This window comes from Protomyctophum parallelum (assembly GCF_964188405.1).
Source record: "Protomyctophum parallelum genome assembly, chromosome: 14".
Lineage (NCBI taxonomy): Eukaryota > Metazoa > Chordata > Actinopteri > Myctophiformes > Myctophidae > Protomyctophum > Protomyctophum parallelum.
The window spans coordinates 13,412,339-13,661,078 of NC_139709.1; the positions used below are offsets into that span (position 1 = coordinate 13,412,339).

At 42.4% G+C, this 248,740-nt stretch overlaps 4 protein-coding genes and 2 long non-coding RNA genes across 11 annotated transcripts; 3 read left to right on the forward strand and 3 right to left on the reverse strand.

Annotated features, from left to right (window-relative positions):
- Positions 1–2,046: 2,046 nt before the first annotated feature.
- Positions 2,047–14,117, forward strand: plvapa (plasmalemma vesicle associated protein a). 4 transcript variants are annotated; one of them, XM_083781783.1, is made up of 8 exons: positions 2,047–2,255; positions 2,646–3,048; positions 4,868–4,934; positions 6,538–6,950; positions 7,722–8,009; positions 11,653–12,433; positions 13,316–13,373; positions 13,690–14,117. In XM_083781783.1, the coding sequence occupies exons 2-8, from the start codon at positions 2,653–2,655 to the stop codon at positions 13,742–13,744; spliced, it is 2,058 nt and encodes a 685-aa protein (XP_083637909.1). In that variant the 5' UTR covers positions 2,047–2,255; positions 2,646–2,652; the 3' UTR covers positions 13,745–14,117. The 4 variants fall into 4 exon arrangements, with proteins under 4 accessions (XP_083637909.1, XP_083637910.1, XP_083637911.1 ...); XM_083781784.1 differs by having other exon boundaries at positions 2,047–3,048; positions 13,319–13,373; XM_083781785.1 differs by having other exon boundaries at positions 2,047–3,048; positions 11,653–11,962.
- Positions 14,118–37,711: 23,594 nt separating this feature from the next.
- LOC310870904 lies at positions 37,712–160,346 on the reverse strand. Its single transcript, XR_014570280.1, has 3 exons — positions 160,182–160,346; positions 159,810–159,919; positions 37,712–37,723 (listed from the first exon to the last, which is right to left on the reverse strand). It is a non-coding gene; the product is annotated as an uncharacterized lncRNA (long non-coding RNA).
- Positions 42,892–91,313, forward strand: ano8a (anoctamin 8a). Of its 2 annotated transcripts, none has more exons than XM_083782267.1 (18): positions 42,892–42,969; positions 46,868–46,978; positions 50,138–50,270; positions 52,772–52,910; positions 53,405–53,501; positions 55,301–55,417; positions 56,647–56,774; positions 57,508–57,669; positions 73,493–73,645; positions 77,952–78,078; positions 80,341–80,396; positions 80,501–80,575; positions 81,593–82,108; positions 83,142–83,321; positions 85,844–86,035; positions 86,535–86,666; positions 87,548–87,658; positions 89,675–91,313. In XM_083782267.1, the coding sequence occupies exons 1-18, from the start codon at positions 42,951–42,953 to the stop codon at positions 90,362–90,364; spliced, it is 3,138 nt and encodes a 1,045-aa protein (XP_083638393.1). In that variant the 5' UTR covers positions 42,892–42,950; the 3' UTR covers positions 90,365–91,313. The 2 variants fall into 2 exon arrangements, with proteins under 2 accessions (XP_083638393.1, XP_083638394.1); XM_083782268.1 differs by having other exon boundaries at positions 83,145–83,321.
- LOC310870271 (DET1- and DDB1-associated protein 1-like) lies at positions 91,713–99,313 on the reverse strand. Its single transcript, XM_083781430.1, has 5 exons — positions 98,971–99,313; positions 97,798–97,878; positions 97,563–97,614; positions 96,503–96,564; positions 91,713–96,233 (listed from the first exon to the last, which is right to left on the reverse strand). Exons 1-5 carry the CDS (start codon positions 98,977–98,979, stop codon positions 96,129–96,131), a joined length of 309 nt encoding a protein of 102 aa, XP_083637556.1. The 5' UTR covers positions 98,980–99,313; the 3' UTR covers positions 91,713–96,128.
- On the reverse strand, positions 100,073–101,313 carry LOC310870560. Its single transcript, XR_014570246.1, has 2 exons — positions 101,171–101,313; positions 100,073–100,531 (listed from the first exon to the last, which is right to left on the reverse strand). It is a non-coding gene; the product is annotated as an uncharacterized lncRNA (long non-coding RNA).
- Positions 160,347–198,442: 38,096 nt separating the features above from the next.
- Positions 198,443–245,699, forward strand: wls (Wnt ligand secretion mediator). 2 transcript variants are annotated; one of them, XM_083782270.1, is made up of 12 exons: positions 198,443–198,765; positions 207,447–207,719; positions 221,892–222,016; positions 223,427–223,588; positions 224,289–224,425; positions 230,877–231,045; positions 232,792–232,889; positions 234,876–234,939; positions 236,415–236,558; positions 240,277–240,360; positions 243,079–243,232; positions 245,281–245,699. In XM_083782270.1, the coding sequence occupies exons 1-12, from the start codon at positions 198,660–198,662 to the stop codon at positions 245,388–245,390; spliced, it is 1,626 nt and encodes a 541-aa protein (XP_083638396.1). In that variant the 5' UTR covers positions 198,443–198,659; the 3' UTR covers positions 245,391–245,699. The 2 variants fall into 2 exon arrangements, with proteins under 2 accessions (XP_083638396.1, XP_083638395.1); XM_083782269.1 differs by having other exon boundaries at positions 198,444–198,765; positions 243,079–243,247.
- Positions 245,700–248,740: the final 3,041 nt, after the last annotated feature.

Here is a 248,740-nt window from a genome sequence, read left to right on the forward strand (position 1 = left end):
CACACACACACACACACACACACACACACACACACACACACACAGTACACACAGGTAGTTACTGTCAGAGCAAACCGTATCCAGGTCAAAAATATCATGATGATATTGATTTGATTTATTGATTTGCCAATGCATTAATTAAACCAGCAAGCCAGTTTTGTCTAGATCGATCCAGAGCTCTATTCCTATCCCACCAGCCCTTAATTATTCCATTGTCTTACCACTGCAGCATTCATTAAACTCATTATTATGCCTTTTTGTAATATTGCAGGGAGTATACTGTACTTCTCATAATATTCTGTTAACAGACTGAACTAAGTGGGTTCAGTCTGGGCCAACTCAAAAAGGCGGTGTGTCATCCAGCTTGGCAAGCATTTCACAAACATGATTTTCACAAAATCTAAAGTTAATCCATTTAGGTCTGACATCAAAAATTTAAAAGTGTCTATATCACTGGTGCTCAATACTGTCAAGGAACCCAAAGAATATATGTAATTGGCCGCCGACCCCCATCTGAAAATTAGTATTTCCGCAGGGACCTCCCCAGAAGCAAAGATTTGAGTTAAATACATTCGCTCTGAAAGAATGTATATATTCAAACATTTTCATGATTCTTCAAAAAATAGCAGACCTACAAGTCAGTGCCGCGCTATGGGCTTGTAGATCTGCTATTTTTCAGTAGCTAAAGTATAACATGATGCTTTAAAACAAGAGTTCCCGCCCAGAATGGGTTAATAACAACAGCCGGGTGTTTGGATTCCGACATAAATAACCCACTTGGAGCTTCAATGAAAGCAAACCATTGCCACTGTTTATATCTCATATTTGTCTCTGATATCCTGCGTTTGTTGGACTTCTTTTTTTTTTTATTATTCTGAGATCTAGCTGCTCCTGGATACCTTGATGAAATACTGCTTCCTCTCAAGACGAGGGCTGGCACGCCAACAATGCCTGGCAGGAAAAAAAGGTCCTGACTCTTGCTCTCTCACAGACACATTTCTGTACGTGCGTGCATGTGTGCACACATGTGCCTGTGTGTGTGTGTGTGTGTGTGTGTGTGTGTGTGTGTGTGTGTGTGTGTGTGTGCGTGTGTGCGTGCGTGCGTGCGTGCGTGCGTGCGTGCGTGCATGCGTGCGTGCGTGCGTGCGTGCGTGCGTGCGTGCGTGCGTGCGAATGCATGTGGCTTTACGTCTATCTCTGCCTCCAGGGAGCCACTGTCAGCTACTACCTACGTCATGGTGTTGGATTGAGACACAGCATCAAACAGGCCGCTGGAGGAGGAGAAGGAAGAGCGTGTGCTATTGCCTTCCTGGCCTGCTGTGCACCGGATAATCCTGTTCATGATCCCATAAAGATTCCATCATTAGGGGCAAAAATTGGTGCATCTTTTCCAACCTGCACACATCTTGGAATGGGGATGGCATACATACACAAAAGAGAGTCAGCAGCAGCACTGTGATTTGTCACAACATGGTTGGTGTGGGATTCCTACATTTTTGATGGAATTGCCGATAATTGTGATCATTTGTGATAATTGCTTTACATTATGTTTAATGTAAAGTAATTTTTTCATCAGTCATTGCCATCATGTAAAGGAGGGGGTCTTTTGAAGGGGTCTTAGTGCATGTTTGCTTGTGTGTGTGTGCGTGTGTGTGTGTGTGTGTGTGTGTGTGTGTGTGTGTGTGTGTGTGTGTGTGCGTGCGTGCGTGCATGTGTGTTCGAATAAACACATTTTTCATTGTGCCATGTTTGTGCTTGTGTGCCCACACCTCTGTACCGTATTTATAGGCCTACTGTATGTGTGTGCTGTTATGTTAACCCCTCTGTATAGTGTGTGCTGTTATTTTGACCCCTCTCTGTGTTGTACGCTGTATGTATGTGTGTGCTGTTATGGTAACCCCCTGCCGCGGTGCGGATTTGTGAGGGCAGGCAGAGACGGAGGAATGAAAGAGGGGAGGGAGGGAGGGGGGCCGAAAGCCAGGATGGAGTCCTGCCGATGCATGGGAAGTGTGTGGCCCAGCAGTTTATAAACTCCGCCGGCGTGTTTACACCTCGCTCACAAATTACCTGTTCTCACGATAGCGCAGAGCCACACAGAGGGGAAACGTCTGACTTCACTTCAACAGCATTGAGGTTTTGTCTGTGGAAGCTGCACTGCACCGAGCCAGGAGAGGAGAGAGGGGGGATAAAGTTCAGCAACTATCTGCAATCCTCAGCAACTCGGTTTATCTGGAAAAAGACACTGCAGACCTCAGGTGGTTTTATCTGAAGTAATTCAACACTGCGTTATCAGTTCATCTGGCATTTGATTTGGGGAGAAGAGACCTCCCTTGAGCTTGGAGACACCAGTCTTTGCTCTCTCAGTGGGTTTTTTTTTAACTGGACTTGGCATTTCAGAATCCAGCAAACTCCAGGACATGGAGTATTCAGAATAGTCGGAGCCCTCGCCTGCACGGTTTCCAACTGGAACTTCTGTGTTCTCTACATCTGAAAAAAAAGCAAGGTTGAATCGCGTTCATTTGCAGGGGATTGATTGATTTCACTGTGTGAGCCATTGTGCTCTTCTCTGGAACTTTTGTGTGTGGCGCTGTACTGACAAGACTCGATTCCTGTGGCTCTCTCTCTCTCTCTCTCTCTCGTCATAGTAAATCCATGTACAACAACAGCTACGCGCAGGCCGCCAAGCTGAGGCTGGAGGCCCAGAGGAAGATGCAGTACCGCTCGAAGGGCAAGGGCTGCGGCTACTACCTGCGCGTCATCTTCTTCTTCTCGTCGCTCATCCAGTCCCTCATCATCGTCAGCCTGGTGCTCTTCCTGGTGTACGGGAAGCAGCAGGACGCGGCGTCCAACGCTCGCATCCTGGACCTGGAGGAGAGCTTTGGCACGCTCTCCCTGAAGAACCAGGCCCTCGAGCTGCGGAACAAGAACCTCACCAAGAACCTCAACCTCACCCTGACCGCCAAGTACCGCGACGACTGGGAAATGGAGAGACTGCGCTTCATGGCCAACCGGTCCATCTACTACATCAACGATTGCAACTACAAGCTGGTGAGCATGGGCCTTTTTGATATGCTTAAATGAGCAAATTATTAACGCATTATTTATTTCATGAGTTATGATGCTTTCTATGTCCAGTTTCGGTTGTGTGCACCCCAAAACCTTTCACCTTTATAAAGGAGAGTTCCATGCTAGAAGGCCTTTTTTTTTTACCTTTCTTTGTAGTTGTTACGTCCCCACCAAAGAGGTCCAGGTGTTATTTTGTGCAAAAGCGCATTATTGGCTATTTCCCCTACAATAAGCCCTCAATGAATTGAATTGAATTGAATTGCATTGAATTGAATGGGGCATTGGGGTATATCCTCTCTTCATAATGTAAATAGTATCCCAAGCGGCACACTTTACTACTTATTTCGATGGAAATAAGTGAATTAGCACAAAAACCCAACCGCCATTGAGGGCTTATATTAGGGGAAATAGCCAATAATGCACTTTTGCACAAAATAACACCTGGACCTATTTGGTGGGGACGTAGGTGAATAAAGGTAAGAAAGCCTTCTAGCATGGAATTCTCCTTTAAAGGACCACTTCACCACTTTTCAACCTATCTTCATATAATAGGTCCTCACTAATAATCATGATAAAATGCCATGATTTTTTTCAACTATTTAAACAATATTTATTTATAAAAATGTTTAGATTTTCATTATCGTGAGAACGATGGCTTCCATTTTCACATTGCAACTTTTCAGGACTAGAAAGCCTGCAGTTTTTATTAGCTTGTATTCCCCATCGATGATGTCACTGGAAGACAGTTTCTGAACTGCCCACAGCCCTCCTATGAGACACAGACCGAGTAGAAAAGAATTGCGCAATTTTTTCAAGATTATTAGTGAGGATCTATTATATGGATATAGGTTGAAAAGTGGTGAAGTGGTCCTTTAACTATAGAAATCAAGCCATGCATCAACATTGCTTACTGCTGGTAGTCATAGTCCTATGTTAACTTTATTTGCCTATGGATTTTTCATGCCAGGATTGTTGATTCAGTACTGGCGTCTCAGTACTGTATGTGCAATGTGTTCTATAATCAGATTCCTCGGCTTGAATTCATATCGTTGAGTCCTTATAAATACTGTTGAAATATCTAATCACACATTTTGTAGAACCAAAGGAAAGGGTTATGTTTATGCTATGTATATATATATCTATATTAATACTAAGGAGTAAAGAGTCTGTGGCTGATCGGATATCAAGATACAAATCCTAGAATAGTAGTTTATTGACAGGACAACAAAAAAGATCTGCTTATAAAACCTGCTTATAAATAATCATGAAAATGTATTGTAGCCTTACAGAAATGTGTACAGAAAAGTTTGATCAATTATTAATAATAATAGTAATAATCAACACAACGTGTGTGTGTGTGTGTGCGTGCGTGCGTGTGTGTGTGTGTGCGTGCGTGCGTGCGTGCGTGCGTGCGTGCGTGCGTGCGTGCGTGCGTTCGTGCGTGCGTGGTGTATTATGAATCATATAACATATACATAACTACATGCTAAGATAATTCTTGAGAAGTCAAAGGGTAAAACCTACAATTTGGAATGAGTCTCAGCCATAGATTGGCTTCCTGCCTGTGGAACAATTGATATGCAAATAGACTTCAGTTTAAGGCACTTTGGTGAGACACTGCATATGGAGATCAGGGAGAAATGGCTTGCAGAAGTTATATGAACAATTATGACTAACCATGTAGTTATGAATACGCTATATGATTCATAATACACCACACATGCGCGCGCGTGTGTGTATATACGATGGCAAAACAAGTGTGGTGTTAATGATTAAAAATCCTTTTCACTCATTTAAACAGAATCAGTGTATGAACCCGGCGAGGCCCTCCGCACCACATTATGTGTGCCCACGGATCAATCTAAATGGTAAGTGTGACATTCATTTAGACTGTAAACCCACACCACAGATTGAAGCAATCTCAATACCACTGTTGTTTTTGGCAGCAAATTTTGATTTTAGTTTTAGCCATATAGTCTATTGAATAGTCTTAATTTAATTGGAATGTCTTAGTTTTAGTCTAGTTTTAGTCGACTAAATGTCATAAGATTTTAGTCGACTAAACATACAGTTGATTTAGTCGACTAAAATGTATTTTGGTGTTGTCGTAATGACTGATTTTACACTTGCTGGAAATAGCAGATCTACAAGCTCACAACGCGTCGCGCTGCGACACGTTGTGAGCTTGTAGATCTGCAAGTGTAAAATGACTCATACTGGATTTCTTGTCCACTAGTCCCCTTCCTAGCATTTTAGTCTAGTTTTTAGCTGTTGACGAAATTGTCAATACATTATTAGTCTTAGTTTTAGTCATCATAGCTTAGTTTTCATTTAGTTTAATTTAGTTTCCAGTGAAAAAATGTAGTCGACGAACATTTTTCGTCTTGGTTTTAGTCGACGAAATCAACACTGCTCAATACGTACCTTTACAAATCAACCTATTCCTGTATGGGCTCATGGTGGGGATGTACAGTAGATGTGTGATTCATACAGTGTACTTTAAACCAGTGGTTCCCAAACTTTTTCATGTCAAGGACCCCCTAATTGACACAAATTATCCCAGCGGACGCCCATTTGAAAAGATATGCCAAAGACTCCCATAAGAGAAGTTTTAGCAGTGATTCTCAACCTGTTTAATTAACACCCATTTTTGACATGCATATTAGTCTACAGACCCCCATTTAATGGCATTTATATCTCTGGGACCTTCATTTATATTGTAAATCAATGTTAATTGAAGTGTGTACAAATGGAACCAAGCTGACCCATAAGGGTCCATTTGGTTCCAAACTATCAATTAGCTGGGGACCCCCTAAACTCCCTCAAGGACCCCTAAACCAGTTGACCCACAGGGTTCCTTGATGAGTTATGCTCTACGGGATGAGTTATTTGCTGCCAAATTTGCTGCCAAAAACAACACTGGTTCACGACACGCTCAGTTAGGATTTGACAGGGTCCCTGCAGTGACAAAGATGAAACATTGCATCGCCAAAATAATGCACATCAAAATGGGGGGCCCCTTGAAATGAAAACGATTGAGAATTATACTTTAACCCATTTTGGTGTTAGCATCGTGTCGTGCTTTAGCTATTGAAAAATAGCAGATCTACAAGCTCATAGCGCGCCACCGAGTGGCGCGCTACGAGCTTGTAGGTCTGCTATTTTTGAAAAATCGAAGAAACGACTGACATTTTTTAGAATCTGATCTCGGGTCAGAATGGGTCAATCAGACCAGTGTGTGTGTGTCCAGTGGAAACCTTGTATGAATCTGATCTCAGGTCAGAATGGGTCAATCAGACCAGTGTGTGTGTGTGTCCAGTGGAAACCTCGTATGAATCTGATCTCAGGTCAGAATGGGTCAATCAGACCAGTGTGTGTGTGTCCAGTGGAAACCTCGTATGAATCTGATCTCAGGTCAGAATGGGTTAAAAAACAAGACAAGTTGTGTTTATTCCGTTCTCCCGACCCCAGGCGACTGCGGCACGCAGGTGGAGCAACTGAGGGCGATGCTGGAGCTGCTGCAGACCAACTTCACGCAGATCGCCCACTCCATGCGTCTGGAGAGGGACCAGGTGGCCAAGGACCGGGACACCGTCAACCTGGAGGCCATCCAGCTGCGGCGGGACAAGTCCATGAGGGAGAGGGAGCTGGCCGACTACCGGCACAAGTGCAAGGAGGACTTCACGCGCTCCCTGAGCGGCATCTCCAACGTCTCGCGCACCTTCCTGAACAAGATCGACGCGCTCTTCCCGCAGCACATCCCCTTCCAGCTGAGCTGCGTCAAGCAGCGGGACAACCTGGAGCAGATACGCAACAACTGCACCAGCCTGTCGCGCGACGTGGAGGACAAGTTCCAGCGGTACCTGGACGCCGTGGGGACCCAGGTCAGGTGCAGCATGTGTGTTTTCGTCGAAAAATGTTTTGTCGACTATATATACCTTTTTTCCACTGACGAAAACTAAAATGGAAACTACATGGAAAACTAAGCTATTACTAAAAACTATAAGATGAGAACTAGACTAGAATGTTATAGGAAGGGACTATAGTGGACAAGAGATCCAGTATAAGTCATTTAATACTTGGTTGCATGCTGAAAATAGCAGATCTACAAGCTCAACGCGTCGCAGCGTAGATCTGCTATTTTCATTACGACGGGCATCAAGGCCCGCCTAAACACATTTCTGTTTGACTAAAGTCAACTGTAGTTTTAGTCGACTAAATTCTCATGACATTTAGTCGACTAAAAACGACACTAACACTAAAACACATTCCAGGTTGACTGAAATGTGACTAGAACTAAATGAAAACTTTTCAAAAGACCTAAACCCATTCTGAACGGGAACCCATTTTGGTGTCAGCATCATGTCATGCTTTAGCTATTGAAAAATAGCAGACCTACAAGCTCATAGCGCGCCACCGAGTGGCGCGCTACGAGCTTGTAGGTCTGCTATTTTTGAAAAAAATCGAAGAACGACTGATTTTTTTTTAGAATCTGATCTCAGGTCAGAATGGGTTATAATCAGACCAGTGTGTGTCCAGTGGAAACCTCGTGTGAATCTGATCTCAGGTCAGAATGGGTTAATGACTATAAAAAACTATAAAAGTCTAACTTTGCTGCCCCCCAAAAAAACAACGACACTTTGCCCCACCCGCAGGTGTCGCAGATCCAGGCCGAGAACAGCCGCCTGAAGGTGGAGAACGCGCAGCAGAAGGAGGACTACGACTGGTGCAGCAAGAACCGCTCCAACCTCATCTACCTGCACCGGCAGGGCGTGGAGAAGGTCAAGCTGACGTACGACGACGAGAAGGAGAAGCTGCTGAAGGAGAAGGAGAGGCTGAGGGGAGAGAAGGACGTGATGGAGAAGAGCATCAACTACAAGGACGGGCAGGTCAAACACCTGGAGGAACAGGTCAAGCTGCTCAACGCGTCCTGCAACTATAGGGTGAGAGCGGACTTGATTTCTTTAATATCTCTGCTGTCGTCGGGAAGGAAAACCGCATGACTCCAAAGTGTTCATTTTATTTTTCCTGGAAATGAAAGAATTTGAGAAAATCTTGTATTTTTTATAGCAAAGCAATACAGCCTCATCAAAGTTGGTGTTGTAACGTTATCTATTGTCAATTACTTCCATGAGAGGGGGAGAGGTGGAGGAGTTAGTTGCTTTAGCAGACCGTTTGAGGGTCCAATGGAGTCCAAAGAACATTTTACTACTTTCCATTGGTTCAATATTTTCGAAACAACACACAGACGTAAAGGGTGTTCAATAGCACTGATTTATGCAAAAAAACAATCAGCAACGGATTTGTTCTTTAAAATAAATTATGCTTAAATTACTTAACAAGAGTAAAACAGCTGCATTTCAATCTAATCAGAAACGTGGAAAATGGCACCGAAACAGTTTAAATAAGGCTGAGAAATAATGCCAATGAAAGGCATTAAAGACATAACCACTGTGCAGTTAACTCACAGAAACACACGCACGCAATATACGCATTCATTCACTGCATCGTGTCAGTTGTCATGTGTGGCATTAATGTGACACATGCTTGACACTTCCTTGTTTCAAATGAAATCCCCCCCCCCCCCCCCCTGTAGTCAACAACTCCTGCTGCATCAAAATGACAGATTTGCTTGCATAATACCCACAGGAACACCCTGGGCATATGCAAAAGACATTAGTCATATAGGGCATTGGACATGTTCAAGGTTTTTTAGGATATAGGTGTAGGGAAAACATCTGCCAGTAACAATGGCTGCAGAACAAGAGGGCAAAAAGGTGTGGATTAGGTAAACATCCTTTTCAGCTATGCAGGTCGGGCAGCACTGTTGTTTTTGGCAGCAAATTTTCTATTTTAGTTTTAGTCATATAGTCTTTGGAATGAAACTTCATTTAGTTTTAGTCACGTTTTAGTCGCCCCGGAATGTTTTAGTGTTTAGTCTAGTATTAGTCGACTAAATATCATAAGAATTTTAGTTGACTAAATCTATGGTTGATTTAGTCGACTATTTCGGCGGGCCTTGATGCCGTCGTAATGGCTCATTTTACACTTGTTGAAAATAGCGATTGTAGATCTGCTATTTTCAGCATGCAAACCAAGTGTAAAATGACTTATACTGGATCTCTTGTCCACTAGTCCCTTAATTCCTAACATTTTAGTCTAGTTTTTATTTGTTGACAAAATCGACAGTATATATTTTGTCATATAGTTTTAGTCATCATGGCTTAGTTTTTATTTAGTTTTTATGTAGTTTTTTTCAGTGAAAAAAGGTAGTCAACGAACATTTTTTGTCATAGTTTTAGTCGACGAAAACAACACTGCAGTCGGGCAGAAACCTTGTATGTCCCATTGCTGTTCCGGAAACTGGGAGGGAAAAAATTGCCTTTGTTCAAATGGATCCAATTAAATGCAGTTATTATTTTTGTCACAAGCTTGTGTTACTACTTTTCATTGCAGTGTTGTTTTCGTCGACTAAAACTAAGACGAAGAATGTTCGTCGACTACCTTTTTACACTGACGAAAACTAAATGGAAACTAAATATTTAAATTGTAAATATACTGACAATTTCGTCAACAAATAGAAACTAAAATGTTAGGAAGGGACTGGTGGACAAGAGATCCAGTAAGTCATTTTACACTTGGTTGCATGCTGAAAATAGCAGATCTACAAGCTCAACAACGCATCGCAGTGCAACTCGTTGTGGGCTTGTAGATTATTACGACGGCATCAAGGCCTGCCAAAATACATTTTAGTCGACTAAATCAACTGTAGATTTAGTCGACTAAAATCTTATGATATTTCGTCGACTAAAACATTCCAGGTGACTAAAACGTGACTAAAACTAAATAAAGTTTAATTCCAAAGACTATGACTAGACTAAAATAGAAATGTGCTGCCAAAAACAACACTGTTTCATTGGTTAAATATTGATAAAACCCGCAGATCTACAAGCTCCCGAGTCCCGATGCGTTGCACCATGACGCGTTGTTATAGCTTTTAAAACGGGCTAGTTTGACTACTTTTGCATAACACTGTCATATATGATGACATGATGAAGTATAAAATGACCAATAGCATTAATTTAGGAAAATAAATATGGAGATACAAGGTTTCCGCCTGTCTGTTATGTTAGGATGAATACAACTCAGAGAACCCAGTTGCCAGTTGTCCTTGATGTGTTTTTAATGAGGAGGGTTATTATTATCTGCATTCCCATTGTAATTCCTTAACAATGCTTCTTTTAACCACAATACCAGACAATAGATGCTGTTTACAATGCTTACACCAGTGAGATGCCTGGGGATCTCGCCCTGTGCACTGGCCATATATGGAGCATATCTTGTGCAGTGTACAGGGTGCAATGAGGTCAGATCAAGATATGGAACGTCAGAACAGGTCAGATCCATATATGGAGATTTAAGGGTGGCAGCGGGGGAAGTGTATTGAATATACAGGGCTTGATGAGGGCCCGGGTAGGGCCAGGCCTTAATTTTCGGGCCTGTTGAGAACTCTAGTTGTTTAGATGTATCAGTCAAAAGGGAGACATCGAAAAGGAAGGATGGATGGATGGGGAAGGATCAACATAATGGAATGTCAAAACAGGTTCTGACATTATATCCATATACTGATATTGACGACATAAGGGATCTCCATATATGGGATTAATTGTGACAGCAGGTCACATTTACTATGACATCAGGGATCTCCATCTCCGATGATGTCATGCGATGTCACGAGACCTGGGCACCATATATGGGGCTTTTGAGTGACACACTGACTGACTGACGGGAAGTGCATGATTCCATATAGTTAACTGTGACCTTTGCTGCAACCACAGTGGTTATCGTGAGACTGTCACAAATATGATCATATATTGGCATTCCCATATATGGGCTCAATATTGGTCACAGTCAGGGATCTCCATATACTGTATGGGCATAACAGGGATTGTATTATTGTCAGCTGGGAATGCCCATGAATGAAAAAAAATCACGTGATGTCATCATGTCACAATGATGTCATGATGACCTGACTTCATGGAACTAAGTAACTAACAAATGTTAATACCACTTTCTTTAAAAAAAAAAGAAAAGATTTGTCAAGAATGTGAAGAATGCATGTAATTCTCCAAAAACAAAAGTTTCCTATAATGAAATGCCCCCAAAAGATGCCAGCGATGAAATATACCATTGGTCCGATATCTCAAACCCTAACCCTAACCTCCCTCGGGGCAGCGCACCTAAACCTAACCATAACCCTCTCCCAACCCTTAACGCACCCCTCACCAACCTTAATATGGTTGTTTTAACGCACCCCTCACCAACCTTAATATGGTTGTTTTAACGCACCCCTCACCAACCTTAATATGGTTGTTTTAACGCACCCCTCACCAACCTTAATATGGTTGTTTTAACGCACCCCTCACCAACCTTAATATGGTTGTTTTAACGCACCCCTCACCAACCTTAATCCAGTCGGACCAATGCTATGTCTAACCAAAGTATATATGCTTCCCGCCAGGGATATCATATATATTAATAGTTATACCAGTTTTGATAATATATATCTCCTGTGTCTCATTTCAGACAACCGGGTCGACCGGATCAAGTTCCACAGGATCAAGTTCTAACTCTGGGGGGTCATCATGGGGGAGCAAGTTTGGCACTGGTGGGGGATCCTCCAGCACGTCTACCGGAAACACAGGCAGGACAGGGTCGTCCAGCTCAAGCTTCGGGTCGGCCTTTGGCTCCGCGAGTAAAACGGGGTCCAGCTCGAGTGGATTCGGCCTGAACAAAGGGTCCTCTAGCTTCGGGTCGTCTAGCTTCGGATCCAACAAAGCGACCTCGGGGTCTACCGGATCCAGCTCAAACTCGGGCTCAACCGGGCTAGGGTCGAGTAAGTCCACTTCGAGCTTGAGCAGCTTCGGTAGCAAGTCTAGTTCTAGTCTCGGCTCGAGTAGTTCGTCGAGCCTGGGCTCGACGGGAACAGCGAAGAAGACAGGCTTTGGTAGTAGTAGTTTGAGTACAGGCTTTGGTAGTAGTAGTAGTAGTAGTAGCAGCAGCAGCGCTAGCGGGAGCAGCAGGAGTAGCAGTTTGACCAATGCTGGTCAAGCCGAGACAGGAAAGCCAGCTTCCACTGGTTTGGGCTCAGCTGGTACTAAAACAGATCCCAAGGCGGGTTGGTCCTGGTGGTCAAAAAAAGAATCAGAGAGCGCCGGCGGGAACACAGGGCCGGCGGCATCCACGGCACTAGGTAACAGGGGTTCGACTTCCGGGTTTGGGACCAGTGGACTGAGTAGCAGGGGACCAGGAGGTGGTACGGGATTGTTGGGGTCCAGTTCTGGAGGAACGACGCCAGGGCAAGGAGGTGAGTATCTAATTAGAAGCTGTAGAGTTGTCTCGGAATAACATTTACTTTGACTTTGAGGTGGTCATTCACCATAATTCCCACGACCACATTTTACCTGTGAGTATTACGTGAGAGAAGAATAGCCATTATGTGAATATGTTCAATGACCTGGTAATGGTTGGTATGTCCTACATCCTACCAATTGTCCGACATAATGTGGCCGGTTAAGATTCAACCGGACCTCCGACATACAGTACGTGGCCGGTTAAGACCAGGGGGGCAATCAGACAGATATTTTGTGAAGCCACTAAGGAAATCTGGACTTCCTGAAAGTTCATATAATGGCCTGTTGTGGCGCTGTCATTGGGCCCAAAAAAACCCATAGCTCCATAGAGGCCCATGTATTTGGGCCCAACTTCACCTAGACTGTATTACCTTAATAAACATGGTCATGAATACTTTCTTCTTCCAGTCACTAGTTTAAAGTCTCATTTCTCATGTCATAATATTCCTTTTGGAAAATTATGGTTCCATTTATTAAGAAAATGACCATAAAGTCGCGTATGTTCTGAGGGGCGTGGCTACCGTTACAGTCTATGATCGGGAGCCACCCCCCGTTCAGTCAAAATAAAAACCAACGAAGAGTAAGGGGGGGAAGTCCCGCCTCGTTGTCTGGGCCAGCCAATGGCCAGCTGGGCCCAAACGGAGCCAGCCAATGGCCAGCTGGGCCCAAACGGATCTAGAAATATGGCGACTTACAGTGCAAGGAATTACAGGCTTAATTTTACGTCCATGTTAGACCCGGGGAACGCTTTGTCCATATTTTTTATAGTCTATGGTTAAGACTCAATAGTGATGACATAATCAACAAAGTAATGTCTTCTCTTGTTTCATCAACAGCAGCAGTCCGACAACACCTTCAGGATCTGGAGCGGGCTGCCAACCCGACTCTGGCAATGTGAGTATACTCACATAATGCTATTAGCTATTATTTTATATTATATTATATTATATTATATTATTATATTATTATACTCACATAATGCTATTAGCTATTATGTATTAATGTATTATTATTAATGTGAGTATACTCACATCATGCTATTAGCTATTATTTATTGTTGCAGTGAAGAGTGAAAAAGGAGATAAAGAGATAGTCTTCATTCCGACCATTTTCCACACATTTGCTGGGCTCGTGTTGTTGTTGCTTTTCTCTGTCTCTGACTTTCCCTCTCTTTTGTTTTGTCTCCCTTCCTTCCCTTTCTCTACCTCAGGGAAAAGGAGAAACAAGAGAAAGAGAGAGACCCGTTCAAATCATTTTTTGGTTAGAGAAAAGGAAAACAGTGTAAACAATGAGAGAAGTGATATGTCCTTCACCTTCAGTCTAATACATCCTTCAGTCTCTATCTCCACATCTATCGCAGTCTCTATCTATCTAATCCATTCACAGTCTCTCTCTGTAGTCTTACCCACAAAGCTAATCTCCTCATATTGTGTGAATAAAAGTATGATACACTTTTATCAACATTCTTTTTTAGATTATGTTTGTAACATCTTCATTCTACAGGATTTGAATAACGTTTTGCACTTTTTTGTTTTTGATGATAATGTGAAGTGAATGTGCTTGGATGTGACAAAAGTGTATATAAATTTGCGCAATAAACATTGTAAATACTTTAAATAAAAGCACAGTGATATTATACTTCATCGTGTAAGGTTCTCTTTGTTCTGTCTTGTTTATACATCCTGTAGTTAGTACAGTATATACACTTGTTTGAGAAATGATTGTCTGTCTCCAATTTGCGTCACCTATTGTGTTGGTAATTGACATTCTGTTCCATGCTTTCATGTTCCACGACTTACCGGCACCTCGATTAAATCCCTGACATGTTTATGCTTACCTGCCAACCTGTCAGCAGGCCAGTAGAGGCGGATGGGAGGGGACCGGACCAGTGCAAAACCACACTGTAAGACTGGGTATAGACCGATTCCGTACCGGTTTCATGGTCGCAGCCTACGTATTTCCTGTAGGCGGACTCGACATAGCTGCGGGAGTAAAACCCTCACCAGGCGCACCTCTTCCACTACAGTGAACGGCAGAGTGACTGATGTTAGTTTGCCTCAAACTTTACTCCTTTACCTGCTTTTTTACTAACACTAACATTACAAAGATGCCCAGAACATCGAGATGAACCTGTGTAGTTTATGGCTGCTCCAACAGTAGTGGCAACATAAAAAAAAAAAAAAAACGGAATGTCTAATATCCACCGCTGTGGCGGAGACCAGAGCCATTGAGTAATGGTTGAGACAAAGCAGTGAAAGATACATAACGCAAGTCTTACCCAATACCAAATCTTTCTGTTTATTAACACAAGGCTGCTGTACTTTATACCTCATACTTTAAATGCTTAGTATGAGGTATAAAATACAGCATCCTTGTGTTCATAAAACAGAAAGATTGGGTATTGGGAAATTACGTATCTTTCAGGACCCTTCACTGCTTTGTCTCAACCATTACTCAATGGCTCTGGTCTCCGCCACCGAGGTGGATATTAGACATTCCGTTTTTTTTTTTTTTTTTATGTTGCCACTACTGTTGGAGCAGCCATAAACTACACAGGTTCATCTCGATGTTCTGGGCATTTTTGTAATGTTAGTGTTAGTAAAAAAGCAGGTAAAGGAGTAAAGTTTGAGGCAAACTAACATCAGTCACTCTGCCGTTCACTGTAGTGGAAGAGGTGCGCCTGGTGAGGGTTTTACTCCCGCAGCTATGTCGAGTCCGCCTACAGGAAATACGTAGGCTGCAACCATGAAACCGGTACGGAATCGGTCTATATCCGGAGAACTCGCCAGTTTACCAACTTCATCTAAATTGCATTGAATTGAGCGAGAGAGAGAGAGGATAGTTGTTAGAGTGTCAGAGTTAACACTAGATGAAGTAGGAATGATGAAGTTTAAACACCAAAGTACCGAAACAATGTAATTCATTAGTAATCAATTCCTGAAATGGTAGGCCTTACTTATCATTGGTATTCACATACTGTGGCAACCCAGGGGAGAATAGGTACAGATTCACAATAAAATAAGAGGCTCAGAGTCAGCTTCAACATAAACTTAAATTGTCTTTTATTTAAAGTGTCCGGGAAAGGGGAAAATGGGGCAAAACATCAACAAAGGGTTCCTCTTGTCAGGGGCTTAGGCTTCTAGTCACTTGCAGTCCTGTGGGTAGAGCAGAGAGAGAGCCAGTGACTATTTTAGTTGGGGGAGAGTGCTGTAGGCTCTCCAGTTCAGTTGGCTTGAGAGATCTCCCTCATCCCAGCCTCCTCATGAACAGAGAGATTCCTCCTTTCTCACTCCTCCATTAGTTCACACTGACTCACCAGACAGCTTGGGCGTCGGCTCTTTAACAGCTTCTGGTGATTGCCTTACTGGCTGCAGGTGCGTCCATGTCCAGACTCCCATTGGCTGCAATACCTGCACAGGGTGATATACTCCATAATCACCTCCCCCAGCCTCATTCTGTGGGGAATAGGCCTGGCTGTTTCCCCTGGTTTGCCACAATACTCATCTAGTATCATCATCTAGCTGACCATTTAATTGCAGAAATTAATTTGATCACTTTGGAAATGAACCATAACATCTGTGAGTTTGACATACTACACTGACGAAGACAGCATGTTAGCATAACGATGAAGACATTGATGAAGAAGTCTAGCCGCAGCGACTTGGTACATTCCTCTTAATCGCATGAAACCTGCCATCCCTGACCCTATATTCTTCTGGGGTGAACATTCGGCAAAAAATAGCAGATCTACAAAGCGTTGTGTGATGTGTATGAGCTTACTGAGGGAGGAAAGGATGTATATCCAGGTCTCCGGTGGTGTGTCTCCAGGGTTTTTTGCCCATAAGCAGCACTGAAATAGCCCTAGGCAACCAAATGATGCCCATTGTTGCTTTCTATCTATTGTTCTACCGTAGCTTGTATGGTCTATGTATGGTATAAACAACTGGAAATAGCTGTCCAGCAATGATGGTCTTATTATGGACCATGATGTACACATGGACATATCTTGATACAAATTACTAGTGAGATGTTTACAAAGTATTCCAAACCGTTAGGTAAAATGAGAATATCACCAAAGCACTCACTTAATAGCATATAGCTCCCAGAATGTTATATTTAAAGTCTGAATTAAAACTCTAACCGTCATTAGAACCAGTACAAACATTGCGTTGAGCTCAAACGCGGAGCAATTAAGTCAAACAAAATCACCTTGAGAAGTAAACAAACATCCTGTTTGGGGGGGGGGGGGGGGGGGGGGGGGGACTGTTAATCTATGAACAAAAAATGTATTGTCTGGGTGCCAATAAATAAATAAATACTTAAAAAAAAGTGAGACCCTCTGTCACGGATATCCTTTGTTTAACACCAAAGTGTATTTCCAGCGAGAGCACTTTGTACGACGAGCTTTACTTTGAGAGAAAACGGAGGGGGGGTCGAGACTAAAGGTCACTGCAGGACGGATGGTTGGTTCTGACAGCACCACAACAAGTCCAGCACACTGACCGCGACAAGTGGTGTGGAAAAGTACTCAATTGTTTTACTTATGTAAAAGTACCAATACTGCAATTTAGAACTACCTTGTTACCGGTAAAAGTACGGAATTGAAGATGTACTCGATTAAAAGTACAAAAGTGTCGGCATCAAAATATACTTAAAGTACTAAAAGTAAAATTCATATTGCAGAATGTCCCATTTCACAAGTTCAAAATGTGTAGAAAATCTATTGAAAAGAGCCGATCTACAAGCTCTCAATGCGTCGCGTTGCGAACTTGCGACGCATTGTGAGCTTGTAGATCGGCTCTTTTCAAATGGCCGAAATGTATATAGGGTTGAAGTGGTTAATGTATGTTTTCTAATCCAAATTAAAATCTCCAAAGTGGCTTTCAAATAGTGGAGTAAAAGTAAAAATTTTGGCTCTCAGATGTAATGGAGTAGAAGTAAAAGTATTGGTAATTGGAAATACTCAAGCAAAGTACAAATTCCTCAAAAGTGTACTTAAGTAAAAGTACTTAGTTACTTTCCACCACTGACTGCGACACAGAACAAGCAGTCCTGACTGTAAGTGGAAAGTATCTGATGATATCGTATAGTGTAAACACCCAGAGGGCCTTTTATTTCCTTCCACTGTACGTCATTACTTCATTGGCTTTGTGAAGTATAGCCAATGAGACGATGGCACAGAGGATAACCTGCACGACAACATAGTTGACACTTTGGTCGTTAACGTTAACTGCATGGGCGGGAAAAAAGGAAAAGAAAAACGGGTACTGGTGATATAACCGTCGTGCATAGTTCGGTAATTAACCATGTAAAGAAAGAATGTGGTTATAAAGTATCAATTTCAATTCAATTCACCTTAATCAGCAGATTCAGCAGGCAATACAAATCATAAAAGAATGTAAAACAAATACATAACTTACATAACTTAACCCACAGGCAGAACATACAGGCATTTTAGCCAGTGTACCCTTAATCTTGACGTGTAACGTGAACAGCTCACTGAGGGGCTTGGAAGCGCTACGAAGATACTGTTTGTCGACACATCCTGCCTTTTCATAAACTTAAACATTCGATTTCTTAGAAGTGCTTTAAAAGTCCTCACTCCAGCAGTGACAAACATCTGGCTAGCACTGCCCCCTCTGGGTTGTTTAAGGAGTATTCTCATGGCATCATAATGCAACTTGCAACCTGTGCATTATTTTCTTTACAATAAGACAAAGTCTGTCATCATGCATGCGCTATAGCCTACTGTCGTTTACTGTGTCTGAATGACTAATTATTTACCTTATTCCTTTCCTCCCACTGGTCCAAAAGTGGCCTCTTTCACTTAACATTGTCATTCTCATCATTGATATAAAGGATTAGTTATATTATATCTTTGACAATAACTTTGTGGGGGAAAAAAGCATGTGAAAGTAAAATAGTTATCACAAATTCTATTAAAAGTCACATTTCTATTACAGTATGTACATATACATACATGTACAAGAGGACTAACAATAATTTGGTGTCTACCAAGTTACAGTATCAGTGCCTTATATCTCTCTTGTCCTGGATTTACATTTACCTCAACACATATCTATAGGTAGGCCTAGGTACCCAGCCTAATCAGACCAGGCAGGTCAAGGTCAAGTTATAATGCATAGGCAGTATGGAGGCAACATGGCTTTCACACATCGTTATACAAGTCTTGGACATCTCTACGGCTCTTACTTGTCACGTAAGTGTTTGGGAACACCACTAATCCCCACAGAGGAATGGCAGGGGCCACCGCGTCTGCCGGCGGTCACTGTCACACACCCCCCAGGCTGCCGCGTATACCGTACCCCACTCGGCCGAGTCAGGAAAAGGAACAGGCGGCTCATGATTATACGACCTCCTTCCTCGCCTGGGTTCACGGAACTCTGACCTCTTTTGTCTCTGGCTGCTAATGCTCCCTCTTGACTCGTGGGTGCTAATTACGTTTCCTATTTGCCTGCATCATGCCCCCCCCCCATCAGTCCCACGGCCCGGTCCTGCAGGCTGGTAAAGACATCACAGGGTAAAGCGTTCAAACGTCTATCTATATGGAGTAACACACGCTGGAAGCAGCTGGGAGGAAACACTGAGCCTATAGGTACTCCTATGTGTGCTTGCAGCGCTGACTTTCACCTTGGCCCTACTTCTCTAATAGTAGTAACGGTATAGAAGGGAAATGATGGGTATAAGGATATGAGATTATAGCCTTAGAATAGTCTGTGTGTTTGACATTGTGGCTTTTATGTAACATTTGCTTCGCGGCCCATTTGTGTCAACAACTTTACAATTATAGTCATCTCTGTGAGTTTGCCAAGTTTAAAGTCGATTGATCAAACAGGCCTTGAGATATGTAGGCGACAGAGACATACAGACACAAAGGCAGACAGAGTTTCCGAGCATCCTACTATAAATGTGCCACGTCTCTGCGTACGTGCATGCGTACGTGTGTGCGTGCGTGCGTACGTGTGTGTACGGTTGTAATGCACGTAACTCGAGAACCGTTTGACCCACCGACTTCACATTCGACACACGCGTTCCACACCCCCACAGGGAGTGCAGTGTCAGGTATCGAGTCGGTCGGACACACGATTCTCCAGAACCACCACAAAAGGCTCTGGTCAAGCTCTGCCAGTGGGCCTAATGAGGCCAACTCCTTTCACCTGGGCCAGGCTCTGCCAGTGGGCCTAATGAGGCCGACTCCTTTCACCTGGGCCAGGCTCTGCCAGTGGGCCTAATGAGGCCAACTCCTTTCACCTGGGCCAGGCTCTGCCAGTGGGCCTAATGAGGCCAACTCCTTTCACACTTTTCAGTTTGCAGTCTTCACACACAGGCACACAGGCACATACACAGATCTCCATGTGGGACACCGGCTGACAGTTAAAACGGGTGCTATGACAACCTAACGTACTCATTAGGTTCCCAAGTTGCATCGTTCCAAAGTAGGCCGGTGGCCGACTGCGACGGGCACGTACAGTACGGGTCTAGTTTATAGAATGACACCAGTTGGGAACATACAGAGCCCCAGAGTGGAGAGAAAAAATGAAATGAAATGCTAACTTGAGCTCTCAAGTTACTAACTTGCACACTCGTGTTAGTTAACTTTAAGTTGTTAACATGTCTATTGTTTATTTGGAAACTATACTACCTTAGTAGCAGCTATACTCTTCCTCATGGGGTCCACAAAACGCTCAAGTTACTAACTTGAGCGCACAAGTTAGTTAACTTGAGCGCTCAAGTTACTACTCTCTCTCAATGGCCTAACACACATGCCCCTCAGGTACAGTATGCAATACCCAGTGTACCTGTTGGTACCTAATGTACATCAGAGTTCCCATTGTGTGCCCATTGTTAGAGTACCGCAAGGTTGCCAGTTCGAACCCGGGCTCCCCCAGAGTTAGCGTCGAAGTGTCCTTGAGCAAGACACTGAAGCCCTTAATTGCTCCTAAGTGCTGGCTGGTGCCTTGCATGGTTTCCACTGCCATCGGTGTATGAATGTGTGTGTGAATGGGTGAATGTAATGCACAATCTATGCAAAGCGCCTTGGATAAAGGCGCTATATAAAGGCACCATTTACCATTTGAATACCAAAAATCAAAGTGATAGGAATCCAGTCTTAGTCTATTGTAGAAGCCATCCGCACTGATTTGTATGTCTATTTATTGTTATTATTATCACACTTGTTGTAGTTATTATTTGGCATTATTGGGCATTGGTTTGATGGGTTGTGTCACCAAGGGCACGCCTCCCCAGGCCTAATTGATTGATTGAGAGAGCATATGTAGGCCTGGGTGATTGGGGAGCGTCATGCACCTGGTGGACAAACCAGTTTTACCAGATAGACAGACAGACAACACAGAAGAGACAAATGCTTGTAATGTACCATCACTGCACTTTAAAGGAAAGTAAATACAAACTACAATGACATTGAACCTGTGGACAATCTACTTCTTATATCTGCGTACATCCATAATCCCTAGGTGCATCAGTGGGTTTGTTGGCTATAAGGTTGAAATGTTTGGAACCAACAAAGAGCCACAACATCTATGATATCAGTATTATGATACTCATATACTGATGCCATCAGAGATCTCCATATACTACTTATCTGGGCATTTGCGGATGTATAGATTTATAGAGTTTTTTGGAGAACCAGTGATCCGAGCGACTTCATATCATGTCATCTGTGAGTCGATTGGTCAGATTTTTCTTGAGATTATGCAGTACTTTGATTGAAATATTTATTGAAATATTTATTAACAGTTTGCAGAATTACAGTACATTTCAAGCACAAACTCAATACAAAGACTGTTAACTGTGAGTGGACGACCCAATTAAGCATTACACTTGTTTACAACAGGGTCCACATTGTTCAATTCATCAAAACATTTAGAGACATACAAATAGACACTTCTATGTAGTTAAAGAACAGAACAGGAATTCATCATATAGGAAGCAAAAAGGGAAAAGATACATATACAGTGAGGGGAAATGGGGAGGGGGTTACTACAGATATGCACACACGCACAGATTGCACACATTTATAGTTTGGCTAGGCCAATGCCCTGTTGGAATGAACGATTTTTGAAGATTACGTCATATGGCAGCCAAGTCTATGGACTTTAACGTTTGTATAGGGTACTATAAATGTGGCCAATATAATTAATAAATCTGAGATTCTGGCGGCAGCGTCGCTGCTGCTCTCTGTTCAGGCCGGCGGTGGCCCGCGGCGGCATCCTCTGTTCAATTCTGGTATACTGGCCATATATGGAGGGTGTCTTGAGTGTACAGGGTTTGATGAGGCCATATATGGAGCGTGTCTTAAGTGTACAGGGTTTGATGAGGCCATATATGGAGGGTGTCTTGAGTGTACAGGGTTTGATGAGGCCATATATGGAGCGTGTCTTAAGTGTACAGGGTTTGATGTGGCCATATATGGAGGGTGTCTTGAGTGTACAGGGTTTGATGAGGCCATATATGGAGCGTGTCTTGAGTGTACAGGGTTTGATGAGGCCATATATGGAGCGTGTCTTAAGTGTACAGGGTTTGATGTGGCCATATATGGAGGGTGTCTTGAGTGTACAGGGTTTGATGAGGCCATATATGGAGCGTGTCTTGAGTGTACAGGGTTTTATGAGGCCATATATGGAGCGTGTCTTGAGTGTATACAGGGTTTGATGAGGCCATATATGGAGCGTGTCTTGAGTGTACAGGGTTTGATGAGGCCATATATGGAGCGTGTCTTGAGTGTACAGGGTTTGATGAGGCCATATATGGAGGGTGTCTTGAGTGTACAGGGTCTGATGAGGTCAGATCAACATTGCGGAATGAATTCTGTTTTGGAGCGCGCCGCGAGGCGTGACTGAGTGACGGGAGATGCAGGTTTTCATAGTAAACATGCGACCGCATCGTACTGTATAGTGGCATTGAATCTGCAATGAATGAAAGTGATATATGTGGGAGCCCCTCACTTCACACAAGTGTGATTTTTTTTTAGAAATAAGATGATTCCGAGGACGAAATCTGAGGATCCACACATTTACATAATGCTGTTGCACGTCAGTCTGCCAAAGCGAACCGACACGAGCCTGAAGCGAGAGAGAAAGGTGTTTTTCCTTTTGGTTTTTTTATTAGTGTGTTTTATTTCATCAGCCAAGCTGCTGTATAGGCAGAGGACAGGCTCATCCATCCACGCCATTGATTATCCATCACAAACCGGCTTTACTGGCGCTATACCAGATGCCAGGATGCAGGACGGATTACTGATCATGCAGTCAGCTAAGACAGTGGAAAGGGATTTTAAGCCACTGCAGTGATTTAGGTTTGATCCCTCAGGGTTTCTTGGAGGAGGTCGACAGTTGCATGGTGATATACACTTGCCTCGGTGCTAAAGAAATGTGCAGACAGCGGTTACATTATTAAGACTGTACAGGAGGCGACAGGTGGCGACAGAAAGGGGAGCAGCCACGGTCAGCTATATAGGATATCCAGACGCTTGTCCTGAGACAACCCCATGTGCCCCAAGGAGATGTATATAGCCTTCATACTCAAGTAAAGAGTATTTCCTATGGAGGCTTAGAAAATGGGCCAGGAGGTTGTCAAAGGTTGTTTTATTGATCAATTCTTGATGAAAAAAAAGCTTCAAATATATGATTTATGCCCCAAAATCTATAAATCTCACACTATTAAGGCGACCGGCAGGTTCCACGCGCTGCACAAGGTGCCCTTTTTTCACTGGAGCACGTGCACTGGACATAATATACACTAATCAATAAGCCTGAACTATGCAGGACAAAAGAAATACAAAACAGTATCCCACCCAGAGCAGCAACAACGACTATGTAAGCAAACGGTATACAAACAATATACACCCTGTACAATAATAGGCTGTAATCACAGCGTCATTACAGAATCCCACACGAAGCTGCAGGCAATTATACAATCAGACAGGCCATATGACATCACAGGAAACACAGATTTTGCCACCGCCTGTAAGTACGTAAGTACATTTTATTTATAGAGCACTTTTCAAAACAAAGTTACTAAGTGCTGTACAGTAAAAACAACAATATAAACAATCAAGTTAAAACAAGGCACAAAGGAGCAAACACAACAAATAATAAGAGCAGAAACATAATTGACAACAATGATGGTCAAAATAAAAGTTTACAAGATAAAATGTAACCTAAATAAGTGAGTTTTTAACAAGACCTTGAAACCTTCAACAGACTCTGCATTTTTAATTGAAAAGGGTAGGGCGTTCCACAGTGTGGGAGCAACCACCACTGCAAAGGCCCGGTCCCCCTTGGTTTTCAGTTTTGTCACAGGAATATTCAGGAGGCCTTTGTCAGAGGACCTGAGGGGTCTTACATTTGGTTTTGCCACCAGTAAGTCTGTGATATAAACTGGGGCTAGGCCTTAATTAATTGCGGTTGTGTTTTCCCCATATAACCAGGAGGACACTATCGATTCGGTGCACCTGCAGAAGTTACACAGTGTCCTGGAATCCTTTGCTCTTCAGTCTGTGGAAGGCAAAGAGATGATTTTGAATCTCCCTATTGTCGCACTTCCAAATATCAATCTTTCATCAAATTTAGAGGCCCTCATCTATGGAATTCCCTAGATGCTTCACTTAAATCCTAATTATCCCTGCCAATATTCAAGAAACATTCAAGAAATATCATATTTTTTCCTCTGTAGATTACATGTATTTACTTTGATGTGTTATATTTTCTTTTGTGTGTTTGTATTGTATTGTTTATTTCCCCTTTTTGTGCAGTCTGTGTTTTTATTTTTTTATTGCACAGCTGCCTCCCTTTGCCAACTTGTAGACTTTTGTATTGTTCTTAATGAACTTTTAATCTGTTTAATCAATGACCTCTTCCATACAGGAAAGGATTTCAAATAAGCCAGCTGGCTTCTTCCTTTCCTTGCATTGCATTTTTGCCTCCATGAACTAATTAGTATTTTACAGCCGTTTCAAATGTGTCTGTCACGGTTCGAGTCAAGACAGTGTAGGAGGACCCAAGTGCAAGATGAGAGGCATGAGGCAGCTCAGTTCAAATGAAGATATTTATTATATCAAGTCCCGATGAGTAGGCAGTCAAAACACAGAACACGGAGTACAAAGGGAAACACTAAACTGGGAAAACTAGGGGTTCTGAAATACAGGGCAAACGAGGAGTCAAGGAACAAGGTACTACAACGAATACTCACAGTGACAAATAATAAACAACCAACGGAGAACTGAAAACACAAGGGCATATAAATAGACATGGACTAACTAGACACAGGTGAAATACAACAGACAAATCAACACAGGGATTGGCTGGGAGAGTAACAGGACACAGGTGGGGAACACTACACTAATCACAGGTTAGACAAGGCAGGTAAACATGGGCAACACAGGAAACCTGGAGACACTAGATACTACAAAAGAAAAGGTAAAAGTACACAAAAGTAAAACCCAAAACAAGAAACATAGGGAAACACATCAGGGTGACAGAACAGGTCACGGATCATGACAGTGTCTTTGCATGTTTGCAAAGGAACATTTGAAACAGCTGTACAATACTAGTAATTCGTTCAAATGAGTTCCTTCACAGCTTGGGCGTAGCAGTAGTTCAAGAAAGGGCCTGTGTCTGTCTGTGAGACACATATAGGTGCACCGGTTCGAGCTTTAGGTTTCATTTAAATGGCCACATTCAATGCATTACCTTATTAATTAATGCATTTGCATTATTGATAGCAGGACATTCTACTTTGAGAGCATTTAAGTTCAATATGACATATTTCCTTCTACAAGCTCACAACTTTTTGTATCTTAATGCGTTGTGAGCTTGTAGATATAGGCTATTTTCAATTATTTGGGCCCGGGGAGACATTGGGTCACAAGCTAAAAGGTTGTGTTACGGGGCTTAGTTCATGACAGAAGAAAATAATTGATGTTCATCAACTGACACCAAAAGGGCAGCTATAATGCAAAAATATAAGTAAATTATTTTATCTTCAGTCAAAATACTGTTATAACCCTGCTGGGTGATCCACAATATTTAGTATTTTGAAAAAACTTTTCTGAATAGTTCAAATAGCCGTTTTTCAAAGTAGTAAAAATAAAAAAGGGATAAGGTGGCACTGAGGAAAATAGGGCCCATCCTCCCATCGTCTCTGTCGGGTGGAAACCTAAAAAAAAAAGTCCAAAACCTCTGCAGTAGTTAAAAATATATAACGGTATAAAAAAACGACTACATTGGAAGATCAGCCCAGGAAAGTTATAGTGGATAAGGAAAGAGAACAAGGTTGAAATGTGCAGAGGAGAGATGAGGGGCACAGTGAGGAGAAGCATGCTGAAGGTGGAGCTGCCAGACAAGAGGTGAAGACGAAGATGGAAGAGGTTTACAGATGCGATGAGAATCATGAGAGGGCTTAGGCCAGAGGTCGGCAACCCAAGATGTTGAAAGAGCCATTTTCGGCCAAATATTTTTTCAAAATCTATCTGGAGCCGCAAAAGAAATGTACACATTATAATGCGGCTTGCCAAGCTTTATTATATCCCGGGATGCAACAAAACTATACTATTGAAGATGCGATCCACTTTAAAAAAAAACCCAGCTGGGTGGTCAGCTGCAAATTTAGCATGCTTTCCCTGGAAATGTCTTTCAACGTTACTTATTTTGTTGTTTGATAGCTTCTCACTGCAGATTAAACATACAGGCAGTCAATCTGCATTGGCTGTGAAGGCAAAAGCCTCTGTCCACGAACTGTTAAATCCTCTGTTTTCGTCTGCTATCTTTATTTATTTTTTCTCCCTGTAGAAGCAATAGTAGCCATAGTAGTAGAGCCACTAGGAGGTGCTCTAGAGCCGCCTGTTGCAGACCCCTGGCTTATAGGCAATCACCATAGTGGCAGCAATTTCACAACTTGTGCAGCTGTTGCAATTTGACAAATTGTGCAGTAATGTGGAAAGAGAAATGGCACTTCTCTTTTGGAGGAGTCGAGGCTGTTGCAGCTGTGTGCGAGCAGCGAGAGAGAGAGAGAGAGAGAGAGAGAGAGAGAGAGAGAGAGAGAGAGAGAGACAGAGAGAGATTGACATGCAAATATTGTCGGCACCAACAAGGCAACGACAAATAACACAGAACGGATCAATGAGTACAGTGTCAATGTCATGTGTGTGTGCGTGTGCGTGTGTGTGTGAAGTTCGACTTGTCAACCTGGTACCCATCAGCACACGACCCACACTGCATCCTACAGTACTCCAGTAGGCCTACCACATGACAAAGAAACAGTCACACACATCTTAAATGGTTGCAGCCACTATAAAGAACTGTACATTGCCAGACATGACCGTCTGGTGGACCTGGTCTCAGACAAGATCAGAGTACAGGACAGGACAACAAGAATGTATAAACATAGCACTGTAAAAATAGACTGATTTGATAACAATGACACGCATGTCAATTCACTACAAGATATTCCAAATACCCCAGATATTGTGTTCATCAATGAAATTAGAAAAACTGTCACTATATTTGAAATAGGCTGCCTATTTGATTTGTATATGGACACTTGTTTTACATCCAAACTTATTAAATATCAGCTTCTGGTGGAACGTATTATGGCCTTGGGATATAACTGTCAACTTATTGTCCTTGTATTTGGAAGTCTGGGCCATGTCCATACACTTGTGCTCAGGGGTCTGCAATTGGGTGGATTGCAAAAGACAAATGCAAAAAAGGCGTTGTTTCATTTATCCCTAGGTGGCTTAAAAAACCCAAAACAAACATCCTGTCTAGTAGTGTCAAGTAATAGTATGTCATCAATGTGCTATATATATTATTTTTTTCCCCTCTGTGTGTTAAGCATGTGCAGCAGTTATATCTGGTTGGACCATATAATGTAACCTAATTCTGATCAGTATTTGGGTCTATTGTATTACGCCTCTTGTGCAGATCCAAATAAAATAATTAAAATGTGTGTGTGTGCGTGTGTCATTATTGAACCATGTTGTAAATACAGATAAACAGGGGAAAAAATATCTCTGTTTGTCAACTCAGTAAAACCAAGACTGGACTGCACCAACGTGGCATAATTCACAATGAAAACAAATCAAGAACGTGCTTTCATACAAATTTATACTTCGTGCACACGCGCACGCATGCAACACACAGCACACACACAGCTGGTTCCAATTTGCCATTCAGAGGTCATGGTGGAGAAGAAGAAGTCATGTGGACAAATTAAGAGCTTGATATTCCAATAAATGGTGGCTATAGCAGAAACATAAAAGGATCTCTTGAGTTGAACAGAAGCACATTTGCTGACCTAGCCTGGAAAACAGACGAATATGCTAGTGCGAAAAATAAACAAATACAAACAATTAGCCCATGCCCTTTCCACCAAAAGTCTTGTCCTGGCTCCTCCTGTCTACATGTCGAAGTGTCCTTGGGCAAGACGCTGAACCCCAAATTGCTCCCGATGTGCTGGTTGGTACCTTACCAACCAGCACAATGTAATCCACAATATATGTAAAGTGGCTTGGATAAAGGCGCTATATAAATGCACCATTTACCATTTACAATATTTTGTCCAACATGTTGAATATGTTGGCGAGTTTGATGGCGACGGTTGCAAGAATAATTATTCCACAAACAAGAGCATAGATGTTGATTATCTTGGCTTTGTTTGATGCCTTCTCAGCCTCAGCTGGGTCACCGTTGTCGATTGCTGTTTGTGCCTTGGAACAAATGAAATCAAAACAAAACATCCATTGAGTCTGATGTCTTCAGATTATGTGCTCATTAACGTTCAATTTGCAAGAAATATTATTGTCATTATGATTACTAAGAAATAAGAAGTAGCCTATAGGAATACTGGACAACTCACCCCGGTGCGTGCCCGTTTTTCCTCCTGGAATTTTCCCCAGTGAGGGGGATAACTGCTACAACTGCTAATTGCTGTTTGTATTCTTTTTGGAAAAACATAAAAAGATACTCCTATGGAAAGACTTTATCATTTTACTTATATTGACCCTATAAACAATTTAGTATAGGCCTAATGTAAGGTTTTGCCCATTCAAATGGCACCTCGCCGTCAGATAAACCCCACATAGCCTACAACAACTTAGTAGCCTTTTCATAAATTATATTTGTACTTGTTTATAGTTGGAGATATTCAAAGTCCAGCTGTCTGCCGTCCATTCTCTCCCACCCCTCACTGGGGAAGATTCCGGGAGGAAAACAGGAAAGGGGTGAGTTGTCTTGTTACCGCCGAATCTTGGTCTATATGTTATTCATCAATAGTTATAGCATAATAACCTCACCTTTCGGGAGAAGACTATTGCTGCAATTCCAAGTGGCAGACAAGTTAGACAACAGCACAGAGTGTTGCAGATGGACCATCCCAGATAAGTTTTAGGCTCAAGGGTCTGTTGGCTTTCTTCTGCCATTGTGGACATAATGTAGCCTACTGTCTCAGTAGGGTTGGGGTCCCACATACTGGGTGGGTGGGGTGCAGGCCATGTCATGTTGGACAATTGACCCCAGTACTTGAGTCCAAGTATAGATCCAAGTATAGCATCCTCCTGTTCAAATATTACTCAACTAAGGCCTTGGTCTGTCAAATTTGTACATGAGTATTTCCACATCCCTCCCGGCCTTACTGTGTTCACCCTACCCAATATCTTTATCTCAGTTTACACAAAAACAGGTTGTCTTAGCCTCATAAAAAATGTGGTTCCAGTTTCGGCGACATTTTAAATTCAGGTCCGCTTCCACTCTAGGTCCTATTACTAATAACCACAGATTCCCCTTCTGTTTTAGACACTTCATTTTTACTGTGGAAACTAAAAGGAATCACTAGTTTCCAAGATCTCTACCATGATAACATATTTTCTAGCTTCACATTTTTGTCAAATAAATACAACCTTCCATGCAACTTCACACCTGTTTCGCGATTTCGGCCCCCATGACGATTATAAAAACATTTCGTCTCTGATGGGAAGAACTACTAAAACGTAACCCATATCAGAACTCATCTCTAAGATTTACATTACATCCCTCAACAGTAATACAAATACAATTAAGAATAGAGCCGCCTGGGAGAGGGACATTAATACAACCTTCTCGGATAATTGGTGGGGAGAAGCAATAGAAATGGTTAATTCTTCCACTTTGTGTGCACGATTGAGTCTTATACAGTTTAAAGTCCCCCACAGGATCCATTACTCCAAAGCCTGACTAGCAGAGATATAGCCTAATGTGAACAATAGATGTGACCGATGTAAACACGCCCCTGCAGATCTAAGTCACATGTCACAAACTATACATTTCAACTCTGTCAGATGTCCTGGCACTGGATCTCCAACCATGCCCTCACATAGCCATCTTCGGGGTCCCCAGTGACACACTAATCCTTCAATCCACCCATGCAGATGTAACCGCATTCACCTCCCTTTTGGCACTTTCTGCTCATGTGGAAATCGGAAATCCCCTTCCCCATCAGGCCATCACCTATATCCACCTGGCTGGTAGACATGATGTTTTTTTTTTAAAGCTTGAAAAAGTAAAATTCACAATTAGAGGCTCAATCGAGAAATTCCAAGCTAGATGGCAGCCCTTCATATCACACTTCAACAACTTGGAAACACTCGAACATGCTTTTTTTTGTTTATTTTTATTCATTTATTTTTCTCTTTTTTGTTCATCTTACTTATTTTACTTGTTTATTTTTGTTGTATTTAAATTGATTTTAATTCTTATGTTTTGCCGCCCCTAGGACCCATGGGAGGGTGGGAGGGTGAACGGGGGGGTAGGCTGGGCAAGCGTGACCACTCTTGGTCATTCTGCCCAACCTAAGGGGAAGGGTTGCAAAAAGAAAAGAAAAGAAAAAAACCGGGGAATGTCACCAATAACAATAACGATGTAAAACTAACGATGTACCTCTCCCCGAATAAAGAAATATATTAAAAAAAAAAATTGTGCATGAGTCAAAGTACTGGAGTGTTTAATTTAATTTTTTTATGTTTAGGTATTCAAAAGCACATGCTTTTAAAAAATATATACCTTTGAATACTCAATAGCCAGGAGGAACAACGTCAAAGGGAAGTTCCATGAGATATGGGACTACTTTTATTTAAATTATATATCAAAGGATTGTTGCAGTAACAATTTGTATCTATACATTACATATGACATAATCACGAGTGTCAACAACAGAGTGTGGAGGGGTGTTGTCCAGGGGTTTTCTTTTTTTTTTTACTGCTAGTTGTGTTTAGTTTTTTGTTTGTTTTTTCTTGTCTTTTTCTTTTGTGTAAGTCATGTGAATTTTGTATGCTTTATTGAAAAATCATTAAAAAACTTTGATGACAAAAAAATAAAAAATATATATGTTAAAGGCCACTTTAATAATAATAATAATAATAATACTTAAGTACAGTACTCAAGTAAACGTACTTTTTTACTGTCCACCACTGCATTCTATGGAGAGTAAACATGGACCCATAAGGATCTGTCAATTCTTACGCTCAAGTTAAATGACCACTATGGACTTTGCTGTGAAACAGGATGGCAATTAGGCCCAGGAATAACAAGCAGCTGGTTGAGTAGATGCAGAGGGGGGGTGGGGGGGGGGGGGTCCTGGAAGCAAAACATCTGATTAGAGGGGATTGTGTCACCCTTTGAGTACGGTAGTCTCGCGTAGCCAGACAACTATTCCACAGTCTCCGAATGCTATATAGAGTCTGGACCTATAGCCCTAAACAGCAGCGCTTCCAAAACTAAAGTCTGTCCAGCCCAAGGGGCCAGCTAGGCACTCCAATGTTGAAGCGCTGGGCCCTAGTGGTAAGAGGAAGGACTGCAGGCATTGACATTGAGTGCTCGGTTGCACTTCCGCATTTGACCTCCAAAATGTGGAGGTTTGACAACTACAACGCTAATTAACAAAATTGGGGGGAAAACATATTTTAATCATATACATCCCGTCGATTCCTCCTGAAGTTGGAGATGACCCTGGTTTAAATTTTTGTTATGTTGACTTTGTGCGCGTGTGTGCGTGTGTGTGCATGTGTGTGAGTGTGTGTGGGTGTGTGTGCATGCGTGCATGGATATGTGTGTGTGTGCATATAATAAGGCCTCACTCACACTGTTGCAACATGCATACAACATTTGTCTTGTGTCTTGTCCGTGTCTAATGGCCGCCCCAATGCATTTCCAATGGAAGTCACATGGTTTGACAAAACATTTTTGTTGGATGCGGGGGAGGGGGGCTGGGGGTCACAAACTCACAACACAGCCATCAAACAAAAATGTAACAAATTGGTAACTAAATACTTGATATTCCTACAAAATGGTGTTGAGCCGAACTTGAACAGAAGCAGTTATCCCTTGGTGGCTTTGATGGCGATGAAGGTGACGATAATAATAATTCCACAAGCAAGAGCAACAACGTTGATTGTCTTGGCCTTGTTTGATGCCTTCTTAGCAGCAGCTGTATCACCGTTGTTAATTGCCGTTTGTGCCTTTGGAAAAAACAAAACAAATCATGCAATTAATCAATTAATTTGCAATTAATTTGATTCAGTTATTAAACCCGACAACTAAGAGTTATGGGGGTCTTTGAAATAATACAAAATACCAATCTGAATCTGCTGAAGCAAAATATAATAAGGCCAAATCTGACACCAATTGCGTGGTGCACGTTCTCTGGGGTGGCGTGCGCGCAGTGCGATCGTTGTAGCAACGCGATGATGATGATGATGTGTGGCTTGTGCGCTCACAGACCAGACGCACTGATCCTGATCCACGCAGACAGCCACAGTCCTGACCCAAAACACTGAGGTAAACATGACTGTTGTTGCCACCGAAAAATAGCTTCCAATAATTGAGTTGTACTTGAAATGTACTGTAATTCTGCAAACTGTTAATCAATCAATCAATCAATCAATCAATCAATCAGTGTGTACATGATCGCCTCGGCCAACAAAATACTCCTACAGTGAAACCTGATTTATTCTTCGTCATTCGACGTATTGCATGCTGAAAATAGCGATATACAAGCGTAAAACGCGTCACGGACGCGACACGTTGTGACCTTGTAGATCAGCTATTTTCAGCACTGAGACTTTCAGAAACTTTTGCCTTCACAATAAAAGCATCAGATTTCACAAGTTCATTTTCACATGGCATAGGGACAGAGAGAGAAGCAAAGTGGAAAAGGATTACTGATTCAGTGGCATTTCACATTGCAAAGGGGTGCAGCAAGAGTGGGCACCTGTGACAAAAAACTACTTTCTGGCCTTCACAGCGCATACATCCAAACATAAAAGTCCTATCTGATTGTATTAAACAAGGTTAAACGACGTTAAACTCACTTTGCCACTCGATTTGCCATTGACTTTATGACTATAGCAATACAGTCTGTGTTTCTATGGCAATAAGTTTGACAATATAGCTCGCAGCAACGTATTGGGGGAAAAAATAACTAAGAAGACTATGAACTGAACTGGTTCATTTTTTAAATTGTGAACTGTTAACAGTTAAGTTCACTTTCTACAGTTAACTGAACTAGTCCCTGTAGAAAGTGAACTTTCCCACTGCATATAATCAGTCATGGCTTGTCAACATGAATAGATCTTTCCAAAGGATCGACACTACATAAGTGTGACAATAATAATGTGTGATGTTATGTGGGATTGGCAATTAGTTTTCAGACTTGTTTTTTACATGGAAAATGAATGTAATCACCAAGACTTCCGTTTGTGTGTTAAATATATGTGGGGGAAAGTTAATCATATTATCTTCAGAAAAGATACTATCATTTAAACCCATTTTGGGTGGGAACGCCTTTTGGTGCATTGTATTCTTAAGCTATTGAAAAATAGAAGATCTACAAGCTCATAGTGCGGCACCGAGTGCAGCTCTACGAGCTTGTAGGTCTGCTATTTCTTTTTAATCGTGAAAATGTGGCACAAATCTTTGAATGTATATTCTTTCAGAGCGAACGTTTTTAACTCAAATCTTGGTGTTTTCAGATGGGGGTCAGTGGCCGATTACATATAATTTTTGGGGTCCTTGACATGAAATATTGAGCACCACTGATACAGAAACATAAGTATTTCAGAAAGACATTTTTTTAATTTCGACGTCAGGCCTAAATGGGTTAAATTAGAAGGTTTATTCCAATGCCACAGATGAATAAGAAGTAGAAGAATCTAGTTCTATAGCCTATATTATGTTAGAAATTACATACTAGAATAATAACCTACCATGGTGGAGCAGACCATCGCTGCGATTCCAAGTGGCAGACAGCAGCACAGAGTGTTGAAGATGGACCATCCCAGATACGTTTCCATCTTAGGGGTCTGTTGGCTTTCTTCTGCCATTGTGGACGTAATTTATGGATGTACAGTAGGCTGCACTTTCTTTGGAATGTCTGGATGCAATAGTTTGGTGGGTGTCGGGGTCCCACATTTTATTGGGTGGGTGTGGTTTAAGTTCAAACAGGAGGGCTCTGCATGTATACATTCATTCTGTACATTCTGTACATTCATTGTTGGACAAAATACTCAACCCCAGAGATAAGAGTCCCAGACTTCCTCCTGAGGGATCCCGCAGCGTTCCAATGTTGTTCTAAGGGCGCCAGTGTGGCGATGTAATCGAGGAGACCCTGGGGCAGACCAAGAACCAGATGGAAGTCTGGTACTACATGGTCTGCCCCAGGGTCTCCTTCCAGTGAGACGTGCATCGAGGACCTCCCATGCACTACATGTCCATTTAACATTTGTAACCTTTCATATTGAATTGAACCCACAAAAATACTCCTTGAAGTTGTATTGGGCTAAGAATGGCCAATAACCACATGCCCAAATGTGATGAGGTCATTTCCACTGAGAAACGGACCTTCGTTGGATCATGTATCAGATATGACCCAACTAATATAGTGGTCCTATAAGTGTTCAAAAGTACAAATTACAAAGCACATTTTCTTTTTGTCTCCATCAGGCTGAAGGCGTGGCCGAGATGATGTGTTAGTTTTAAGAGTCGTTCTGAACCAAAGCCTTTAGCTGGATCCTTGAGACTTCCTGTCAGAATGACGTCAGGTGCATGGTGCGGAATGGGGGAAATTACTTCTGCCTTGTTATGTCATAAAACAACCTCCACCCGCACCCTCAGATCGGCAAACAAACTCCTACTCCAGGTTCCTGACACCAAACTGCGCACCATGGGGGCAGCACCATGCCTATGGAACAGCCTCCCCATGGACCTGAGAGTGCCGCAGACTGTGGAATGTTTTAAAACAGGCCTGAAAACCTTCCCGTTTCGGAAGGCCTTTTTGTGTTGAACTGTCGCTTTGCACTGTTTTTTTTTGTTAACCCTGTTTTTAACCTTCTATGATAGATTATGTTTTAACCATGTAGCACTCTGGGATTCCTTGTGAATGAAAAGTGCAATATAAATGTCAGTCCGTCACGTCACCATATGCTCGTCAGTCTATCACGCCTCACCTCAGTAATACGCTCCATATATGGCCGTCTCCATATATGAAGATCACGTCACTGACCTCATCAAACCCTGGATAGCCATACATGGAGAAGACTGGATCAGCACCTTGATCTGCATAATTATGCTGCACATATGGGGATATTAGAGACTGGTCCTGCAGTCTCCCAATGACACTTTAACACAGACTGGGTGAGTTGAGGATTGAACCAGCGACCTTACGATTCCCTGATTCCAATATCTATTCAGCTATGGCTGCCCTTAACAGGATCAGCATGAACAAGTCAAGGTCCAGACAACAGCAACCCCTGGGTGCTCAAGGTATGCACTGGGCTAGGCAGTTGGCAGCAGAATGTAGGTTGAGTAAGGTGCCCCAACTCTGACCTCCAACATTGTCTTGGTTTCAAGCAAGGACACCTAATTTGCTCAGTGGCCTTCTGGTTAGAGTGTCCGCCCTGAAACAGGAAGGTCGGGGTTCGATCCCCGGCCGGTCATACCAAAGACTGTAAAAATGGGACCCAATGCCTACTAATCAAAAAATGATTCCCGAGCGCAGCACGGCTGCAGCTCACCGCTCCTTGGCTGCGGCTCACCGATCCAAGAGATGGGCCAAATGCGGAGAACAAATTTCACTGCGGTGACAAAGCGTACGACTTTGACTTTGACTTGACTTAATTGCTCTAAGTGACTACAAGCCGCAGTTGTTCTGACATCATAAGGCCCAGAAGATCTTTGAGATTCTGGTCCTGCAGTGACTCCCTGGACCCCTGCAGTTTTGCATACTAGGAAAACCTTGGTGTGCGAGCTGATGCCATTATCAACCTGCTCCACAGAACCTATACACACCTGAGGTTGCGATACACTGTGAGAGTCATGTTCCAGTCAGAGCAGCTGGCCATGAAGCTTGCATCACGTCAGTGATGCAAGTGGATCTAGGCTTGGCTGCAGTATGTACTACAGTATGTACTACAGTATGTGTCACCAACTCTGGTGCCTCGAAAGGGACAATGTTATTGTCACCCTTCCTGTTCACCCTCGCAATGTCATGGATGACAATGCGGAGGATTACAGAGCCCTGATATTCTCTACTGACTGCTTCTATGAAGATGGAATTTGCACATAATAAAACCATCAGCACGCACGCACGCACACGCACGCACGCACACGCATGCACACACGCACGCACGCACGCACGCACGCACGCACGCACGCACGCACGCACGCACGCACGCACACACACACACACACACACACACACACACACACACACACACACACACACACACACACACACACACACACACACACACACACACACACACAAGGGGAGGAGTTGGTTGTGGTCGATACGTAGACACAAGCAGCAACACAACAAACTGAATATACGCTGGTGAGGAAGTTCCAAAGCTTGAGTTAAACATGACAGTCTGTTCTATGATGTACTAATGGGGATGAGGAGCAATATTGATCCTCCCAGGGTTAGCACATCATGGTTTGGTCAGTCCTTTGTGCAAGTATAGCCATCAGGCTCCACAAACCAAGTCCAAACCCATATGTTCTATTATGTTCTTTGGGATTACTGCTTGTAATCTATAGCACACTTGACACACAGACAACTACAGAACCAGCAAACCATGCCCTCATTAGTGTTGACCAATCTGGTGTTGAGAGAGAGCATAGCATGCAAAGAGAATGGTTTTTGAATGGGATTAAGTAGACAAAACAATTTAAACAGGAAAGGGCACACACCAGTGTTGGTGAGGTGCTGGCCTAAGGCAGTAAATAAGTAAAAATGAGAAAAAGGCAGCACTCGTAGCCACGATGCTGTATATTTATTATTATCCAACGTTTCGACCTTTCGGCCTTCTTCAGGGAATGAGTATTGAGTAGCATATAAAGTAGCATATTGCCTTTTAATATGGATTCCATACCCCCCAAAACACTTGGCAATGGATATATTTATTTTAGGCAAGTGTTGGACAATTTTCACCGATAAGGAATTTGACTTGAAAACCTTTTGATTTGGTACTACATATATCAAAGTTAAGTGTTATTTCTCCATGGAAATTAACTTAGATAATTTCCACATAAGTGAAATTATCAACAAACATTTCATTGATACATGCCACTTGCCACCCGACTGCACACACAAAGTTTGAGCAGGACAGACAATGTCTTGAAAAGCCAGACAGCATTAAACTATAGGCGCATTTTATCGCTCCGCGTTTGCAAGGCCCTTGATGTTGCCCTGGCAGTGGGCACCCTCCAGAATGATTCTTAATTTCTTAATTTGTGGAGTGCACAACTTTATCCTTTGATTTAAAATACATTTTCACAACAACACGTTAATGAATGGGAGACTCGGTAGTAGGACAAAAGACATTGCTGAGTTTTGATCGTTTTAGTGAATTTAGATTATCTACATTATTGGGTTATATTCACATTCTGATGGTGGTACTGTACAGCCACCTGGACTTTACCGTCCCCAAGAAACGATGACCATCATCACTTTGTTGATGTAGGGTTATAGGGTAGACACCTGGTTCATTCATACCTCAGCTAATTTTATGAAGATAAGAGTGCACAACACTCATGTTATAGGCTTGCCTTGCCCTATTAGGACTGTCCTTTTTCAGAGATTGAGGTATTAGTAAATTTTGCTCTAAAATAAAAGTTCACAACAATCAATTGTAACATGGTTGTCTTTTGTTATAACTCAGGGAAGGGTACCAGTATCTCAAAATCTGACGGCCTCTGCTGCTAGACTTAAATCTGATTTTAATAAAACTGTACTAGATATCTAATTTACGCCTAAACTAAATGTATGTTTAAAGGACTACATTTCAGTATATATTTTTTTAATATAATTTTTATCCCACGATTTTGTAACCCATTTTTCACCCCTGTGTCAATCATCTAATGTGAATGTGATCCTGGACTCTACACACCCTCCACCAACGTAGTCCCCATATATGGGGGACAAGGGGAGAGCAACGGACTTGAACTCATGCCTGAGTGTCCAAGTTGCTCCTTTACACCTGACAGGGGGGAGTTTCCCTGGTTGGACGTAGCGCGTGGAAGGAACACGTTATTCCAACCAGTTCCTTTCCCCTCCATCAGGCGCCCCGGCTACATTTCAGTATTTCTTTAGGTAAATTACATTCTGACTCTTTGGTGATGTAGGGTAGACTCCTGGTTCATACCTCAGATAATTTGATGAAGATAAGAGTGAGCATTCTGAAGTTATTGGCTTTTTTGTCACCTTTGCTCTATTTGGACTGACCTTTTTCAGAGATTGAGGTAGGTCTTCTAAAGAATAGCCGAAAAAACAACTTTTGCCCCGAAATTCGCAACAATCCATTTCATTAAAGGACCACTTCACCACTTTTCAACCTATCTTCATATACTAGGTCCTCACTAAAAATCATGAAAAAATGGCGCGATTTTCGTCTACTTGGTCTGTGTCTCATAGGAGGGCTGTGGGCAGTTCAGAAACTGTCTTCCAGTGACATCATCGATGGGGAATACAAGCTAATAGAAACTGCAGGCTTTCTAGTCCTGAAAAGTTGCAATGCGAAAATGGAAGCCATCGTTCTCACGATAATGAAAATCTAGTTTCTTTCTTGTTTAAAAAAAATGCCTAATGATGATCATTGGTCACTGGAAGACGCTTTCTAAACTGCCCACAGCCCTCCTATGAGACACAGACGGAGTAGAAAAAGAAATCGTGCCATTTTATCATGATTATTAGTGAGGACCTATTATATGAAGATAGGTTGAAAAGTGGTGAAGTGGTCCTTTAATGGTAGACCCTAAAGAATTAAGGCCTTTTTTGAGGACTTGCTAAGCAGGAGGTGCATGCTGAACGTTGAGAAGGGGGTGCACACGCGTAAGCACACGCCACAAAATGCGCGTGCACACACCTCGTGCGCGCACATTTTCATGCCTTTTCACGTGGAAAAGTGGCTTTTGTCCCTCTCTCCACACGCAAGTTATATGAACAAACCAGGGGTCATCATCATGCCAGCTTGTGATGGACATTTTGATATTTTTGTCACGGACATACAAAATAAATGGTCAAAGATGTTACCAGAAACCCAAATAGCTAGCCCTAAATGTATACGAATGGACTCATGTGCCATAGTGAATATGCCTGTGTGCTACACATTTTAAAGGGGGGCTAATTCAAGAACAGAAGGGCCCAACAGCCTCATTGTGGGCACGACATCTATTTAGCCCTTGCCTTTTCATCTTAGACCACTAATTCAAATGTGTAGGCTATAATTATGAAAATATCTAACAATAATAAAAACATTATTTATGATTAACATACTGATGATTGCACCTGACTTGATAAGGCAAAGTGGTTGAAATTCTTCCATGTATGGTACACAAATACATATGGCTGAGATTTCAGTTCTTTATTTCTTGTTCCCAGTTCTCTGTTTGCTGGAAAGTTCTAGTCTAATGATTTGTGCATGGTTTGTCCGCAAACGACTTTCCAAGTTCTCTTTCTTCACCATCACTGTTCACTTCTTGCTGATGAGACAAATAATAAGCCAAATGCATATGGCTAAGATTTCAGTTCTTTATTTCTTGTTTTATTTTATTTTCTATCTGGGATTAAGATTTGTGTTGCTAGGTCAGATTTGGTGTCACAGGAACGTATCATGGATTTACTGGGTAATACTGCTATCTAGTGGTCATACTGTGGCACTGCCATTGAGGATTGGGAACCTGACATCAAAAAGTCACACCGCACTGACTTCTGGGATATGTAGTAGCGTTGGAGGTAGCACTACAGTTGTACAGTTTGTGAGGCAGATAGGGGGAAATGAGTTGAAAAGGAAATGAGTTTAACTCATGGCAAATTATTGGACTTGTTTGAATAAGGGGCATGACCATGACCAAAAAATCCTATAAGAGATGATGAGAATAGACTTTAGCAACAGTATCATCCACCCCCTGCAGAAGAACGATAGATAGACTTGGCCTATCCTACGTGCCATGAATGCACGATGAAGCACATGGTTGCTGTGCTCAGCCCGTGGTTTAATGTCCCTCTGCACTCACACACACCCATATACTCTGTTGTTCTTTTTGCTCTGGTCTATATACTGTGTACTGTATTGATACGTTTTTTGTTTGTGGTCGTTGGAAGTTTGCATATTGTCAGTACTGAAAGCCGATAGGCTACAGTACTCTTCTCTTCTACTCTATTTACTGTTACTGTAGCCTACTCTACAGGCACTGAATTGATACTGTTACTGTTCCTTTTTTAGTGATACAGTTGATATTTTCTTCCTTTCCTACTCTGTGTTTCTTACCTGCTGTAGGCTACTACCTTCGGCGACTAAAGTTCCCCTGATGCGGAACTGAAAAAGGTATGTCTGTCTCTCTTTTTGTGTCCAAATATTACCTCAGTAATGTAAATTATGCAAATGATTTCAAGGTCAGAGTTGAAGATAGTAATCTCAAGCAAAGAAGAGGTTACCTATTTGGGCTGTATATTCTTGACAACAAACTGACAGGTGAAAAGATTGCAGATTGCAAGATTTTTGGCCAGAATGTCCTTCTTTTGTCAACAGAAGTGCTCTCAAAACTCTTGCTGGACAAGAGTTCAGTTCAATAACACTTTGTTAATGCTTGAACGGTCCTCTTGACTAGTGTGGAATGGGCCATAGTAGAAACAGAGTTAAGCAATTAGAATGATTGGGTTTGCAAGATAGTCCAAAGAGGTTCTGCCCTCATATAGGCCAGTCAATCTAAGCTAAAAGGGGGTGTGACCCAAAATAAATTGCAATAGTAATCACTCAAGGTTTTTTTTATGATCGGGTCATCCAAATAACATATTAAAAATGGATTATCTAACTATACGTGTAAATGCACCAAGTCTCTGTACGTCTGTATTCCACGTAACTCGAGAACCGTCCGCCCCACCGACTTCAAATTCGACACACACGTTCCACACCCCCACAGGGCATGCAGTGCCCGGTGTCGAGTCGGTCGGACCCACGGTTGTCCAGAACCGCCCCAAAAAGGCCTCTGCCCGGGCTCTGGACCGGGCCCCCTGCCCTGTCCAGAGCTGGCCTGTTCTGACATCATTCTGACCGTGTGCATAGACTCCATATTTGGGCATGCCGGAACAAAGAACTCCATATACTGTATGGACATAAAAGGGACATAATATCTGGGTGGGGCATTCATTTCCAACTTGCATCGTTCCAAGGAGGGCACCGCTGTAGAGGCTCCAAAGGGCACGTTTTATGAAGTTCCTTGAAAAATTCAACATTTAATTATGCTTTAAGTAGCATGTGTCATGTCAAACTAGTAGGGTTGTTCATGATTCTGAATCCATTCCAAGCATTCGTTTTGCACAAATAACACTCCTTGGGCTAAAACAAACTTGCCCAGACGGCTATGATTTGGGCAAGTGGGTTCAGATTGAATGTTATACTGTATGTTGGCTACAGATTCAGATTGAATGTTTATGTACTGTATGTTGGCTACACAAGTGTTGAAGTGTAATTAGGTTAGATTACCTGATCGTTTAGGTGTAGGTAGGGGGTAGCCCAAACATTTAGAATCTCGTAGAGGGTTTTTTTCGATTCTGACGAATCTCTCTACGAGAGTCTAAAACACTACCCCCCCCTTTACCGTCGAAAGTTGAACGTTTGTGCCTCAAAATCACTCTTACCTTGTACAAATGCAAAATCTAAGCTGCTTTTAATGTTGCCCCACTTGTTTGTGAGGTGTACGGATTCAGATTAAACACGGAACATGCTTATTTTTCAATAAAAAAGCTATTTTAATCCACTCTGTTTCTGAATCCTCCATTGTAAATGCGGTAAACGGCGCAACAGAATATTGCCCGCGCCCCTAGCGGCCAGGGTTCTCTTGCGCATTTACAATGGAGAGAAAAGCAAGATGGCCGCCAGATTCCGAGACAGAGTGGATTAAAATAGCTTTTTTATTGAAAAATAAGCATGTTCCGTGTTTAATCTGAATCCGTACACCTCACAAACAAGTGGGGCAACATTAAAAGCAGCTTAGATTTTGCATTTGTACAAGGTAAGAGTGATTTTGAGGCACAAACGTTCAACTTTCGACGGTAAAGGGGGGGGTAGTGTTTTAGACTCTCGTAGAGAGATTCGTCAGAATCGAAAAAAAACCCTCTACGAGATTCTAAATGTTTGGGCTAGGTAGGGGGAGCTAGAGAGAGACGATGCACCTTTATCGATCCTTCTCTACCTCTTTTATCGAAGCTCTGTACTGTCAACCGTTTTTGTTACTGCATGGTGTGGTTGCATATGATATCTTTTTACTTGGCTAGTAATGCATCCATTGCTGGCTGCTTATTCACTTATCTATTGTCATAATTAGTAGTGCACACGCCCACCCAATAAACGGAGCGTGGGTGTTGATGATTGATGATTGTCGGTTGATCAGCCTGATCCCCCCTCCCTGTGGGACCGGTGTCCCCTCCAACGGTTGTGTCGTCACCAGTTACGAGTCAACTGGTCTGGAACGCGTAATGTGCACTAGTCATCATCATATACATGGCCATCTTCCTCCTCCTCCTCCTCCGTGACAGTCACAGCCATCATCAGCATCATCATCATCATCATCATCAAGGGCTTTCCCCGGCCGCGCTTCAACACAGAGCGATCATGCAATAAAAAATACATTCCTCAGCCAGGGCGCATTATTTCTTTTCCAGTTCCACGCCGCCACCACCACCACCACCACCACCACCACCACCACTATTTTCTCCCCATAGATCTCTGCAGCAGCAGGCAGCATGCTGGCTGCAGCTGATGCTCATGTAAACAGTGGAAGCATTCCCACCGACGTCGTCGACGGGGCAGCAGCAGCATTAGCAGCCGCAGCAGGAGGGGAGAGGATGGACAGAAGCGTGCCAACCGAGCAGGACGGGACCAAAAAGCAGCAGCACAGCTCCTCAATGCCATCCGGCGTGCTCGGTGAGTGATCACGACGAACCTAAACTAAATAAACCCGTGCATTTGCCTTGCTACTATTATTGCATGCACCGCAGATCACCGTTGGGTACTAGATGATAATTATAATAATAATGTATAGGCTATTAGTGTTGATTTGTGAAATTAAAGGGGGGAGAGAGCGGGTGTGACGGTGTCTGTGTTTTTACGATGGTGCAGGGCAAGGATATATCCTCCTGAGACTATTAATTTCGATCCTATTACGAATATCGAACCCGTACATACTACTGGGCAATTTGCGGTCGGTGGTTTGAATTAATTGTCCCTTTGCTGCATAGGCTACGCATTCCGATTGAGTGAGAGAGAGAGAGGCCCACTATTAAAGTGTCAGGTCGTTGTGGTCCACAGGTGCATATAAATCCTGGCTGCAGGTTTACTTGTTTTCACCAAAAATGCAGGTATAGCCTATAGGCTAGCACGTTTTAAGCTACTGTAGTTGCATTGGGTTTGAATTGCATTTGCTAGTGAACAAAAACAAAATGAACAGAATGTTTGGTTTGGCTGCAATTGTATACTTTGTTACTGAACAAATTCTGTTTTACTATCCTTTCATCTTCAGCTATACGTAAGGCATGGTAAAAGAGCACAGTGGGAATATTCTATCCTAATTCATAGCAAAGGCTATACTTTGTCAGTTTGTCACAACACGGGAACATAGGCATGACCCCCCTAATCCTATAGCTCAGAGATGAGTCATGGATATATTGTGTTGATGTCTTGTTAGCTCGCCTCACAGTGTCATCATGCCACCACTACAGATCAATTGACTACACTTACTTCTGCTTTTGTTCATTCTACAACACCCACACAGAGGTGGGAGCTTCATTTCAGAAGTTGACAACTCATGACAAACCTTTATTAGAATTTGAATTAGAAATGGCTGTCAAGTCATTTTAGGTCTCAGGTCAAACTTCACTTGAATTGCTACTGAATATGTCTGTGCCACAGAATAGGAAGGAAGGGTAGCATGTGAAGGTGAGACAAGGAGTGGTGGGGTCAAACTTATATCGTCTGTATTATGAACCGTGATTTGGTTAAACTTCAAAGGGTAATTGGGCCTTTCTCATCTTCTTGATGAGTGGATGAGAGGATGAGATGGGAGCCAGTTACCGAGGCTTGCGCTCAAAGCAACAGCACCAAGGTGTTGCTTTCAGATACTCTACTTACTGTACATAACTGTACATTACTGTACGAGGTGAAACAGGCGCCACACTCCATTAACCCATTTAGACCTGGGAACGACTCTACAAATGTCTTCTAAATCCTGACAGTTTCCTGAAAAACCCATGTTTCTATGTCGTTCTCAAACATTTTCATGTCAAGGACTCCCAAATTTATATGTAATTGGCCGCCGACCCCCATCTGAAGATATGTTGTTCCAGAAACAAAGATTTGAGTTCGCTCTGAAAGTACATCCAAAGATTTGCGCCACATTTTGACGGTTTTTCAAAAAATAGCAGACCTATAAGCTCGTATAGAGCAGCACTCGGTGCCGCGCTATGAGCTTGTAGATCTGCTATTTTTCAATAGCTAAAGTATAACATTACGCTTAAAACACCAAAAGGGGTTCCCACCCCCAAAATGTGTTAAATATAATGTTTTTACTAGGTGCATAATAATGAGAATTATGTAGCAAGTTGTTTCGCCTCATTGTTTAAAACGAATGAGCAATTCCTCAGCAATGGTTATATTCGCCTCTCATCTTGTTCTGTATTGCTAATTTTGAGAGCAGTGTTCCACAGTCACCACCACTGCTGTACATTATGTACAGTAGCTCCACATAGCAGCTGGCCTGTAGAATTGCCATGGAGTATCCTATTTTTAAAATGTTGGTATTGTTTTGAATTCCTCTGTACTGCTGAAATGCAGATCCAGGCCTTTTCTCTGGAACAAAGTGTTTGAAGCAAATGACTTGGCAAAGGCTCGACATAATGAATGTCAGTCAGTGAAGGTATTCACTCTAAAGCATCAGTTCTAGAGGTCCAACACTTGTAGGATAGGTCGTAGGACGGAGATGGAATCACGTATTACGGTGGATTAAATTGCACCACTATAGCGAGGCCAGACTTATTACTGTGGTCAGAAGTTCTGTACAGGAAAAAACACACAGAATGAAAGACACACCCATATCCTCCCATAGAAGCGAACGCACGCACGCATGCACGCGCGCACACACACACACACACACACACACACACACACACACACACACACACACACACACACACACACACACACACACACACACACACACACACACACACACACACACACACACACACACACACACGCTCTATGTTGGATCCCTTCGTGTTTTTGTGAGGTCCTACCAATAGCTTGCACAAAAACGCATTTCAACCACTGATTTACACGGGTAAACCTGTGATCTGACAATAAAACCGATTCCGACACACACACACACACACACACACACACACACACACACACACACGCACGCCAAAGTAAATATTGTCTTTAAAGCATGTCCTAGCTAATCAATACATCTCCTACCATACCGCATGCAGAACATAATAAAGGAACCTGGCCCCATAGTTAATTCATAGTTCATTGTACCTGCTGCCGGTATAGCATGCAGATTTATAATGCTATTAGAGGGTACAACAACAGGGACATAAAGTGGCGCTGGCGTCGAGGTGATCGACGACATGGCTTTGTGCAGGAATGACCCAATGGGGCAGCTTAGTTAATGCTGCAGACTGTGAACGTGCTGGAGTGATGCTTCAATGCTTGGCCAAGAAGGTGTTCCGACATTACATGGTGACAAAGAGATTAATTGCAAAAGTGCTCTGTGACGTGTGTGTGCGTGTGTGTGCGTGCGTGCGTGCGCGTATAGTTATTATTACAGTTCTTTCACCGTTTTTCCCCCTACTCTGCCTGTGTCTCATAGGAGGGCTGTGGGCAGTTCAGAAACCCGTCTACCAGTGACATCAAAGTTTGTCATATTTTTTTTAAACAAAATATATTTAGATTTGTATTATCGTGAGAACGATGGCTTCCATTTTCGCATTGCAACTTTTCAGGAATAGAAAGCCTTGCCTATTAGCTCGGTTTCCCCATCGACGATGTCACTGATGGATGGGTTCCTGAACTGCCCACACAGCCCTCCCATGAGACACAGACTGAGTAGAAAGAAAAATGAAGATATTTTATCATGATCATTAGTGACCACCAATTATATGACGATAGGTTGAAAAGTGGCGAAGTGGTGCTTCAACCAAGTTGGTAGCAGTTTTGAAGAGCCCTGAAAGTAATTACAATGTGTAAATGGATGCAGCTCTACGTCAGGCACTAAGTCCCACTGACAGCAGTGACGATGAAATGATTTGACGGAGGCCGACATTCGCTCATGTAGGACAAAGAGTGGCTGGATGAGACATGTTGATACAGTTAACCGTCATGGACGGTGAACAATAATGTTATGTGTTGAGAAGTAGAAGTCTTTTTTTTTTTTTTAGCTGAGAGAGGTGATACATTGATAAAACAACATCCAGTTGGTGGCCAAATGGCTGGTGTCGATGAGTAACAGTCAAGAGTGGCGGTCATGGGCAGATTGGTTCAAGGTCTGCTTCACTAACGCTGTCAGCCGTGTCCCTGATCACTCTGATGAGAAAATATTACCATCTGGTCCATTCTATTATCTCGTGTGCACGCGGCAGCGCCATTCATTCAATCCTGTGACACACCTTTCGCACAGGCCACTTTCTCGACTTCTCTCGCTGAATTCTTTCTCTCTCAATGAACACTCACTCTATCTCTGGACTTCGCTTTCTGACAGTCTCCCCTGGGCCCCCCCCCCCCCCCCTAATGTTTGCCTTTTTCTCCGAAACGTCTCTCCCCTCAGATAAATTGTTCGGGAAACGCCTCCTGCAAGCCAGACGGTACATCATGTCCCGTAGGTCCTGGCTGAAGATGGTGCCCACTGAGAACTGTGATATCCTGATGACATTCCCAGGTAAGCTGAGGTCAACCTTTCCTTTCCATTCTTCCTTTTGACCAATGAACCATTACAGAGAGGACAACTTTGGCCATTTGCCAACCACTCAGACACATCCTGGGGGACGATTATAGTCCTAGATCTCATCCATTTGCAGTATTTGCTTGTCTGGAGACTTGTCCCCTACTGTTTTCATTTTGACATTCAGGCTTGTAGATGGTTAGATAACACTTTTATACGAGCACACATCTAAATGTATGTATTGTTTTAGCCCTCTTATACTGAAGCTGAGGCAAACATGACATACGTTTTTTTTACGTTTGTGTATATTTTGCGTGGCAAATTGGTTCCATTATGACTCCTTTCAAAATCATCTGTTAACCCATTTTGGGCAGGAACCCTTTTGGTGTTTGAAGCATTATGTTACACTTTAGCTATTGAAAAATAGCAGATCTACAAGCTCATAGCGAGCTTGTAGGTCTGCTACTTTTGAAAAATCGTGAAAATGTGGCACAAATCTTTGCATATATATTCTTTCAGAGTGAACGTTTTAACTCAAATCTTTGCTTCTGAGAGGAACATATTTTCAGATGGGGGTCGGTGGCCTTTTACATATCATTTTTGGGGTCCTCGACATGAAATATTGGGCATCACTGATACAGAAACACAGGTATTTCAGGAAACTGTCAGGATTTGGAAGACATTCTTTTTATTTTGACGTCGGGCCTAAATAGGTTAATAATATAGCCTCATAATAACAGGAGCTGTCACTGACTGTGCCGATCATTTCAAATTGTAGAAGACATGTTTTGCTTGTATATTAGCCCAGTGCTCTAACTGAACTGACCTTTCTGTGTCACTGCCTGGCAATTGTTTTCTGGCTCCTCTTGTCAAGAGGTTGAATCTATCATCTCTGTAAAATAGCTAGCAAGAGACTTTAAAGGTAGGGCAAGTGATTTTTCGTTGGTTAAAATAAGTGTAAGCTCTATATTGTGATAGTACTCATTGCTATATAGTGTTTGTTCAGTAACACAAGTCTCCATGTCTCTCCAGCTTCTTATTGACCCATTTAGGCCTGGGAAAAAAAAGTATTCTAAATCCTGACAGTTTTCTGAAATACCTATGTTTACATACCTATGTCAAGGACCCCAAAAACGATCTGTAATTGGCCTCCGAGACCCCCATCTGAAAATATGTTGTTCCAGGGACCCTCCAGAAGCAAAGATTTGAGTTAAAAACATTCGTTCTGAAAAAAAATATTCAGAATTTGAGGCACATTTTCACGATTTTTCAAAAATAGCAGACCTACAAGCTCGTAGCGCGCCACTCTGTAGCGCGCTATGAGCTTGTAGATCTGCTATTTTTCAATAGCTAAAGCATAACATAATGCTAACACCAAAAGGGGTTCCCGCCCAAAATGGATTAAACAGAAATTGCAGTTTCAGGTCGTGGTACCGATTATTATCCAACCAGGATAAAGAACTCAGTCAGGATACAGATTAAACAAGTGGAATTGTAAGTGATGACACAAAGAAATGAGCAGACAGAATTGGAACTGGCACAATATAAAAATGAAGCTGATTAAATGGCAACTTTCTCCTGATTGGCTGAAATATTGTCACCTACCAGAACATGTATTTTCTGTTTATTAAAGAGCTGGACAGATACGGAGAGCCCCCTGTTACTGAACACTTTATATAGCAACGAATACTATATCAGAATAGTTATTTAACCTATTAACAAAAAACCAAAGAATATCACTTACCCTGCCTTTTAATGTAAAGAAAAAGCATCACAGTCTTTTCAATTCAGTATTTAAGTCCGACATCATTTTGTAGTGCTACGTTACGTCCGGGTCCAAGTGGCACCAGCTCCCGTCCGCATCTCATTGTAAATAGAATATCTAAACGTGTGAAACTTTTTATAATGACGTTATTTTTCAGAAAGGAAGCCATTGAGTGTTAAAATGTATCCATGACAACAAAAATATATGATGAGACAATAAAGACTATTATTATCGTTATTATTGAAGGTGGCAACAGTCCATTTGCTCTGTAAAATATTTAGAATGTGTGCAGGCTTGAGTATGTTGAATCTAGTTTGCATTAATGAGGATTTAGTTGACACAATAAAATAAAATGGCGATAGTATTCCACGTGGGGCATGTGGGTCACAGCCAGATTTAGGAGAGCAGCGCAGCTTTGTTGTTGCGAGCAAAGCGGTAAAATGAGACTTTCGTGGTTGTTTTCGTCTCAGATTTAGTCACAGTATAACTCTATGGGGACACAAAAGTGACACAAAAGTAGGACCTGGAAGTATCTCAGGAGGGGGCGCTCACGTCACGGCTAAAATACTGAATTGAAAGTTCATTATTCAAGACTAAGCTCAAGTTACAGTATATGCAAATGTTTTCAGAATCAGCTGTATTGTCACATCACAGGTTTTCAGAAGTAAAGAAGTGGGTGAAATTCATTTTAGTTTCCATCGTATATTGATATATATAGGGAAGAAGAAGAAGTGGGTCAAGGGTTTATTATACTCCCGGGGCACGGTGGCACGGCTTGTAGTGCTGTCGCCTCACAGCTAGAAGGTCCTGGGTTCAGTTCCCGCTCGGGACGCTGTGGGTGCTGGCGGCGTGTTTCCTCCTCTGCGTCATCAGTGCCCATACCCGAGGCGGGGTTGGCGAAAGGGCCTTTCTGCCTGATGGAGGGGAAAGGAACTGGTTGGAATAACGTGTTCCTTCCATGTTCCAACCAGGGAAACTCCCCCCTGTCAGGTGTAAAGGAGCAACTTGGACACTCGGGCATGAAGGAAGAAAGTATATTATACTCCCGACAGTGTAGATAAAAATAAATAAAGGGTAATTTAAATTATACTAAAAAAGAGGAAATAATGACAACGTAGCGGAGCTCAGACAAAAGCTGCTTTCACCCTCCATTGGTGCGCTCCCAGAACATTTTGTTTCTGGAACAACACATTTTCAGATGGGGGTCAGCGGCCAAATACAGATAATTCCTGGGGGTCCTTGACATGAAATTGTTTGAGAACCACCGACATAGAAACATGTGTTTTTCATTAAGCTGTTTTAGAAGGCATTTGTAGATGGTCGAAATGGGTACTTTTTTGGTACTTTTTGATATGCTATTAAAACCAGATCCTCTCTCTCTCTTGTTCCAGACAGTATAGACGACCACACGTTGTTGTGGCTGCTCAATCAGATCCGCGTTGGAATCCCACAGGTGAACATTCAGATACGACAACACAAACACACCCAGGGACACGCCTTCTTCATTACTACTACCTTTGAGAAGTAAGACATTGACAATGATTTGTGTGTGTGAGTCGCTTATGTTGCCCTTGCCTATGCTGTATGCTTATTGCTTATGTCAGGGGTGGCCAACTGGCGGCACGGGGGGCCACATGCGGCCCCCACCATCACTTAATGCGGCCCACAGGTTAAAGAATACAAGAAAGAGCTGTTTAAAGCCCAGAAAGAATATAGAAACTCGTTCAAAAAAAGAGCTGCTGAGTATAAAGTCTAAAAACCCAAAGCTTTTCTGGAAGATGCTTAGTGGCCCCGGCAGAAATATGGAGCAATGCCCAATCCCACCAGAAGAGCTCTATGAACACTTCAAGAGTCTTTCTGACTGGGATGTGCAAATGAGCCAGAGGTTGATTTTGAAACACTCAACCATGACGACAGGGGGCAGCGGTGGCCGAACGGTTTGCGGAGCGGTCTTGATATCGGAAGGTCGCTAGTTCGTATCCCCGGACCGGCACGTTAAAATTACCACCGCTGAAGTGCCCTTGGACAAGGCATTGAACCCCTACCATGAAATGTTCTATGAGCAGGGCCTGGCTGTAAACAAGTTCTTGAGCTTAGTCCAGTTACCCTAAATGCTAGATTCACAGATCAGGAAATCAACGAGGTTATCTCAAAATTAAAATCGGGCAAGGCAGCAGGTATTGAACAAATCTTAAATGAGTATATCAAATGTACAGCAAGCATTTTTATGCCACTATATACAGCCCTGTTTAACAAGATCCTTGACTCTGGTATCTTCCCTGAAGATTGGACATTTGGCATGATCATACCAATTTTCAAGAAAGGCAATACTGCCGACTGTGATAATTATATCACTGGTATGACTGGTATTAAAATGTTAAACTAACATATAACTAACTATAACTAAATGTAATTGAAATTAAATAAAAATGTTACTTTTCAGGATTCCAGTTAAAAAAGAAATCCGGATTTGAATAGCAAAAATAGCTGATCTACAAGCTCAAAACGCGTCGCAGCTTGTATATCGGCTATTTATAACAGAAATATGCAATGTGGCCCTCTCGAGTGAGTGTGGAGATATAGTGGCCCAGGCCCTCTACATCCTCAAAGTTGCCAACCCCTGGCTGTGTACCCGGCATGGATTTGGGTGTAATAGTGAAGTGACTTGCTGGGTCTATTTAGTTCTTTGCATACACACGTGTGGCGTTTCTGCATTTTCAAAAGATAGATGTGAGAAGAGAGTGGGATTTTTTTTCCTCATTCTGAATTATTTAGGGTGGCTGTGATTTTTGGCTGTGCCTCCATACTCACCATTAAATGGACTCAAAAGGAATATATTATTCACAAATAAAATCTTCCACAACAAAATAACACACTTCATGCTTTGTAGCCGGGGAGCCAGCCATCCGGAATTTGAGAGCACCTGTGATGTCATGACATTTTATTTGTATTTATTTCTATTAATTTGGTCATTAAGGTCCACAGAATGAGAGGTCTGTTCTGCCGGAAATATCGCAAAAAGAAGTTATGGCTAGTATTTTTTTATTTTTGTATACCCCACCATAGACAACCAATATAAGGCAAAATGTCATCATACTTTAAGTAGCATGTCAAACTAGGGGGTCATGATTCTGAATCCATTCCAAGCATTCGTTTTGCATGAAAAACACTCCTTGGCCTAAATTCGGCCATATCCACTTGCCCAAATGTGCTGACCTCATCATATTTGTTATGACGGCTATCACCGTTTTTAGGCGAGTGTTTTTCTTGCAAAGCTAATTCTTGGAATGGATTCAGAATCATGAAAACCCCCTAGTTTGACATGTCACATGCTACTTAAAGTATGATGACATTTTGCTTTTGCCTTTTATATTGGTTGTCTATGGTGTGCTATACAAAAAAGTCCATAACCTTTTTATTTTCGCGATGTTTCCGGCATAGCAGACCTCTCATTCTGTGGACCTTAATGACCAAGTGAATAGAAAAAATCACGCACGTGTGAACTGAGTGGTGCAATTCCCCCCCCCCCCCCCCCCCCCCCCCCCCTCTCTCTCTCTCTCTCTCTCTCTCTCACTCTCTCTCATTAGAGTCACTACCCCTCTCACTGTTTCTGGCGCCCCCTACTGCTATTATTAAGTCACATACTCATGCTCACACAGACACACAAACAGGTGCGAGGACATTGCACTCATGCTCACACAGACACGTGCGAGGACATTGCAAGCTGGTTGTAGGAGTGGTTGCACCACTCAAAAAAACACAGATAAAATGTATGTCATGACATCACAGGCTATTATAAACATTTCTGTGCGGCATGTACAGTATGCTGGAATTTGAGTTGTGTGTGTGTGTGTGTGTGTGTGTGTGTGTGTGTGTGTGTGTGCGTGTGGGTCATGTATGTACTGTAAGTACACACTTAGAGGATCAAACTGCTGGCATGCTAACCTCTCAGCGGTTTTTAATTCTTCCTCTAAACCCGCATTTTTAATCACTTAATTTCCCCCTTTCTCTGTCCTCCTGCTTAGCTTACTGCGGGGAGCCGAACAGATGGGCATGCACAAGGCAGTCAAACCACAGTATGGCGGCGGAACGCGGCGCTTCTCCTGCGAGGAGGACAACATCTATGAGAACATAGAGAGCGAGCTCTGCTTTTTCACCTCACAGGTTAGAGGGGGAGGTTAGCGAGGTTTCGAGAGGCTGTGTGGTAGGTTCTGTGAATCTTTTGGTGTCCCACGATTCGATTTTCCGATTCTTGGGGTCACGTTTCGATTCAACTCTTATTCTCAATCCAGATTCAAAACAATTGTCTAATTCAAAATGATTCTCGATTCAATACTACAATACAATACAGCTGTGCTGATCTGAAGTGACTATAGTACTGACTACAGTAACTTGAAAATGACTGAAGGCATGATGTTTACATTTCATATCACAAACACCATGTAGTGAAAACTGTTACTGTAAGCAGAAAAAAAAAAGATTTTTGGAAATTATGAATCGATTTTGAATCGTTCATAACGGGAATCGCATTTTTTTTTGGACACCCCTACTGTGTGGGCCCTGCAGGCCAGAACCAGACAGGCTTCAGTGTCAAAATACATTATCCTACATCCGTTTCTTTCCCCTCCCCCTCCTCATCCACTCTGAACTGTTTTCAGGAGCGGCAGAGCATCATTCATTACTGGCTGGTCAACCTGCGAGCCAAACATGGCGACGTGCTCCACAACATTCACTTCCTGGAGGGACAACCAATCAGTAGGCTGCTGCTTATTCATGTTTGAGCTTTTTTCCCCTTGCTCTTAGCCACTTAAAGGACCACTTCATCACTTTTCAACCTGAAAATCCCACAGCCCTCCTATGAGACACAGTGAGGACCTATTATATGAAGATGGGTTCAAAAGTGGTGAAGTGGTCCTTTAAACCACCATATCTCTCTCTGCTGGAATACACCACCAAAATCCAACATGTTCATTGTTCAGGAAATGAAAAAAAAAAAACGTAACAATTTCAGAAAATGAAGAAAACAAAGCAATGCTGCCTCATCAAAGTTAGTATTCTGACTTTGTACATTGTCAGTTACTTGCATGTGTCATTCGAGGGGGAGGAGTTGGGTGCTTTCACAGACGGGTTGAGGCTGCGATGGAGTTGAGAGCTTCTTTCCGACATGGTTTTTGATACTTTTCATTAGTTCAATATCTTCAAAACAACACACTGAGGGACGTAAAGGGTGTTTGATAGCGTTGATTTATGAAGCAAAAATAAAAAAATCTAAAATGGGGTTAATTTAAGTGGTATTCTCCCGACAGTGACGATATATTCTTTGTTGTCCGGGGCCGCCTAGTGGTCTATACTTGGGTTTCTTTATAGTCTACAGACTCTAAAGTTGCCAATCTACAAGCTTTCAAAGCTGGTCGCGGCCCACCCGTCTAAAGCCTATATCAGCTTTCACATCGCACCGCGTGGTCAGACGGGTGGGCCGCAAAACGCCTTAAGATCTTCAAATGGGCCCTGATCGAGAAAAGGTTAGGAAGTGGAACCGTTGAATCTCAAACAAAGAATGTTGTTGTTATCCATTGACATCTGCATTATAGGCATGCCATGCCTCCATTGAGGCACTCAATGCTGTATGTGTCACTGCACATTGTATAATCTATAGTGTATACGTATCATCATTATGACATAGCCTTAGTTATAGATAATCTATATTGTCTATACATAATGTTGACCTAAAGGGCCACTTTGCTGATTTTAAAATTAATCTTACAGGGAGGGAAGGGAACTCAACTCATATAGGCAACAAAACACAGTGAGCAGTCAGATATTCAACCTGTCCTCACAAAATGAACAATATGATTTTGGTTGAAAATATATGAAGTCAGCCAGTCATTTATGAATACCAACGTAGTTCTGTTCAGCCTGGTTGCAGCCTACAGCCCATGACAATAAAACCACCAGTGCAGAAACGTCAGTGCTGACACACCTGCAGCATATAACCTACTAAGTGCTGACACACCTGCAGCATATGCCCTACTAAAATATTCAACAGGCACTAAAGAACATGACAGTGAATGACAGTGCAGTGTTGACGGTGAATGTATTCCACCCAGTGGTGGAAAGTAACTAAGAACATTTACTTAAGGGTTAGGGTTAGGGTTAGGGTTTTGAGGTATTTGTACTTTACTTGAGTATTTACAATTTCCAATACTTTTACTTCTTACTCCACTACATCTCAGAGGCAAACATTGCACTTTTACTCCACTACATTTATTTGAAAACTTTAGTTACTACCGGTAGTTACTTTGATTATTATCACAAAACATGCATTAAACAGTTCAGCCCTATACATTTCGGCCATTTGAAAATAGAACATTGAAATGGAACATTTGGCATAGTGAGTACTTTCTACCTTTGGTACTTTATAAGTACATTTTGATGCAAATACTTTTGTAATTTTACTCTTATTTAAGTCAACTTAGAATTCCGGACTTTTTACGGAGTATTTCTAAATTGTAGTATTGCTATTTTTTACACTGTCTGTGTATTCCACCCTATAGTCCCAGAGCTGGTGGCTAGAGGAGTGATCCATCAGATGTTTCCCCTTCATGAGCAGAGGATCCTCAGCCAGCTGATGACATCATGGGTCCAGGCAGTCTGTGAAAGGCAGCCTCTGGGTGAGCACTGACTGGGCCAAAGGAAGCTGACTCCCGGGGTCTCTTCCGGCTTTTTAAGACAGCTGGTGGATTGGAAATTAAGCTTTTCTGGCCGACGCGGCAATCTGCTGCGTGTGGTCGGAGCTTCTTTTCCATCCAACAGCTGTCTAAAAAAAACGGGAAATGACGCAAAAGACAGCTTCCTCTGTCCGCGCATGGAATCTAAAGTGTGCCTAAGGCTCACTGAGCACCAGCTAATCACACAATGTCCTGCAATATAGGACAGAGGAGTAAAACAATGGACAATATTCTGAAAGAATTATATTCAAAGATGTGTGCCGCATTTTCACGATTTTTCAAAAATAGCAGACCTACAAGCTCGTAGCACGCCACTCGGTGGCGCGCTATGAGCTTGTAGATCTGCCATTTTCAATAGCTAAAGTATAACATCATGCTTAGTTAAAACACCAAAAGGGGTTCCCGTACAGAATGGGTTAAAGCTGCTATAAGCAATAATATGTCAACATTTTAATGACCTTTCTTTCTTTTTTTTGGTATTCAGACAGCCAGCAATGGGTAGAACACTCCCACAAATATTTTTAGGAAGGCAAATCGACCAATGACAAAGCTTCTAGGAAAATCTTTGAATGCAGATTGCGGCCCCTAGATGTGTCACATGACTAATTTTTTTTGTTGGGAGCGTTCTACCCATTGCTGGCTGTCTGAATACCTATTGTTAAACATCGACATTACTTAATTTACAAGAAACCTACGCAATTAGAGAATGTAGAAGAATTGTTAGTTTGATTGTTTGCCTGTTATCTCCTAATTCTTATGATGAATTCCTGTTCTGTTCTTTGGCTATATAGAAGTGTCTATTTGTACGTCTCTAAATGTTTTGGACCCTCTTGTAAACAAGTGTAATGCTTAATTGGGTCGTCCACTCACAGTTAACAGTCTTTGTATTGAGTTTGTGCTTGAAATGTACTGTAATTCTGCAAACTGTTAATAAATATTTCAATCAATCAATCAATGGTACCACATCAATACAGCATGGAATTGTGATCTTATCCAACGATAAATATTTAAAGTTTTGTGTATGAGAGGCTAAGTGTCATCACATGCGTGGCTTAAATGCAGAATAAATAGTGGACCTTGACATGAAAAGGGTTGAAAACCACTGGTTTGGATTAACAAATTCGTATAAAAAAAGAGGATTTGGTTTCCTGATTGTTTGTCTGCGTTTTTAGATGATATCTGTGACTACTTTGGAGTGAAAATTGCCATGTACTTTGCCTGGTTGGGTTTCTACACCAACTCTATGCTGTACCCTGCTGTTGTTGGCTTTCTGCTGTGGATACTAGCAGAGGATGACCAGGTACACACACGGAGCCTAAGGGCCGATTCATACTCCTATTTTAGAGCCGAAAGAAAGACGGTTCGGCGCTGTAGAGCCTACAATGTGACGTCATTTGAGGTTCGGGGGGGGGGCCGGTAACGTCCTAAAGTCGGCTCTTCGGTGCTACTGAAAATTTCTGACGAGCCGAAGTCATTTCGGCACTACAGCGCCGAAACAGCGGAAAAATAGGAGTATGAATCGGCCCTAATAGTTCAGCAATGTTTCTAATAAGGGTGATTGAATTTAGCTGACGATGGAGGATTGTATAGTATTAATGGATTTGTTTCTCTCTCAGTGTGATTACCTACAGTGCTGCTGGGTATCGGCGAGTGTCCGAATTTAGTTTTTCAATAAAAATGATATGTCCTATGATGCAGTACAAATGTTTGTTTATTAACAAAATGTAAAGTAATTCCAGTACGTGTCATTTTAAGGTTTAAGCATTTTGACGACTGAAGGGATAATCTCCGTTAACGCTAATTGCTTTGGCCATGATAATCCTAACAAAACATAATGTAACTAGTCATTTAAATCAATACCGAAAAGCAAATAGGACGGATGGATTCTGAGGATTTACGAACATAATTTAAATAGCCAAGTGAAGTGGAAACTACCGTGGGTGGCATAAAAATAATCATTTCAAGTATTTGTTCCTTCATCATCGTGAGTGTGTGTGTGAGTGAGTCTTCTCTCTCTCTCTGCCCACACGCAGACCAGTCAGGATATCTGTTGCGTGGTGTTCGCCCTCTTCAACGTGGTGTGGGCGACACTCTTCCTGGAGCGTTGGAAGAGACGCGAGGCGGAGCTGGCGTACAAATGGGGCACGCTGGACACCCCGGCCGAGTCCCTGGAGGAGCAGCGGCCGCAGTTCAGGGTCAGTGTTGCCAACTCTTGTGCGAGAAATTAGCCAACCCACCTCCAAAAACAAGCCCAAAACGAGCCAACTCCTAGCGAGAGAAATAAGCCAAATCAATTCCCTCGAAAAACAAGCCAATAATGTTGCCGTATAATACTAATAGATAAATATTTTATGCATTTATTATTATAAATGCTATCTATGTCTATAATTATGAATGTTTTGGTCATGTATTATACCAGGGGTTTTCAACTGGTTTTGACCCAGGGACCACCATTCTGACTAGGAGCAGCCTGGGGACCACCACTATTGTGTCGGGTGGGTTCATCGTAGATCTATGATGGACCCACCCGACACAATAGTGGTGGGGTATTCATGCACCATGGGTTAAGATTGTTTTTGTTTTCTTCTTACTTGTTACTCACTAATCACACTATCACATGCTACATTCATGAGCTGGACAAAAAAAACTATGTTTCAAAGTATTTTATTATCAAAAGTGTTTTTTACTTGTACTAAGCATGACTCAAAATAAGTCTCAAAATAATAATCCATTTCAGTTACACACACACACACACACACACACACACACACACACACACACACACACACACACACACACACACACACACACACAGAAACAGAATATATATTTTTTTATCTTATTCTATTTTATAATCTTCTCTTTATTTTAACCAACCTACAACCTGCACTACTTTTTACTATAGGCCTTATACAGTACCTTTCTAACAGACAGAGGGAACTGTTCATTGTGTACCATCACTTTAAAAGCGTAATGTATACATCATCGTACGACGGTGTCACGCACCAAAAATAGCCAATCTACAAGCTCACATCACACCTGGTTGCATCGCGTTGTGAGCTTGTAGCTCTGCCTTTTCGGCAACGATAGACTGAGAAGTTGCACATTGAATACATCACATATTACGTGAGACTATTCAATCGATCCGCGGCAGATATTATAACTCTATGGCAGGGAGATTTGACTTTCCCAAACGTATTATTATGAATTGGATGAATAACTTATGGCAATGTCTTACCGTGCTTGCCTTGGACAGTAAGCACGGTAAGCACAACATGCGTTGGGTGGAAGAGCAGGATGGTTGTTCCGCTGCAGCAGCTGACGGCTTCGTCAGCTGCTGCAGAAACGAATTCTGTGCGTGATATGTTTACATCGTGAGTTGTTGTTGTTTTTTGTTTATTTGACGCGTTTAGCAGAAATGTTAGATTCAACTTAAGTTATTATTATTATTCACAAACAAGTAAAAAGAGTGCAAATAAGTTATTTATATGTATTAGAAAGGTAAAAAGGCAAAAATACAACTTTTCTGAATGCCTGGCTGCGGACCACCAGCAGTACCTCCGCGGACCACCAGGGGGCCGCGGACCACCGGTTGAAAACCCCTGTATTATACTATTCCACACATAGTTGAGACACCAGACCCATTCTGTCACTCAGAGTGATTCACACTGCCTCAAACCTATGGGTATATACATCAAAGAAATGTTGGCTTGTTTGATATTCAAAACAAGCCACAGAACTTTTTAAAACAAGCCCAAAAACCGCAACCCGCCACCTGGGAAAAAGAAACGCAACTCTGGAAAAAAACAAGACAACTTTGGCGGGAAACAAGCCATAACAAATATATATATTACAAATGGATAAAATAAAAGACTGAGGATTGTGTATGTTACTATGTAATAGGGGAATTTCATGGTGAATGCCAAATATTCAGAGTCAGAAGAATCTGAATAGTTTTTTTTTATTTCCCGGCATGCCTTGCAGTTTGAGAGTGCCGCAGACTGGAATGTTTTAAAACAGGCCTGAAAACGTTCCTGTTTCGGAAAGGCTGTTTTTAACCTATGATTGATTATATGTTTTTAACCATGTAGCACTCTGGGATTCCCTGTGAATGAAAAGTGCAATACATATAAGCTTTATTAACAAATATATTTTTAATATTAATATATTTTATTTCCTGACCTACCAATGCGAGCACAAATGCTTCCATCACGTCACGCATGATCAACAAAGTTTGAGTGCATGCTGTGCACAGTATTAGTTAAGAACGTCTTCACTAATAGTGTCTGTGACACACTGAATCACACGTGTTTGTTCACCGCAGCCAGGCAACAAAGACTTCTCCCTAAAGTTTCCATAAAGTTCACTTGAAAGTTACGTTTGAGAAACTTATAGGCCTATAATTATGAAACATGAAGGACCTGGCGCGGCTACTCTGCTTCTCTCTCTTTATTGTCGGGAATGTCGTCTCGTCTGCCGTTACTGTTATGCATTGCAGTTCAGCTGTATGTAGCTCTGCCCCGGCCATTTGTAAGCCCACCACAGCCGCTTTTGCAACACAGTGTCAGCTTAAAAGATCGACACCAGCAAAAAGCAGGCTCCACATGATCAACTCACAACGCGTTTTGCATCGTTTCAACTGCCCGTGTGAACGCACCAGCAGGAACGTACTGAAAGCCTGGTGACGCGAGGGTAGGAATGCACGAGGCAAGCTGTGTTTTTTTTTATACAGTACGTGCCAGGCGAGTAGGTGATCTCCTCATGTAAACAAAGCCACACATTAGCATTTCTATGGCCGAGGGTCGTTAGACTGGTGGGGATGGGAACAACAACAATGATGATGCAAATTGCAACAACGGACCGCATGGCAGCCCACTGAGCCCTGCAGTATCTATTGCTGTCTGGGGATGGTCGGAGTTACTTGTTAACGAAAATAAAAGCCTGGGTACAGAGGCTACTTCTGTTCAAATCAAACGGCACCCGCGGCACACAGGTTGGGAATCACTGCTGTAAGTAACAAAATACAGTAAAAGATATGCAGTATTGCAGTTAAGTTGAAATAACTAGAAAAATGATAAAGGGAGATCGTTGTCGGCAGGGTTCGAACCTGCGCGGGAAGATCCCAATAGATTTCTAGTCTATCGCCTTAACCACTCGGCCACGACAACACATGTGATGCCTGGTGGTGCACGGGTGTCATGCTCCGAAAATAGATCTAAGACAGGAAATTTTGATCTAGTTTTAGTCATAGTCTTTTGAATAAAATTCCATTTAGTCATCTGAAATGTCTAGTTTTAGCTGACTAAATATCATAATATTTTAGTTGAATATATATCTACAGTTGATTTAGTCTAAGTAAAATGTATCTTGGCAGGGCAGAGACGAGGTGTTGCCGAAAATAGCACATTTGAGCTCTTAGATCTATTTTCGGAGCACAACACCTGTGCACCACCAGGCATAACATGTGTTGTCGTGGCCGAGTGGTTAAGGCGATAGACTAGAAATCTATTGGGATCTTCCCGCGCAGGTTCGAATCCTGCCGACAACGAACTCCTTTTATAAAAGGCAGCTGTCCCCAGTTCGACCCTTGGCTCGCCCGGTCGATGTGTCTCTGAGCCAAAACACTGAAACCCTAACAGAGAAAAAGTTCCTAAGTGATTATAGTGAGTAAAACGTTATTTGAGTTAAAGTAATCAAAGTGAACTAAGCTTTCTTTTAAAGCATGTTAATATTTTTAAATGTATATTCCATTGATTTTGTAATTTTATGTAAAAATGTTGTACCTTCTAAAGGAACATTCTGCTTAAATACATTGTCTAATCTACAACATACTTTGCAGGACTTTTATAGTTACTTTACTAAAGCACAGACCCGAACCCTTTATAATGTCTTGATTAATGACATGATTATTGTTACAAAGAACTATGACTATAAGTATAAAGTGTTATAAACATATTATAATGCATTATAAGTATGCCTAGGATACAAAATAGACATTGGATACATAACAAGTGCTACCCAATTGTGTGGCTGAAAGAAAAAGTTAACACTGCAATAATGAATAATAATAATATTTGTGCCGACTTTTTGTTGTCAAATTTAACTATCCTATTAGGAGCTGATTGTGCTATTAATACAGCACCCAGGGATCTGTTAGGGTTTCAGTGTTTTGGCTCAGAGACACATCGACCGGGCGAGCCAAGGGTCGAACTGGGGACAGCTGCCTTTTATAAAAGGAGCTCGTTGTCGGCAGGATTCGAACCTGCGCGGGAAGATCCCAATAGATTTCTAGTCTATCGCCTTAACCACTCGGCCACGACAACACATGTCATGCGTGGTGGTGCACGGGTGTCGTGCTCCGAAAATAGATCTAAGAGAACTAACCACTGATTATACTGGCCTTCATTGCTGCCTTGAGCTTTTCTGTCACTGTGATGTCATAATGTTTTGCAATGACTAATAGCTGATCCTTCGAACAAATATTGAGTAACCCCACTGACGGAGACCTAATAAACTTATCTGTAGCTGAAGTTAAAAAAAAAAATTATGCAATTTACAACAAAAAACCCTAACAAAACCAAGTGTTGGGGCTGTGCATTACAAAGTGCAGTACAGTAACCTTAATCAAAATGGAACAAACCCCCCCTAACATACCTATTATTCCTAACTAACTTACCTATCTTTACCTACCGTCGGCACCCGGGCATGAGGATTTCTCCCCTCCAGCCACCTAGTGTGACCCCCAAGATCCGTCGCTAACCAAAACTCCACTAAGAGTAAATCAAAGAAAGGAACAAACAACTGACACCCTAACGGTGCCGGTCGCTAAGGGATTTGTTCCAACTAAAAACACCTGTAATTAACACTTGCAAACACATCCCAACACTTACCTTTGTTGTAACTCTGTATGCTGGAAACTGGGGCCAAATGCTTTCTCTGTCCGGCTCCTAACCAAAAACAAACAAGCAAACTCAAGTGTGAAACTCCCAACCAAGACAAACGGGGGAAAGAAATATTATACTTTTTATTTATTTATCTTTAATTAAACAATCTAATCAATTAATTAATTATGTACGGACGAGCCCCCATTTAAAACTAGATCAAAATTTCCTTTCAAAATTAACACTGCAATAATTAATAATAATAATATTTGTGTCCACTTTTTGTTGTCAAATTTAACTATACTATTAGGAGCTGATTGTGCTATTAATACAGCACCCAGGGATCTGTTAGGGTTTCAGTGTTTTGGCTCAGAGACACATCGACCGGGTGAGCCAAGGGTCGAACTGGGGACAGCTGCCTTTTATAAAAGGAGCTCGTTGTCGGCAGGATTCGAACCTGCGCGGGAAGATCCCAATAGATTTCTAGTCTATCGCCTTAACCACTCGGCCACGACAACACATGTTATGCCTGGTGGTGCACGGGTGTCGTGTTCCCGAAAATAGATCTAAGAGCTCAAAGCTCAAATGTGCTATTTTCGGCAGGCGGATAATTATAAATTAGGCATTACAATACCTCGTCTCTGCCCTGCCAAGATACATTTTAGTTAGACTAAATCAACTGTAGATATATTCAACTAAAATATTATGATATTTAGTCAGCTAAAACTAGACATTTCAGATGACTAAATGAAATTGTATTCAAAAGACTATGACTAAAACTAGATCAAAATTTCCTGTCAAAATTAACACTGCAATAATGAATAATAATAATATTTGTGTCAAATTTAACTATACTATTAGGAGCAGATCTGTTAGGGTTTCAGTGTTTTGGCTCAGAGACACATCGACCGGGTGACCCAAGGGTCGAACTGGGGACAGCTGCCCGTATAAAAGGAGTTCGTTGTCGGCAGGATTCGAACCTGCGCGGGAAGATCCCAATAGATTTCTAGTCTATCGCCTTAACCACTCGGCCACGACAACTGGATATACAGCAGGCACCCATATTTACAAGTCACTTTGTGCCCCAGATATCGTATCTAGTACTACTATCAGTGTTTATGAATCGGTGGCAGACTGGAGTGATATGTTTGCACAGCAGTGAGTAATGTGATCTGTAGTCTTGGAGTCCCCCGCAGGCGAAATTCCAGCAGGAAGGCAGAGGTCTCCATTCATACCGCAATGTGTTGTCACCCCACCCCCGCTACACACCACGTGGCTCTTGAAAGAATAGAGTGGAAGGAACAAGGAAGTAGGGGGGGGAAGGGTGGACGGGGGTGTGTTGAAATGGGGTATTTACCAGCACATGCTGTATGCCCGGCTAGCTCAGTCGGTAGAGCATGAGACTCTTAATCTCAGGGTCGTGGGTTCGAGCCCCACGTTGGGCGCATACCTTTTTCTTTCAGCCACACAATTGGGTAGCACTTGTTATGTATCCCATGTCTATTTTGCATCCTAAGCATACTTATAATGCATTATAATATGTTTATAACTGTTTATACTTATAGTCATGGTGCTTTGTAACAATAATCATATAAGACATTATAAAGGGTTCGGGGTTCTATAATGAAGGTTTGTGCTTTAGTAAAGTAACTATAAAAGTCCTGCAAAGTATGTTGTAGATTAGAAAATGTATTTAAGCAGAATGTTCCTTTTTTACATAAAATTACAAAATCAATGGAATATACATTTAAGTATTAACATGCTTAAAAGAAAAATAAAGCTTTTTTGATTTTTAAGTGTGGAATTTTAAGAGTGGTCGACCCAATTAAGCATTACACTTGTTTACAAGAGGGTCCACCATGTTCAATTCATCAAAACATATAGAGACGTACAAATAGACACTTCCATATAGTCAAAATGGTTAATTCAACGGAACTTTGACATGTACACAGTACACCAACCACGAAGGGACTCGAACCCTCAATCTTCTGATTCGAAGTCAGACGCCTTATCCATTAGGCCACGTGGTCCTCGGTACTTAACTCACTTTGATTTCTTTAACTCAATTAACTTTTTACTCACTATAATCTTTAGGGTACTTTTAACTCACTTTGTTGTCTTTACGACCATTTCTGGGTTACACCTTCCACTGCCCTCAGAGTGTTTGGGTGTCATGGCAGAAACCATGTTTAGGTTTCATGGCAGAAACCTGTATGTAGCATTCTGGGATCTTATGGCTGTTTAAACCCCAGCCAATAGCAAAAAAAAGCAGAGGGGGCAGGGCTTCAGCAATTACAGCCCATCCCATAAGACCACCTACCACGTTTGAATCCTTTAGCATGCTGGGAACTGGAGTTATGGCTGTTTAAACCCCAGCCAATAGGAACACAGAGGGGGTGTGGCTTCAGCAATCACAGTCCGTCCCTATAGAGTGTATGCACGTGACATCATCACCAAACCCGGAAGTTATGCAGGAACGCCTACTGAGTGGCAATAAACTACTTTCTGGCCTTGACAGCCCCTATACATCCAAACAGAAAAGTCCTTGCCACTCGATTTGCCACTCGATGTGCCATTCACTTTAACCCATTCTGAACGGGAACCCATTTTGGTGTTGGCATCAAACCTGTAGCATGCTGTGAATTGGAATTATCCATCCAGCCCGGTTCCAGCCCCCGGAACATCCAGACCTCCAGGAACGGCCCAGGGCTCGTACTGTAGTGTACTCTGTGCCACTTTACTCTGTGATGTACTCTACTGGCCACTTTAGGTGTTGCAGCTGTCCGTGCTCGCTCGGACAGAAGGACGGACACAGAGAAGACATACATAGGGACACACGTAGCTGCGTTGGAGCGGAGGCACCGCTCAAAAAGTGTCCACTAAGGTCGTTTATGGTCGTCTATCGAATGTGCTATGAAATGTAGTCCAGGCTGCTTTTCAAGCACCTGACAGTGGCTTTGTGGTTAGAGTGTCCGCCCTGAAACTGGGAGGTCGAGGTCATACTAAAGACTGTAAAAATCAAATCAGCCGTATCATTACCTTCCATAGAGCACCGAAGTCTGACATCACTTTCAGTAGAGGGCGCCAGTCCCCAGGTTCATGTATTTGTTTAGTTGCATTGAAATCCCCATTGAGGCGATTTTAGATCGCCTCATATAACAACTGTGTTTGAAAAATAAACATGTCACCCCGGCCGCTTCAACTCATATGGATATGAAGAATCAACTGACTGAGAGAAAACGCTAATGATACTGCTGCTGAATTAGTTAGATTTTCGCTAGAAGCAGACTGTATCATATATGAGTGACTGTCTGTTGCAAACGATACAGAGACACCTCCCTAACAATAACGCCGAAACAGCTTGTTTATTTTTGGACCACAACGCTTATAGTAGACGATATTAAGATCACCCCATGTTATTCTCCATAGAGAAATTACTTCTGCAAACCAGGGGAATCGTCGGGATGAGCGAGTTACGTCAGGACTTCGGTGCTCTATTACATCCCATACCATTATTACAGTTCCTTGTCCAAGAGTTCTGAATTCGATTTGCCTTTTACCCGTGCCCTTCAATTTCCTTGCATTCTGTAGCACCTTTTCAACTTACAAATCATGGATGATGATGTTTTGCATGTTATTTTGTGTGTGTGTGTGTGTGTGTGTGTGTGTGTGTGTGTGTGTGTGTGTGTGTGTGTGTGTGTGTGTGTGTGTGTGTGTGTGTGTGTGTGTGTGTGTGTGTGTGTGTGTGTGTGTGTGTGTGTGTAATCTATGTGAAGTGTCCGTCTCTGATAGCTTGCTATAGTGGGCAGGTGGTTAGAAAGTGTGGTTCTGTTTCCACCACATTTTGTGTGCTGTGGGGAGCATAGTTTTGTCTTCCCTTGGGAGTGGGGTCTGTCTGTGGCGGCCTTTTTCTATTACAGTCTAGGGCTAGGCTAAGGCTTTCCTAAGTTTTGGGTCACACACACGCACACACACACACAGTTTTGGGAAAACAAAATACAGTAAAAGATATGCAGTTAAGTTGAAATAGCTAGAAAAACTATAAAGTTGTCGTTGTCGGCAGGATTCGAACCTGCGCGGGAAGATCCCAATAGATTTCTAGTCTATCGCCTTAACCACTCGGCCACGACAACACATGTCATGCCTGGTGGTGCACCGGTGTCGTTCTCCGAAAATAGATCTAAGAGCTCAATGCGTCTAGTTATGAATTAGGCATTACAACACCTCACATCTGCCCCGCCAAGATAGATTTGTGAACTGTCGCTATAAAAGAACGTCAGCCAATGGAATGGAACCAGCCTAAGTATACTACTGGGCTGGAGACAACCCACCGCAGGGGACAGAAAGGGTGAGGATGAACCAAGACTAGAGCAGCAAGTCATTACGTTTTTTAACAGCAAAGACATCTCTTTGGACAGCGGAAACATGGCTGCTTGTCACACCCACCAGGCCAAACCAACCCCAAAGACAAAGACAAAACAACAAGCCAAACATCATCCGTGATTTGTGAGTAGAAAACATAAAATCGAGGTGCTACAGAATGCAAGGAAATTGAAGGGCACTTCACTAAATGAGCATCTCACAAAGATAAATGGTGAAATTGCAAGACAAGCTATAGAATCTTTAAAAAGGAAAATCGAATTCAGAACACTTGGACAAGGAACTGTAAGGTAATGTGGCTGATTTGTTATTTTACGGACGATTTTTGAGTGGTGCAACCACTCCTACAACCAGCAATGTCCGTGTCCGCATTATGTGCCTATGTGGCATTGGTCATGAGCACGAGTATATGACTTATTAGTACCAGTAGGGGGCGCCAGAAACAGAGAGGGATAGTGCATGCTCTGTTGCCTGCTAATGAGAGAGAGAGAGAGAAAGAGGGGGGTGATTTTTACAGTCTTTAGTAACTCACAACCCCCGGCCTCCCAGTTTCAGGGCGGACACTCTCTAACCACAAGGCGACTGTCAGGTGCTGGAAAAGCAGCCTGGACTACATTTCATAGCACATTCGATAGACGACCGTAAAAGACCTTAGTGGACACTTTTTAAGCGGCGCCTCCGCTCCAACGCAGCTACGTGTGTCCCTATGTATGTCTTCTCTGTGTCCGTCCAGTACAGCACACCTCTACTTCGGTAGACAAGATGTGAATGGGCTGTCTGTATCAGCTATACAGCTGTCCTTATAAAAGTAGCTCGTTGTCGGCAGGATTCGAACCTGCGCGGGAAGATCCCAATAGATTTCTAGTCTATCGCCTTAACCACTCGGCCACGACAACACATGTTATGCCTGGTGGTGCTGGAGTTGCTGTGATAGGAGAAGGATATCAAATGGAACACAACCACCCTAAAGACTAATTATTGTGTATATTCCTGCACTATACCTTTTTCTCATGCCAATAAAGCCCATTGAATTGAATTGAATTGCATGGGTGTCGTACTCCGAAAATAGATCTAATAGCTCAAAGCTCAAATGTGCTATTTTCGGCAAGCGGATAATATTATAAATTAGGCATTACAACACCTCGTCTCTGCCCCGCCAAGATACATTTTAGTTAGACTAAATCAACTGTAGATATATATTCAACTAAAATATTGCGATATTTAGTCAGCTAAAACTAGACATTTCGGATGACTAAATGAAATTGTATTCAAAAGACTATGACTAAAACTAGATCAAAATTTCCGGTCAAAATTAACACTGCAATAATGAATAATAATAATATTTGTGTACACCTTTTGTTGTCTATACTATTATTATAACTATACTATTAGTAGCAGACTGTGCTATTAATACAGCACCCAGGAATCTGTTAGGGTTTCAGTGTTTTGGCTCAGAGACACATCGACCGGGTGAGCCAAGGGTCGAACTGGGGACAGCTGCCTTTTATAAAAGGAGCTCGTTGTCGGCAGGATTCGAACCTGCGCGGGAAGATCCCAATAGATTTCTAGTCTATCGCCTTAACCACTCGGCCACGACAACACATGTCATGTGTGGTGGTGCACGGGTGTCGTGCTCCGAAAATAGATCTAAGAGCTCAATGCGTCTAATTATAAATTAGGCATTACAACACCTCGCGTCTGCCCCGCCAAGATACATTTTAGTTAGACTAAATCAAAATATTATGACTTTTAGTCAGCTAAAACTAGACATTTCAGATGACTAAATGAAATTGTATTTAAAAGACTATGGGTGCCATTTTGAAGATCCGTTTTACAATGGGGTAATACATAAATTGCCCTCGCTCTGCGCACAATCGTATTATGAAAGGCATATCGGCCCGTGTTGAACGCACACACATATGGCATACGGCGTTCCTGAATATTTTAGCATTGTGGGAGTGTCCATATGTTAATTATTTTCGCTTTGCGCAATTTGCTATTAAGCCCCTTGACCTAAGAACACTCAGCGCATAACGATTAGACGTGGGTCTGACCACCTCATAAACGCAAAAAGTACTGTTTGATTTTACACTTGAGCGGCTCTGGGAGGCTGCTGGAGTGTTGCCATGTCTGTTTATTATAAGCAGCTTCTTTTTCTGTAAAGTTGCTTGTACATATTGGTAGTTGACTAGTTGTACTAGTTGTGGTTGCTTTTCTTGTTTCTAAAGTGGTTATTTGGGCTTTTCTCCTAATGTTGTTTAAACCAGTGATCCTCACACAGCACATTCCCATGTCAAGGATCCCCAGATGAATGCATTTGCCCAACTAAGGACGGCTAATCCAAAAATGTAATTATTTTTTTCCAAGATTACTTTTGAAAATAGCAGATCTATACCAGCTCACAATGCATCACATTCATTCATTAAAACTATGAACTCTGACTGCAGGGGGATATATATAATGATCATTATAACAATGTGCAAGAACATATGAAAAAAGAAGGAATAACTTTGTATTTGTGGACAATCAAAATATGTTTTCTTATTTTAATGTGGTGTCATTAAAATTAATCTGGATATGGCAGACTCACTATCTAGAAAATAAAAACATGGCACTTCATTTAAAACAGGTTACAGACCCCTGTTATATGCGCTTATTTTTATAGACTCCATAATCCTTGGGAAGTTTGCTTTCATATGCTGTGTCACACCCGATTCAAGTCTTCTTCAATAAAATGCTACGAGCGAAGACCATATACCATCGGGGCCACAGGCACAGCATTAAGCAGCAGCATTCAACACATTCCTTCATCATGACTTGAATGAAATAAAATATAATAAACGTTATTTTACTGGTGTTTTTCAATAGAAACAAATTATTTTGAGGCATAAAGGTGACAGCATGCAGTGCAATAGGAATAATTAACCCAAATGTGACAAAGTCATGTCATGTCTTCTATGGTGCCAGCCTGAAGAAATGTAATACCACAATCCCCAAAGTGCGCATTCCGTATGTGACATCAGCTGACTGGTAAAGAGAATAGTACGGACATGTTGATTGGGTACGTCTCAAACACACCCATGACTAATTCAAGGCCGTTTTGCGCAATCCACGGGGTGTCGAAAGCGCTTCTTAACATGCCCAAAATTGCAATATGACATACAACACGCCCCCAGCTCATAAAACTGTAATATTATATGTCATATTATATGAATTGCTTAATGGAGCCCTATGACTAAAACTAGATCGGACAGACAGACAGACCCTGCTCCCAAGGGAAGACAAACTGTGCTCCCACAGCACACAACATGTGGTGGAAACCACACTTTCTAACCACCTGCCCACTAGTGCAAGCTATCAGAGACGGACACTTCACATATAGATTACACACACACACACACACAACCACTCGGCCACGACAACTGTGCTCGTTTCATCATTCTTGCCTATTTAATTTGCTGCGTTTGCCTTCACACTGCGCTGTGTCAAACCTCACCAAGGAAACGCAGCAGGGAACGGTATCACTGTTCAATATTCATAAACTACACAGCGTGCGTGCGTGCGTGCATGCACGCATGTTCTTTTGGGAACCCCACAGCGCAGACGAGCGCTCAAAATTACAATCTGTACTCCCAGGATCCCATTGATGTTCCGATCACCTACAATTATTATGCATACGCCACGTTAGCTATACAGTTTATAGATCACGCTGAGCGAAACATGTGTTTAATTTTGAAGTATTCATTTATATTTAAACCAGATGAAGAAAGTCTCCACTCGGATCCCCACACACAGTGACAGCCCTCCATGTTTACACACAGACAGAATATTCTGTACACTGCAGTGTGTTTTTATGTGTTTCCTTAAGCAATTGATTAATGTGCTCGTCTTGACCATATTTCGATGAGGGCTTCGGCCTCCTCATTTGACCACGTCTATCCACTGTAACGGCCCTAGCGGGACATCATTTGACCACGTCTGTCCACGGTAACGGCCCTTCGGCCTCCTCATTTGACCACGTCTATCCACGGTAACGGGCCTTCGGCCTCCTCATTTGACCACGTCTATCCACGGTAACGGGCCTTCGGCCTCCTCATTTGACCACGTCTGTCCACGGTAACGGCCCTTCGGCCTCCTCATTTGACCACGTCTATCCATGGTAACGGGCCTAACGGGACATCTTCTGCTTCCTTTCCTTTTCATTGATTCGGATTGCGTTCACACCTGCAGTGCATCGAAGTCAGGTGCGCTTGGAAGCAAAGCGAAACCCACCGTCTTTTGGCAAAGTAGAATGCGGTTGTTTAATCCGCATCAGAGTTCGAAGCGCCAAACGAAGCGCACTTTCCGACAACACGCAGCAGGATTCGTTTTAATCGAAGTATAACTTTCTGGTGTGAATGCGACCTTTGACTTATGTCATGTTCCGTGGTATTACGGCCTTGTATACTGATCTGAGTCCTTTAAAACTTTTTAAAGCTTTTATACTTAGTATTGTTATTTAAATTTACTATTTTACTTATGTGTATTGTGTAGCATCACCCAACGTAAGTTTTTCACAATGCTGTACCTGTACATCTGTGTGACAATAAACGCGAACACCTTGAACCTTGATAAAAAGAGATTTTCATTATCCAAACAATCACACTGTAATTTGCAGAATAGCTTACCGCTCACAGCTGTTGCTTTGTAGTGTTATTGGCATGGGCTTACGTGTGTGTGTGTGTGTTTATACTTTTACTTAAGTAAAACATTTGAGTGCTTTTTCCAACACTGACCGTATGTTGATGTAAACAAAGTCTTCAGTTCTGTCCGTCACTCCCTCCGCCTGTCATCCGTTGTATTAGCACTGGATTAGGAAACGCCGCTGCTTGCGATCATGAGTGGGATCATCGTGGATTTAATATTAATCGAGGCACGCGAGTGAGTGCATGAGTGACTGAGTGAGTTTGTGCGTGCGTGTGGCCGTTGAGCGTTCAAATTCAGCTCATTCAAGCCATCAAACACATAGCGCCACTGGCACTGTGCATGATATTAACATCCCGCCCGCAATATAATTACCCCCATATGTACTTACGTGTGTGTGTGTGAGAAATGTGCCTGAATAATGGGGGCTTTATATCAACTGTACAATATGTGAAGACATTGAGGGCAGGATAATAAACCTAGAGCCTAGGAAGAGTACTTAACTATTCGTGTGTCCTATGTATTAGTATGCTTATGTAATGGATTATAGACCAGAGATGCATAAACAAGCTTAACCAGAGCGTTATGCCTATTCTAGGGTATTCACTTCTAGTCATTTTTACTAGTTGACTAGTTTACTAGTCGACTTGTTTAACTACCTATTATATTATTATTATTATTATTATTATTATTTTATTTTGTATTGGAAATAAATATTTGTACATTTAAAAACTGTGTACATTGGTGATGGTGACTATAACTATAATCTACCTGATCTTGAGGCCTACAAAATAGAAACCAACATTTTGATCAACTGTTTACTGATGTTCGTTTGATACCTTAATCAACATGTAGACCGTTATTAAATGTTAACTAAATGTCATTAGTAACTAAATGTTAATTAATGCTTATTTCTGTATTTATTCATGATAATCAATGCATTCTTCTTGTGAAGGTTGAGTTTATTTTGTTATGCTTGATCTGTAGACTGTACCAACTGCCGTTCTCTCCTGACCTCAACCAACAATAACCACAGGAAATGTAATTGTGACTGAAAGATGCACAAAACGGTGACCTATTTTACCAAACGACGAACACGGAACAACATATCAGTTAGAAATTGGTGTTGAGCCTGATAAATGCTGGATTTCGACTCGGAGTCGAAGCACATTTTTCACAAAGGCTTCCAACGTAAATGCCAATTTATGTGACCGTTTCTGATTTTCAAATTTTCCGTTTTGTCATGTCATATGAAAGCAGGGAATCATAGCGTCAAATTGACCATATTGGTTGTTCAGTTTGACCCAACGGTTTTGGAGAGATATAGCTTATAGAAAACAGCAGATAACAGCGAGTTGAGAGAACAGACTTTGAAAGGTTCACTTCTGTGGACTCTTAAGATTACACCTAGCTACATGTTTAAGCATTTATTTCATATTTACATGTTAATTTCAGCTCTGACATTTATTTCAGACATGTGAAGAGTCTGCCTGCGCTATTAACTCATTTTGGACAGTTAGTCTTGCCTCCATGACTGTCTCTGTATGCAAAAGAGTCACATATGACAGTGGTTCCCAAAGTGGGGTCCGGGGACCCCCAGGGGTCCTTGAGGGAGTTCCAGGGGGGTCCCCAGCTAAATGATAGTTTAGAACCAAATGGACCCTTATGGGTCTGTAACTCTGAGAGTGTACAAATGGAACCAAACGGACCCTAACAGGTCGATTTTGTTCCCTCTCCCATTTGTACACTCTCAGAATTAAATCAACATAGATTTTACAATATAAATCGGGGGTCTCAGAGATAGAAATGCCATTACATGGGGGTCCGTCCGTAGACTAATGCATGTCAAACTGGGGGGTCCTTGAAATTAGGTCGAGAATCACTGCTAGAGCCGTAGAAATATTCTCTTATGGGGGGGTCCCCTGGCATATCTTTTCAAATGGGGGGTCCGCGGGGCTAATTAGTGTCAATTTGGGGGTCCTTGACATGAAATAGTTTGGGTAACCAGTAACCACTGACATGATATATATGACATAAAAAGTACAAATATCCACACCTTCTGTTCTGTCCCAAGGGGGTGAAGCGGTGCAGTCCCATAACGGGCTGTGAGGAGTTCTACTACCCTCCCTGGAAGAGGACCGTGTTCCGGTGGCTGGTCAGCCTGCCCATATGCCTGCTCTGTCTCTGCTTTGTCTTCATGGCCATGCTGCTCTGTCTGGAACTGCAGGTTAGTGAAAGAAAGAAAGAAATACAGCCAACCAAGCAGTGTTTGAGTTTAGTTTTAGTCATAGTCTTTTGAATCATTTAGTTTTAGTCACATTTTAGTCACCTGAAATGGTGTTAGTCCAGTTTTAGTCGACTATGGGCTCCATTTTCATCACTGCTAAACCCCTTATCCCTAAACTTCTTTTCCTTTTTTACTATTTTGAAAAACATTTTTGAATAGTTCAACTAGCCAATCTACATTGATCTTGTCCACTAGTCCCTTCCTAACATTTTAGTCTAGTTTTTATTTGTGATTTGACGAAATTGTCAATATATTTAGTCATATTTTTAGTCATCATAGTTTAGTTTTCATTTAGTTTCCATTTAGTTTTAGTCAGTGAAAAAAGGCAGTCGACGAACATTTTTCGTCTTAGTTTTAGTCGACGAAACGAAATCAACACTGCAACCAAGAAACTAGTGGTGTCAAAAAATATCGATATGAATCGATAATCGATTTTAACATTAACGATGCGACTACATCGATGCACGTGTGTCTGGATCGGTCAAAATAGCGTCTGCATCGGACGTTGGTTCGATCCTAAAGCTGCGAATCGATATAATTCAACTAACTGCTCGACTCCCATCGAGACGACCAATTTGGAGGAACCCCCCATCAGCTGACTTCACCATCACATCAGCTTGGAAAAGGGAATGGGAGTCCAATGAGGTCCCAAACAAACACCTGGTGTCAGACCCCAACCAACAGGTCCCTGGCACCACCCTCCCAAGGAGACAGTGGTCTACGCTCAATAGATTCAGGACTGGACATGGCCCTTGCTTGGCCAGCCTCCACAAATGGGGCAGTAGCCCAAGCCCACTGTGTGCGTGTGGTGAGGAGCAAACTATGAAGCACATCATAGAAGTTTGTCCTCTCCAAAGACTGGAAGGAGGATTAATTACCCTCCACACAGCAGACCAGGAGGCAACTGTTTGGCTTAAAGACTTTGCATTCGCTAAATAAATAAAACTAACTGCGGGAAAAACACAGTTGTACAAGCCCAAAGTGCTGTGCATTGCGACGGGTAGATAACTTGTAGATCTGCTACTTCCAGCACAGGACGCGTGCATGCTTATGATGACGCTCTATATGCATCAGCAGCCAGCGACAACAGACGAGCACTAGCAGCATAAACCACTCGTCGTCAGACGGAATAAACACTCAGATACGAGTCACGACACAACTTTATTGCACATCTGTGCTTTGCCTTTCATCCACGCTTCTATAGCCTTTTAAATCTCATTTCCCATCCACGGGCACAAGCAAAGTGATATCAGCAGCGCCAGCTTCCACCCGATCTGGATGGTGGTGTTGTTTCTGACAAGGGTAGCAACTAGTTAGCATGGGACCTAACATTAGTTTAACTCTGGTCCATATCGTTAGAAGGAGTTAGAAGGAGTCCTCCTTAATAACTCTATGGTCCATCCGTTCCCCAACCCTCACACTCGATGCTGCGTTTACACGGGCAGACACAAAGACGAATGGGAATATCATTTGGAGCAGGCCGAGCAGCTACTGTACACGTCTGTTTGCATCGACAGTATGACTGTATCGTTGCGTCTGCCCATGTTTAATGGTCAGGGTTTCACTGTCCACAGCAGGCAGACCTGTCAAAACAATGCACTTCCCAAAACTCAGAGATATGCCACCACCTATAAGTTCAAACCCACCTCTAGAATGTCTTTCCCCAGCTATCTCATTCCACTTTCATTTATTTTATTCCATAGTCTATTAGTCTCTCTTATAAAGTTGTTTTTATTAGTTTTCTAATGTTCCCCTTGAAAAGCGTCTTTAAGTACTCAGAGAAGCATTATATAAATAATAATATTATCACTATTATTATTACTACTTTTTTAATTGCCTATGCTTATGTAGTCACTATTCATTCATTGATTCACTCGTATCCAAATCCATTTGCAAAAAAAAGCTCACTGATCAGGTCAAATAGGCCTATTGATATGCGATTAAAATGTGATTAATTGAGATTAATTAATCACAAATCCTTAATTAGATGGTTTTTTTAAAGAAGTCCCAACCCTATTCTTTATAGATCTAGCTTCAAATTAAAAATCTAAAAAAGGTTAAATGTGTCAGATCGCACCGTATCGTATCGAATCGCATCGAATCGCCCCAAATTCCACAAAATCAAAATCGCATCGAATTCCACCGGATCGAATCAAATTCGAATCGTTCTGTGTATAAATGTATCGTCTCTGAATCGCATCGTAGCCCATGCATATCGATACGTATCGAATCGTCTTGTAAAGGAGAGATGCACACCCCTACAAGAAACCCATTTACAGTTTTGAAGTTCCTGATAGTTATTATTATACCACTAGTGTGGATTTTGTTATTGTATTCATAAGAAGCATTCTTCCCTTTTTAAATATGTGTTTACGGTATAGCAGGGCTATTTTTGAACTCTTCCGTGGGCCCCGGTCCAACTTTGATTGGCGGGCCGGATTTGGCGGGCCTCCAGTTTGAATACTAACCCTGCTGTAGATTCTGGTGTCCATTGAGGCGTAGTGGTTTTGTCACTCACTGCCAGAATCACTTGCCTTGCTGGCCCAGATCCCACCAGAGCATTTCCTATATGTCCCTATATATATATTAGTGGTTCTCAAATTATTTCATGTCAAGGACCCCAGAAAATGTATGAAATTGGCTGCCGACCCCCATCTGAAAATATGTTGTTCCAGGGACTCTCCAGAAGCAAGGTTTTGAGTTAAAAACGTTCACCCTGAAAGAATATATATTCAAAGATATGCACCACATTTTCAGGATAAAAAAAAAATAGCAGACCTACAAGCTCGTAGCGCGTCACTCAGTGCCGCGCTATGAGCTTGTAGATCTGCTATTTCTCAATAGCTAAATGCTTAAAACACCAAAAGGGTTCCCGCCCAGAATGGGTTAAAAACAAATGAATCCATCCGACTCAGTTATCAGGGTGTTATTAGTGTGATGCTTCGTGAGATGTCACATTCATGCTCAAAGCACTACTGTCAATAATTCATATCCACCATATCCAGTCCGCGGCCATCTTACCATATAAGTTAATGGCAAGGTGCTACCTAGGTGCAACTTCCAATGGCAGCCCATTCATCCACATATAAAAGTCCTATCTGATTGTATTACACAACGTCAAACTCACCAACATTGCAGCTGTACGAAAAGCTTGAATTATTCTCTTTCTATCCTCAAAGTGTTTGTTTCATAAAAAATCCACTGTAGACATTATGACGTTATGAGTTACTTTCTGTCCTTGCAGGTGATTCTTTTTCTAATTATTTTTTCACACTGGGCGCGTTTTTCGGAAAACCGACGGGAAATCTCTGCAAAGAATCCGAAAAACGCAGCCAGTGTGCAGGGACCTTTAGTGTTGCAGTTTGGAAGTGCTCGTTAGATATCACTCAACTGACCTGTTTTGAATTTGCACATACTGCAGGAGGCAGCAGGACATTGCTTTACTGAAAACGAGTGCTTCCTAACTCTGATGGCAAGATGGCCACGGTCTGCAAATGGTCAATTGGCTTTCATACAGAATATTAGGTGAATAACCTTAAACCCATTAAAACCTGTGTCAGTGTTTAAGATTTTAGCGTCGGCTATTCAAAAATAGCAGGCATACAACTCACAGCACGTCAATTTGTGCTGCACTGCGAGCTTGTAGATCTGCTTTTTTCTTCTTTTTTGACTGGTGCAACCACTCCAAGGAACAGCAATGTCTGTGTTCACCTATGTGTCCGCCTATGTATGTGTCCGCCTATGTATGTATGAGCACCAGAATATCGAACATCTTTAACGATTAAGATGGGGGTCTGCAGCCAAATACATCACATTTTGAGTGTCCTTGACATGAAAAGGTTTGAGAACCACACGTTTGAGAAACATACTTTTAGGATTAAGAAGACATTTAATCGGCCTCAGGAGGTAGAGCAGGTCGTCCAATGATCCCTGGGTCGGCGGTTCGAATCCCGGCTCCTCCTGTCCACATGTCGAAGTGTCCTTGGGCAAGACACTGAACCCTACAATGCCTCCAATGAGTCGGTCGGTGTGAGCTCGCCACCATTGGTGTGTGAATGTGGGAAGTGAACTGAGGACGCTGGCGTCGACTGTTTCGCCGCTTCACCTCCCAATGTATGAATGAATGAACCATTGTAATGTAATGTGCTTTGAGCACTTGAAAAAGCTATGAAAATGCAATTCATTATGATGTCTTAAATGGGATAATAACAATTACTGTGTCTCATACCCTTGATGCGTCTGACAGGAGGTGGTGATGGACATCAAGGAACTTCCTGGAATCACAAGATTCATTCCTAAGATCATTCTGGCCATTACTGTGACCATATGTGATGAGGTGTACAAGAAGATCGCCTACTGGCTCAATGACATGGGTAAGAGCCTGGAGACACACTTGAACAGTCAACTCAACACCAACAACTATCAAGCAGTCAGTCAGTGCTCATGTGTTGCTTCTTTTAGCAAACAAAACAAATAGTGTTGTCTCCTGCCTTTATTTTCTTTTTTCTAATGATTTGATCGGCCCAAAATATTGTGTTCATTGTCATGATTTGTCACGATCCGAGTTGCCTTTGTCCGCGGCGTAACCGTCTTTAAATAAATACTTTTTGAAAAGCCTATGGAGAAAATGAATGGAGAATCATTTCCTGGGCCACTCGTCGTTCTGAAAGGGGGAGGGACTGCGACGCTCTATAGACTAGAGCACTGATTCTCAACCTGTGGTACTAGTGCCACTAGTGGTACCAAGGACCTCCTCTGGTGGTACCAGAAATCTTCCTGAACATGACAAAGGTGGGGGTGCTTTGTTGTTGGCTTTGTGCCGAGCACTGCCGACGATGCGTTCACGGATCACAACAAACTAAACGGTGGCAACACAGTGGCTTAAAAATGGAACTATAAAAGTTTAAGGAGAATATTTTGTCCAGCAGCAGCTGCACATAAATACTCCAGCACCAGGGGGCACCCCTGACAGTTATAAGAAGTATTTGCCTCTGGCAGACCTCCAAGCTACCCTAGTGCCAATAATGTCTCGCTTGGGTGTGCCTCACTAGTCAACATACATTATGTATGTAATGTATTGCCATTCTTTTTGTTCTTGCTTAATGTAAATCGCTCTGGATTAAGAGTGTCTGCTAAATGCCTACCGGTAAATTGTAACACACAAGGAGGTTGAATGAACTAAAACCAGTGCTCCCCAAAACAACAGGTTTGGGGATCTTTTGGGATGATGATGATGAAACAATCACCTGTGTTCAGGTCAGTCTCAAAGTTTGTAAACAAATAATGAGTCTAGACACAAAGAAATGAGCTGACAAAATCGGAACTGGAACACAAAAAAAATAATAATGATAAATGTGTACTCTATAGTGTCGCAGTCTCGCCCCCCTTTCAGAACGACGAGGGCACCAGGAAATAATTCTCCATTCATTTTCCCCATAGATGTTTCAAAAAGTATTTATTTAAAGACATTTAAGCCTTGGACAAAGCCAACAGCTGAGTTGACAAATCATGAAAATAAACATTCTTTTGGGGGGTGGAAATATTTGTTCGACTCAAATGTGTTTATTTTTATGATTTGTCAACTCGGCTGTTGGTTTTGTTCGAGGCTTTAAAGGTCTTTAAATTAATACTTTTTGAAATGTGAAAAATGAATGGGGAATTATTTCCGAGAGTGCGACTCTCTATTGGGGTGTAACGAAACATTTTAACAGCGATACGATACGCACCACGATACACGTTTGACGATACGATACATTGACGATATTGGTTCGTTCATGGCGACTACTCTACTACTCTCTCCTGATAGGCTGAAATTTTGCAACCCACCTGTTTATTAAGGAGCCGAAGAGACCCCTGTTTCAATCAAAAAATATCACTTACCCTACCTTTAAAGATGGAGTGCCATGATTTTTTCCCCACCCTAAACCATTATCATCAGGTATTATTATATAATATAATATTGTTTTTCAAAAAAGTGTACAGAATTTGTTAAAATGTCGTTTTTATGTGGACACGCCCACCAGTTAATTAAGTATGCCTGGTTTGCCTGGTGATGGGTGGGTCCACCTAAACTGAAGCCGCCCCCACAACTTTTGTTGTATGATAAAGGGGGAGGGCTGAGGGGATGATATTGTGATGTCACTATATCACTGTTTTTTTTTCCATTGGCATGTTTGACTGTCAAGGTTTCAGCCTATAGGAAGAAACCCTAAATACAAAGGGAAGACATTATTGAACACAACAAACAACCCCACGGGGTCTAATGAAGTACTGTCACCTCATAAAACACATGAAAAACTGGAGTGAAAAAACATACAAAACTCACGGCACTCCATCTTTAAGTGGTTAAACAAAGCTGCATTTGACAGCTGCTAATGCTAGGGAACTTGTTATTGTTAATGTGTGGAATAGTTTGAGGAGGAGAACAATGTCTATATATATAGCCACATGCATACTGATGAAGGAATGAATCTTGTAACTGTGATGTTCCCTTGCCTGTAACTGGCTTCTCTAGCAAAGGTAAGGGCAACAGTTGCATGGCAAGGGAACTGCCATTACTCTCATTTCACTCTTCACTATTCACCTGCACACCGAATAATACTTTTTGTGAACCTGTTTTGGGGTCTTTTTTCCAGAGAACTATAGACTTCAGAGTGCCTATGAGAATAATCTCATCATCAAGATGGTTTTTGTAAGTCAGGCATTTTGTATTGCTGCTTGATATTTCAATAGAGAGGACTGGTATTGATGTATGGTTATTTTATGCAGTTGTAATGTTTACTCTTTGTGCCACAGTTTGAATTCATCAACTCCTACCTTAGCCTTTTTTACATTGGATTCTACCTCAAGGATATGGAGCGACTGAAGGAGGTAACCACAGCTGATAGTTAAATCGGAGAGACGCTAGTGGCTTTTTCTTTTGAAATAAATTTCTGTTCGTCAGTTGTGAGAGTCTTCTGATGTTACACTTTCAACAAACCTTACAAACAAAAAGCCTTACATTTCGGCAACATGACAACATCATAAATAATTTAGCCATTTTGCTGCTTTTGTATCTTGGGCTTCTACAACTGGGGTGGGCAACTTTGACGATGGAGAGGGCCACTATTATTTCCACACTCACTCCAGAGGGCCACATTGCATATTACTGTCTTAGCAAAAAAAAGCTGATCTACAATAGCCGATCTACAAGCTTTGAGCGTGTAGATCGGCTATTTTTGCTATTATTTGAATTGAAATCCTGAATAACTTTTTGCAATTTTTCAATTGGAATCCTGAAAAGTATAATTTTTATTTAAATTCAAATTCCTTTCAAATGCACAATTATAGTTGTTAACTTTATAAACTAAATACAAATACATTGGACATAAAAAAAAGACAATAACATTTTAATACTACCGGTACTAAGTAATTAAAGTTTGCAAGTCAATAATATATCAGTATTGTAAATATAAACCTGAGAGCCACATTAACCCATTTTGGGCGGAAACCCCTTTTGGTGTTTTAAGCATTATGTTATACTTTAGCTATTGAAAAATAGCAGATCTATACAAGCAGCTTGTAGGCTAGCTTGTAGGTCTGCTATTGTTGAAAAAAATCATGAAAATCTTTGAATATATATTCTTTCAGAGCGAACGTTTTTAACTCAACTCTTTGCTTCCGAGGGGGGGGGGGGTGTCCATGGAACAACATATTTTCATATGGGGGTCGGTGGCCAATTACATATCATTTTTGGGGTCCTTGACATGAAATATTGAGCACCACTGATAGCTGATAACTGATTGCCCATCCCTGTTCTACAAAAATATAACTAATTCAAGTATCTACAATATACATGCTGGACGGACGTGCATGCATTCACCATTCTCTTTCACAACTCTTCAACAGATGCTCGCCACTCTGTTGATCTTCCGCCAGTTCCTCCAGAACATCAAAGAGGTCCTCCAGCCGTATCTGTACGAGCACCACAAGCTGGGCGTCTTCACGCCCCGGGTGGTGTGGGAGCTCCTGCAGGCCATCGCGTTCAAATACGGCCGCCTGGCCCTGGGGAAGGCTCAGGCCACGTCCATGACGGCCTACTACTCCTTCCTGGGGCCGAGGGGGATCGCCGTCATGCGCGGCGGGGCCATGAACGGGAACGCGGAGCCCAAGAAGAGGGGTGACCTGAAGGCCGGGTTCCGGCTCACGGAGGAGGAGTGGGACATGAGCGACACGGCCCTGCGCCAGCGGAAGGTCGGCTTCTCCGAGAAGGTGGACTATCAGGACGTGGCGGCGGAAACGCAAGCGGCGGCGGCCGACGGTTCCCTGGAGGACAGTCCCACCCTGGTGGAGGAAGGGTCCATGTACGCGTCGAGCATGTTCGACAGCTGCGACGACGACAGCGACTGCGAGGCGCCGTCTCAGGTGTGTCGTGTGTGACTGTGTGTGTGTGTCCCCGTTTCCAGACCTAAGAATAAGCTGTGATGCGTGTGCGCAGCTGGTTTTTAGACAGCTGGTGGATGGGAATTAAGCTCCACCTCCGCGGACGATTGACGCTGAGGAGAGCGTTTCCGGGAATCTGGCCGTCGTCGCGCAAGTCGTCCGCGGAAGTGGAGCATTTTTTCCATCCACCAGCTGTCTTAAAAACCCGGTTTTTAAGCTGCGCGCAGCCGAAAACGTGCGCGGCTCTTTTGATAGTGTGGCAGTACCCTGTGTGTGTGTAGACCAGGGTTCCCCAATATGCACCCCCTTGTGGCCCCTGGAAGAATGTCAACAACAAAAAAACATTTTTGTATTTATTTTTTAAATGATGAGAATCACTGCTAGAGCCCTGCCATCATATTCAAGGGCTTTTTGGCACCCAGAGAGTACAAATGGACCATAACAGGTCCATTTGGTTCCATTTGTACTTTCTCAGAGTTAAGTTGACATTGATTTTCATGAATAAAAGTTATAATAAATTGAGGTCCCACATATAAATGGCATTACATGGGGTCAGAACTGGGCATCCTTCAAATTAAAAGATGAGAATCCGTGCCATATGTTTTCAAATGGGGTCTTGCCCTGAAAATGAATTCATTTTACACTCTCAAGAGTTAAAGATCTATAAGGGTCCATTTGGTTACCAACTCCATCATTTAGCTGGAGACCACCTGGAACCCACTCAAGGACCACTAGTGGTCCCCGGACCACTGGTTGAGAAAAACTGTTCTACATCTATTCTAAGCTTAATTAATTCATGAAATACATTTTAAAACCAATTTTTTGCCCGTGCGGACTCAGCCCCCCAGCCTGGTACCCTATAGTCAAAATATGGCCCTCGAGGAAAATTAATTGGGGAACCCTAACCCTGCCGTAGACAGACCACTTTCATTTTCACCCTCCACCCTTCAAAATAGCAAAACTGGCCGATCTACAAGCTCACAGCCACGATCCTAATGCTAAATCTGCATTTCAGCAGGAAACCAGGGAGAAGAGTGCTACCGTTTCGCTGAATGGATGTGATTCTCTGTGTAAGCGAAGGAAAAATGTAAGCGAGGGGAAAGAGGACAAGAAGTCTTGGATTGATCCACCGCAAGAACCCAGAACTGTCACCCTCACCCAGGCTGAGATTGAGAGCTGTATGCAGACATACGAGGTGAGACACTGCAGTATTCTCTCCCTTATTTTTTCCAAACTGCTTTAATGTCAGCAAGTGTTGGTTACATTGACTCTGAGGAGAGCATTTGAACTTATTTTTTATTTATTTTTAAACTTGGTGATGTTGGGCATTTGTTACATTTCTATTATTAACTTTCATTGTGTTACGGGTCGTACAGTTCCAGGAGAGTAAGGGAACACATTTGAACATTTTAATGTCTAGTTTATATACCTATATGTTTCTGATTACGTAAAATGGAAGGAAAATGTGATAAATAATATCTTAAATGTAATAATATTAATATTTAAAATGTATATAGCGAGGAGAACACAACAAAAGGAAAAACTACTTTATTAGGAAAAACAATAAGAAAAGGCTTAGACTTTGCTCGAGTTTAGTAGCTGCCCACCACACCAGAGGTCGTGGGTTGACGTCGAAATTAAAAAAATGTCTTCTTTTTTTTTTTAAAGATGTTTCTGTATCAGTGGTGGAACCCCTCAGAAGCAAAGATTTGAGTTAAAAATGTTGGCTCTGAAAGAATATATATTCAAAGATATGTGCCATATTTTCTCGACTTTTTCAAAAATTGCAGACTTACAAGCTCGTAGCGCGACACTCGGTGGCGCGCTATGAGCTTGTAGATCTCCTATTTTTCAATAGCTAAAGCATAACATAATGCTAACACCAAAAGGGGTTCCCGCCCAAAATGGGTTAATGCATGTTAATATCAGCATACTGATATAGTATTGATTTCAGCTGTTCACAATTCCAAACCTGCTTTAATTACTTCATGACTAGTATTACATGACTAGAGCTTAATGACTAGTATTAAAATGTTATTGTCTTTTTGTGTCCAATGTAGTTATGTTAACAGTTCATAAAGTTAACATATAACTAAATGCATTTGAAATTCAATAAAAAGGTTACTTTTCAGGATTCCAATTGAAAAATAGCAAAAAATTATTTAGGTTTTCAATTCAAATATAGAAAAAAATAGCTGAACTACAAGCTCAAAACGCGTCACATTGCGACGCGTTTTTAGCTTGTAGATCGGTTATTTTTGCTAAGACAGTAATATGCACTGTGGCCCTCTGGAGTGAGTGTGGAAATATATTGGCCCATGCCATCCTCAAAGTTGCCCACCCCTGACCTACGTCTACAGCCCCCCCAGGTGTGCTGCCCCGTGGGAGGTTAGGGGGAGGGTTTGAGATAGATTGTAGGGGTGCAGTATTTAATTTAGACAGTTTTTGGTTTAGACTAGTCATTGGTTAGACCAGTCAGTAGTCCTACAACTACAATCTCAAACCTAAACCTAACCTCCCACGGGGCAGCACACCTTAACCTAACCTTAACCCATGTCTAACCAATGACTAGTCTAAACTAAGTATGCACCCCCGATTGTAGTTGTCGGGTTATGACTGGTCTAACCAATGACTAGTCTAAACCAAATACTGTCTAAACGAAGTACTGCACCCGTCCCGGATGCAACAGCAGTGCCAGTGACAACACAGAAATTTGTGTGGGTATAGGACTAAATTGGGGGAGATTGATTGATTGATTGAAATATTTATTAACAGTTTGTAGAATTTACAGTACATTTTAAGCACAAACTCAATACAAAGACTGTCAACTGTGAGTGGACGACCCAATTAAGCATTACACTTGTTTACAACAGGGTCCACATTGTTCAATTCATCAAAACATTTAAAGACATACAACCATTTAGAGACATACAAATAGACATTTCTATGTAGCTAAAGAACAGAACAGGAATTCATCATATGGGAAGCAAAAAAGGGAAAATATACAAGCACTGGGAAAATATACAATATACAGTGAGGGAAATTCAGATTCAGATTCAGATTTTACAGAGGCCAGTTTCGAATTGCAGCCATCCGTAGGTGCCCTTTGAGAGCGGTTTTGAAGGAGTCAAGGGATTCACATGTCTTAATGACTGTTGGTAGGGCGTTCCACATTTTGGTGGCATAGGAGCGAAAAGAATTTAGTCCCTTGTTTGTGCCGAATCTGGGTTGTACATGGTTTGTTGCACTCCCTCTGGTGTTGTGGGTGTGGACTTCGTTTACACAGAGAGAAAAAAAGAAGAAAGAAAGAAAGAAGTAAATAGAAAAGGCTAAGACTTTGAGCGAGGTTTGGACTTTGGAGGATGGGGGCTTCTCTTCATTATTGTCCTCAAACATTGTACTATACACCCATGAGTTCCAGTGGTGGAAAGTAACTAAGTACATTTGATTAAGTACTGTACTTGAGTACAATATATATACACTAGGATTTGTATACATTCCTAAAACTTGCGAAATGGGACATTCTGCACAATAAGCACTTTTGGTACTTTAAGTACATTTTGATGTCAATACTTTTGTACTTTAACTCAAGTAAATGTTCAATTACGGACTTTTACTTGTAACGGAGCATTTCCACATTTCAGTATTTGATACCGATACATTTGAGTACTTTTTCCACCACTGATGAGATCACTGGTGACTTTTTGACCTCAACAGGACACCCTTCAGGACTACCAGGAGATGTTCGTTCAGTTTGGCTATGTGGTTCTCTTCTCCTCGGCCTTCCCTCTGGCCGCCATGTGTGCTCTCATCAACAACATCATCGAGATACGCAGCGACGGCCTGAAGCTCTGCACGGGTCTGCAGAGGCCCTTTGGACAAAGGGTGGACACTATTGGCCGATGGCAGGTCGGTATCTTTCGTTTCTTTGCCCTGAGAAAAAAATGCACACTTTTACGGAAATGTAAATTGAAGCCTAAATTACAGTTTTCTGAAATACCTACGTTTCTATGTCAGTGGTGCTCAATATTTCATGTCAAGGACCCCAAAAATTATATGTATTTGGCCGCCGACCCCCATCTGAAAATATGTTGTTCCAGAGGCAAAGATATGAGTTAAAACGTTTGCTGTGAAAGAATATATTCAAAGATTTGAGTTAAAAAATGTTTATGTTTGTGCCACATTTTCACGATTTTTCAAAGATTGCAGACCTACAAGCTCGTAGCGCGGCACTCGGTGCCGTGCTACGAGCTTGCAGATCTGCTATTTTTGAAAAATCGTGAAAATGTGGCACAAACATAATGCTTAAAACACCAAAATGGGTTCCCCGTCCTGAACGGATTAATAATACAAATGTATTTAAATTGACGACCTGTATATTTCCTCCCTCGCTTTTTGGCATCGACAGACAGTGATGGAGGCCATGGGACTGATAGCCATCATAGTGAACTGCTACCTGATTGGTCAATGCGGGCAGCTTCAGCGGCTCTTCCCCTGGCTGAGTCCAGAGATGACCATTATCTGCATTGTCTTGCTAGAGGTATGCTGTAACTGTAATGTGTCCACCAGCAGTACGATCAAGGCTATGTAAGCTAGTGGTTCCCACACTATTTCATGTCAAGGACCGCCAAATTGACACTAATTAGCCCGCGGACGCCCCATTTGAAAGGATATGCCAGGGACCCCCATAAGAGAAGATTTCTACGGCTCTAGCAATGATTCTCAAACTGTTTAATTTCAAGGACCCCCAGTTTGACATGCATTAGTCTACGGACGGACCCCCATGTAATGGCATTTCTATCTCTGAGACCCCCAATTTATATTGTAAAATCAATGTTGAGACCACACTTTGGGAACCACTAAGTGCGTGAGGTTTCAGTTTCATTTTTGAGTTCAGCTAGCAGCCTGAACGAAACATAGCGGTACTATGGATAGGGTGCTCAGCTCACCTGAATGTTATTATCTGTTGTCTGGCTTTGTTGCAAATGAAAAAATCTAATCAATCTGTTTTTTGTAGCTGTATTTTCTTTGTAAACTCACACTGATTTGTGTGTTTGCAGCAACAATAGCAAATGCTAATCCTCTGGGTTCCATTTTCGTCAAATCTAAACCCCTTATCCCTAAACGTCTTTGCCTTTTTTACTATTTTGAAAAACATTTTTAAATAGTTCAACTAGCCAATCTACTTTGACACGTTGTGAGCTTGTCGACTGGCCATTTTAACTATTCAAAAATGTTTAGCAAAATAGTAAAAAAAAAAAAAAGGCAACTACGTTTAGGGATAAGGGGTGACGAAAATGGAGCCCTTTGTGTTTAAGAGCTCTACTTTTGTTTGGACATTGGTGATTGTGATTGTTTGTGCTTTTGTATGGAACTTGTCTGTTCATCCCTGTCCCTTTTGTGCTGTCGGTGGTTTTACAGCACTTTGCAATTCTCCTAAAGTACGTCATCCATGTTGCCATCCCTGATATCCCTGGCTGGGTAGCAGACGAGATGGCCAAGCTAGAGTACCGACGAAGGGAAGCTTTCAAGGTATACTGTAGAGACGTCTTATAGCTTGAAAGAACCTTCGAACAAAAAGTTGAAAGCTTGCTCTACTTTGTGAGGTGTGTGTGTGTGTGTGTGTGTGTGTGTGTGTGTGTGTGTGTGTGTGTGTGTGTGTCACCTGTGAGTGTGTCTTATTTTGTGCCCCTTGGTCTTTGTATGGTATGTCAAATAAAAAAGTCCTTATGCCAATTCCCCCTCAAACAATGAGCTACAACTCAGTCCTTATTGCTGCTCACTCCAGTGTTTGTTTTTGCCAGCAAATTTCTATTTTAGTTTTAGTCAGTCTCTTGAAACGTTTTCATCTAGTTTTAGTCACATTTTAGTCACTGACTCAGTCGACTGAATATCATAAGATTTTAGTCGAATAAATCTACAGTTGATGTAGTTCGACTAAAATGTATTTTGGTGGGGCCTTGATGCTGTCGTAATGGCTGATTTTACACTTGCTGAAAATAGCCGTGTTGTGAGCTTGTAGATCGGCTATTTTCAGCATGCAACCAAGTGTAAAATGACTTATACTGGATCTCTTGTAGTCCCTTCCTATCATTTTAGTCTAGTTTTTATTTGTTGACAAAATCGATAGTATATTTAGTCTTAGTTTTAGTCACCATAGAGCACCGAAGTCCTGACGTCACTGTCAGTAGAGGGCGGTTCATGTATTTTTTATTTGCATTGAAATCACCATAGGGGGATTTTAGATCTCTTCATATAAGAATTGTGTTTGAAAATAAACCGATCATCCCGGCCTTTTCACACATATGGATATGAAGCATCGACTGAAGGTGGAAATGTACAAATATACCCAAAAACTCTCCACTGCGCCCTCTACTGAAAGTGACGTCAGACTTCGGTGCTCTATAGCTTAGTTCTCATTTAGTTTCCATTTAGTCTTCGTCGGTGAAAAAAAAGGTAGTCGACGAACATTTTATGTCTTAGTTTCAGTCGACGAAAACAACACTGGCTCACTCCCACTGCTGGCTGTTTGTAGAACATTGTTTCTCAAAATGCCTTTATTGTCCTCATTGCACACTACGATATTTGGTGCGACCCCTTTAGTAATACCTACAATATGAAAGAATTGTTCAGATGAATTAAAACACCAGCAACGATGAACATATTATAAGTATGAATATGAAAATCTGTATATTGTACTACTGCAAATATACAGATTTCAATATAAGTTGCATTCAAAAAGGCAATTGGTAACAGCTTACTGATTACCTGCATGTAAATGTAACCAGATAACCTCATGTGCAAGGTTATCTGATCATTTCAATACTTTGGATTAATCCCAAATACACCTTTTAAAATGAAGTAATACAGAGGTTACTGAAAGCAATCAGTTACATTACTGATTACATCTCTATGCGGACAAATGAATGGCCGATTTTTCAGTGGGTCCAGAAGACTACACCCACTGCTATGCAGTGTTGTTTTTGGCAGCAATTTAGGGTTAGGGTTAGGACTTTGGAATTTAGTTTCAAAGTCATAGTCTCTTCAATAGTTTTAATTTAGTTTCAGTCACATTTTAGTCACCTGGAATGTCTTAGTGTTAGTCTAGTTTTAGTCGACTAAATGTCATGAGATTTTAGTAGACTAAATCTACAGTTGATTTAGTCGACTAAAATGTATTTTGGCGGGCCTTGATGCCGTCGCAATGACTGTTTTTACACTTTCTGAAAAGTTTCAGTCCTAGTCATGCAACAAAGTGTAAAATGACCTAATTATACTGGATCTCTTGTCCACTATAGCCCCTTCCTAACATTTTAGTCTAGTTTTTATTTGCAGACGAAATTGTCAGTATATTTAGCCATAGTTTTAGTCATCGTGGCTTAGTTTTTTTATGTAGTTTTTGTCAGTGAAAAAAAGGTAGTCGACGAACATTATTCGTCATAGTATTATTCGACGAAAACACTGGCTGCTATGCTCTTCTTATTGCCTTCATGCTCTACTCACTCTCTTCCCTCTTCACTCCTCTCGGTCTGTCTCTCGCGGACGCAGAAACACGAGCGCCAGGCACAGCAGCACTTCCAGCAGCAGCTCCGGCGCCGCCGCGAGGAGGAGGAGATGCAGCGGCAGGCCGAGCTGCAGGCCGAGGCTCGCCAGGAGAGCGAGTACCACAAGGCCGACGCCGCCACCGGCGCCCACCACCACCACCACGACAAGACCTCGGGGGGGGGCAAGCCGGGGGACAACAAGCCCAAGAGGCCCAACTCTCTCCTGGGCAACAACAATGTGATGAAGCTCAAGCAGATCATCCCGCTGCAGGGGAAGTCCTCCTCGCGCTCCTCCCCCGCCCAGTCCCCGACGGGAGGCGAGGCCAAACTACTCCCCGGCTTCCTGAATTTCAAGTTCCTGAAGTCGCCCGAGGCGAAGAAGGAACTGGCGGCGGCGGTCGGAGGAGGAGGAGCAACGCAAGGGTCGGCGGCGGCGGCGAATGCCTCGGCTGCTGCCGCCCTCCCCGGGGGCAGCCTGGAAAGGTCACAGTCTCCCAACAGGACATTCAGTCCCGGGAAACTGTTCAATTTCAGCAAGTCGGAGGGGACTGTGGTGTGCGTGAACGGGCCGTCGTCCAGAGCAGGCGATACTGAACTAAATACAACGCCGGAGGAATTACCTTCCAACGATTCCGATAAAGGAGAAACGAGACAATCAAGTGATTCAGATAACCCTGGCTCAAAGAGTCAATAAAATAAGACTATTAAAAACATTCCATTATCGTGTAAAGATGGGACTGTGCAATGTACAAATGTTCGTGGGCAAACATTCTGAGCCTTCAAAAGCACCGTCTTGTAACGGTGGCAGAAACTTTAGTTGAAGAGGACCAAAATGTAAGGTCAGCTAAGTGTTAACCCATTTAGGCCTGACGTCGAAATAAATAAAGTATTCTGAAAGAATATATATTCAAAGATTTGTGCCACATTTTCACGATTTTTCAAAAATAGCAGACCTACAAGCTCGTAGCGAGCCACCGAGTGGCACGCTATGAGCTTGTAGATCTGCTAATTTGGAAAAGCTAAAGTATAACATAATGATAAGTTAAAACACCAAAAGGGGTTCCCGACCCAGAATGGATTAAGACTTTCACCATTGATGCAAACTGCTTTGCACAAAAAGCATTATACTGTATCTATTCTCCCGTTGCTCTCTATGGCTTCCATGTAAAAGATAATTCAAATGTACAGTATGTGTAATTCCTTGAATGAAGCCCAAAGTACCCTGTAACTAAGGTTAAAGTGCTGCATGACTTGTGGCTCTGAACTGGTTTCCAATTGCTATTTGCCACGGCAAAAGAATGATCCTATAGCTGTGCAAAGAACGTTTGAAACTGGACTATTAGCCTGTTTATTCTAAATCAAAGGATGTAGATTGTGAATAGCACTTCACCAACTACATTATTTTTCGTCATGCCTGTCTTGAATGCATGTTGTAATCATCTGCAAGCATTTCAGTGATAACGCCATGTCTTTTCAGTTGTCAAGCACTTTGAAAGCCATTCTATTCCTCTTGCAATAGCTCAGATTATAATCACTGTGACGTGAGAAATATATTTTTCTTAGCTTTGATTTTCTATGAATTATTTTATTACATAAATTTGTGAATGTACTGTCTCCAGTGATGCAAACATTATCTCACTTGAATAAAAAATACCCATTATGAGACGATGGAAAGGTTTTTGTTTTTTGGATCAGTGGATCCATTAGTGGAATTCTAGCAAAATCATCCTCACTGGAAATATTTCAGGACTTTCCAAAAATGTTTGATCTTGAAGAAGAGGGCCTTAGAAATCTGAGCTCTGCATGAAAACATATCTTACTGGATCCCCAATAATAAGAATGATTTATATGGTAGCTTTATAAGCATGCACGCCTGTCACTGTCGGCACCATTAAGTGCATGGCTGCATTCAATCAAGAAGTAAAATGTTCCACCCATGAAAAGTTGATATAATATAATTATAATTGATATAAAACATTTGCTGCATGCTTTCATGTTAAACGCAGGTAAGGGCACATTAGGACACCGTACACACTCACTGATTTACCGTAGCTCAATTTATTGAGAATAAGGATCCAAAGAGATTAAAATGCAATGAAACATAAAAACACATCTGTGAGAGGATCATTTCCATTCTAAGTAAATTAAAGAGAACTTTATGTTTATCACAAGTTACACATGAAAGTCATGAAACTTAAAATGAAAAACATCTGAAATCGATAATGACCACCATGACATCCACAACGATGAACCAAAGCAGATCTGTCCCTGGCTTAAAAATGAAGTTGAAATATATTTGTCCAGGCTTATTGAAGCAATGTGAACATTTCATGTTAAACATACTTTAGACAGATATAATGATTGGACATGGCAAAACATTATAGTTGATAGTTTTGTAGGTAGGTATTGTATGAAGGAAAGGTGAAAATAATATTTAAAATAGTGAAAATAATATTTTCACTATTTTAACCCATTCTGGGCGCATTTTCATCATTTTTCAAAAATAGCAGACGTAGCGCGCCACTCGGTGGCCCGCTATGAGCTTGTCGATCTGCTATTTTTCAATAGCTAAAGTATAACAATGCTTAGTTAAAACACCAAAAGGGGTTCCCGTCCAGAATGGGTTAAAAGAATAAAAAAGGAACCGTTTTAGACATACAAGGTTTCCACCCGACAGCAGTAATATGTATGATTAGGATTTGATCTGTAGGGGAGCAGGACGACATTTTAATAATATGTATGATTAGGATTTGATCTGTAGGGGAGCAGGACGACATTTTAATAATATGTATGATTAGGATTTGATCTGTAGGGGAGCAGGACGACATTTTAATAATATGTATGATTAGGATTTGATCTGTAGGGGAGCAGGACGACATTTTAATAATATGTATGATTAGGATTTGATCTGTAGGGGAGCAGGACGACATTTTAATAATATGTATGATTAGGATTTGATCTGTAGGGGAGCAGGACGACATTTTAATAATATGTATGATTAGGATTTGATCTGTAGGGGAGCAGGACGACATTTTAATAATATGTATGATTAGGATTTGATCTGTAGGGGAGCAGGACGACATTTTAATAATATGTATGATTAGGATTTGATTTGTAGGGGAGCAGGACGACATTTTAATAATATGTATGATTAGGATTTGATTTGTAGGGGAGCAGGACGACATTTTAATAATATGTATGATTAGGATTTGATTTGTAGGGGAGCAGGACGACATTTTCCTAACCATTTCGTAACGCTTTCTTCTTTGTACGACAAACACGTGTTGAGATCTGCCATTTGACGTTGTGGTTAACATATACCGTATTCAACAATTTAAGTCATACATGTATGGCTGTCATACTGTGTAACTTCACTGGTATCTTTTTTTTTACTACAAAAACCATTACATATTTTGTTTTTTAACTAGCTCTAAAAAGCCTATTTTTAGCCAGTGTTTGCACCAGACACTCGTGCCAAAATGACACAGGCAATGGAAGTGAATATTTATATATTCTTCTGACAACTTGTTACGTTCCACCTCAGGCGCTAGAACCATACAGCATTCCTTTTTGGTGTACAGTACTATGTAGACAAAATATGTATGTAATGACAAAATGATGGAGAGGTGCCACCAAAGCCTACTAAATGTTACACAGTGGGAACTTTAAATTGTGATATAATTAATCAAACATATCAGTTCACCTTTCCAAACTAAATCATGTACTGTATTAAAGGTCTGACCAACAAAATAATAATTCATGAACAGAGGAGGGGGGGGATATTAGAAGCGAGGCATGTAATTCCCTCCCAAAACCATGAACAAATCAAACCCCTGTCTATATACTGACTGAAACTGTACTCAGCGTTGGCTCTGATCCCATTTTGGGCGGGAACCCCTTTTGGTGTTTTAAGCATTGTTATACTTTAGCCATTGACAAATAGCAGATAAACAAGCTCATAGCCGCGCCACGAGCTTGTAGGTCTGCTATTTTTGAAAAATCGTGAAAATGTATTCTTTCTGAGCCAACATTTTTAACTCAAATCTTTGCTTCTGGCGGGGGTCCCTGGAACAACATATTTTGAGATTGGGGTCGGCGGCCAATTACATATAATCTTGGGGGTCCTTGACATGAAAATATTTGAGAACGACTGACATATAAACATGGGGTTTATCAGAAAACTCAGTATTTAGACATGTGTAGAATCGTTCCCAGGTCAAAATGGGTTAAACCAACATCAGATTAAGAGAGCCTTTAAAACAAAGTATGGCTGTCTCGGAGGATGTCCTTGATGCATCATTACCTGATAAAAGGGGCCAGAACAAGCAAACCTTTACACACTGTACAAATATACAAACTTTGGAAAGTTATTGTGAATACAATTCACCAACTTCACAAGTAGCAGCAGAAAGAGAGGGACTCCGTTTTCTTTTTTTTCCTTCATGTTCCATCGCCAGCCATCCTATCCAATCCAATAAACACAATTGCTTGTCCTCATTAAAACATCATTCCTTATCTGGATGACTAATTCAACCAAAATTTGAAGGGCACACTTATGACAAGTTTGCACAATTGAACTACATGTCCACTAACCTCGCCTCACCAGGCTTTCCACCTCGGAGGAAAGCCTGGTCTCTGTTCCAAAGGTGCCGCGTGAACCGGTCTGGAGCGGATGATATCGTTACGTCATGTTGTAGTATTGTTTTGTAGTCAGGCAGGAACAATCAAACGGAACTTCCCTTTCCCCCTCAAACCGGAAGAATAACAATAAAAGCTCTCGTAGCTTTTGAGAAATCGGTTTGAGGGAAAAGTACGTTCCGGACTACAAAACAATACTACAACATGACGTAGCGATATCATCCGCTCCCGACCGGTTCATGAACCCGAAACGGAACGGTGCCCAGGCTACATGTCCACCAAATAGGTTCCTGTACAGCTACAGTACTACTGTCACCACCAGTCAGTCTCACCAGTCTAGTGAGCATTCTCCACAGCAATCAACATCAGATGTGACACAGCCTTGCACTTCAGAGGGGAGATGCAAGCACTGCAGAACTGATGCAACGCAAAGCATTCAACATCATGCTTTAAAATATTGCTACAAAAGGTCATACAAAAACTATTTTGCATCATCTTGGAAAGTCTGTATTGGCCTAAATCAATGTGTCCTAAGTTTAGGAGAAGGAGACGCTAGATCCACACAAATTTAAGATCATATACAATTCTTCACCCGTTATCACACACCGTAAACCAATGGAGCACTCTATGTGGTCAGAAAACACTCCCTTTCACTTTTTAAGGCAAGAACTCAGCGATCACTCAACTGAAGGGAGAGAAAACATAACATTTCCTTTGGGACGTTAAGTCTTATAGCACAAACACAGTCCACAACAATAACCTGAGTTCCTAATTACATCAATGGAGTTGTCATCTTGGGTATTTTCCATTCCACAACTTCATGCTGGGTGATCTAAGAAGGGTTAAGCGCAATGAAAAAGCACGTCATCACATTTCAAAACCAAAACACTCCTAATTGGAGAGAGTAAACCACAATAAGGTGGCATGCAACTTAATTACATGGACTTTAACATAAAACATGCATATCTTGAGTGGGTGGTTGTATGAATTAATATATCTGTAGACCGCTCAACAGCAGAGCACTAAATGTACTGAATGCACATGAACCAAAAAACAAACAAAAAAACATGTTTGAGCACAGATCAATGTAAACCAGATAAGAGGAATGAAAAGGTAGGCATTTTTCGTTGTCTGTTCACTACCTACGCCAAGTTACATTACAAGTACAGATGCTTAAGCAGATGTGTGTGGTCAGGGTTTGCTGCATCAGGAAAGGCAGGACCTCTCTACTGAAAAGTGAATGTGCACAAAAAGTATGGCCTACAGATTAAAAGTGAGAAATGACTGCATAAGGAAGAAATTATAATTGTGACATTTAAAACCATTTATAAACTATATATATATTTTAGTTTAACGGGGTCACCCAGGGGTTTGTACTGAGCCCCCTGCTTCTTTTCCCACTGCACCAAATCTGCTCATGTTGCAAGCTTGTAGTTATGATATTATTTTGCCAAATTCTTGCATATTTCTGCTGAATGTTCACCTATTATGACATGCCCAGGTTCCTGTAGTTAATGCCCAATTTATACTTAATTGTACAACGGTGTTGCTCACCGAAGACCATGTAACCGAGTATACTAGATAAATTAGGCTTAAGATAATGAGCATGTCTTCTTTACTGAATTCATTGTTGAGTCATACCGGCACTGCTGCGGCAGGGTTCTACACCGCCTGCATTTACAGTATCTTTCCTCCCGTCAAGGCTTCTGCTTTGCAAACATATATATTTTGCATCTGCGTTTGAGTTAAGGAGTGTGCGTGACTGTTGCCTGTGTATGCGCATGTCAAGTGTGTTAGTCCGTCTTTGTTGGATGAGTGCTCTACGAGTCCTCATTCAGCTCCCGACTGTCAGTCCTCGCAATCTTTCGTGGAGGTGCCGCGTTCTCTCCCTCAGCCTGCTCCTGTTCTCGCTTTTTGGCTGCATTCTGGGGGGTACAAGACAAAAAAAAACAGAACAATGTTCCAATTTGTAAAAAAGCAGTGGTTGTCATCTGTACAATCAAACACAATGCAACAGGCCTCGTGTCCAACTTGCCTTACAATATGGCATTACTTCAATTATGTAAACTAACTTTTTGAAAGCGATACTAAACCACCTTTGAATAAAGCTCAGTTCTTCCAGTCCCCCCCGCCGGCCCCCCTAATCTAAGATTTGTGTGTATGACAAGACATCCAATGAGAAGAAGTCCTTTACCTTCTTATCCCACTGCTGATGAAGATAACGCAATAAGATGTTTGTCTTCTCTGTGACTATAACTGAGGAGAAACACAAAAACACAATCAGATTACAATTTGGCATTTAGCGGACGCTCTTATCTAGAGCGACTTACAATCAGTCAATCACATATCATTTACTTACGAAAAGGGCAGACAAAGAGTGAAGGCTACATCGTATTGCCCTATGGAGCGTCGCAGTCGGCAGCCCCGCCCCCTTTCATGATGACGACAGGCCCAGGAAATAATTCCCCATCCATTTTCCCCATAGACATTTCAAAAAGTATTTATTTGAAGATCTGTAAGGCACGAACAAAGCCAACTCGGATCATGACAAATCATGACAACAAACTATTTTCTGGGGGGGCGGAACACATAATTAGAAAGAAGGAAAAAAAAGGAAAAAAAATGTTTTGTTTAATTAGTCCATCAGTCATTCCGGGTGACCGATGGACTTTGTCTGGTGCTGGGAGTCTGGTGCAACGCACAGGTCCTGGCTGTACTCCTGGTGAGAGCAGGAGTGGACCTGGTGAGACGTAGGAGGGGCCCCCGGACAGGAGTCAATGCACAGAGCCTAACCTGGCCCACACATGCCAGAATTGTGCCTCCCGGTCCCAGCATAGTAGTTCCGGAGTGGTTCCAACGGATTGTGTGGCCCTGGTCTTTCCCTAGTGGGTCTGATCGAGGGTAGCTACTGGGACGTAAGTCGGGACTTGATCACCCCGGCTGGGTCACCCGAGTGAGGGGTATGTTCGCGAGACCCGAAACCCAGATGACCTTGGGATACATCACTGAGGATACGTCCCAGGTGCATCCATGCGATGTATTTTCGTTCCGGTCTTGGAATTATTTAATGGGCGAGTACAAACGGAGCATTTATCACATTTATGCCGCACATAATCTTCCAGGAGCGGGTGCAGGCGATCTATGGCCTACTGTATGTGGAATAATGTGCCAACTGTATGTAACAACGTTTTCTTGCTTCACCAAGCTGATGTAGCTCACCTGCCTTTTAACATCCTCAACCTTGACACACTTACTCTGTTCTGAGGGATAATCCCGAGTTGGAAGATACACTGATGGCCGGCGGTTCTACATAAATAAATGAAACAAAAGAACATTAACTTTTTGAGGCATTCGTCAAAAAAAGTCTCACTTCTCTGGATAGAAATGTCATTTTACATGCATTTTCTTTATTAAATTGCCTGGGATTATTCCAAGCACAGTCCCCCCCCCCCATCAAGGTTGTAACCTTTGAAACACAAGCACACTTACTGAAGCTTTACACACAGAGTCTGCGTGGAATCTGCTGAAGTTGCTTTTGTTGTAGACAGGTAGCCCTTTCAAGAAATCTGCCTGGAAATGACAAGGAATGTAAACAACTGCTGTCCACTATACTTGATCACGTACGCTAAGGCTAAATGATAAATAAATGTGTAATTAAAGGGAGCTAAATGACAGTACGAGTCAAGACAATGCAAATCCTCTCTCCCACTACATTGCACATAACATAGACCAACATTTGGAGTTTTGGACTTATCTATCGATTCTGCCATAGATTGACAATGTCAGTGTCACGGGGCAACCCGTGCCCTATATACAAAGACACAAACTGCTTTCTATAACATGCAAAGACTATTCCATTATTGTGTGGTGGAATGAAAATGATCACTGATTGGTTAGTTGTCTTTCCTGCACTGCTGGTGGCATTTCCCTTGATGAGGAAGTGGCCAAGTGCTATGCAGGAGAGGGGTGCTTTGAGTAATTGTCATTGAGTTTTCATTCTGATTTATACTTTTAATTGTAACACATTATTGAGAATGTTTAGGTTACTGTTTATTCAAGGTGGTTGATGGAAGTATTTATATTGGTGAAGTATGTGAGAAGAAATGTGCTAATTGAGTCTGTGCCCAGTGGTAGGATCCACTCCTATTTAAAGGAGGCTGCAGGGACAGGCTAGTGAGTTAGAAGTGGGCAATGACACAGGTAACATCCCTGAGGGAGAGCTACAGGGCCTTATCCAGTTGGGTTTTGTTTGTAGTGTTCATTTCATTTCTCAGTATTATTGTTATTTTCCTGGTTTCACACTGTTGAATCTGTACTGGACTTTGGTGGAGGAGTTTTAGGGGAAAATAAAGACCCTTAAACTGCATTACTGACTGTTCTTGGAGCCTTGGCTGTTCGGGCAACTTCAGTCAGAATCGATAGATACATCTAACGAGAGTCCAAATGTTGGGCTACACACATAACAATAAGTGATTATCCCACTTTGAGAACGGACACACGGCTTTAATAAATGTAAACAAACCAGTACAGTTTACCACCTCGCTCCTCCGACGACATATACTGCTTACTACACAAACGTATCGACGATAGTAGAAACTCAAAAACATATTGTATAGTACAAAAATAAATAAATAAAATACAATCTAGCAAATTATACATTACCTTGTCCATATTTTATATCCAAGTCTTGGTGGAGCTCCTTTGGTCAAGAAATGAGACCTGAAAGTCTTGAAAAGGAACAGTCGCTAACGGCTTGCAGCTGCTAGCTAAACGCTGTCGTCAAAAACAAAAAGCGTTGTTTACCAATTCCGATTCTTGCGTTTTGTAACAATAAATGGCCCGGATATTTGTTTGATGTTTATCACATTATTATGTCACCCACAAACACTTTCGTCGCAGTTAGATAAATCGTCCCAAGACCCAATTAGTTGCAACAAATGCTCAAGGTTGGTTTCTTTCCTCTCTCTCTCTCGCTGCCTTGATGCTCTTCCACACATCTACTCCATTTTTGTTGTTCGTCTCTGTGGGCGGTCACCTTCAGCTGATCCAACGACACCATTGGTTGGTGACATGGTAAACACGCAGAGAAAGTCTGCTCATTGGTTAGCCTCGGTCCCAGGCTGAGAGGGCCGAGGCTCATTGGCTGGTGAGCAAGTAAATACACCAGAGACTCTATGGCATGGAAACATCTCCCTACTTTCTATGCCTACTTCTACAATGACAGCATCCTAACCACTGTCTCACTCACTGACCTAGAAACATTATGTACAGCAGCATTTTTACAGTGCAATGCAATCCCAATTCAATTCTTTATTTTAGATTGAGACTCATTGATTCTTTCTTTTTGAGATGTACCTATTCGGCATACTGTGAAATAAAAATTAAATCGATCAGACCCCAGGAGTGCTGTGTACAGACTGAAGTGAATGTGTGTATCTCCCCTTTATTACTATTTTACCATACAAAATACCACAGCATATGGTGCTGAAACATACATTGGTGAAATTGAGGCACTGTCCTTGTCATCATTCAATGTTGAGACTTTTGCTACAGACCGTATAATATGACATAATGGTCATTAAACACTTTGAAGTTGAAAATGTGATAAAGCTCCATGACCACGACATTGTCTGTTTTACTCAAACATGACAGACTTCTTATTCTAACTTTGGAAAATATATTTTTATCACAAACTGATTAACAGATTAAAGCAAGTACCAATTTTCCCTCCAAATGAAACAAAAAACAGCTGAGACACAAGGGCAACTTTGCAAGGATATTTTACTTGACATACAGTATCATACAATATAGATCAAATGCCACTGAAATTATAACAAGTTGTTGTCAGGTTGGTCAACACCTCCACAACCAGTAGTTTTCATTGCCAAGTCAGAACAACGTCTTTGGACCTTCCCATTTGGGCACTTTTCAGTGCGAGAGGGATTTTCTTCCCTTCAACATGCGTCGCAGGATGACCTCGATGCCTTCCTTGGTACTGAGTCTTTTGAGCCAGCCATGGGTCCTGATCCGTTTTATGTTCTTGGGCTGGTACTCTGAGCCTCGCTTTTTCGTCCGGACCTGTTGGTAGTGCCAAGGAAGAGGCTGCTGGAATACCCCCCCGGGTGCTGCACATCTGGAAGAAGGTTCTGCAGCAGCTCTGGAGAGGACCCAGCTGCTGAGAAGTCTATGGTGCGAGGAAGCACTGCTGTTTGGTGTAGCAATGCTGTTGAGAGAGCATAATATGCACTATAAATGACTCTGCTTAATAGTCTGTATGTAAAACGTTCTAGGTTTTGAGAACAGGCAGCATTGAAAGAGAATGTTGCATTTACAGTCTCACTCACTCACTCGCACACACACACACACACACACACACACACACACACACACACACACACACACACACACACACACACACACACACACACACACACACACACACACACACACACACACACACACACTTCAATTTCTTTATTTGAGTCCACATTTATAAAATACATGATCAAGGGCACATATTTTTCAGTTGCTTTTGATATCCCACACACTTGTCTTTTAACATCATGTGTCTCAGTCTATGGTCTCAGTGCTTGAATCCAAACAAGCCCAAACACACACACACACACACACACACACACACACACACACACACACACACACACACACACACACACACACCCAGCATCATGTGATAAGCTTGTGTACATCGCTGTAGAATCAGATGAGTCTCTTTTGGGGTTAGGGAGAGAGGTTGACAGTGAGCAGAGCACCAAAACTCAGCTATGCTAAACTTAGCATAGCATCTTAGCCACATACATTGCTGACCTTTCTAACTAACAGGCGATTTGATTGATATAGTTACCTGCTTAAAGATGTCACTCGTCCACGTAACTGAAGCAGAGAATATCTTATAACGTTCATTTTGGACTTGATTTATTAAAAGAAAAAAAGTGTATGTACAAAAAAATATCACAACATGAAAGCATAGCATGAAAGTCACAGTCAGGCTCTTCTTCTTTTGGTTTATTGGCAGCTCGCAACCAACGTAAAGGCGCATACCGCCACCTACTGTACAAGAGTGTATCATGTCATTTCCCCCAGCGATTATATAGTAAGAGAGAGAGAGTGGCGATACGAGTATTGGATCGGTGCATCCCTACTTAAAAGCCATGAGTTAAAAACACTAGAGGTGTAAATAAACTAAGCTTTCAAATGCAGTCTCTGTTCTGAGATGAGAGATTCAGCACCATGGACAGTGTCATGGACAGAGCAGAATTGTGTTCACTGAGGATTTCACAGAACTTTATTTTTCAGTTCATCATTACAGCAAGGTCTGTTCCATGTTGAAAAGCTCATTCCAGTTGAACTTTTTTTTTAACATACTATGCAACAATATGAATAAGTCAGACCACAGAGTCTACTGATGACTTTAAAACACATCAACCTGGATCAAATAGCACACGGCAACACAGGTCTCACAATGCTTTGCGATGCAATGTATTGTGAGCTTGTAGATCGGTTATTTTCAAAAGATTTTTAGACATTTCTACATATGAAAACATGTGAAACGGGACATGCATAATGACTACTTCCTACTTTAAGTACATTTTGAATTCCTGAATTTTACAGTATTTCTACATTGCAGTACTTTTACCTAAGTAATAATGTGAGCACTTTTTCCACCACTCTTTTTACTTTTCAGCTTTAGCCTACCCAGTTGAGTGCTACCCACAGAGGAGCGTGGAGGATGGAGCAGTGCCTTGCTAAATGTGCCCCGATCCTTCTGTGCCTATTGAGAATAGAGGAAAACTAGAAAAAGTGCCCTTCTGGGCACAGGTCTCCACCAGGTTATCCACAGATCCGTGCAGTTAGAGGTAAAAACACTTTTGGGCCAGTTATAGCGCCACCTTGAGGCTGAGTTGAAATTGTTCATGTGGCATTTTGTCCTGGGCCTAGTGGGAATGTGGGTGCACAATTTCACGGAAATCACGCAATGTGTTCATGATTTGCAGCATTTTGTTTGAAACTGAGCACTCCTGTGAACTTTGGAAGCCAATCTTAACCAATCAGGATGGAGTCTGAGAAATCTGAAAGACCGGTTTGGTTGAATGGCTCTAGAGAGACTGTGTACCAATTTGCGTGATGTTTGGACAAAATCTGTAGGTGTACTGTGCAAAAACTTGTTTTGCACAAAGCGGCCTCCTGGTGGCGCTATAACAGGCCGTTCTGGAAAGTTTGGGGCAGAGGTTCATCGTTGGCATCCAGGGAGTGTGTGTACCAATTTGCGTGATGTTTGGACAAAATCTGTAGGTGTACTGTGCAAAAACTTGTTTTGCACAAAGCGGCCTCCTGGTGGCGCTATAACAGGCCGTTCTGGAAAGTTTGGGGCAGAGATTCATCGTTGGCATCCAGGGAGTGTGTGTGCAAAATTTGCCATCGACCGGGTTAACGGTGGCCGAGATTAGCTACTAACGGACACACGGACGGACGGACGGACACACAAACGGACGGACGGAGTGCAAAACATACTCTCCCCACATGCCTTCGGCCTGGTGGAGACAAATATGTTCCATGTAAGAGAGTGGGAGAGGCGATTGTGCACAGATATGAACAGGAGTGCATTGAGATGTTTAACTTGCCCTTTAGAGTGGCTTGGACACAACAAAAACAAAAACCACTGTGGTACTAGCTATACTCTCTGCACATTTGTGATGACGGCTATGGCCGTTTAAAGCCCAAGGAGTGTTTGTTGTGCAAAACCAATGCTTGGAATGGATTCAGAATCATTTAATCCCCCTAGTTTGGCCATAGACCCCCTAGTTTGGCCATATAGCCACTTGCCCAAGGCTATGGCAATTTTTAGTTTGTGTGTTTTTCGTGAAAAACGAATGCTTGGAATGGATTTAGAATAATTTAGAACATTTTGCCTGTTGTATGGTACCCCAACTTTCAGCAGCTGTCAAAAATTCCCCTAGGGTGGTTGAGTAGAAACCAATGTGGGATATGTTAGTAGACACCTTTACAAACACATTGGTGAAGAAAATTCTTGGTACGAAATGAATTCCCAGATTTTATTAATATCCCCTGACTATTAGCTTATGTGCTACTTGTGTTTAAGCCTTGAACATCAGACTCTCGACCCTGCACTTAAAGCAGTATTGAATGAATAGGACAGAACGTGTATTTTATTCCCTTTTTTCTCTCAGGTAATATTTTCATGATATAAAAATAAAACACATTTCAGACATGAAAATACCTTGTAGATGTGTTTATTGTATAGCAGTCGACATTTCTACCACATTAAGAACATGGTTTATGTACAGTATGCACCTGAAATGATCAATGCTATTTTCTAAGTCAGACTGGGAAAACTTAAATGCCTAATTTGACATATGAATATTATGAATACAGTTCAAGACCTGCAGTAGAATAGTATGTTGCATTGTATTTTGTATAGCATGTATATTTTGTGAACATTCTACGTACGTGTATGTACCATTATTAATCACATTATATTTCACCTTTTCATTCATATTGTGTCACATTTCCTGACTAAATTGACTACTGACAGCATTGCAAAGAAATACTGTACAGTGGGAGCTGTGACTTGGTTGGTGAAACACCAAATACCGAAAGGGATATTGCTGTTGTTAGTTTGGACTCTATCCTGTGACCAATCCGGTGCTGGTTAAACCACAGGTCAACCGCCACCACGATAGGTTCCAGGGTCACTGAATCACTAAGCCACTCCACCACGGCAAGGTCACAGCAAAAGGAGTGGAAGTGGCCCTTAAAAGGGCCGGGGGGGGGGGGGGGGGGGGTACAGGGTCTTGAGCTCTCACAGTGACATGAGGGAAAAGTAGTTTGCCACAGCAGACAACCGTTCCTCCATGATCTCCTCCTTCTCCTCCAGAAGGGCCTGCCATTCATCCTCATTGATCCTCAACTGCTCCTCACTGCACTCTGACAGAGTCTCCTCCACCTTACTGAGAGAAAAGAAGTCCTCCACATGAGACTCCCATTCCTCCATCCTCTCCTCAAACTCTTCCACAATGGCCTGCCACTCATCCTCCTTGATCCTCCATCTCTCCTCCCTGCACTCCTCCGTCTCCGCCAGGTCTGAGTGGTCGACCACAGCATTGAACCTACCAGAGTAATAACTTCGTGTCACCGCCATCATAATGGATTGGATAGGTCTTCTCCTGCTAAGGTTCTGAGCTGTACTGTCTCCAAACGAAAGAAGTGATATGTAACAGCAGTGTACAGACAGGCTTTATGCTGTTGGTTGACCGTTGCCCATTGGCTGATGCCTAGCAACGGTTTGTGCACAGAACGCTCTGACGTCACCCATATCAACAAACAGCTGCAGGTGGATCACTTGAGATATCAACACTAGGTTTGTGTATTTGTGTTGTCATGGCGACATCTCCACACGACCAAAGGACAGTACGTGCCAGGTAAATAATCATGGTGACGTCAATATTTTTCTTTTGCCTTATGTTTTTAAACGTTGCTAGCTTGCAGTTGCAAGCTAACCGTTAGCTTCCAAGCTAACTCTGCTTTTTACATTTTGTTTATGAGTGCGTTAACGTCCACATTGCTTTGTTTATTATGGTAATGAGGAATTTATATATATTTCAGACATTATGTCATAGCCTACTAGTTATATTGTGATTTGGGTAGGTGCCTTTCACGATGTGTTTTCCACAGTAATGGATGTTTAGCATTTCAGTCAGCAGAGATTTGTTTATAGTAGGCTACTACTTATTCAGAGCTGCCATGTCTCACCCTTTGAGTGTGACAGTCACGCAATTTAACCCTTTACCACGCACCACGCCACACGTGCCATTTCACACGCATTATAATGATAAATAACAATTTTCTCTGCGGCTCCGCCGCGTAATAACGCACGAACGGTAAAATAGCCGATCTGCATGCAGCGCTGATATATGCAGGAGGGACCAAATCGTCAGCAGGGTCCCTGACTGTGTGACGCATGGAAATGAGCCATGCGGAGTTTAACATCGCTTCGAAATATTTTTCATGGAAGACAATATAGCCCCCACAAGTTACAACAAGTGAGTAAGTGACCTGTGACTATCTCTCTTCTATACTGGTGTGTGGCGTCTCTTGCGTGATATGAGGAAGTGGAACGGTGCCATAGCCCATGCACATTATAGGGACAAAGTCGTGTGTGTGTGTGTGTGTGTGTGTGTGTGTGTGTGTGTGAAGTGAAGTGAAGGGGGAGGGGCCGCATCGCGACTTGTATCTGTTCATAGAGAGAGAGAGCCCACAGATGTGTTTGAACTAAGAAAATGTAAAAATAAGGAATTTTCCCACATTCCAGTTTTCTGACATATTCCCCAATTTCCACTGAGATTATGGGGTGAATGAATGTGGCCAGACCCATCTTCTCTTTCTGTCATAGTGACATTGTCCTGACTCCTGCATCAGATCATGTCCAAATCAGGTTCTCCAATCTCCAGTAGCCTATTCAGTTTTTTGAAGATTTTTTGAGTGGTGCAACCACTCCCTTACGGAGCTATGTGTGTGGCTGACTGGGTCTGAGCACTATGTGTGTGGCTTGCTGGCTGGCTGGGTCTGAGCACTATGTGTGTGGCGTGCTGGCTGGCTGGGTCTGAGCACTATGTGTGTGGCTGGCTGGCTGGCTGGGTCTGAGTACTATGTGTGTGGCTTGCTGGCTGGCTGGCTGGGTCTGAGGAGCATAGATAGATAGATAGATAGATAGATAGATATCTTTTTCATTTCTACTTTAAGCATGAGGAGGCTGTCAGTGCAGGGAGAGCAGCTGGCATGGAGGTGAAGACATCAGTGTTGAGGTTAAATATCAACGTTAAAACGGGCCAAATCGACATTAAAAAAAGCAAAAAAAAATCGCCGCCGCCCTTCGGACGGCGTCGAACACATTAAGACACTATAGAGTCTCACTCTTGACATTTTCTGAAATATGGCAGCCCTGACTTATTGATGAGCATATTTTGTTGCTTTAGGGCTTGTGAGCGAAAAACATTATTTTTCCTCAAATCAGCTTGAATAGACCTGTGCCAACAAATAGGCGAATTAGCTGCTAAACATTCTTGTCCTATGGTGTGCATTAGATAACGATCATATAAAGTAATGTAAATCATAAATGTCAGTGCTATTTTGTATATAATATAATCAACTGCATGGACAAACAACAGCCATGTCCAGGTAATCACAAGTGCTTGTCATGCCTTGATGTATTATGGGTTAGATAGCCAAGGAAATAGACCAGTAAAAGCCAGTAATCTTTCAGAGTTCCCAAACATTTTGCCAGCTCCAGTCTGTGTCTTGCAGAATGTTTGTGGGAGTTACTGATTTTGACTTTGGGCCAGGTGTAACTGTCATACCACAATATTACGTGTGCCGTAAATGAGAAAATATAAGTGTCTCCACTTTACCTGTATTCACATTCACCATGCATATTATGTACAAATAAATATATTTATAAATTATTAATATTAACTACCGGCAAATTGATTGATACTGTATTGACAAGTTTGGCAAGTCAATTCAAGAAAAGCTAACGTGTGGCAAGGACTCCTGATTGCATCAACATCAATGGCCATTCAGACATAGGCTATAAAGGTACTTAAAAGTACAACAGTCATGCTGCTTCATCATGTAAACATATTCAACTACAATTCTCTACGACACATGCAACAATTTGATGGTGGCCAAACCATCTTGTAAATAACACAACAAACAATGTGTGGAACTAAAATTAACATCTCAATATTAAATGTACTTAAAAGCCATGAGTTAAAAACACTAGAGGTGTAAATAAACTAAGCTTTCAAATGCAGTCTCTGTTCTGAGATGAGAGATTCAGCACCATGGACAGTGTCATGGACAGAGCAGAATTGTGTTCACTGAGGATTTCACAGAACTTTATTTTTCAGTTCATCATTACAGCAAGGTCTGTTCCATGTTGAAAAGCTCATTCCAGTTGAACTTTTTTTTTAACATACTATGCAACAATATGAATAAGTCAGACCACAGAGTCTACTGATGACTTTAAAACACATCAATCTGGATCAAATAGCACACGGCAACACAGGTCTTATAGTTTTGCAGGTAGTCCTCTCAGGGCATTTTCAGAGCCAGAGGTGTGTGCATAGTTTAGAGATCAAAGTCAAAGTCATACGATTTGTCACACACCTAAGTGAAATTTGTTCCCCGCATTTGACCCATCTCTTGGAGCGGTGAGCTGCAGCCAAGCTGGGGAATGATTTGATTAGTTGATTTAACCCCCCAATCCAACCCTTTGATGCTGAATGCCAAGCAGGGAGGCGTTGGCTCCCATTTCTGCAGTCTTTGGTATGAGCCAGCCGGGGCTTGCACCCCGACCTCCCAGTTTCAGGGCACACACTCTAGCCACAAGGCCACTATCTGGTCAAAGACAGAAATGGATTCATAAAAAGTAAAATCATGATTATCCGAAGTAGGGAAGACAGACATTCAGTCTTTCCTGACTTCCATCTGGCTGGCACTGCCCTTAGTGTGTGCAGTGAGATCACTTATTTGGGCCATATTATCTCTGATGGTCTTTCAAATGACAAGGACGTCTATAGACAGCGACGCAAGCTGTATGCCCAAGCGAACATGCTGTGTCACAAATTTAGCATGTGCTCGGTAGACCTACCTGTGAAGATATCGCTCTTTAGATCCGTCTGTACACTGCTGTATACTGCACACCTTTGGTGCCGCTACAGAGAAAGCAGCATCAGACGACTCACAGTGGCCTATAATGACTGTATGAGGCTGCTGCTGAGAGTGCCAAGAAGCTCCAGTGCTAGCAGATGTTTGTTAGTGTCCGGGTACCTACTGTACCTGCTCTGCTGTGCTATATACTGTACGTAACCTTATGTACAGGTCCATGTGTAGGGCATCTGAGTCAATACATGACATCATCGCTGTAATAACGGACCCTATACACGCAGTTAGTTTCTCATCTATATTATGTGCATTTTATTTAATTGTTTTATTATCTTTATTTTTATTTTATATTTCCTGTTATATTGTATTGTTTGTGATATGGATCTCCCTGGGTCTGAAATAAAGATTGATTGATTGAACTCGGAAACTTGCAAGTTCCCATCCAGCCACTCTACCGGCCACTCTGTCCCTGAGCCACTGCTGCCCCGGCACCATTTGTGTCTACACTGTCTGTGTCCCAGAGGGAGAATAATATTGTATTTTTACTCCACTACATTTATTTGAAAGCTTTAGTTACTAGTTACTTTGTTGATTATGATTGATTGATTATTATTACACAACATACATTACCCACTTCAGCCCTACAGTAGATACATTTTGACCATTTGAAAATAGCCGATCTATAAACTCACAATGCTTTGCGATGCAATGTATTGTGAGCTTGTAGATCGGTTATTTTCAAAAGATTTTTAGACATTTCTACATATGAAAACATGTGAAACGGGACATGCATAATGACTACTTCCTACTTTAAGTACATTTTGAATTCCTGAATTTGACAGTATTTCTACATTGCAGTACTTTTACCTAAGTAATAATGTGAGCACTTTTTCCACCACTCTTTTTACTTTTCAGCTTCACCCAGTTGAGTGCTACCCACAGAGGAGCGTGGAGGATGGAGCAGTGCCTTGCTCAGGGACACCTTGAACCATATTGGACCATCGGCTTCCCAGGCGGGCTCTCGAACCATTCAGCTATGGCCGCCGAATGTGCTTCGAGGAATGACCAACAGACCCAGGTCAGTGAAGGGTCCTGGACATCACTATATGCTTCAATGTGAGGCTCGAAGTACTCAACCCAGTACTTTAGTCAAAGTATAGATAGGCCTACTCCTGTTGAAACATTAAACTATATGAATGTTGCGCAGTCAAATTTGAAGTAGGTGCTTTTAAAATGCTATTATTGTTTTTATTTTTTTCTCCATCAAACATAAGAATAGTCTATTCTTTTATTGTTTGTTTTTAAATGTCTTGATGAATTGAATACACAGGACCTTGATGGGAACAAGCCCTGGGGGATTATTTGGGTTATCCTTTTAGCAATAAAGTATTCAATCAATCAATCAAAACAAGTCACACCAGGGGCCACATATCAGGGATCACAGAGCAGGACTTGCGTATTGATCTAAAGGTTAAATCACCAGTTCTAGCACTGCATGTTCTAAGACAATGGTAACGGTTTCATCAGCTTCTTATCCGAGTTCATCACACGTTTTACCATTAACTATGTGTCGTGTGAATTACTCAGGGGGCTTCAGACCTGTGCAACTCAGAGCTGTAGTATGCAGGGCAGGAATTTCAAGGAGGCCACGAAGGCCATGGCTGTCGTTGCCCCTCAGTTTGACCTTGTGCCCATCCATCAAACAGAATGGCATGCCCTGAGGTCACAGTATCCATACTGCCCCAGTTGACTGCACCACTTTCTCCTCTATGTAGGCACCAGTGTCTCTTTCTTGTCAATATGTATTTCTTGTCAATTCTTATACCCATCTTTAAACCAATCAAGTAACTGTGATTGGTGCAGGGCTGAGCATGGATCAGACTGTAAATACATATATTTTCCTTAACCCTTAAATTATTTAAATTATATCAATAGGCCTTGACTAAAATCTAGTTGTATTTTTGAATGGCCTTTCTGCCCTGGCATTTGGCCTTTGTGCCCTAAAAAGAAAAAAAATGATGAAATTCCAAGCTCGGCTGTAATGTGTACAGTATACGACGCATATTCTCCAATTCTCAGTTGGCCCAAACGCGGTCCAGGGGTCTGCCATGAATATAAAAAATCACACACACAAAAAAATACACACATATGGGGCACTATATATTATTGTTTAACACTTCAAATGGCCATAACACCGCTCAGGGCTGGATTTGAAGGCTAGCTGTCAAGCGGCCTGAAAAGAGACCAACTCTTTACATTGTAACAAAGCCCAGATTATGCAATATACTTAAAAGAGGTGAATATATATTAACCGCTGTATAATGGGGAAATGGTGATTTTGGCCTCGAAAGTTTGTGGGAGGTACCTGTTTTACAAAAAAATGGCAAAGATCCAAAATGCATGCTTCCGATCTATACCCCAAATTGTAATCATATTGGGGGGCCTCTGAACAACGAAGAACCGAAGGCCATTTCACTTTCACTGAAGAGCACCACAAATGCTAGAAAAGGAACTGTTTGTTGCAGAAATTTGATTTGATAATTTGATACAGGGTAAACGTCATCAAGTCTTGATACTCCTTACATCCTGCCTTCAAAATCTGTGGGGCCGATGTCTTACAAAAACAATAGTTAAATTAAATTGATGCTAATATAAGTGCACCTCCAAAAGCACTTTCACTTCACATGTAATATACTGTAATAGGGGGCACCACAAACATGAAAAATGAGTCTATAGAAAGAGGGGTCAACCAATATTGTGGATTTTATTACACCACCTAGCTCTGGTCCATAGCCCTAATGCCCTTTGCTGCCGTTGCATTAAGGCTCTGGTCCATAGCCCTAATGCCCTTTGCTGCCGTTGCATTAAGGCTCTGGTCCATAGCCCTAATGCCCTTTGCTGCCGTTGCATTAAGGCTCTGGTCCATAGCCCTAATGCCCTTTGCTGCCGTTGCATTAAGGCTCTGGTCCATAGCCCTAATGCCCTTTGCTGCCGTTGCATTAAGGCTCTGGTCCATAGCCCTAATGCCCTTTGCTGCCGTTGCATTAAGGCTCTGGTCCATAGCCCTAATGCCCTTTGCTGCCGTTGCATTAAGGCTCTGCCACTCTTTGCTTCTAGCCCTCGCATGAAATGCAGACCAGCCTCTCCTCTGTAGCGGAAATATTAAAAAAGTTTTACCTACTCACCAATACAAAGGCGGCTTGTTTAATTAGAAAGCCTACGTTCCTTAGTGGACGCACTCTGAGCCCCCCACCACACGTATAACATGCACTTTTTGGCCGGAAAGGGATTGTTTTTCCACCAGAAGCGCCCTCTACCGATATTACCAAGAGAAAAGTCTCATATACAAGATTTTCCATACAATTCGGATCCCAGGAATTCATCAAAAAATAATTATTATAAAGATTCGAGCACATCTTGACTATTTCTAAATCTACCTTTTTACTCTAATTGTCATTGGTGGTTTGAGGGCCATCTATAATCCTATAATTTCTATGAGGTGTCAGTACAGCAGGTTTCCCCATGCAGGCGACTGAAGAAAAGGGTAAACATGCAGGTGGGTCACCAATTTAATCCAGATTCAGGGAAGAGAACACATTTATCAGCTTATACACTTTATAGTATTCCATTTCTGCTCCCCCCATCACTTCCGATTTCACTTTTTTATCCTGTATGATATCTATAACAACCAATAGATGACGAAAATGTTAGCCGTAAAGGAGCATTCAGTGATTTGGGTGATTTGGAGAAAACAAACCCGGTCCGCCCCGGTAACAATACACACGCACATGCTCTACAGTGGGGGGACGTGCCACAGGCCAACAGCATGCACACCAAGGCCTGCCTTGGTGTGCATCGATCATGATTGGAGGAAGAATGTGCCCTCCAAGGCCCGCCCCAAAGTTATTAGTGCAGCCAGCAGCCTGCAAAAACTAGAGTTCTCAACAGGCCCGGAAATTAAGGCCCGGCCCTACCTGGGCCCTCATCAAACCCTGTACATTCAAAACACTGCCACCCTTAGACCTCCATATATGGAGCTGACCAGCCTGACCTGACATTGTCAGACACAATGTCAGGTCAGGTCAGGCTCATCAAACCCTGTATACTCAAGACACGCTCCATATTTATGGCCAGTGCACGCGACCTCGCCCATTAGGGTGAGGTCGCTTCTCGTCCTCAGGCGTCTAACTGGTTGTTGTTGTTGTTGTTGTTATTATTAATAATGTTATTGCTGTTAAATCAAGCAATTAGGACATCGGAGGAGCAATTTGAACTTTTATTTTGTTGACAAACTGCACAGCAATCTGATACTGAGACTTTGTGTGCGAGGCATTGAGTCACAAAAAAGCATATGATTAAATAAAGAACAAAAGGCGAGTGTGCCCAGGCGGTGGCGTAACCGTCTGGGCACCCGACTGGTAATCCAGTCGCAGTGTGCCGCGGGTTCGACTCCCGAGCCCGACAAGGCTTTTACTGCATGTCTTCCCCATCTCTCTCCCGTTTCCTATCAGCCTACTTACTGTCTGTCCCTTCAAAAAACCAATAAAAGGTGTAAGCCGCAAAAAAAAAAAAAAAGGCGAGTGTGCTATGTGTAATATGATGTCATATTTTGTAGCCTATCTCAAACATGTTAGCCTAGTTGTTTCAGGGACATGTGGTATTTTGGCCATTGCTATGGTTGGCCACTAGAGGGTAATATAAACCTATACATGATGGACCAGAGAGATTCCTTTGCAGGAAAGGCCTGCTGCCTGTTATAAGCGTTTGATTCCCTCTGTGGGAAGGAGTAGTGTACTGTGATCATATTCCTTTATACATTGTGGACATACATTGATTTACATTTTACATTTGTATTCCACATTCTATGACAGGCTACTTTTGCAAGGGGCTTGCACTTATATAGTTGTGTATATTCGTGTCTCTAATTGTTTTGATGAATTGAAAATGGTGGGCCCTATAGAGCACCGAAGTCCTGACGTAACTCGCTCATCCCGACGATTCCCCATGTTCGCGGAAGTAATTTCTCTATGGAGAATAACATGGACCACAACTATAAGCGTTGTGGTCCAAAAATAAACAAGCTGTCTCAGCGTTATTGTTAGGGAGGTGTCTCTGTATCGTTTGCAACAGTCAGTCACTCATATATGATACAGTCTGCTTCTAGCGAAAATGTAACTAATTCAGCAGCAGTAACATTAGCGTTTTCTCTCAGTCAGTTGATTCTTCATATCCATATGAGTGAAGCGGCCGGGGTGACATGTTTATTTTTCACACAGTTGTTATATGAGGCGATCTAAAATCGCCTCAATGGGGATTTCAATGCAACTAAACAAATACATGAACCTGGGGACTGACGCCCTCTACTGAAAGTGACGTCAGACTTCGGTGCTCTATTGTAAACAAGTGTAATGCTTTATGGTGTCATCCACTCACAGTTAACAGTTGTTGTATTGAGTTGTGCTTGAAATGTACTGTAATTCTGCAAACTGATAAATCAATCAATTAATCAAGAGGTGAAATCATGAGATGTATATGAGTCACTTAGACTTTTATCTAACTAATAGTGTGTCCTCAAAATTTGAGGATATAATTTGAGGACAAACTAGAAAAAGTGCCCTTCTGGGCACAGGTCTCCACCAGGATAGGAATGTAGGTTTTTCCTTGGCCTCTAGGGAGTTGGCATACAAAGTTATCCACAGATCCGTGCAGTTAGAGGTAAAAACACTTTTCGGCCAGTTATAGAGGCACCTTGAGGCTGAGTTGAAATTGTTCATGTGGCATTTCGTCCTCGGCCTAGTGGGAATGTGGGTGCACAATTTCACGGAAATCACGCGATGTGTTCATGATTTGCAGCATTTTGTTTGAAACTGAGCACTCCTGTGAACTTTGGAAGCCAATCTTAACCAATCAGGATGGAGTCTGAGAAATCTGAAAGACCGGTTTTGTTGAATGGCTCTAGAGAGACTGTGTACCAATTTGCGTGATGTTTGGACAAAATCTGTAGGTGTACTGTGCAAAAACTTGTTTTGCACAAAGCGGCCTCCTGGTGGCGCTATAACAGGCCGTTCTGGAAAGTTTGGGGCAGAGGTTCATCGTTGGCATCCAGGGAGTGTGTGTGCAAAATTTGGCATCGACCGGGTTAATCCACTAATTATTTAATTTACAATATTTTATATGTTATTTGGATAACCCTAAGGATCATTAAAAAAAACCTTGAACGATTACTATTGCAATTTATTTTGGGTCACACCCCTTTTTAGCTTAGATTGACTGGCCTATCTTTGCCTCTCTCTCTCCTCTTCCTGAAGCATTGATGAGATCAATTGCCCTCAGTGTCATCACCTGTGACGACCAGGTGAACTAGGTTGGCTAACAAGCTACAGACACTATATAAACTCTGGGCTGTGTCTGACCACCTTTCTGTCTTTCTTGAGCTTGAGTTGATGTGGCAGGTTCTCTGTCAGGTCCAGTGGATGGTGTAATTAGTTTCTAGAGCGGTGCTGCTCAAAGTGGGGGGTTGTTGGACTTCCAAAAAATAGCAGATATACAAGATCATAGTGCGTTATGTGACGTGCTATGATGGCGTAGATCTGCTATTAGCAGATATACAAGATCATAGTGCGTTATGTGACTTGCTATGATGGCGTAGATCTGCTATTAGTAGATATACAAGATCATAGTGCGTTATGTGACGTGCTATGATGGCGTGGATCTGCTATTAGCAGATATACAAGATCATAGTGCGTTATGTGACGTGCTATGATGGCGTTTGTATTGTGCTACTAAAATGGCTGATCTGCAAGCTCACAATGTGTCGCATTACTTGGACACAAAAATGAACACAAATCTTCTGTCATGGGGGTCCCTGGTACATATTTTCAGCTACGGGTCTGTGGCCACAATCTGGGGATCACTTTTCTAGAAGGGAAGGAAAAACACACACTGGCAAGCCCTTCTGAATACATTTAAATAGTGTATTCACTATTCACAGGTCAGGTGTGATTTCCATATCTCATGTTCCTCCAAACACAACTGATGTTTAATTATGCAGGGCTGATCTGCTCACACTGCCAGGTTGGACACACCTGGCCACAATCATCTGCAATCAAGCCAGCCCTATTTAAACTTTTGTTGAGTTGTAAATGACAAAACGTATTAATTAAATGCCCCGCACTCGATTTTTGGATCCAGCGCATCATTTTCTTTTGAGTTTAACTATATGTTCAAAACAAATCAATATAGGCTACGTGGCTACTCCAACAGCCGGACAGTCCGCGTCATTATATCTTCCTATACAGGAGTAGGCTTTTGACAGCAGATGGAGGAGACCTCATAACAATAACTTAAACAAATATGCCTATTAGGCTACCCGTGTATTTGGCAAGCCCGACAGTTTATTATAAAGGTATATATATATTGGTAGAGAATTTAATTGACAGAATTGATTCACATATTTATGGTCGACTCAAAGTGACTTTCCGTCGTTGCCGAGGAACACCCCCCCCCCCCCCCCCCCCCCCCCCATGTCGAAATGGGGGTATGTCGAAATGCCGGCATGTAACCGGGGTTGTAGATAGGCTGTTTTTGTGCAACATCACTCTTTCGCAAAAACTGTCTTTATGCACATCCAATATGCTCTTCACTACATTATCCAGCACGATTATGCCACCAAACACAGATTAGAATGAATCCATGTGCATCTTTAACTTGCAAAACTCTCCAATTAAGTTAGACAACGCCATGTCATCACCATGTTTATTGAAATTATAGCTGTCATACATTTACACCGATTGCTCCATCACCTCTCTTATGCTGTGTCCATATTGACTGGCTGAATGGCTGATGTTGAACTGCACTGTGGCAGAACAGCCTATCTACAACCCCAAAGGTTACATGCCCATCCAATATGCTCTTCACTACATTATCCAGCACGATTATGCCACCAAACACAGATTAGAATGAATCCATGTGCATCTTTAACTTGCAAAACTCTCCAATTAAGTTAGACAACACTATCTTAATGGAATGTACATCCAATATAACCTGACTCCGCCAGATGGCCTCGACGAACTGTATCTTAGTCTCGATCTTTCCGTATCTTTTGTCATCAGTTTCCTCATTTAGAATGAAAGAAAACGAGTAGTGTCGAAATATGAGATGCACAGTTCTGTTTATGGTTTGTGTACAGACCGTATGGGGGTCCTGTAGTAGATTATCATGCTGGGGCCCTTTACTTTAGAATCATTATGATAGACTGGCTGATCATGCTGATTATGTGCTTTTGCCACTTTATTATTTTTATATGTAACAATAAATAACACATATGAGGGCCACTATCATTTCAATTTCCAGGTTGAATGCCTCTCACTTGGCCCTATTTTCTACAGTGCCACCCTGATCTTTGAGACCCATGCATGGGCTTGGCTCCAGAATGCCCATTCAGGAATCACCAAAGCTATAGTTTCATATCCTCTTTCTCTACTAACATTACATTATTCAGCAGAAGGTCTTTGCAGGGAAATTCTCAATAATAATGAATGAAGGACTATAGCCTACAAAGTCTGAAAAGGTGGGTCTTTAAAAGTTTTTTAAGAAGGTCATATTTCTACTGTACTCTATATGGCATTGTAGGGTATTGCAAGGCAAGGCAAGGCAGGGTTTTTTTGTAGACAAGTCTACTGAAGATGAATGAATATACACGTTTTTCTATATCCTGCTGAATTACCTGCATGCTAAATGTTTGAGTTGATAGTAGGCTGACATGGTGACATTGAGTCCATGCATGACTAGGTGTTTAAAATTACCAATTGGAGTTGGGTGCTGACTATTAATCTGTCTTCCTTGGCTCCACCAACTATTATTTCATTTCAGTTTTGTCTTTGTTTAATTGAAGAAAGGTATGGCACATCCGGGTTGGTTTTCTGTGGTACCATACAATATAGAACTGATACCTAATATGGCGATGTTATCGGACAACAGCAATTTGCAGTTTTAAAAAGGAGGGACCTATTGGTAAAAGGGCCTGACCCATCATGCTATATATATTGCTTGTCATTTGTTTCAAATAATAAGATCTCAAAGAACTCAACAGACGCTACATTTTGATCCAGGTAAGAACATGGTTTCTTTCATGTATATATAATTTTGTGATTTGACTTTTGATGATGCATAAAATCAATGTTTTAGAGTAACATTCCATTAGTTCAGAACAAGACCATGTTTCTCTTAAAGTCTAAATGAACATTTAGGAACTTATTTTGTGTGATTCAATGTTGCAGAGGGCAACATTCTCTCTTATTATTATTTAAAAAAAAATATGCACGCATCATGATCCATAAATAACATCATCTTTGCACTCTCTCTTCCCTTCCCAGGCTATTATACTTCCACTCATCATGTTGAAGATATATACGTTTCTGCTTATATTATGTTTAAGCACCACTGTGAATGATGCTTTGCTGGGCGTGAGTACTACTGCTTTGATTGGTCTTGGTAAATTGATCGCTAGTGTCATTCCAACTCATCGCCAGTGCAACATTGTGGTTAGGAATCGTTGTACTTCCCACAGGCTCCAGAACCCCCGGTAGGCTATACTTGTTTATTTTTTATAATCCTTTTATTTTTATTTTTTAATCAGTTACTCTAAATATATTTTTTCTTCCTACTTTTAAGGATGTACGTGTCTAGTGGCTCAGCCGCCTTAGCTTTGCCACATGTTATCGGCACCAACAGGGAGACAATGTTGGAGTTCCGCAAGACACCGCATACAGCGAGGGGTGCTGTTGGCGTCTTCACCTACGATCTCTTCAATACCAGGACCAACCGTGTAGACCGTGTAGAATTGGCCGTCTTGTTTCATGTGCCCTACGACTTCAACCTTTACTCCAACTGGTTTGCGGCAGGATTCTTTCCACAGTGGAAAGCTTGCAATTACAATCTTTATCGCGAGATGTACTACTGGCGTGAGAGAAGGTTTGTCAGACGTAAAGCACCGCGACACATCACCTACAGAGACGGTAGATTTACTGTCAAGGCCACAATGACAAACACCTACACACCTAGGATGACGGTGGACGTTTATGATGGGTGGGTCCGTGGCTGAGTGTATGCTGAAATGCTAAGATGAGTTGCTGTTCCCATGCAGGCTTGTTAATAGAAAGGAGAGGTCGCACAGCTCGTAGTCACGATGCAAAAAAATCCTTTTTATTTGGGTTACCAACCTTTCTATTTTCCGTGGTCAGCACCTCCCCACTATTGATGTGCGCTCCTACCTATTTGTTTGCTTTGCTATTCAGGCTTGTTACCTTAAACTTAAACAATACATGGGCACACCCTATTCACATAAAATATATAACAATCTAACAATAATTCATTTCCTAAAATTTGTTTTTTAAAAATAATAAAAGGATTTAAAAAGTGAATTACTAAATTTTGACATGCACTTTCATCAACAATGGTAATGAGGTAAATATATTCATAAGTAAACGTTAACAGTCTGTACTCTGTATCTTCTTCCGCATTGTAAACGTATGCAGACTCAGGTCTTGGTTAATTGTAAAAACTATTGAAATCCAGGTGGCCAGTTGTCCATGGTGCCCACTTGTTCAGGCAGACTATTCTCCAGTGTATTGTATTGTCATTTCTTTTGTAATAATATGTGATGTAATAATAATCGACTCAAAAGAAAAGACGAGTTGTATTTTTATTTTAATCCATCTATATGTTTGGCTCTTTATCTCTTATCTTTGTATTGCAGTGCTACTTCTCTATCTTGTAAGTTGCAACAATAAGGAAGTAGAATAATAATAATAATAATAACTGCTGCATCTTACTTGAAAATAAAAGCACCTAATCAGTGACTTGTGTGTTTTTTTGTGAATTTGGGTGCCGAATAAATATTACTAGGCTACTATTATTATTTCATTTCATAGGACATATTTACAGCTGGTATTGGATGCTTTTAAATCTAATGTTTGAATGTTGTTACTACAGTGCTTTTTATTTAGCTATAATAGAATAACATGTGTTGTCAGTTACAACATGCTACAACTATTTATTCTGGGAACATAATGTTTTGTGCTATCCTGATAATTCTATTGTACTATACACCTTGCTGAACCATTTCCACATTTTAAATGTTTTTATACCAGACCGCCATGAGATATTAGTCGTTAGATAAGTACAGAACTGTTTGTAATGCGCTTACAGAAACCTATGAAATGAATAGGCATTCTCTCATTGCTGGGACCCCCATTCGATATGATCTCTGGGACCCCAATTTCTTCACTGGAAAGTCCTCAGAACCCTTTAAGGTCCATTTGGATCCTTTTGCGCACTCTCTGACTTAAAGACCTGTCCATTTAGTTCCACTATCATTTGGGGACCCCCTGGATCAACCCCCTCAAGGACCCCACTTTTAGAACCTGGACACATTTTCTTAAGCGCAATATTCAGGTCGATGGAAATGCTGAACTTAGTTCAGTTCCAGTGTTTGCCTCTACTGCTGTAATACCCATAATGTCCTCACTGTGTCACTATCATGCTCAAGAAGAGTATGCACTGCAGTGTGCAAAGCCCATGCTCACTGTGTTTAATTTTTGTCTTCAATTTTGTAGCAGCGATATTGTTCACCATTGTTACATATTTTCTTTCTCAAAGTCAAACACTTCTTCTTGATTCTCTCATGAGCTTTGTCACAAGACCTGCAGGAGACATCCACATCGTATTTTCTTTTTGCTATAAGGTTATCAATTAACTGATCCAACGTGTTTGCTCCATATAAGATCCCTCCTCAAAAGTGAGTCTTATCTCTACAAAATACAGACTTAACACTCTTATGTCTCTTATGCAGTGGTGGAAAAATAACTATGTACATTTACTTAAGTACAATTTTGAGGTATTTGTAATTTAATACTACATTCTACACTAGATCTCGGATCCATATATTGTACTTTTACTCCACTACATTTATTTGAAAACTAGCTCACAAATGAGTAGCGGTGCATACATTTTATACACTTTACTTACCTTTGTACTTACCTACAAAATACCTACACAAACTTTACTATACAAACTGGTCAAACGTTGGCCAAATTACATAAGAAAGAGGACACAATTGTGAAAATAGCCGCTCTAAAAGCTCACAACGCCTCGCATTGCAAGGCGTTGTGAATTGAATATGGTGGGCAGAGTGAATGGAGAAACTAAATGAAAGGGACATGGGACAGATTTGGGGAGGGTTTAGAATATGAACCTTAAATGAATGCACAAACATTGACTTGGACAGGCTTGCAAATTGCAATATTGTTAGGCTGTGCCGAACTTATATTTTGTACCACTTTGAAAAATAAATGAACATTTGAATTGCAAAAAAAAGTTACAAATTACAATGTGTTCTATGAATGACTTTAATTTAAGCATTTGTTCTGGTAATCTAGACATGGTTAGACTTATGCAAAGCATCCTTTCACACTTCACTAAGCAGCATCATGAAGCCAGTGTGAACACACCCAAAGTTAAACACTCAGAGTTGTGTCAATCTGGGAACCCATCTGCAGAACAGAGACTATACAGTTGTGTCAACGCTAGCTCTGATCCATAGCTCTAATGCGTTTCATTTAGAGCTATATGTTACTCTCAAACTTTACTATACAAACTGGTCAAACGTTGGCCAAATTGTAAAATTACATAAGAAAGAGGACACAATTGTGAAAATAGCCGCTCTAAAAGCTCACAACGCCTCGCATTGCAAAGCGTTGTGAGCTTGTAGATCTGCTATTTTCCCAATATTTATCTGTGGAACCGAGTCAAACAAAATGTAATGCCTAAACTCCTAAAATTCCAAGTGCTAATCAGGGTGGCGGTCCCCAGTTCAAACAGGGTACTTTTGGGGGGTCACAGCCATAGACTGTAAAAGGTCACGGCCTGAAAAGGTTGAGAACCCATGCTTTTGCAAAATTATTTCAGGGGGTCCCCAGATTATTAAAAAAATCACACCAGTGTGAACCAAGTGGTGCAACTCCCGTCTATTGGTTCTCTGTATCGTTCCAATTTGTATCGTTCCAATTTCTTCTCTGTATCGTTCCAATTTCTTCTCTGTATCGTTTGCGTCCAGCAGGTGGCAGCCATGTCACATACTTCTCTCGTTCCAATTTCACGCATGCGCACACCACTCGTGCTCACACAGGGTCACAGGTACACACGTACACACCATAGACTGTAAAAAATATGGACAAAGCGTTCCCCGGGTCTAACATGGACGTAAAATGAAGCCTGTTATTCCTGCACTGTAAGTCGCCATCTTTCTAGATCCGTTTGGGCCCAGCTGGCCATTGGCTGGCTCCGTTTGGGCCCAGCTGGCCATTGGCTGCCCAGACAACGAGGCGGGACTTCCCCCCTTCTTCTCCGTTGGTTTTTATTTTGACTCGAGTGTGTGGGGACTCCCGATCATAGACTGTAACGGTAGCCACGCCCCTCAGAACATACGCAACTTTATGGTCATTTATTTTATAAATGGGACCATCATTTTCCAAAAAGAATATTATGACATTAGAAATGAGACTTTAAACTAGTGACTGGAAGCAGAAAGTATGCATGACCATGTTTATTAAGGTAATACAGTCTAGGTGAAGTTGGGCCCAAATACATGGAATTCTATGGGGCTATGGGTTTTTTTGGGTCCAGTGACAGCGCCACAACAGGCCATTATATGAACTTTCAGGAGTTTCAGGCTTCACAAAATATCTGTCTGACTGCCTGGAGGGGTCATATTTTGCTGCCTGTCATAATTCCGTATCAAAGTATTGGACAAAATCATACCCTAGAAAGCACTAGTGTCTATTTAAAACACAGCGGTTATTGGAATGATTTTGTATTCATCCTTAGGGCCCCAAATTACACCTTAGAAAGCATGAGTGTCTATTTAAAACATTTTTGACTGGGGAGTCATATTTTGACGGCAGTAACTGCCTGTCAGTTCATATTCATTTTGTATTCATCTTTACAGACCCAAATCATACCCTAGAAGTGTCTATGGGATAAGCCATTCATCACACATTCATTAGCCAGCTAATTGTTATTTCTACAGTTCATGTTCTTGCATGCAGACATCAGGGCTAAGATCATTTGTTATTCATATTCAGTAACTAGTAGTAGGCTAATATATTTCTATGATTACTTTATCCAGTAACGAGTAGTGTAAGCTACTCTGTCAACACTACATATTACACAACACATTTCATTTAAAAGGTGGAGCGGCGGTGGCTCAGGGGTAGAGTGGCTGGATGGAAACCACAAGGTTACCACCGCCTGTCCCCTTGTACACATGCAGATCAGGCATTCAAATGCTAATCTTGTTTTCACCTGCCAGGTAGGGTATTCATACAGTATTGTACTCTGCTTAGGCTACTTGTTCACAATGAAAATGAGTAGCCTACCAAATGACTCAGTGCAACCATGGCATTTAAACATGCTCTTCTGTTTATAATCTAAACACTGTGACAGTGTTACAAATAAGTGTTTATGAACCTAAAGGCTTGGGTTTAGTGTTAAACAAAAACTGTTTTTCCACGTGGGGGGAGGGGGGGGGGGGCAGCGTGCGCGTGAGCTCTGATGTAATGCACAATCTATATAGATAAAGACGCTATATAAATACACCATTTACCATTTATTGCTGCTGCTTTATTTTATAGCACAAACAAATTGCCACTGAGGTATTATGGCTTCTTGGCTGTGAGTCAGGGTTTGTGTTGTGTAAGCATTCACTGGCAGAGACATGCGGTCACTGAAGAACAGTTAAGTACGGTAATGTCTTTGTGCAAGCAACGTTTCTATGTTTTGTATATATAGAGGCACTGAAGGCTTGAATTGGTCTGGTTTAGTTATTGTGACAGGAGTGTTTGGACCAAACAAAAGGTGCATTAATACCAGTACAACAGTGGTTACAACAGTGGTCCTTGAGGGGGTTCCAGGTGGTCCCCAGCTAAATGAGGGAGCTTATAGATCTTTAAATCTGGCCAGTGTAAAATAAATGGTAGGCTAGATAGATACTACGTTCTGTACTTTTAGACAGACGCAGAACATAGCATGCAATAGATATATGGAAATGGTATACACTATACAACAACAGCTGGGGGAGGTGAGCCATCCATCAGCCATGCATCAGGTGGAAATTTCCAGAACAATGGAGGGGGATGAGCCATTCATCAGTAAATGGGGGGGAATTTCCAGGACAACAACAACCAAAACAACAGCTGTCTATGGAAATGGTATACAACAATGCTCAGTGCAATGGCTAAACTGGTTCTAAATGTTCTAATATGAGAAATAAGGTGAAATATACATGGGGCGAGATATCCACACTTCTGGGCGAGATATCCACGCTTTGGGGCGAGATATCCACGCTTTTCGGGGCGAGTTGGAAAAGGGGCGACTGTACCTGTTACCATAATGACTCTACTGCTCGGCTGTTAGACTGCACGGCGCATGAACGCGCAACAGACAGACAGACAAGCTGTGTGCGCTGCGTGCGCTGCTGCCTATATTTTTCACAGCCATTTCAGCTTGTCATAAAGTATATAGGCTACTTTAGTTTGTGCTCTTCAACGGGATTGATTGATTGATTGATTGAAATATGTATTAACAGTTTGTAGAATTTACAGTACATTTTAAGCACAAACTCAATACAAAGACTGTTAACTGTGAGTGGACGACCCAATTAAGCATTACACTTGTTTACAACAGGGTCCACATTGTTCAATTCATCAAAACATTTAGAGACATACAAACATTTAGAGACATACAAATAGACATTTCTATGTAGCTAAAGAACAGAACAGGAATTCATCATAAATTGATCAACTTCTAGGGACTGGAGAGGGAAGAGGGGTGGAAAATCTGCAAGTTCATGCTCAAACTCAAAGCCATATTGTAGTAGCCTATACAGTAAATAGGAGCCAATAGGCTGCGTATTAATTAAATGCCCCGCACTCGATTTTTGGATCCAGCGCATCATTTTCTTTTGAGTTTAACTATATGTTCAAAACAAATAAATATAGGCTACGTGGCTACTCAAACAGCCGGACAGTCCGCGTCATTATATCTTCCTATACAGGAGTAGGCTTTTGACAGTAGATGGAGGAGACCTCATAACAATAACTTAAATAAATATGCCTATTAGGCTACCGGGCGAGAGAGAGATATGGCAAGCCCGACAGTTTATTATAAAGGTATATATATATTGGTAGAGAATTTAATTGACAGAATTGATTCACATATTTATGGTCGACTCAAAGTGACTTTCCGTCGTTGCCGAGGAACACCTATGCCCCCCCCCTATGATGGCGCACGGCGGGTGGATGGGCCTGTCGGAATGGCGGTATGTCGAAATGGCAGTATGTCGAAATGGCGGTATGTCGAAATGGCGGTATGTCGAAATGGCAGTATGTCGAAATGGCAGTATGTCGAAATGGGGGTATGTCGAAATGGCAGTATGTCGAAATGGCGGTATGTCGAAATGGCAGTATGTCGAAATGGCAGTATGTCGAAATGGGGGTATGTCGAAATGGGGGTATGTCGGAATGGGGGTATGTCGGAATGGGGGTATGTCGAAATGCCGGCATGTAACCCATCGAAATAACATAAAAATAATTAGTTTTGCACTAAAACCATAACCACTTGTGCCCAAATTTGCCCAAATTTGTGTTTTTCGTGCAAAACTATGCGCTTGCAATGGATTCAGAATCATGGATGAAATGGATTCACAATCATGAAAACCCCCTATAGTTTGACACATGTCACATGCTACTTAAAGCATAACACATTTTAATTTAATTTACCTTAATCCACTAATTATTTAATTTACAATATTTTATATGTTATTTGGATAACCCTAAGGATCATTAAAAAAATAACCTTGAACGATTACTATTGCAATTTATTTTGGGTCACACCCCTTTTTAGCTTAGATTGACTGGCCTATATCTCTGCCTCTCTCTTTCTCCTCTTCCTGAAGCATTGATGAGATCAATTGCCCTCAGTGTCATCACCTGTGACGACCAGGTGAACTAGGTTGGCTAACAAGCTACAGACACTATATAAACTCTGGGCTGTGTGTGACCACCTTTCTGTCTTTCTTGAGCTTGAGTTGATGTGGCAGGTTCTCTGTCAGGTCCAGTGGATGGTGTAATTCGTTTCTAGAGCGGTGCTGCTCAAAGTGGGGGGTTGTTGGACTTCCAAAAAATAGCAGATATACAAGATCATAGTGCGTTATGTGACGTGCTATGATGGCGTAGATCTGCTATTAGCAGATATACAAGATCATAGTGCGTTATGTGACGTGCTATGATGGCGTGGATCTGCTATTAGCAGATATACAAGATCATAGTGCGTTATGTGACGTGCTATGATGGCGTGGATCTGCTATTAGCAGATATACAAGATCATAGTGCGTTATGTGACGTGCTATGATGGCGTAGATCTGCTATTAGTAGATATACAAGATCATAGTGCGTTATGTGACGTGCTATGATGGCGTGGATCTGCTATTAGCAGATATACAAGATCATAGTGCGTTATGTGACGTGCTATGATGGCGTTTGTATTGTGCTACTAAAATGCTGCAAGCTCACAATGTGTCGCATTACTTGGACACAAAAATGAACACAAATCTTCTGTCATGGGGGTCCCTGGTACATATTTTCAGCTACGGGTCTGTGGCCACAATCTGGGGATCACTTTTCTAGAAGGGAAGGAAAAACACACACTGGCAAGCCCTTCTGAATACATTTAAATAGTGTATTCACTATTCACAGGTCAGGTGTGATTTCCATATCTCATGTTCCTCCAAACACAACTGATGTTTAATTATGCAGGGCTGATCTGCTCACACTGCCAGGTTGGACACACCTGGCCACAATCATCTGCAATCAAGCCAGCCCTATTTACACTTTTGTTGAGTTGTAAATGACGGTCTGTCTAGGGACCCCACTACTAGTTTTTAGCTCGTTTTTCCTGCTAATTTTGTGGATATACACCAATACTGGGTGGAAACAAATATTATATGTCTAATACCAAATGCTACTCCTGATTGTGAATCCATACATATATCATATGTTCAGATTGGATAATTTAATCAACAGTTTACATATTTTGGTAGGGCTGATGGGGGTTGGCACCTGACTACGCCCCCTATAGGCCAATTATTTTATTGTGGTGATTGCCACTCGAACCAAAATGGTTCTATAGACCCTCACCTTCAAATTAGTACTGAAAGTGAAACTTTTACATGAGTTGTAAATGACAACTAACTTTAACATGGAGACGGAACCCCACTAAATGTCCTGCTACAGCTCTCTGTTCTCTTGGTGTTTCCAGCACTCTTTTTTTTTTTTTGCAAAGTGTTTTTTTTTTTTTGCAAAGTGTTATTCTCCTATGTGGGGGGATAATTCCTTTGCCGTTTCCTGCCGTGGCTCAGACATATATATATATTTTTTATTTATATGATTTCATCTTTATTCAGCATTCTTGTTTTTTTTTGCAAAGTTTTATTCTCCTATGTGGGGGGATAATTCCTTTGCCGTTCTCCTGCCGTGGCTCAGACATATATATTTTATTTATTTATATGATTTCATCTTTATTCAGCATTCTTGTTTTTTTTTTTGCAGAGTTTTATTCTCCTATGTGGGGGGATAATTCCTTTGCCGTTCTCCTGCCGTGGCTCAGACATGTTTTTAATTTATATTATTGCATCATCTCTTGCTTGGATGTGAGCAGACCGTACTGGTCAAAAACAGTCATTAATCCCAGCCATGCTGTTAAAATGAGTCTGTTTTGGGTCCAAACACTCCTGTCTCAAAGCATGAAGCCACAGGTTGGGCCACAATAACTAAACCAGACCAATTCAAGCCTTCAGTGCCTATATACAAAACATAGAAACGTTGCTTGCACAAAGACATTACCGTACTTAACTGTTCTTCAGTGACCGCATGTCTCTGCCAAGAAGCCATAATACCTCAGTGGCAAATATGCCTGCAGTTCTCTGCAAACGCCACCACGTGGCACTACTGTCCCTTTTAAGCAGCCTAATGTCTAATTGACCTCATTGAAGTAAAAAATGAAAAGGAAAAAAACTGCCTAATGTTATACCTCTTGTCAATTTCAACTAAATTCAAAGGAGCTTTATTTGGCATGAGAAAACATACCTGTCAACCAATAGGTTGTAGGAGTCCACTCTACAAATTGGCCAATGGTTTCATTCCTTCTCCCGTTTCCCCGAGTGGACATCATAATAATAAAACTATGTATATAGCTCTTTTTTAAACAAAGTGCTTTGAACAGTCAGACATCAATAACAACAGAATACATCACTGATGCAAAAGAAAAGGGAGATGCAAAGGCTATTCTATAAAAATTGGTCTTCAGGAGGGTTTTAAAATGTGTTGAGAGACCGGGTTAGCCTCAGTTCCTCTGGTAGGCTATAACAGAGCCTTGGGGCCTTAACCACAAAAGCCTGATCCCCTTTAGTGACCAATTTAGCCTTATGGGTCACCTCCAGTAGACCCTGACCCGATGATCTTAAGGTACATGGTGGCACATAATATTCTACCATGTTGCCTAAGTAGCTATAGGCACTAGACCATTAAGAGCTTTAAAAGTTAATTAAAGTAAATGCGAAAGGATACAGGCAACCAATGAAGTGCAGCTAAAACCGGAGATCACCATTAGACTTTCATAGATAGATGTTATATTTGACTGTAATATTTGAATTTGTCATCAGCATTGGGGGACGTAACCTATAGTGTAACTAGGTCTACACTGCAGTAGGCTATGGTAGACATACTCTAGTGTAACTAGGTCTACACTGCAGTAGGCTATGGTAGACACTAGACATGGTAGACATAATCTAGTGTAACACTGCAGAAAAAATACCCAGGACTGTTGTATAGAATTGAGTTATTGTGTAACAAGTGCTGAAGGTTAAAAAGTACATTTTGTGCTGGATGCTGTTGGCAGATTTGATCCATCGTAACTCCTGAAACAAAGCAATTATTCTGGAAACACAGGACTACAAATAAAGCCTTCAATACAAAACAGAACTTAATGAAGAAATTAGGGCTGTCAAAATAACTGGAGTTAATTCAATTGTGAAATGAATTAAGATTTAAAAATGTAACGCAATTAATCCATGACCCGCCCCATGCATAGTGTATAGCGTACAATGTTTGTTTAAAGAAAAATACTTCACACAAGTGCGATTTCTTTACCAAGGAATGCCTGGATGTGTGGCCAGATCTTGTTTGTTTCTGTTCCAGAGAAAGTCGCCAGTACCCCTTTCCCCCTGTAGTATGCTAAGACTGGCTCGGTTTGGGTTTCATAGACCTTCAGTCTCTGAGTGACGGTCTCTGGGGTATCGTAAGCCCTCTGTACTAAAGCCTCGCTAGCCCCTTTCGGGACCCTACATAAAGCTTTTCTGAAATTTTGATGAGTTTTATGTTGGGTCCCTGGTCATGACTATATTTTCGTATGGGAATTCCGGAACGCGGACATTCATATTCTCTCTAAGCTCATATCTGCGGCGTCTGACGGCCTTTTTTTCTTTGAGTTATTCTGAATTTGTGAACTTTAAGTACCTATACATTCCGCTGCGAATATCTCCTGTGGCGCGGAAGCCGTTAAGTATTTTTAATCTTTGTTTGACCGATTTGGTCGCTTTATTTCTTCTTGTTTGTTTACCGTTTATTGTACCGCCTCCCGGTGTGCGGTTGGCTTGTGTGGCTACGTCCCTGCCTCTGATATGCTCTGTCATAGCTATAGCGCCACTAGCTAGCCAGATAGGCGGTACAATGAGGTGTCAATAAACAAGGAAGGAAGAGAAGAATCAAAGCGACCAAATCGGTCAAACAAAGATTAAAAATACTTAACGGCTTCCGCGCCACAGGAGATATTCGCAGTGGCATGTATGGGTACTTATACTTCACATATTCAGAAACGCTCACACGAAAAAATGTCGTCAAAGAGCGCAGACAGGCGCTAAGCATGTTGTTTATGTTTTATGAATGGCCGCGTACCAGGTGGCATGGTAGTGATGCAACAGGACCCAATGCACTGGGTCGAACAAATGTCAGAAACTTCAGTAGCATTGGGTTCTGCTTGGAGGGCTAAAGCCTCGCCTGTGTCATCGTCCAGACCAGCAACTCTGGGCGGGTGGAACTCCACGTTGTAGACTCTACCACTGGGCAGGTGGGTCCAGCGGGAGGTCAGCCTCTCTTTGATGGTCTGTAAAGGCACGTCCAGGTGTATGACCGTATCCACACTGTAGACATTATCCAGGTCCTCCGCCTGGGCTACTGTATGAGGGAAACCATCCAACAGCCAGACTCTGCCAGATGGGGGAAGTTTTTCCACCATGCATTCAATACATTATTGCACAAACTGATTTGAGCATGTCTGTAGAGTACTAGTAAACAGTTGAAAGTAGGCTAATTCCTTATCTGATTTAACTTCATGGCATGAATGCCCGCCCAGTCAAGGCAGTGAAAAATAGACCTTTCAGTCTACCCAAAGTACCCATGTGCCCCAATTAATTCCGCCTGAAGGAAAATGACAACTTTGACAGTTTAAAAATAAAATGTAGCATCTCTAATGTGTATAAATAAAAACACATGAAACAATGCATATATGTATAATGTAATGAGCTGGACAATGACTGGGTTACATGATGTGATGCAAACGAGCAGTCTTGGTTTTAGCCAGTGTATTGTGAAGAAAAATATGTACCTTGAAATCAAGCTGTTAAAATCTGCATACCCATCAGTTGCAACTCTACATTCTTGAATGAACATGGTAGTTAAAATAGTTTAGGAATGCCAATAGGGATTTTTTTTTTTTAATTGTTGTTTTGTCATCCTGTTTCAGGAGATTTAAAAACACCTTTTGCATATTATAAAGTTTGTACTTCTTTAAGGTTTCACAAACAATGTTGTGGCACAAGCCACAACACTATACACATTTAACTGATAATTTTTACATTACACTCTAGAAAAATTATTAGCGATTTTAAATTTGAGTTATACAGTTGCACGAAGGTATTGAACACCTAAAATTGCTGATCTACAAGCTCATGTCGCACTGAGACACGCGAGTACTGAGTTTGTAGATCTGCTCGCGCAACCAAGTATAAATCAGGCTTTACTCTTTCCCATATTCTGGAGGTGATTGCTCCACCAACTTTATCATCAAGGGCCTTTATATATTCAGGGATTACAGCTCTGGGGATATGAATATAGACAGCAAATAATGGTGAGATATTAAATGACAAATTTAAATGCGATTTCTTTACCAAGGAATGCCTGGATGTGTGGCCAGATCTTGTTTGTTTCTGTTCCAGAGAAAGTCGCCAGTACCCCTTTCCCCCTGTAGTATATGCTAAGACTGGCTCAGTTTGGGTTTCACTGGCTTTTCAGTGGACGGGTATAAAATGAATGCTGTTGCCAAAGGCTACATTTTCATTTGGTTCGTTTAATTTGGTCTGTGTTGTCAGTTTACTGTGAGGCTGTTGGTTCTGAATCTGTACAGACCGACAGGGAGATGACTTAAAAGTAAACTGTTCGTGTCCATCTGGATCTCTCAGAGTAGATGAGGGGAAGCACGGTACAGGATGGCTCCGCTCTTAAATGAGGCTCTGGGTTTGGTGCTCCAGGACTCTGACTTGAAGTTGAAGTAAATAGCAAACAAGGCCACAGCAAAGAAGTGTCCAATAAGAGTCATTGGTTTGGGGCGAAAGCCTGGCGAAGGTAAAGTTAAAAACATTCATTAAACTTTTCATGCAAATAACTGTTAATGAAACTCAAACTTTCAATCAGAACATTATGCCATGGTAGTGGGAGAACCGAAGCAGGTATTGAGGTGGTTTATGCGTTTAAAAAATTAAGTATTTATCACAGTTATCATGTTGCTTATATCAGAATTAATGAGGACATAGTTTTGTGGTGCTTACACTGACAGAAGCCCAATAGGCGGCCCATTAATGCACTCTCGTCTCCACCAAGCTTGAAGTACTGGAAGCAGGCTTTTCTGAAGTGAATCTGGAGAAAACAAAAAAACAGGCAGCCATATGGAATATGGATGTTACAAAATAACTAATAACTTGATGCTGCAATTTATATATTTTTCAAATATGTGATTGTCAATAATTCATTGTACATGTTACAGCTTAGAGTAAGTCCCTGTGAAATACTAGCGTCATGTCCAGGCAGGGGATGTACTTGTAGGCCTACTTTTATTTTCCGCTTCACGCTATAAAAACAGGAGATAGGCTCCTGCCCCATAGGGGCCATATGAGACAACTTACTACTGTTGCTAAAGAAAAATACACTTTCACTTTAGCTATCTATTAATTACAGACTTGTTTACAACAGGGTCCACCATTTTCACTTAATCTGAAAATTACCACTGGTGAAAATGAGGCAATGGAGGATCTACATATGGCCTGCCTCCAAGCACCTCGTGCATATCTGCATAAAATTGCCATGTTGCCGCCGTGTCCTCGCCCCCATCTATCTTTGGTCCCGTTTTGGGAGTTCTGATGTCCTGAAAGACAGACAGACAGACAAATGATTGATTTCCAGAGAAAATAAGTTGTGAAAATGCTTTGTAATAAGCAACCTTACAATATTTGAAACCCAGGGTGTTTTCATGCCCGGTGTTTTTTTATTTTTTTTTCATTTAAAATAAATGTATCTGTATTTAAGCGTTTTCACTGTCAGTGGATCAACAGATAACATGGCCCCAAAATAATCCGTTTTATCAATTCCAGAGTCAACACAACCATCTACCCATTCTACCGTATTAGGATATTTTACATAAAGGTTTACATACTATTGGTGTGCTTAACTGACCAGCCAACTGGCCTGACCTGAACCCCACAGATATTCTAGGTTGTATTGTCAAGGTGTGAGACACTATTCAACAATACAAATTAGCTACAGTATATCAAACTAAATCTGGGCTTCCATAACACCTCAACAGTGCCACAGGGTTATCACCTCCATGCACCGCCCATTGATGTATTATAAAAAAGTTTTAGTGTTCTCATAAAATATTCTAATATTTGTCTCCACCAGGCCGAAGGCATGTGGGGAGAGTATGTTTTGCACTCCGTCCGTCCGTGTGTCCGTCCGTGTGTCCGTGTGTCCGTGAACAGCTAATCTCGGCCACCGTTAACCCGGTCGATGCCATATTTTGCACACACACTCCCTGGATGCCAACCATGAACCTCTGCCCCAAACTTTCCAGAACGGCCTGTTATAGCGCCACCAGGAGGCCGCTTTGTGCAAAACAAGTTTTTCGATGCCATATTTTGCACACACACTCCCTGGATGCCAACCATGAACCTCTGCCCCAAACTTTCCAGAACGGCCTGTTATAGCGCCACCAGGAGGCCGCTTTGTGCAAAACAAGTTTTTGCACAGTACACCTACAGATTTTGTCCAAACATCACGCAAATTGGTACACAGTCTCTCTAGAGCCATTCAACGAAACGGGTCTTTCAGATTTATCAGACTCCATCCTGATTGGTTAAGATTGGCTTCCAAAGTTCACAGGAGTGCTCAGTTTCAAACAAAATGCTGCAAATCATGAACACATCGCGTGATTTCCGTGAAATTGTGCACCCACATTCCCACTAGGCCGAGGACGAAATGCCACATGAACAATTTCAACTCAGCCTCAAGGTGGCGCTATAACTGGCCGAAAAGTGTTTTTACCTCTAACTGCACGGATCTGTGGATAACCTGGTGGAGACCTGTGCCCGGAAGGGCACTTTTTCTAGTTTGAGATATAATTGTATGCCATAATCGTCGTCGTATTTTTTTTCAGTTTTTCGATGTACTCTATTCACATTGTTTACTTTATATTCACTTAATTTATTTCCTAATCATAATAAGGAAACTAAAAACATGGTGTTACCAAAAGCTGTTTTGCAATTTGTACAAGTTGGTTTCAAAGTCTATGAATTCAATAAAATGGATGACATTAACAGTTACTCCCTCCTTTTATTGCAGCTTTTTGTAGTTTGTTGTGTGTAATATTTATTTTGAAGTGAAATATATCTGTGCACGGTCCTAGTTATTCCCCACTTCATTCTACAAACATTTGTGCTCTCTCTCTTTTATTTGGATGAAGCATTTAAGCCCCACAGAAGACCTTTGATATGATCAATTTCAACTGTCAAAATTAAAATCAATCAATTCAAAATATATTCTATTGTGATGAGACAGCGTTCCATTATACAATAGCATTGAAAAAAAAATGCACTTCTCTGACATTACTGATAAACAAACCTTTTTATTGGCAATTAGAAACAATTTGCAATTTGCAATTTCAAACAGACTGGGCCCCGTGGGTAGCAGCAGGTTTCTTCTTCTGCTTCATTGCCCACTGAAGGGCTTTGGTCATTGGTCCAGCATCCAGCATCACCAGGACAGTGGCGAAGCCTTGCCAACCAAGGAAGAAGTATCCCATCCAGAACATGAACATCCATGCCAATATCTTTGCCAGCAGGATGGCATAAAATGTCATGTCGACGTGGGAGATGAGCCACTCTTGAATTCTCTGCCCTGCATGGTCAACCTAGGAATAGAGTGTGCCAGTAGAGATGAATGGGTATAAAATTAGGTTATGCATGTAATTCTTGGAGATCGAGCTGCCCCAGCTATATGATTGATAGTACCAAATGGACCCGAAGGTCTGTAACTCAAGACCTGCATATCTTAAGAGTGCATATCTTAAATCCCTTTACAAATGGAACCAAATGGTCCATTTGGTTCCATTTGTAAAGGGATTTAACTGATCATTAAAGCTGGGCTGTTGCCTGAGTCCAATGCATTTCTGCCTACTTCTGGTCCAGGACTTGGGGGGGCTCTGGGTCTGGTCTACCACTACAACCACTGGTCCAGGACTTGGGGGGCTCATCTGGTCTACCACTACAACCACTGGTCCAGGACTTGGGGGGGCTCATCTGGTCTACCACTACAACCACTGGTCCAGGACTTGGGGGGGCTCATCTGGTCTACCACTACAACCACTGGTCCAGGACTTGGGGGGCTCATCTGGTCTACCACTACAACTACTGGTCCAGGACTTGGGGGGCTCATCTGGTCTACCACTACAACCACTGGTCCAGGACTTGGGGGGCTCATCTGGTCTACCACTACAACCACTGGTCCAGGACTTGGGGGGCTCATCTGGTCTACCACTACAACCACTGGTCCAGGACTTGGGGGGCTCTTGGTTTGGTCTACCTCTACAGCTACCTCTGCTGCATTTAGATTAACTGGTACTGGTGGTACAGCATTCCCTCTCTTTGGCCTCATAGTTTGTCACTAGAACAGAGCAGAGGTTTGATTGATTGATTGATTGATACATTTATTAACAGTTTGTAGAATTACAGTACATTTCAAGCACAAACTCAATACAAAAACTGTTAACTGTGAGTGGACGACCCAATTAAGCATTACACTTGTTTACAACAGGGTCCACATTATTCAATTCATCAAAACATTTAGAGACATACAAATAGACACTTCTATGCAGTTAAAGAACAGAACAGGAATTCATAATATTGGAAGCAAAAAGGGAAAAGATACTTATACAGTGAGGGGAAAAGGGGGGGGGGGGGGCGGTGGGGGGGATTCAGATTTTACAGAGGCCAGTTTCGAATTGCAGCCATCCGTAGGTGCCCTTTGAGAGCGGTTTTGAAGGAGTCAAGGGATTCACATGTCTTAATGACTGTTGGTAGGTGAGGTGGGTTCGGGGGGTGAGGCCAAGTAGGAGCCTGACCAGTTTGTTTTGGGAGGTCTGGAGCCTTGTTTTAAGGGCCTTTGAGGTGCTGTGGTACCAAGAGGTGGATGCATAGTCAAAGAAACCTTGTACGAGGGCTCCTGTTAAGGTCTTCAAGGTGTTTTTGCTGACCAGTGGTCATGCTAATAATAATAACTTAACTTATAAGTATCTATTAAAGTGACAATTGACTTAAAGTAGTTAATGATAACTTACGTTATATTTCCCGTCATGGAAACGTCGAAGTGAAGGTGCCTTTCAACGATGAAGCTTTTTCAAAAAACGTCAACGGGTTTCTCCTCTTGCACAAAGTCTAGTAAGGGGCGGAGTCTAGCCAACTACACAGGCGTCTATGCAAAACAGATGGAGGATTGCTGCAGTATAATCATAGCTTTATTCCGATACTGTTAACCCTCTAAGACCCGCATTAATTTCTACTTGCAAAAAAAATATTTCAACCTTACTACTACTTTGTACTACTAGGACTAAGACTAAAAAATATGTTAAAAAAAATAAAGGTTGATGAATAATTTATAATAATTATATAATAATATAATAAATTAATAATTTACATTTGGGGGATATCTTTCACAATAATGAATAAAACATGTTCTAGACATTCTAATGATCACAAAAAAACATATATTACAATTATTTTACTTACTTTTATTAGGATTAAAGGTCAAAAGTCATAGGTTAAAAAAAATTCAAAATTGCACAGAGTCCAGAAACCTTTAATTTGTGTGAATTTCAGCCTCTGTGGGGGGTATTTATATGCAAATATAATGACCAATGGCATTGAAATGGCATTGCAATGAACATCACTGATGACGTTTAGGTGAAAAAAAGAACAGGTGAAAAAAAGAACAGAAAAATATAATAAGTAATTAATTAAAATATAACTTGTTGCTATAAAGCAACGCTGGGTCTTAGAGGGTTTTAACTAAGCTAAATTGTTCGTTTTTGTTGTACTTTTTTTGTCCAAGTCTGTGTTTATGTTGTTAATGTACGTACCGTTCGTTTTCATCGTTTGTTTTGTCAGTTTCTCAGTTATTTAGTTTTAAGTGTAGTAACGTAGCCAGTCAGTCAGCCAGCTGCAAGCTACCACTGGGTAACAGGTCCGGTCGCCACAATTCCATCTCGCCCCAGCTTTTTTACGCCGACCCAGAGACTCGCTGTTAGCACTGGACCAGGGCTAGGTTTAGGCATAGTTTTACTGGGGGTAGGTTTAAGAATAGGGTTAGGTTTAGGCATCGTTTTACTGAGGTGTACTACTTCGTTCAGCCATGGCTGCCGCAGCTGTGTTCTTCTACACAAGATGCTTGGACGAACTGCCAAAAATTAGGGATGCACCGATCCGATACTCGTATCGGAGATCGGCGCCGATCCAGGCTAAAATTCTAGATCGGGTATCGGATCGGTGGCCGATCCATTATCCGATCCGATAATTATGTGTAATTACAGTATGAAAACAACTCTACCTCCTCTGTGACACAGCAGTGTAGTATTGACAGTATAACATGTGGAATGCAGCCAGGCTAGCCTGCGCACACATTAACCTGGTCTAATTGTTGCACAGTTATTTAATAAATAATTCAGTGCATTTATATCTGTGTTTGTTACATTTTGTTTTACAAAGTTGGGAAAGTAATGTTTAAGTCAAGCCTTGATGTTGCCTTACACAAAATAATGATTCCAGACTCCACACAGTGAGGCATACAGCTTAATAGGTTATTACGTTTCTTTGTGGGGGGTATCGGATCGGTACTCTGTATCGGCAGATACTGGACCCCCATGTATCGAAATCGGTATCGAATGCCAAAAAGCTGGATCGGTGCATCCCTACCAAAAATGAAAGTGACTGATGTCCACAGAATCGCAAAGGCGAGCAGTAAAGCTTCAACATCGGTATTGGACAAGGGGTTTAGGTTGTATGTCTCCAGTTATGTATTCAACTATGAAGGTAAGTCACGTTCATTTGTTGGTAGGCAGAAGGATTGTGTTCGACTCTTTGGCCAGTTTCGAGAACACAGTGACGTATACTGTTCCGCCACGCTAAGGGAGGCTGCTGCGTTTCCATTCTGTAACAAAAAGAAAAATCACAAGATCTCCAGATTACAAAACAAAAGGCCACAGCAAAGAAGTGTCCAATAAGAGTCATTGGTTTGGGGCGAAAGCCTGGCGATGGTAAAGTTAAAAACATTCATTAAACTTTTCATGCAAATAACTGTTAATGAAACTCAAACTTTCAATCAGAACATTATGCCATGGTAGTGGGAGAACCGAAGCAGGTATTGAGGTGGTTTATGCGTTTAATTTTTTATTTATTTATCACAGTTATCATGTTGCTTATATCAGAATTAATGAGGACATAGTTTTGTGGTGCTTACACTGACAGAAGCCCAATAGGCGGCCCATTAATGCACTCTCGTCTCCACCAAGCTTGAAGTACTGGAAGCAGGCTTTTCTGAGCTCATGAAGTGAATCTGGAGAAAACAAGAAAACAGGCAGCCATATGGAATATGGATGTTACAAAATAACTAATAACTTGGTGCTGCAATTTATATATTTTTCAAATATGTGCTTGTCAATAATTAATTGTACATGTTACAGCTTAGAGTAAGTCCCTGTGAAATACTAGCGTCATGTCCAGGGGATGTACTTGTAGGCCTACTTTTATTTTCCGCTTCACGCTATAAAAACAGGAGATAGGCTCCTGCCCCATAGGGGCCATATGAGACAACTTACTACTGTTGCTAAAAAAAAAATACACTTTCACTTTAGCTATCTATTAATTACAGACTTGTTTACAACAGGGTCCACCATTTTCAATTAATCTGAAAATTACCACTGGTGAAAATGAGGCAACCACCAAGGGATGATCTACATATGGCCTGCCTCCAAGCACCTCGTGCATATCTGCATAAAATTGCCATGTTGCCGCCGTGTCCTCGCCCCCATCTATCTTTGGTCCCGTTTTGGGAGTTCTGATGTCCTGAAAGACAGACAGACAGACAAATGATTGATTTCCAGAGAAAATAAGTTGTGAAAATGCTTTGTAATAAGCAACCTTACAATATTTTAAACCCAGGGTGTTTTCATGCCCAGTGTTTTTTTGTTTTTTTTCATTTAAAATAAATGTATCTGTTAGCCATGGTTCACATGACGGTCGTATTATGTTTGTTTTTTTAATTTCATGGTCGTATTATGACTGTCATGTTTCAAGGCTATAACATTACGTATGAATGCAACACCGTAGCATATCGTTATAGTTAACGTTAGGTTGGTTAACCTTTGCTTGAGATTGCAATAATAATGAATAATATTGATTATTATTATTATCATATTTTCCCATAATAACAACAAAATAAGCTATAGCTTACATTTGTGTGGCGCCTTTCTTCCGCCTCCCACTGCTCCCTGTCCCGAATCTCCCAATGGTCCCGCCGACATGCTTGAATTTTTATTTTGTTGTCGTTTTGATTTCCATTCGCATGGCATTGTGGGATATCCCTTGCTTTTAAGTCGGGTCGCGATATCCCTTCATTCGAAGGGTGTCCTATCCCTTGCCCTCGGCCCTACGTACCCCTCGATCCAAAGACAATTGAGATAACCCTTCCCCCTCACGTGAACGCGCATAAGCAAGGGAAGGGCTAAGGGCCATGTTGAAGGGGGGAATTGGGAAACGGCAACACTACCCCTAAGCCCTTGCCCCTTCCCCTTGTCCCTACATAATGAGTGGCAAGGGGTAGGGGGATAAATCATCCCCCTAGGAATTGGAACGTCCCTAAATATTGAACGACCCTTGTAGATATTGATATGTGATATAATATACAACCTGTTCTCAGAAAATAGCTGATCTGCAAGCTCACTACAGGCCAGTGGTCCCCAAACTTTTTAATGTCAATGACCCCCAAATTGACACTAATTAGCCCACAGACCCCCATTTGAAGAGATATGCCAGCCTTGCCAGGGACCCCATAGATTGTTACGAATCTATAGCAGTGTCACGGACCTGCAGTGTGACATGCATTAGTCCATTGTCCCCCATTTGATGGCATTTCTGTCTCTGGGACCCCCAATTTATATTGTAAAATCAATGTTAATTAACTCTGAGAGTGTACAAATGGACCCTTATGGGTTCATTTGGTTCCAAACTATCATTTAGCTGGGGACCCCCTGGAACTCTCAAGGACCCCTGGGGGTCCCCATGACCCACTTTGGAAACCTGTAGATCAGCTATTTTGGGAGAAGAGATGGAACGTAAATATAACATTGCTGTGGTTATGATGAAATAAATATATTGTAATTTTGTCTCAGCTTGGTAGCCCACCAGAATGTAATTCAGCTAGATATAGCTCATTCTGACACCTGCTCAACAGTTGTACCTGATTCATTGATTATTGTATTAACAGTTTGTATAGAATGGGTACAGATATATATTAGTGATGCACTGAATATTCGGCCGCAGAAAATATTCGGCAGAAAATGGCTAAAAATGCATTTTCGGCCTATTCGGTTTCGGCCCAAATAGGCAGAAAATATATCACCGAATAGTGTATGCAATTAATGCATTCAAAAGAGCTGAATAAATGTTTTATGGATCCATAATAGTGATTATTATTTAAGTTAAGTTTTGCCATAACCATAACATAACATTTGTAGAATCTCAGTGAAATGCTCAGTTCGGAACTCACCAAAATCAGAATTTGGCTTACGGATAACAAACTCTCATTACATCTTGGTAAAACCAAGAATCTATTCTCTTTGGGTCTAACCACTCCCTTAGTAGGGTAAATGATTTCAGTGTCAGAATTGACGATATTATAATTACTAGTAAAAAAGAGATTACATATCTGGGCTGTATCCTGGACAACAAGCTGACAGGTGAAGGCATGGCAACTAGGGCGATCAAAAAAGTAAACCAAAGGACAAGATTCTTGGGGAGAATCTCCTCCTTTGTAAACAAGAGGGCTCTCAGGACATTAGCTGGAGCTCTTATTCAGCCCATATTTGACTACGCCTGTACCTCCTGGTTCTCGAACATCTCAAGGTCACAAAAAGTTAAGCTTCAAACCTCCCAAAACAAACTAATTCGACTCCTCCTAGGCCTAGAGCTCATGACCCACCTTTATGCAATACATTTAGATGGCATAGGATGGCTCCGGGTAGAAGACAGAGTTAAGCAGTTGAAAATGGGGCTGACTTTCAAAATAGTAAATTCAGCCCTGCCCTCTGTGCCCTCAGTCCCCATTTACTTAACCGATTACCTCACAAAGGTGAGCAACTCTCACAGCCACAACACTAGAGGGAGTATAAATAATGATCTGGTGCTATGCCACCCACATATAGAACAAATATGGGTAAATTCACTTTCCACAGCACTGCCACTCAGGTGTGGAATGCCCTGCCCCCTTCCCTCAAAACAAACAAATCACTGTCTTCCTTTAAAACCGGTCTGAAAAATCACCTATCAATGTCAGTGGGTCAAAAGGAGAGAAGATGACTGCCCAACCTCAATATACCCCCCCTCTGAGTTATTTTTTTGGTATTTAGATTTATTTAGATCTTTTGGTACTTACACCTGTAAATAATTTTCATGTTTTTTGAGGTATCTTCGATTACTGTCATCATTGTATTGTGAATGAATGCATTGGGACCCGAATGGAAACAAGACCGCAAGGTCTTTTTTCGGTGCTATCCTTTTGGATAAATGTGCTTTTGACTGTACCATGTACTGTTTTTGCAATAATCAAAACAACAACAAAAAAACTCATAATGGGTTAAGTGGGGATACTAAAACAGCGATATTCAGTTACACTTCATACCAATGATACTGTGCGGGTGTAGGTATGTTAAGTGATAACCACTTTCAACATGGCATTATAGGCAAAAGCTTTCTAAATCTTTCAAATTTTCCAATCATCTACAAGCTTGTAGGTCAACAATCTTTGCTATTTGTTGTACAACAAAGTATATATAGTGCTTAAGTGGCATTCTGGGCTAGACCTGTCTGGCTGGAAACATTGTGGTTGCAAGGACTGACCTTCTGACCTTTCAGCTACAGGACTGTGTCACAGCCATTACCCGGTGATTGAGAGATAATTTATTCTGTACTTACTCTGTATGAACATACTATTTTAACTAGTGATGCCCCGAATATTCAGCCGCAGAAAATGTTCGGCAGAAAATGGCTAAAAATGCATTTTCGGCCCACTCGGTTTCGGCCCGAATAAGCAGAAAATACCGAATAGTGTATGCAATGAATGCATTCAAAAGGGCTGAATAAATGTTTTATGGACCCATAATAGTGATTATTATTTAAGTTACGTTTTGCCATAAACATTTATTTTGCCATAAATCAGGTAGCTTTAAGGTACGGCCATGACAGCAATGGTAGGAAAAAATATATTATCCGAATATTAATCATATTCGGATATTCGGTTTTCGGCCAACTGTTTCCTATATTCGGTAGTCGGTTTCGGCCAAGAACTTCCCTTTCGGTGCATCCCTAATATATATATCATTATACAGGGTTAGAAAAAGGAAAAACAATTTACAGTATAGAAAGAAGGGGCTGTGGTCACTGTGTTCATTGTTTTTAATATCATTAAAGAACAGAGTAATTTGTCCTATGACAAGCCGTGGTATGCTACATGATTGACAATGTTTCAAATTCAACAACATTTAGGACAATGAAATTTTTCCATTGTCCTAAATATTGTTGAATTTGAAACATTGTCATTGATGGAGATGAATCACTATGGCATTTTCAATGAAAATGCCATAGTGATTCATCTCCATCCAATGTACAGGCTTTACAGCAGCTTGCAGTCTGTTCCATAGCTGGTTTGCCTGGGGGAAAAAAAACAACACATTGCTAATTAGTTATGTAACTTTTGCAACTTGTGGGGATTAGGTATCATAACATTGGTCATGATAAAAACCATACCAGCTATCACTGCAGGGAGTAGCCAACGTTATGCAGCGACAGCGTTATGTAGGTACAGTAGGCTATTTCACGGCTTTAAGAGCTCCAAAACTGCAGAATGTTGACATATCGTGGTCTGGGGGGTCGGCTAACTTGCATCCGAGTTGTATCACCGGGGCACCAGCGGTAAATAAAAAAAGAATAAAGCGCAGATGCCAATGAGATGAATGGGTAAAGTTGTATGAATGCAACGCCGTAGCATATCGTTAGTTCACGTGAGGTAACGTTATAACCTTTGCTAGAGATTGTGATGTTTTTGATGCGATGCAGATTGTTAATACATTAAAATAATATTTGTTATTATCATATTTCTCCATAATAAAGGACAAAAAAGAGCCTTCTTACCTCCTCCGCCTTTCAGCCCTCTGTGATGTTGCTCCTTTTTAAGTCCCGTCGCGATATCCCTTCAAACGAAGGGGATTCTACCCCTCGCCCTCGCCTCTACCCCTCGCTCCAAACAGAAACGTGAACGTGCATCAGCAAGGGGAAGGCCATGGAGAAGGGGGTAATTGGGAAAGGGCCTTAATCTGCCTGGGTCAATATGCATTGAGAGAGGCCAGATATAATCCCCATGGGGCGATATGCATTGAGAGGGGCCTCTCAGTTCATGGTGTGTACCGTCCTGCTCATATGTTGCGCACGGACACACGGATATTATGTGATGATGCTGTTTAGCGCAACAGATGTTATGTGCACACACACACACACACACACACACACACGGTCCGACTTTATATGAGGCCACACACGCACGCATGCATGCGCGCGCACACACACACACACACACACACACACACACACACACACACACACACACACACACACACACACACACACACACACAGGCGTGGAATGGAAAAGCACATGGAATGCAGAGCATGTTCTAAATGTCTTCCAGGTCAAATCCTGCCTAAGGCATCAAATCACTCAGGGCTGGTCTGCATTTTTTACCGGTAGCCAGGTAGTGTATATAAGATGCTGCTTGCTACTGTCGTATAATTTCTATAAATGAACTAACTAAGGTACTATTTTCACTAAGTCAAGTAAAATGTTTTAAAGTGATCTCATGCACCAAAAGGCTCTCTCTCAAATTCTAAGAGACAGGGAGCATTTACGATTCACACCTGAATCCAAGGCCATTGTTGAAGCTCTCTCCCCTGGAGAGTGAGAGGTTGGAATTTTCCCCCGGTGACCGTTTGGGTACTGTCAATGACTTTCACTAAGTAACTGTGCCACATTTCTCTAAGAATGACTTTTTACAATCTGTCACTATAGAAAGATGAGACTCTATAACTATTAATAGTGAGTTCAACTTGTCTCCTTTAAAATGTACTATAAGAATATAGTGTTTCACTCCACCGTGTTAATTTACCTCTTAAAAGAGTGTTCAGTTTTATTTCTGTAGTTCCGTTAAACATTTCTTAACTATAAGTTTGTTTCCATTTAATATACTTTTAGATATGTTTAAACCTGTTCATAAGAGTCGGTTTACAGTTTACATTTAAGTATTGTAAAAAATATAAACTATGCATTCATTTGAAAACAGGATCAAACCTTTGTCGTCCTCTCTGTGACTAGTCCCGCTTCCCTCACCCAACCGGAAAGAGCTATCTCATTGGTCAAAAGACAGGAGACGCCTGCCACAGGCCCGGGGAGAAGGAGGGACTAGTGACAGGATATAAACAAAGGTTTTGGGTTCTGATCGGGGCTCTCTCCTGGATCCGGTCACTCATTTTGGCTACCCGAGTTTACTGTGTGTTTTTTAATCCAGAGAACCACAAAGGACTGTGTTCCTTTGTTTCTTTGTCTTGACGCGGGACTGTTTTTTCACTGCAATAAAGCCGCCTGCTTTTAACTTCACTTCATCTGTACCTGACCTGGTCTTTTCCACACTGCTGCACGCTGAAAGATACGACACTACAGCATCGACACACATCTTCCAGATGGAGACTGGTGCCATGTTCCTGCTAGTCCTCTTCTGCCTGTGTTCAGCCAACACAGACGTGGAGTGGAAATGGGGCCGCCACTTTAACGACCAGCTCACAGGTAAGGATGATGGAGAGGCTGATGCTTATCATGGTTAGATACTTCACACAACACGACACATAGTGAAAATACTATATGGAGAATCACGCACGTCCTACCAACACGCAGACAGACATGCGTGTCAATCACTCCTCACTGACAAACATAATGCTACCAACACGCACGCACCACTGACACACATATGCTACCAACACGCACGCACCACTGACAAACATAATGCTATCAACACGCACGCACCACTGACACATGTCAGGGCGTCTGCCCTGAAATGTTTATTTTGCCCTTTTTTCTCTTCTGATGGAATCATGCACTAACCACTGATGTGTGACAATACAACAAAAGTGAACGGGTCCGTCAGATGGAAAGAGAGAGAGAGAGAGAGTGTGTGTGTGTGTGTGTGCAGGGCTCGAAATTAACTTTTTTTCTTGGTAGCACCAGTGCTCCCAAATTAAAAAGTTAGGAGCACTAGCAAAAACTTAGGAGCACATACCAAAAAAGTAAGCACAGACAATATATATAACGTAATACTTTTTATTAATAAAACAGTATAACGTAGCACTGAGCACTGTGCTACACAGTAGCATCACATGCCAGGTTGTCCCCACAGGTCTCATCAAATGTCCACCAAATGACAAATTTAACCAACCAATCAACATTAATTCAGTTCTTCGTGAGATGATGTATAACGATAAAGAGCGCCTCACTTCACATGGGTGTGATTTTTAAGTCATGCATTGTCCTGGGGCCAGGATTTAAAATTTGGTCTCCTGACTCTGAGTCCCTCTCCCATCCATCTCTTCACAGACAATAAGGAATGCCATGTACTGTGCTGAAGCTACTTTAGCTGCTGTCTGATCGTGTAACGTGTCACGCCAATGATGTTGGCACATGACTTATCATTGGCGTAAGTCATGTTTATGTCAATGCCATTCTTTTTCTGTAAACTAAGAAAAGGTTTAAACTAGGGATGCACCGAAAGGGAAATTCTTGGCCGAAACCGACTACCGAATATAGGAAACAGTTGGCCGAAAACCGAATATCCGAATAGGATTAATATTCGGATAATATATTTTTTCCTACCATTGCTGTCATGGCCGTACCTTAAAGCTACCTGATTTATGGCAAAATAAATGTTTATGGCAAAACGTAACTTAAATAATAATCACTTATGGGTCCATAAAACATTTATTCAGCCCTTTTGAATGCATTCACACTACACTATTCGGTGATTTTCGGTTTCTGCTTATTCGGGCCGAAACCGAATGGGCCGAAAATGCATTTTTAGCCATTTTCTGCCGAACATTTTCTGCGGCTGAATATTCGGGGCATCACTAGTTAAAATAGTATGTTCATACAGAGTAAGTACAGAATAAATTATCTCTCAATCACCGGGTAATGGCTGTGACACAGTCCTGTAGCTGAAAGGTCAGAAGGTCAGTCCTTGCAACCACAATGTTTCCAGCCAGACAGGTCTAGTCCAGAATGCCACTTAAGCACTATATATACTTTGTTGTACAACAAATAGCAAAGATTGTTGACCTACAAGCTTGTAGATGATTGGAAAATTTGAAAGATTTAGAAAGCTTTTGCCTATAATGCCATGTTGAAAGTGGTTATCACTTAACATACCTACACCCGCACAGTATCATTGGTATGAAGTGTAACTGAATATCGCTGTTTTAGTATCCCCACTTAACCCATTATGAGTTTTTTTGTTGTTGTTTTGATTATTTTATTAGACAATATCAAATGCAAAAACAGTACATGGTACAGTCAAAAGCACATTTATCCAAAAGGATAGCACCGAAAAAAGACCTTGCGGTCTTGTTTCCATTCGGGTCCCAATGCATTCATTCACATTACAATGATGACAGTAATCGAAGATACCTCAAAAAACATGAAAATTATTTACAGGTGTAAGTACCAAAAGATCTAAATAAATCTAAATACCAAAAGAATCACTCAGAGGGGGGGTATAGTGAGGTTGGGCAGTCATCTTCTCTCCTTTTGACCCGCTGACATTGATAGGTGATTTTTCAGACCGGTTTTAAAGGAAGCCAGTGATTGGTTTGTTTTGAGGGAAGGGGGCAGGGCATTCCACACCTGAGTGGCAGTGCTGTGGAAAGTGAATTTACCCATATTTGTTCTATATGTGGGTGGCATAGCACCAGATCATTATTTATACTCCCTCTAGTGTTGTGGCTGTGAGAGTTGCTCACCTTTGTGAGGTAATCGGTTAAGTAAATGGGGACTGAGGGCACAGAGGGCAGGGCTGAATTTACTATTTTGAAAGTCAGCCCCATTTTCAACTGCTTAACTCTGTCTTCTACCCGGAGCCATCCTATGCCATCTAAATGTATTGCATAAAGGTGGGTCATGAGCTCTAGGCCTAGGAGGAGTCGAATTAGTTTGTTTTGGGAGGTTTGAAGCTTAACTTTTTGTGACCTTGAGATGTTCGAGAACCAGGAGGTACAGGCGTAGTCAAATATGGGCTGAATAAGAGCTCCAGCTAATGTCCTGAGAGCCCTCTTGTTTACAAAGGAGGAGATTCTCCCCAAGAATCTTGTCCTTTGGTTTACTTTTTTGATCGCCCTAGTTGCCATGCCTTCACCTGTCAGCTTGTTGTCCAGGATACAGCCCAGATATGTAATCTCTTTTTTAGAGAAAGCCTGAAAGTGTCATGGCGCAGCCCAGTCACGTGACCACTTCACTTCCTTCTAAGAGCTTCCTTGATCAAGGCCAGGAAGTAGTATTTTGCCACTCAGTAGGAATTGCAGCATATCTTCCGGGTTTGATGAAGATGTCACACGCTTACAGATAGATGTGTTTTTAAATGAAACTATTTAGTATGTATGATTGACTGAATGTTATGCTCTTGTGTTTTCAGCCCTCCTTGCTAAACTGACAGCCATGGAAACCAGGCTGGCTGCAAGTGAAGAAGCAAACCAAGGTTTATAACTCCACATTGTTTTAATTCAGGGGAGATGGAGAGAGACACTACACAGCTGCATCTCAAAACATTACAATATTCATTCAGGGGAGATGGAGAGGGACACTACACAGCTGCATCTCAAAACATTACAATATTCATTTTGTTAAATGTATTAAATGTATTATTTTCTTCCATAATATAGTTCAAAAAGTGAAACTTTCATATATTATAGATTCATTGTGCATAAAGTGAAATATTTAAGCCTTTGTTTTGATTTAATCTTGATGATTCTGGCATACAGCTTGTGACAATCAAAACATCCTATCTCAAAATATTAGAATATGTTATGAGAAAAAACGTTTAAAATACAGAAATGTCGACCATCTGAAAAGTATATTTATTTATGCACTCAATACGTGGTCTGAGCTACTTTTAAACACAATATTTCATAAATGGGGCGTGGCATGGAGGTGATCAGCCAGTGGCTCTGTTGAAGTGTTATGGAAGCCAAGGTTTGCTTTAATAACAGCTTTAAACTCATTTGTATTGTTGAGTCTAGTGTCTCACACCTTCTTTATAACCGTCCTAAAGCTTCTTCAACCAGCAGAATGACAACGTCAAAGTTGAACGAAAGTTGCGCTAATATTTTAGAAATAGGTCAACAATACTGATGCTAGTTTTGTGAATTAATTTACTTTTACTGCGTGGCCCTGTGCCCCCCACAGCCACATTAGGTGAAGGTGAGGGCCACATGTGGCCCCCGGGCCACCAGTGGACCATGTATGTTTTAATGAATACTGACCAAACACATCATCACTTTATGGCTGTTGGTAGGGCGTTCCTAGTGGTAGGCCTATAGGAGCTAAATTAAACCTTTGCTTGAGCCGAATCTGGGTTGCACATGGTTTGTTGAACTCCCTGAGAGTGTGAGTGTAGACTCTGTTGAGATTAAAGGGTTGGTTGGGTTTTAGGACATGAAGCTGTATGAAATGCTTACCATAAATATCGCGGTTGCAAAGGTATTAAATGACTGGCCGAGTTCCTCTGCTCCTGTTTGGGGGAATATCAAGTATCTACACAACTAGCGTAATTCGTATTGTTGACCTATATCTACCATAATAGACCAACTTTCGTTCAATTTTGACCGCTCTGTCACATGGTACTATTTTCTTTGTGTTCAGTATCACATAATACATAATATACATAAAACATAGTCATTATGAATCATAATATACATAAAACATAGTCATTATGAATCATACGTAAGCTAAGAGCCTAACAGTGGAATATCTATATAATGAACCTATAGAGGGTATGCGCGTGACATCATCATCAAACCAGGGAACGCCTACTGAGTGCCAAAAAAACTACTTTCTAGCCTCGACATCCAAACAGAAAAGTCCAATATGATTGCATTAAACAACGCTAAACAACATTACACTCACTTTGCCACTCGATTTGCCATTCACGTTTTGCATGCTATACCCTCTATAGTGATATGTCTACATAAAATGCTATCTCAGTTGGTAATCTAAGATCTATATAATCTAAGATCTATTTATATATATAATTTAAGTAGGTAATATGAGTTTGTTGCTTCCACCAACTCTCAACCTCATCTGAGTTTGTTGCTTCCATCAATGTGGAGTTATTTTTGCATACATGAAGATAAATAATAAAGAATAAAGAATGAATAAAGAATGCATGAGGCTCAATTAAAATTACAACTCTTCTATGCAAAAATGAGTTAATCTGAGTTTATTTAAATCAATCTTGACATTATGTGCATCAATCAATTAAAACTACCCCAATAAGTAATAATAGTGACACAAGTTAAAACAAGTAATGAGTAATGAGCTCTTACCTTCACTTTGGTATTCTTCATTCAACGTTAAGAAATATTGAAAACTATCTGTGACTGAAATACATCACCGGGAAAAGAAAATGATAGATATAAAGTCATTGGGTGTACTATAATCACTAGTGGTGTTTAATCAAACTGCATTCATTAATGAGAGATTTAATGTTAATATTGTTATGATTTCAGCCAACCTTGCTCAGCTGTCCAGCGTAGAAATGAGGCTGAATCAAAGTGAGAGTCGAGTGGAGGAACTGGCCAGAAACTATGTAACAACAGGTATTATAACTTCACATTTAGCAAACATTTAATGTACTGTAATGAATACTGTGCGTGTGCGTGTGTGCGTGCGTGCGCGCGAAAGAGAGAGAGAGAGAGAGAAAACCCGTTTCCCCAAAGTCTTCACTGGCTACGCAGTGCGCAGCCGGTTTGGCTGCGCACTAACTGTGTGACCTAACTGTCGTCGGGAAACACCACTTGCGTAGATTATCTCACATGTCTCCTTCACTGGCTTAGAAAACAGCACGTAAGGCCTCCCGCACGAAGTGATTTAGAAGCAAACCCGTTTCCCCGAAAACCTTCTGTTTTAATTTATTTTTAATAATTATTTTTTATTTTGTGAGAAGGAGCTGGAGCTGGAGGGCTTCAGCAGCTCCAGCTTGTAATGTTTCTGTATCTCAATGAAGAAACATTGGTTCTTGTTATGATTCTTTATTTGAACTTGTAGGGTTGGTAGCATACAGGTCATACATTCTATTCTAAGATCTGGAAATGTTTGTAGGTGTGGCCATGATATAGGTGTGGCACAGTCATCATCATTGCCATCTAGTGGCTGTTATAAATATCACATAATTATATCACATATCACAACACAGCTGGAGTTTTTTTTTACCAAAATAATTATTAAAAATAAATTAAAACAGCAAATGACAAACCACACCCCCTCGCGTATTAGAAGAAGAACAGTCAACAGAAAAACGTTTAGGTGTTTTTGATGAATCTATCATGGTTAAAATGGAGTTTTAAGTTATAATAGGTTTGTATAGGAATTGGGGCAGTTAAAATGAATATCAAATATCTAATTACTGAATCAAGCAACTTAAGAACTGTCTGGGGTGTTCACATAAGCCTGAGTTAAAATGACCAAAAAAAGAAAAAAGTGAAATATCCCTTTAAGTGTCCCACTGAGCATTTGTCTATAGTCCCTCCCCCTTTCAGAACAACGAGTGGCCCAGGTAAATGAATCTCAATGCATTTGTCCCATAGGCATTTCGTGCTTTATTTATTTAAATACCTTTTAAGCGTCGTACGAAGCCAACTCTTGTCGTGACGAATCATGACAACAAAAAACAATATTTCGGGCCAAACAAAGAAAAAACGGCAGGTTACAACCCTTTTTTGTTGTTTTTCTTCTTCTATTGTGTGTGTTGTCATGATTTGTCACGACAAGAGTTGGCTTCGTACGACGCTTAAAAGGTCTTTAAATAAATAAAGAACGAAATGCCTATGGGTGACGTATAGACGTATAGACGTCTAATATTCGTCTAAAGGGCCGTCTAAAAATGTGATAAAAAAAGCTAAAAATGTAAGTTTTTTAGACGTCTATCCTTAGATTAGACGTTGGTTAGTGGTGAAAAAGGTTCTATGTTCCCAGGATTCTATGTTCCCCACTCAACTAATTTTTTTTCTATGTTCCCCATTTAGCTATAAAGGTTATATGTTCCCCATTTAGCTATAAAGGTTCTATGTTCCCCATTTAGCTATATAGGTTCTATGTTCCCAAATCATTAATATCATCTCTAAACACACATAACGGAACATATTTTTGTGGACCCCAGGAAGACTAGGAAGACTTGGGGCGGCGGTGGCTCAGGGGTAGAGTGCCTGAATGGTAACCGTAAGGTTGCCAGTTCGAACCCGGGCTCCCCCAGAGTTACTGTCGAAGTGTCCTTGAGCAAGACACTAAACCCCTAATTGCTCCTGATGTGCTAGTTGGTGCCTTGCATGGTTTCCGCTGCCATCGGTGTATGAATGTGTGTGTGAATGGGTGAATGTAATGCACAATCTCTGTAAAGCGCCTTGGATAAAGGCGCTATATAAATGCACCATTTACCATTTACTAGCTGGTTGCTACGGCACCAGCTAATGGGGATCCTTAATAAAAATAAAAATCAAATCAAATTAGGGAGAAATGACTATCAGAAACCTGCCTTTTGGGCGACCTAAGGGCACCCCCTGGTGGCCATCTTGGTGGTATAATAGGAACACAATGGAGTGTCAAAACGTAAAGACACCTGCTGCATGGTGGATGCTCTCTCTCTCTCTGTCTCTTTCTCTCTCTCTCTCTCTCTGTCTCTTTCTCTCTCTCTCTCTCTCTCTCTCTCTCTCTCTTAGCTCTCTCTCTCTCTCATCTTTCTCTCTCTCTCATCTCTCTCATCTCTCTCTGTCTATCTCTCTCTCATCTCTCTCTCTCTCATCTCTCTCTCTCATATCTCTATCTCTCTCTCTTAGCTCTCTCTCTCATCTCTCTCTCTCATCTCTCTCTCTCATCTCTCTATCTCTCTCTCTTTTTTAGCTCTCTCTCTCTCTCTCTTAGCTCTCTCTTAGCTCTCTCTCTCTCTCTCTCTCTCTCTCTCTCTCTCTCTCTCTCTCTCTCTCTCTCTCTCTCTCATGTAATTAATAATCTAATGAATGTTTTTATAATCATATGAATAATGTGATAATCTCTTGTGTTGACAGACCAACCAAAGGTGGCCTTCTCTGCTGGGTTGGGTTCTGGATGGATTGGACCATATAATTCTACAACCACTCTGGTTTATCAGAGCGTCTGCTAAATGCCTAAATTGTAAATTGTAAATTGTGTGCGTGCGTGAACATGACCCCAAAATGACCCCTGCGTGTGTGTGTGTGTGTGTGTGTGTGTGTGTGTGTGTGTGTGTGTGTGTGTGAACATGACCCCAACATGACCCCTGCGTGTGCGTGCCTGCGTCCGTCCGTGCGTGCGTGCGTGTGAACATGACCCCAACATGACCCCAACATGACCCCTGTGTGTGTTGCAGGCTTTTTTCACGCTCCAACCAGAGGTGTTTATTACTTCAGATTCACTGCAGGTACCCATGGATCATCACAGCATATGGGGGTCTACATCTACAAAAATGATCAGCGACTCATTTTTAACTATGGATCAAATACTCATGACAACTTTGAATACATGTCTAATGCAGTGGTGGTGGAGATGGAGCAGGGAGACACAGTAGACATGAGGTTATATCGTAGCTACAGGCTCTATGATAACTCAGACAACCACAACACCTTCATTGGTTTCCTGCTCTATGCTCTGTAACACTGATGGAGACTCACTTCAACCAGCCAAAATTCTCACATGTCTCCCCCCTGCTCCGCTCCCTCCACTGGCTCCCGGTCGCTGCCCGCACAGAATACAAAACTCTGATGCTGGCATTCAAAGCAACCAAAGGTATGGCTCCCCCATATCTTACAAGTATGATTGAACCCTACAAACCCTCCCGCGCACTCAGATCAGCCAACGCAGGGAAACTGGAAGTACCCTCACTAAAAACGCCGGGCCAACGCTCCACACGTCCCAAACTCTTCTCCCTTCTGGCTCCAAAACTGTGGAATGCACTTCCCATTGCAGTCAGAACTGCAGCATCACTCCCAATCTTCCGCCGTAGCCTGAAAACCCACCTTTTCAGACTCCATCATGGCCCATAGCACTTACCCTAACCCCTTAGATAGCATTCCTGTTGGCTTAGATAGCATTTGACACAGACTTATAGCATGTTATGTAGACAGCACTATAATTGTATTGTATATAGTTATAGCACGCCATAGTACATATGTATAGCATAGTAGTAAATATGTATAGTTTATATGTATAGTGTATGTATAGTTTCATTATATAGATATTCCACTGTTACTTTCTTAGCTTACGCATGTTTCATGATATTGATAAATGCTTTTATGTGATGTATTCCCATGCTTTTGTTCTTGCTTAAATGTAAGTCGCTCTGGATTAAGAGCGTCTGCTAAATGCCTAAATTGTAAATTGTAAATTGTACATTTACTCACATACTCTATCCTCTGTAACACTGATGGAGACTCACTGAGTACATTTACTCACATACTCTATCCTCTGTAACACTGATGGAGACTCACTGAGTACATTTACTCACATACTCTATCCTCTGTAACATGCATTAACCGTTTAAGCACAATTTACTACTTTGTTTCTTCCAAAACTGCAGATCTACAAGCTCACAATGTGCTGCAATGCACCATGCTATGATCTTGTGAATCTGCTATTTGTGAAAGATTTTGACAGAAAGTGAAATAGTACATAATGAGTACTGTATGTTTTTATCACAATACTGTTTACAGGCCTGTATCCTGTAGCAGAGTATTTCTACAAGTTGGTTATACGTACAAGTCATTGTGGATAAGAGTATAAACGTCTAATATTGTAACTTTTACTTTAACTCCAGTACTTCTTCCTCCACTGGTCCTGCTAGCATTACATTAAAGGGACACTTCACCCCTTTTGTAACCAGATCTTATTGTAATGATGTTTGGGAGACTAGAAACCATAGACTGTAAAAAATATGGACAAAGCGTTCGCCGGGTCTAACATGGACGTAAAATGAAGCCTGTTATTCCTGCACTGTAAGTCGCCATCTTTCTAGATCCGTTTGGTACCAGCTGGCCATTGGCTGGCTCCGTTTTGGACCAGCTGGCCATTGGCTGCCCAGACAACGAGGCGGGACTTCCCCCCTTCTTCTCCGTTGGTTTTTATTTTGACTCGAGTGGGAGGAGAATCCCGATCATAGACTGTAACGGTAGCCACGCCCCTCAGAACATACGCGATGTTTTTTTTTCTTTATGGTCATTTTTTTAATTAATGGGACCATAATTTTCCAAAAAGAATATTATGACATTAGAAATGAGACTTTAAACTAGTGACTGGAAGAAGAAAGTATTCATGACCATGTTTATTAAGGTAATACAGTCTAGGTGAAGTTGGGCCAAAATACATGGGCCTCTATGGAGCTATGGGGCTTTTTGGGTCCAGTCCAGCGCCACAACAGGCCATTATTATGAACTACCGATTTCAAATGAGGCTTCACGAAATATCTGGCTGACTGCCCCCCTGCTAGAAACACCGTCCTGGGGTTTCTATGTGGGTAATAATGATTATTTTAGTATTTCATAATGTCCATGATGTCATGGACACTGAGCTCACTACCTTCCTGCACTACAATTACCATAATGCTTTGGTGCACTGCTCCTCCTTGTGGATAGGGGGAGGGGCTGTCTTACTGAGACAACATGTAGTCCAGGAAGGGAGTGAGCCCAGTGTCCATGACATCACGGACACTTTGAAATACTAAAATATCTAAAAACACATTTTATTAATTATTACCCACATAAACCCCCCCAGGGAAATGTTTCTTGTCTCCCAAACATAATTCAAATAAAGATCTGGTTATATGGTAATAAAATAAGGTGAAGTGTCCCTTTAACTCATTTACCTCCAACGATGCCATCTAGTGGTTGAAAAGGAACTCACAGATCGCCAGCCGTTCACTTCAACATTAGAGCGTCTTAATTTGAAAAGCGGTTTTAGCAGGAAACTAAGAGACCTATGTAAGATGTCCCGCGAATGTTTTTTAATTTAATACCAAACGAGTCACCCATTTACCAACACCCCCCTCTCCCTAAAGTAACCTAAGTAAATTATGCTTAAACGGTTAAACCTAACCTTATTCCTAACCTTAACCTCGGTAAAACTATGTCTAAACCTAACCTTATTCCTAACCTTAACCTCAGTAAAACTATGTCTAAACCTAACCTTATTCCTAACCTTAACCTCAGTAAAACTATGTCTAAACCTAACCTTATTCCTAACCTTAACCTCAGTAAAACTATGTCTAAACCTAACCTTATTCCTAACCTTAACCTCAGTAAAACAAATAAATAATAGAAGAACCACGGCACAGAGCGGTCGAGGGGCGTACCGTACCGTACCGCACTGCACCCGTACCGTACCATGGGATGGAGCTCGATAACCGATACCCGAAACAATCCGATAACAAGCTTATTGAGTACCCGGTATCAATAAGCTTTGGGCTTATCCAGTACCTGTTATCGATAAGCTTTGGGCTTATTGAGTATACCCGTTTTCAATAATCTTTGGGCTTATCCAGTACCTGTTATCAATAAGCTTTGGGCTTATCAAGCCTGTTATGAAGCATGTTACGGCCCATTACGTCATGTTTAAACAATCAAGACAAGAGGCGATCAAAAAATACATTTAATCATCCACGCTGGCACAAACATGTTGGTCTAAAAGTGTATTGATACCTGCCGACCAACGCTGTCCAGGTGAACAACATTACGCTTTTAAAGTGACATATTAACCAGTTAACGGTTTATTTAATATTATTATTTTGGTAAGAAGGTCAATTGCCTTCCGTCTGTTAGAAAAGTACTGTATTTGAAGGCCCTTAGTAAAATATACTGGTTCTGTTTAGAATGTTATCGTCTCCCGTCTTTCCACAAAATAATAGAAAATGCTCGACAGTGGTCTCGATAAGAACCCGGCTCGATAAGCCTGATCGATAAGGTGATCGTTATCTATACAAATGAACGATATATATATATATATATATATATATATATATAGAGAGAGAGAGAGAGAGAGAGAGAGATTTTTTTCATATCATGAGAACGAGGGCTTCCATTTTCGTATTGCAACTTTCCAGGAATACAAAGTCTGCCGTTTTTATTAGCTTGTATTCCCCATCGATGATGTCACTGGTCGTGAAGACCAATTATATGAAGGTCATTTGAAAAGTGGTGAAGTGGTCCTTTAAAAAGCTACAATAAAATCGTTAAAATAAATGAATAGGAATGTTCCTTAAAGTGTCCCGGCACTAAGGTGACTTGTCAGAGATGGTTAATCCTCCTTAAAAGGAGGATTCCCCGCCTGATGGAGGGGAAAGGAACTGGTTGGAATAACGTGTTCCTTCCACGCGCTACGACGTCCAACCAGGGAAACTCCACCCGTCAGGTGTAAAGGAGCAACTTGGACACTCAGGCATGAAGGAAGCATGAGTTCAAGTCTGTTGCTCTCCCCATGTCCCCCATATATGGGGACTAGGTTGGTGGAGGGTGTGTAGAGCCCAGGATCACATTAGATGATTGACACAGGGGTGAAAAATGGGTTACAAAATCGTGGGATAAAAAATATATTAAAAAAAAAGGATTTTAAAGATGAGATCATGAGTTTAAATCAATGGATTAATTGTTCTGATTAAACAAAACTGCTTTGATAAACATTTTACAAGTACATGTAGTTGGTAATGGCTTTTAATCATTTAGATTATGAATGGAGTGAAGAATTGAAGTGAAGAATAACAGATTATAGACCTGTTACTTTTATGATGATAAGTATCTTGTTAAAGATAAATGTTTTGTAAGGCCCCATACACACATTCAGAACACATGTTCTGTGTCTTGCCTGTGTTTAATGGCCGCCACAATGCAATTCCAATGGGAGTCACATGGCTTGACCAAACATTTGTGTTTGATGGGCAGAACACAGCCTGTGTTGTGTTATTGTGTAAGGGTTATTGTTCACTGTGTTGTGTTATTGTGTAAGGGGTATTGTCCACTGTGTTGTGTTATTGTGTAAGGGTTATTGTTCTGTGTTGTGTTATTGTGTAAGGTTTGATGGACAGAGAAGGTGGACCTGAGACCTATATAGACCTATAGACCTAGACCTATAGAAACCTATAGAGGCAGCTCTATGGGGGGGGGGGGGGGGGGGGGTCTAATTGAGGGGTAAGGATAGGAGGCTAGGAGGACATTTCTGGTGACCTGGTGAATATGGCAAGATCTTCATCGTTAATTGAAATTGTTCTACTAGTTAGCATTTGTTTAGATAGGTTGAATAATGGGAATTCAAATTTAGCAGGTTTGGTACTGGGGAAAACCTTCTCTTCCAAAGAATAGGTTAATTTGTCCTTATGTACACTTTGATTGTACTTTCTGTTTCATGCGATGATTATTCTTTACCGTTTAATATAATCAAACAATCAATCAATTATGCAAAAAATATTGTTAAGGGCAGTAAACTGTTAATTGGTAAATAACGAGAAGCAAATATGAGTTGATTTCTCTCCCTTCTTTTTTTGATTACTTTCTGTAAAACTTAACTCTTAAAAAAACGAATCAATAAAAGGCATGCAAATGTCCTCCAGCTTGTTCCTCACAGTTTCTTCTTATGAAAATATTGTTGTGAAATATTGTTCCTGGTGTTCTAAAATTAAAAATAATATAACTATTATAGTAATATAAATATTGTTCCCATGGTGTTCTTCAAATGGTAAATACAAATGGTAAATGGTGCATTTATATATAGCGCCATTATCCAAGGCGCTTTACATAGATTGTGCATCAATTCACACACACACACACACACACACACACACACACACACACACACACACACACACACACACACACACACACACACACACACACACACACACACACACACACACACACACACACACGGGTCTATATAGGAGTGGTTGCACCACTAAAAGAAAACATCACAACTGTGTGAATAGCTAAGCTTTCTACATACAGCATGTACAGCATTTTCTGCATCGGCATGTATAGTACACCAGTCTATCTGGACTGCCTGGAAGAAATTGTGAAAGTATTTCAGTATGTCACAGTTAGTTAAGCAGTCCAATTTACACAAAGGCACTTATGACATACAATCTTTCTATGTGTGAAAAACATTTGAATGTTTTATTGTTTGTCAAAAACCGGAGGCGAAATCATCAATGTGTCATCATAGGACAGGCTCTTGAGACATATACTATATTTTAGTCATAGTGTGCTTCGCTATGAGCATGTAGATCTATTTTTGAGAATTGAAAATGTGTGCAAGTCCTGAATATATGAATGTAGCCTGGGTTCCAGCCTGATTCACTGTGTTCTGCTGATCTGAAATGTCACTGCGCTCATTTTGAAATGTTTTGTAAACGCCCAATACATTCTCAATGGCAATAGCACAAACTTTGGCATGCTACATACTTACACCTAGAAACCCCATTCAAACCTATTTAGGTTCATCTTACGGTGGACATGTTTGCCTGAAAAGCAATCTTTGAAATGTTTCATTGTTTTAGAAATATAGTGCTTTCAAATTTGAGAAATGTATATCTGTCACGATAGGCAGGGGTGGTAGGACCCAAGTGCAAGACAGATAGGCGGAGGCAAAGGAGCTCAAATGCAAGAGAGTTTAATGACCAAAACTCACACAAGTCCAGGACCAAACACGAAGAAAACACACTAGGAGAATACTAGGAACAAAGACTACTAGGAACAAGACTAAGAGCTTCAACACTTGAAAATACACTATGACCTGAACACTGGTGACTTACAACAATGATCTGACAAAGGAAAAGACAAAACCAGGGGAGCATAAATACACAAGGACACAGGTGAACTCAACAGATAATTATCACAATGATTGGCTAAAGGGACTAACAAGACAAGGTGGAAACACTGTAGGGTAATCAGGGTACTGGTGAGACAACACAGGTAACAAGAGCAACACAGGAAACACTAACAGACTGCAAAATAAAAGCACACAAGTGTAAAGTAAAACCAAAACCTAGCACAAGGAACATAACAAACCATAACACGGACCGTGACAAATGGGGCTCAATGGCAGCTCTATGGCACGTCAAAAAGTCACTTTCACCTAGAAACTTCACACTTCTTATAATTCAGCTTACTGTGGGCACACATGCTGGAACTTTTTACTTTGAAATGTTTTGTAGTTTCTGAGTTATTTAACTTAAACGCCCAATGCATTCTAGCACAAACTTTGGCATGGTACAGTCCTATATACTTACACCTAGAAACCCCATTCAAACCTATTTAGGTTCATCTTACGGTGGACTTGTTTGCCTGAAAAGCAATCTTTGAAATGTTTCATAGTTTAGGTATATACATAGAAATATAGTGCTTTCATTTGATTTGATTATGTATTTAATAATAATAATAATTATTATTATTATTATATTTGGTATCTGATTCTCCAAGGGAAACTTCATTATTTATTAAATGAATAAAAAGAGGAAGTAGATTAAAACAAGTATACAAACAAAACTTTACATTCCAAGTCCCAAATGATTTGCATAAAACAAGTAATCAATATTCTAAAATGTTGAGATGTTGTAGATGATAATATGTAGATGCATATAGTAACTTGTACTGCACTGATTAAAGACTGAAACACATCATATGCATGTTTCAATACACATCATCCAGTAACTGATGCATTGTGATAATGATGATTTCACACCAGTGGTACCCAAACCTTTTAGCTCGAGAGCCAAAAGATACATCTGATGTCTCCCCGGCCCCAAACTAGCAGAACTATCACAATATTCACCCCTTCTTCAAATGGGTGTTCTCTCTTTGATTTTGTATTTATGTATGCAATTATATATATATTATTGATTATTTATGTTCAAAAGAATCCCTTCAATCTTTTGTAAGAATCAATGTGTCCGCGACCCACATATATAAGTCCCGGCCCACTGTTTAGGAACCAGTGTTCTACACAGCTCTTTCACACATCCAGTACCGAGAATTTGAATTGCAATTCTGATCGTTCCATCCTTGAGCCCAAAGGTGGGCGCAGTTTTCGCTTCCCTTGCCGTTTGGCTCACCGGCTCGCCACAACCTGTAGACGTAGGGAGGCAGTGGTGGACAAAGAATATACATTCAAGTAAATACTGCAGTAAGTATTCAAAAGTACAAATTATAAAGTACATTTTCAGAATTAAATAGCAGATCTACAAGCTCTCAACAGGTGGCAAGATGAGGTTAATTTCGGCCAAGACATTTGGTACAGAGGGAAAAAGGAGCAGAACAAATATAGAGCCCTGGGGAACCCCATGGTCATCCAATAATAGGGTTTAACCACTTAAACCCTAGATAGTTGACCAAGGGTTGGGGCGGGGGGGGGGTATCCAAACATACCAGGCCGTAGAATATCAAAGAACAACAGGAGAGTGAAAGTATAGTCTTACGTTGGGTTGGTCAGTGGTGTTCCATCCACCCACTTCCACACGCCTTCTGTCTCTCTGTCAGTCAGACCAATCCACACGTACCGGGATGACGCCACACTCTCAAGTAAGGCCTGTACATAAAAGGCTTCTGGTTACTGAAGTACAAACTGTACAACAGACGCACGCACGCACACACACACACACACACACACACACACACACACACACACACACACACACACACACTCACACACACACACACACACACACACACACACACACACACACACACACACACACACACACACACACACACACACACACACAGTCACACACACACACACACACACACACACACACACACACACACACACACACACACACACAGGTTACCTGTTTTTCTTGGCTGTTTATGATGATCAGGTCTGATTGCCTGTCGATACAGTCTTGTCTGCTCTGGTCCCAGCTTTTGGTCTCAGTAGAGATGTAATAACACACACCGGCACCGTCATCAAATGTCATTCCATATGATTCTAACACAAACAAATAATAATAATAAGGATAATAATAATAATAATAATAATTTCTCTATGATGAACAACATGACAATAAATAAAAACAGTGAAATCTCACTGACCACACAGCCTCCTCTTCTGGTCAGTTGTGAAGTTGTGGTGTGTGGTCTGCAACTGGTTGAAACTGGTCTGCAACTGGTCTTTCTCTGTAGTCAGGTTGTTATGTCTGGACTGCAACTGGTCAAAACTAGTCAGCAACTGGTCAAAACTTGTCTGCAACTGGTCTTTCTCTGTTGTCAGGTTGTTATGGCTGGCCTGCAACTGGTCAAAACTAGTCTGCAACTGTTCTGTCTGGTTGAAACTGCTCTGCAACTGACCAAAACTGGTCTGCAACTGGTCGAAACTGGTCTGCAACTGGCCAAAACGGGTCTGCAACTGGTCTTTCTCTGTAGTCAGGTTGTTATGGCTGGTCTGCAACTGGTCAAAACTGGTCTGCAACTGACCAAAACGGGTCTGCAACTGACCAAAACGGGTCTGCAACTGGTCTTTCTCTGTAGTCAGGTTGTTATGGCTGGTCTGCAACTGGTCAAAACTGGTCTGCAACTGACCAAAACGGGTCTGCAACTGGTCTTTCTCTGTAGTCAGGTTATGGCTGGACTGCAACTGGTCAAAACTAGTCTGCAACTGGTGAAAACGTGTCTGCAACTGGTCTTTCTCTGTAGTCAGGTTGTTATGGCTGGTCTGCAACTGGTCAAAACTGGTCTGCAACTGACCAAAACGGGTCTGCAACTGGTCTTTCTCTGTAGTCAGGTTGTTATGGCTGGTCTGCAACTGGTCAAAACTGGTCTGCAACTGACCAAAACGGGTCTGCAACTGGTCTTTCTCTGTAGTCAGGTTATGGCTGGACTGCAACTGGTCAAAACTAGTCTGCAACTGGTGAAAACGTGTCTGCAACTGGTCTTTCTCTGTAGTCAGGTTGTTATGTCTATATAACTGGTCAAAACTGGTCTGCAACTGGTCAGTCAACATCTTCAATTCAGAATCTGTAAGAAGGGGGGTGCATACTTAGTTTAGACTAGTCATTGGTTAGACATGGGTTAAGATTAGGTTTAGGTGTGTTGCCCCATGGGAGGTTAGGTTTAGGGTGAGGGTTTGAGATTGGTTGTAGTTGTAGGACTAATGACTGGTCTAACCTGCAATGACTAGTCTAAACCAAAAACTGTCTAAACTAGAAAGGTCGCAATTTATTTAAATTTATATAAATTGCAAAGTGTGGTTGCCACAGTCGCTTACATAGGCCCCTCCCACTAACATTACTAGCCAATTACAATTTCAAGTCACACCTGTGATCATGTGTAAGTAATTCAGGGGATTTATGCCGCCAAGAAATGCGAGAAATGGTTAAAGTTTTCGCATTTGCGGTGCCCCCTATAGATGAAAATGGAATTGCTTTGGCTTCTGGTTGATTAAACCACCCCGAACATGTGATTAAAATTTGGGATGGATTGGACATTCCGTTCGTGATTTATGGCATTTTTTGTGATATAGGCCCCTCCTACTAACTTCGGACGACGATTACGGCCGAACGATACGCACTATCAACATTCTGCCGATGGTATTTTAATCGGATAGGTCCAGAGATCATGTGTGCTGATTGTTGTGAGATTTGGGCAAAATCTGTAGAAGGAGCAGCAAAAAGTGTGTTTTGGATAAAATTCAAAATGGCGGAAATGACGCAAATGGGCGTGGCCTATATGGGGACCCCCCCAAACGTGCCCCCCAAACGCACACACATCTCTTATCTATAGATAAGATCTATAATATCTACCTTATAAGCTAACCATGCGTTGCAACACATTTTACCGTCCTCAAAATAACAAAACAGAGTCTCCAGGTGAAGTTAGAACGCAAGACTTGGTTGTCCAAAATGAATAATTTTCAGGATTCAAATTCAAAAGTATCAATGCTTTTTGTGACACTGCAGTATGATCTCGTGGGACATTAGTTTACGAAAAACCACACAAAGTTAGAATATGGAGATATGGTTTCTCCCCGACAACAATGAAACAACATCTCTCTCTTACCTGAACATCCTCCACTTACTTCTAGCTCCGTCTTAGGCCTACTTGCATTCTTTACTGAAAGACATTATTGAATGAATGAATGAATGAATGAATGAATATATGAATACACGTACGTACGTACATACATACATACATACATACATACATACATACATACATACATACATACATACATACATACATACATACATACATACATACATACATACAGGTATTGCGGGCAGGGATTTTTACCAAAAAGGCCCCCCCCTTTTAAAATACACACACACATACATACCTACATACATACATTTCAGACGTTTTAGCAGTTTTTAAGGACCCACTTTTAGGCCAGTGCACCAGAGCAAATTCTTGCCTTTTTTTAAACCCTACCCATTCTAACCAAATACATACATACATACATACATACGTGAATAGGCAGTTGGCCCTTCACTGGTAACCCTATTTTGGACTCATTTTAAATATATGAAGGTATTGCGGGCAGGGATTTTTACCAAAAAGCCCCCCCTTTTAAAATACATACACACATACATACCTACATACATACATTTCAGAAGTTTTAGCCGTTTTTAAGGACCCACTTTTAGGCCAGTGCACCAGAGCAAACTCTTGCCTTTTTTTAAACCCTACCCATTTTAACCAAATACATACATACATACATACTTACATACATACATACATACATACATACATACATACATACATACATACATACATACATACATACATTTAGGTATGCGGTCTAGCTTAAACTTGGACTCAGGGGGGTGGACGCCTCTGCCTTGCATAGTCCCCAGTGAATAGGCAGTTGGCCCTTCACTGGTAACCCTATTTTGGACTCATTTTAAATATATGAAGGTATTGCGGGCAGGGATTTTTACCAAAAAGCCCCCCCTTTTAAAATACATACACACATACATACCTACATAGATACATTTCAGAAGTTTTAGCAGTTTTTAAGGACCCACTTTTAGGCCAGTGCACCAGAGCAAACTCTTGCCTTTTTTTAAACCCTACCCATTTTAACCAAATACATACATACATACATACATACATACATACATACACATTGCTCGTTGCTTTGTGTGTGTGTGTGTGTGTGTGTGTGTGTGTGTGTGTGTGTGCGTGCTGCCGGGATTGGGGTGAGAGAGATAGAGAGAGAGAGAGAAAGAGACACATGGAAAACAACACTAAATTTGACACGAACTATCTTGACACACACACACACACACACACACACACACACACACACACACACACACACACACACACACACACACACACACACACACACACACCACAGACTTTAATACTCTACTTTAATACCTTTAATACTGTACATTGTGTGTAAGTTAATGTTCTATCTGTATGTTTGATATTGTTTTCTGTTATATTTTTATTTTATTTTATTTTTTGCTGCATTGTATTCTTTGGCAATACTGTAGTTATTACATTCATGCCAATGAAGCAAATTGAATTGAATTGAATTGAATTGAATTGAATTGAATTGAATTGAATTGAATTGAATTGAATTGGAGAGAGAGAGAGAGAGAGAGAGACGGCATGTTGAGGACACACTATTGAAATGACATAGCTCTGCTCCGTGGGGGGGAGGAGGGCAGAACACAGCCATGGAGCAGAGCTGCTCTGTGAAACCCAGTGATTCCCATTGAAAATGAATTGCGAGCTGCTCTGCTCTCCAGCAGTCTCCGAGTCCAAGGAACGACCTCTTTACAATGGGCTGGCTCAGTTCTCATAGAGAGAGAGAGCGAGAGAGAGAGACGGCATGTTGAGGTGCATGACGAGACACAGCCATCGTCTTTAACTCCACTCTGTTCAACAGACAATATGGACTTTAGAATGTACGCACGCATGTTTATTTTTGAAACATATTTTTAAAGTTGAAGGGTTTAATATATGATAATATATCTTCACGGGTCATTTCGGGTAACTGCATTTCAGACGATCCGAACGAGACCCACGGCAATTTGGAATGGATCCGACCCTGCCCGAGGGACAAGTCAATATTTTGGGCCCGAACCGGCTGGGTTCTCGGTTCGGCTCTCGGGTATTCGGTTCCGGGTGGACCTCTAGCACATAGTATGGGCCATATATACTTTAATGTAACTGGTCACGATGGGTATCCAGATTGTGTCTCACCCAGACAGGATCTGTCAAGATTAAATGTATCCCCTGAGCTCTATATAGCATCACAGGCCCGCCCCATTTCATGACGACGAGCGGCCCGGAAGACAATTTCCCAGACTTTACAGAAAGTATTTACATAAAGAACTGTCTGCCACGGACAAAACCAACTCGGATGATGACAAATCATGACAATAAACATTTCTTTGGGTCGAACAAATAATTAGAAAGAAGAAAAACAATAAAGAAATGTACCCTCATACCCTGCCCTTTTTTTCTTTGTTCGGCCAAAAAGAATGTGTTTATTGTCTTGAGTTGTCGCCATCCGTGCTTTGACAGAGATTTACAGGTCTTTAAAATCTTTCTGAAACGTCTATGGGAAAAATTTATTGAAAATTCTATTCCAGGCCACTCATCTGGGGTGGGACTGCGACACTCAATGGTAAAAGATAATAATAATAATAATAATAATAATGATAATAATAATCACTTGCCACAGGAAACCAGGTTAGAATAGAAAAGGTGCATGTAAAAAAACAAAAGAAACAAAAGTAAAATAAAAAAATATTGATCTTGATCGAGAGCTTTTTGTTTCGCCTTTTTGCTGTAAGATAGCATAAGCAGTGAAGTGGTTAAATCACAAGCAAGCATACAAGCGTACAAGCATCAGCATCTCAATCATACTTACCTGTGTTTTTGTTTGCCGTTCCGTTGTGCTTGTGATGGCCGAAGCTCAGCTCCAACTCCGGCCCTTGGCCCTCGTGTTGGCCGAAGCTCAGCTCCAACTCCGTCCCTTGGCCCTCGTCATGGTCGAAGCTCAACTCCAACTCCGTTCCTTGGCCCTCGTGATGGCCGAAGCTCAACTCCAACTCCGTCCCTTGGCTCTCGTGTTGCTCTCGAGATGGCATGGCCTCAGCCTCACGCAGACAGAAGAGGAAAAGCAGCAACGCTCTGCAAGCCTCCATCCTGGAACTCAGTGACTATTGATACAGGACAACTGTCTTATATAGAGGCTAGAGGGAATGAGCGTGACATTATCATCAATCACTCCTGACATAAATATGAATTCATTGTTACCTGTTGCTTTTTTAGCCTACCTTGCTAGACCAGTTCATTGTGTTATAATAGGGGACAGTTTCCAGTAAGGAACCTTTGCACGTGACGCCACATGCCACACTTTCAATTCCACATGCTTATTTTCCCCTCTCACTTCTTCATAATTGACATACCTTGCTACTCGGGGCCTGCCCTACTTGCATCGAGGGCAGGCATGCTTTCAAATGCCCCCGCAAACTATAGTCAGAGGCCTGGAATCCTATATGCTATATGGAGCCTATATTCTATAAATGTTAGAGGTGATTCATTTTAATGCCTTTTCAATCAATCAAAGAATGCCTCTTCATCGTCTTGGGTCATGCTTCTGCAGCTACTATTGGAATGCATCAAATGATAAGCATATCTATATCTATCTATCTATCTCTCTCTCTCTCTCTCTCTCTCTCTCGGCACTTAAATCTAAATAATGTTTGATATAAAGTGTGTGTGCGCGCATGCGTGCGCGGGCTTCTGTGTGTGCGTGCGTGCATGCGTGTGTGTGTCTCTCTAAAATGAGAAGCTGTATCTTAAAGGGCTAAATGACCTCTCTGTACATTCTGACCTCATTCTGAAAATAGATGATCTACCTGTACAAACTCACAAGTCACAATGCAACATGATGAGCTGTCAATCATGGTTCCTGTCAGTCACTGTTACAGGAATCCTCTGTCGGTTCACATTCCAAACACAGCAGAGAGTTTCCAGTAAGGAAGTTTTTTTAATATATAGTAAACATGTTGTGTTTCCATGGAACTTAAGCCAGGCATTAAGACCTGAGGCAGATTCTACAAATGCCTTCTGAGCCGATGCTTATCAAACCATTTCATGCCAAGGAGCCCCAACATTTTATTTATTTGGACGCAGATCCCCCATCTGAAAATGCCTTGTGCAAGGGACCCGAGAAGATCTGTGTCAAAAATGTCTAAAAACATTTTTGAGATGTTAAGAAACAGAAGATGTACAAGCTCACGGCACGGCACAAAGTGACACGCTGTAAGCTTGTACATCTGTTATTTTCTAATAGCCCAAAATCCCCAAATGACAATGACTTTTATCCAGGGTTATTGAGTTGTTTTTTTCATTCAACCAAGCTCGTACTCAAAACATGAATTCACATCATGAATAATCGTGCATAGCTTTGCATCTGTCCTAGACAGGTTATTCAGAACATAATAATAATAACAATTCTAAATAAATAATAATTATTATTATTATTACTATTATTAATAAAATTCACATTGCTCTGGCATACTGTTACGTAGAAACACGATTTAAACCAGGCCATCGACTTTGTCGTGGTTCAGACGGAATTCGAATACGTTGCACGGTTTGCCCGCTATCGCAGTTCAAAGTATTTTTGTCTGTCCCAGAGCATATAAAAGGCTCTGCTCAGCCCTCTGGCCCTCAGGTGCACTGGCTTTTGACCAATGACAGCTCCTCTGCGGTGGATGAATTTTAAATTAATTAATGAAGTTTATTATTTACTTTCTAATCCGTTTTCTCCATGTCCATTGACGAAAACATGAAGTTAAGAGATTGGGGCATATCATCCAATGGATTAAAATAACAAAAGGAAAGAGACAAATATACGTTTTGTGGGTTTGAAATTCTTGCTTTTTGGGGCAGACAGCCCGACATGGCTTGGACCCATAAAGATATAAGACACAAAGTTAAGAAAAAAAATGGCTAGTTCAATCACATTGGAAGTGGCCCGGGAGGTATCCTTTGGTTAGAAATAAGGTTGGTGAGGGGTGCGTTAAGACGACCGGATTAAGGTTGGTGAGGGGTGCGTTAAGAGTTGGGAGAGGGTTACGGTTAGGTTTAGGTGTGCTGTCCCGTGGGAGGTTAGATTCGGGTGAGGGTTTGAGATGGTTAACATCGGTAGACAACTTGACTGCGTACATGTGAGTGCGTTTGTCTTGATTTGTGAGTTATCTTGGCACAGTACCATGGGTGTGTACGCATTACGCATAACAAAACCATGACGCTTCTATACAACGATTGGTATGAAAAACATAATTGAAGCTGAGAAGGGCCAGTGTCGGCTATGAGGATTAATGTGGTTGACACGCACTGTAGGAGGAGAAGAAGATGAGTTCAGATATGTACCAGTGCCACTGTCTGCTATTTTGTTTAAAGCTGCATTACACCTCAAGCAGACTGTTATGAAACCTTTTAATTAATTGTTTGGTTTGGGTGTTATTTTGTTCATAAAGTGCATGCTATTCTTGTGTGATCTCAACACAGGATTTGATATATCCAGACTAACATTATTAGTATTGCCTTCACCACCAATAACCATGATAGTACAGCAGCTATCTGCACCCGGGGGCATCACTATTGAAGTTGGTACAACGCATGTTCAGGAGGAAGACCACGCTTACAAGCTAAGATCGTTGGCCTCCTCTGCCACCATGCCACGCTAACTCTATTCCTAGCCTCAGGTACCAAGCTCAATCATCTACACCATTTACCTGCCATGGTTACCAATGCCAGCTCCACCCTCACCACTCACCGAGACCTCACCGCCATGGCAACCACCAGCTCTCTGCCCTATCGCTGCCCCTGCTGCATCAAGGGAAGAGTATATATGCCAGCCTGTTCCACCAGCCACTCGTGCATTGTATCTCGTACGTCTCGTACCTACACAGCACACGCTCTAAAGCAATTCTAGCTCACCATGGATAGTATTGATCTCTTTCCCTCTGATGATGACTTCCCCATCCCGGACTCGCCTGAAACACCGCTCCTCCAGAGGCTTCTGGCGACCGGCGTGTTGCCTCGGTCAGCTCCCGGTCACATCTCCGTCTCGACGGTAACCCGGGCATCGCAGGCAACCCGGCGGGTAGCCGCCTCCGCGTCCAGTAACCCCGGCTCCAGAACGGGCCAACGGCTCCGCCAACTACCTCCACTCCCTCCGCCTCACCAACGCCGGGCACACAGCGATCTTCCACCTCCACCTCCTCCTCGTCGTGAGTCCACCCGAACGCGCGCCGTCTCAGGTCCGCCGTCCTCTTCAACGAGGCCGGCCATGCCACCGCCGAACGAGTGGACAGTCGCCGGGCTCAAAAGAGCGCTCCGCGACATAAACATCGCCTTTCACAGAACATTAAATAAGGGGCAACTGTTCAACCTGTTAGCCCAGTGCTCATCTCCAGCCCTTCCGGCAACATCCGCGGCGCTGCTGGATGACGTCATACAGGGTCCTTCTCGACGCGACGACCGGAGAGAGGACTCATCGCCGCCTGTCCAGAACCGCCGAGGTGAGCAAGCCATTCCATACGACGATTACATTAATCAATGTTTCATTATACCAAACAATCTCACTACTGGACAATCACCTCTACCTGTACCCCCAGGCCAGACCGTGCACAGCCGCCTCGGACCCTATACAACGCAGTCCAGGCGTGCCATGCCTCCCCCCCAGCATACCTCCCCCCCTGTGCCTGCTCCCTTCCCCCCCCTTCCCCCCCCTCCCCCCCCCCCCCCCCCAAGCCTCCCTCGGAATCCCTCCTTCCCTCCTCCCTACATCCCTGTCTCTGCAGGCTGCACTGTCATCCCACCCCCCTGCACACTCATCCCACTTCCCCCCCCCAGCCCTCCCCCTCCCCCCCTCAGTTCCTCAGGCCGCTAGCCAGCCCTGCGCTTGGGCCACCGACCCAAGCTGGCTAGCACCTCCCCCACCTGCGGGTGCCCAGTATCCCTCGAGCACCCTCCCCCCCCCCCCCCCTCCTCCCTCCCTCCCCCCTCCCTCATGTCTCTCCCCCACCCCTTTTCTCTCTCCACCGCAGCTGCCGCCACGATGCCACCACACGCGCTCGCCCTCAACCCACCTCCAGTATCCTGCAACCTCCGCCATCAAATCCTGCAGGGTAATGATATAGACCTCGCCACCATCCTCAAACCCTCCGCTCACACCTTTCAGCCACGCTCAGTAGACTGCGGGGGGTTCTCAATAACCCTCCGCGACCTCACATCCTCCTCATCATCCCACTCCCCCCTCACTCACACAGAATTCACCCTGGCTTTCTCCATATTCCGTGAGGTCATTTGCGCCCAATTCCCCAACAGAAGGCTAGAGCTAGACCACTATTTATACATAGTCACAGACCTCGCAGCGCGCTTCGGCGGCTCTCTATTCTATGAATATCACAGGCAATTTGCAGCCAGAGCAGCAGCTCGCCTCCAGCAGTGGAACCAGACCACATACTGGGGCGCCCTCGATGTCGAGCTATACTGCCGGCTCTTCGCCGGCAGCGCCGCTCTCACCTGCTCCGTCTGTGGCTGCCCCTCCCACCCCACCTCCGAGTGCGTCCTCTCAGCCTCCAAACCTTCATCCAGACCCCCCCCAGCCCCCTCTCACTCATCTCACTCCCACCCATTTCACTCCCAGCCAGCCCCCGGCAAGCAGCCAAAGCCCCGCCCCTCTGGCCCGACCGCCTTCCCCTCCTCCTCTCAAGCCGTGGACAAGCGGGGCAGAAAAATTATGTTCATCGGCTCAAAAATGCTGTGCAATAATTTTAATGACAAGGGGTGCCTAGTTAACTCCTGCAGAATGCTCCATGTTTGCTCCTACTGCGGCGGAGCACACACCCGGCCCACCTGCCCCCACAACCCCACCAAACCAGCCAGCAGCTGACTGATAAAACACCTGGCCACCCCCGTCAACATCCCCGCCCTAGCCAAAGCGCTAACCCACCACCCCGACACCCCATTCATCCTTTTTTTCATCGACGGTCTCATAAACGGATTTTCACCAGGCATTTTCTCACTCCCCGTCATATCCCATTCCTGCAAGAACCTCCAGTCCGCCCTATCAGAACCCGACATCGTCACCTCCCTACTAGAGAAAGAAATTCACCAAGGATTTATGATAGGACCATTCGATTCCCCCCCGTTCCCCTCATACCGAATCAGCCCCCTGGGCGTGGCAACCAGGAAATATTCAGGAAAGAAACGACTCATCATTGACCTATCCGCCCCACACGGTTCATCCATCCCCAGCATTAACAGCCTCATCCCCAGCGCCGACTACTCCCTCAAATACTCAACTATAGACCACGCCATCACCCTCATCAGACTCGCCGGGCGTGGTGCCTGGCTGTCAAAAGCCGACATCACGTCGGCATTCAAAGTCCTATACACCCAGACTCATGGCACCTTTTTGGCGTTCACTGGAACAATACATTTTATTTTTCCGTCAGGCTAACCTTCGGTTGCAAAAGCTCCCCCAGACTGTTTGACAACCTCTCAGAACTCCTCTGCTGGATAATGCTCAACAACGACCACATCCCCCACCTAGTCCACCTCCTGGATGATTTCCTCACCATAGACCCCCCATCAGCCCCCCCCGCCCGCAGCCTAACGTGCCTAAAAACCACGTTCGCGGCGCTCGGCATCCCCCTCGCAGAGGAAAAAACAATGGGTCCCCAGACAAAAATTGAGTTCCTGGGCATCGATCTGGATTCTGTCACATTCCAAGCCTCACTACCCCCAGAAAAGTTAGACCGTATCACACTACTCATCTCCAACTTCCTCGAAATCCCGTCATGCACAAAACAACAACTCCTACAGCTCCTAGGCCACCTCAACTACACCACCAGAATCATCCCACAAGGCCGTTCATTCATCTCCCACCTCCTCCACCTCGCCGCATCCGTCCCGTCACTTCATCACCACGTCAGCCTAGACCTGCCATGCCGCATAGAGCTCAGGCTCTGGCACCTCCTGCTGTCCAATTGGAATGGCGTGACATTTTTCATCAACGACTTCCTCTCCTCTCCCGAAGACCTGGACCTGTACACTGATGCGGCACCCTCCGTCGGTTTCGGAGGGTATCACAGAGGGAGGTGGTTCGCAGAGAAGTGGCCAGAAGAGCTGTTTTCACCACCCTTTTCCTCTGCTCACTCCTCAGCCCTCTTCGAGATGTACCCCGTCATAGTCGCGGCCTCTCTTTGGGGTCACGAATGGACCAGCCGCTCAGTCCTCATACACTCTGACAACCAAGCCACCGTCCAAATCATAAACAAAGGTCGCTCCCCTTCACTACCCCTCATGGCGCTCCTCAGACGACTCACATGGATCTCAGTCACCCACAATTTCCTCATCCAAGCAGCCCACGTCCCCGGTCATCACAACGCAATAGCAGATTCACTTTCCCGCTTCTCATTCCAGAAATTCAGGCTATTGGCCCCATCCGCAGACCTCCACCCGACTCCAGCTCCTCCGTTTTCACAGATGACCTTCCCTTAGACCATCCACTCTACAACCTCCGGACCATCTCCAGAAACCTCATACTCCAAGGTATTTCCCCATCCACACTCTCCTCCTACTGGACAGCCTGGCGCTCTTTCCAGTCATTTCACACTACCTTCGGCCTACATTTCCCCTCTCTGGACCTCATCACCCTCACCTCCTACATCAGCCACTGCCATTCATCTCGGGCCATGCTTCCCTCCACCATCCGAGTCTACATATCAGGTATCAATTTCATTTCTAAACTCATAACAGGAGCCCCTCACCCTTTTTCCCAGCACGCACACGTCACACTGCTCCTTAAGAGCCTGAAACGGAAGGAGCCTCACAACCCTCCTCTCCGCCAACCTATCACCTACGACATCCTCTCGGGATGCATCAATACACTCCGCTCCGGATATTCAAGCCCTTCCACAGATTCCACCCTGGAAGCCATGTTCCTCCTAGCCTTTTTTGGTTTCCTCAGGTGCTCTGAGTTCACTACACCTAACTCCACATTCATCCACAATAAACACCCCTGTTTATCCGATCTGAGCATCATAGATTCCACCACCATCATTTTCACTCTAAAATACAGCAAAACGGACCAATATGGCAAAACGACACCCATCTACCTGTTCAAACTCGACTCACATCTCAGCCCCTACGAACCCCTAACCCGTCACCTCCGTGCTAGGCTCTCCTCCCGTGCCTCTCCTCTCGATCCTCTGTTCACTACAGATTCCGGCTCCGTAGCCACCAGGCACTGGTTCCTCTACCACCTCCGCCAGATCCTGACCAAGGCCGGATACTCTGCATCCGACTTCTCCGGCCACTCATTCCGGATCGGCGCCACCTCCACAGCCTCCAGACAAGGTATAACCGACCACACAGTCCAACTCCTTGGGCGCTGGTCTTCACAAGCATACCATGCCTACATACGAACAAGCGTCCAGGACCTCAGAGCCGCCCACGGCTCCCTGGTCCAGCAAACGCTCCATAATTGATCCTCAATCATCCGATCCATTTTGGGGTCTCGTATTGGGGGCGTGTCCGTACACAGCCAGAAGGACGCCCCGCTACTCAGACCCCATGCCAATACTCAGGGTATTCCACCCCCCCGGAACCGGGCCCTCGACACCCCCCCCCCCACAGGGCTACGCCCTACCATCCTCCACTTCCCTCCCAGGGGCCTAGTCTCACTAACATCCTCCATCCCCTCACTCCCTCAAGATTCCCTCTGTAGCTCCAAATCATCCTCTCATCCTCACTCCCCCTCCCCACCCCCTCCTCTCACTCATTCATCCGGCCCCTCGGAAACCTCCTCCATCCTCACACCCCCTACCCTTCCCCTCTTCCCAACCCGACATCCTCCTCCCTTCCCCCCTTCCCGAACGGGACTCATCCTCACTATCAGTCAAGGCCCTCCAATGCATATCAACTATGCATCAATCTACTCATGCATCATTCCAAATGCATCATTCATTCAATGCATCTCATTCCTATGCATCATTCCTTCTCATGTTCCACCTTTTCTAAATAAATGCTAAACCATGTTAAACGATGTTCGATTGTGTGTGTGGTCTGTACTAGTGAATGCCAGCTTGTGAATGTGATCAATATTTGCATTAATGTTTTATTTTTTCCACAGACATGCAAAACAAGTGATCAATGATATTATCAGAACACAAATGTATAGCCTACAGTACTAATAGACTCTCTTCAATAGAAGGGTTGAAGTATTTAGGTATTATCTTTCCCAGCAAAATGAATGAGATAGTGGAGAGGAATTTTGATCCTCTGTTAAGGAAAATTGCTTTGGATACCGACAGGTGGTCTACATTATTCTTGTCCCTGTGGGGCAAGGTTAATGTCTTGAAGATGAACTGTGTGCCCAAGTTAAATTATTTACTTCAGTCCCTCCCTATCAATATCCCTAGAAAGTACTTTGTACAGTTTGATAGAATTTGTACAAAGTTTTTATGGAATGGGAAACGGGCTCGGATGCGACTAGCCAGACTTCAGCTCCCGGTAGAAAAAGGAGGGCTGGGACTTCCCAATTTATTGTTCTATCACTACGCCTTTAGTACAAGACATCTGGCTCATTGGGTTCCCCCCCCTGAGAGAGCACCCTGGTATCAGATCGAACAATTGGCTCTTTCCCCTCTCCCTCCTCTTATCGGTTTATCCACAAAAAAGTCTCCCCAGGCTCAAGCGCACCCTGTCATTTCCCATTTACAAGAAACATGGAAAAAAAATTGTCGAATTTTCAAAACAAACCCATACCTCAGCTCAGAATCAAGTATTTGGCGGAATCCTAAATTGCATATTAATAAAGCTCCATTTGTATGGAAGGGATGGGTGAGTAAGGAAATTCTTACTTTGGGCCACTTTAAAATCGTTTGATGACCTTGTTACAGAATTGGACATTCCCAGATCTACATTCTGGCAATACTTGCAATTAAGGCACTTACTATGTGGAATATTTGGTTCACCCAGAACTCCGCCTCAGCATTCTGAGTTGTTGCATGGCATCACGATGGTGTTTGGTACAGGTCACGAGGCCTCATTTTACTATTCTAACATCTTCATTGAAAACGCCAGGTTACCTGGCGTGTCAAAAACTGTGTGGGAGAGGGATTTGAATATTGATATTGAAGAGGAGGAGTGGGATGAAATCTGCAGAAATTCAACAAAAATGTCTAAAGATACTAGAATCAAATTGATTCAATTTAAAATTCTCAACCGCTTCTATTGGACACCCTCACGGTTGCACAGACTGGGTCTTAAGGACACAGCTGAGTGCTGGAAGTGCAAGGATCCATCTTCGGTGGGCACACTGGTTCACGCTTTGTGGGACTGTCCTGTAATTGAGAGTTATTGGAAACAAATTCATAATTGTATCTTAGAAATGACAACGGTTGATTTTCCCTTCTGCCCTAGGCTTTACATACTGGGTGACCCAAAGCAGGTTGCTCATTGCGATTATGTAGATTTCATCCTCACGGCTATCATGATTGGTAGACAGGTGCTAATGAGGGGTTGGAAAGTGTCAGGGAGTCCCTCGTTTCATGATTGGTTTGTGGAGTTAGGCAAGGTTGCAGCATACGAAGAAATGGCATATAGGAGGTCCGACAGACTGGACAAATATATACGGAAATGGGGAGGATACATAATGCATATTGCTGTCAATCCCATTGTGGTGTGAGCGCAACGTCTGTTTTTCTTTCTTGTTTTCCGTCAAAGTGTAAATTGATATTACCCAGGTGTAATGGCATTTCTTTTTCCCTTTTTTATTATTCATTTGTTTTATTATTATGTTATTGTATTGTATTGTCTGTATTGTTTTATCTTTTCTGTAAAGATTTAGTTGTGTAATGTATTTATTATTTTCTTGTCTAGTTTTGTTTCGTTTGTTGTCTTAATTGTTTGTGAAATTAAAAATTGAAAAAGCAATACAAATTTGAATCATAAAAAACGAATAGACTCTCGACGTGTCATATATTGTCTACTCTATTCCACTGCACTACACATTTGAAAATAAGTCACTTCTATCGATCTACAAGCTCACAACACATTACGGCATGTTGTGACCTTGTAGATCAGCAATTGTCCTTTCTTCTTAGCCTATAATGACATGCCCAAAATCGGGATGTCAGGGTTAAAGTAGTTAGTGACGTATATTTACTAACAACTTAAGAGAGAAGAGTCTGACGACGGTGCAGGCAAATTAAAGTTTTCAAGTCCATTTTATTGCAGAGTGTAGAGTACAGCAGATCACAGCCATGGAGCCAGGCCCCATGGATCCTCCTTCAGCCTCTCGGCTTGCAGAGACTAACACACTCTAGATACATTTCAATAGATCTTTATACAGGAACATCAAAGACAACAGCTGTGAAGGTAGTGGGGTTTTCCAAACCACCACTTTACCAAATTGTTCCCTTATATGGTGGTCACCAGGAAGGACAACAGTCAGGAGCACAATAGGTGCTTGCTATCAATAGGTCAGATCTTTAGGGTCCCTGTTAATTTCTCCTGCAGCTGTCCCAACTATAGGCGTTGGTCAGAGCAGAAGTTGAGTCTCTCATTTGAACAGAGACAACCTAGAACAGTTATTTGAGCTATATTAATTGTGAATTGTGTTTTCCATATACATCATTAGCTATATACTAGTGTGATGACACATCCTGTTTGTGTCTGGTATTAATACTGTTCTCTGTTCATGTGCAGGAGGAGGGGACCAGCCTGCAGGGATGTGCCTAGATGAGGAGGCACACCTGACTCCAATTTGGCTCAGGAGTATTTAAGCAGGCTGGTCAAGGCCATTTCCCTGCTCTCTCCTGCCTAGGAAACAACGTTTGTTCTTTACTCCTTTGAGTTAGTTTTGACCTAAGTTACTGCACTTGCACATACACTACACTTCCACACGGGGTCATACCTATGTTCCCTCAGCCCTATGTTCCCTCAGCCCCGAGGTGCGCTGTGGGTCGGGAGAGGGTTGCGGTTAGGTTTAGGTGTCTGCCCCGGGGGTGCGCTGCGGGTCGGGAGAGGGTTGCGGTTAGGTTTAGGTGTCTGCCCCGGGGGAGGTTAGGGTTAGGGTGAGGGAGGAGGTAGGTACGGTCCCTTTCACACATCCACACATGCACTACACTACTGATCCAACTGATGACTCACACCCCACTTTAACCGTAAAGTATACTTTGTTTGATTAGCTTCAAATAATAATGTTTTCTGGCATTTACTCCTGTGTGTCGTCTCCCATATTTGTCATGGTTAAGTCCGTTCATGACAATAGTTACCCAATTAACTTAAGTTATCCACTGTATACTGGCAGGTGGCCGTCCTGAGACAGGCATATGTTGCATAATGCATGGTCCAAGTATATTCCATGTTTGGGATTTCAATAAATGGGTCTTATACAGTAAGTACAGTTGCAGTCCGAGAAAGGGACACTTAGCTGCAAAGGTGAATGGGTAGTATACGTATTAGGTTATTGCAGATGGCCTTTCAGAGGACAGTGTTACTTGTTACATGAGGAGACAGGAAGTTCTACAAGCTAAACTAGTTTTGTGTTTGTCAACGTATTTAAGCCTTAAATAGTTGGTGTCAGTCCATTAGGGTGTTGATGAGAAAACTATGCAATGGAAACATACCAGATTCAAAACAGATAATTAAGTACATGATGAGTGATTCATGAAGGCCGTGTCAGGATTTAAAGGAATGCAGTGTCACAATAGTAGTTTGATTAGGGTGCCCAACCTTGATCAGAGCTGAGGAGGAGGTCTGTGGATCAAAGGTTTCCATGAATTATGCTTGTTGAGTGTTATTATGATTTAGTTGTTATTGTAATTTGACACTTTGAAACATTTTCTCTCAACTGACAAAAATATATAACTATTTACCATTCTTTTCCACTGTGGTCATACAGTTGACTTGACTCACACATACCATGACAAATGTGGTACCGATATCGCATACAATAACACAAATCTCCTGCAACATATTAATGAACATGTCATCCTGAAACTATAGGCATATTTAACATTGTGAATATTACGGACATACGAACAACGTTCACTGGAGTTCACTGTGTTGTTGTGGAGCATTTGTACTATAGTGTCATTGCTGTAACTTGGTATCTGCAATGTGTTCTGTTGCTGCAGGGTGAACTATGGGTAGCATTATTATAGTATAATTGTGTTGCCTTCCAGGCTAGTGTTTGTGCAGGCTTTATTTTCTGTAGTATTAATGTGTGCCTATTAAGCAACCCTAGGTTAAAGTGACCCAAGCCTGCTTGATTGTACCTGATTCATTGTCACCTGTGTAAGCTGCATTGAGGGGTAATCAGTACAATGAGACTCCATGTGAGTGAGGGAGAGCAGGCAGAACAATGTTTGCTGTGAAGCATTGTTGTTTTCGTCGACTAAAACTAAGACGAAAAATGTTCGTCGACTACCTTTTTCCACTGGTGAAAACTAAATGGAAACTAAATGAAAACTAAGCTACGATGACTAAAACTAAGACTAAATATAGTGACAATTTTGTCGACAAATAAAAACTAGACTAAAATGCTAGGAAGGGACTAGTGGACACGAGATCCAGTAGAAGTCATTTTACACTTTGGTTGCATGCTGAAAATAGCCGATTTACAAGCTCACAACGTGTCGCAGTGTAAAATCAGTCATTACAACAGCATCAAGGCCCACCAAAATACATTTTAGTCGACTAAATCATCTGTAGATTTAGTCGACTAAAATCTTATGATATTTAGTCGACTAAAACTAGACTAACACTAAGACATTCCTGGTGACTAAAATGTGACTAAAACTAAAGGAAACTATTCAAAAGACTGACTAAAACTAAAATAAAAAATTGCTGCCAAAAACAACACTGCTGTGAAGAGAGAGGTTAGCTGTGCTGTTTGAGACTACAGAAAGAGCATTGTTTGTGTAAGTTTAATGTTTATTTCCATTTAATGCAAGGAATGTAACACGTATTTGGATTTAGACAGGATTGTTATCATTTTGTTTTGATTATTTAAATGCCAATTGTTGACTATTTGCAAAGGTCTGTATTATTTCATGTGACTCTTAACAGTCAATTGTATTTGTACATTTTACTGTGTTACAGTTTCACTCCTGCCAAAGATCAGTAAAAAAGGGAGCAAGATGCCTCATTCCTGACTCCTGTCTCTTTTTGAGTGGAGTTTGGCTGGCTGCCTAATTGTCGTTACAACACCTCAGTGGGGACAGTACAATAATTGATGCCTTACAGTCCCCGCCCCCCCCCCCCCTGTCTGTTTTGGAATGAGGGGACATAGGGCTGAGGGAACATAGGGCTAAGGGAACATAGGACTGAGGGAACATAGGGCTGAGGGAACATAGGACTGGGGGAACATAGGGCTGAGGGAACATAGGACTGAGGGAACTTGGGTACGGTCCCTTCACAAGAATATAACACAGGAGTCCAATGTACGGTCAAATGTAATTGTATACTGAATATTTCACAAGAATACTTTACTGAATATTTCACAAGAATATAACACAAGAGTCTAATAGTTTATTTAGAGAGAGAGAGAGAGAGAGACTGTAGAGACTGTAGGAACCGATAGTTAGATCCGAAATTGAATTACTGTAATGGGTGCCACAGAAAGTACAGACAACTCACCCCGCAATGTCAGAAAGTGAAGACAACTCACCGGGGTGAGCTGTCCGTCCTTTCCCTTTACCAACTCGCCCAACACACGCACGCACGCACACACACACACACACACACACACACACACACACACACACACACACACACACACACACACACACACACACACACACACACACACACACACTGTGACACACACACATGCTCGGAACTTCGGAAGTGGTGGAAGCCAAGGCAACGTGTGCATTAAGCTGTGGAACCTGCCTGATGTATGCGGCGCAAAATTGTATAGGCCACTGTTTGTTGTGTTGCGGCGGTAGCTAGAGGAAGCATGCCAGTGGGGTAACAGCGAGAACGGTGGCCTGTGATGGAGGTGTCGCGGAGGCGGAGGTTGCGCGTTTTAATTCACTAATAAAGTAATTATTAATGTTACATTTGTGAAATGGGAAAAGGCGCTCTGTTACGACCTCCATAATATTATGCTCAATGCCTGTGCGAAAAGTAAGAGTGATTGGTGCAGGAGCTACGACATTGTTTCTGACACAGACAGCTAGACATTCATTCAGACATTGAGTTAATTATAGTTTGATGATGATGATTTGATTTGATGATGAGCAAGGTATACACTTTCATGTAATGACATTTACATAAATTAATAATGCATATATTGGTATGCTTAATGCAAGTCATTCTCACCTTGTGAAGTTTCTAATCTGTGAGTCTGAGCCTTCAAATCGATGTAGCCCAAGTATACATTTCAGTGACAACTTCAAGTCCTCCACCCGTTTCTTCAGTCGAGTGATTTCATCCTTCATCTCATCCCTCTAACTCAATGCCAGGCCAACAGCGGCAGGTTCAGGGGCTGTGCAGTAGTCGTGGTCACAACAAGGCACTTTTATCGCAGTTTCAGCATCACCATCCACGCCTCTGACAGTCTAATCTGGGCAGTTATAGTGGGTCTTTCTCTCCTCTGCCAAACACTAACGCGTTGACGGACTTCATATCCATTCCACTAGAACACAGGCAAGGCCCCCTTTCTAAGCCAATGAAGTCCACCTGGAGTCTATCACGTTCTTTAATAAAGTGCCTACTATAGCACCGAGGAGTGCCATCAGATGCCAAGAATATGACGTATGACCCCTTCCCCCAATATTAAGCATCATCATTCAACCTCTGTTATTTATTTGTCCAAAGTCTGACATAAAATAGTTAACGGTAGGCTACTATACTCATGCTTTATCCTCAGGACGGCGCAGCGCGCCATACAGCGATCCACTGAAGTGAACTTGAAATAACTGGGCTGAATGAGAACAGAAGTTGATACTGTACGTGTAGTGTACAGTGAATCTAAAATGTACCTTTGCATACTTCATATTCATATTTTATAGAAACAATGTAGTCAGATATATTATATTCCTATTGTATTACTTCAACAGTGAAAGTTAATTATTCTACTGCAATATTTTGGCTATGAAGAGAAAACACTTTTTATTATCTCAAGTGGTCCCTGGACCACTGGTTGAAAACCACTGCTTAAGTGAGAACATAGAAATAGAATATGTTTGCAGCTGATGTGGACATGAAACGAAACATGAAATATGACCCCATATGCTACATCAACTAAAAACAAAACAATATAGTGACAACAATCCTCATTCCCCTTGCTGTTAGTTACTTTATGCTACTACCTATTTCATGTGGCTTCTTGTCTTTTGGCCAGTGATAGATATTTTATAAACGAACTAATGTTAACCCAAGGCCACAAGAGGGCAGCATTGTTTCTTTTTCCCCTCATTCCTTGGTGGTGATCTGTGAATTTTAAGAAACCAATATCAAATATGACATGTAGTAGGCTACACCATTTTAGAGAATCTTAAGTCTTAAGTACATTTTATATAGCAGATTTTATACCAGTTAACAAAACTAAATCTACATTAAATACAAAGACATCCACAAAAAAAGTAGTTACTGAAAGCTTTCTATGCATTTCGGGGGGGTTGGGGGTTTTAACCAGCTCAGACATCAGGTGAATTTTCCTAACAGTGCTGTACTTATTACTTGATTAGACAGTTTTGTCAGAAATCAAGTTAGTTGCTGCGAGAGTGAGGTCTAGCCAACACCAACTCGGGATTCCTGGGTCGCTGGCCTCCACAAATTCCTATCAAACATCAGGTTCTTGAGCTCTGCAGTATTGTTAGCCAAGCAGCAGCAGAAATCCTATCTAAAATATTCAATTTTTTGATGAGACCACTAAAGCAAATGTTTTAATCAAGAAATGTCGACCATCTGACAAATATAATGTATGTGGCATGGAGGTGATCAGTCCGTGGCACTGTTGAGGTGTTATTGAAGCCCAGGTTTGCTTTGATAGCAGCCGTAAGGTCATTTCTATGGTCTTATGTCTCAAACCTTACTATCTTGACAATACAACCTAGATTATCTGTGGGGTTAAGAGCAGGACAGTTGGCTGGTCAGTTAAGCTTAAGCACAGTACCATGGTTGGTAGTAGGTACACCAATTTGGTACACCAACACCAATTACTAGTAAGTTTGGCACTGTGGGCAGGTGAAGGACAAAGTGCATCTATCCTGATAGATGGCTGTGTTGACTCTGGACTTGATACAGCACTGTGGACCAACACCAACTGAATGACACACCACAAATCATCACTGACAGTGAAATAGTCACACTGGCAGTGGAGTAAACATGCGAGCATGTTTTGGCTGAGCCTCAAGTTTGCAGATCATACCACAGTCATAGCATAGGCTTGATCAGCCTACACTACATGTAGAAGAATGTGATATTTGACATACATGTGAAATATATATGTCAAATGTGATAGTCTAATATTATTGTTGTTGACAATTTATATGCACACTTAATTGATTGATTGATTGATTGGGCGCTGCACTGGTATTGGGTGGTGGTGGGCGTGATCACCAGATCTGGAGCGCTGCCACACTAATAATACGGCATCTACCTGAGCACAATAGTGTGGGAAGTTGGACAGAGGGGGTGAGTGTGGGAGCGACATTTTCTGTTTTATGAAACAGAAAATTGCATTTTCATAAATGCAATTTTAACATCCACGTTTAGATAATATCGTTGCTGGGAACTGTTGTACCTGTTGAGAAGTGGAGAACCTGGCACAATGGTGACAGGAGAACAACCTGGCTCTCAACGTTGACAAAACATAAGAGCTGATCTTCGACTACAGGAGACGTACCTCCCAGAGACCAGATCGGGGTGCTGCAGTGGAAAGGGTCCGAGAGTTCAAATTCTTGGGGGTGCACATCACTGAGGCGCTCACCTGGGAAGTACGGGTGGTGAAGAAAGCACAACAACGCCTCTACTTCCTGAGAAGACTCAAGAAAGCTGGCATGAGCACCTAAACGCTTTCTACAGAGGCACCACAGAGAGCATCCTGACTGGCTGCTTTAACAACTTAATAACAACTTAGAACACCTAGAACGCCCAGGGGTATTTAGGACCATTAAATCGGAGCGCCCAGCGATTTATAGCAACGGAGCACATTTAGCGACACACTAGGCGCTATCCCAGATATAGCTGAAGTAGCTTGATGTATAGCCAAAACACTCTCGAGGCAATCAACAACAATTCTAAAGCGACTAGCGACGGGACCACGATGGGCTGTCTAAAAGATAATCTTTGCTTATAGAATTGGACGGAATGATTTAGATCAAGAGTTATTCATAAATCATAAATAACAGTAATAAAGGGGTATACTATAATTTCGATCTCATCCGCTAAAATGGGGGGGGGGGCGACATTTTCGATGATGTCCCAACCGAAATAACATTGAATGTTGCGCAACAGATGCTCCCAGCCTGTGGAGCGATGCGATCGGTTTTGATATCAATAAGTGTTGGGGACAGGTTAGACAGCTTGATGGGTTGCTATGGTTACTATGGTCACGTGGTGTTGGGTGGTGTCAGACAGGTAGTAAAGTCAGCTGTTCACTGGTGTCATTTCATGAATGGAAGGAGAGGGGGTGAACGACGGGGAAGTCCAACTTTGCTGACCGCTTTACAAACGCAAACGCCATGCTGCTATCTGTATAAGATTCTGCACAACGCACTTTGTTACGATGTTTTAATATAACTTTAATAAATGAATAAAAACGGAGCACACTGGAGAAGTGAGTCCTTGGCATGCAGCGCGTCTGGCAGTACATTTCCCCGCTTTTAGCCTCTCGGTGGCTTAATAAGTTCGTCGCCACCTACATTGTCAGCAAATAGTGACACAAATGGAACGATTAGAGTCATGGAAGGACCCGACAAGTCACACGTTGACGCAGAGCAAACGAGCCACGCAAACAATTGAATGAACACAGCTGAATGAACACAGCCACGGACACACACAACCGGGACCCGAGCACTTCAAATGACAAGCGGTAATGTAACCCTGTCGCGTTCTGCTGTTGAACTAAAGTTGGTTCGTTTGGATCAGTTTGAGCGGGTTATGCCGCTGAGTGGAAACTGGAAACTGACATTGTCTTTGTGATGCGCTGTGGATGCAATTGTGCGCCCGCCGGGCTAAACTGTATCGTGTGCGTGACAATTAACGTGCATTGTTCTCTGAGCGATCGCCGATCGCTGTGACTGTTTTCATGTGGCTGGCTTTGCATTGGATTCTCATTGTGTAATTTGCTTGCACATTCAAAATGAGTGTAACGAAAGTGGGATCAAATGTTGGAAAACAGGACATGGAAAAAAGGAAAATGAATCTCTCTGGAAAGGCTCTTGCAAATAAAATCGAATCAATCCAAAAGGAACACAAAAGGAAAGTGAATGAAATAAAGGCTCTGATGACCTCCATCAAAGAGCTCATGAAAAATGCCAAAAACGTTTCACTGGTTAAAGAACAACTTGATGCTTTGACGCAATTGTCTCACATTTCTAATGAACTATATGTTTCTCAAATAACTCTTATTCCACACGATGAACAAGGAAAACAAAATGAATGGTTCTCAAATGTTAACAAATATAAAGATGGTCTCATTGAGGATGTTTATGCCTGGTTCTCACAAATTATAGGACCCCAAAATAAACCTCAGCTAGAGGCTCAGTGCAGGCCTATTGAAAGGCCTATGCAGCATGAGGCTGCTGAGGAGGAAAATGGAGATCATGGATACGTGGAAAATGTGGACGTGACTTTGCCCCAGTCAAATCATGTTCATGATGCTCAGGAGGATGTTAGGCCATGGGACAGCATATCAAACGCAAACAGCGAGAGTCACGGTTCAAAGGTGTCCTCCACTGCATCACAATGTGTCATGGTTGAGGCTGAAATGGCGGGTTTAGTGGCTCGGCAAAGGTTGCTTGCACAAAAACATGCTCTTGAAGAACAGGAAGCTCAACTAAGAAAACGAAAGGAACAATTTCAGCTTGAAGCAGACATAGCCGAATCAGCTGCAAAATTAAATGTTTTGAGAACCTCTGGGTCTGGAGTAGGAAGTGCTGCTTCTCAGAAATTGGACGGAATGGAATCCTACTTCGAAAGTGGCCTCAATATTAATACAGAGGCATTATCACACAAGGATGGGATAGGAAGAGGACAACCTACAGTTGTTGGAGGGGACACAAGGCCACAGGAAAGACAACATGATGGAGTCAAACATCTACAGAGGCCCTCAGCGCCCGCACAGGCACGGAGCATGGCCCCAGAGGCTTATAGAGACATACATACTTCTAGGAACACCACCAGTGAACAGAACAACATGACGGCCATAATGCAAAACCAAAATGAGATAACTTCAATGTTGGTGCATCAGCAATGCATTGCTTCACTACCTAAAAGAGAGATCCAACTGTTTGATGGCGATCCTCTGCAGTACCATGGTTTTATACAGTCATTTGAACAGACCATAGAAAGGAGGACTGACAACGCTGTCGATCTCTTGCACTATCTAGAGCAATTCACTAGGGGGCAGCCTCAACAGCTAGTCAGAAGTTGTCAACACATGACTGATGGCACTGGATACGCTACAGCAAAGGCTTTGCTCCAAGAACATTTTGGAAATGAACACGTCATAGCATCTGCTTACATGGATAGAATCTTCTCATGGCCAGCAATTAAGTCTGAGGATGGTAAAGCCCTACAAGCATACAGCCTATTCTTGCGAGGCTGTTGCAATGCCATGAAAAATGTGTGCAGCCTATGTGACTTGAATACATCTGCAAACATGCTCTCTGTGATTAAGAAGCTGCCCTACGAGTTAAGAGACAAGTGGAGAACAGAAGCATGTAACATCCAGGAAAGGCATCACAAACGAGCTTTGTTTGCTGATATTGTAACTTTTACTGAGCGACAGGCGAGAATCGCTACAGACCCTGTATTCGGAGACATACAAGATGCTCCAATGATGGGGGCTTTCAAGGAAACTGGCAGGGCTAAACCTGTGCCCCATTTCCAGGCAAGAGGGAGCAGTTTTGCCACAACATTATCTACTGTTGAAAGAGACATTCATTTGAAACACGAAGCCAAAGATGGACCCGAGAAGACTTGTCTTTTCTGCAAGAATAGTGCACATGCACTGGAGTCATGCATTTTATTGGAGGGGAGAGCTCACAGTGAGAAGATGGAGTTCCTGAAGAAGAATGGAGTCTGCTTTGGTTGCTTGTGTGCTGCAGGGCACATCAGCAGACTGTGTACGAAACGTCTGTCTTGCAAGACATGTGGTGCACGGCACCCCACCTTACTCCACATCCACCCTGAGAATGGAGATGCAGAGGAGGTCAGGAATGACTCAGACAGAGCAGTGGTTGAAGTCCATACCGGTGGTCTTACTGGGGCCGGTGATAGAAATTGTAAGCTTGCCATCGTACCAGTTAAGGTGAAGGAAAAGGGAGGTCAAAGGTCAGTGCAAACGTATGCCTTTCTAGACCCAGGGAGTACAGCGTCCTTCTGCACAATGGGTCTGATGGATAAACTGGGACTCTCAGGGAGGAAAACAAGGATTATTTTACGCACCATGGGCCAAGAAAGGGTGGTTGACAGTTGCATTGCATCTGACTTGGAAGTCGCTGGATTGGACAGTGACTGTTACTGCGAAATGCCTCAAACCTTTGCACAACACCAAATGCCTGTTAATAGAAGTAACGTCCCACGGCAGCAAGATTTGGAAAAATGGCCTCACCTGAAGCACGTCTATCTGCCACAGATAAATGCAGACGTGGAGATGCTGATTGGCTTGAATGTTCCCAGAGTCTTGGAACCACTGGAAGTCATCCGAGGTGTGAATGGAGGACCATATGCAGTAAAGACTATGCTCGGATGGACTGTAAATGGATCACTTGGAGGAGATGGCAGTGATGAACCTATGACCCAACCTGCCATCAGCATTAACAGAATCTCTGCTGTCACTCTTGATGAACTCTGGAACCAGCAATTTAAGTCAGAATTCCCTGAAAACAACCAGGATGAACTGCTGGAATTTCTGGAAATTGCTAACAAAACAGTGGAGCTGGTTGGATCATTACTGAAGACCATGGAGCAAACGCCTGCATTTGAGGAAGCTCGACAGCCGCAGCTGGATGCCCTAACCCAGCAGCACCTTACTACTATGGGGGACCCCAAAGAAACACATAGAGCAGAGTTGCTGAGCATCCTGAAAGAGAGAGATCTAGGACTCCAGGCACATGTGGAAGACACAAACCAGAAACCCTCGGAGAGACTGTACATAAAGCAGACTGAGTTGGAGACACTCTCTGCTGAACTGGCCGAGGTGTTGAGCAGTAAGCAGCTTCTGGAGATGAATCTCAAGATTCTTCAGATTCATGAGCATTCACAAGGCGGACTGGAGAAAGCTGTGGAGAAGGAACTCTCTGAGAAACAAAACTCTCACACTGGAGAACTGCATAATAAGCAGTTACAGAAGCCACTCGACGATCAAAAGTCTGCCCAGGAGAGCACCGTAAAGGACATAGAGCCGGTGAAGTGGAAAGCGCAGGAACGACAGAAATGGACGAAGATCAAGCAGAACTTCCTAACTTAACTCATGCCAGACAGGAATGGACTTGTGTGACAGGTTCGGATTAAGACCCGGACCAGCTTCTCTGCAGATCTGCCCTCTTCAGGAGTTGTGAGGGCGTCGCTTCTTTCCATGGATTTGGATTACAAGTGACTTTTTCTTGACATTGGAATACTTTGACTTTTTCATGACTTCGGATTATTCGTGTTTTTGCGTGTTGCTCGATTCAAGACCTGCAATGGTCTACTGAACTAGGAACTCAATCGCAAAAAGGACAAACGGTTGGAGAAAGAATGTAATGTGTTTTTCTATATGAATTAATACCTTGATAATTATTACTGTGTATTTATGTGTAATAATTAGGGGCCGGAATGTTGGGGACAGGTTAGACAGCTTGATGGGTTGCTATGGTTACTATGGTCACGTGGTGTTGGGTGGTGTCAGACAGGTAGTAAAGTCAGCTGTTCACTGGTGTCATTTCATGAATGGAAGGAGAGGGGGTGAACGACGGGGAAGTCCAACTTTGCTGACCGCTTTACAAACGCAAACGCCATGCTGCTATCTGTATAAGATTCTGCACAACGCACTTTGTTACGATGTTTTAATATAACTTTAATAAATGAATAAAAACGGAGCACACTGGAGAAGTGAGTCCTTGGCATGCAGCGCGTCTGGCAGTACATTTCCCCGCTTTTAGCCTCTCGGTGGCTTAATAAGTTCGTCGCCACCTACAATAAGTCTCCGTCCTTTTATTAACTCCGTCCTGGGCGACGAGCGTTACTAATTGATAGGACGGAGAACTCCGTTCTCGCCGCTCTGTGTGTTAATAGGTCCGTTTCAGTAGGAGTTTTGTCCCCTGACAAACTGCCCTGCCGATAGGATGGTTCTGTACACAGTGGGGACCTCATGTGTTTCTACTGTCTTGGTGTATATTTATGGTGGGCTGCTGGGACATGTTTCACCCATACACTGCAATTGGCATTCACTGACAGGGTTGTAAATATTTTATTATAGGGGGAAAAACTGTTGTATTTGTCTTTTTTTAATGGGTTAAGTAGCGTTTCTTTTCTGCCTTAATGTGAAGATTGACAGGAAAGAGAGAGACCGGGGGAGACATGTAGCAAAGCTCCTCATGATAGGGACTCGAACACACGACACACTGTCAGGCCATAGCCTATGCTGTATATGGGCCTGGACCACTATATACTCCAAAATAGCGCATTTCTGAGTGCATACAATCTCCAAATGGCTATGCCTGCTTTGGACATGGGCAAAAAGCACTATATAGTCTACTAAGGGCAGACATGTGTAAAATTGTATTTATTTATTTATTTGACAGGGACAAAGCTCATTAATCAACATGTCAGTTTTCACATCAATGTAAATGGGCCAGAGTTAGCCAAAGCTAAATTTCATCTGTAGTCCCTGGGCAGGCTCTTAAAAAAAGTAATGATAAAAGAAAGACAGAGTGTAGGGTGCCTGCACACACCATGCGTTGATGCCATGTGTGCATATGTGCAGGCACCCAACACTATGTCCATACAAAAACACAGTACAATACAGATAAAAGAAAGACAAAGTGTAGGGTGCCCACACACAACACCATGCATTGATTACAGATTTTAATTGTTTTTAGCCACCTTTTCAGGTTGAATTTGAAGGTCAGATAGTTGGAGGTCTCTCTTTTGGGAGACTGTTCCAGTGATGGGAGGCTCTAACAGAGAAGACTGTTTTACCAAACACACTACTAATAAAACGCTTACATGGTAAATATATCCTGATTCACGGTAGCCTATATACCACCCCTTCAGAACGGAATGGGATATTCTATTCCAATTGACCGGAATGGGATATTCTATTCCAATTGAGGTGTTTACATGAGCATTTGTATTTGTATAAACGCAGCCACTGTTTCGTTTAATCAATTTAATTAGTAGTTTGTTTGTTTGTTTGTTTAGAGGACTATTCTTATATTGTGCAGCTGCTGTTGGTAGTCTTGGCTGCCAACCTTGCCAGTTCCCACCTGATGTTGTGTGGGAGTTCAGACTGCTCCAGATCGTACTGAATAACTGCCAGCTTACATAATGTCTTGAGGCTAGGACTGAAGTCTATGACAAACAGGTCCTTGTGCGCTGTCTGCTCCAAAGATAATGATACGATCTCCTACCATGCAAGAGCGCATAGCGAAATGCTGAGATGAGCCTTTTCCCTTGGGCTCAACCTTCTTCCAGGAGGATGTCTCTGGACTGCCGGGTGTTTTTCCAGCCACCAAATATGTACATCTCTCCATTGTAGGTGAATGATTCTTACGGCTTCTTCCAGGATGAAGAGGCCTTGCAGAAGTTGTATTCAGCCAGACATTGGTCTCTTTGTCAAACACTCGGACGGTGTTCTGGTCAAAACCGCAACCCCAGCGGTGGTGGTGTACAACTTGTCGATGTCATTAGTGTATCTAACCTGACAGTTATGTCCTCCATGCATATACATGACCTTCAATCCTCAAGACACAAGCTGAATGGCAATACCTCCCCTCTGGTACAGTCCCAGAAACCTGTGGATCGAACCATATGTCGTCATCGACATCAAATGCATGAAGAACATTTGGATAGTTGGGTAGTTTGCAACTAAACCCTCCCCAGAGGTAGACAGTATATTCTATCAGCACAGCTGTGTGGCCGTGACGCCTGGAGGGAACCTCAAGCTGACCTCCTGTTCCAGGGGTTACTGGGGCCAACTTCCTCCAGCATAAAGACAGTTGAAGGCAGCTCAGTTTCTTTGTTGCAAGTCACTGATGTTTAGTGTATCGCACAAGTCTTTTTAAAGAACAATTATACGGTTGTGATGGCATTGGTGTCCAATGTTATAGAGTGTAAATCTACAGGATCGAGTGACAGCTGTGATGTGTGTTTTGAACGAGAGCTGACTGTCCAGGACACCAAGTTTCCTGGCTGTCGGGACAGACTTTACCAGGGCACACTGTAGCACTGCAGCCACACGCGTGTTAAATGTATCAATGAGTAGGTGATGTGACCACCAATGCGTCAACTGCCCTTGTGTGGTACACGTACAGGCAGTGAATGTGTTTAGGAATCAGGATCAGCACTTGCTTTCTTATTTATATTTTACCGAGCACTTTATTCCCAGAATGGCAGTACACCACATCAGTCGTTTCATCCAGTATTGTATTTGTTGAGTCAAAACTCAGAAATGGACCACAAATATGGTCAGCATGACGTCCCAGACCTCAGAAACTACATCTCCCAGAATGCAGCAGCAAGATGGCTCGTTACCTGATTAGGAGTACCTTAAAAGGAATGGAGCTTCAGTCATTCAAACAAACAAACACCAGATGCAAACAGCAAAGACTACTCTTGGGTTCTACCTCCAAAGATGCCAATGGTCAGTGATTGTTTTGTTCACACTTATTTATGCAGCAATGTTTGATGTGGTTCATATCTGGCTAATTGTATTTAGTAGGTTCACACATTAACACTGCAGTATTGCTGTCATTAACTTGCTTGAGAGTTGGATTTTATTTATGTTTAAGTATCTCTTTACAAAAAAATAAGAATTTAAAAGACTAAAAATGTGGACAATTTATAATTTACCATGTTAAATACCTCATTCAATTAGAGCTGATCTAAAAGCTTAAAGTTCAGCTATTTTCTTTAACTACTTATTACATTTAAAATGCTAGATGTTTACCTAAGTTGAATCATTTATCCAAGCTTAAAGGGTAAAGTAATTTGAAATGTTTTATAAATTGTTTAAAATGTTGACTTTAATAAGTTAATTTAAGACATTTACACACTGTAAATGTCTTAAACACTGTTTTAACACTTAACACTTAATTTAAGTTTAAAATACTGTGGTTAAAAAGAGGACCTGTTTTGAAAGGATTATCATTTGGCAATGTTGTTAATCTTTGTTTCTTTGTGTTCGAAGGTTTTCAACCTAACTGAAACGACCAGCCAATCACCTATGAAGCCAACACTGAGCTTAAAAGTTGGAAAACAAATAATAATTGGATTGAGTTGGAAATTGGAGTTGCGTCCTTTTATGTCCTTTGGAGTGGAACAAAGTCGAACTTTACAGTATTCCTATTCTAACTTTTTATTGTATCATAGTGTTGGTCCCAAGTCCCACCTACATTTCACTGCTAGTATGCACAGCAGCACAGGCCTGTGGCAGTATCCTTCTGCCAGGAGCACAAGGAATCAGACCATGGTTATTTTAGACAGGAAACACTCCCATCAAAGTAGATTCACCATTTATTGCAATTGGGGGTTCCAGACCCACAGGAACGCGCCCAGGGTGCCGGCCCGATTCCGAAATGACAGGGTGGCCGGGGGTCCCTCTACTGTACTGACCCACAGGAACGCACCCAGGGTGCCGGCTCGATGCCGCCCCGTGTCCGAAACGGTTGAGAAATGACAGTTACTGTGTGGCCGGGGGTCCCTCTACTGTACTGTCACTGTACTGTACTGGCACACCCGAAATCACTATATATACAGTTAATATGTGTTTCTGTGTGTGTTAGGTTGCGCACAGGTGGTGAAAAACAACCATGCTGTTTTCATGCTCAGACGCACCCAGCCACCCACATAGTTCCGTAAGGAGTGGTTGCACCACTCAAAAAACCCTCTTGAACTGACTGCAGCCAATCCTTGTGTGTGTGCGTGCGCGTGTAGCGTGTCTATGGTTCCCAGAGGAAAGGAGGGCCTTTTGGCCCAAGAGGGTGTTTCTAATGGACACCAGGCTTCATTCTACAGAGAATAGTAGAGATAGAGAACAGTGAAGAGGAGGAGGAGGAGGAGGAGGAGGGGGGGGAGGGAGTAATGAAAACCATCCATCTCCTGACATCAGAGAGAGAGAGAGAGAGAGAGAGAGAGAGATTTCCTTCACCGACCAGACTCGCTCCACTCCTGTCTCTGTCCCAGTAGATTTACTTTATCAGGACACTTGTCTTAGTTCTGTTTCAAGCAGAGCTGTTATTTATCATCATCAGAAGATCACCTACAATGAAGGAGACTCTCCTTAGTCTTCATTGCCTCAGAGGACTGTGCCCACCTGCATAATATGAAGTAGTGGCTGAAACCCTTTCTGTTCTTAACATTTTGTTCATGTGTCTATCAGAGAAATAGATTTGTGAGAAAAGGTATAGAATGACCAAATGGTGCCTTAAGAAATTTTTGGTTTTGTGAGGTCACAGGTTTACATGTGTAAAGAAATATATATACTGTATATATACAAGCACCATGCATCAATCATAGTTTTCAGGAAGGTAGGAAGAATAGAGATGTAGAAGAAGAGCAAGGAGAAACGAGGATAGAAAAAGGTCTAATCAAAAGTGCCTGATATGAGTAGATCGAGTGATTTGTTTTGTATTTTCTTTTTATAAATCAACGCTATTGAACACGCTTTATGTCTATTTTAAAGTATTTTATTGAATTAAAACATAGAACTATAGCACCAGCTGGTTAGGTTGGCATAGCGAGAGTATAGGGCACAGGGTTACAGCTTAGGCAAATGTAGCTATCACGACTGTGTAGATAAGGTGCAACAATAGAACAGTAACAGATATAGAACAAACCAGAGCCATAGAGTAAGACTGTAGACAGAGTTACGAAATGGGGCCAGTCTAATGGCGGCTCTCCTACATAGACTTCTATTGAGAATGGGGACAACAAAAAGGGACCGGAAGAGAGTGTCAGCCCTTCGGTCGCCCGTCGCCTTAAGGCTTCTTACTGGTTTGTAATAATCGTACAGAATAAACGTAAACAGTTGGCATGTTGCACACATGCCTAAAATTGCTCTTATTTGCGCCGCCCTCATTGAAAACAATGTATTTCCAACTCCAGCTAGTCTCAGTTCAGGCTACATGAACAGTGCTTGAGCGCTGGGTTTCTGCCCCCTCAATATCGTAACACTTCTATTAGATGGCTCTAATAGCACAGGAGCAGCGCGGCCTGTTAAATGCCCCTTTAAAAGGTGCAATGTATAAAAACACGCCACTGCATTAGATGCCACAGGCTTAATTGGAGTCTGATGAAGAGGCAGGGACATCGAAACATCAGGCTTTTTATACTTAATAACGCCTTTAATAACAGGCATTTAACAGTTCAGTTCGTCTGCTCATGCTTTGAGAACGTGGCCTGAGATCCTGACAGGGTCCACAGCCTTACTGGTGTTCACCATGTGTTCTTTCAATTAATTAATTATTCTCCGTCATTTTTAGCAATATTATCTTCATGGAAGCCTGGCCTTTTTTGTCTCTGTCACTCTGGAGCATGCTGACTTTATAAACACATCACATCACTGGTCTCTTGGGCTCTACTCTGTTTGGTTTAACAGCACATACAATGTTGGCTGTGAAAAGTGGTTTTCAAACAGCATACAACAGCAGCTATGATCTTCACATCGCTCCTAATGAGTGTGCATGTGTACAGCAGAAGGAAATAGGACATGAAGCCAATTTAATAAAAAATAAACAGTTTGCAACAAACAAACAAAAAGGCACGGTGGCACAGATTTATACAAAAACTGATAAAAGGATAACCCAATAAGCCAAGGGCTTGTTTCCATTGAGGCTCTGCGTATTAGATTCTAGATCTTTAAAGGCAAACAATAATACACAGTAATATGCAAATCATATATACGAGAATCATGTGTTTGGCCTCCCCCATCAGTCAGATCTGCAGACTCACTCCACATTTCCCACTGCATTGTATACCCCATATTGATGATTTGATTGGCTGAGCACGGAATGTGTATTATGATAAGAGCGCCCCTCACTTCACACGAGTGTGATTTTGTAATCCTAATTATGACTGTCGAGGTTGATTCCAAAAGGTATAACGTGCATTGTCCTTTTTTTCATTACCTTAAGACTACTCTACGATGCTGGAAGGCTTTGAAATAAAATCTCCATTATTTTGACGCAGTGCGTGTGTGTGTGCGTGCGTTGTGGTATTACATTTTTCTGATTGAAGTTGAAAAGCTGCACATCCTACATTCTGCACTGCTCCTATGTGATCTGAACCACACTCTTCACTGACAAGAGATGACATGATGGATGAATGCCTGTTTCTCTTGGGGCGTGAGAATGCTAGAAGCATCTGTCTTCGTAAGGAAAACATGAAAGCTGCAGTTCACAGCTGTGCAGTTGTTCAGGAGCAAGAGGTTTCCGAGAAGGAAAAGAGCTCGGTGAAGCCAGCGATAACTGTCTAGTTCTATGAGAAGTTGGTATGTTACTAAATCTGAATGGGGTTTGTGTCATGTGCTTCTAAATTTACTAAAGACATTTTCAGTGAAATCACTTGTGTTAGCTCCCCAGTGCTCAGTGGGCCCACCTACTGAGACTAACCGTCCTAACTAACTGAGACTAACCCACCTACTGAGACTAACCGTCCTAACTAACTGAGACTAACCCACCTACTGAGACTAACCGTCCTAACTAACTGAGACTAACCCACCTACTGAGACTAACCGTCCTAACTAACTGAGACTAACCCACCTACTGAGACTAACCGTCCTAACTAACTGAGACTAACCCACCTACTGAGACTAACCGTCCTAACTAACTGAGACTAACCCACCTACTGAGACTAACCGTCCTAACTAACTGAGACTAACCCACCTACTGAGACTAACCGTCCTAACTAACTGAGACTAACCCACCTACTGAGACTAACCGTCCTAACTAACTGAGACTAACCCACCTACTGAGACTAACCGTCCTAACTAACTGAGACTAACCCACCTACTGAGACTAACCGTCCTAACTAACTGAGACTAACCCACCTACTGAGACTAACCGTCCTAATGCGCAAAGTATTTGAATTCGGGGCTCTCTTATCATCGTACATCACGTGACGTGAATTCTCCATTCATTGTCAAAGGGAATTTAAGACGAAAATCATTGTCAAAGGGAATTTAAGACGAAAATCTACACTAATAGCTGAATATATAGCTAATATAGCTAAAAAATGTATAGTAAAGTAGTCATGGCAACAGTGGACCCCACCGATGGCACTGTTATTTGAGGGCTTATTTTAGGACCTAAAATGAGCGAGACAAAGACATCTATTCAATCTTGGATAATACAGACGTGCCCAGGAATTACATCACATCTGTCATGTGTGAAAATATATTTATTTGCATTGGACATCGCTATTATTTGTGTATTATTTTACTTTTTATCTTATAGCTTATCTGGCTGGTGAAGGAGATCAAATGTTTTTGCACCTCTCTCTGTGTGTGTGTGTGTGTGTGTGTGTGTGTGTGTGTGTGTGTGTGTGTGTGTGTGTGTGTGTGTGCGTGCGTGTGCGTGTGTGTGTGCGTGCATGAGTCTGGAGCTTATCTCTGAAACTACTACTGGCAGTGGAAGTCATTACGCCCCAGTATTTAGATGGGCCTCACGGTGGTGCTATACTGTTACGCTTTACGTTTTCAACTATAACTCTTGAACCATAGATCTTACAATACAATAAAATGTTATCTTGGATTCCTTGGATCACTATATAAATCCCCATGCAGGTATGTCAAGTCGCAAAGCTTGTAGATCGGCTATTTTCGGGACTTCTACTACATCCACATTGCAGTATTACTTCGTTACCTTAAGTACAACATTTGAGTACTTTTTCCCACCACTGACTCCACGTATTTGTTGTCCAAGCCAAAGTCCTGTATTCAAAATGTCCTAAAGTATCGGCATCAAAATGTACTTAAAGTACTAAAAGTACTAGTATATAAGTACTAGTACGTACATTGCAGAATGTTCCATTTTCCAAGTTCAAAATGTGTGTTTTTGAAAATAGCCAATTCACAAGCTCACAATGCTCGCGACGCATTGGGAGCTTGTAGATGTGCTATTTTCAAAAGGCCGAAATGTGTATTGGGTTGAATGTACGTTTTCAAATCAACATTTAGATCTCCAAAGTAACTAGTAACTAAAGTTTTCAGATAATTTTAGTGGAGTAAAAGTACAAATTGTGGCTCTGAGATGTAGTGGAGTAAAAGTATTGGAAATTGGAAAGACTCAAGTAAAGTAGGCTACAAATACCTCAAAATGGTACTTAAGAACAGTACTTAAGTAAATGTACTTAATGGTACTTAAGAACAGTACTTAAGTATATGTACAGCACTGCTGGTTCCCGGGATCAAAACCACATGTGGGCCTCGGAAAATCCTGCACCGTCCCACAAAACAACAGATATAGAGCACCTGAGGTCTTCAGGGGTCCAATTTGACCGGCCCGTAATTAAATAGACCCGTAAACAAATTTACCCAGAGGCGAATGGACCCTGGCTATTGTTAGAATTCTGAGTTCCGAAACCGGGAAGAAAAGTACATGGAGATGTCGGAACCGGTGCCGAAACGGACCCCAGGTATTATTTAGAAATATGAGTTTCGACCCCGAGCAGTACCAAGAGATACCGTACCCCTACAAAACCAGAGGCCCCGGAATTATCGAATGCCAACATTATTTTGAACATGCTTTCTTTCTTGTTGTCCAATAGCGCTGCTACTTCCTGACTATAGGTCACGTGACGCAAGGCAGCTCGCCTACCACTGGCAGAGGAGGAACAAAAAGGGGGTGATTGACAGCTGTGACAGCCGGGTCCACTCGGGTATTAGTGGAAGAAATGATCTTCTTGTGGATGGAACCGTGACATACCCGTGTTCGGGTATACTTTCAGGTCTCGGATGTAGCCGAAGACCTCTATGTGTTGTGTGGTCGACGTGCTATACTTTAGCGTGATACTCTTATAGCACAGAGAAAGCACAGAGAAGAAAATACTGTCATTTCAAATTCAATTATGTGCATAATGAATCTATTCAATATTGTACTGTCAATCAGTAAGTCCAGCAGAGCCACTGTGTCGCTGTCTGTGCCACCACAGAGTCGCCATTGGTGCTGTAATGGCTGTATCTCTGTATGTCTCTCCTGTGAATGTGCGTGTGTGTGTGTGTGTGTGTGCTCTGCGCTGTACACTGCACAGCTCCTCACAAATATAATATCTCTGTCTCTCCGTGTGCTCGTGCTGTGCAACTCCTCACAACAGCTCACACACTTAAGCTGTGTTCAGACTTGAACGCAGTTAGAGTGGCGCAATTACATACAAAGTCAATGGGAAGACAAGAAGGTGAGTGAACGATGCGAACGGTCGCCTGGTATCTTCGCCCCGGCTAGAAAAATCCAACTGAAGCGACCCCGGGAGTGTTTTGGCTGTTCGGTTTCATTCATCCAGTTCCAACTGAACTGACTCAGCAACGGTGGAAAAAACTATATACAAACCCTTTGCAAAGAGGGTAGGAACTAGTTTTGCTACTCACACAATGATATAGTAGCAGCCTAGCAGGAATTATGTTAAATATATTGAACCAAGCCGTCTTGGGTGAACGAACGGGTTCATTTGGTTACTCTCCCAGAGATAAGTTACTGTGTCTACAGCCAATAAGGGCCTTTCTCGGCCCCACCTCTCTCCCATTGTTTATATTGTGTTTTAGTTTCCAAGATGGCCGTAGCACCAGGAGGGGCTGGCCTTACTGGGCTGCGTTCACACATTCAAGACACCTCTCTTGTGCCTGTCTTACATGTGTCTGTGTATAATGGCCGCTCCAATGCATTTCCTATGGAAGCCCATATAGTTTGTCCAAACATTTTGTTTGATGGGGGGAGGGGGCAGAACACATCCATCAAAGCTGTGTTCAGACACAAGTCAGGTGTCAGACACAAGGCAAGTGTCTCGAATGCAGCGACTGAAAACAAATATATCTTCAGGTTTGAATGCACCTTTACTCCCCGCTCTCTCATTCTGTCTTGTGATGTTTATATCTAAAAGGAAATATTGCGGGCTCATGCGGGACTAGACGATAATATTGTGGTACTAGGCTATATGAGGGACTAAATGGCACGAAGGATTTGAATGAAATCATCCAATGGGAGCGGGCGGGGGGATATTAAGAAAACAGTTCTGCAACAGGGCTGCCTGCAACCCAGGATTTACATAGTCCCTGGTACTAGGCCACCCGGACTGGCAGAGATATGCGCTCTGATCACGCCTTTCTAGTTTTTATTTTTAATATAAATCAAACATAGTATGTATGAGCTGTGGGAAATAACACGTGTTAAACAGTAAAATGCATGGCTGCAAGATGCACTTTCTTTTTTTTTTTGAAAACCTGAGAGATAGCAGCAGCAGAATTTATTATGGTCAGGATTATAATAGATCAAACACGGGGATGAGAGAGCACTATAACATTCCTTTAAATAGCCCCGCAGACTGTGCACAGGCACAACAGGGTAGCTATTATAGGCATTCAATGACACAGTAACCTGCATTACCACCAACCTCTATTGCAATGCGGAGGCGCTCCACAGTCAGATCATTCTCTGGTGGAGTGTTGTATAGGGATAAGCAGGGTGCTATTCGGTCATGTGATTCCCTTTTTTTCTCCTCCTTCGAAGTTGAAAGGCAAGGCAGAGAGAGAGCGGTGCGTGGGCCAAGCTTCTCTTCCTTTCCTCAACCCCGGGAGTAGTATAGGCTTGTCCGTATATAGATGCAGTAAAATTCGTCCCTTTATCCACCTTATTTTTTCTCTCGCTTGGTGGTGTGACTTTCACCAACCTTATTTCTCCACGATGGCGGGGGCTATTATTGAAAATATGAGCACCAAAAAGTTGGTCATTGTGGGAGTAATTCTGCTTTTGTTCCAGGCGTTTTCCTTCATGGTCGGTGGTTTGATTGGTAAGCTTCACTTTTATTATTGTTGGTTTAGCTATGATTTAGAATCCTTTCTACAAGCACGGCTGTTTAAAATGCCACAACATGGGTGTCTATTGTGTATAGAAACTATTGTTAAAAGTTTCAAGTTCGGCTATTCCTTCCATGCTCGCATGCAGGCTATAGTCTACTATTTTCATAGGTAAGCGGGGCGACTATAACTGAAGATTGATTCAACACTTGACGTTATCTAACAAAGCAGACTGTGGAGCATTTGATTTTTATCATGCGTCACTCCAAAAACTGATAGCCTACTTTTTGTTGCTTGCTCCTAAAGTGTCCTGAGCCGAAATCACTGCTTTGTACCACCAAGGTATTTTCCGCCACGGAGTTTGTTTGACTCTGCGTGGCGTCCGTGCCACATTTTAACTTCATTCCTGCTAAATGGCTAGAAATAAACTAGGCCACTTTGTTTGACTTCTGATGAACTATAGTTGTCTGTTGTAGTGAGTTGTCAGTGCAACTGATTAAGCAACACGAGATCTTTTATTCTGCATATTTTATTTGATGCAACATTGAATGTTCGCCAACCCCCGTTCGTGTTCGTTCGTTCTCTCTCTCTCTCTCTCTCTCTCTCTCTCCCTCTCCCTCTCTCTCCCCAGATTATGTCTGTCTGCTCTGTGGCCCCAGGCAGCATCTCTTTCTCTACCTTTCTTTTCAGTCTCTCCCTCTTGTTTCTCCCTCTCAATGTATCATTTCTTGCTCCTAGGCAGTTTCATTTGCATTGCTACAGTACACTTATGTCCCCCTCTCCCGTACAAAAGAATATAGTTACTATACTAAATATTCAGAGAGAGAGGGAGTGCACACACTGTTAAAGTTGCATTGTAGACTATCTCAAGGATTGTATTATTGGGAGTTGCTGTCTGTGCATTTCAAGTACACACACACACACGCGCGTGCACACATGCACGCCGCACAGAGTGAAAACGACAGTTGATAGAAGTTAAGGCCATGTGAAAGATGCCTATCTTTACAGTAGGCTAAAGCTGGCACCACCTTCCCCTGCCTGTGTGAACACCAGCCATTCTCTCTCTCTCTCTCTCTCTCTCTCTCTCTCTCACCCATGAGATGGCTGGTGATAAATTAGCTTGTTTGGTTCGCTGCTGGCTGAGATGGTTTTAATGAAGCCGGATTCCTTTGTGTTTGCTCGGTGGCCAGGGGCGGCGGGGGTAATTGAGTAGAAAGGGGTTTGTCTCCCCCTGTTTCCCCACAAACCCAGGAACACAGCGTGAGGTCAGTGGGCCAGGGGGACGGCCATTCTTCTGGACACACAGTGTTGGAGCCGGTGTGTTGCTGGACTCTCGGGTCACCAGATAATGGAACTCCAAGGGGTTCCAGATAGCTGGCTTTAATTCGATTTGGTGTGGCCTCCTTGTCGCCACCATGTGCGTGTTGCTCGTGTGTTTTGCAGTTGTCCATGCCAAGTTCCACTGTGGTCACCTCAACAGACACACACACCAAGTTATAATAATAACGATACATGTATTTGTATATAACCTAGATAACTTTCTTGGGACCACCGTGATCGAACTTATGGTGCGTTACCAGCACCAAATCAACATTGTAGAATAGGTGAAGAGGTCACACACACCAATAATATACTTTCAACAGATTAAATTGAGTGGTGCAAACACTCCTATAGACAGCTACTGTATGTGTGTCGCTGGCTGGGTCTGTCCGAGCACGGAAATAGCATTTGGATGGTTTTCACCACCAACTAACTGTTGCGCAGCCTAACACACACATATTAACTGTATATACAAGTAAGACGCGCAAACGCGGGAAGCGAACGCAGCTCGTGTGCGTGTGGTTGTGTGTGTGTGTGTGTGTGTGTGTGTGTGCTACAGCTGCGCCCTGTGTGTGTGTGTGTGTGTGTGTGTGTGTGTGTGTGCTACAGCTGCGCCCTCTGGTGGCGGGCGGGTGGTGTAACAGCGTGACACACACACACACACACACAGACATTCAGCCCTTGCTGTCATAGTAAGTGGCTCACTGCGTTCGCAATTATTTTGTGTGTGACAGTACAGTACAGTAGAGGGAACCCACACGGTAACTCTGTCATTTCTCAACCGTTTTGAATGTGGGGCCGCTCGCCAGAACCGGGCCGGCACCCTGTGGGTCTGGAAGTTCCGGGGACCCTTCGGGACCCCCACACGCAGTTGCACCACTCGGTTCACACAGGTGTGATTTTTCACTACATCACAGGACAAACATTTCGGCTATCCAGCCTTCATCAGTGTGTAAGCTTTCATACAAATCATGCAGCTTAAGAGTGCTTTACTTGCCAATATAAGAGCTTTTTTGCTTTTGGTACGAATGGCACTAGGTGTCACATGGACGGACCGCATCAGAAATGTGGACCTCTATGGGGACCTACCACGGGTCACGGACAAAGTCAGAGAGAGAAGGATGAGGCTGGCAGGGCACTGTCAGGCACACAGAACTTGAGGCAAGTAAATTGACCCTATGGGAGCCAACCCAGGGCAAAGCCAGGAGGGGAAAGAAGCGTACCACCTATGTAGACATGCTGTGGCGCGACAGCTTTGCTAACAACACTACAGAGCTCAAGAACCTGATGTTTGATAGGAATTCGTGGAGGGCAGCGATCCAGGAATCCCGAGTTGGTGTTGGCTAGACCTCACTCTCGCAGAAACGAACAAACTTTGCTTTGGCACTGACTAATAAGATGTCTTATCGTTTAAAATTAGAAAGATGTTACCCATTTCATTACAGGGATCCTAAGGCATCTTCATCATGTGGTTCAACAGATTTTGTGTATCTGTTAACTTTAGCTCTGGAAGCTAACATTATGTTCTGTAATTACATCAACTACTAGAATCAATGAGCATGGTGCGTAATAGCGAAGGAGCTGTTTGTAGTTTGTAGTGATGCACCGAATATTCGGCCTCAGAAAATATTAGACCGAAAATGGCAAAAAATGCATTTTCGGCCTATTCAGTTACGGCCCGAATAGGCAGAAAATATATCACGAATAGTGTATGCTGCAACTAATGCATTCAAAAGAGCTGAATAAATGTTTTATGGACCCATAATAGTTGATTCATATTTGAGTGAAGTTTTGCCATAACCATTTATTTTGCCATAAATCTGGTAGCTTTAAGGTGACCGCAATGGTAGGAAAAAAGATATATTATAATAATCATATTCGGTATTCGGTTTTCGGCCAACTGTTTACTATATTCGGTTTCGGCCAAGAATTTCCCTTTTGGTGCATCCCTAATAGATTGCAAAAGGGTGGAAAAGTTCTGGTTAAAAATCTCAGGAATCTTATACATTTTATTGTAAAAGCTTGTCTATAATAAGGCATTTGAATTTGGTAAAAAGTAAAAAAAAAGAAAATGGATGAGATGGGTGGGACTTTGTGCTTTGCACCTGTAGCCTCCATCATGCTCAAAATCCCAAGAACATTGTGCACATGCACACAGTCAGGTTCTAAATAAATCAAGCTGACCAGTACAACTTGAAATGCTGCCACACATCAGCTCTGAAATTCAAGGCATCTATTTCTTGATACGTCATTTTTGCTGGATCTGAGCTAAGCACTTCTGGTAAAGATGCAGTGCTTCACTGACTTGCACATGAAGCCCTAGATCTTGCGCCACCCCTTACCCCTTATCCCTAAACTTATTTGCCATTTTTTACTATTTTAAAACATTTTAAAATAGTACAAATAGCCGATCTACAAGCTAACAATGTGTCGATGTAGATTGGCTAGTTGAACTATTTTCATTAAAATAGTAAAAAATTACATAAGTTTAGGGATAAGGGGTAAGGGGTGACACAAGATGGAGCCCGAAGTCTTTAAAATACACTAAACAGTGTTCACAGCGATCATCCTTGCAGATATTCGCTTATCTCTAAAACATCTGCTAAGGTTTATTACAGGAGAGATGCTGTAAAGATAAGTGTCTGCTCATATCGCTGTGTAAACATGAACATAAGTCTCTGCTGCACAATTTCCAGCCTGTAATACCGTAGATGCCATGATCACAGGCCCACAATGATATATCAAGACATGATATAGATATTGCAATGTTGTGAAAGTTACTGTGTGTCGAGAACCGTTCACCCACATAGATCACTATTCAGTGTGAACAGATTAACCAGGTATGTTCATATAAATACCTAGGAGTAGAAATCTCCTGTCGTGGAAAGAATCGCTGTGTAATAAAACAAAGAATCTATTTCCTTCGCCGTTTAAGATCCTTTGGTGCTACAGTAGTAGACGGATTCTTCTTTTGTTTTTCACTTCTGTTATTATAAGTGTTCTTCAGTACTGTAGCACCACCTGGTATTGACGTTTGTCTGTAGCCGTTTAAGTCTGCTGCAACAACTAAACATTTGTTCAAAGATTGTTGGACAACCACTTCAGAGGCTCTATATACATCCACGTATGATAACAGCATCCTAAGGTTAGCAAGGAATATCACCTCTAATACTAGCCATGTTTTGTATGGAGAGTAGAGGTTGCTGCCTTCAGGAAGGAGATATGGTGTCCCAGCATACAATAAGGTCTGACCGAAGAGGTATCGGTTGACTTTGAGGCTTAAAGGACCACTTCACCACTTTTCAACCTATCTTCATATAATAGGTCCTCACTAATAATCATGAAAAAACGGCGCAATTCTTTTCTACTCGGTCTGTGTCTCATAGGAGGGCTGTGGGCAGTTCAGAAACCTTCTTCCAGTGACATCATCGATGGGGAATACAAGCTAATAGAAACTGCAGTCTTTCTAGTCCTGAAAAGTTGCAATGCGAAAATGGAAGCAATGAATATCTAAACATTTTTGTAAAAAAATATCTGCCTAATGATGTCACTGGAAGACGGTTTCTAAACTGTCCACAGCCCTCCTATGAGACACAGACTGAGTAGAATTTTTTTTTATCATGATTTATCATGATTATTAGTGAGGACCTATTATATGAAGATAGGTTGAAAAGTGGTGAAGTGGTCCTTTAACTCTTTGCCAGATCCTAGGCATTTCAAGGTAGTCTATGTGGGATAATGCCGTTTTTGAATGATTTATTGAAAATTCTCTGTTGTGAATGTGCGACAATGAAAGACCTTCAGAGAAAGCTTGACTTGTCTGAGTTGATAAAATGTTTAGTTTTTGTGTTGGAAGCCATTTAAAAGAGCCTGCATTTACACTGGGTAGTGTTTCTAGGACAACAAAAGTTATGCCCGGTTGAAGTTTGTATTGATTTTATTCCTTCGCCTTGGTGTTCCCCCTAATAAAGTTTTTTATTTGTTTTCTCATGCCACCCATGTAATAGACATTTGAGTATTCATAGACTACCTGCATTACTGCACGTTTATCTGTTGGTCTTGATCAAGCAGCCTACCACCAAAGTTGTATAAGCTACTGTAGCCACTATTCATTGATTCACCAAAATAACAAAATCCATCCATCCAAGTCTAATATTGATATGCGATATGTGATTAATTTAGATTAATTCATTACAAAGCCTTCAATTCGATTAACATTGGTGAAAAATCACACCCGTGTGAACTGAGTGGTGCAACTCCCCTCTCTCCCCCCCCCCCCCTCCTCTATCTCTCTCTGTCTCTGTCTCTGTCTCTGTCTCTGTCTCTGTCTCTGTCTCTGTCTCTGTCTCTGTCTCTGTCTCTCTCTCTCTCTCTCTCTCTCTCTCTCATTCATTAGCAGGCAACAGTGCAGCACTCTCTCTCTCTCTCTCTCTCTCTCTGGCACAACAGCACCACTACTGGTACTCATAGTCATACTGGTGCTCATAGTCACATAGGTAGTCCCATAGGTAGGTGAACACTGAACACGGACATTGCTGTTCCTTGGAGTGGTTGCACCACTCAAAAAGTGAGTCTGGAGCCCTGCACCCGAGAAGTAGCACGCTTTATGCAGCGTTCCATTAGAATGTCTAATGTGTGATGGTGGAGTGCAGCTTTGGGCATTGTGCATTCTGTCTGCCAGTTGGCTCAGCTGCAGTGACTCTGTCGTTTCTCACTTTGACATTTGATTTCTTCATCTTGGGGAAAGTCATGCTGAATGACATCACCCCCAACTTGCCCAAGGCTATAGTCATTCTTCATCAGCAATTTGCTGAGCATAGTAGCTGACGTTTAGGAGGGTCGGGTTATTCTAAACGCTGTAGCGAGCACAGTGATCATCCGTTAGTTCGGCCGGATTAACGTTGTTGAGGGATGAGTTGCTCCCGTGCTTGCGGTTATGTTTAGGTTAGAGTTGGAGATGGGGTTTAGTGATGGTCGATCTAACGGGAGGTCGAACCAATGACATGTTACCGATCATCTGTAACATGAAATGGCAAAGGCAATGATTGAAGTACAATGAGTAGTTTTCAAAAATAAGCCTGAGATCATCTATATCTTGATGGTCCAGTAGTATTGTGCAAGCACACACACACACACACACACACACACACACACACACACACACACACACACACACACACACGGAATTCATTTCAATTTCTTTGAGTCCACATTTATACAATTTCAGTTGCTTTTGGTATCCCACACACTCGAAACATCATGTGTCTCAGTGCTCGAGTCCAAACAAGCCCTAAATGTACAGACAACACATGCACATGAACTTATTCACAGCCAACATTGGTCACTTCAGTCTGTCATATTACCATCACCGAAAGAAATTCATGGGTACAAAAAGCACCTTCTCCTCCAAATAGGTCGACTGCCTATAATGGAGGACACACACACACACACACACACACACACACACACACACACACACACACACACACACACACACACACTGATGATAATTGATGGTCCACTGAAGATGTTGGAGTTATACAAGCTTGTGGTCTGAAAGAAATGTGGGGTTGGAGTGTGTTTTGGGGTGAGGCTTCCGGCTACCATGTGATCACGACAAATGGATCATATTTCATTCCGATTAGATGTGATTTTTCTGGTCGAGAGGGGCCGGTAAAACAGGGGGTGGAGGCTATTGGTTCGCCGATCGGAGCATGACCCTCTTTTATTTAGGGTCGTTGTTTTATTGCGTCGCTTAACCCATTTAGACCTGAGTCTAAATCGTGACAGTTTTCTGAAAAACCTAATGTTTCTATGTCAGTCATTCTCAAACATTTTCATGTCCAGGAACCCCAAAAATATATGTAATTGGCCGCCGACCCCCATCTCTAAATTTATTGTTCCAGGGACTCTCCCAGAAGCAAAGATTTGAGTTAAAGATGGAGTGCCACAATTGTTGTATTTTTCCAGTTTTTCATGTGTTTATGATAGGGATGCCACAAAGTGACCATTTGCCCAATGGAATAATCTACACCTCTGGCGATTAATAATCGATTAATCAACCCCCCCCCCCCCCCCCCCCCCCAAAAAAAAAAGGAAAAAAAAAGGTTTTATTTTTTATTTTTATCAATATCAGATAAAACTTTTAAGAATTTATATTATGCACATGCCATGGTCACATAACCATTATATGTTGAGTGCATGCTTTGATGGTTACAGTTTTATAATCGGTTTTGATGAGTAAACCTTTGTGGAGATCTTCTCAGTGCCATTCAGGATGGAAAATGAAATTTGGATTTGGGGAGAAGTAGTTTCATAAGGGGCTGGTATGAAGTACGTGATATAAAGAGAACCTATTCAGTTCACTAGTCTACACTCTACTCTACACCTGCCTTCATTTAATCTGATTGTCTGTCTGGCAGGCACTTAACAAGCGATCGTTAACTGTGTCTGTTAGAGAGAGGGGCAGAGAAGAGTGGCTTTGCTCAACTTGATTTATACTTATATTCTCCACTCTGATGAAGGTACATGTTCGATATATCATGCAGCCTTACTTATTAGCCAATATTTTGGCTATTAAAAAAACATCTTTTTTTTTTTTTGATTATGAAATATTAAAATCGATTTCGGAGACTGCAACTATTAATCGGAAAATCGATTATTCGGTGGCATCCCTAGTTTATGAGGTGACAGTACTTCATTAGACACCCTGGAGTTGTTTTTCTGTGCAATGGTGTATTAACTTTGTAATTACTAGGGTTTCTTCCTGGAGGCTGAACCCTTGACAGTCAAACGGAAATAAACAGAATTAAACAGTATAGTGACTTCACACTATCAGCCCCTCCCCTAACCCCTCCCCCTTATACAACTATACATCTGTGGGTGCGGCTTCAGTTCAGGTGGGTCACCGCCCCATCACCACCCACCAGGCAAACCAGGCATACTTAATGAACTGGTGGGCATGCCCACATAAAAAGAACATTTTACTGTACACTTTTTTTTTTAATTACACCTCCTTATATAACAATAAGACCTGATGATCATGTTTTAGGGTGGAAGAAAATCACGGCACACACTCGGAAAGAATATATATTCAAAGATTCAAAGAAATAGCAGACGTACAAGCTCGTAGCGAGGCACTCGGTGACGCGCTATATGAGCTTGTAGATCTGCTATTTTTAAATAGCTAAAGTATAACATAATGCTTAAAAGTTCAAAACGCCAAAAGGAGTTCCCGCCCCAAAATGGGTTAACAATAAACTGCGTTTTGGGATTTACAATGCACCCTATTTTAATCTCTGTTCCATCCCTCTTGCTTTTTGTTCTCGCTCTCTCTCTCTCTCCCCCATACCAGCTCCCAGCCCCACCACGGCGGTCCACTATCTGGCCACCAAGTGCGTGGACACGGTGAAGCATCACCAGAGCACCAAGTGGTTCATGCCGTGGGGCCCCAACCAGTGCGACAAGATCCGGACCTTCGACGAGGCCATGGCCAAGAAGATCGAGGCCAACAACATCGTGTTCGCCGTCCACATCCCTCTGCCCAACAAGGAGATGAGCCCCTGGTTCCAGTTCATGCTCGTCATCCTGCAGTTCGACATCGCCTTCAAGATGTACAATCAGATAGGTGAGAGGCGTCGTCGCCGCCGCTTTTAGTCATTTCTCTTTGCGCTGACGTTTTGCTTTCAAGATGCACAGACATGATATTAAGGCATCCGTGTGTGAAATGTTGTAGGGATGCCAGAAAGTGACCATCAGCCAAATCGAATAATCGACAGCTCTGCCGATTTTAATATTTGATTAATCAATATCAGATAAAAGTTTTAAGATTTTATATTATGCACATGCCATGGTCACTTAACCATTATATGTTGAGTGCATGCTTTGATGGCACTTAACTTAAGCGATCATTAACTGTGTCTGTTAGAGAGAGGGGCAGAGAAGAGTGGCTTTGCTCAACTTGATTTATACTTATATTCTCCACTCTGATGAAGGTACATGTTCGATATATCATGCAGCCTATATTTTGGCAATTTTTATTTATTAGAGATGTCCCGATACTGTATCGTATCGGATCGGCCCTTAATTGGTCATATCGGGTCATATCGGTATCGGTGAATATGCCAGTCTAAACAGCGATCTGACACAGGGGTAATAGGGGGTTGACACTATGGCAGGTAAATAAAAGTGTTGGGGCATGTGGAGTTTGCTTTCGAATTGCCCAAACTGCAAGTGCACATTGGAGTGAGGAGTCTGCTATAAACACAACACGAGATATATAGCTATTAGCTATATATCTATAAACACTATTCCCGATCGGTGGACTTACATTTTTTTATTCTAAGACAGAAAATTGTGGTATCGGGATCGGAACGAAGAAAGTGTATCAGGACATCCCTAGTTTTTATCTTCAGTCCAATTACACTGCTTTGTTCTTAGTTGGATCTTTCACATATCTGCGCCATTGTGATTTGATCTGGTATAGATCTGTAGCTTATAAGGTATGAGATCTTGTTGTGATTGTCGACGTTTGCAGCTTTCCCACTGCATGGTACCGGCTCCATTCCTCTGTAAGGACACACATCGTAGCCGTCACTCGATCCTCTATAGGTTTACACTCTATAACCCGTTTAGTTTTTAAAACATTCAACATTTATTAGCCCGCGGACCCCCATTTGAAGAGATATACCAGGGACCCCCAATAAGAGAAGATTGTTATGGCTCGAGTCTTTAGCAGTGATCTTCAACCATTTTCATTTCAAGGATAGGTTTGACACGCATTAGGCTACGGAACCCCATGCAATGGCATTTCTATCTCTAGGACCCCAATTTATATTGTAAAATCAATGTTAGCTTAACTCTGAGAGTATACAAATGTACACTCTGAGTTACACACCAATAGGGGTCTATTTGGTTCCTAACTATAGCTATCATTTAGCTGTGAAGTGGGGACCCCCTGGAACTCTCCCAAGGACCCCCGGGGGTCCCTGGACCCCACTTTGAGAACATTCAAACCCTTCCCCTTCCAGACTACTGTACCTCGCTCCTTATTGGCCTGGCATGTGCACTTTACCCCCTCCCAAATGATTCAGAAATCCTCTTCAAAATCCCGCCTTCTCCTCTCAATCCATTGGCTCCCGCAACTGACCGCAGTACCGCACAGTACAAAACACTGATGCTGGCCTACAAAGCAACCAAAGGTTTGGGTTTGGCACCCCCATATCTCCAAAGCCTGATCCAATGCTACAACCCCTCCTATACAAGCTCACTCAGATCAGCTAATCTTCTCCCTTCTGGCTCTTAAACTGTGGAACGAACTCCCCATTGTAGTTGGAAGTTGGAACGGCAGACTCGCATCCAATCTGAAGACTCACCATAGCCTGTAGCATTTGTCGTAGCACTAGGCCTTGGCTTGACCTAACCTTGAGTACCTTGCAGGCTTATGCAAAGGCTAAAATTTTGTTTAGATAGCATGGCATGTAGATAGATGCCAGATTCAGTGCATATAGTTTCAATGTCCAGATTATGTGTGTGTGTGTGTGTGTGTGTGTGTGTGTGTGTGTGTGTGTGTGTGTGTGTGTGTGTCATATTCTGGGGATGACAAAAGGTGCTTTCAAAAATATTTGAGATTTTAGTAACTAAGATGTTAAAGGCAAATAAATGGCACGGCTAGAACAGTCGGGTAGAAAAGGTTTAGCGTAATGCAGCATTTAAAATCAGGAAAATACTTTTTTTTTTTTTTTCGTGTGTGAAATTCTCAACCTTGAGTGTTGTGATCTTTTTTGATTGGCTATTTTGGAATGAATTTTACATTATTTTATAGTTAAGTGGATCCCAGAGTTGTACTTATACTGACTGTTTGTCAGTTCTTCTTTATGCCTGATGAAGGTCTGAACGACCGAAACGTTGCTCAATAAATCTAATTCTGTAAGTGAAGACGGTCTGCATGATCCTTTTTTGTCTACTTCTATAGTTAAGTGGTTAACAGTCGTAAGTGCACCTCTGTAAACAAGGTGATGCACCCTCTATCCTTGTTTCTAAACCGGTGTAAGGCTACAGTATACTGTAATGTATCGTTACTGACCAAACTAGGACTATACTGAGTTGGTTGTATTTGTACGTGGGTCATTTCTTATTCCGTTCCAGTGCGTGTTGTGTTTTGTTGTCTCCGCAAGGCGATGGCGTGGCAGAGAATATGTTTGGCGGAGACCTGTGCTCCGAGGAGCACTTTTTCTAGTTTGCAATGTTTCTGTCAGTGAGAGTACATCTTGTGCAAAAAACTCTTATTTCATGCATGTGTCTGTGCTTATCACTTTGTACAACCCTGCGGCACATGGCTTTGGCAAATCCTTGAAATATTTAAGTCCTTTGTCATTTCCGCCGCACTCGAGGCACGCACGCACGCACGCATGCATGCACACACATACACACAGAGTAGTCGTAAATTCAAGCATGAAGTCATTGTTGTGCCAGTGCCACTAACACTCCTGATATGTTTGAAATATATGTCTGCCCCCTCGTAGACATTATAGCTGGCTATTGTCTGGTTTCACTTTGGCCCGTTGTAGTGGGGAATGCATCAGGAACCCGCAGGAATGTGTCTCTTTTCTCCCTCCCGCACTAGATTGGATTTCTTTTAGCACAGAGAGAGGCGGGCTAACAATGATGGATGTCCTGTTCAGTGATACGGACCCTCTGGGATTGGCCAACGGGACTTTTGATAGGTCTCCACTAAAGGCAGGGGGGACGGGGGGACGACGACTGTCTCCAACTGGCACCTGCTTTACTCAGAAGCTGATGGCTTCTGACCAATGCAATCCCCCCCCCCCCCTATTCCTCGTTCCCAGAAGCACAATTTAATCTGACGCACACCTTCAGATGTTTCGGGTCTCCCACCGCGTGTGGATTTGCTGGTTTTGGTTTTCTTTTCTTTTTTGGGTCAGACGGAGACTGGTGGCATAACATGACAATGAGGGACATGTGCTGTATTATTATTTGTCATGCTTTTTCCCCCCCTCTTCTTCGTTGCGTCCATTATTAGGAAACATGTTGAAGACGTGTGTTTCCCTCAGCCTGCAGACGGCCTGTCTCTGTTTGAACAAAGACGCCAGATCAGTCAGCCCTAACGCTTGGCTTGTGCCACGGCGTTGACTTTGGCGTGGCACAGGGTATTTTCCTATCGAGTGCAGACAGAATGCTGAAGTTTACTTTCACCATTGGTGTGTCACAAAACAGGGCGCTGGGTTTTGTCCAGTGACGGTCTCATTGAAAAAAAAGGCATAAAGGCTGGCACAAGATATACATAGCCCTTGGTATTGAAGGGAAAAAAATCAGACCCGTCTTAACGCTTACAGCGCTAGCATTTATTGACAAATTGTGTTATTACTCACGCCAGCATTTTCCCCAGTTGAGCTCTTATTTTGAAAAGCCACATTTCCAGACTTCCGGAACTGATCATAAACTAGTTGGACGATGCGTGTTTAGGTCCCGTGTATCAGACGGAGCTAACCCAGTGCAGTGGAGGGCTTCACATCGTCGGCTCTGTGCCGTGGAATAAACCTTGTTTTGACCAAAAACGATCCAAGATGGCGCGACCCAGTGTTATGACAACAGCTAGCAACCCGATGCTAACGTAAGTAGCATTATGACTTGATCGATCGAAAGCACTATAAAAGCGCAGTTGCCATTAATCTATGGCAATGGCGTTTTTATTAAATAAAGTTAAGTGGTGCTGTACTGTACTTGTGCTGTACGTACTGTACTGTACAAGCTCTTCTCCCTGGCCTGTGTGTGTGTGACTGTGTCTGTGTGTTAGGCTGCACAATAGTGAGACTTGGTGGTGTGTTAAGCCCAACACACACCGGGTGCGCAGCGACGCGGCACAGGTGTTGCCGCGCGGCAACGCCTGGAAAATAGAACAGTGGCGTATCGGAGCGTCAGGCGAGGCGTGAACGCGTGTCGGACGCCGCCGGTGTGGGATAGGTTCATTGAAAATAACGGAGGCGGCTGTTTTTTTTTTTTTTTCTTTTTTTTTTAAGATATTTTTTTGCGGCTTACGCCTTTATTGATTTTTTAAGGGATAGAAAGTAGGCTGACAGGAAACGGGAGAGAGATGGGGGGATGACATGCGGTAAAGGCCGTGTCGGGTCCGGGAGTCGAACCCGCGGCACACCGCGACTGGATCACCAGTCCGGTGCCCAGACCGTTACGCTACGGCCTGGGCCGGAGGCGGCTGTTTTGACGCGCGGCGTTCGCAGACAGTGTGTGGGGCCCTTTGGGCTGCACAACAGTGACAGTTGGTGGTGAAAATATGCTATTTCCGTGCTCGGACCCAGGGACACAGCCAGTGATAACAGCCAGGGACACACATAGCTGGTTGCACCACTCAACAAAAATTGCAGACCTGGTATAGAGCCATGGGGGACCTCGGCCAACTATGTATATAGGATTTAGATGGTTAAACAAAAAATGACATTTATTTTGTCATGTGAGAATTAACCTGCAGACATGAGAGTAGACTGGAGCATATACACGACAAAACCTGGTGCTAACTTAACTGAGTTTACCTATAAGAGACTCAGGGCTCCATCTTGCGCCTTATCCCTTATCCCTAAACTAATTTGCCATTTTTTTTTACTATTTTAAAAAACGTTAAAAAAATAGTTCAACTAGCCGATCTACATCGAGACATTGTGAGCTTGTAGATTGGCTTTTTGAACTATTTTAAAAGGTTTTTTTATAATTAGTAAAAGAAAATGGCAAATTAGTTTAGGGATAAGGGGTGGTGCAAGATGTAGCCCTAATGATTCCATGTTCACGACGTTATTGTGTGCGTTTGAAGTTCTAATATCTAGAGATGCTACCTATTCATTAAAAATGAACGTTGCTCATGAAGCACCCGGGAGTAGTAAAGTACACTCCATTTGGCTCCAACGTTGGAGCCAAATGAGCATGATTGTGCTGTGCAGTGCACTAGCCTTTCAGACCATAAAAGCATGCACAGTAGCGTGCTAAATGCTGCAATACCAGATTTGGCCACCAGACTTGGGTGGCTTCAATAATCCTCCTGAGTTTCTTGCGGGCTTGATTTTGAACGTATGGACGGGAGGAAGTGAGAGAGAGGAATGTGTCTGTGAAGATTTGGTGCCGTGGCAGTGGGGGGGGGTCGTCGTCATGAAAGGAGGGATTAGCGAAGAGGATAAAGAACTAATGAATGAATTGGGGATTGACACACACTGCGGCCGACTGGGAAAGTGTCCATACATACAACACTCCCAAGACTGTGGGAAGTCTTCAGGTAGACATGCACATACTGTATCTGTGCATCTCCTTGAGATTTGAAGAGTACAATACAACAGATGTTGTTGCAGAGCTACATGGTGGATCAAAGAAACCACTAATAAATGACTGCTTGAAAGCCTTGATGCACATCTGTATGGTGCCATTAAAGACGGTGTTCAGTTGAAACCTACACAGAGATCAAAGCAAATTCACAGACGCGCAAGCGTTTACACGAGGCCTAAACACGCTGACATAACTCGTCTAAACAGTCCCCAGTCATTCTAATGGTCGGCCGCCCAGTCATCTGTGCCATTAGTTAGCTCAGCGGATGTAGTTTGGTCGGGGTGGGCGGCGGGGAGGGGGATTTGTGGGTTGTTTACTGCTATTGCTATAGCCTGTCCTCCTGGCTGCCAGACAGACTGGTCTAGTGATTCACCCTCCCAAACCACACGGCAGCGGTCCACAGGCTGCCCAGTGGCTTCACACTTCCCAGTCCTCATCATGGCTGAGCCCTGTCTCTGTATAGCCTCAGACTGTCAAGACGAGGCCATGCTCTCATGGCTTCCAGAAATGGGAACAACATGCTCCAAATGTTCTGATTCTGAAGTAGAAGAAGCTGAGGGCTTTAATAGGTTAGATGTGCAGCATCGCCAGCGACTAAATTATTTGAACACATTCAGGACGGGAACCCCTTTTGGTGTGTCAAGCATTATGTTATACTTTAGCTATTGAAAAATAGCAGATCTACAAGCTCATAGCGCGTCTCTAAGTGCTGCACTACAAGCTTGTAGATCTGCTATTTTTTTAAAATATATATGTGAAAAGGTGCTGCAAATCTTTGAATATATTCTTTCAGAGCGAACGTTTTTAACTCAAATCTTTGCTTCTGGGGGGGTCCCTGGAACAACATATTTTCAGATGGGGGTCCGCGGCCAAATTCAGATAATTCTGGGGGTCATTGACATGAAAAAGGTTGAGCACCACTGACACAGAAACATAGGTTTTTCAGAAAACTTTTAGGATTTAGATTTTGTTTTATTTTTTTTATATGCCTCAGTCCTAAATTTGTTAAATAGCCGATCTACAAGCTCACGCTGTGTTGTGAGTGAGCGTGTATATTTGCTATTTTCAACCTTTTTGTTGTTCCACTGATCCATTTCTGTTCCAGATTGTTAAACTGTCCAAACTAAAATGGTTTGGACACACAGATTGAGTCCGGTGTGAGTTTTGAGGAATGCATTAAAGAACACATGCTCCTGCTGTCTGGCTTGCTGACGGGCATCGATTCCCTCTGAATCATGGACATTATTTGTTGTTTTCGTTGTTTTAGCCAATGACGATGACAGCCAATGACAATGTTTTAGCCAATGACAATGCTATAGTGATGTTTTCTGAGTCAAGGTATTGTAGTGACGGAGCAAAGTAGGCTACCTCATTGTCATTGCACTGTAGACGGCTGTCCAGTGTTGTTTTTGGCAGAACATTTCTATTTTAGTTTTAGTCGTAGTCTCTTGAATAGTTCTCATTTAGTTTTAGTCACACTAAATATCACACGACTAAATATCACACTGTTTTAGTCTACTAAATCTACGGGTGATTTAGTCTACTAAAGTTTATTTTGGCAGGTCTTGATGCGTCGTAATGCTAATTTTACACTTACTCAAAATAGCCGATCTACCTGTACAAGCTCACAACGCATCGCAGCGCGTTAATACATAATATAATAAGTATAATGTATTACAACAGCTATACAGTATGTACAATGTATGAGAATTATAATGAAACTATGATCTTGGGCCAAAAACAAAAACCTTGAACGACCAATAATTAGTATAGAGTATAACTTCCTGGTTTGATGATGATGTCACGCGCATACTCTCCATTATGATACTTGACCTTTATAAAAACATTGTTTTTATACTCAATCCACAAATCTTTATCAAATGCTTTCTAATAGGGAGGGATGTCTATGTCGACATCGACTTTTTTGCCGATATGCGATATTCCGATATTGTCCAACTCTTAATTTCCGATATCAACCGATACCGGCAGGCTTTTTCACCAAAGGTCAACATATTGCCGGAATGCCGGGAAACAACATCACATATCTAATAAAATAAAAGGGCAATTTTCTTCCTTACCGTGATGTTGTTTTCAATGAAGTGAGTCCCGGGACTCACTCGTGGTCCTTTGAATGAGTCCCACTAATAGATGGAGGGATGGAGGCCTATTTTAGTGCAGAAGCATAATTGTGATTATGGTAAGCTCACATTTCATATCACATACACACACACACACACACACACACACACACACACACACACACACACACACACACACACACACACACTACAGCAAAAACTCCTGTAACGATCACTAGACCCACCCAAAGAATAAATACAAATAAATAAAATGATAAACTAATACCGATATTATCCGATATTACATCTTTATGCTAATATCTGCCGACAATATCAGACATCCCTACTCTCCAATGTGTTATCGTCATAACGAGTTGAGCATTATGATAATTATTGAGTTATAATTATAAAGTGGTATAAGCAGATTATAAGTGTCATCTGAGTATTATAGTCATCAAACTATTCATATAGATGGGTTTAGCACTGCACTGAAAACCATTGCTGATGCGCAACCTCATTCATACAGATTGATGATTTTATTCACGCAAAATAAAGTGTGTGTGTGTGTGTGTGTGTGTGTGTGTGTGTCTGTCTGTCTGTCTCCTCTTCCGTTCCTCCCTCCCTTGTTCCATTGGTGTTGTTGCAGTGTGGTTTAAAAGATTAATTATTGTGGCGCAATTATGGTGAACAAAATGGCCTCACTTGACGCACGTCATTGACGTCCGCGTCGAGATCTGTCTCGTATCTGTCAGGACCTTTTCCGTTCTGCTCTGCCGAAGAACGTTCGGCGGTAGCAGTGCAAACGGATGCCCATATAGCAATGGGACAGAATGATTGAAGCCAGATGTAGGTGATTTGTAGCTGTTTGTTTTGTTTTATTTATGAGACAAGAGCCAGCAGTGTATTGACGGAGCTAAACGCTCAGACCCTCTGTGTCCACATTCAAGTTCTTCTCAATGAGGTAACGCAATTCAAACCAAAAGGCCTCGCCCCTCCGGAACCACCAGCGGAATGGCGTCGGGCCCATTTGTCTCCATTGTGGCCAGAAACGACCAGACCATTTTTGTCTGGCCAAATGGCCGTTGCCAAAATGCAGTGATGCAAATCCCGGGATGCAGGGATGGTCTTTTATGAGTCCCCCTTCAACGACGTTAGGAGTCATAATTTGACATTTTTTACAAATTGCAGCATTTAACTCCCATTTCATTTTATATGGTTATAAATTATAACCATCATTTTATATGGTTATAAATTATAACCATATAAAATGAAATGGGAGTTAAATGCTGCAATTTGTAAAAAATAAACCACATTTTATAACTTATAATGTGGTTATATTCATGTAGAAAACGGAAGAAGAAATTATTAATATAACTAAAGCTAGCAAAATAAACTAGAATAGAAAACGGTACAGTAGTGCATCCCGTGGATGCAGAGGTCGTTGTTTCATTGCGTCCCTTAACTATAAACTGCCCTATTTTAATCTCTCCAAATGTATTGCGTTGTTGCCCGTTTTAGGCTTTTGTGGAGCCTGTGGATAAACATTTGCATCCTTGCTGAAATCCAGCATATTATATATATATTACATTAATATGTCACGTCAAAGTAAACAAAGTACAAGTAGAATTCTAAGTAAGGTGGATACTGTTCTGTACTGCAGTCACATGACCAGTCAGTGAAGCACGCCCCGCACATTCCTGAAACCGCCTTTGGCATATCGCCGTGTTCCGATCCAAGAGAAGAATGACTCCTTGAACAGATGCCGCCAGCATATTTCAAAATATATCGGTGCTAGAGTGCCAGCAGATTTTACTCTGAAAGGTCCCCCCCCCTTCCGTTCCCCACCAAAACCGGGTGTTCCATTCTTACTTCGCCCTGGTCACGCTATCTAGAAGCGTTAATATTCCAAACGAGAGCCATGCTGAAGTCCGAAATGAAGACGGAACATTGCCCATCTGGTCAAAACCATGGAGAGTATCCCTAAACTTCATTTAGTTTTAGTCACCTGGAATGTCTTAGTGTTAGTCTAGTTTTAGTCGACTAAATGTCATAAGATTTTAGTCGACTAAATCTACAGTTGATTTAGTCGACTAAAATGTAATTTGGCGGGTCTTGATGCCGTCGTAATGAGTGTTTTTACACTTGCTGAAAATAGCCGATCTACAAGCTCACAACGCGTCGCATGCAACCAAGTGTAAAATGACTTATACTGGATCTCTTGTCCACTATAGTCCCTTCCTAACATTTTAGTCTAGTTTTTATTTGTCGACGAAATTGTCAGTATATTTAGTCTTAGTTTTAGTCATCGTAGCTTAGTTTTCATTTAGTTTCCATTTGTTTTTGTCAGTGAAAATAGGTAGTCAACAAACATTTTTCGTCTTAGTTTTAGTCGACGAAAACAACACTGATCCCTAGATTAGGAGATACGAGACATTCTTTCAGGGCCGCAAACAAGGACGTGAACAGCAGCGTGCATGCGCCAATCAACAAGGAGTATGGTGCAGAAGGAGAAGAGAGGCCAACCGAAACAGAAAATATATATATTTTATCAATAAAAAGAAACGCGTATACACGTCGTTAGCACCCCACAGTTTTGATATAAGACGTGTATACACGTCCAAGGCAACAATTGTGTTTTTAAGGGTTAAGGTACCCTTAACCGTTAAAAACACCATCACCCATAATCCATCTCACCCTCGCTTTTTTCCCCGCCAACCTCACGCCGACAGCTCGGTGCGGCGGTTCTTGTATTCTTTATTTTGTTTTACTGAGAATGAGGTTTAGAAATAAGTTTAGGGTCAGGCACAGTTTTTCCGGGGTTGAGTTTAGGAATAGGGGTAAGGTTTTGGCCTCGTTTTTACTGAGGTTAAGGTTAGAAATAAGGTTGGGTTTAACCGTTTAAGCATAATTTACTTGGGTTACTTTATGAACACCAGACTGAGCAGTTCCATGGCCTGTGTACGCCCCGGAGCGTGTTGGTAAAAAAAGGCGACTTTGTTGGTATTCTTAATAACTGCTCCACCCACCTGCCTTGCATCACCCAAAAGCCAAGCATCCCCCTGGCATGGCTCCAGCAATAACACAGCTGTTGAGAAGGCTTAGTTTCCGTGGCGATGGCCGCTGGACTGAGGTGGAATGTTTTTACGCCTTAAGCTGACATTCAGGGGTTCTTGGCAACGTTTACCTCGAAACGGAGAGAGAGGTGTCGAGGGGAGGGGGAAGGGGGGGGGGGGGGGGTGTCACGGAGACAGACGACTGCCAATAACCGTCTTTCTGTTCCTCTATGCCTTTTCTCTTCTCTCCCACACGTTTTTTTTGTTTTGTTTGGATTGTTCAGGCCATTGGGTTCATTTCTCTTCACTCTAGCTTGTTTCATAACTAGAGAGGGGACACTTGGCTTTGTAACATGATGTAAAGATGTTGTGTTTTAATGGCTCCTGTGTCCTTTTCAGTAGTTTTACCGGGGTGGTCTGTTTTTTACGCAAACTGCAGGCCATGCTTAAGTTTACATTAAATTGACATAACCTAGATTTGGGTCACAGTGGGAGACATCTATAAGACCTTTTTTTTATAATCGTTGAAACTTGAAACCTATGCTCCATCAATTATTCATATTATTCGTATCCAAGACCCGACTTGATTGTTTGTTTGAATTTCATAGAAACAATGCAAGTTTAGTTCTTGCATCATTATCCAAAGTCATTTTTAAACACTATAACTTCTACTGACAGTCTGACACCTCACATTGGGAAGTTTTAATTAGCTGCAGCTGTTTTGACATAACCACTTTCATAGCTTTCAGAGCCTTTGGCTCAAAAGACCATGTGTCTCTGCTTGTCTTTCACCAAGGCCTTATTTTAACCCGTCTTAGGATTTATAACACAAATGGCAGTACTATGCTCTGCGGAGTTGACCTGGTGTGAATGAAGAATTTGATTGGTTGTGATTTGGCTGAAAATGTGGCTTTCTTGAGCACTGTCACGTTGGATGAGAGCACATGGGTCAAAAAGTGAAGTTTCTAAAAGTGTGGAGAGGCCATAACAGTCTCTTATTGCTGTTCTAAGAGTGAAGTATGATAATGATATAAAAGGATTGGCTGATTATACTGTATACACGTAGCCATTCTGGACATCAAAACGTACTGTCAGTTCGCTGCTTTGCTACTGATCGTTTCTCCCTTGTGTAACTAGCGTGTGCTCCTCTGAGCACAGGTCTCCCGACAGGCAGGGTTGCCTTAGCCTGGTTAATAAACCAGACCGAATCAGCCGTTGGCAAAAAAAAATTGCCTACCGGCGGATTTCGGTCTGGAGAGGCTCAATTTTACGCCCATTTCCTACTCCAGAGAATGTGGCCTCCAATAGGGACACGGTATGCAATATGGGCGGGCTTTGGTACAGTGATGTTCAATGCTTGAGACCTTTGACTGACAGTAGCTCTGACCAATTGCGTCAAAGAGAAAATGTTTCCCTGGAAATGAAATCCAAGCTGAGCCTCCCCAGACTAATATCCCGCGGATCCGTGCGATATTAGTCTGGTTTATTAACCAGGCTAGGGTTGCCTACCCCCAGGTACCCGCAAACGTTGGGTCATAGCCACTTGGAATGGGATCAAAATTGAACTTGAACATCTTGATCGCATGAACCCAGATTATAATGTGTTCTGGTTTTGGATATAATCTGTAAAGAGTGGCAAAATGTGTTTTTTGAAGAAAATGATCCAAGGAATTCTAGATGCAAATACTTTTGGTTGTATTCAAGAATTATGGATGTGGAATCGGCCTTGTTAATAGCAGACATCCCACGATGGAGAAATCTATTTCCGGAGTAAAAAAAATTGTTGTTTTTCCCTGAGGGTAATGCGGTCAATCACAAATGAGTGAGAAAATACCACCGTTTTAAATGCTATTAAGATTTTATGACAGAACGCTTCTGAACATAATGACTGAAATGACTGAAATCAGTCGTGGCGACTGTGAACTTTAATCCATGAATATTGCTAAATTATAGTGCTGCTACCTTTGGCACGGCTTGCGTTTTACTCACCCCGACCTTCATTTTAACTGTTGGGCAATAGAAAACGTGCTGTTGTGCTGCACACTGTGCAACGGCCCGGGCAAGTATCATACTGTATGTATTTTATGAAGAGTGTGAGTGGGGGTGTGGATGGATGGATCAACCGACCGTATCCCAGACTCTTTTCTCTCCTCGCGTGTCTCAGACACAAGGCTGCTGCTGAAGTCACTAGAAGACCCTTCCCACAGCTAATTGCGTTTAGCTAGATTGACAGTTCAGTGACAAATGAGAACTAAACAAGCAGATCCGGTCTCTGTGCTTAATGTGTGCAAATAACGAAGGTGTGGGAAAGTATTTTGGGGCGGGAACCCCTTTTGGTGTTTTAAGCAGTATTGTGTTATACTTTAGCTATTGAAAAATAGCAGATCTCAGTGTTTCCTGCAGGAAAAGGCCTTGGCATGGTGCTGGGCGCGGGGGGGCCAAAGGCCAAAGGGCGCGCGTCGAAAATCTTGATTAATTAATTAATTAATTAGATTAATAAATTAAGATTAATTTGGATTATTGCTCTTGTATTGCTATTGGAGACACTGGGGAGGCACTGGGGGGACACTGGGGGACACTGGGGAGGCACTGGGGAGACACTGGGGAGGCACTGGGGAGGCACTGGGGAGGCACTGGGGGGACACTGGGGAGACACTGGGAAGACACTGGGGAGGCACTGGGGGGACACTGGGGAGACACTGGGGGGACACTGGGCAGGCACTGGGGAGGCACTGGGAAGACACTGGGGAGACACTGGGGAGGCACTGGGCAGACACTGGGGAGAAACTGCAGCCACTGGGGAGACATTGGGGAGGCACTGGGGAGGCACTCAGGGGGACACTGGGCAGGCACTTGATTTTTTTTTTTTTTTGGCAGCTTGGCATGGCGCAATTTATTTCAAGCATTGTGCAGCGCCATGCCAACAACATTGTGCAGGAAACCCTGGATCTACAAGCTCATAGCGCTGCACCGAGTGCTGCACTATGAACTTGTAGGTCTGCTATTTTTGAAAAATCGTGAAAATGTGCCAATTCAATCTTTGAATATATATTCTTTCAGATTTTCGGTTTTTAACTCAAATCTTTGCTTCTGGGGGGGGGGGGGGGTCCCTGAACAACATATTTTCAGATGGGGGTCGTTGGCATATTAAATATACATTTTGGGGTCCTTGACATGAAATATTGAGAACCACTGATATAGAAACATGAGGTTTTTCAGGAAAATAATACATTTTAAAAATCGACATCTGGCATAAATGGGTTAAAAAGAATCTTATGTACAGTAGTTATTTGTAACACTAATGTTTACCCCTTCCTGGTCCAGAGGACGGAGCGCTGGTCACCATTGACGTGGGTCTGGCCTACAGAGATGACTCGCTGAGCGAATGGACAGAGATGGCTCATTCCAAAGAGCTGAGGAAGCTCAACTGCAACTTCACTACCGCCAAGGTAGGACCGTCCTGCTCACTCTGCACCGACACTCACTCAGCTGTCACCTTTGCCCACTGTTTTTTTATTAACCCATTCATCATCATCATCATGACCTAAGATCAGATTTAAAAAAAAATCTTCTAGATCCTGACAGTTTTCTGAAAAAGCTATGTTTCTATGTCGGTCGTTCTTCGATAAAAAAAATAAATAGCAGACCTACAAGCTCGTAGCGTGCCACCGAGTGGCGCGCTACGAGCTTGTAGATCTGCTATTTTTTAATAGCTTAAAGCATAACATAGTGCTAACACCAAAAGGGGTTCCTGCACAAAATGGGTTAAAGCAGGAAATGTCGCATCACGATTTTGCTTATTCCTTCTGAATCTCAGCATATAAAATATAGCTAACTCGTCGAATCTCTTAGTTACATCAATATTGTTCTTAGAAAATAGTTTGTTTGTGCCTAAGTATTAAGATTATAAAGATCGCTTTGGTCATTTTGACTTTCAGGGACTTCCCATCTATTTCCCATGATCGCTGGTGGTTTGACTCATATGGATATATAGCTGGGGAGCCACAGGCCCAAAATTGGACAGGAATCGGAAGAATTCAGAATCCTGAAAACCCCCTAGTTTGACATTTGTCACAATTGCCGCTCATGCTACTAAAAGCATGATGAAATTTGGAAAATGTTGCCTTATATTGGTTGTCTATCTATGGTGTGGTATACAAAAATGGCCATAACTTTTTTTCGCGATGTTTTCGGCAGAGCAGGCCTCTCATTCTGTGGACCTTAATGGCCAAGTGAATAGAGAAAACGCAAATAAAAAGTACGGCAGGTTAATCCCCGGCTAATAAGATAAAACGCTGATGTTACTGCTGTCGAATTATTGCACATTTCTGAGACGGTTTATTTACAGTTGTGACGACACCGAGACAACTCCCTGACAATATCGCATGAGACCGTTTATTTATTTTTGGACCACAATGCTTATATGAGACTATTTAAAATGAAACTTCTATGACAGTGCTGACATAATGAAGTGACATTATTCTGGTGTGTGTCTAGCTCTTCGGTCGCCTATATTAAGGTTATTATTATTATTATTATTATTATTATTTAGAGTGACAGTATTAGAGGCTACACACCAAACACAAACACAGTTCAGTTCACTTTCATTGAACTCATTTTGAAGTGATGTGAAAAGTCATGATAATCCAAATGTTACCGCCAGAAACTATATTCTTGTTTACGAGATTAGCACCAGGACAGACATACACACACACACACACACACACACACACACACACACACACACACACACACAGAACCCTGCCTGGAATAGATTACAGTAGTAGAAGGAATAACAATGTTTTGAAAACTTATCAAAAATGCCTTGTGTGTGTGTGTGTGTGTGTGTTTTTGTTTAGACCTATGAGAACGAGGGACGGTACTACGAGTGTGATCTGCTGCCTTTCATGGAGGTGGGCAGTGTGGCCCACAAGTATTACCTCCTCAACATCCGCCTGCCGGTCAACGAACGCAAGAAGATCAACGTGGGCATCGGAGAGATCAAGGATATCCGATTGGTCGTAAGTTGCTCATGGCTACATGTTGAGATGGATGTATTTAGAACGGGACCTTTTTTGCTGAGCCTGGGAGTCGATGGGGACGCTTGTTTCACAGGTTAAGGTTAGGTTTAGGCATAGTTTTTGTGAGGTTATGTTATAACCTCCGCTCTACTAGTAGTAGCCGGCGCTGTGAAGGAAGCGCCGGCTACTACTTAGTATAGCCTCGGAAACGCAGACGTTTTTATTTCCAGGGAGAGAAAAAAATTCTTGGACCGAGTCCACTTCAATACGGCATACAGTAGCGCAAACGTCGCTCACTCTCTGCTGATTTCTGATTGTCTACTCTGCACCTTTGTTAAATTGACGTACACACGTACGCACGCACAATCCTCTCTCTCTCTCTCTCTGTCGCTCTAATTAATTAGTCTCATGTCCAGCAGCTGTGCCTAGTTGCTCCCGGCGGATCCTGCCGGGAGCTGCGTATGCCAGCACAGGTGAGTTCCAGTCTACTACTAGTAGGACTCCCACTCTCTGCAACAAAAAAAAAGAGTCCCGTATTTGAACATGAAATATAACACCGGTTTTATAGTGATTTTGTCTGAATGTTATTTCTCGATCCGCTGTGATTTAGACGAGTTGAATTAAAAACCATAAACTATTCAAAGTGCCGACTGTTTGAAGTGAACATTTGGTTGAAATTGGCCGTCTCTTATACTTCCAGGGCATCCACCAGAATGGAGGCTTCACCAAGGTGTGGTTTGCCATGAAGACCTTCCTCACCCCCAGCATCCTCATCATCATGATCTGGTACTGGAGACGTATCACCCTCATGACCAGACCTCCGGTGTTACTGGAGAAGTAAGTGCCCTCATCTTTACAATGATTAATCACAAACCTCTTTTATCGCAACGGGACAGGATTGAAAGGTTTCCCAAGATTACCCTCCTACAGGTATTCTTTTCATGCTACTTACGGCTAACCACCGAACCACCAGGACACATTGTTTTTGGTCAGGTTGAAACCCAATCTGGGAACCCATCGGCAAAAGAAAAAGGAAAAACTGCGGAAAAAACCGAAGAAAACGTGCCCAAAACCGGGAGGTCATCTCTCTTTAGAGTTTATATTCCAAACGTGACGCTTGGTTAAGTCCGAAATGAGGACAGAACATTGCCGTTCTGATCAACACCATGGACCAGCGACGTAGATTCAGAGATAATAGACTAGTTTTGTCGGCCCGTAAACAAGGAAGTGAAGTGATGTTGCGCATGCACAAAACATGTCCCAAGACATCGAGTCTTAATCCTGAACTTCCCAGACATTTTCATATAATTCCCCAGTCCGGGTGAACAACTGCTTGTTGGGAGCAAAGCTGGCTTCGTGTGGGCTGGCTGAAGCAGTGTGTCATGGAATGCTGTGCTGTGGAACGTGAACCTCACATACAGTAGACCCTGCTGTTTGTCTAGCCCCCTACTGTGCTGCGAAGGGCGGATCAGTATGAGGCTGCGTTCAGCGCCACGGGAAGGCCTGCCGTAGCATGAAATGCATTACACTACTGTATCTGCTAGCTAGCACTCAACTGACACATCCTATGTATACACACACAGCACCACAGCGGACACACACAACCACTCTGTGACTACACACACACACACACACACACACACACACACCCTCACTCTGCCCGGTGCGGCTCTCGCAGCTCGCATTCCCAGATGATCAGCATGCTTTCAGGGATGTGCCATTCGTAACCTATTTGTAGACGGCCAGATGATTTTTTCATGCTGTAAAAAGCATTGGCCACCTTTTTACCAGTAGTCTACAGAGCCATCAGGATGGGGGGGAAAGTTTTGAGAGAACTGCCAAAAGACTGATGAGAGTTGGATACAGTATGCTTTTCACAGCCTCTGTCCCCGTTTGCTCCCCTTTGGAAATGGACCACGGCGACATAATTCCTGCTATAAAGCAAGTCGGTGGACTGACTGTTCCTCAGTGTTCTGATTTAGTTACACCGGCGGTTCCCAGGGGCCATATACCCCCTGTTACCTCCTGACCTATAGACGCACCCCCTGTTACCTCCTGACCTATAGACGCACCCCCTGTTACCTCCAGACCTATAGCTGACGCACCCCCTGTTACCTCCTGACCTATAGACGCACCCCCTGTTACCTCCAGACCTATAGCTGACGCACCCCCTGTTACCTCCTGACCTATAGCTGACACACCCCCTGTTACCTCCTGACCTATAGCTGACACACCCCCTGTTACCTCCTGACCTATAGCTGACACACCCCCTGTTACCTCCAGACCTATAGCTGACGCACCCCCTGTTACCTCCTGACCTATAGCTGACGCACCCCCTGTTACCTCCTGACCTATAGCTGACGCACCCCCTGTTACCTCCTGACCTATAGCTGACGCACCCCCTGTTACCTCCTGACCTATAGCTGACGCACCCCCTGTTACCTCCTGACCTATAGCTGACGCACCCCCTGTTACCTCCTGACCTATAGCTGACACACCCCCTGTTACCTCCAGACCTATAGCTGACGCACCCCCTGTTACCTCCTGACCTATAGCTGACGCACCCCCTGTTACCTCCTGACCTATAGCTGACGCACCCCCTGTTACCTCCTGACCTATAGCTGACACACCCCCTGTTACCTCCAGACCTATAGCTGACGCACCCCCTGTTACCTCCTGACCTATAGCTGACGCACCCCCTGTTACCTCCTGACCTATAGCTGACGCACCCCCTGTTACCTCCTGACCTATAGCTGACACACCCCCTGTTACCTCCAGACCTATAGCTGACGCACCCCCTGTTACCTCCTGACCTATAGCTGACGCACCCCCTGTTACCTCCTGACCTATAGCTGACGCACCCCCTGTTACCTCCTGACCTATAGCTGACACACCCCCTGTTACCTCCTGACCTATAGCTGACGCACCCCCTGTTACCTCCTGACCTATAGCTGACGCACCCCCTGTTACCTCCTGACCTATAGCTGACACACCCCCTGTTACCTCCAGACCTATAGCTGACGCACCCCCTGTTACCTCCTGACCTATAGCTGACGCACCCCCCGTTACCTCCTGACCTATAGCTGACACACCCCCTGTTACCTCCTGACCTATAGCTGACGCACCCCCTGTTACCTCCTGACCTATAGCTGACGCACCCCCTGTTACCTCCTGACCTATAGCTGACGCACCCCCTGTTACCTCCTGACCTATAGCTGACGCACCCCCTGTTACCTCCAGACCTATAGCTGACACACCCCCTGTTACCTCCTGACCTATAGCTGACACACCCCCTGTTACCTCCTGACCTATAGCTGACACACCCCCTGTTACCTCCTGACCTATAGACGCACCCCCTGTTACCTCCTGACCTATAGCTGACGCACCCCCTGTTACCTCCTGACCTATAGCTGACGCACCCCCTGTTACCTCCTGACCTATAGCTGACACACCCCCTGTTACCTCCTGACCTATAGCTGACGCACCCCCTGTTACCTCCTGACCTATAGCTGACGCACCCCCTGTTACCTCCTGACCTATAGCTGACGCACCCCCTGTTACCTCCTGACCTATAGCTGACACACCCCCTGTTACCTCCTGACCTATAGCTGACGCACCCCCTGTTACCTCCTGACCTATAGCTGACACACCCCCTGTTACCTCCTGACCTATAGCTGACGCACCCCCTGTTACCTCCTGACCTATAGACGCACCCCCTGTTACCTCCTGACCTATAGCTGACGCACCCCGTTACCTCCTGACCTATAGCTGACGCACCCCCTGTTACCTCCTGACCTATAGCTGACGCACCCCGTTACCTCCTGACCTATAGCTGACGCACCCCCTGTTACCTCCTGACCTATAGCTGACGCACCCCCTGTTACCTCCTGACCTATAGCTGACACACCCCCTGTTACCTCCTGATCTATAGCTGACACACCCCCTGTTACCTCCTGACCTATAGCTGACACACCCCCTGTTACCTCCTGACCTATAGCTGACGCACCCCCTGTTACCTCCTGACCTATAGCTGACACACCCCCTGTTACCTCCTGACCTATAGCTGACACACCCCCTGTTACCTCCTGACCTATAGCTGACGCACCCCCTGTTACCTCCTGACCTATAGCTGATGCACCCCCTGTTACCTCCTGACCTATAGCTGATGCACCCCCTGTTACCTCCTGACCTATAGCTGACACACCCCCTGTTACCTCCTGACCTATAGACGTACCCCCTGTTACCTCCTGACCTATAGCTGACACACCCCCTGTTACCTCCTGACCTAGCTGACGCATGGAAATATACATTGCATAAGCTACTGTATATACAGGTAGAGACATATATTTCCTATTTATTCACATATACTGTATGAACCTGGCATATACGTATATGCAGCATAGGCTATATTCTGCAATACTTGCCATATATTGGCATAATATGTTAATAAAACCATAGCACCACCACCATTAGCCTTTTCATGGGGATGCACACGCAGATTAGACACACCAACGGTCGGACATGCGGAAACAACGGTCGAACATGCACTGCTCCCATGCTTGGCGGTTAGGGTTAGGTTAGGGTTTGAGGTACTGTAGGTTGTCGGTCTAAGTCTAATGACAGTCGGAACAATAGCATGTCAAAAGCAAACTAAAGCCTGTACGCTTTTCATGTCGCTCACCCCCTAGAAGGCGCCCGCGCACCACAAGGGGTGCACACACCACAGTTTGGGAACCACTGAAATTACACCATGGTCTCACCACGAATGTGTAATGTCCCCGACAACGTCTGTGGTTTAATTCTGTTGCTTGTTAGCGACTGCATGTAAAACATTCAAAATTCTCGAGTGGGGTATTTCTTATTTTGTCTATCTGTATGAGGACCTACAGTCCTCACAACAAGGCAGTAGAAGTACAAGAGCACGCACGGACGCACGCACACACACACACACACACGCACAGATATACAGGCCTAAGTTCTCCTGTGTGTTGTCTGTGCTCGGGGACATTCCCTGCATACCAACTCAATGTTGTCTCACTCCGTGCGCTCAGTGCAACATGCCAGAACTATTCTCTTAGAACGCAATCTGTATGTCTGTCTACTTAGAACCTGCTACGCTTCCTGTATGCTTTACCTCTGTTTGCACTACAAACTTGCGAAACCTAAAAAAAAAAAAGGGAAAAAAAGCACCTCCTGTATGTCTTTTATTTCTTGTTGCTTGACGACACCGACCGACCCCCTCCACACGCACACACGCGAACGTGCACTGTTACCCATACCCACTGTATTTTATGATTAGCCTTTCATCTAGTCCTGGCATGCCGAGACCTGCCACAGACCTTGAGGAGAGAGAGAGAGAGAGAGAGAGGCCCTGTTCTGTCTGTCTCCACGTAGGTTGATTTGTTGTCTAGACTCTCTATAGAGCGTCGCAGTTCCACCCCCTTTCAGAACGACGAGTGGCCCAGGAAATTAATCCCAATGCATTTTTCCCATAGGCTTTTTTTAAAGTATTTATTTAAAGACGGTTACGCCGCGGACAAAGCCAACTCGGATCGTGACAAATCATGACAATGAACACAATATTTTGGGCCGATCAAATCATTAGAAAGAAGAATATAAAGGCAGGAGACAACACTATTTGTTTTGTTTTGCTTCTTATAAATTATTTGATCGGCCCAAAACATTGTGTTCATTGTCATGATTTGTCACGATCCGAGTTGGCTTTGTCCGCGGTGTAACCGTCTTTAAATAAATACTTTAAGAAAAGCCTATGGGGAAAAATGCATTGGGATTAATTTCCTGGGCCACTCGTCGTTCTGAAAGGGGGAGGGACTGCGACGCTCTATAGAGGTTGGAGTGTGTCGGCTGTAAGTAATGAGGTTAGTTAGACAGGTTATTGGGAACAAACTGCGCTATTTGTCTTTACTAGATAATCTAATTAATACATTATAGGCAATGTCCTTTAGGGCCTAAGTGGTCCACTTCCATTAGACAGATTTAGTTAGCCATATCACAGGCCTGCTATTTTCAGCATGCAACCAAGTGTAAAAAATAAAAATACTGGATCTCTTGTCCACTAGTCCCTTCCTAACATTTTAGTCTAGTTTCTATCTGTTTTGACGAATTTGTCACTACGTACATTTAGCTTAGTTTTAGTCATAATAGCTTCGTTTTAATTTAGTTTCCATTTAGTTTTCGTCAGTGAAAAAAGGTAGTCGACGGACATTTTTCGTCTGAACGGGCCGTGCATGTAATGCGGAGGTCTGCCAATATCTTACCACACTTTGTTTTTGAATAACTTTAACCGTGTATTAATTCTTTGATTTGTTAACTCAGCTTTTTGCAGCTTGTTGAGTCATCTATTTTGCTGTGTTGAATAGCTGACACAAACTTGCTGATGCTGCCGTGCTGATAACCACTATTGATTCTGACATGTTTTCACAACTAGAGTTTCAGTCCCGCTACGTGGCTCTCACGCCCCACATTACAATTTACAATTACAATTTAGGCATTTAGCGGACGCTCTTAATCCAGAGCGATTTACATTAAGCAAGAACAAAAAAGCATGGGAATACATCACATAAAAAGCATTTATCATGAAACATGCGTAAGCTAAGAAAGTAACAGTGGAATATCTATATAATGAAACTATACATATAAACTATACATATATACTATACTATGCTATGTACTATGACGTGATATGACTACATACAATGCAATTATAGTGCTGTGACTCTACATAACATGCTATAAGTCTGTATCAAATGCTATCTAAGTCTACAGAAATGCTGTCTAAGGGGGTAGGGTAAGTGCTATGGGCCATGATGGAGTCTGAAAATGTGGGTTTTCAGACTACGGCGGAAGATTGGGAGTGATGCTGCAGTTCTGACTGCAATGAGAAGTGCTTTCCACAGTTTTGGAGCCAGAAGGGAGAAGAGTTTGGGACGTGTGGAGCGTTGTCCCAGCGTTCTTTTTTTCACATTATGGAGATGTCCGTTTTCTGTTTGTCTACAACGTCGAGCCACCCAGAACCGCGGTAGAACAGTGAAGCTGGCGTCACCTGGTGGTCAAATCTGGGACAGCAACACTTCCACATTTAAGGAGGACAATTAGTGAGGACCAATTATACTAGACCGGACGGACACAACGTACAGAGATTCCTCCGTGTATTTATTGTAAGAAGATACCATTGAAAATGGCTAAAGTGCGCCTTTAACAACAGAAACTATCTTTTAGTTGTAACTGAAGAATCTATTGTTTTTTTGTTTGTTTTGTTTTTCTCCAGAGTGATCTTTGCTCTGGGCATCTCCATGACCTTCATCAACCTCCCGGTGGAGTGGTTCTCTGTGGGTTTTAACTGGACCTGGATGCTTCTGTTTGGAGACATCAGGCAGGGCATCTTCTACTCCATGCTGCTCTCCTTCTGGATCATCTTCTGTGGAGAGCATCTCATGGTACTGTACAATACCTCCCCATTCAACACTGGCTGTTTCTATTAACCCTGAGAACAGATTCTACAAATGTTTTCTAAATCCTGACAGTTTTCTGAAAAAACTGTTTCTATGTCAGTGTTTCTCAACCTATTTCATGTCAAGGACCCCGAAAAATATATGTATTTTCCCGCGGACCCCCATCTGAAAATATGTTGTTCCAGGGACCCTCCCAGAAGCAAATATTTGAGTTAAAAAACGTTCGCTCTGAAAGAATATACATTCAAAGATTTACGCCACATTTTCGCGATTAAAAGCAAATAGCAGACCTACAAGCTCATAGCGCGACACGCGGTGAGCTTGTAGATCTGCTATTTTTCAATAGCTAAAGTATAACACAAGTAAGACGCGCAAACGCGGGAAGCGAACGCAGCTCGTAAATTGCAATAACAACAATTAGAATAAATTACGTACTTTTTTTTTCTTTTTAGTTACTAATTTTTTTAAGTTTTCTACTGTGTGTGTGTGTGTGTGTGTGTGTGTGTGCTACAGCTGCGCCCTCTGGTGGTGGGCGGGTGGTGTCACAGCGGGACAGACACACAGACAGACAGACATGATCTGCAGTGTCTCATAGTTAGTGCTCAATGTGTTCGCAATAATGCTATAAACACAAAGGGGTTCCTACCCAGAATGGGATAAATCCCATCAGCTATCCGTATTATGAAAATCACACCCGTGTGAAGTGAGAGGCGCTCTTCTCATGAACTCATGAACAACTGAATTTATGTGATTGGTTAGCAAATATTGAGACGTGTGGGGACAAAATTTACGTCAGATTTGAGGCACATTTGACATGACCTCATTTCTCCTTTCATTGAACTGAATTGAACTGAATTCATGTGATTTGTGGGACGATTTGCTCGTCTACATATGACGTAAACTTTCCCTTCATTGTCAATGGCATTTGATGTTTGTGTTGGCACAAATTGACGTCATATTTGGAAGCCATTTTACCTTATTTCTGTATATAGGCCCTCAGAAATCGCACCTGTGTGAAGTGAGGGGCGCTCTTATCATCGCACATCATCATGACGTAACATGTCGATTTGCTCGGACACATATGACGTAAATTCTCCATTCATCGTCAATGGGAATTTAATATTTGTTACTCTCAACTTCTGCCGCTCTCATGAATGCAGACCAGCCTCTCCTCTTTAGCGTGAATAAAAATAACGTTTTTGCTACTCACCAAAACAAAGGCGGGTCGGTGTCATTAGAAAGTCTACTTTCCTTAGTGGACGCACTCTGAGCCCCCCACCGCACGTATAAACTGTACTTTTTGGCCAAAAGGGGATTTTGTTTCCGCCGGGGAAAAAACTACTTTTAGTTAATCCACTGCGCCTTCTACCAATATTGCCCAGAGAATTGCCTCATAGAGAATATTTTTAATGCGACGCATTTGAGCTATGGACCAGAGCTAATATTTGTGTAGGACGTAAATAACCAATTTGCTCAGACACATACGGTATGATGTAAATTCTCCATGCATTGTCAATGGGAATTTAATGTTTGTGTAAGACAAAAATCTACACTATTATCAGAATATAAAATGGAAAAGGAATACATCCCACACACACGCCTTAATACAATTGAAACCCCTGCCTTAATAATACATTGAGTTCTTTGTGTGGATGTCGGTAGTATTTTTTTTTCTTCAAATATTAATAATTTCTATGAATATTGAGTCTTGTTTGTCATTCCTTCTGTCAGGATCAGACGGAAAGGAACCGTTTCTCAGTGTACTGGAAGCAGGTCGGACCCATAGTCTTCGGCTCCTTCTGCCTCTTCATATTTGACATGTGTGAGAGGTGAGGCACAGCTATTTAACCACCCATCCATCCAGCTTTGGCCCCAAAACAACACATCAGGGAAACTACTGGCTAGATTGCCATGCAATTTAATACTAAACCTCACTCTTGTCTTAACCCATTTAGACCTGAGGACGAATGCCTTCTAAATCCTGACAGTTTTCAGAAAAACCCATGTTTCTGTGTCAGTCGTTATCAAACATTTTCATGTCAAGGACCCCCAAAAATATATATATAATTAGCCGCCGATCCCCATCTGAAAATATGCTGTTCCAGGGACCCTCCCCCCAGAAGCAAAGATTTGAGTTAAAACGTTCGCAGACCCACAAGCTCATAGCACGGCACTCGGTGCTGCACTATGAGCTTGTAGATCTATTTTCCAATAGCTAAACTATAACATAATGCTTAAAACACCAAATGGGGTTCCCGCCCAAAATGCCTCTAGTTTGAGGGCAGTAAACTGGCCACTTGGCTGACAACTACTCCGTGCCGTGTTATGCCTGAGTTCCGTGCTGGCACTAACAAAGTCTCCCAGCAGCTCAGAGATTACCAAGTACTCTGAGCTGAAACCTCCACAAATGATGTGTGAAGTTCATCAAAAATGTCACATCTTACCAACAAAAGAATATTTGATGTCCCGGCCCTCGTCCTGCTTATTTGCAGAATCACATAGACTGAATGAATACTAAAATGGAGATATAAAATTCTGTGTAAACTAGCGTAGGCCAGTGTGCGTGTGTTTTTTCTTGTCCCTTTTCATAGTCTGTTTCAGTTGCACCAACTTCTGTGTATCAAAACTTGTGAACCCTTCAATTACGCTGCCGATAAACATTGCCACCCTCAAACTACAGGAGCCTTTTTTGTTTATCTACCTTGTGCTATAGAGCGTCGCAGTCCCGCCCCCGACCAGGGCCCAGGAAATTATTCTCCGTTCATTTTCCTCATAGACATTTCAGAAAGTATTTATTTAAAGACTTTTACGCCGCGGACAAAGCCAACTCTTGTTGTGACAAACGACAACAAACAACACTTTTTTGTTGTTTTTCTTCTATGTAATTATTTGTTTGGTCCAAAATATTGTGCGTGTTGTCATGATTTGTCACGACTCGAGTTGGCTTCGTACGACAGTCTTTAAATAAATACTTTTGGAAATGTCTATGGGAAAAATGCATTGGGATTCATTTCCTGGGCCTGGCGTCGTCATGAAAGGGGTCGGGTCTGCGACTCTATAGTGCTGTTAACCCATTCTGACCGGGCACCCATTTTGGTGTCAGCATCATGTCATGCTTTAGTTATTGAAAAATAGCAGATCTACAAGCTCGTATCGCGCCACCGAGTGGCGCGATACGAGCTTGTAGGTCTGCTATTTTTGAAAAATCGAAGAGCGACTGACATTTTTAGAATCTGATCTCAGGTCAGAATGGGTTCATCAGACCAGTGTGTGTCCGGCGGAAACCTCGTATGAATCTGATCTCAGGTCAGAATGGGTTAAATATCGTTGCTGTCGGGAGGAAACCTCATAACTCCATTTAGGTTTTTGATATAATCTTTTGTCATAAATCAGTGCTATTGAACACCCTTTACGTCTGTATGTTTTGAAAATATTGAGCCAATGGAAAGTAGTAAAAAGTGCTTTGGACAAAACCTCTTAACTCCACTGGACCCTCAAAATGTCTAAATGGCTAAAGCAACTAACTCCACCACCTCTCCCCCTCTCATGGAAGTAATTGACAATATATGAAGTCACCACACCAACTTTGATGAGGCTATATTGCTTTGTTTTAAAATATAAGGTTTTCTTTATTTCCTGAAAAACATTTTGGAGTTATGAGGTTTCCTCCTGACAGCAGAGATATGGTACATTTGCATACATATGTATACATATAGTTTCTTCTCTCCATACTTATATTACAACATGTATTTATTTTTACTGTGAAATTCTCAACTCGGACAACACGCAGAATAATTATTATAATTTGTCACCAGGGGAGTCCAGCTAACGAACCCCTTCTACAGTATCTGGGCCTCAGATGTGGGAACTGAGCTGGCTGTATCCTTAAGATTATTTTTTGTAGGGTTTCTCCGCACCTTGCTTGTGTTGGAATACGGTATTTCTTTGACATGGTATCAAAACGTCACACATCCCAACGTGTCATTTTCTTTCCCATTTTCTTATCTGATCAGCTAAATGCCTCAAATGTAAATTATTCCACTTCTAATGAAAAGTGGAATAATTCAGTGATGCCAGATGTGAATACTCCTGGCCTACACCTGTGTGTGTGTGTGCGTGTGCGTGTGCGTGTGCGTGTGCGTGTGCGTGTGCGTGTGCGCGGTTTGGCATGCCAGGCTGAATAATGCAAAATTCATCAGTGCATCTTTCTTGTAAAAAGAAAATGTGCCAGAAATCTCTCTTTTTTTTTTCTTTTTTTTTCCTATCCCTCTTTTCTTAACCCTACCGTCTTCCTCTGTCTCTGTGATCCAGGCTGAGCTCTCTCTCGAGTGCTTACATAAGACATTTAGTCACAGTGTCTATAACCAGTGTCATCAAAGCTTTATTAGGTCTGCTAGTTTCTGTGCAGGGCTTCCATTTCATGAACCCTTTAACCCATTTCGACCTGAGAACAGATTCTAAAAATGTCTTCCACATCCTGACAGTTTTCGGAAAAAGCTATGTTAATATGTCAGTGGTTCTTCGATTTAAAAAAAATAGCAGACCTACAAGCTTGTAGCGCGCCACTCGGTGGCGCGCTATGAGCTTGTAGGTCAATAGCTAAAGCATAACATAATGCTAACACCAAAAGGGCATTTCGACCTGAGAACAGATTCCATAGAATATCTTCTGAATCCTGACGGTTTTCTGAAAAACCCATGTTTCTCAGTCGTTCTCAAACATTTTCATGTCAAGGACCCACAAACATACAGTATATGTAATTGGCCACCGACCCCCAGCTGAAAAGATGTTGTTCCAAGGACAACATACAGTATAAGCAAAGATTTGAGTTAAAAACGTTCGCTCTGAAAGCATACAATATTCAAAGATTTATGCCACATTTTCACGATTTTTCAAAAATGGCAGACCTACAAGCTTGTACGCGCGGCACTCGGTGCTGCGCTATGAGCTTGTAGATCTGCTAATTTTTCCATAGCTAAAGCATAACAATGCTTTAAAGGAATACAGTAATGCTATAAATGAATACAGTACAACAACATGAACATAGGCATTGATGTATGCTACTAAATGTAACTAAATAACTTACAGACCACTTTTTAGGCCAAAATGACTACCGGTAGTCCATATCATGTTATAATATAACATGATTACATTATATTATAATGTAATCATTCGACAAACATGATACACAATCCACATGGTTATATATATTTTTTTAGAGTTAGTGGGTTTCTGTAGACTCGACTGACTGGTGCCCTTTATGCATGAAAACATCAAAATTCTTTCATTCGAGCGATGCAACTTGATAATGTCCACGATAAACCTGTTGGAATCCTTGAGTCGTGTCGCTACAGATGGCGTTCATCATCGTGGCGGGGATCTGTGCCTGTCTCTACTTCCTCTTCCTGTGCTTCATGGTGTTCCAAGTGTTCCGGAACATCAGCGGCAAGAGATCCTCCCTGCCCGCCATGTCCAAGGCCCGGCGGCTGCATTACGAGGTGCGGCGTGTTTGTTTTGTTTGTCTCCGTTATGTCCGTTTGAGAGACGGGGACGTGCACACATAGACATCAAAGGGGGCTTCATCGCCCCCCCTGCCCCCTTTTACCCGTCTGTAAAACAACTGCCCTCTCCAGACCACGAATGCAGCATTTCCTGACGGTGAAAGGAATGCAAATGCCCCTCCTCTCCTTTCCATGCCATGCCGGAAGGCAGCATTCAGGAGAATAGTTTTTTTATAGTCTCCTGAACTTGAACGCAGTATTTTGCATTGAACTAATTTGTCTCGAAACCCATGTCGTTGCACCACATCTCCAGTAGATAAAGAGTGCTGGGTTGCTCCCTGAAAATAGCTGATGAGCTATTTTTGGGCCACAAGTGCCCTCTTGTGGGATTTCAGCCACTGCCTCTCTCTAACACTCTCTGCACGTGCCTGTTGAGAGATACTCCGGATGGGTTTGGACTGTACTGTGTGTAATTATGCTGCATTCACGTGGAATCGTGCAAGCGGTATAGACGGCAAAGCGGACTTCGTTTTAGTGGACGGGAGCAGGACGGTAAACGGAACAGGACAGCACGGCAGCCAGAACGGGCGACGGTAACGGCAGACGGCATCGATGTTAAAATATTTAATCTTTTAGCCGTGCCGTGCCGTCCAGCAGGTGGTGCCGTTTGCCTGATTCCATGTGAATGCAGCAGTAGCCCTTCGCTAAGTCCCTCCCCCAACCCGTTCTTGTCCAATAGGCACGTTAGCAGCGAGGAGACATGGCAAGCTGTCCTCCTCCCCCATTGAGATGCATGTTAAATGACGGGGGATTTCTCCATATAAATAATGGATCATTTCAGTAGAAAGAGCTTAAAAATGTCTTCTAAATCTTGTCAACCAGGCCTGCATGCAGTGGGCTTTGCACTGGATAAATGTGCATGACATTATTTCAATAAACTAGAAATACGAGGAAATGACGGTATCCAACAATCAACTTTAACGACCGTCAGACAGGAGTTTTCATGCAATTCACGGTCAGACTACGGTGATTAGTATTATTACCATCACCTGGGTGGCTGAGTCATGTAACTTTCCCGACATTAAGCTGTGTATGTGTTCAACAACACAGCCATGCAAAATAACACTGACAGCTATGAGGTGACGAAAGTTTTCCCAGCATAGCAACGGTTGCTAAACTACATGGATTGTCATTGGACAATAGCTTTTTTTGTAGTGGGGTTTTTAGCGAAGAGCTAATTTTGTCATGTCTTGTACACCATAAAAAAATCACAACCGTGTGAAGTAAGTGGTGCAAGTAAGTGAGGGGGGGGGGGGGGGTGTGGAGTTCCAGACCCAGTAAAAATAAATACATGTTGTAATATCCAATAAACAGGCTGTACACTTAAATCATGGATTCACAAGATCTGGCATTTTAATGATTGCCCATACTTATCCCAAATTGAATGGTCATATCCATATGAACAGCAAAGACATATATGACCTGTTATATCACGAATCAGATTCGATCATATCAGTCCGCTGATCGGGGCGCCCCCTTGAAGCGCAGGCCAGAGGGTTGTCTGTCCTGGACACTATATAGGAATCTTTCTGTCACTCTGTGACCTTGCTTGAGAAATGACAGAGTTACCGTGTGGGGGTCCCTCTACTGTACTGTACTGGCACACCCGAAATCACCATATATACAGTTAATATGTGCGTGTGTTTGTGTGTGTGTTAGGTTGCGCCCAGGTGGTGAAAAACAACCATGCTGTTTCCATGCTCAGCCAGCCACCCACCCACCCACACACACGCACACACACACATAGTCACTTAAAGATGGAGTGCCGTGATTTTTTTCCACCCTTAAACATGATCATCAGGTGTTATTGTTATATAAGGAGGTATATTTTTTTCAAAAAAGTGTACAGTACTTGTACCACCCACTTGTCCTAGTCCCTCCCCCTCCTTATAAAAGGACAGCCCATGGCTCTGCCCTTTTGTTTACAAAATGACAAATTGGTGTCTGTAATGTAACAAAAACTCATGTTTTTGTGAATGTTAGAAGTGAACACTTCCCATATTTCTGAGATATCGGATAAGCACCATTATGCACTTATACTGCCACCATCCATGTATAGGCCTTTAATCCACGCATCCATACCATATCAGATCTGTTTTTTCAGATTTATTTTAATCATTTATTTATTTCCATTTTCCTCCAATTATATTGACCCTATTGTCACAATCAGCTCAGCTCATCATCCAATTAAATCATAGTTTAACAGCAGAAACAATTAGTTTGATAGATCTTTTAGCATGAATAATTTGCCAATATATTGTAGGCTATTGATTTCCTCCAGCTAAGCACGCATTGAAACTGTCCTTCATTGACACAAAACACTTGCACTGCCCTAAGCACATGATGCTCTGGACAGAAGACTCTTCTATTGCTCTGATCATCAAACTCAATTTACATTTTACAACATGAATGTTCCTTCTGACTGCACTGAGTTTCAGCCAAAGTCGCCAGATTTAAAGAATCCACGAAAATAAGTCACAGAAATTGCCTTGAATATTTATGAAAACGTTTCAACAACACCAATCCTTTTAACAACAAATTAATCTGAGGGTCCTTCACATGAACCATTGGTCAAGTCAACCACATCTCCCCTGAAAGTTACTTATATGAAAACAAGCCCAAGTCGCTTGTAATAGCCAGACATAGCAACAGATACTTCTAATTCTTGACTTTACAGCTATTACAAGTATTAGGACCTACATATTGACAGCCAACAAGAATGCACACTGTGACACTACACTCTGTATCAAAGCCCGACCACTGTGATTATAAAAGAAACAACCTACTCCTTGAGAACAGCAAGAGCAACTACAGGCAGCAGAGCAGGTAGAGCTATGAGGCTGGTTTGTTGTGGTTTCCTTGATTAATCCTGAGGACACTACGTGAACATTTACTTGCTTCCAATCTAACGGAAAACAGTCTGCTCTGCTGTGAACTGGTAATGTGTGAAATGACTGTTTGAAAATCTGCCACACAGTTAGGCACAGAGCAGCAAACTGGCTGCACCGTTCAGTTCACACGTGTGTACTGTATGTGGCAGACAGCTCCGCCCACATAGGTTGTCGTATTTAAAAAATCACACACGTGTGAACTGAGTGGTGCAATCCCCCCCCCCCCCCCCTCTCTCTCTCTCTCTCTCTCTCTCACTCTCTCTCTCATTAGAGTCACTACCCCTCTCACTGTTTCTGGCGCCCCCTACTGCTATTATTAAGTCACATACTCATGCTCACACAGACAGACAGACACACACACAAACAAACAAACAAGTACGAGGACATTGCAAGCTGGTTGTAGGAGTGGTTGCACCACTCAAAAAGATATATAGAGGGGGAGGTGTGTGTGTGTGTGCAATAGTAATACGTCACACTATCAGTGTTTATATCATTGGCCCGTTTGACTGACAAGGGTTCAGCCTCCAGGAAGAAACCCTAAATACAAAGTTATTACACTATTGCACATAAAAACGACTCCAGGGTGTCTAATGAAGTACTGTCACCTCATAGACACATGAAAAACTGGAAAAATACAAAAAATGTGGCACTCCATCTTTAAGGAAGTGGTTGCACCACTTAAAAACTGTGTTCTGGATAATATGCGTTTGTACATTATAGTTGTTTGTCACTTTGTACCTAACTCATCCCTTTTGTCCCCCAAGGGTCTGATCTTCAGGTTTAAATTCCTAATGCTGGTAACTTTGGCCTGCGCTGCCATGACGGTTATATTCTTCATCATCAGTCAGGTCAGCCTGCTTTGTGTCCTCCATTGTCTCTGTTCACCAACCTTTTCTTGATTGTTGTTGTATTGAGAGGTTTTTTATTACTGCACCATGCAACATATTAATGAGTAACTAAACCCAAGCGTTTAGGTTATAAACAGTATTAAACACTTATTTGTAACACTTTTTAAACGTGTCACAGTGTTTAGATTATAAACAGAAGAACATGTTTAATCCCTGTAACACTTTTTAAACACATAAACGTGTTTAGTTTTTACAATCAAAGTCAGTCATATAGGTGTTTAGAATTTGAACACTAGTGGGTAGATTTTGAAGGTGCGTTTTACCAATGGAAATACATAAATTGGCCTCGCTCTGCGCACATTCGTATTATGAAAGGCATATCGGCCCGTGTTGAACGCACTGACCCGTGTTGAACGCACACATATTATGGCTTACCGCGGTCCTGAATATTTTAGCATTGTGGGAGTGTCCATATGTTAATTATTTTCGCTTTGCGCAATTTGCTATTAAGCCCCTTGACCTAAAGACACTCAGCGCATAACGATTAGACGTGGGTCTGACCACCTCATAAACGCAAAAAGCACTGTTTGATTTGACACTTGAGCGGCTCCCGGGAGGCTGGTAGAGTGTTGCCATGTCTGTTTATTATAAGCGGCTTATTTTTCTGTAAAGTTGCTTTCTGTGTGGTTGTTTTTCTTGTTTCTAAAGTGGTTATTTGGGCTTTTCTCCTAATGTTGTTTAAACCAGTGATCCTCACACAGCACATTCCGATGTCAATGATCCCCAGATGAATGCATTTGCCCAACTAAGGACAGCTAATCCAAAAATTAAATAAAATGATTACTTTTGAAAATAGCAGATCTATACCAGCTCACAATGCATCACATTCATTCATTAAAACTATGAACTCTGACTGCAGGGGGATATATAATGATCATTATAACAATGTGCAAGAACATATTTAAAAAGAAGGAAGAACTTTATATTTTGGACAATCAAAATATGTTTTTTTATTTTAATGTGGTGTCATTCAAATTAATCTGGATATGGCAGACTCACTATTTAGAAAATAAAAACATGGCACTTCATTTAAAATAGGTTACAGACCCCTGTTATATGCGCTTATTTTTATAGACCTATTTACTTGTTTCTATGAGACATGGCAGTTTTGCGTCTTTTTTAAAAAAATGTTGAGATTAGAAACGGCCATAATTCTTTCATTTCTCAACCTTAAAAATAAATAAAAACATCTCCATAATCCGTGGGAAATGTGCTTTCATATGCTGTATCACACCCGATTCAAGTCTTCTTCAATAAAATGCTACGAGCGAACTCAGCGAAGACCATACCATCGGGGCCACAGCATTACGCAGCACGCATTCAACTCATTCCTTCGTCGTGACTTGAATGAAATAAAATATAATAAACGTTATTTTACTGGTGTTTTTCAATAGAAACAAATAAAGAGCGTGTGTAGGCTACTGTGTGCAAGTGCAACAGTGCATATACATGCATGCACTAGGCTATATTTCTTCCGTGTCGGGATGGTGATTGAGCTCTTCAAGTTCACAGCCCGTTTGGTCTTTCATAAAAAAACGTTGATATTAACCTATAAACACTCATGGTTCTCTCATTTCTCAACCGTTTTATTAAATGTAAAAATCTCCATATTCCTTAGGAATCTTGCTTTCATTCGCTGTATGGTACATGGTTCTATCGTTATCGAATTAATTAATTACGCATGGATTGCCAATTTACCAATATGCTGCTATCTACTCGCAATTCCATTCCGATCTGAAAGGTGGGTCTGTTCTTTTGAGGCATAAAGGTGACAGCATGCAGTGCAATAGGAATAATTAACCCAAATGTGACAAAGGCATGTCATGTCTTCTATGGTGCCAGCCTGAAGAAATGTCATACCACGATCCCCAAAGTGCGCATTCCGTATGTGACATCAGCTGACTGGTAAAGAGAATAGTACGTTGATTGGGTACGTCTCAAACACGCCTTAAACACACCCATGACTAATTCAAGGCCATTTTGCGCACTCCGCGGGGTGTCAAAAGCGCTTCTTAACATGCCCAAAATTGCAATATGACATACTACACGCCCCCAGATCATAATACTGTAATTAGATTAGTAATATAGAAGTAAGTAAAATAGAAGTCCTAAATCGACCCCTAGGTGTTCTCGTGAGGTGTTTGAGTGAACTCGTGTTCTACTGTATTTTATGACCATTAATAAACACTTGGCATTTTATTATTACACACATGGTGTTTAGGTTAAACGTGTCACATGTTCCAGGGATTTACAGTGTTAAAATGTTATCTTTTTATCATGTCCAATGTATTTGGATTTAGTTCATAAAGTGAACATAACTATAATTAAATCGCATTTGAAAGGCATTTGAAATTTTCAGGATTCCAGTTCCAGAAATAGCAAAACATTAATTCAGGATTTCAATTCAAATAAAAGCAAAAGATAGCCGATCTACAAGCTCAAAATGGGTCGCAGTGCGACGCGTTTTGAGCTTGTAGATCTATTGTAGGCTATATTTTTTGGTACGACAGTAATATGCAATGCGGCCCTCTGGAGTGAGTGTGGGAAATATAGTGGCCCTCTCCATCGTCAAAGTTGCCCACCCCCTGACCTAGTCTTGACAAATGTTGCAGCATCATACAGTATGTACAGTATGTCGTGTGCTCTGTCCATATGCAGGTGAATGAGGGCCACTGGCACTGGGGGGACCACACCGTCCAGGTGAACAGTGCCTTCTTCACTGGGATCTATGGCATGTGGAACCTCTACGTCTTCGCCATCATGTTCCTCTATGCACCCTCGCACAAGCGCTACGGAGACGAGCAGTCCAGTGGTCAGTGCATCATTGGTAACTTAAGTATCTTATCTTCTCTCTGTGTGTTGTCTGACGTGATGATCTGTTTGTATTTTATTATCTTTTTGAGGGTGGCGCTCCTATGCCCAGCTTTGTGTGTTGTTTTTTTTTTTTTTTTACCACAGAACTTGTTTGATTTGTTTGGCTGAGCACGGAATGTGATGATATGATGATGAGAGCGCCCCTCACTTCAAGTGTGATGATTTTCTTTATTTTCTTTTTTTGTAGTGCTGTTTGTTAATTGTTCATTTTGTTTGTTATATTGTTGGCCGCTTTGAACCTGGCGTCCCATTTTGGGCATGTCATATAGGCAAAAACGTGAACAGATTTGCCAAAGAAACTGCATAAGTAGCCAATTTACAAGCTCACGACGGGTTGTTAACAGGCTTGGGTTGTGTGAGAGAGCTTTGTGGGTGTAATGACGGGGACACAAACACAGGTTATTCAATTCCCCTATAAGTGAACAGGGCATTTATTAAATCAAATACTGTTCAGGAAAAACAAAAAAACTACGTTTTTGTCCCTCTCTGGGAAATAAACGACGTCCTCTGTAGAGAGCTCCTGGTCGCTCTCAGGTCTGGAACACACACTCCAAACACTCCTTGGTATCAGAATGGGGCCAGGTGTGTGTGTGTGTGTGCCTCAGCCCATTTAGACATGTGGCCGCAAGATCTTTGAATATATATGTTTCTTATTATTTGCTTCTGGGGGGGGGGGGGGGGGGAGACCACGACGACAACAACAACATATTTTCAGATGGGGTTCTGCGGCCAAATACAGATAATTCTGGGGGTCCTTGACATGACAAAGGTTGAGCTACCACTGACATAGAAACATAGGTTTTTCAGAAAACTGTCATGATTTACAAGACATTTGTAGAATCTGTTGTCTGGTCTAAATGGGTTAGATTGGCAGTGGTTGGAGCCAACGAGAGGGCTCTATATCACCATGCCTCTCAGCATGTCCTCTGTGTCACATTGTGATGCTATTTCTGCCATTTCTGAACCAGGGCTTAAGTGGTTAAAGCTTTTAGTGCTTTGTACAAATAGTTTTGGACTTATATTATGGATAGAAGCATTTATGATGGATCAGTGCCCCCTGCTGGTGATGCAGGTGGATTCTCTTTGATTCCAAGTTATGGACTGTGTGTGTATGCGTGGGTTCCCAGAGGAAAGGAGGGTCTTTTGGCCCAAGAGGGTGTTTCTAATGGACACCAGGCTTCCTTCCGCAGAGAATAGTAGAGATAGAGAACAGTGTAGATGGAGGGGGGGGGGGGGGTTATAGTGAGGGAGCAAAAGTAATGAAAACCATCCATCTCCTGACCTCAGAGAGGGAGAGAGAAAGGGGAGGAGAGAGAGAGAGGTTTCTTTGATATGCCAGCCAGAGAGCGCCCGCCTCTATTCTTTCTCTCGGTCTCCCTCTTAACCCCGTTTCTTGTTTGTTTGTTTTTTCACTCCTGCCCCAGTAGATTTACTTTATCTGGACACCAAGTCTCGGTTCCGTTCCAAGCGGAGCTGTTATTTATCATCATCAGAAGGTCACCTACAATGAAAATATATACGTTTTAATGACAAATTGTTGTAAACACTGTAGAGCAGTGGTTTCCAAAACCTTTCAGCTCGAGACCCAAAAGAGAGATTAGACGTTTGCCCGGGACTAAAACTAGTGAGAATTGCAGATCTACAAGCTCACAACGCGGCACGAAGCTTGTAGATCTGCTATTTGCAATAGTACTTAAACATTTGTTTTCTAATTTATGGAATTTCTTAAATTTTTCTTTCATTTGAAATTAATTTACTGAAAAAAATGTTGTCATGACAAATGTTGATTTTCTTTTTTGGGAATGTTTTTTTGCAAAATGTTTTGAAATGTCCTACTAATGCTGATTAAACCAAAAAGTAGGAAACAAAAAATAGAGGGACCCAAAAAAGTGTGGCCGCGACACACAAATGGGTCCCGATCCAGTGTTTGGTAGAAAACAGTGCTGTAGATGATTTATAGTATACCGTCTGTGTCTGTCTGTGCAGGCGATAATGGAGCCAACAGTGGAGAGGACATCCAGCTTACGACGACCATCACCCACGTCGACGGACCCACTGAGATCTACAAGATGACTGGCAAAGAAGCCCAGGAGTAGACACTTGAGCCTAATTTATGCTTCGGCGGAAAAAAAGTCGGCGTGATATGTTGTTCCGAGGATAAACACCACCAATTTCAACTGCAAAAATGATTCCGTTTTTGTCGAGCGACATGTTGTGCTACACTTTCTTTCTCTTTTTTTTTTTTAACCGAAGCAGAAATTAGGCATTTATTTGGAGGTTCCTCTGCTTCTATCTACTGCCCCGACTCCCCTGCCCTACACTGTATTCTGGAAAGTCATTTGGCATCAGAGAAGCATATCCGTAGCCCTGCATCAGGCATCGGTATGCTGTGTTCCAATTCCCCAGTTAACTGCTGCCCCATGGCCTCTACACCAGTATCTGCTCTAAAGGGACATTCAGACGGCTGCAATGTTTCTCCGCAACGCTCCATCATGCGACGTTGTCACGTGCCGATAATGGTAGTCCTACAATAGTACAAGCTCGTGCCGCGCGCTCTGAGCTCGTCTGTCGGCTATTTTCGCCATGCGACACGTTGTACAACGAAGTATAAACGGGTACCGTCTCGTCGCAAATCTTGGGTCTGAACTAGCCTTGAAATACAACTCTGTCGAGTCCAACATGGCTCCTCGAGGTCCTAGTGTCATTTCATGATTTACTATATATTTTTCTTCAAGTTTGATACAGATATGTAGACGATTGGTCTTTGTATATATATATATACTGCTCTCTTAAAAGCAATAGGGTCAGGATGTGGAAAAGCTGTTTCTGAATCAGGGAAGCGGTTTGAGAGTAAAGAAATGCCATCTGGTCGTAGTGACAAATGAAGTGCACTGTGTACTTTGAAACCTTTTGTATGACTATCCTATAGGCTCTTAACCTTTGTATGAATATCCTCTTGATAAAGATGGACAAGAAGATTGTTATTTGACAAAATTGTGTTTTCGCTCTCAAGATAACGGTGTTTTCTCCTTTTGCCCTATAATAACTCTCTGTGTGCTCTCAGCTCTACATTACCACCGGAAGAATATTGGTCTACTATTGGTATTGTCCTGTTTGTCTGTAGTGTGGTTATGGGTTCCTCCTTACATTTTTTGGGAAACTGTACAGACCACCTAGCTATTATAGTGAATGCATACTGTAAGTTCATGTATGTTTCAACATAGATAATCTATTTTTTATAACGTGCTTATTTTCAACTTTATGAAATATTTCACTGTATCACTGTACATGGACAAAAAAACAAGGAGATTTGAAGTTGACTGTAGTCTATTACACATGGGTGTTAGTTATTTTGTGCTTTTATGGTAATTTAAATAAAACTTTTACTCTATCCTTTTGTTTTCTGGGCTGTTGTTGTTTTACCTGTTACGTATCCACTTTGTGCCTTGTGGCACATAAGGCCTTCACAGACAGAGCGCTTCCCCTTTTCACAGTCAGCTCTAGCCCCTTTCGGGACCCTCGGCTTACCTTTTCTGAATTTTGGACGGCGTTACCGCCGTCCAAAATTCAGAAAAGGTAACCGAGGTTCCCGAAAGGGCTAAGGGCCGATTCATACTCCTATTTTACCGTTGTAGTGCCGAAATGATTTTGGCTCGTCAGAAATTTTCAGTAGCACCGAAGAGCCGACTTTAGGACGGTACCCCGTCCGAACCTCAAATGACGTCACATTGTAGGCTCTACAAAGCCGAACCGACTTTTATTCGGCTCTAAAATCGGCCCTAAGTCAGCTGCTGCAGTCCTCACTTCAGACCCCGGATATCCATCCTGCATCTTTTCTTTCTTTGTCAACGGTACGCCTCCAGGTGGTCTTTGGTCTTCCTTTTCTTCTTTTCCTTGCTGGTGCCCATTGTCATTGCTATGTTGCTGTCGTCGTCGTGGTCCTGCCTGTCGTATGTGTCTAATCCTCCATAGCGGCTTCATCTCAGCTCTTTCAAGCAGGTCTTTAAGTACTGACATGATCCTGACAATGAATGCAGAGTATTCATCCCAGGCATATCTGTCTCCTTTGTTCATTTTCCACGTTTCACATCCATATAGCAATAGTATCACTATGGCGTCTTGTACAGTTTTAGCTTTGTTCTCCTTGTGATGCTGTTGAAGCTCCAGGTATTTTTTTAAAGTCTGATGAATGCACCGCTTGCTTTTGACACACTAGTCTAACGGTCCTCTTCATGATCTTGTCCATTCATCTGAATTCTTTACTGGTTTCTTTGCATTAATCTCATTGTTTTTGTCCTTTTTGTATGTTAATTATGTTTAGCCTACTCAACATATGGACAATATTTGCTTTCTTTAAATCTCTTTTTCTTTTTTTAAGAAAGAAGCCAAGTGTGTGTGTGTGTGTGTGTGTGTGTGTGTGTGTGTGTGTGTGTGTGTGTCAACGTATTACTTAAAACCTTTGATTCTAACATGTAAACAAAATTTAAGAAGGCTGCCTCTTACCGTATATATTGATTTTGGAAAGTTATGCAAATTCTGGCATATTTTCATATAATGCTCAGATTAGGAGCCCAAATTTGGAGCTCTGGCTCATGGACTTCCGACTTATTTTGGTATTGCCATTAACACCTGAATGCAGCCTGACTACTGACCAGTAAACCAACCAGAATTTCAACTGAGAATACATTATGTTCTGTTTCAAGCTCCGTCTATTTTGGCGATGCAGTTCAAACCTGTCACCCTGCACTGCAGAGCCACTATTACATAGACTTCATAGACAAGCACTTAACCTGTTGTTCTGTAGCTGCTGATGCCCTGTTAGGATGACCAGAATCAAATCCAAACTGTTCATTTGAGGGACAGAAGTATTTGTGTGGAACCGGGGGGACGGGGCGGCGTTAGCCACTTATTACTCAAATGTGTTGATGTCATATTCGACCATGGGCCTAATAATGCCTATAATTTTATTATTAAACCCCTCTGATCTCACATTTGGTTTTAAATGCAAATTTTGGTCATGGGTAGTGTGGCTGACTTGGTACCGTAGCCTAGGGGATATTTCTCATTGCGAACGCAGTGAGCCACTTACTATGACAGCAGGGGCTGAGTGTCTGTGTGTCACGCTGTGTGTGTGTGTCACGCTGTTACACCACCGGCCCGCCACCAGAGGGCGCAGCTGTGGCACGCACGCACGCACACACACACACACACACACACACACACACACACACACACACACACACACACACACACACACACACACACACACAGGGCGCAGCTGTAGCACACACACACACAACCACACACACACACGAGCTGCGTTCGCTTCACGCGTTTGCGCGTCTTACTTGTGTTATTGCGAACGCAGTGAGCCACTTACTATGACAGCAGGGGCTGAGTGTCTGTGTGTGTGTGTGTGTCACGCTGTGTGGTGTCACGCTGTTAC

Excerpts from the sequence above, each read along its gene's own strand:
- plvapa (XM_083781783.1), top strand. The coding sequence starts at position 2,653 with ATGTACAACAACAGCTACGCGCAGGCCGCCAAGCTGAGGCTGGAGGCC. Across the intron at positions 3,049-4,867 it reads ACGATTGCAACTACAAGCTG|AATCAGTGTATGAACCCGGC; the intron begins GTGAGCATGGGC and ends TCATTTAAACAG. Across the intron at positions 8,010-11,652 it reads ACGCGTCCTGCAACTATAGG|ACAACCGGGTCGACCGGATC; the intron begins GTGAGAGCGGAC and ends GTCTCATTTCAG.
- ano8a (XM_083782267.1), top strand. Across the intron at positions 46,979-50,137 it reads TATCCTGATGACATTCCCAG|ACAGTATAGACGACCACACG; the intron begins GTAAGCTGAGGT and ends CTCTTGTTCCAG. Across the intron at positions 78,079-80,340 it reads CTACTGGCTCAATGACATGG|AGAACTATAGACTTCAGAGT; the intron begins GTAAGAGCCTGG and ends TCTTTTTTCCAG.
- LOC310870271 (XM_083781430.1), bottom strand. Across the intron at positions 97,615-97,797 it reads ACTCTGTGTGTAAAGCTTCA|AACCGCCGGCCATCAGTGTA; the intron begins GTAAGTGTGCTT and ends TTATTTATGTAG. Across the intron at positions 96,565-97,562 it reads GGATTATCCCTCAGAACAGA|TTATAGTCACAGAGAAGACA; the intron begins GTAAGTGTGTCA and ends GTTTCTCCTCAG.
- wls (XM_083782269.1), top strand. The coding sequence starts at position 198,660 with ATGGCGGGGGCTATTATTGAAAATATGAGCACCAAAAAGTTGGTCATT. Across the intron at positions 234,940-236,414 it reads ATGTGGGAACTGAGCTGGCT|ATGGCGTTCATCATCGTGGC; the intron begins GTATCCTTAAGA and ends GTGTCGCTACAG. Across the intron at positions 236,559-240,276 it reads CCCGGCGGCTGCATTACGAG|GGTCTGATCTTCAGGTTTAA; the intron begins GTGCGGCGTGTT and ends TTGTCCCCCAAG.